Here is a 242,490-nt window from a genome sequence, read left to right as displayed (position 1 = left end):
CCACACACAACTTCTTCCTTCTGGACACTCTCCTCCTACCAGCCCCACCTGTGCATTGCACCCCGACCTCAGATTTCCTACTCAGACCTGCTTGTCTCGCTCCACACCACCCTCTTTCCACAGCTTCCATGACCTCTCTGCAGGGGGCTCCTTCATCTATATCTCTAGCCCGTCTACTTCCCAGAACTCATGACACTCACATCCAAATACCTTCTGAAATTGCTCCCCATCTGAACTGGCTTTCCCCCACAGGTCACTCATTCCTCTCAGTGACGCCACTGCTTCCTCGGCTCTTGCTCTTTTGTTTTCTAGATTCAATACATCGTCGAAGCCTGTTGATTCCTTGTTTAACATCTCTCAGTTATGTCATTCTCTCCATTCCCATACACCTAAATAACCCAGGCCCTCAACACCTCTGCTGGAAATACTGCTTCCAGTACTGAAGTTAGCAGAGTTAGCATCCCCCCACAACTAGGGCGCCTGCCGGCCCCTGGTGGGGAACTCTGACCCCCAAGGAGACGGGAGGAACCCCAGAGTGAACCGGTAGGATGTAGGGGGACCGAGGGGGGAGGAGAAGTGAAGGCCAGACAAGATCGGCACCCCTGAGGCCGGGGAGATCAGGAGAGGCAGGTAGGAGGGACTCTCCGGGAAGAGCGGGAGAGGAGCGGAGGCCGTTTGCCCCGCTCACTTGGGCCCTGGGGAGCCTGCTGAGTTCGCAGGCGTATCCCCTGCCCTCCAGACCCCTCTCCAGGCCACGTGGGTCCTTGGGGGCATAGGAGGGAGATGGGGGACATCAGGAGAGGCAGGCAGGAGGGGCCCTCTGGGAGGAGCAGGAGAGGAGCCGAGGGTGATTGCCCCACCCACTCAAGCCCAGGAAGCCTGCTGGGCTCCCAGGTGAGGTCCCCCACCCTCTGATACCAGGGGTGGGGGGCACGCCTGGGCCCCTTCTGTTCTGTTAAGACTAAGCCCCACCCCCCACAGCCCCCAGGGCCTTTTCCAGCCCTATGGGTCCTAAGCATAGGCCCCGCCCACTGCCCAAACCTCACCCTTGCTTAGGTCCCGCCCTCCACAGCCAAGGCCTTTTCCCCCTTTGTTTTTTCTTTTTTTCTTTTCCCTCCTCCTCCTCTTTTTTTACTATTGTGGTACTGTTGCACCTTCTGGTTCATCTATATTTCTACATTTTTATATTCTTTCTAACATATCTGTTATTTTCCTAGTCTAATTTTATTTTGTACTTTGCTATTGTTCTCTCTCTCTCTTTTTTTTTTTTTTGCCAACCCCACCCCACCCCGTGGCTTGCAGGATCTTGGTTCACAAGCTGGGGGTCGGGCTGAAGCTCCTGTGGTGGGAGCTCCCTGTCAGAAGCCCTGGACTAACAGAGAACCTCAGAGCCCAGGGAATATTCATCAGAGTGAGGTTTCATGGAGGTCCTCATCTCAGCACCAAGACCCAGCTCTCCCCAACAGCCTACAAACTCCAGTGTTGGAAGCCTCAGGCCAAGCAACCAGTAAGACAAGAACACAACCCCACTCATTAAAAAAAAAGAGACGGCAAAAAAATACGTCACAGATGAAGGAGCAAGGTAAAAACCTACAAGACCAAATAAATGAAGAGGAAATAGGCAATCTACCTGTAAAAGAATTCAGAGTAATGATAATAAAGATGATCCAGAATGAATGGAAGCATGGATTGAGAAAATACAAGAAATGTTTAACAAAGATTTAGAAGAACTAAAGAACAGAGATGAACAACACAATAACTGAAATGAAAAATACACTAGAAGGAATAAATAACAGAATAACGGAGGCAGAAGAACGAATAAGTGAGCTGGAAGACAAAATGGTGGAAATAACTGCCAAGGAGCAGAATAAAGAAAAAAGAATGAAAAGAATTGAAGACAATCTCAGAGACCTCTGGGACAACACTAAACGCACCAACATTCGAATTATAGGGGTCCCAGACAAAGAAGAGTAAAAGAAAGGGTCTGAGAAAATATTTGAAGAGATTATAGTGGAAAAGTTCCCTAACATGGGAAAGGTAATAGTCGCCCAAGTCCAGGAAGCACAGAGAGTCCCATATAGGATAAACCCTAGGAGAAACACACCAAGATACATATTAATCAAACTAACAAAAATTAAATTCAAAGAAAAAATATTCAAAGCAGCAAGGAAAAAACAAAAAATAACATACAAAGGAATCCCCATAAGGTTATCAGCTGATTTTTCAGTGGAAACTCTGCAGGTCAGAAGGGAGTGGCAGGATATACTTAAAGTGATGAAAGAGAAAAACCTACAACCAAGGTTACTCTACCCAGCAAGGATCTCATTCAGATTTGATGGAGAAGTCAAAAGCTTTTCAGACAAACAAAAGCTAAGAGAATTCAGCACCACCAAACCAGCTTTACAACAAATGCTAAAGAAACTTCTCTAAGCAGGAAACACAAGAGAAGAAAAAGACCCACAAAAACAAACCCAAAACAATTAAGAAAATGGTAATAGGAACATACATACTGATAATAACCTTGAATATAAATGGATTAAATGCCCCAAGCAAAAGGCACAGACTGGCTGAATGTATACAAAAACATGACCATTTATATGCTGTCTACAAGAGACCCACTTCAGACCTAGGGACACATACAGACTGAAAGTGAAGGGATGGAAAAAGATATTCCATGCAAATGGAAATCAAAAGAAAGCTGGAGTAGCAATACTCGTATCAGATAAAATAGACTTTAAAATAAAGAATGTTACAAGAGACAAGGAGGGACACTACATAATGATCAAAGGATCAATCCAAGAAGAAGATATAACAATTATAAATGTTTATGCACCCAACATAGGAGCACCTCAATACATAAGGCAAATGCTAACAACCATGAAAGGAGAAATAGACAGTAACACAATAATAGTAGGGGACTTTAACACCCCACTTACACCAATGGACAGATCATCCAAACAGAAAATAAATAAGGAAACACAAGCCTTAAATGACACATTAGAACAGATGGACTTAATTGATATTTATAGGGCATTCCACCCAAAAGTGGCAGAATACACTTTCTTCTCAAGTGCACATGGAACATTCTCCAGGATAGATCATATCTTGGGTCACAAATCAAGGCTCGGAAAATTTAAGAAAATTGAAATCATGTCAAGCATCTTTTCCGACCACAACCCTATGAGATTGGAAATCAATTACAGGAAAAAAACTGTAAAAAACACAAATACATGGAGGCTAAACAGTGCACTACTAAATAACCAAGAGATCACTGAAGAAATCAAAGAAGAAATTAAAAAATACATAGAAACAAATGACAACAAAAACACGACGACCCAAAACCTATGGGATGCAGCAAAAGCAGTTCTATGAGGGAAGTTTATAGCAACTCAATCTCACGTCAAGAAACAAGAAAATCTCAAATAAAATATCTAACCCTACACTTAAAACAATTAGAGAAAGAACAACATAAATGAAATAGAAATAAATGAAATAGAAATGAAGAAAACTATAGCAAAGATCAATAAAACTAAAAGCTGGTTCTTTGAGAAGATAAACAAAATTGATAAACCCTTAGCCAGACTCATCAATGGGAGAGGATGCAAATCAATAAAATTAGAAATGAAAAAGGAGAGATCACAAATGACACTGCAGAAATATAAAGGATTATAAGAGACCACTACAAACAACTATATGCCAATAAAATGGACAACCATGAAGAAATGGAAAAATTCTTGGAAAGGTACAATTTTCCAAGCCTGAACCAGGAAGAATTAGAAAATATAAACAGACCTATCACAAGTAATGAAATTGAAGCCGTAATTTAAAATCTTCCAAAAAACAAAAGTTCAGGACCAGATGGCTTCACAGGTGAATTCTATCAAACATTTAGAGAAGAGCTAACACTGATCCTTCTCAAACTCTTCCAAAAAATTGCAGAGGGAGAAATACTCCCAAATTCATTCTACGAAGCCACCATCATCCTGATACCAAAAACAGAAAACGATATCACAATAAAAGAAACTTATAGACCAATATCACTGATGAACATATACTGAACAAATACTAGCAAACAGAATCCAACAGCACATTAAAGGATCATACACCATGATCAAGTGAGATTTAACCCAGGGATGCAAGGATTCTTCAATATATGCAAATCAATCAATGTGATACACCACATTAACAAATTAAGGAATAAAAACCATATGATCATCTCAATACATGCAGAAAAGCTTTTGACAAAATTCAACACTGATTTATGATAAAAACTCTCCAGAAAGTGGGCACAGAGGGAACCTACCTCAACATAATAAAGGCCATATATGACAAACCCACAGCAAGCATCATACTCAGTGGTGAAAAACTGATCCACTAGGAACAGGAACAAGACAAGGATGTCCACTCTCACCACTCTTATTAATACAACATAGTTTTGGAAGTCCTAGCCACGGCAATCAGAGAAGAAAAAGAAATAAAAGGAATACAAATTGGAAAAGAAGAAGTAAAACTGTCACTGTTTGCTGATGACAGGATACTATACATAGAAAATCCTAAAGATGCCACCAGAAAACTACTAGAACTAATCAGTGAATTTGGTAAGGTTGCAGGATACAAAATTAATGCACAGAAATCTCTGGCATTCCTATACACCAACAATGAAAAATCAGAAAGAGAAATTAAGGAAACTCTCCCATTTACCATTGCAACAAAAAGAATAAAATACCTAGGAATAAACCTGCCTAAGGAAGCAAAAGACTTGTACTCAGAAAACTATAAAACACTGATAAAAGAAATCAAAGATGACATAAACAGATGGAGAAATATACCATGTTCTTAGATTGGAAGAATCGATATTGTGAAAATGACTATACTGCCCAATGCAATCTACAGAATCAGTGCAATTCCTATCAAACTACCAATGGCATTCTTCACAGAATTAGAACAAAAAATCTTACAATTCGTATGGAAACACAAAAGACCCCAAATAGCCAAAGCAATCTTGAGAAAGAAAAATGGAGTTGGAGGAATCAGGCTCCCTGACTTCAAACTATACCACAAAGGCACAGTAATCAAGACAGTATGGTACTGATACAAAAACAGAAATACAGATCAATGGTACAGGATAGAATGCCCAGAGATAAACCCACACACATATGGGCACCTAATTTACGACAAAGGAGGCAAGAACATACAATAGAGAAAAGACAGCCTCTTCAATAAGTGGTGCTGGGAAAACTGGACAGCTACATGTCAAAAAATGAAATTAGAACACTACCTAACACCATACACAGAAATAAACTCCAGATGGATTAAAGCCTTAAATGTAAGACCAGACATTATAAAACTTTTAGAGGAAAACATAAGAAAAACACTCTTTGACATAAAACACAGCAAGATCTTTTTTGATCCATCTCCTAGAGTAACAGAAATAAAAACAAAAATTAACAAATGGGACTTAAACTTAAAAGCTTTTGCAGAGCAAAGGAAACTATAAATAAGACAAAAAGACAACCTTCAGAATGGGAGAAAATCTTTGCAAATGAAACAGCAGACAAAGGATTAATCTTCAAAATATACAAACAGCTCATGGAGCTCAATTTAAAAAAAAAAAAAATCCAGACAAAAAATGAGCAGAAGACCTAAGTAGACATTTCACCAAGGAAGACATATAGATGGCCAAGAAGCACATGAAAAGATGCTCAACATCACTAATTATTAGAGAAATGAAAAGCAAAACTACAATGAGGTATCACCTCACACCAGTCAGAATGGCCATTATCAAAAAAGCTAGAAACTAATAAATGCTGGAAAGGGTGTGGTGAAAAGGGAACCTTCCTACACGTTGGTGGGAATGTAAATTGATACAACCACTATGGAAAACAGCATGGAGGTTCCTTAAAAAACTAAAAATAGAACTACCATGTGACCCAGCAATCCCACTACTGGACATACACCCTGAGAAAACCATAATTCAAAAAGAGTCATGCACCACAATGTTCACTGCAGCACTATTTACAATAGCCAGGACGTGGAACCAACCTAAATGTCCATCGACAGATGAATGGATAAAGATGTGGCACATATATACAATGGAGTATTACTCAGCCATAAAAAGAAACTAAATTGAGTTATTTGTAGTGAGGTGGATGGACCTAGGGTCTGTCATACAGAGTGAAGTAAGTCAGAAAGAGAAAAACAAATACCGTATGCTAACGCCTATATACGGAATCCAAAAAGAAGAAACAAGAAAAACAAATAACACATACTAACGCATATATACGGAATCCAAAAAAGAAAAAAATGCCCCGCAACTAGGTTCATCAATCAACTGAATAAAGAGGTAGACATAGAGAATGGACTTGATGCCATGGGGTGGGAGGGTGAAGCTGGGGCGAAGTGAGAGTAGCATCGATGTATGTACACTACCGAATGTAAAATAGTTGCCTGGTGGGAAGCAGCAGCATAGCAGAGGGAGACTGGCTCGGTGCTTTGCGATGACCTAGAGGGGTGGGATAGGGAGGATGGGAGGGAGGCTCAAGAGGGAGGGGATATGGGGACATATATATGCATATGGCTGATTCCCTTTGTTGTGCAACAGAAACTAACATGGTATTGTGAAGCAATTATACTCCAAAAAAGATGTATTAAAAATAAAAATAAATAAATAAATGAAAGACTGATGTTACCAAGTGTTGTTGAGGATGGGAAACAACAGGTATTCTTACAGACTGCTGGTAGAAACATAAAATGGCACAACCACTCTGGGAAAGAGTTTGGCATTGTCTTATACATTTAAATGTACTTATACAGTCCAGCAATGCAACACCCAGGTATTTACCCAAGAGAAATGAAAATAGATAACCACACAAAGAGTTATACACGAACATTCATCGCAGCATTATTCATAATAGCCAAAAAGTGGAAACAACTCAAATATCCATCAACGTGTGCATGGATAAGCAGACTGGTATATCCATACAACGGAATATAAAATGGGAATTTTAAAAAAGGGGAGGGGGGCACAAACGACTACTAATATAAGATGGATGCATTTCTAAAACATTCTGCTATGCAAAAGAAGCCAGACACAAAGGAGCACATGCTCTATGATGTCATCTTAATGAAGTTTAAAAATAAGCAATAGTAATTAATGGTGTTAGAATTCACCGTAGTGGGGTAGAATTAACTATAAAGGTGCACACAAGAGCTTTTTGGGCTGATGGAAAGATTCTACATCTCATTTCAGGCGGTGATCACATGGGTGTGTACAGTTACCAAAAATCAAACTGTACACTTAAGATCTGTGTGCTTTTTAATGGATTTTAATTTTATCTGAATTTTTTAAAATAAAATAAACAAAGGAGCAGCTAATTCAACCTATCAGGTAAAAAGCACCTGTATTCCTTTTCTACTTTTGCAAAACAAATTACCACAAATTTAGTGGCTTAAAACGACACCCATTTTTTTAGCTTGCAGAATTCAGTTCCTTGAAGTTTTAAGACCGAGGTCCTCACTGTCCTGATACAAACACTCTCAGCTACTACAGGACCTTCTCAGGTCCTAGGCATGAGGCCCCCTCTATCTCAGTGATGGAGAACATCCCTTAAATCCAATCCCTCTTACACTTCTAATCTCTCTGATTTCCCCTCTGAGACCAGCTGGATAAAACTGCTCACTTTTAAAGGGTCCCTGTGATTACACTAAGCCCACTTAGATCATCTCTTTCTGTTAAACTTAAGTCAACTGATTAGTGACCCACTTACATCTGCAAAATCCCTTTTGCCACATAAGGTAACACAATCACGTGCATGATTACTCATCGTATATTCACAGTCCAGGGATTAGGAGTAAATCTTGGGGTACCATCCTAGAATGCTGCCTACCACAGAACCATATGAAAGTTGTTCATGCTCTCAGGGAGCTCCTTCAGGGTCCCTGTTCTGAAGAAATGGCAAAAAAGCCAAACGGGGTCGGTCCAAACTCAATTTGATATTACAAGAGACTAAAGACAAAAAACAGAGACAAGAAAGCAATGGCCCATTTCCTGCTAGCCTGTAAATCTAAGTCACAGGTGCATTCATTGCCCTCAAACCTTTAGTAATGTTCACAGGCACTGATAGTAGCTAGCACCGAAGTTAACCCCTAACTAAAGTTATCAGAAACCAAAAGCCATTCCAATAAACCAACCAAAAGTTACAGTAACGCTGCATTAACTCAACCAGGACATTTTATAAACTTCCGATGATTCATTTATTCAACATCACTTATTGAGGATGTACTATATGTCAAGCACTAAGCCACCTGCTGAGAACACATGATGATTATAAAATAAAGCCCTTGGGGCTTCCCTGGTGGCGCAGTGGTTGAGAGTCCGCCTGCCGATGCAGGGGACACGGGTTCGTGCCCCGGTCTGGGAAGATCCCACATGCCGCGGAGCGGCTGGGCCCGTGAGCCATGGCCGCTGAGCCTGCGCGTCCGGAGCCTGTGCTCTGCAACGGGAGAGGCCACGACAGTGAGAGGCCCGTGTACCGCAATAAAAAAAAAAAAAAAAATTGAATAAATAAAGCCCTTATTTGGATTGTTTTTCAAAAACTTCTGTAAAAAAAGGAGACAAAAAAGAAAAGAAGAAACAAAAAATGGGAAGGGAAGGAAAGGGGAAAATTCTGAGGTAATTGCAGAAATTCAAATACTGAAAATTTTATGGTACTGAGGAAGTACTACTTTTTAGTGTGACAATGGTACTGTGATGATGTTTTTCAAAAAGCCCTTATATTTTAGTAACACAACTGAAATATTTACAGACGATATGATTTGATATCTGGGATTTGCTTCAAAACAATCCAGATTTGGAGAAGGGAGTATAGATGCAACAAGATTGGTCATGAAGGGGACTTCCCTGGTGGTCCAGTGACTAAGATTCTGCGCTCCCAATGCAGGGGGCCTGGGTTCGATCCCTGGTCAGGGAACTAGATCCTACATGCTGCAACTAAGAGTTCACACACCGCAACTAAAGATCCCACATGCTGCAATGAAGATCCCACATGTGGCATTGAAGATCCCACATGCCTCAACTAAGACCCTACGCAGCCAAATAAATAAATAAATATTTTTTTAAAAAGACTGGCCATGAAATGATAATTGCTGAAGCTGCGTGATGAGTACACATAGATTCATTGTATTATTAGCTTTACTTTTGCAACTATTTGAAATTTTCAAGACAAAAAATCCTTGCTCTCCAGAAGCTTATAACACAAAAGTCAGATATTCCAACAAATGGACTGCTACGTAGTTTAACAAAATATACACAAATTGCTAGTCCAGCTCTGGGTACAGTGACTGTCCTGGAATAGGCAGAAGGAGTCAGACAAGATGTCAAATGAGTGGCTCCCTTGACCAGAGTCTACAAGGAAGAGTCTTCCAGGCAGAAGGGCAGGCGAGCGGGTACAAAGGCATGCAGATGTGAAGCCACAGAGCTTCCGCACACTCTTCGGATGACTTACTAGAGGCCATGTTACTTAAGAGCACATGTTCTAGAGCCAGACCAGCTGTGGTGGAGTGCCTGCTCCTGAGTCCCTACTGTGAGACCTCAGGCAAGCTGTCTGTCATGTCTCTGTGCCTCAGATTATTCACCTATAAAATGCAGATTATAACAATACCTACTTCACAGGGCTGTTGTCAGGAGTCAATGCGTTAATCCATGTGCAAAGAGTTAAGAAAAAAATGGGTGAAGAATAAACATTAGCTGCTAGTGATGGAAGCGGTACCCCAGCCCACAATACCACACATCTTGAAAATCTCATCTAATTTCTATTTGTTACTTATCTTCTTTGATTAGACTGTATATTTGAAAATTAGGGACTATGTCTATTGATCTCTACAGCCCAGAACATAGCCTAAGGTCATGGCCATAACAGGCACCAATCAGTCAACTCTTCTTTCAGGCAGCAGGGGTGGGACCACCCAAGGGCTCTGTCTACGCCCCTACTTATTCTTCTATGGATTAGACCCTGAATTCTTACAGTTCTTTGGCTTCCTTTCACTTCCCTTCCTTGTTTGCACCTTGTCCCTTACTCTGCTCCAGAGATGTTCATTCACTAATGGTGCTCTCTGGTCCACTCCCTGGCAGGTGATCCAACGCTTCCTTTATCTCTCTCCCCACTGCTATGTTATCTAAACAGACACTGCAACACTTATTCTGCAACTCATAAAGGGTGAAAGGAGGATGAATTTATAGACCATTGGCCTCACACCTATCTGTGAGAAGTAGACACCTCTGGAAAAGAGAAAAGCAAGTAAGATGGTAGCCAGAACATAAGGCCTTCAAACATAGCCCCACTACTGAAGAGAACCCAGAGACACATTAGTAATAATCAACTAACAGCTCACTAGGGTTTGGGGGTACTCAGGAACTTCTGGGGAGGAGACAGAGGCACAATGGGCCGGGAGTCCAGTTTTATGTTAATTTTTGCTGTGCAGAATAATTTCTTTCTCCCCCACTAGTAGACATCCTCAATTACCCTCCAAAGCAGAGACTTAGAGAGGGAGATCCAGAGTCTGAGAACTCAGAAGACACAAGACATATAGACTCTAAAGATGAAGTATGAAGCTCAGATGCAGGTCTCTCTTGGATCGCAACTGTCTGTACAAAGTGCCCTCTGCCCTGAGCAGCAATCTGGGGCTGGAACATGATCCTGGTCTCCCCAAGAGTGGGAAGTGCTGGTAGAACATTAACAGCTATCTGAGCGCAGAAGGAAATGGAGCCCTCTGAAGGGCCTCTCCCTACATATTCTCGCCAAGTTAACCTCTGAGAGCTGGGCAATTCATAGGCCATGTCCCAGCCCTAGGATTTGATGGTTCTTTTCTTTTATAACGTTTGGGGAGGGATCACAGAGCAGAAATGGGACATTGGAAAGGACAGACTAAAAAGAACTGGTTAAGCATGCTTTGTTTAAAGGTCAAAGTCTTGTGAACCGTGCCAACCTCCCTTCCCTGCCTGGGCTCTCTATGACGATGAGTCTTGCCCTGTGCTTTGAGCCCCACCGAACCCAGAACTCTTCTTGCTTGAGGACTAGAGAAGTCAAGGAAAAGGGGAACTGGGAACAGGAAGACAAATGAAAAAAGCAGAGTGGCAGGACTCTTAAAATACTCAGTGTGATTATAAGGAAATGAAACTGGTCTTCTTGTAGGGCTCAGACTAGTTTTGAGAGCAGCTCTACATAAGTGACTAAAATATTTTGAGTAATGACAGAACTTTTGGAATAAAAAGGTAGCCAACTAGGACAACTACTTTTAAGGTGCCCATACTTATTTGGATATGATATACTTGTAAAAGGAATCCTATAACTCACTTGAGTCTCATAACTTTGTCTTAACATAGGACTGAAGAACAATTTGATACAACGAGGAGTTTAAGGAGAAAGGGAAGATTAGGGGGAAAACGAGTGTAAATGGTGGCAGAGATTTGTAGATAAGAAAAAAGAAGACCCAAAGGAAAGAGTAATACAAAGGGAACGATAAATTCCAGAGGTGGAAGCACTGTGTTAGTTATGACCAAAATCAGCTAATAGGCCCCCTTCCCCAGCTGAAGCTTTTCTGGGTAACGCTGTCACCCAGCTCTGTGTGGTCCAGGATGAAGTGAAGTAGGAGTGGAAATGGGCAGAAACAGACATTAAAGTCTCCCAATTCCATTTAAACCCAAGAAGGGCTTTATTACCCTACACTGGAGTGTTAGACTTTGTGCATTTTATGGTTAGTTTACATTAGACAGAGAAATTTGTTTACATCAACTCTTCAATGATAAAGAATTGATAAAGAATCAACCATGGGACACAGAGGCAACCTAGTCCCAGGGCAGAGTCTGTGTGGGGTGGTGGTGGCCATTGTTGGCGCTTACTCAAATAGTCCCTCAGAAGCAGCCAGATCTCTGAGGGCAGCTACTCCACCACAGCTCACCCTGATACATGCTGAGATCCCACATAGGCCCCACCTGCCTTGCAGCATGGTTCTACAACACACCAGGGGTAGCAGAGGCTGGGGACAGTGACCAGCTGTGAGGGACAAAGGGGACTTGCAACCAAAGCTATGTCAGAGCAGAACCACAGGTGCCTGCACAGGCAGTGCATTGGACCTCTGTCTGCGGCCAATGCGAGCCAAGAGCCCGCAAGAGCCCCACTTACTTTGGCCCTCCCCTGCTCTGGGGCAGGGGTCTAAGTATGGGGAGTGACAAACATACACTTAAAGGGAACAGAGCCAGTTCAGGCCAACCCTCACAGCTTCTTCTCCAGCAACTTGGTATCAGACCCCACCTCCAATAGGGCAGTGATGGCCACTGAACAGAGGGGAAGTCCCACCAGACACCCGGCTCCAGTCCTAGCCCCTCCATCTCCAGCCCCACACCCTACCAAGGTTATAGATACCAGCACACTCAGAGGCAAGACATGACTTATGTCCATGTCAAATCCAGTTTTCCCACCAAAGGCACTGGGTACATGGAGTCTATAGAGGGATGCTCCCACACAAGAACACCATTTCAAGACCACAGTAGGTACCTATTTCACCTAAACTCATAGAGGTAGAGAAAGTTAAGCAAAATGAAAAGGCAGAGGAACTACTCTCAATTGAGTGAATAAGGGAAAAACCCTGAAAAACTAAATAAATCAGAAAGAAACAATTTATCAGATAAAGAATTCAAAGAATTGGTAATAAAAATGTTAACTGAGGGGGCTTCCCTGGTGGCGCAGTGGTTGAGAGTCCACCTGCCGATGCAGGGGACACGGGTTCGTGCCCCCTGTCCAGGAAGATCCCACATGCCGCGGAGCGGCTGGGCCCGTGAGCCATGGCCGCTGAGCCTGCACGTCCAGAGCCTGTGCTCCGCAACGGGAGAGGCCACAACAGTGAGAGGACTGCGTACCGCAAAAAAAAAAACAAAAACGCTGGTAGCTGGCTTCCCTGGTGACGCAGTGGTTAAGAATCCGCCTGCCAATGCAGGGGACATGGGTTCGATCCCTGGTCCAGGAAGATCTCACATGCCACAGAGCTACTAAGCCCGTGCACCACAAATACTGAGCCTGCACTCCGGAGCCCGCGAGCCACAACTACTGAGCCCGTGTGCCACAACTACTGAAGCCCTCGCACCTAGAGCCCCTGCTCCGCAACAGGAGAGGCCACTGCAATGAGAGGCCGGTGCACCGCAGCAAAGAGTCGTCCCTGCTCACCGCAACTGGAGACAGACCGCACGCAGCAACGAAGACCCAATGCAGCCAAAAATAAATTAAATTTTTAAAAAAACAACAACAGGGCTTCCCTGGTGGCGCAGTGGTTGAGAGTCCGCCTGCCGATGGAGGGGACACGGGTTCGTATCTCGGTCTGGGAAGATCCCACATGCCGCTCCCACAACAGTGAGAGGCCCGTATACCGCAAAAAAAAAAAAAAAAAAAAAAACAACAACAAAAAAACCTCTGGTAGCTCCTCACTCATGAGAGTACAAACTCCTTGGCTGTTCCTCATCCAGACTTTCACTGTTTCTTACAACCCTACCCCTCCTGCCACCAAAAAGGGCCCCAAATAAGACCAGGCCAAAAACACCCACCCTGTTCACTCTATCCTAAAAAACCAGCAACCGGTTACATGATACCTGTGAGTGGATCCCCTCTCATACAGGCATTAGTCAAATTTATTTTATCTGATGGTAGATCCTTGGGGCCCCAAAGGGATGATACAGATTTCAATGAGGAAGAAGAAAGAAAATGCATGGGAGGGCGTTCAAGCTGTAGGGCTTGAGTTCACCTAGTCAAATCTCCTCATTTTGCAGCAGGCAAAGGTAAGGCCTAGAAGAGTAAATCTACCAATTCAAGGTCAGAGCTTAGTCACCAGCCCCAGGGCGCAGGTTCCCTGGCCCACAATTCTGCTTCTTCTGCCAACAGGCCTAGAAATCTCTCCCAAGCACAACTGTCTGGGATCCCCACAACCCTCCCCATTCCCTGGATGCAAATCAGGACCCCCTACCACACCACACAAGCCTGCAGATTCTAAGATGACCTGGAAGAAACAGAACAGGAAAGTTCAAACTGTGACACCAGTTCAGGGTGGAACTCCTGGAGACAAACACAAGGGCCTTTGACTATAGGGAAAAAATAGGCCTATTGTTTTCATGGGCAGAACCAAACCACAGCAGGATCAGGGAAACCAGTTCTATGTCCAGAGATCAGGACTTGGCCCGAAAATATCAGACTGGAGAAGCGGGAAACGAGAAAGAAACACTTACTTTAAGAAAATGAGGGCATTACAACAGTTCCTACCCCTGGTTTTTGTTTTTTAGTGTTTTGCTTTTCTTTTCTCACATAGGCCTCTGAGTCTCCTAGGGTCTAGGAGGGCCAGGAAAAGGAGTGGTTCCCTGGAAGGCAGAGGGCTCAGGATGAGATTTGATGGCTCCATTATGACACTGTTAACAGAGAAGAAAGCTACTCCATCATCTCCCTAATTACAAGTAAAAGAAAAACAAAAAATAAAAAACTAACTCTATCTCTCAACAAAGGAAACTCACCCTCCTGCAAAATACAGGGGACTCATTTGGAAACTGCCCACCTGCCCACCTCAGTAGTGCAAGAAACAGGAGGAGGGAAACACAGAAAAGCCTGAGCCTTAAACAACAACTATTTCATGAGCACATCCTCCGCAGCCACCAAGTCTGAAGCTACTTGATATGATTTCAAATTGCCAGAATGTCTTGTTTCGCGCCCTAAGCCATCTCTGACCATATTCCTTGATGCCTAGAGATTCATTCCTTTGGGTCTGATCCTTTGAAGTGATTGAACATTTAGACTGAAGAACAAAGTCTCGTGCTCAGCCCCGGACAAAGTCTTTCATTCCTCCCGTCCTGCCCTGGCACAAGCTGTTCCTCTACGTGTAACATCCTTCGTTCTCCTGCCTTTGGCCTCAGCAAACTCGAATGGCACGCTCCCTCAGAGAGCGGGAAGGGGCTCCACAGGCAGAGGAGTAGTGGTTCCCCCGCCATGCTCCCACGGCTCGTCGAATGTACCCCTATTTATAACATCACAAAGTAATGATATTTAATTTTTTATTTTTGAAAATTAAGATACAGTATGAAAAGATAAAGTGTCACCCATATTCCATTTTCTACCCATAATCTAGACTTAATCATTGTTTAACAATTTGGCATATTTCTTCCAGTCTCCTTCTCTGGGTGGCAAACTGTAACCTCCTGGAATGCAATGACGATATACTCTTTCCCCTGTTCCTACAGTTCTGGAGGTTAGAAGTCCAAAATGAGTGTCACTGGACTAAAATCAAGGTGTTGGCAGGATGGCATTCCTTCTGGAGAGCCAAGGAGTGAATCCACTCCCTTACCTGATTCAGTTTCTAGAAGCCACCCACATTCCTTGCTGCTCAGCCCCCTTCATCTGCAAAGCCAGTGATGGCTGGTGGAGTCTTTCTCACTCTGCATCATTCTGACCCTAACTCTCCTGCCTCCCTCTGTCACTTATGAGGATTCCTGTGATGACATCAGGTCCACCTGGATAATCCAGAATACTCTCCCCATCTCAAGATCCTGAACTTCATCACATCTGCAAAGTCCCTTCTCCCAAATAAAGTAACATTCACAGGTTCCAGGAATTAGGATGCGGACATTTGGGGAGGACCATTATCTGCCTAAACTTTACCCACACCCAAAACTTGCTTTGCCTTCCTCCTCTTTCAGTTTCTTTTTTTTTCTTAAATTTAATTAAAAAATTTTTTTTTCAGTTATACATATACATGTACCTATTCTTTTTCAAATTCTTTTCCCAATTAGGTTGTTACATAATACTGAGCAGAGTTCTCTGTGCTATACAGTTTGTACTTGTTGGTTATCCATTTTATTATTTTTTCTTCTTTTAATTTATTTATTTGGTTGCACTGTGTCTTAGCTGCTGCAGGCAGGTTCCTTAGTTGTGGCTCGCATGCTCCTTAATTATGGCTCTCTGGCTCCTTACTTGTGGCATATGTGCTCCTTAGTTGCGGCTCGCTGGCTCCTTAGTTGTGGCACATGGGTTCCTTAGTTGTGGCAGCTGGGCTCCTTAGTTGAGGCTCACAGGCTCCTTAGTTGTAGCATGCGAACTCTTAGTTGTGGCATGCGAGATCTAGTTCCCTGACAGGGGATCAAACCCGGTCCCCCTGCATTGGGAGCTCGGAGTCTTAATCACTGCACCACCAGGGAAATCCCTGGTTATCCATTTTAAATACAGCAGTGTATATATGACAATCCAAACTCCCTAACTATACCCCCCCCACCCTTCCCCCCTGGTAACCATAAGATCATTCTCTAAGCCCGTGAGTCTGTGTCTGTTTTGTAAATAAGTTCATTTATATCAATATTTTAGATTCCTCATATAAGTGATATCATATGATATTTCTTTCTCTGTCTGACTTACTTCACTCAATATGACAATCTCTAGGTCCATCCATGTTGCTGTAAATGGCATTATTTCATTCTTTTTAATGGCTGAGTAATATTCCATTGTATAAATGTACCACATCTTCTTTATCCCTTCTTCTGTCGATGGACATATAGGTTGCTTCCATGTCTTGGCTATTGTAAACAACACTGTAATGAACATTGGGGTGCACGTATCCTTTTGGACCATATTTTTCTCCAGGTATATGCCCAGGAGTGGGATTGCAGGATCATATGGTAATTCTATTTTTAGTTTCTTAAGGAACCTCCATACTGTTCTCCACAGTGGCTGCACCAATTTACATTCCCACCAACAGTATAGGAGGGTTCCCTTCTCTCCACACCCTCTCCAGCATTGTTTGTGGATTTTTTGATGATAGCCATTCTGACTGGTGCGAGGTGATATCTCATTGTAGTTTTGATTTGCATTTCTCTCATAATTAGCAATGTTGAACATCTTTTCATGTGCCTCTTGGCCATCTGTATATCTTCTTTGGAGAAATGTCTGTTTAGGTCTTCTGCCCATTTTTTGCTTGGGTTCTTTGTTTTGATGATATTAAGTTGCATGAGCTGTTTGTAAATTTTGGAGATTAATCCCTTGTCAGTCACATCATTTGCAAATATTTTCTCCCATTCTGTGGGTTGTCTTTTCATTTTGTTTATGGTTTCCTTTGCTGTGCAAAAAGCTTTTGAGTTTAACTAGGTCCCATTTGTTTATTTTGTTTTCATTTCCATTATTCTGGGAGACAGATCAAAAAAGATATTGCTGCAATTTATGTCAGAGCGTGTTCTGCCTATATTCTCCTCTAGGAGTTTTATAGTGACCAGTCTCAAATTTAGGTCGTTAATTCATTTTGAGTTTATTTTTGTGTATGGTGTTAAAGAATGTCCTAATTTCATTTTTTTACATGTAGCTGTCCAGTTTTCCCAGCACCATTTATTGAAGAGACTGCCTTTCCTCCATTATATAATGTTGCCTTCTTTGTCACAAATTAATTCACCATAGGTGTGTGGTTTATTTCTGGGCTTTCTATCCTGTTCCATTGATCTATATTTCTATTTTTGTGCAGTACCATAATGTTTTTATTTTTTAAGATTTTTTTTTTGATGTGGACCATTTTTAAAGTCTTTTATTGAATTTTCTACAATATTGCTTCTGTTCTATGCCTTGGTTTTTTGGCCACAAGGTCAGGTGAGATCCTAGTTCCCGGACCAGGGATCGAACCCGCACCCCGTGCATTGGAAGGTGAAGTCCTAACCACTGGACCGCCAGGGAGGTCCCAGTACCATACTGTTTTGATGACTATAGGTTTGTAGTATAGTCTGAAGTCAGGAGTCTGATTCCTCCAGCTCCATTTTTCTTCCTCAAGTTTGCTTTGGCTATTCAGGGTCTTTTGTGTCTCCATACAAATTTTAAGATTTTTTGTTCTAGTTCTGTGAAAAATGCCATTGGTGATTTGATAAGGGTTGCATTGAATCTGTAGATTGCCTTGGGTAGTATAGTCATTTTGATTCTTCCAATCCAAGAACATGGTATATGTTTCCATCTGTTTGTACCATCTTCAATTTGAAAAAGGAGAAGTTACAACTGACACCATAGAAATGCAAAGGATCATAAGAGACTACTACAAGCAACTGTATGCCAATAAAATGGACAATCTGGATAAAATGGACAAATTCTTAGAGAGGTACAATCTCCCAAGACTGAACCAGGAAGAAATAGAAAATACAAAAGACCAATAACAAGTACTGAAATTGAAACTGTGATTAAAAAACTCCCAACAAACAAAAGTCCAGGACCAGATGGCTTCACAGGTAAATTCTATCAAACATTTAGAGAAGATCTAACACCTATCCTTCTGAAACTGTTCCCAAAAATTGCAGAGGAAGGAAAACTCCCAAACTCATTCTACAAGGCCACCATCACACTGATACCAAAACCAGACAAAGATACCACAAAAAAAGAAAATTACAGGCCAGTACCACTGATAAACATAAATGCAAAAATCTTCAACAAAATACTAGTAATCCAAATCCAACAATACATGAAAAGGATCGTACACCATGATCAAGCGGGATTTATCCCAGGGATGCAAGATTTTTCAATATCCGCAAATCAATCCATGTGACACATCAACAAATTGAAGGATAAAAACCATATGATCATCTCAATAGACTCAAAAAAAGCTTTTGACAAAATTGAACACCCATGTATGATAAAAACTCTCCAGAAAGTGGGCATAGAGGGAACATACCTCAACATAATAAAGGCCACATATGACAAGCCTACAGCTAACATCATACCCGGCGGTGAAAAGCTAAAAACATTTCCTCTAAGATCAGGAACAAGACAAGGATGCCCACTCTCACCACTTTTATTCCACATAGTTTTGGAAGTCCTCGCTATGGTAATCAGAGAAAAAAAAGAAATAAAAGGAATCTAAATTGGAAAAGAAGTTAAACTGTCACTGTTTGCAGATGACATGATACTATACATAGAAAATCCTAAAAATGTTACCAGAAAACTACTAGAGCTCATCACTGAATTTGGTAAAGTTGCAGTTTACAAAATTAATACACAGAAATCTGTTCCATCTCTATACACTAACAATGAAAGATCAGAAAAAAATTCAAGAAACAATCCCATTTACCATTGCATCAAAAAGAATAAAATACCTAGGAATAAACATACCTAAAGAGACAAAAGACTTGTACTCCAAAAACTATAAGACGCTGATGAAAGAAATAACTTTTCTTCTGATGCAGAGGCAGGAGCACAAGCTTCGAGGTGAAACACACTAGCTCTGTCATTAACTGGCTGGATGACCCTGGACCAGTCACTTCACCTCCCTTAGCCTCTTCTTCCTCACCTGTAACACAAGGGTAACTCTTACTGCATTAGGAAATGACAGTAAAAGAGTAGGTGAGATATCTAAGGCATTAAACACTGAGCCTGGTATGTGATGAGCCCTCAGTAAACATTCCTTTCAACCCGTGCCTTTTTCCAGCCCATTTTCTCTCACCCTCGTCCATTTTCTCCTTCGTCTCCTTTCACTTCAGTGACGCAGTCTAAGCTAAAATGGTCATACACCCATTTCCTGTGATTCTGCTTCACTGCTTCTTTGGATGGAATCTGATATCACTCAAGATAGCTTACTATATTTATACGGAGAGATCTGTTTTTTAAAAAGTCCTTTTACGTTCACATGAAGCTTTTATATACGTCCTTGTAACTTACACCTGCCAGTCCTAATTCTGCTCTGTTAATTTATACATACATTTCTTTATTTTATCCTTTTTCAGTCTTTCCCTTACACCTTATGAATAAGGATGGTACACAGACAAAAGTAATGCCTGGCCACAACAGGGAATTCCTTAAACAAATGAGTTCATTTTGCAAGACATCCCCTGAAGTCTGTTTCTAGGCTTGGCTTTCAGCGAAACCATTTAACTCTAGGACACATTTCCAGACCCCCAGGGACAATAACTGTGACCCAAGCCATACACCCTCTGGGTATTCCTGACATTGCTCTAAGACATTTTCCAGAACGTTGTTTATGAGTTACCGCTACCTAATCCTTCCATTCCTGGAAGGTAAACCTCCCTCTGTCATTTCTTTTCCAGCTGGCCTGCCAGGACCCTGGCTAGAAGATGCCTCCCCCCCAGATAACCAGGGTGGCATCTTTGCCTGTTCCCATAATTATTATAGCTCACACTCACCATGTGCCAGGTACTGGCACCTAAGGACTTTATATGTAGGTACAGTCTTCACTAAAAACCTCTGCTTTTACAGATTAAAAAAGCTGAGAAAGAGAAGTTAATATTTACCCAGCATCATACAACCCCATAATTTAACTTCATCTCTCACTCAATTAAATATCGATTATTTAATCTGGGCGAAGGACACTCTAAGATTTCTGAGGTCTCCTGAATGAAATCCACCTTTCAGAATGATTTTGCCCCCTCTGTTTTCAGGATGCAACAAACACAGCATTTTGTTTTCTGTCTTGCCCTTGACTTACACATCTGTTCCCTAACATTACACTCACAATTACACATCCCTTCATAAGAGCTAGCTTTTATGAATTTCAATCTCCTTGGGAAAGAAACAGGCTCAGGTTCCTAGTCCCCATGAAAAGTCATTTTTATTGAATTGTCAGCTATTTGTGTTAGGAAACTGTTGACCGAAACCATTGACTGAGACCCCCTGCCCCAGGCCTGCTTGCCTGAGTTGTCTCACAACAGGAGGTCCTGATAAGGAACATGATGCTGCCTCTGAAAACTCATGGTGAGAATTCGGGAGGGGCCAAAAGAGGGAGGAGGTGACCAACCTCCCAGAGTCCTTCTGGCTGGAAACCATCTTGGCTGAGAGATGCGTGAGCCACCAGGAAGGACCCTGAGTCAGACTATGGGCCAAGCAAGATGACTGACCACAGACAACCTGGAAACTAACCCCATTAGCATAAAACCCGAGACTGCAAGCCACGTGGCAGAGCAGCTCTCCTGGGTTCCCTTACCCTGCCGCTCTCCGCCCAGGTGCCCCTTCCCAGTAAAGTCTCTTGCTTTATCAGCACGTGTGTCTCCTCAGACAATTCATTTCTGAGTGTTAGACAAGAGCCCACTCTCAGGCTGTGGAAGGGGTCCCCCTTCCTGCAACACTTGCACAGCCATTCTCTGGCCATATAAGGGGTGCACTAAGAAAACAATGTGTAATGAGAAGGAAAAAGAGGACGGAGAGTCCCTGGAATGATCACAAAGGAGAAGAGACTCCAAATGCAGAAGCAGTCATAAAACACACCCAGTCTGTGGCTTTTGAACAATGGCAGCCCCACCTGCCTCTTTTCAGTGCCTGCTGGCCTCTGAATTCCTCCTCAGCCCCACTTCCTGGCCCTGACTTCCTGGACCCGAAGTAGGGCCCTGGGACCTGGGGCCGAACCACAGCACCCAACACTGAGCTGTGTGGGTAGAGGGAGCAGAAAAGGTGAGAGTATTCAACTCACAGGGGACCTGACACCTGTGTACACATCACTTGGCAAGGAATGGATTAGTGAAGGGTTGCTATGCAGGACTCATGGTTCAGGGAGTCTTACCAAGGAATCTACTTCCTCAGTGCTGTCCTGCTGAGAGCAAAGGTGGGTGTGGGAGGCATCAGAGCTTTCTCCCAATGTTTCTAACCCATTCTCCACCTGCCCCCACCCCGTTGGGTTACATTCCTCTATCCTAGGTCGCTTATTTCTGAGTTGGCTTCCAGGGGAAAAAATCTCAGTTGAATTGCTTGAAGACTCACGCACTCAATTCAGTTCAAGTGTGTCTGTCATCTTAGTGCTGACCAGACACAAATATCTTTTACAGGCTCTGGAGGAAATTTTGACAAGAGCCTTTCACCACACACCTCCTCTGTCAGGACAACTGAGCTACGAACAAGAGGAGGAAGGCGCCTCTTGTGTGCTGGGACCTTTATGTTTATACCTCATCTAAGGCTCACAATGACCCTCTAAAGTAGGTACTAGTATTATCCCTATTTGGCAATGAGAAACCAAAACTCCAAGAAGATCAGTTAACTTATCCCTTATCCAAGAACTGGTAGAAGTGGAACCAGGATTCAGACTCACATATTTCTGAATCTAAAGCTCATGTTTTCACTCCACACCATCCTACCTACCAGAATTCAAGGAGAGGAAAGATGACTGCTTCTAACAGAAATACTCATAAAAGACTTCAATGAAGGGACAGGATGTGAAATAGGCCTTAGGATGAAAAATAATTCAGGAGGCTGAGCAGGAATGGAAGGGTATTATAGGAAGAAGGAAAAGAATTTGAATAAATGCAGACAGGGGAATGTAAGATGTGGGTTCCGATCTTACTACATAGACCAAGGGAGCAGACAGGGTCATGCTTTGGGGACTTCTGAATGGCAGCTTAAAAATTTGAACTTCATCTTCACAGATGATAGGAGTCACTAAAAAGTTTTGAAAAAGTCACAAACATGACAAAAAAGCCTTTTCAGCAAGACTGCTCTCCCAGTATTAGGCAAGATGACTTAGGAAAGTGGTTCTCAACTCTGGAAACTCATTAATTACCTGGAAGCTTCTTATTTTCCTTTTCTTTTCTTAACTTTTCATTTTAACATAATTTTAGACATTCAAAAATGTTTCAAAAATAGTCCGAGTTCCCATATACCCTTCACTCAACTTCCCCAAATATTAATGCTGTAGGTAAAACCATAGAGATTATCAAAAACAATAAATTATTATTGATATAATCAACAAATCTACAGATTTTATTCAAATTTCATCATCTTTCCCACTAATGCCCTTTCTCTGAACTAGGATCCAATCTAGGATACCACATTGCATTTAGTCGTTTTGTCTCCTAAATCCCCTTTAATCTGGGCCAGTTCCTCAGAATTCCTTATACCTTCCTGACCTTCACATTTTTAAGAGTATTAGCCAGTTATTTTGTAGAATGACCCTCAGTTTGAGATCATCTAATATTTCTTCATGATTAGACTTAGGTCATGCAATTTGGGCAAGAATACCACAGAAGCAGTGCTATGCCTTCTCAGCCCATCATATCAGGCCCATGATATTATCTCATTACTGGTGATGTTACCTTTGAACACTTGGCTAATGTGGCTCAAAACTTTTTAGTGACTCCTATCATCTGTGAAGATGAAGTTCAAATATTTAAGCTGCCATTCAAAAGTCCCCAAAGCATGACCCTGTCTGCTCCCTTGGTCTATGTAGTAAGATCGGAACCCACATCTTACATTCCCCTGTCTGCATTTATTCAAATTCTTTTCCTTCTTCCTATAATACCCTCCCCTTCCTGCTCCCTCCACTCTGAAATGACTACTGTTTTGCTTGGAAGCTTCTTAAAAGCACCAGTGCCTGGGCCACACCACAGACCAATCAAAAAAGCCTCTCTGAGGATAAGGCACAGGCGTTGCTAGGTTTCGGTGTCCTGCAGGTGACTCTAATTAGCATCCAGGGTTGGAAACCACCAGCTGAGACAAGAAGATTTCGAATTCTGGAAATCAGCAAGGAAGCCATTCCTTGGGCCTCTAGCACAGCTGGTTCCAGGCACAAATAATAACTGGACTTTGGCATGAACCCATGGTAGGGGGAAGTAAAGGCCAAAAATCGCCTGATTGAGAAAGTGATAGGTGAGTAGACTGCTGTCCCGTAAAAGAGAAGGCAGGATGCTTAGGTAAAGTGTCCAGCTCTCCTGGTCTATTTTCTCTCCAGACCTCAGAGAAACCTTTGCTGCAGTGAAAGCACACACATATAATTGTACTGTCATGAGCCTGATGTGAGCTCCTAAGCGCCACTGAGGGAGGGAATTATGGATCCCGTGATATAAATATATGACCACACATGCAAAGATGAACACTTCCGGGTACAGCTGAATGAATAATTCACAGAATCTAGGTCAGAGGTACGTGACTTCCCTTAAACGACCTTGCCCTCCCCACCTGGTCTTTTGTCCTTAACCTCTTCTGAAATAAGAGAGGAGGGACTTCGTTAAAAATTTCATGAAATAGGAAAGTGTACATATCTCCTGTCACCAGGCTGTTGAAGCAATGATACTGGGCTCTACACTTCCTTATCGCTTTTTTCTGGGGGGTTCCAGAAAGAGATATCATCAACCCCTTCCTTGGAGGGGCCATTCAATAACATACAAAGGGAAACACCAACTTACCCAAAATGCAGAGGCTGGAAGGAGCCTGACAAGAACTGGCCCTAAAGAATTCCCAGACTACCAGGACCTGGTGCTGCTAGCACAGGAGGAGCTGCTGCTAGGCAATAAGCGACAAAAGGAAAGGCAGGGAGTACTCTAAAGCTCAGCGAATACTAAAACAAGAGTTCATTCATTATCCCTCAATTCTTACACAGCCAGTTATCCCTGAAGCCTCACTGTGGGGTCTCACTGAAAGGGCTGGCAAATAATAAAATGCTAATAGACAGATGAAATAACTTATAGAAGCATGGGATCAACTAGGTGAGGAATGGCTGGGGAAGGTTTCACGAAAGAGGCAGGATTCAGGTTAGATCTTTGACTGGTTAAGTCTCAGGGAAACAGACAAAGAGAAACACAAACACAGAGAACCAAGTGTCAGGCACCACTGTAGATGCACGTTTTGAAAAGGATTTCAGAAATGAGAGTAGGTTTGCATATGTTACTTTATTTACTCCACTTAGTCACTGTATGGGGTTATTTCAGAGGAGGGTGCTGGCCCTCAGAAAGGTGAAGTAACTTGCCAAGGTCATCGATGGATCTGGAATTAGAAAGTAGGTATATCTAACTCCAAGCCCATGCCAGTACCACTACCACTGAGAGAGGACTGAACACAGTACGTTTAGGGAACAGGAAGGAGCAGGGAAAGCTACAGAGGAAACACAGGGTTAAGGAACCATGGATTTAAGTAAGCTTGCAAGAGTGGGACCACATGTTGTACAGCCATGAAAATGAGACTGAGACATTTGAACTTTATTTTGTGGTAAAAGAAGAGCCACTGAAGGTTTTGAATAAGGGAGTAACCAAAGTGATGCCTCGAACAAAGATTAAACCAAATGGTGGTAAAAGCGCGAGTTCTGGTTCCTAAGCTACAGAGATGCCACCACAACAGGAAAGGGGGCCACACGATATAGTGGAGCAGGAAGTGGATTAAGAGTGAGAAGCTTGGGTTGAGATGTAGAAAGCTAACTGCTGAAGTCATGGCTACGCCAGGCAAGGCACTTGCTCTCTCTGGACTGCAGCCTCTCTTCATCCATAAATCGGGGGAAAGGAGAATTAATCTACGTGACCTCTAAGGCTTTGCTATTCAGAGTGGGGTCCAATAACCAGCAGCAACGGCATCATCCGAAAGCTTGTTAGAAATGTAGAATCTCAGGCTCCACCAGAAGAAGCAAATCTGTATTTGGACAAGATTCTCTGGTGATCGGTCTATAAGCACGTTAAAGTTTGAGACGCTTCTCTAAGGTGTCTTCCAGTTCTAAAATGCAATGGTTTGAGACTCATCTCAACTCTCTCACTTCGCAGAAAAAAAAAAGTTCACCTAGTCACTTCCCTTGCGCCCTTTTCCTGATCCTAACTTCATCTCCGACTTGACCACGTCTGGGTAGTCTTGGGAAATACCAGCACTTAGGCGGTGCTGCCACCCTGTGGCCAAAATCTGTAAATGCACTTCATCTTACCTTTCTCACCAGTTAAGGAGTTGGGAGGGTTGGCTCTTCTTGCCCCAAACGTCAGCACTTATTAAACATGACTCATTCCAGAGGCTTCAGGAAATGGGCTCAAAGACGGCGGGAGGCTGGGCTTAAGTGCTGGGTGATATTTATGGGGCTGAGGGGAAGGTTAACAGGAAGTCCTCCCTGGCTCCTCCAGGCAGGAGTGAGTAAAGGCGGTGTGACTTTTGTTCCAGCCAAGAGGAGGGAAGAGGCCAGGCATGGTTTTTGTTTGCTCATTCTTACCCTCTCAATTTCAGATTATTTCTGCCTATGGACATGTTGGAGGGTTGATTGTAGACTTTGCTACTACAAAGTTTATAAAGCACCTGCAGGTGGCAGGCACTGTGCTAGGCAGTGGAGATTGTCCTCGAGTTGGAGGCTCGGTCTACGCTTGGTCTGATGTAAACCACCGATGTGGCTCCTCCCTGGAAAATTCTAACAATGGTCTCTGTCCTCAGGAAGCTCAAGTTTAGCCAGGGAGATGACACACACTTCATAAAACCTAGAGATATCGTGCTACCAAGTTTCAGAAGTCGCAGCAGTTCACCATGGGCTGTGAGTAGCTCAGCGGACTCTGGGTTCGGTGGGACTTGGGCTGGGTCTGGAGGCTGGGGTAGGATTTGTGCTGGCGGATGGCAGACAGGAGGCCAGGGCCGAGGAGGAGCATGCAGCTAATTGGGTGGGGATTTTTGAGACGTGGGCTGTTAATCGTTCATTTTTACATTCCTGAACTTATGTGGGGTGTGGCACTTTGTGAGTACTCTGTAAATGTTTGTTGAATTGAATGATATTTTTGTAACCCTTTAACTAGGCCTGCTATGTTAGAAAGCATGTGAAAGTGCAGTCCATTACCAGAAAAAAAAAAAAAATTTTTTTTCACACACATGGAACCTGAGGGGGTGCTTTACTTTCCCATCAAGTCGCGCACTGGTAAGTTTAGTAAGTGCTGATGCTCTGTGCCCTTCATGTTTGCTCCAAGTAATGTTGTTACCCACCAGGGTTCCTGGCCTCCTTAATCAATGGAAATTGATCAGAGGCCAGACAAGAAATTCAGGCAAGGTGTTATTGGGGCCCCTGCTGCAGCAGGGGGGAATGAGAACAAATAACAGGTTCCCTTGCTCATTTGTTCCCCGAGTGGGGGTGAGCTTGTTCCTTATGTGAGGTGAGGGTAGGGGTGTGTCCAGGGGTCGGGCTGCAGGGGTAGCTAAGGTGGTTTCCCCATTCCTTAGGTGGTACTGTGTGCAGGGGGCATTCACAGTACCCTGCTTTTGCTCCCGACCCCCTGCTTTTGCTCTGGGCTCTTCAAAAGTGGCAGTTGGGTTTTTTGGTCTCTATCTTTTGTCAAGAATTTGCCCCAACTGCCAGTGCATGCAGTTATTTTTAGTCCCATACAGTTTCTTTGTATTTTGTTGCTCCAGGAGAGGTGTGTCCAGGTGCAAACATTGTAGCACTGCAGCAAAGGGTCCCAGGTCCCAGCCTCAGTATCACCTCCCTCTTTCACTTTGGGCTGTTTCCAGACAAGGTCTGAAACAAGAGCCCCAGCAGCCTGGGCAAACACCTTCCCCGCTGTGGCTCCTGTTTCTCAAACCCTCTTGGACATGAAGCCTTGAGGGGTCTTCCACCAACCCAGTTCCCTCTCCTTTAGGCGGGAGCCACGAGCCCACAGCCACCTGCCTGACCAACAACAAGGAGGCCTGCTTTGACCCAGTGCTCCAGGCCAGGGTTCGGGGCAAGAGAGAAGAGCCTCTCCTCCTTGATCCTCTCTGCTTCCCTCCTTACGTGGCCACAGAATTGGAGGAAATTGTAAACAGTGGGGACACGGCAACTTCCCAAACAACAACACTGCTATTGCTGATCCAAGGACGGGAGTGGGGAGGACAGAGGGGAAACACGCCGTGTAATTCTCTCTTTGCCAGCCCTTAGCACTCTCTTTCCTGCCGGACACTAAGCTAGAAAATGTCACTCACATGTATTAGGAAATTCAAACAAGGAAAAAGACTTGGGGAAGAAATCATAGCACACTGGCGGGTAGGGAGGCGCGAGGGAGGAGGGGAGGGGCTGAGAACTGCTGCCAAGTTATCAGTCGCCCTCTCATGTTCCTAAGATATGCTTCACTCCTTCTCTTTGGCCACCTTTACCTTCCAGATTCCCATAAATCACATGGTCCAGTTATCTAATGAGACCAGCGTCACTTGACCGTTCTCGCCCTCTAGTGGGAACACTGGCCTGGGAGTAAGGCTCAGACCCCCAAGCCACGTACCACGCACGGCCTGAGCCACTCCAAGAACTCGGGACCCTCTCACTGGGAACCTTCCACACACTCTTCAGGCAACGCACAGCAGCACCAACAGTTGAAATGAAAGTTCTAATCTCTTCCCTCCTACTGTTGCTGCCACTAATGCTGGTGTCCACGGTCCGCAACAGCTCAAATCCAGGTAAAAAAAAATTTTTTTTCTATGAAAGATAAAGAGGGGGGAGAAACATGGCAAAACAGAAAAGAACGTGACCACACATGCAGTAAAATGTAGCCCTTTTAGGTTACAGGGATTAGGGGCAAGTTAGCCTGTCTCAGTGCCCGTTTCTTCACTTACATAAAGGAATGAACTGTACATAAATCCAAAGAGTGTTGTGAGAGTTAAAGAAGCCCATGTGTATGGAAATGTCTGCAACTGTAGCTGGCGGGGGAGAAAAAAATAATGGCCCAACAAAGATTTGCTGCCTCACCTGCCCCCCAGTCCCTGTTCTAGAGAGTAATGAATGTCCCCAGGGCCAGGCTTGGAGGCAGTGGTGGGAGGGTGCTGAAGGCAACTGTACAACCACAGACAGTAAGTCATCCTCGATTGTATTCTTTACAGTGCACCAGATGTGTCCCAACAATTTTTAATGCTGTTTCACGGTATGGTGATAAACTAGAAAAATCACACCACCAGGTAGTACCCATGATTGAAACTGTAGGCACACCAAGCCCTGTTTGAACAGCTCACCTTTGGGAAGCAGACCCTGGGTTAGGGGCTCCGAATCGGCTCCACTTTTCACTACAGCTGAAGTGGCCTAGCCCTTAGCAGAACAGCTGTGCAGAAGAGACCTCATCCCGACCTATGTCTGCACTCGAGGGGAACATCTCCCCAAGGGCTACTTTGAGGTGAAATAGCTTTGTTATATACTGAGCATCAACTCTGTCCTAAAATCAGGAGTTCTCCCTACTCCACCCCAATTTCCAACGGTCCCTCCCTTACAGAGAGAGCTCTCTGGAAGCTGCTGGGCCCCCCAGCCCTGGGGCCTAGACCACCATTCTGGAAGCGAAGGCTTTTCCACCACTAGGACAGACACCACTAGAGTCCTCAGCCTGGATTCCAAGCTGCAGCCGCAGCTGCCTTTCCAGTCCAGCCCTCCTCGCACTAAGTGCTCTGTGCTCCACTCAGCTAGGCCTCGGGCTGCTCCCGAGCTGCTCCTGTGCTTTCCCACCAGCTCAGCTTCACTCACAAAACCCACCCCAAGCCCCTCCTCCCACAGCCTCCCTTGATTCGTCCCAGGACCACACGTGAGCCCTCCCGCCTGTGAACAAGCTTAACCCTAACTCGACTCTCTGCCCTTTTCATGTTCTACCTTAAGTTGAGGTGTTGGTGTGCCTCTCCCACCTCCACCCCTTCCCTTCTACACTGTAACCTCCCCTCTGGCACAATCTGGTGTATTGTTTCCACACCCCTCACACTATCCCGCACGGTGCTCAGTAAATATTTGCAAAGTGAAAGAATAAATCCTCAGGTTTCTGAGCTCAAAATGTTGCCCTTAGGAGACTCGACACCCGCGTCTCATAGCAGGCCCACTGACATTACGGCTGGATAATTCCTTGCTGTGAGGAGCGGGGGCTGTTCTGTGCTTTGTAACCTGTTTAACAACAGGTTACAGGATGTTTAACAACATCCACGTGGCCTCCACCTGCTAGAAGCCAAGAGCAGCATCTCCCCTACCACCCTGCCCCGCCCAGTTAGTACAGCCAAGAATATCTCCAGACATTGCCAAATGTCCCCTGGAGGGGGAACCACTGCCCAGTGGGGCCACTGCTCTCTACCAATAATTCTCAAACATGGCGACATGTTTAGACTCACCTGGACCTTGAGACTCAGACTTGAATTGAGGGGAACCGCGATCCAAATCCTGGCTCCATCACTTACTTTGAAACCCTGGACAAGATGCTTAACATTTTTCAGCCTCAGTTTTATCTTCTTAAAATGAATAAAATACCACTTAGCATGTACAACTGTTGTAACGAGTCAACGATTGATAATGTAAACTTAGTAAGGGTTCAGTCAATCAGATGAGTAAAGTAGCTACTAAGGCAAAAAGGCAATGAGTTGGGGAAAGCTCACTGAGCTTCCAGGTGGCGCAGTTCCCTTTTCTCCACACCCTCTCCAGCATTTATTACTTGTAGACTTTTTGATGGTGGCCAATCTAACTGGTGTGAGGTGATACCTCATTGTGGTTTTGGTTTGCATTTCTCTAATAATTAGCGATGTTGTGCATGTTTTCATGTCCCTGTTGGCCATCTGTATGTCTTCTTTGGAGCAATGTCTATTTAGCTCTTCTGCTCATTTTTTGATTGGAATGTTTGTTTTTTGGATATTGAGTTGTATGAGCTGTTTGTATATTTTGGATATTAACCCCTTGGCAGTCTCATTGTTTGCAAATATTTTCTCCCATTCCACAGATTGCCTTTTTGTTTGTTTATGGTTTCCTTTGCTCTGCAAAAACTTTTAAGTTTGATTAGGTCCCATTTGTTTATTTTTGCTTTTATTTCTTTTGCCTTAGGAGACTGATCTAAGAAAATATTGCTACAATTTATGTAAGAGAATGTTTTGCTTATGTTCTCTTCTAGGAGTTCTATGGCATCATGTCTTATATATTAGGTCTTTAAGCCACTTTGAGTTTATTTTTGTATATGGTGTGAGGGAGTGGTCTAATTTCACTGATTTACATGTAACTTGTTGAAGAGACTGTTCTCAATCATATATTCTTGCTTCCTTTGTTGTAGATTAATTGACCGTAAGTGTGTGGGTTTATTTCTGGGCTCTCTATTCTGTCCCATTGATCTATGTGTCTGTTTCTGTGCCAATACCACACTGTTTTGATTACCGTAGCTTTGTAGTATTGTTTGAAGTCTGGGAGGGTTATGCCTCCAGCTTTGTTCTTCTTCCTCAGGACAGCTTTGGCAATTCAGGGTCGTCTGTGGTTCCATATAAATTTTAGGATTATTTGTTCTAGTTCTGTGAAAAATGTCATGGGTGTTTTGATAGGGATCACATTAAATCTATAGATTTCTTTGGGTAGTATGGCCATTTTAACAATATTAGTTCTTTCAATTGAAGAGCATGGGATATTTTTCCGTTGCTTTGAATCATCTTCAATGTCCTTTATCAATGTTTTATAGTTTTCAGCATGTAGATCTTTCACCTCACCTCCTTGGTTAAGTTTATCCCTAGGGTTTTTGTTTTGTTTGTTTGTTTTTGATACGATATTTTAAAATAAATTTATTTACTTACTTTTGGCTGTGTTGGGTCTTTCTTGCTGTGCACGGGCTTTCTCTAGTTGTGGAGAGTGGGGGCTACTCTTCGTTGCGGTGCACAGGCTTCTCATTGTGGTGACTTCTCTTGTTGCAGATCACAGGCTCTAGGGCGCATGGGCTTCAGTAGTTGTGGCACGCAGGCTCCGTAGTTGTGGCTCACAGGCTCTAGAGCTCAGGCTCAGTAGTTGTGGCGCATGGGCTTAGTTGCTCCATGGCATGTGGGATCTTCCCAGACCAGGGATTGAACCCGTGTCCCCTGCATTGGCAGGTGGATTGTTAACCACTGTGCCACCAGGGAAGTCCCCAATGTCTTTTTTTTTTAACTTTTCATTCTTCAGACTTCAAAAATATGGTAAAAATAATCAGAGTTCCAATATATCCTTCATGCAGTTTTTTTCCAATAACATCATACATAACCATAATATGATTATCAAAACCAGAAAATTAGCAATGATACAGTACTATTAACTAATGTACAAATTTTTAGGTTTTGCTAATCATCCCATTAGTATTCTTTTTTTTTGAATTTTATTTTTTTTATACAGCAGGTTATTAGTTATCTATTTTACACATATTAGTGTATATATGTCAATCCCAATCTCCCAATTCATCCCACTAGTATTCTTTTTCTGATCCAGAATCCAATCCAGGATCTTACACTGAAGAATGTAGGATCTCCTGGTCTCCTCCGATCTAGAGTACTTTGTCAGCCTTCCTTGTCTTCCATGATCTTGACACTTTTGAAGAGTATTGTCAGTTATTTTATAGAATATCCCTCAACTTGGGCTTATCTGATGTTTCCTCATGACTAAATTCAGATTACGCATTTTTGGCAAGAACACCACAGAAGTGACGTTTGCCTTCTCAGCACATCAGAGGCCCACGGTAACAATACTCATTTATGGGTGATGTTAAGTTTGAACACTAGTTAAGGCGGTGTCCATAAAGGTACTATATTCTCATTGTAGTTAATAAGTATCTTGTGGAGAGATACTTCGAAACTATGCAAATAGCCTGTTTCTTCTCGTCATACTTTTGCCTATTAATTTTTAAAATCCATTGTTGATTCTCGCCTACAACAGGTATTACTATAGTCTTAGCCAAATGGTGATTTTCTATTTCCAACATTCCTTCTAAATGTATTAATTAGGATTCTACTATAAGAAAGCGCTCTTCCGGGGAATTCCCAGTGGTTAGAACTCCATGCTTTCACTGCCAAGGGCAAGGGTTCAACCCCTGGTTGGGGAACTAGGATCCCTCAAGCTGTGTGGTGCAGCCAAGGGGAAAAAAAAAAAAGAAAGAGCTCTTCCTTCTCTCTCATTTATTCAGGTATTCAATTATTTATTTATATAAGTAAATTCTCAGGGATATTTGTGGATTATAATCTATTACTATCCTTATTTATAATGTCATTCATATTGTCCCAAAACCGGCCACTAAGAACTTCTTCAAGTTGGCTTCTGCATCATTTAGACATTTCGGGTTTTTTTTTAGCAGTTTCTGACTTTCTGACACCACTAGATGTTCCAGGCTCATCTTCTACTTTCCTTCCCTATCCTTGGAGTCAGCCATTTCTCCTCGGAGCCACGGCTCCTTTCAGGGGAAAATGATATACACAAACCTTGGGCACAAGGTATTGCCCATTGCTACAAGGGCTATTGCATCTAGGCCCTCTGGTGGACAGATGTATGCATACACACACCAATGTACTTTTTTTAGCCCCATTTTATAAATTAGGTAAATGAGGCACAGAAAAGTTAAGCAACTTGTCCAAAGTCACAAAGCTAATATGTAGTAGAACTGGAAAGTCAAAAAAATAATAGATCTACTGCAAAAACTAACAAGTGGAAGTTACTTCTTTACACATGCAAATCAGCAGAAAGCAATAAGACAAACATTCCAGCATAGACACACCCTTTGGGAAATAACTAGAAGTCTGCAATAATAACCACAATAATAACCATCATATACTGAACACCTCCTTGGGCACCAGGCCCTCAGTAGCTCCTTTATTCCTAACAACACTGCAAGGTGGACACTAATATCCACTCTTTACAAACCAGAGAACCAAAGATCGTAGAAGCTAAGTGACTTCTCCCAGGCTACAGAGTTAACTGACAGAGGAAGCAGTTGACCCCAGGTCTGCCTGGATATAAAGTCCATGCTTATTACATTGTATCAATATATTCCAAAACTGATTTTAGGTAGAACATAAATTAGTTTTTACTTTAATAGTTACATGCTTATTTTAATGCATGTTAGAAAAAAATCTAAGCATATATCAAATGGATAATCTCACAAAAAATATTGCATAGAATGAAGATGTTATGTAAATTAAATTTATTTAAAGCAAAAAGTATGAAATAAATAATAGTGGAGGCGTATAAGCTATAGCAAAAATCATTAAGGTGGTCCAAAAATGCCTGACGTTTGGAGGACATGATACTATAGTAACGGCTTCGTTCTCAGTTACACCGTGACATTAGGTCATGTAGGACTGCAGAAAGAACAGCAGAGTAGGAGTCTTGGACCTGGATTTTAGCTCCAGATGAGTCACCATTACCTTTGTGAACTTGGGCATTTCATTTGCTCTCTCTGGGTCTCAGTTTCCTCACCTGAAAATAAAAGGGACAGTGATTTAGTTAATTAGTACAACTCTTTTAAAAGCAACTTGGTAAAGATATCAAGAAACATAAAACAAAAGTTCTTAACTTTTGACCCAGTAATTCCACTTGGGAAGTCTTCCCCGAGACAGAAATCCAACATTTAGAAAACAGTTACAAAGAAATTTATCAATATCCAAAAATAAAACAATCTAAATATTCAACAATGAGAGAACAATTAAGTAATCTGGGGACTTCCCTGGTGGCCCAGCAGTTAAGACTCTAAGCTCCCACTGCAGGGGGCCCAGGTTTGATCCCTGGTCAGGGAACTAGATCTTGCATGCTGCAACTAAGAGCCCGCACACCGCACACCGCAATGAAGATCCCACGTGCCGCGACTAAAACCTGGCGCAGCCAAATAAATAAATAATTTTTTAAAAAGTAATCTGAAGTATGTATACTTGGGAGTGTTATGTAGTCATTCAAAATGTCTGTTATAAATGTTGTAAGACAACACGGGAACAAGCTTATAAAGTGAACAGAAAGAAATTCATTCACATACTGTGGTTACCACTATATTTAAAAAATCATATTCACACTAAAATTCCAACATTTGGTAAGAGTAAAGTTGATTTTGGACTTTACAAATTTTCTCTAATATAGTTATGTCCCATTAAAAATGAATATATATGGAACCTGAAAAAAAAATGCTACTCATGAACCTAGCGGCAGGGCAGGAATAAAGATGTAGACATAGGGAATGGACTTAGGACATGGGGTGGGGAGGGGGAAGCTGGGGCGAAGTGAGAGTAGCATCGACATATACACACTACCGAACGTAAAATTGCTGGTGGGAAGCAGCGGCATAGCACAGGGAGATCAGCTCAGTGATTTGCGACAACCTAGAGGGGTGGGATAGGGAGAGTGGGAGGGAGGCTCAAGAGGGAGGGGACATGGAGATATATGTATGCATATGGCTGATTCATTTTGTTGCACAACAGAAACTAACACAGTATTGTGAAGCAATTATACTCCAATAAAGATCAATTTTTTTTAAATGAAGAAGAAAAACTCATCCGTGTAGGCGTTCCAAGATACCTCATCTCCAAGATACCTTCTGGCTCCAAGATTCTGTGGCTTTTCTCTGGAACCAGAAGTAGAGGTCAGGCGAGAGTAAAATATTAGAAAAGTTTAGACAGCAGGGGCCATGCTTGTTGAAATTAACACCACTCAAAACAGCACATGAGAACATTTAGAAACCAGCAGGTAGGGAAATGATGCAACACCCTCCATCTGTGTGACAGAAAGGGCACGAGTCTGGGAAATAGAGCTGGATTGAACCAGATGCTGCTCTAAGGGCCCTCTCTGGACAACCTGTCCATCCGCTTATCAAACAAACATTTACCACGTGTCTACCATGCGTCAGGAGCCATGTAGCTGAATGACTACTGAGCCATTGGGTCAGAGTCTAGTAAGGGAGAAAGATTTTCAGTTTGCTAGGACCGCCATAACAAAATAACACAGGCTAGGAGACTTAAACAACAACTTATTTTATCACAATTCTGAAGGCTAGAAAGTTCAAGATAAAGTGTCAGCAACTTTGGTTTCTTCTGAGGGCTCTCTCATTGCCTTACAGATGGCCATCTCCTTGCTATTTCCTCACCTGGTCATTCCTCTGTGCATGTACATGCCTGGTGTCTCTTTGTGTGCCCAAATCTCTTCTCCTTATAAGGACTCCAGTCAGACTGGATTAGAGCCCAACCATCAGGTCCTCATTTTAACTTAATCATCTCTTTAAAGGCCCTATCCTCAAATACAGTCATTCTGAGTTATTAAGGGTTAGGGCTTCAATGAGTTTAGGGGGACACAGTTCAGTCCACAACACATTTCAAACAACAAACTTTAAGTGTAATTGTGCAAGGATACAGCTGCATTCAAATGTGATGGGGAACCATGTGAAACCGTAATTAAGTCTGACAGGAAACATGAGCAGCTCCTATACAGAGGAAGCATCATCTGGGCCCATTTCTAGTCCCAGAATCTCTATAAAACATCGTACTTGATTGTCATAAAAATATTTTAGGTATCACAAAATGCGAATAAGATAGCATCAGGTGATAAGACAGACCTGAATGGAGGCCAAAACAGAATGGATTTGTTCCAGAGGAACAAAGGTAAATACCATCCTTTTATAGTTGAATTGGGATTATGGATTCAAATACAACCAAACATGGAGGTCAGGTGAAGTTCCTGACTGGTTAATGGAATAATCTACTCCTTGCTCTCATTCCTTAAGTCTTGAGGATTTTAATGGGGGGAGGATGTAAGGTCTTGATTAACCCCTACTGTTTGTGCTCTTTTCCATCCAGAAGCCATTCTTTCTCGACCTACTTCCAGGTAAGCTTTTTTCTAAGCCAGATTTTAAACTTCAATTCCTTATTCATTTAAAATACTCCTCTCTTGGGTGTGGAGAAAAGGGAACCCTCCCACCCTGGTGGTGGGAATGTAAATTGGTGCAGCCACTATGGAAAACAGTATGGAGGTTCCTCAAAAAACTAAAAATAGAGTTGCCATATGATCTAGCAATCCCACTCCTGGGCATATATCCGGACAAAACTATAATTTGAAAAGATACATGCACCCCAATGTTCATAGCAGCACTATTTCCAATAGCCAAGACATGGAAGCAACGTAAATGTCCATTGACAGACGAATGGATAAAGAAGAGGTGGTACATATACACAATGGAATATTACTCAGCCATAGAAAAGAATGAAATGCCATTTGCAGCAACACAGATGGACCCAGAGATGATCATACTAAGTGAAGTAAGTCAGAAAGATAAAGACAAATACCATATGATATCACTTATATGTGGAACCTAAAATATGACGCAAGTGAACTTATTTAAGAAACAGAAACAGGCTCACAGACACAGAAAACAAACTTATGGCTACCAAAGGGGAAAGGGGGTAGGGGAAAGATAAACTAGGAGTTTGGGATTAGCAGATACAAACCACTATATATAAAATAGAGGACTTCCCTGGTGGTCCAGTGGTTAAGAATCCACCTTCCAATGCAGGGACGTGGGTTGGGAACTAAGATCCCACATGCCGCTGGGCAACTAAGCCCACACGCCACAACTACTGAGCCCGCACACCGCAACTAGAGAAGCCTGTGTGCCACAATGAAAGATCCCACATGCCGCAACTAAGCTCCCACGTGCCACAACACCCGATGCAGACAAATAAACTTAAAATAAAATAAATAAAATAGACAAACAAAAAGGTCCTACACTATAGCACAGGGACCTATATTCAATATCCTGTAATACATCATAATGGAAAAGAATATGAAAAAGAATATGTGTGTGTGTGTGTATAAAACTGAATAACTTTGCTGTACACCAGAAATTAACACAGCATTATAAATGAACTATATAATTTAAAAAATATAACAGGGAATTCCCTGGCAGTCCAGCGGTTAGGACTCTGCACTTTCACTGCCAAGGTCCTGGGTTCAATCCCTGGTCAAGGAACAAAGATCCTACAAGCCACGCAGCGTGGCCTAAATAAATAAATAAATAAAATACATATAAAATACTCCTCTCTTGAAGTTCCCTAGATCCCTGAGTAAAAAAGGAAGAGCAATGGAGCTGTACTGACCTAGTTAGCACAATGACAGGGTACCAATTCTCTTGGCGCCTTTGCTTTCCAGTGACGAAATGATCTGTTTCCTTCCGACATGGGTCACCAGAGGCCATAGGGACCAACGCCAGGCTTCTGGGAGGTGGCTCTGAGAAGGCGCCCAAGAATGTGAGTGCAAAGGTCAGTAATTCAATATTGACAACAGTGATGCACCATCAAGATCCCAGCTTGCTCCACTGAATCCCTCTGAGACCAGAGCAGATGTTATCTGAGCTGACCTCACCCTCTCCGCTCTCCACAAGACCATCACATGCAGCACCAACACTTATTTTCTTTCTGAGCCTTAGGCAAGAGCTGGACTCCTCCAAGGTCCAAAGGGGAGCTGGCTGAATCTCTGGCTGCTCCCTCTCCCTTACCCTTTTTTTCCCCAACAACCCAGGTCTGCCTTCCAAGACCTTCCTGGATGCCATTCTCAACCTTATTTTACTCACAGGTAGACTGAAATCAGAGAGGCAAGTCTTGCTTGAGGTAAAGCAGACACTAAAAAGAAGACACCTAGGTCTTATTCCTTATTTTTCAGTCTCCCTAATGATACCCTGATGCCTCCTCCAAACCTGCCACCAAATTCTTTGCCCATACAGGTCAGGCAAACAACTTAGAGACCCTGGTGCTCATATAACTGGATATCTTCACTGTGCTTGGTTGACCCTTTCCCACACCCACTGCTGCAGTATGAAAATGAATCGAGAGGCAAGGAAGATGGCAAGTAAAGCCCTGACTCAAACATATTAACCCTTCTAAGCAGCAACTCCCTTATTTCAGATTGGTTCCTGAGAGCCCCTGAAAGAAAACTCATGACAGTGCCCAGGCTGCCAAAGAAGCCGTGTCCCTGTAATCATTTCAAGGGCAGAGTGAAGAAAACCAGTAAGTTGCAAAAGAATGACCTTCCTTAAACCAGAGTCACTCTGTGGAATCAACTAGGGCTGAAGCAGGGGTTGTGAAGAGACAAGAGAAATGAAATGAAGACCAGGATAAGCACACTTCTCAGCCCTTTCTACTCAGTGTCAGCTTGTGGGGAAATAGGAAGAGAAAGAAAAGCAAAACGCGATTCTCCTAATACTAGAGAGGCTTAACCAAATTCTTTAATGATAGAATGCCATTGCTTATCAAAGCGGAGGCAGATGGGGCTGTTGGGGACCTGGCCATTGATCTTTGGAGATGACACCAGTGTTGGTGACAAACAGAATTTGATTGCTCCCTAGTCTGTTATTAAATGTCATATAAAAAGTATATTGGCAAATCTTAAACTGATTGATATTATGATATTATCAAGAATAAGATAAATCAGGAGGAGGAGACAAAATGGCAGAGTAGAAGGACATGAGCTCACCCCTTCTTACAGAAACACCAAAATCACAACTAACTGCTGAACAACACCGATAAAAAAAATGCTGGAAGCTACCAAAAAAGATATCCTACATTCAAAGACAAAGAAGAAGCCACGGGCTTCCCTGGTGGCGCAGTGGTTGAGAGTCCGCCTGCCGATGCAGGGTACATGGGTTCGTGCCCCGGTCCGGGGAGATCCCACGTGCCGCAGAGCGGCTGGGCCCGTGAGCCATGGCCGCTGAGCCTGCACGTCCGGAGCCTGTGCTCCGCAACGGGAGAGGCCACAAGAGTGAGAGGCCCGCGTACCGCAAAACAAAAAAAACAAAATAAAGAAGAAGCCACATAACATGGTAGGAGGGGTACAATCGCGATAAAATCAAATCCCATACACTTCAGGTAGGCAACTCATAAACTGGAAAATTATACCACAGAAGTTCTACCACAGGAATGAAAGTTCTGAGCCCCACGTCAGGCTCCTCAGCCTGAGGATCTGGCAACGTGAAGAGGAGCCCCCAGAGAATCTGGCTTTCAGGGCCAGCGGGGATTGATTGCAGGAATTCCAAAGGACTGGGCGAAACAGAAACTCAACTCTTGGAGGGTAAACACAGGGTCTCATGCACATCAGGACACGGGAAAAAGCGGTGACCTCATAAGACACTGGGCCAGACTTAACTGCTAGTATTAGAGGATCTTCTGCGGAGGCAGAAGGTGGCTGTGGCTCACTATGGGGACAAGAACACTGGTGGAGGCAGTTCTGGCGAGTACTCACTGGCATGAGCCCTCTGGAAGGCCATCATTTTCCCACCAAGACCTGCCCCCACCCAATAGCCTGTAGCTCCAGTGCTGGGATGCCTCAGGCCAAACAACCAACAGGGTAGGAACACAGCCCCACCCATCAGCAGACAGGCTGCTTAAAGTCTTCCTGAATAAACAGCTACCCAATAAACACACCCCCTGACGCGGCCCTGCCCATGAGGGACAAGACGCAGCTCCACACACCAGTAGGCAGGCACCAGTCCCCCCAACCAGGAAGCCTGCACAACCCTCTTAGACAGCCTCATCCATCAGGGGGCAGACAGCAGAAGCAAGAAGAACTACAACCCTGAAGCCTGTGGAACAGAAACCGCAATCACAGAAAGTTAGACAAAATGAGACAGCAGAGGAATATATCCCAGATGAAGGAACAAGATAAAACCCCAGAAGAACAACTATGTGAAGTGGAGAGAGGCAACCTACCTGAAAAGGAAGTCAGCATGATAATAGTAAAGATGATCCGAGATCTCAGAAAAAGAATGCAGGCACAGATCGAGAATATACAAGAAATGCTTAACAAACATCTAGAAGAATTAAAGAACAAACAGAGATGAAAAATACAATAACTGAAAAATACACTAGAAGGAATCAATAGCAGAAGAACTGAGGAAGAAGAAAGGATAAGTGAGCTGGAAGACAGAATGGTGGAAATCACTGCCACAGAACAGAACGAAAAAGAAAAAGAAATGAGGACAGTCTAAGAGACCTCTGGGACAACATTAAACACACCAACATTCACATTATAGGGGTCCCAGAAGGAGAAGAGAGAAAGGACCTGAGAAAATATCTGAAGAGATAATAGCTGAAAAATTCCCCAACATGGGAAAGGAAACAGTTACCAAAGTCCAGGAAGCACAGAGTCCCAGGCAGGATAAACCTAAGGAGGAACACGCCGAGACACATAGTAATCAAACTGACAAAAATTAAAGATAAAGAAAAAATAGTAAAAGCAACAAGGGAAAAGCAACAAATAACGTGCAAGAGAACTCCCATTAAGTTATCAGCCATTTTCTCAGCAGAAACTCTGCAGGCCAGAAGGGAGTGGCATGATATATTTAAAGGGATGAAAGAGAAGAACCTACAACTAAGAATACTCTACCCAGCAAGGCTCTCATTCAGATTCAACAAAACTGAAGAAATCAAAAGCTTTAGAGACAAGCAAAATCTAAGAGAATTCAGCACCACCAGACCAGCTTTGCAACAGATGCTATGGGTACTTCTCTAGGCAGAAAAGAAAAGGCCACAACTAGAAACAAGAAAATTACAAATGGAAAAGCTCACTAGTAAAGGCAAACATACTATAAAGGTAGGAAATCATCCTCACACAAATATGATATCAAAACCAATAATCAGGAAAGGAGGAGGGTACAAATGCAGCATATTTGAAATGGATTTGAAATTAAAAGACCACCATCTTAAAACAATCTTGTTTATATATAGACTGCTATCAATATATCAAAACCTCATGGTAACTGCAAACCAAAAATCTACAACAGATACACACACAAAAAAGAAAAAGGAATCCAAACACAACACTAAAGTTACTCATCAATCACAAGAGAACAAGAGAGGAAGGGAAGAAAAAACACCCCCAAAAACAAATCCAAAACAATTAACAAAATGGAAATAAGAACAAACATATTGATAATTACCTTAAACATAAATGGATTAAATGCTCCAACCAAAAGACATAGACTGACTGAATGGATACAAAAACAAGACCTGTATTGGGACTTCCCTGGCAGTCCAGTGGTTAAGGCTCTGCGCTTCCACAGCAGGGGGCACAGGTTTGATCCCTGGTCAGGGAACTAAGATCCCAGATGCCACACAACACAGCCAAAAAAAAAAAAAAACAAGACCCATCTATATGCTGTCTACAAGAGACTGACTTCAGGTCTAGGGACACATACAGACTGAAAGTGAGGGGATGGAAAAATGTATTCCATGCAAATGGAAATCAAGAGAAAGCTGGAGTAGCAATACTCATATCAGACAATATAGAATTTAAAATAAACACTGTTACAAGAGACAAAGAAGGACATTACATAATGAACAAGGGATCAATCCAAGAAGGAGATATAACAATTGTAAATGTATATGCGCCGTTAAAAAAAAAATGTATATGCACCACACATAGGAGCACCTCAGTATATAAGGCAAATACTAACAGCCATAAAAGGAGAAATCAACACTAACACAATAATATTGGGGGACTTCAACACTCCACTTTCATCAGTGGACAGATCATCCAGGCAGAAACTCAATAAGGAAACACAGGCCTTAAATGACACATTAGACCAGACCAACTTAACTGATATTTATAGAGCATTCCATCCAAAAGCAGCAGATTACACATTCTTTTCAAGTGCACATGGAACATTCCCCAGGATTGATCACATGCTGGGCCACAAAGAGAGCCTCAGTAAATTTAAGAAAACTGAAATCATATCAAGCATCTTTTCCAACCACAACACTATGAGATTAGAAATCAACTACAAGAAAAAAACTGTAAAAAACACAAACACGTGGAGGCTAAACAATATGTTACTAAACAACCAATGGATCACTGAAGAAATCAAAGAGGAAATCAAAACTTACATAGAGACAAATGAAAATGAAAGCACGACCATCCAAAACGTATGGGACAAAGCAAAAGCAGTTCTAAGACGGAAGTTTATAGCAATAAAATCTTACCTCAAGCAGAATCTCAAATAAACAACCTAACAAGAATAATTTCAAATAAACAACCTAACCTTACACCTAAAGCAACTACAGAAAGAAGAACAAACAAAATCCAAAGTTAGTAGAAGAAAGGAAATCATAAATATCAAAGCAGAAAGAGTGAAATAGGAAGAAAACAATAGAAAAGATCAATGAAACTAAAAGCTGGTTATTTGAAAAGATAAAAAAAATTGATAAACCTTTAGCCAGACTCATTAAGAAAAGGGAAGGGGGTGCTTCCCTGGTGGCACAGTGGTTGGGAGTCCGCCTGCCAGTGCAGGGGACATGGGTTCGAGCCCTGGTCTGGGAAGATCCCACATGCTGTGGAGCAACTAAGCCCGTGTGCCACAACTACTGAGCCTGCGCTCTAGAGCTCACGAGCCACAACTTCTGAGCCCACGTGCCACAAGTACTGAAGCCTGCACACCTAGATCCTGTGCTCTGCAACAAGAGAAGCCACCGCAATGAGAAGCCTGCGCACCACAATAAAGAGTAGCCCCCACTCACCGCAACTAGAGAGAGCCAGTGCACAGCAACGGAGACCCAGTGCAGCCAAAAATAAATAAATTTATTAAAAAGGAGGGAGAGGGCTCAAATCAATAAAATAGAAATGAAAAAGGAGAAGTTACAACAGACACCACAGAAATACAAAGGGTCATAAGAGACTACTACAAGCAGCTGTATGCAAATAAAATGGACAACCTAGAAGAAATGGATAAATTCTTAGAAAGGTACAATCTCCCATGACTGAACCAGGAAGAAATAGAATATATGAACAAGACAAACCACAAGTACTGAAATTGAACCTGTGATTTAAAAACTCCCAACAAACAAAATCTATCAAACACTTAGAGAAGAGTTAACACCTATCCTTCTGAAACTATTCCAAAAAATCACAGAGGAAGGAACATTCCCAAACTCATTCCATGAGGCCACTATCACCCTGACAGCAAAACCAGACAAAGATACTACAAAAAAAAGAAAATTACAGGCCAATATCACTGATAAACATACATGCAAAAATCCTCAACAAAATACTAGCAATCCAAATCCTACAATGCATTAAAAGGATCATACACCATGATCAAGTACAATTTAACCCAGGGATGCACGGATTTTTCAGTATCTGCAAATCAATCAGTATGATACACCACACCAACAAATTGAAGAATGAAAGCCATACGATTATCTCAATAGATTCAGAAAAGGCTTTTGACAAAATTCAACACCAATTTACAATAAAAACTCTCCAGAAAGTGGGCATAGAGGGAAAACCTCAACATAATAAAGGCCATATATTACAAGCCTACAGCTAACATCATACTCAATGGTGAAAAGCTGAAAGCACTTCCTCTAAGACCAGGAACCAGACACTCTTGCCACTTTTATTCAACATAGTTTTGGATGTCCTAGCTATGGCCATCAGAGAAGAAAAAGAAATAAAGGGAATACGAATTGGAAAAGAGGAAGTAAAACTGTCATTGTTTGCAGATGACATGATACTAAATGTAGAAAATCCTAAAGATGCTACCAGAAAACTACTAGAGCCCATCCATGAATTCGGTAAAGTTGCAGGATACAAAATAAACACACAGAAATCTGTTGTATTTCTATACGCTAACAACAAAAGATCAGAAGAGAAATTAAAGAAACAATCCCATTTACCATTGCATCACAGTGCATAAAATACCTAGGAATAAACCTACCTAAGGAGGCAAAAGGCCTGTACTCTGAAAACTACAGGATGCTGATGAAAGAAATCGAGGATAACACAAACAGATGGAAAGATATACCATGTTCTTGGATTGGAAGAATCAATATTGTCAAAATGCCTATACTACCCAAGGCAGTCTACAGATTCAATGATTACCTATGGCATTTTTCACAGAACTAGAACAAAAAAAGTCTTAAAATTTGTATGGAGACAAAAAAGACCCCAAATAGCCAAAACAGTATTGAGAAAGAAAAGCAGGGTTGGAGGAATCAGGCTCCCTGACTTCACACTATACTACAAAGCTACCATCATCAAAACAGTATGGTACTGGAACAAAAACAAAAATACGAATCAATGGAACAGGATAGAAAGCCCAGAAATAAACCCATGCACCTTTGGTCAATTAATCTACGACAAAGGAGGCAAGCGTATACAAAAGACAGTCTCTTCAATAAATGGTGCTAAGAAAACTGGACAGCTACACATAAAAAAATGAAATTAGAACATTCTTTAACACCATACACAAAAATAAACTCAAAATGGATTAAAGACCTAAAGCTAAAACCAAATACTATAAAACCCTTAGAGGAAAATATAGGCAGAGCACTCTTTGACATAAATTGCAGCAACACCTTTTTCAATCTGTCTCCTAGAGTAATGGAAATAAAAACAGAAATAAACAAATGGGACCTAATTAAACTCAAAAGCTTTTGCACAGCAAAGGAAACCAGAAACAAAATGAAAAGACAACCCACAGAATGGGAGAAAATATTTGTGATCGAAGCAACCGACAAGGGGTTAATCTCCAAAATATACAAACAGCTCATATGGCTCAATATCAGAAAACCAAACAACCCACTCAAAAAAAATGGGTGGAAGATCTTAATAGACATTTCTCCAAAGAAGACATACAGATAGCCAAAAACCACATGAAAAGATTCTCAACATCACTAATTATTAGAGAAGTGCAAATCAAAACTACAATGAGGTATCACCTCACACCAGTCAGAATGGCCATCATCCAAAAGTCTACAAACAATAAATGCTGGAGGGGGTGTGGAGAAATGGGAACCCTCCTACACTGTTGGTGGGAATGTAAATTGGTACAGCCACTATGGAGAACAGTACGGAGGTTCCTTAAAAAACTAAAAATAGAGCTACCATACAATCCAGCAATCCCACTCCTGGTCATATATACGGAGAAAAACATGGTTTGAAAGGATATACGCACCTCAGTGTTCATTGCAGCACTGTTTACAATAGCCAAGACATGGAAGCAACCTAAATGTCCATCAACAGATGAGGATAAAGAAGATATGGTGGGGATTTCCCTGGTGGTGCAGTGGTTCAGAATCTGCCTGCCAATGCAGGGGACATGGGTTTGATCCCTGGTCCGGGAAGATCCCACATGTCGCAGAGCAACTAAGCCCCTGTGCCACAACTACGGAGCCTGTGCTTTAGAGCCTGTGAGCCACAACTACTGAGCCTGCGTGCCACAACTACTGAAACCCACGTGCCGAGAGCCCGTGCTCCACAACAAGAGAAGCCACCGCAATGAGAAGCCCACGCATTGCAAGGAAGAGTAGCCCCCGCTCACCGCAACTAGAGGAAGCCCGTGCTCAGCAACGAAGACCCAATGCAGCCAGAAATAAATAAATAAATTTTTTTAAAAAAAGAAGCTATGGTACAAATATACAATGGAATATTACCCATCCATTAAAAAGAATGAAATAATGCCATGCAGCAACATGGATGCACCTGGAGATTATCATACTAAGTGAAGTAAATCAGACAGAGAAAGACAAATATCATGATATCACTTATATGTGGAATCTTAAAAAAAAATGATACAAATGAACTTATTTACAGAAACAGAAACAGACTCACAGACTTAGTGAATGAACTTATGGTTATGGGGGGGAAGGGGGGTGGGGGAGGGATAGACTGGGAGTTTGGGATTCACATGTACACACTGCTATATTTAAAATAGATAACCAACAAGGACCTACTGTATAGCACAGGGAGCTCTGCTCAATACACTGTAATAACCCAAATGGAAAAAGAATTTGAAAAAGAATAGATACATGTATATGTATAATTGAATCACTCTGCTGTACACTTGAAACTAACACAACATTGTTAATCAACTATACTCCAATATAAAATATAAATTTTTAAAAAAGAATAAGATAAATCAAGATCCTTATCACTGTTGATGGAGGTAAAATACAATTTGGTAGTATGCCTATCAAAAACAGGGAATTCCCTGGCGGTCCAGTGGTTAGGACTCGGCACTTTCACTGCCAGGGCCCCGGTTCAATGCCTGGTCAGGGAACTAAGATCCTGCAAGCCGAGAGGCGTGGCCAAAAAAAAAAAAAAACCAAAACTTAAATGTGTGTACCTTTTAACCAGCTATCTCACTTCACAATCTCTAGTATAGAATATTAGCATGGATACTCAAAGATATATGTACAAGCATATGAATTATACCAGTATTTGTATTGATAAATAAATGAAATTTTAAATGTTCATCATTAACAGACTTATTCTGTGATCATTTCACCATGTATACAAATATCGAATCATTATATTGTACACGTGAAACTAATATAATGTTACATGTCAATTATACCTCAGTTTAAAAACTCATCAAAAGCAAATTGGGCACTTCTGCAGTTGACAAAAATAATTAGGTAGGTCATTATGTATTCATTGGAAAGATATCCACAATACATTAAGTGAAATAAAGGTGCAGAGACCCCCCTATTTTAAACCCATCACAAAAATAAAATTCAGTGAATTAAAGATCTAAATATGAAAGACAAGGGAATGTAGGAGAATATATTCATGACCTTGGGGTAGGAAAGGATTTCTCAAACAAGCTACAAAAAATATGTCATAAAGGAAAAGATTAATAAATCTGACTTCATTGAAATTAAGAATTTTGATCATCAAAAGAATAAAATGGGGAATTCCCTGGTGGTCCAGCGGTTAGGACTCAGCGCTCTTACTGCCAAGGGCCCGGGTTTGCTCCCTGGTCAGGCAACTAAAATCCCACAAGCTGCGTGGCACAGACAAAACAAAACAAAACCAAAAGGAAGAATAAAACGACAGTTACAGAGTAGGAGTAATGTCTGCAACATATATGATCAACAAAGGATTACTATTCAGACTATATAAGGAATTCCTGTAGATCAATGGCAGGCAACACAACAAATACGAAAAAGACTTGAATAGGCACTTCAGAGACAAGAAATCCCAGTAGCTAATAAACATGTGAAATGGCACTCAACCCTTCTAGTAACTGGAAAAATATGAATTAAACCCAAACAGAGATCATTATATATCATCAGACTGGCAACAATTTTAATGTCTGACAATACCAAGTATTGGCAGAGAGTAGAACAGAGAAACTCTCATCTCCTGCTAATGGGAGTTTAATTGCTAAATCACTTTGAAAAAGTGCTGGTGGTTATTTACTAAAGTTTAAGCTTTGTGACCAAGCAATTCCACTTTTAGACGTATTCTCAAAAAGAATGCTTGCTTATGTACAGTGGGAGACATGAACAAGGATTTCATAGCGGCGGTGTTCATAACTACCCCAAACTGAAAACTGGTCCATGAATAAATAAATAGTACTATATTCAAATATTATATATCTATGAGAATGAATAAAAAAACATAAATGAATATTACAAACATAATGTTGAATAAAAGAAAAAAAACCAAAATAGTTATTGCCTGATTTCATATACATAAAGTTCAAATAAAGGCAAAATTAAACTATTTAGGAATTTATACGTAGGTGGTAAAACTATAAAGAAAAAAAGTAAATGCTTACTGTAAAAGTTGGGATTACCAATGTGAGGGGGAGAGAGAGGTTAGTAATCAGAAAAGGAGGAGGGTTGTTGGCAGTATTCTATTTCTAGGCCTGGGTAGTAGTTTCATGAATATCTTCTTTGTAACTACTTATTGAACTGCACACATAAGTTTTATGGACTTCTATACATGTATAATATTGTGCAACAGGGACTTCCCTGGTGGTCCAGTGGCTAAGACTCCACGCTCCCAATGCAGGGGGCCTGGGTTCAATCCCTGGTCAGGGAACTAAATCCCACACACTGAAACTGAGATCTCGCACGTGTCAATGAAGATCCTGCATACCACAACTAAGACTCGGCACAGCCAAATAAATTAATTAATTAAATAAATATATATATATATATATATTGTGCAATAGGGGCTTCCCTGGTGGCACAGTGGTTAAGAATCCGCCTGCCAATGCAGGGGACACGGGTTCAAGCCCTGGTCCGGGAGAATCCCACGTGCCTCGGAGCAACTAAGCCCGTGCGCCACAGCTACTGAGCCTACGCTCTAGAGCCCATGCTCTGCAACAAGAGAAGCCACTGCAATGAGAAGCCCACACACCGCAACAAAGAGTAGCCCCCCGCTCGCCGCAACTAGAGCAAGCCCACGCAGCAACAAGACCCAAAGCAGAAAAAAAAATAAATTTAGTTAATAATTAATTAATTTAAAAAAGAGTAGCCCCCACTCGCCGCAACTAGGGAAAGCCCACGCGCAGCAATGCAGACCCAATGCAGCCCCAAAATAAACAAATAAATAAAATATTGTGCAATAGTAAAAGATTTGTTAAAGGTACAGAGCAAAACAATATGTATAGTATAAGCTCATTTTTTTAAAAGTAAACTATTATGTTTACATACAAAAAGATATGGAGAACAAACTATTATGTAAAAAGTAAATAAGTTTTATTTTAATTTTTCCACTAGATGAGTCTTACTTTTAACATTTTAAAAGCTCTCATAAAAACTAAATTTAAAAAATGCATTAACCGTAGTCTCCCCCTTTTGTTTTCAACCTAGGACACTAAAGACACCACAAGAAGCCAACCAAGCCCTCCAGCGCCTGCCAGCAATTTCTCAGCTGGCAAGCCTTGCTCTGCCCTTACAGGAGCTATGAGAGCCCACCCTCCCGATGAAACATTCTGAGTCAACAAGGCAGTGAGCGCACCTTAAGATGCTCTTCTCCCACCTCACGCTCCCCATCCCTGTCTCTACTCCCTAAACCGTTCTAGTGTTCTCAAAAAAAAAGCATTATCACCAAAATTATTGCTCCCTCTAATGCCTTCTCCTGACAGTCTTTTCCTGTGCCCTCTCCCTACCCAGGCTTAAGCTCACTTACCTGAAAGAAACCAGGAAATCCAGGTTTCCTAGCTGGCACCACCTGACCTTAAATACAACCAGGCAAGTAGCAAACATAAGTCAATTAATATATTTAAATCTAATAGAGCAAAATCATTTTGTTTCAAAGGGGTCCGGAAATTCACGTTCAATCCAGTCGACCCATTTTACCCTGTAAATTCCAGACTTAATCCAGATTCTACACACACCTCTCCCCAACACCACCCTCAGTCTTTCTCCACTGCCCAACCTGTTATTCCTTTACTCATGCAACAAACCCTTCTGAGCTAAGAGCTAGGTGGGGCAAAGAAAGAAGTTAAAGCAATGAATCAGACATTGTCTTAGTAAAGATAATATAGATTTTTAAAAAACCTGGCACAATTTCCTAGCAGGTAAAATGCTTCCAGGATTTATGATTATCATCATCAATGGTCATCTGACTCTGTAACTTTCCAATCTACTAAAGAATACATATATGCAGAAGCAGAGTTGAAAGCTAGAGACATGGTGTGGTCCTGAAAAGGGCTTCAAGTGAAAAAATGAGAGGGTGTCTTTTTTTTAACATGGGAATAAAATGATCAGAACGATAATATAAGGGAATAAAATGGCAACCATTTGAAAGAATGAGTAAAGAGGAAAACATTAAAACAGTGTAGATCCTGGGAATCCCCCGGCGGTCCAGTAGTTAGGACTCAGCACTCTCACTGCTGTGGCCCCAGATTCAATCCCTGGTTGGAGAACTAAGATCCCGCAAACCGCAGCAGCCAAAAAAAAAAAAAATGTGTAGCTCCTGCCTCCCCCTCTGACCATTTCCTCAAACATCAGAAGGGGAGAAAAGAAAAGAAACACCAAGCCAGAATCTGGCTTCCGTCATCCAGGTTGAACAGAGGACTAAGTTGGGACGCTGGCCTTATGAGAAGCAGCATTTTAACTGACTGGTGAGTTGGGTGGCGTCCTATTTATGACACAACAGGGCAAGCCCCTCCCCTCTGATAGGAGAGTGTGCTGGGCACACAGCCTCCTCCTGTTCCCAATCCTCCTCTCAAAGCAGGAGGAACAGAGCACATCACTTGGCACAGGAGTAGGGGGCCACCTGCCAACTGCCTTAAAAAAGGAAGAGCAGGGATGCCAGGATGAAGGAGTGGAACCCAAAGGGAGGCGCCATCATGAGCAATCAGTGAGGGATCTGTGACAGAGGAGGCCTGTGGGGGCCGAGAAGGATGAAGCCTGGGAGATCAACATCTCCCTTCAGGGAAATAACAACAATGGAGCCAGGCTCTAAGTTAGTTTCTAGGTCTGACTGGGAACCTGAGCCACACCAGACACCTATCACCCAGTCAGAGTCTGGGCCAGAAAAGACACCCACAGCTCAGCCAGCACCTAAGGCTCAGCAGGGGCCCAATACCCAACAGAAGCGCACTGCACAGCAAAGACCCCTTGCCCAACATGAAGCTGAATCCCAGCAGGAACCTCGAGCACAGCAAAAATCTGCTTTGCAGCAGGAATTCCTTGCCCCACAGGAGCCTGCACCACAGCAGTCACCTCCCATCCAAAGGGTGCCCTTCAGGAAACAAGAAGCTGCCTCACAGCATAGACCTGGGCCAGGAAAAGATTCTAGAACTCAACAGGAGCCGGAATTGAGAGAGGGAGCTGGAGCCCAGGTAGGACCTGGACCCCAAAATGGACCACCTGCCCAGACGGAACTGATGTCCCAAGAGAGACGGAGACAGTCAGACCCTACAGCTCAGCACGCAGCTCCAGCCCAGGGAGCCAAATCCCAAGAGGGATCTTTGGCTGAGTGGCAATTTCTGTCAAAACCAAACGAACCATCCATACAGCAACCGGCCTCAGAACATAAGACATTTCTTGAACGGGTAGTAGATTCTGGTGCAGATTCAGATTTAGGGTTTACGTTAGAGACCAATTCGCCAGCCCAGAGGGGTGGAACAGTGGCCCAGGGAATGAAGCTGGTCTTCAAGGGGAAACCTGGTTATGAAGTGATGTCAGGATTTGGTGGGACGTCATTACCCAGTAAGAAAACCAGCAGCCAGAACCCCAGACACTACTGGAACCCAGGTAAGTTGAGCTGGGAGGAAGGGGGCCTCCCAGGGATGGTCATTCATTTGGTCAGGAAGAACTTAGGCCTGCCAGAATGTCAGGTGAGCTCAGGTGACCCCGCAACAGTCCTGCAGACACAGATCAACAGCCCCATTTGACGGAGGAGGAAGCTGAGCCCTAGAGAAGAGAGGGATCCTGCAGGAGGCTGGGCAGTTAGGGGCTGGCCAAGCCAGGACCCCCAGCGAGCCTCTGACTCCTTCCCCTGCTCCAGGCTGCCTCCCCGCGGGGATCTGGGGGAAATCAAACAGAAACTAAAAAAGGCCCTGGGCGAGGGGCCCGTACCCATCCCTTGGGCCCCCAACTCTGAGCACCGCTCTGGGGCGGGCACCAAGGGGGCCACCGCGGCACCCTGCTGAACGTGGACCCTTACCTTCGGCGAGTGTCCACGCAGGCTGGGCCGAAAACCGGGCAGGAGCGACCCTTGAGCTCTCTGGGTTGTCCAGTGGGCAGGAGGACACTTGCCCCCAGGGAGTCCCAGTCCCACCGGGCCCATGGCCTCGTGGGTTGTGATCTCAGGAAGGGGGCGCCTGGGAGAGGCACTGGGGCTCCGCCCAAGTCCCAGGCAAGGTCGGTGCTGACGAAAGGGAGAGCTGGGAGAGCGGTATGGGCGGGTCGTGGGCACAAGACTCCACTGGCGGCAGCATCCCTGCCCCTCCTCCGAAGCCGGCCACGGTGCCCCCGGGGAGCAGGCTCGGGCCCTGAGCTCCTTCTCTGCGCTCAGAAGCCCTGCCCTGCACAAAGGGGGGCGCAAGTTCTCTCCGGGGGACGTGGGGAGACTCGGTGAGATAGCCAGAGTGGGGGAAACAAGGCGGCCGCACTCCGGAAGCTGAGGGCACTGTGAGGACGGTTAGTCCGAAGGCTGGTAATGGGGGTCTCAGCCCAGAGGCCTGTGTCCCCCGGAAGGGCTGGGCCGCCTCTCTCAGGACTGAGGAGAAGAGGGTCATCCGGGTCTCTCAGTGCCGCGGCTGCTCGTGTGTTTAGGGAGGGCGGGGAGGAGGGGTGGGATGGTGCTTCTGGTGCTAAACAGCGGTCTCCCTGGGCCTCCCGAACCCAGTCTCAAGGGACGCCTTCACCACAGCGCCGCCACAGCCAAAGCCGCCTCTCCGGGACCCTCGGAAAGACAGCTGAGTGTGTGCGCACGCGCGAGCCTCGAGCCTCCTCTGTTTCCCGCCTTTTCTCAGGTTCGCGCAGTTCCCGCGGCCGCCTCTCCTCCCTGCGGGCGAGTGCACGGCTTGGAGCTAGTGCGCAGGCGCCGAGCACCCTACAGACCCTCCCTTCCATTCTCTCAGGGAGGGACAGGGCAGAGAGGAGAACCCCAAGAAACGGAGCAACAGGAGAACTAGAAGACTGAGGGCAGGGGGGAAAGGCGGGGCTTCCTCCTCCAAAGGCTCCCTGGCAGAGCCACGCCTCCTGCACTGCAGCCTGGCCTCGGCTTTGAATTGCCCGAGGACCTGGCCCGCTCCCCGCCCCAAGGCGGAAGAAAAGTGGCACCCGGCTCACCTCTCGGCGGGCCGACCCGGTGCGTTCTAGACGATCCCTACGTGGGAAGGTGAGTGGGAAGACAAGGATGACAGCCAACACGTGACAACATCGGGGCTTCCTTGCTGGGGTGACCCCCGTGGGACTCCCCACTAGTTCTGACCGAATACGCTTTTAGCCGCCTCCAAGGCTGCATTTTTGTTGGTCGCGGGCCCTTTAATGAGTGCGAGGGGGCGGGGCCAGGTTGCTGGCTCTAGCGGTGGGGGGCGGGACCCGACTGTGGAGGGCGGCCCTCCTTGCTCAGAGGGCGGGACCCAGAGAGAAGCAAGTCCGAGATTGGGTGGTGTGGGGGCCCGACGGTGGTACGTAGCAAGGATTGGTCCTCGGGGCGGTGACTGGCGGGTGGAATTGGCCCAGGCGGGTGGAATTGGCCCAGGCGGGTGGAATTGGCCCCGGGGCCCGGGCCGCGGAAAATTGATGGAGTCGGCCAGGGAAATGAGGTTCCCTGTGGCCGCTGGGGCTCCGGGCTCGAAGAAGGTTCAAGAGGGGTCCAAAAGTCAAAGGCGCGGGCGGTGGCGAAAAGGCAAAGCCAAAGGTGAGTGGGAGGAGGCCGGCAGGAGCCGGAAGGAACTTTAGACATCCTGTGGGAAACTGGGGACCGAGTGGACTGACCTCCTGCCACAAGAAGTGGGGGGGCCCGTGGACTGGCTCATTGCCGCCCTGCGGGGCGGGGGTGCGGGGATAATCCACTGTGAGAAGCGTGTGATGTGAGAGGGAAATATCACCTCCAGCATAAAAACTCTCCGACGCCCCAGTACCGTCTTGGGAGTAGAGTCCAGAATGTTAGTGTCCCGAACCAGGGTTCCTGCTCTAGCTCCGTACACGCTGTGTGACCGTGGCAGTTCTTGCCTTGTGATTTCAACGTGGGAGATGGTTCAAACGCCGATTTTCAGGTCTCTGACACTCTTGAGACGGTAATGGAGAAGAGATTTAGAAGCTGTGGTCCAAAGAGGAAGTTTAGGGGTGAGTCGGGTAGGAGGAAGGGGTGCCCTATAGTGGGGAATGCCTGGAGGAGGGGTTCAGTACAGCTCCAAACAGCCCTGTCCCACCATCCTTCATTCAGTCCACTAATCCATTTGCTGTCAGTCCACCTGCTTCAGCCTGGCTGCCCTAGGACCTAAATTCCTGACTCCTACTCCTAGGACTAAGGAGCCCTGGGTTCGCTTTGGACAGACTAAATTTCACTTGGGAGAAGGAAGTGCTGTCACCTGGGTTCCCTAGGGGGTCACATTATTTACAGATCTCAGCGGGCTGGAGAAACACTGACAGACCAACAGAGCCTCAGGCAGAGGCATACATGAAGTCCTTGCTGGATTAGGAGTATGTGTCAATCCCAGTGAGGACCTATGGGAATTTCCTGAGCAGGAAAGAAACAGACATAGCCGCCGGGCCCAGAGACCCCCAGACTTATCATCCTCCCTGCCATAGACATCATTATTAGCCAAGCATAGAACTGGAGTTGGCTCCAGATGCACACAGGAAGGCTCACACAGGCTCAGAGCTCAGACTCTCTTTACCCTGAGAGCAAGGGTGGAGGTGTTGAAGGGTTGGGAGTGTGTGACCAGATTTAAGTTTTAGAAAAATCCTCTGGCTGCTATGTGGAAAAGACATGGAGGGGGCAAAAACAGAGACACAGAAAGAGTTGTTACAGTCCTCTAGAGAAGGGGGCTAGTGGAGGTGGGAGAAGGGCCAGGTTCCAGTGCTTTCTAGGGGAGGCAGGGGGAACAGGACTTCATGACGGATTGGATGGGACTGGGAGGTGGCCATGCTGATGCCCTGGGTTCGAACTGGAGCAAATAGGAAGAGATGGGTACCACACACACACACACACACACACACACAAAAGATATACGTCCATACACATACAAACACATGGCCACACAATCTCACAGGCCAAGACAAATAGAGACACAGAAACCGTCACAGGCTGAGCAACACAGATAGGCCGTGACACATGCATACAAATGTGCTTGCAGACATACTGAGAAAAGAAAACACACAGACTAAGAAAAAATGTGGACACACTCACCCGCAAACACAGACCGGGACCAATGCTAGGCATGACAGGAACCTACATATGTATGTACCTCCATGGGAACCTCAAAGACATACTCACACCTGCCCACCCAGAAAGCACAGAGCTGAGACATGACAGAAGGAGCAACACGGATACACACAGAAACACAGCAGAGAAGCTGTGGCATCCTTGCTGGCTCGGTGACCCTGGGCAGTATGTCACCTCTCTGCATCTCAGTTTTCTCATCTGCCGAAATGGGTCATGATGGTTCCTACCTCACGGGTTGTGGAAAGGATGAAACAAGTTACCTCGCCTAAAGCACAGGAAGAGAGCTGGCACACAGCTGTCTTAGAGCAATGTCTGCTCTTCCATGCAGACACAGTCAGGGATCGAGCCACAGTCACTTACCCCTCGCCTGCATCTGCCCCCAGGCCTCTCCCCCTTCAGAAGGCCTTGCCCCTCCCAGGCCTCATACCTGGCCCTTCCTTGATCTTCCCCCCACTTACTTCCCTACCACCCTTTTCTCTTCCTGCTCAGTCCCCAGGGATCAAAATCCAGGCCGGGTCCAGTTGTCCTGTGACCATTTAGGGCAAAGGGCTAGTGCCCAGGCAGCAGGACCCTCACCCTTCCCTCTGCCCCAGTCCTCACCCAAGGCCCTGATGGCCTGCCCCTGCCCCAGTGCTCTCTGCCTCAGATTCTTGGCAAACCTCTATCAAACTCAGCATCCCACCCTCCCTGCTCCATCCGGCCCAGCCCCCAGGGAGCCGCCTGGAACAAGGCAAAGGGTAGCGCCTGGGATCCAGCCTCTTCCTCACTGCTTTGTGCAGTTTACTTCTTCTGTCCAGGTCTCCTGTGCCCTCATGTTCGATAAGGAGCCCTACCCCATAGACAGGAAGTAAATGACAGCTGCTTTATAAAATGGGAAACCGCAGCCATGCAATGAATACCACGCTAGCCCTGTGCCGGGCATGCGCAAGGGCTGGGGGCACAGCAGTGAACAAAACAAAGTCCCTGCCCACAGGGAGCCTGTAATCTATTGTCAGACACAGAAAGCAAACAGCACAAGCAGTAAATTGTACAGTATGTTAGATGGAAAAATGACCCGATACACATCTCAGTGAGGCTGAGTGAGAACCACAAAGCAAACCACGAGCAGAAATGCCACCGTGGGGTCCTGCTTACAAAGATCATTTCCGGCCCTCAGTGGGCAGGATGGCCAAGCGCAGTTTCCAGATGAGGAGACCAAGCTCATCTAGGATCACCTGGCCAGTGGCTTAGGCCGGTGTTCTGTTGTCACAGCCACCAAGCTCAGAGCTGCCTCCAGAGGCCTCTGTTTGTGCGTCCTGGGGAGGGGTGGGCCCGTCCCAAACTCCCATCCAGGCCCTCCTGCCCCCACTGTTACTCTTCTCTTTCCTTCCTTCTTCAAATATTTGCTGAGCACCTGCTATGTGCTAGGCCCCATGATGGACCCTGGGGCCATCCCATGCCCCCATGGGCATGATATCCCAGGCAGAGTGACAGGGGAGGATTCACCTACAGCCAAGCACATGACACTGAGGCCTCTCATTTGCACAGGCCTCTTCCAAGGGCCTGTACCTAATATCATACTTGTGGTTTTCTATTCTTTTTCCTAAAGAGCCCCACCTCCACTTGTAAAAGCGTCACAGCTCCATGAAGCCTGGTTCTGCCCCTGGGGGACACAAACAACAAACACGGAAACAAATAAATGGACAACTGCAAATATGTAAAATTCTAGGAAGAACAACTTAAAGATAATGGCAGAAAGCAGTGGTAGGGGGTGCATCTTAGATGGGGGGGAGCCCTCCTGGAGGAGGTGAGAAGCTGGGTCCTGAGGGTGAGAAAGAGCTGGCCAGGCAAGGAGCACGTGGCATAACGGAGGTGAAGTGCGTCTGAGCTTCAGCTTCCCATGTGTGAGGTGGGAATGACAGTCACAGCAGGAAGGGTAAGTGGCAGGCACAGGGTGCCCAGCGTGGGAATACCACGCGGCAGGACCTGCAGCTTGGGCCCCCTGGCTGAGCTTGGCACTGCCCTTAATTGGCTGTTGTCCTCCTGGGAGGGACAGGCAAGGCTGGCTGCCCTCTCTCTCCCCACCAGCTGGGGCCAGCTGTGCCACGGCCAGTCTGGGGGCAGGAGCTGCGATCAATCATGGTGCTTCTGCTCCCTGAATCCACCCTGGGGAGAAGGAGGGCAGCCAGGCTGGGTGAGAGGGCACACTTTGTTCAGGACCAGGGTGAGACTTCTGGGTCTAAGGGAGGAGGGGACAGGGGACCTGCACGCCTCAGTTCCTAACTGTTGAGGGGACTAGGGGTCTGGACTCCTGGGACTGAGGGAGGAGGGTCTTGTTGGCCCAAATTCCAGGGTTCAAAGCCAGAGGAGGCTGGGCAATGACTGGGAGTTGGGCCCCAGGCTCTGTTTACAGCACTGGGTTCTCACTGTCCTTTCTGGGTGGGAGGTGGAGCTGGCGGCCACACCCTGGGCAGGCTGGGCCCCTCCCCGGGATTATCACCCCAGGCTGCAACTGGCACAAGCCGCAGTCAGCAGCAGTCCCAGCCCTGGGGAGCTCTGAAGAGGCCTGGGAGGGGTGAGTTCACTGCCAGCTGACAGACAGGAGTGGCCGCTGCCAAACCCCAGGGCCTAGAGGGGAAAAGAGACACCTTTTTCTGGGGGATCGGGGGACCCTCGACTTGGGAGTCAGGCAAGGTGCTGGATGGGCTTCAGGAGGGAAGAGTATCTGAAGCAGAGGGCAGCATCCCCACCGAGGGGCGCATGAACAGCTTGTCCAGGACCTGGGTGACAGGACGGGGATGCCGACGGGAAGATTAACCGGGGACCCTGAAGTGTGGGGAGTCAGGCCTAGTCCAGGGAAAGTTTTTGAGAGCCAGAGCTAGAGGCCCAGTCTCCAGAGCCCTGGGACGGAGACCAGCAAAAGTAACGGCTCTGGCCCCAGAGGTTTGGGTCTGACTTCTGCTCTGCCGCTTTCAAGGAAACTTTCATCTCCTTACTTAATACCTCTGGGCCTCAAGTTTCCTCTCGTAAGATGGGAATGCTCCTAATAACAGTTGAAACATGAACCGAGGCGGTCTGGGCCTCAGAGGGTTAGTGAGAACCTAAAGGAGCAAACAGAGAAAGCTCTTAGCACAGAGTCTGACTCAGAGTGAGTTCAAGGTTAATGGCAGGGATGAATACCATCCTAGGCAGGGGGCAGGGCTGGCCCGTGCAAGCTAAGCCAGGCCTGAAGGCCAGGGACCCAGCTGGGGGAGGAGTGGAACCAAGGTTTGGGGACCCCCAGAGAAGACTGGAGGGGATTCCACAGCCAGACTGGAGGGACCAGGAGGGGGCAGGAGTGACCCCTCAGTTGTACGTAAGGCTAGAAATATGAACTCCTGGGTTCAGGAAGAGAATTGGGCTTGGGTCCAGGGTCCTGGGACACCACCAGGTGGGTGGGAATCGGTGGGTTGAGGGCTGAACTCTCCCAAATATTGCAGAAGGCAAGGGCCTGTGGGCGACCCCTGGGACCTGAGAAGGAGGTAGGATGGGGGCTTGAACTCCTGGTCCTGAGAGAGGGGACCAACGGGGGGTCCAGACTGCTCAGAACCTAGAGGGAGTCCTGGGTCCCGGGAGAGTAAATGGAGACAGATGCCTGAACTTGGGTCCCCAGAAGGGAGAAAGGGTTACATAGACTCCTGGGCTGTAGGACAGATGCTGGAGCTAAGGAATCAATCAGTGTCCCAAATGAGAGAGGACAGGGACTCCTGGGCCCTGAAGAGGAGGGTTCTGGGGCCTGGACTCCTGCGTCTTAGGAAGGTGGGGACTGAGGGATCAAACTTGCCTCTTGAGCAGGGAGAGAGTGGGTACCTGGACTCATGGGTCCCAAGGAAGGAAGGAACTGGAGCCCTAGACTCCATCCTTCGGTCTGAAGGAGGGGCTGTGGTCTGACGTGAGTCTGTGGGAGAAGGGGGTAGAGCCTGGACTCCTGGACGCCAGGCTCCAGCTGGTCCAGCCCTGCCTTAACGTGCCTCCCGACCTGCCCGCAGCCTCACGGCTCTCGCACAGCATGGACCTGCGCACAGTGACACAGTCGCTGGTGACCCTGGCAGAGGACAACATGGCCTTCTTCTCCAGCCAGGGCCCTGGGGAGACAGCACGGCGGCTGTCAGGCGTCTTTGCAGGTGTTCGGGAACAGGCACTGGGGCTGGAGCCAACCCTGGGCCGCCTGCTGAGCGTGGCACACCTCTTTGACCTGGACGCAGAGACGCCGGCCAACGGGTACCGCAGCCTGGTGCACACAGCCCGCTGCTGCCTGGTGCACCTGCTGCACAAATCCCGCTACGTGGCCTCTAACCGCCGCAGCATCTTCTTCCGTACCAGCCACAACCTGGCCGAACTCGAGGCCTACCTGACCGCTCTCACCCAGCTCCGTGCTCTGGCCTACTACGCTCAGCACCTGCTGGCCACCAACCAGCCCGGGAGGCTCTTCTTCGAGGGTGATGAGAGGGTCATTGCCGACTTCCTGCATGAGTACATCACTCTGCACAAGGGCTGCTTCTACGGCCGCTGCCTGGGCTTCCAGGTGAGCCCCCTGCCCTGCCCCTCTGGGCCCATGGTGAAGGCACATGGTGGGCCCCAACCAGGCTCAGTAGCATAGTAGAGGAACCACAGTGGTCTGTGTTACTGGATTCAGCAAACAGCAGATGCAGGAAGGGGAAGCTGTCTGGGGCTCAGACAGCACTGCACGAAGGGTCTCAAACTTGTGGCCCTTTGGCCGAATCTACAGTGGAGGAAATCTTTAACTTGCATGGCCTCTTGCACCAGGATCTCCACTGCTCCCTATCGTCCTACACTCAGGAGATTCATTCACTCTTTTACGTGACCTGTCTGGCCCCTGAATGAATTGGAGACCCTCTAGGAGAGTAGCCAGTACTGTTCTCAAGGCCAGTTTGTAAGAGCACGCCTCACTTAGTCATCCCCACCGGAGGCCTGGCAGGCAGGGAGGAAGGGTGCCAGCCCCATTTTACAGAGGTTCAAGGGGAGGGGCCCCAAGCTTCTCAGCTGGACCCAGGTCAGCCTGGGCATATTGACTCACCTAAGGCACAGTAGAATCCAGATGTTGAGGTTTCAGGGAGAGCCAGGGAGCATATCCAAGTTGGTGACAGTGAGGAAGACCTGGCTGTGGCCCCTCTCCTCCCTGAACCAGGGCCCTGACCCCCAGCTGCAGGCCTTCTCCTATCCTCTGCCCACCCCAAACCACCCTCAGGGAGACACAGCTCATCTCAGAACTGACAGGGAAGCAGCCCTGAGGCCTTTGGACTCACAGGAAGAGTATTTTGGGGACTCAGAATTGGGAAGCACTTGGGGCACCAGGCCCAGAGCCAAGGCCCAACTTGCCCCCATCTGGGGTCAGTGCTGTGTCCACAGTCCCCAGCCACATCTGGGAACCCCAACAGGAGTATCTGGAGCTGTGTAACCCTGTACCCCTTCAGACCCTCTCTGGGCCTCAGCTACCTCAGTGTAGCTGAGCTTGGCAGTCTCTCAGCCTCTTCCCACCGTACCCCACCTTTCTCTGCTTCCATGCGGGGCAGCCTGTCCTCACCAATCCAGCCTGGGCGTTCCTGGGAACTTCCCCTCGCCTAAGCTGAACCCACAAATATTGATCAGCCCAGCTTGGCCAGCCTGCTCCTCCCTGTGTCCCGGCTGTCCCCTCGAAGCTCGGGAGTGAGAACCCAGGGTCACCTGAGCCCGGCTGTGCTCTCTGGCCCACTGGGCCCCCGGCCAGGGGCAGGGCCATGCCTGACAGCTACTCTCTGAGGGCCCAGCTGTGCCATGTTGCAGGACAGCCTCCCCCTGTAAAATGCCAGCCCCTGGAGGCCCTCTCTGTCTAGGTCTCGTTCAGCGCCTGTTCCAGCCCAATGCCTAGCACACAGTAGGACCCAGGCCAGTATTTGCTGAAGGAACAGAAGAACCCTGCTGGCCCCTTGCCCAGCCTCCTGTGGCTTTCTTTTTCTCTCTATTGTCTTTTCTTAGCTGCCTGGCTCCTCTCAGATGCTGGGTCTCCCCATTTGACTCTTTCTGCCTCAGGATCTCGGGCCCTGTCTCTGACCTTTCCCATTTCTGTCTCCCTGCTGCCCCTTAACTGGTCCCCACTGCCTGCATCACCTCATCTCTGTCCTCGCTGAGTTTCAGGGATCCCTGCATCATCCTTCTCCCAGCTCACCACCCTCTATGGCTCCACCCACATCTAGAACAAATCCAAATCCTCAGGCCCCACGTGAGCCCCCTTTGCTTCTCTGATCTCAGCCCCTGCGCCTCTCCCCTGGCTCACTCTGCTCCCGCCACACCCACCATCACACCAAGCACAGGGCCACCTCAAACGCTTTGCACGTGTCCTGCCCCCTGCAGGGAACAGCCTTCCCTCGCTTCATTCCCATCCCTCCTCAAGTCCCCTCCTGGAGACCCGTATGAGGAGTCAGACCCCTAACCATCACTCTGTCCCCTCCACCTACCGTCTTTTCAAACATTGATCGTTACTTCACATTATATGGCATGCCTTTATTTGAGTATTGTCTGTCTTTTCGACAACATCAGCTCCATGAAGGTGCCTAGAGCAGTGCCTGGCACGCAGCCAGAGCTCACTAAATGTTTGCTGAATGACCACATCTACCCCCCATGTCTCTGCCCCACCCCACTCCTGCCCGCCCCTGGTCCCTGACTTGGAGGCATGTCTCCACAGTTCACGCCTGCCATCCGGCCATTCCTGCAGACCGTCTCCATCGGGCTGGTGTCCTTCGGGGAGCACTACAAACGCAACGAGACGGGCCTGAGTGAGTCCCTGCAGGGACCTACCTGCAGCCTCCCCTCCACTCCTGTCCTTCCTCCGCACCGCTGCCCCAGCGAGGCTGCCAGGGGCTCCCTGACACCCCTCCTGACCCCCAGGTGTGACAGCCAGCTCCCTCTTCACCGGTGGCCGCTTTGCCATCGACCCAGAGCTGCGTGGGGCCGAGTTTGAGCGGATCGTACAGAACCTGGACGTGCACTTCTGGAAAACCTTCTGGAATATCACAGAGATCCAGGTGCTATCGGTGAGCATGGGGCACGGTGAGGGCCCCAACCTGGTGCATGATGGGGAAACTGAGGCCCAGAGACACTCCCGGGCCTCTGCAGTGTTCCAGGTCCAGGGATAGCACGGGAGGAAAAAGACTGGGGGTCGGAGGGGAGGTGTGAGGGGAACCCCTGCCAGCAGCCCCTCCCAGCGCCCCTTCTGTTCCCTCCCACCAGTCTCTAGCAAACATGGCATCGGCCACCGTGAGGGTAAGCCGCCTGCTCAGCCTGCCACCCATCACCTTTGAAATGCCGCTGACTGCTGACCCCAAGGTCATGGTCACCATCTCACCCCCACTGGCCCACACAGGCCCCGGGCCCGTCCTCGTCAGGCTCATCTCCTATGACCTGCGTGAAGGACAGGTAGGGTCCCTGCCTCAGCCAGGACAGGTACAGAGCTGAGGAGCATGGAAGCACCTTCCCCAAACGTCCTCCCACCTCTCACTGCCCACACTGCCCCGACTCCTGTCTCTGAGCACACACCCTCGGTGGGGTGAGGCCCAGGAAGACCACACCGGCCTGACCCACTTCCTCGTTCCTCACCCCCAGGACAGTGAGGAGCTCAGCAGCCTGGGGAGGTCCGAGGGCCCCAGGAGCCTGGAGCTGCGGTCCCGCCCCCAGCAGGCACCCCGTTCAAGGTGCCTGGTAGTGCACATCCATGGCGGCGGCTTCGTGGCCCAGACCTCCAAATCCCATGAGCCTTACCTCAAGAGCTGGGCCCAGGAGCTGGGCGCCCCCATCCTCTCCATCGACTACTCCCTGGCCCCCGAGGCCCCCTTCCCCCGGGCGCTGGAGGAGTGCTTCTACGCCTACTGCTGGGCCGTCAAGCACTGTGCCCTCCTTGGTGAGCCTGAGCCCCTCACTGCCACCAGCTCCCCGAGCCCGCCCCAGCCTCCTGCAGGGGGAACGATCCACTAGTTGCTCAGGCCTCAGTCTTGCATGCCCCACCTCCCCTTCCATCTCCTGCCACCCGGCCCTCTGCCGCCTGTTCACCCCGCCTGTCCCCCGCCCACTCCCCCAGCTCTGCCCCAGTGCTCCCACCTTCCGTCTCAACCACTTCCTCCTTCTGCCTCCTACTTCCGCCCACTCTAGCCCTGACACTCTGTCCCCCACCTCCCCATGGCCTCCTGTCTGTCTACCCACTGCTGTCCTGTGCTGGCGGCCACCTGGCCTCACTCCAGCCCGTTCTCCCAGCTCCGCCGACCTCCTGCTCCCCACAGCTTGGGAAGTACAGGATGAGGCCGTGCGTCAGGGCACAGGGCCCCTGGCCCCTGTGTGCAGTCAGCCTGAACCCTGGCTTCCATCTGCTGGCCTCGATGCCCCTCCCTCCTGAAACGTGCCCTTGGTCTCCCTTTTCCACCACCCTCCCTCCTTGCTTCTGACCTCCAGCCTCCCAAGCTTCCTGATCTCCAGGCCTCTCCATGTCCCAAGGCTGCCTTATCCTCTGACCACTATCCCCCAAATGGGTCTAAATCCCTGCCGTAGTTTACCAGTGTCTAAAATTGCAATTGGCTAGACCCTGGGGTTGGGCCCCCGACACCCGACCTCTGAGAGCCCAGTGCTCTTGGCCCAGAGCTCCAGTTGCTCCCTGCCAGGCTTGACCAAGCCCCCTCCAAACCAGGCTCAACAGGTGAGCGGATATGCCTCGCAGGAGACAGCGCAGGCGGGAATCTCTGCTTCACCGTGTCCCTTCGGGCAGCGGCCTATGGGGTGCGGGTGCCAGATGGCATCATGGCAGCCTACCCGGCCACAATGCTGCAGGCTACCGCCTCTCCTTCCCGCCTTCTGAGCCTCATGGACCCCCTGCTGCCCCTCAGCATGCTCTCCAAGTGTGTCAATGCCTATGCTGGTTAGTCCCACACCCACTCGACTGGGGCCCTGCGGGTGCTTGGATACCTGGGTCCTTTGGGGTCAGAGACTAGAGCCCTGTCTCATTGGGTATGAAGGAGAGGGAATCTGAGACTCCTTGTTCCTGCTGAAGCCATCAGATATTCTGGGTCCCTGGGGGCACAGATGCCTGAGGTTCTGGGTGTTCAGACTGGGCCCAGAAAGAGAAGAGACCAACTCAGCCCCCCACGTACACTCCCAGGTGGGGAGACCGAGGACCACTGTGACTCGGACCAGAAGGCGCTGGGCATGGTGGGGCTGGTGCAGCGGGACACAGCCCTGCTTTTCCGAGACCTCCGCCTGGGTGCCTCCTCGTGGCTCAACTCCTTTCTGGAGCTAAGCGGGCAGAAGTCCCACCCAAACTCGGTGCCCATAGCAGGTGAGTGATGCCCTTTCCTCACACACCCATCCAGCGTGGCCAGGAGGGACAGCCTGGCACACCAGAAGTCCTGGGGAAGGCAAGAGGCTGTGCCCTGGGCCCTCAGGGAAGCAGCGATCACCTTCCTGGCTCTGCCCCATATCTGTGCCAAGTCCCTACCACAAAGCCTTGATTGTCCACGACAGCCCACATCTTACGAATTCCAGGACTCTGGTCCCCCGGGTCAACTCAGAATCCCAGGAACTGTAAGATTTAGCTTTCTAAACAGCCTCTCTCAGAAAGGCACCCTGCGGAATGACTCAGAAGACCTGCCGAGTGTCCTGATTTTCAGTCCCAAGAACCCCACCCAAATCCCTTGGGCCCTCGGTGAGAGTCCAGACCTCCTAGATTCTTTCCAGACTTTTAACAGAAGTGCTTGGGGATATACCCCCTCCAGGGGCTGGCCCTGGCATGGGGAGATCAGCAGATTGGACAGACCTCAGGAAGTGGAGGAGATTCCCAGCCCTGGGTGGGTAGCAGGACCCTCAGGCAGCCAAAAATCACTTCCATCCAGGAATCCATTTTTTCCCACCATTTCCTGGATTTTAAAGCACAACCAATTCAAATCACTTTCAATAGTATTTTCTGGGTAATAGAAATTGCATGTTCAAAAGTAGATACATTAAAAAAAAAAAAAAGATACAGTTCCCACAGAATTCCCTGGTGGTCCAGTGGATAGGACTCTGCACTTTCACAGCCGAGGGCACAGGTTCAATCCCTGGTTGGGGAAGTAGGATCCCGCAAGCCACGGCCAAAAAAAAAGTAGATACAGTTCCTGTTATTCAGAAAAACATTCCAATTGAATGTGCTTTATTTTAAATTCAGTTTTTAATACTAGGATATTCCAATGGTTGCAAGTAAATATACCCAAAAACAATTAAAAGAGATTTTGAATTTTAGGCACATGGACCATTGGGCATAGGCGGTTTCCTTGTAGGAGAAAAGTGACAAGAGCAAACCCTAGAGGCGCACACACCAGTCTAGCTCCCTACTGTACCAGGTACTGGCTGGTTGCTGGCTGACGTGGGCAGGTCACGGTATCTGTGAGCCTTGCTTTGCTCCTCTGTGAAATGGGTACAAGAAGAATACCTGCCTCACAAGGTTGTTGTAAGGACTGCATACACCTATTTGTGCCAAGCACCCAGCACAATACCTGGCACACAGTAGGTGCTCCTTGAAGATGCTGGTCCTCTGGTGCCCTGTGACTCTAGTCAACAGTTCTGTTCCAGTGACCCTCTGGGGCACAGGGCACCTATGCAGTTATTCTCATATCGTCTTGCGTTTTGCCTTTATGGATTTATAAAAGCAAGTGGAAAAAAAAACCTGAAAAATGTAAGGTCCTGGCCCTAGTGGTAAGCAGCCTGAGTCTGATAAAATCAGTGGAGCTGAGGCCAAGGTGGCTATACCAGGCAGGCCTGAAGCGCACCTTTAGCATCATTTGGGCACTTGCTTGTCTGGTCATTCAAAAGGAATAGATGGGGAATTCCCTGGGGATCCAGTGGTTAAGACTCCACACTCCCAATGCAGGGGGCATGGGTTTGATCCCTGGTCTGGGAACTAAGATCCCGCATGCCACCCAGCATGGCCAAAAAACAAAAACGAAACAAAGGGAAGAGATGAAGTGAAGAACACGAAGGAACTTGGGGGAGCATATCTACGTGGCTAAAGATGTGGGATCGCTAGGAACCTGGTATGTCCTCAGGATTCTTTTTAGCTCCCCGTGAACAGGGCCTCCTTTCAAGCCACATGGGCCTGCTCACTACTCCACTTTGATCCATTCATACCCTCTGTCTCAAGTGACAATAAAAAGTTGACTGGGCCTCGTGCTGGGGCCAGGGAGGCAGCTGGAACAGGGCACCTGGTAATAAAACATAAATATTGATATATTATGACCTCCCAGGGGTAGCACTACCTAATCCCAAATCTTATTATCCCACTGAGTTCTCACCACCTCCTATGAGGTAAGGGCTATTTTTATCCCCTTTGTACAGAGAAGGAAACAGGTTCCCAGAAGTAAACACCCCTCTGTTAGCACACAGCTCCACCTCCAAGACCTGTGACTCCTTCCACCTCCCCCTTGGAGTTGCAGCCTGGGGCACCCTGGAGTTCCCCGCCCATCCCCAGGGAAGGAGTCTGGGGGAACACTCTAGGCCTCCACAGCGGGTGCAACTCCTCCACCGGCCACTGCTCTGCCCATGATCTTCCCGGCCAGCCAACCATACACACAGCCAACAGAGCCAGGATTATCTGTGTCCCTGGCTGGCCCCCTAACCCTGCTCCTCTCGCAGAGCCAATGCGGTGCAGTGTGTCTGAAACAGCACTGGCCCAGCCTGAGAGCCCACTGGGAAAGGACTCCCTCAAGGGCCTGACGCTGCATGACCTGAGCCTAAGGGGCAGCTCTGAGACACCGGACACCCCGCAGCTGTCACTGTCAGCGGAGGCACGTGGCCACTCCACACCCTCAGCCGTCAACATCTTACTTCGGCCTGAGGATGCATCTGAAGAATCTGAGGCCGGGGATGAGCTGAGCACCAAGGACAGAGTGTATGCTGCCTTCCCTGAGGGTTTCCACCCCAGGCGCTCCAGCCACGATGCCAAACAGGTGACCCTCTACTCGTCGCCCATCCTCAAGAATCCCTTCATGTCACCGCTGCTGGCACCTGACAGCATGCTGCAGACCCTGCCACCTGTGCACATCGTGGTGAGTGCCAGACAGGGAAGGTGGAGCTGGCAAGGAGCGGGGAGGGCGGGGCACTGGTGCACCTGGGGAAGGGAGCCCCGGGGGGGGGGGGGGAGAGGGGGGCGGGAATGGAGGAAGCCTGCCTAAGCCTGACTGAAGAGGAGGGAAGGCCCGGAAACAGGTAGACTAAGGGAGTCTTGTTGAGTACCTGGGGCAGGCGCTGGGCTTGGAGATTCGGGGAAGGGGAAAAGAGAGGGTGGGTCTCTGGGGGAAGGGAGAAGCTAGGCAGAGGCCAGTTAAACTCATTCTCCGACTCTCCGCCCCCCTCCCCATGTCTCCTGCCTCTATCCACCCACATGGCCACGTAATTCCCCGCGTTCATCTACCCTGCCCCTGTGCCCCACCCCCGCCGTCCCGCAGGCGTGCGCGCTGGACCCCATGCTGGACGACTCAGTCATGTTCGCGCGGCGGCTACGCAGCCTGAGCCAGCCCGTGACGCTGCGCGTGGTGGAGGACCTGCCGCACGGCTTCCTGAGCCTGGCGGCGCTGTGCCAGGAGACGCGGCAGGCCGCGGCGCTGTGTGTGGAGCGCATCCGCCTCGTCCTCAATCCGCCGGGCCCGCCGGTCTGAGCCGTGGGACGGAGCCAGGCCACGCGGGGAGAGGGGGGCTGCCGGGGTCTACACTAAAGGCCTCTTGTACCCATCTGCGCAGGGTTCCGCAGTGAATGCGCCACGGAAAGGGCGGCAGAGACCCCTGCCGCGGCTCCGGGCCCATCCGGCCCCTCCCTCGGGCCGGGCGGAAGGGGGCGGGCTGTGCCTTAAATCGAGGGTGCGGCAAGGGGGGGGCGGGGCAAGGGCCCTCGAAAGCTAACACCCTGGCCTGCGGGAGGGGGACGCCCAGAAAGCAGTCTCCGAGACAGCTGGACCTGCACTCCACCACTGCCTTCTGCTGCCGCGACCGCCGCAGGGGCGGAGCCTGACCCTACTTTGCAGGAAGGTTTGCTTTGTTTGCTTTTTGTAAATAAAAGTATTTAATTAGTTTGCCCTCACGCAAATAGAGTGGGTGGGGTGTCGCCCACCAGGGGCAGCATCGGAAACCGAGACACTTGGCACCGGAGAGCAGAAGGCTGGGGGCCCAAGGTCTGGGTCCTGAGGAAGGAGGGGTCTCCGGGCCTGGATTCTCTAGTGAGGAAGGACAGGACCGCTCCCTACTAACACAGACCCACCTCCCCCTCAGACCTAATTCAGGTACAGTGCCACAGGACTCTGGCTTCTCAGCTACTCCTGTCTACAGACCCAACCCCAGCATACACCAGGAAAAGAAAACCCGAACTCCGTAGAGAACTGGGGCAAAGCTAACAGGAAACCAGAAACAAACTGGTCACCCAAAATACTGGAACCCAAGCTCTGCCCAGCTGTGACAGTCACTCAGTCCCTCACCCTTTGTAGGCCCTAGGTTTGGAGCAGAGATTTCCATCCAGGGCCAGCCTTCAAGAAATTTCCAACCCTGGACTCAGGGAGGGTGTGGGAAGAGACCCAGACACAGGCTGTCACAGTCCCTGTAGGCTCCATCTGTGGTAGTCAGGTAGTCCTTCACAGAGGAGGTGATCCAAGGATGAGCAAAAGTTTGCTAAGAAGAAGAAACACGCAACGTCGTGGGAGCCAACAGGCAGTGGTCAAGGCTTCTGCCTGGCCAGAAGTTCAGGTGCAAAGTGGGGAGTGGTCAGCAGCAGATCGTGAAGGGCCTGGAGTGCAATTTGGACTATAAATGAAGGGCACTGGGAGCCACAGAAGGGCTTTGAGCAGGGGAGGGACAGGATCAACGCAGGCACTGAAAGAGCCTAGTGGGGAACTGGGGAACGGACTGAAAAGGGCAAGACTAGAGCCCGGAAAGCAAAAGAGGAGGCTGGGGACAGGGAAGACAAGCCCTGAGCTGGGGCAGAGGCCATGAAGGTAGGGAGTAGAAGTAGGAGCAGAACAGATCCCAGAGCCATAACTGAGGTTGGGTAAGTGGGACTTATTGAGGGTGGAGCAGAGGTTACAGGGAGGCAAGGGGATGAAGGGGACACTCAGGTCTGGACAGGGGAGCAGGTGGACAGTGAGACTCTTTACTGGGAGGAGACTCAGGTGTGTGAGAGGTGGGTGAGGTACTGAGGGTTGTTTTGCACACAGATCAAAAGGTCTTCATGGGGCTTCCCTGGTGGCGCAGTGGTTGAGAGTCCGCCTGCCGATGCAGGGGACACGGGTTCGTGCCCCGGTCCGGGAAGATCCCACGTGCCACGGAGCGGCTGGGCCCGTGAGCCATGGCCACTGAGCCTGTGCGTCCGGAGCCTGTGCTCCGCGGCGGGAGAGGCCACAGCAGTGAGAGGCCCGCGTACCACAAAAAAAAAAAAAAAAAAAAGGTCTTCATGAACACAAACAGGCTCAGGGACATAGAGAAGAGACTTATGGTTGCCAAGGGGGAAGAGATTGGGGTGGGATGGAGTGGGAGGTTGGGGTTAGCAGATGTAAGGTATTATATATGGAATGGATAAACAAGGTCCTACTATATAGCACAGAGAACTATGTTCAGTATCCTATGGTAAACCGTAATGGAGACAACCCAGGGGTACATCAAGGAGGCAGGAGGAGTCAGGAGAGGGAGGTTCCCTCCTCTGAAACCTTTCCTGACCCACTAAACCCAAAAAAGACTCTCTTGAACTCCCCTGCCTCTGCCCACCCCTGCATATCAATATGTGGGTCTGTCCTCCCATCTGACCAGGCCTCCTTGAGGACACAGCCCAGGCCTGATTCATCTTGGTTACCACCATGGCCCAGCACGAGGCTTAGCACATTGGAAGCCTCAGGAAATGTTTCAGTAATGGGTGGCTGAGTGTGTGGATGAACGGGTGCGAGTGAGTGGCTATGTGAGGAAATCGATGAGTGAGGTACTTAATGAGGGCAGGAAGGACTGAACGCATGCGTGAGCAGGACGGGTAGGGGCAGACGAGAATCAAGTTTAGGGTGGGAGGAAGGGAATGGATGGATGAATTTCTTAGATTGTGCATCCAGCTCCCCGCTCCGCCTCAAGCCTCACCAAGGCTCACCGTTTCCCGTCCGAGCTATGTCCAGAACCCCAATACTGGGTGTGCTGTGAAGGGTTTACCAGGACAGCCTCGCAGAACGTGTCCACTCAAGAGCCGCTCCAGCGTCTAAGAAGCAGACCCCAACACCAACCGGCGAAGGCCCGGCCTCCTGACACGGTGGCAGGACAGGCGGGGAGACTAGTCTATCGCTGTCAGACTCGAGCTGTGGGTCTCGCCTACTAGTGAGCTCGCCCTGCCCTGAGTGGCCCAGGGAGTTAGGAGGCGGAGTGTCTATTGGCTGGAAGATATGACTGACGTCGTGGGTAGCTTATCACAGCTCGACTGCCGAGGAGTGCTCGCGTGTCAGACACGCCTCTAGAAAGACAGAAATGGGAGGCAGCTGAGGGCGTGGGCGACTGCAGAAGGACGAGGAACGAGGTTTCTGGCTGCACGAAGCTGGGCTGTTCGACGGACTGATCCTGTCCTGAGGGAGGATGAGAGAGTCCGGATTCCTTGGTCCTGAGGGAGGAGGAACGGAGGAGCCTAGACTTCTGAGTCTGAGGGAGGAAGAGGCTGAGCGTCCGGATTCCTGCATCTTGAGGGAGGGAGGAGCTGGGAACCTGAACGGTCATGCTCTAGGGACGGGGATTCCTGGATCCCAAGAGTCACTGGCCTGACCAAGGAAGACAGATTTGGGGTTCGGGATTTTATGTGGCTCTGTATTGTACTGGAGCCAGGCCTTGTCCCCAGGCCAGAGTTCTGGGTGCTGAGGTGGGGCTTGGAGTAGAGATGAAGAGGAAAAGCCTTAGGGGAAGCTCTGGCCTCGATAATGCCCTTTCCTCATCCCTGAAAGGGAACCCAGGGGCGGGTGCTGTGTGCAGAAGGAACCCAGAGCAGGAGGAGACTTGAGACTCATGTGGAAACAAAGAGAAAAGCATACATACCAAATGAGAGATTAAAATGCTGAAAACAATAAAAATAATAGGGAATTCCCCAGTGGCACAGTGGTTAAGAATCTGCCTGCCAATGCAGGGGGCATGGGTTCGAGCCCTGGTCTGGGAAGATCCCACATGCCTTGGAGCAACTAAGCCAGTGCACCACAACTACTGAGCCAGTGCTCTAGAGCCCGCGAGCCACAACTACTGAGCCCGCGTGCCTAGAGCCCGTGCTCTGCAACAAGAGAAGCCACTGCAATGAGAAGCCCGGGCACCGCAACAAAGGGTAGCCTGGGGCAGCCAAAGCTTTCTTGGTGGGTCTCTAGGTCTCTCTACTTTCCCACAGGCCTTGAACCAATGCCTGCCAGAGGTCCTGGCACATTGCAGGGGCTCAGCAAATGCTTACGGAATGGACGGACAAACATCCACATCTCTCTGTGCAGCTCTTCCTCTGTCCCCGTGTGTCCTCACAACACCTGCTTGGTGTGATCTTGCATTTACACCCACACAAGCAGAGAATCCACACACGGCATGTGCAATTACCTACAAAGACACACATAGGCACACAATCGTGGAATCACTCGCACTGACAACACACAGAAATATCCCTTTCCTCATGCAAAACAGACACCCCAGTTATGCAGTTATATGCCCAGCCATAGACAGGCCATTCATCTAATCCCTACTAGGTCCATGAGCAAAGCCTTGGTTTCATTCACTATCGTATCTCCAGCAACTAGAGCATCATCATCCCCATAAACAGAAAAAGGTTTCCTGTGGTCCAGGTGCAATTCTTCACATGGATTAACTCGTTTAATCCTCTCAGCAACTCTATTCCCAGCAACCCGTCTTGTAGATGGAAAAATTGAAGTCCACAGAAGTTTAGTGGTTTGCCCAGGGTTTCATAGTCATTCAGAGGCCATCAAGATTTGAACTAAGTTTTTCTGGCTCTGGAGTCCAGCATACAAAGCAACCACTCAAAAAATAATTCCTGCCTTAATCTAGTCAGAATTAGGGAACTTTCACAACGGAGACCACACCCAAACACAGATGCACAGTAGGGAGAATCACAGGAGGGCAATACAGACGCGCAAATAGAAAAGACCTCCTCAAGTGTCACACCCCAGAACACAGGAACACGCAAAGAGAGGCACATCGTGACAAACCCCACACAGATGCACAGCACCCAGAGAAGCACAGCACCCAGAGAAGCACACACCAAAGAGACAGATATATCTCTATACAACACACCCAAACCCAGACACGGTGACGCATCCAGAGCTCTGAGTCCCTACTGTTCCGCTCCCAGCCCCGTTGGGCTGGCCCTGGAGGACGCAGCAGGCTTACAATGGGAAGGGGGCCCCTTCACTTGCCTGCTCAGCCAGACCGGTTCCGCCAGTGCCATAGATGGCAACACCCGCCTTGTGAAACCCACGTTGGGCAACTGTATCCTGACCTGGCCTGGACACCTGAATTCTGGGGAGAAAGAGGCTGGAAGCCTGGACTCCTGGGTTCTGAGGGAGTAGGGGCTGGGTACCTCATTCATGGATTCTAGGGGAGGAGAGGAGTGGGAGTGGGACCTGGACTCTGAGGAGGGATTCCTGGGTTCTGGGAAAAGACCCAGGGACTTGGATTCCCCTCTTTGAAGGTAAGTTTCCAGATTTAGCAAATAAAAATACTGGACACCAAGTTAAAATGGAATTTCAGACAAACTGCAAATACTTTTTAAGTGTAAGTATGTTCCATACAATACTTGGGACATACTTATACTAAAAAAGTATTTGTTGTTTATCTGAAATTCTAATTGAACTGGACATCCTGCATTTTTTTATTTTTATTTATTTATTTTTTGCGGTACGTGGACCTCTCACTGTTGTGGCCTCTCCCGTTGCGGAGCACAGGCTCCAGACGCGCAGGCTCAGCAGCCATGGCTCACGGACACAGCCGCTCCGCAGCATGTGGGATCTTCCCAGACCAGGGCACGAACCCGTGTCCCCTGCATCGGCAGGTGGACTCTCAACCACTGCGCCACCAGGGAAGCCCGACATCCTGCATTTTATCTGGCAACCCTGTTTGAGGGGGATGCAGGCCAGAAGCCTGGAGACGCTGCCATGCTCACTCCTCAGCCCCCAGCTCTCCTCTTCCTGCCACTTCCCTCCTCCTCACCCCCAAGCAGGCCACCTCACAGCTTTCGCAGTCCTGATTTCCTCAAGTACATGAGTTTCTGCATGTATCTAATTGGGGCCCCCAGGCTGTGTCAGAGTTGGGAGAGGAAACTTGAGGACAACTCATGTTGTTGTCTTGGGAGCCCTAGGGTCTGACCCTGAGTCACCTGCAGCCCATGGTCTGGACAGCTGGGGGATGGGGCTCTGTGGCTGCCTCCATGGGGTAAGCCTCAGGATGGGGAGAGATGCTGAGAGAGGACGCAGAGGCTCCAGGATAAGGACACTGAGACACAGAGCTTGGGAAGAGAGACTCAGAGATGAGGAGACAGAGAACCAGGAGAAATTTGGAAACAGATCTGCAGAGATGAGGAAAGAAGGAAAGGAGAGATTCAGAGCCAGAGAGACAAAGATGCGGAGACAGGGGTGGGGAACAGGGACCCTAGAACAGAAGCAGGGAGAAGATGCTTCCCAGACATTCAGGCTCCCAGACCAAGTGATGGACACTGACAGACAAGACGCTGCGTGCTGCCCTTAGGTCTGGGGACAAGGACAGCAAGCCATCTGGGTGGTGTCAGGAAATTAAGGATTGTGGGGGGAAAGCTGGGATCCCAGACCAGCAGGGTGGTCCACCTCATCACCCCATACTCATACCCAGTGTGGTGACGGCACCACCTTCTCTGCAGCTGACACCCCAGTTTTCCGGTGCCTCGTACATTTTTGGAGTGACACCCGTGGTGGGAACCCCACCCAGCTCTAATTCTGCTTCCTTCACTGAATCACCTCCAACCCCGCCAGACCTGTTGAGGGGAGACTTTGGTGACTCAGGCCTCCAGGCCCCCAGCTCTTTCATCTCCCAGGAAGACAGCAGTCTGGGTATCCCAGGACCCCTACCCCACTCAGGGATGCAGCCTAGCTTAACCCCAAGAGTCTGGACGCCCAGCCCCCTCCTCCCTCAGACCCAGGAGTCCAGGGCCCCAGTCCTCTGCTGTTAGGACTCAAGTGTCCTAGACCACATCCACCTCCCTCAGGAACCAGAAGTTTCTCAGTCCCCAGCCTCCTCCCTTCCCAATTTGGAGTTGGGTGAGCTGTTTTTTTACTTTGGTTCCAGCATGGGTCACTCCCAAAACACACTGCCCCCCATGTGCCCGGTGGCCCTGAATGGGGGCACAAAGCCCCTTCTCCCCGGGAAGCCGGGGCCTCACTAAGGATGGTGGGAGAGGGCCCAGTGGGAGCCCACTCTGCAACTCTGCTGCATCACCGGCCTCTCTCCTCTCCCTGTTTCCCTTCCCTCTAAGCCTTGGTGTGGCCAGTGGCTGGTGCCTCCACTCACCTGACACTCCACCTTTCTATCTTTGTGTCTTTTTTCTGAATCTCTTCTCCCCCTTTCTTTTTATTTCTCCCCAGATCTCTGTGCCTCTCTGTCTCGGCATCTCTTTCTCTCTCTCTCCATGTCTTCTCATCTTATCTCTCTCCATCTCTCTGAATCTCCTTGTCTCTCTCTCCCCTCTGGGCCTCTCCTTCTGTCTCTGTCTCCCATTCCCTCCCTATCTCTCTTGTCTCTTCCTCTCTTTTGGTGTCTGTACAGCTGTGTCCCTTGCACCTCCCCTCAGCCTTCTCTCTCCCTCTCTTGGTCTCTCTGCCCACTTCCCTTTAGAACTCTACTCCCAGCTCCTCATCCTTGGACCCCCTCCCCCACGATTTCCTTGGTCCTCTGAGGCCAGGCAGGAGGCGGGAGAGGGGAAGTCCCAATGTGGGGAAGAGGGTCAGCCAGACCGGCTTGGCTCCCTGGGCATCTCTGTCAGAGCCCCACCCAGGGCCACGTGGCCAGCCCAGATATAAGCAACTCAGTTCCCAGGTGTCACCCACACCTCTGTCTCCATCGTCGCTGTAGCAGTCCTGCAGGTAGGAGCATCTGCCAGCAGCCTTCTACTCAAAGGTTGGTGCCTCTGCTCTCTTCTCCCCCCACCCAACTCCACTCACGTCTCTCTGCCCCCTTACATGTCTCTGACTGTTTACCTCTCTGGACATCCCTGTCTTTCTCAATACCCCCAGTGACCCACCCCCCTTTCTCAACCTGATGGCACTGAGTTGAAGTTGGAAGTTCTGGGGGCCAGTACCCCCTTTACTAACCCTCTTGGCTGGGCCATCAGATGTGAGGCATTTCTCTTCAGCTCACTGAGCCTCAGTGTACTGTCTGTGAAATGGGCTTACAGAAAAACAGTACTGGGCAGGTGTGAGTGTTACTGGTGGCATCTCTATAGGCACCTACCTCTGATCTCTTTCTCCCCTTGTCTCTGACTCTGCCTGTCTCTGTCTTTTGGTCTTTCTCTCCAGCTCTGCCTCTGGTATGAGGAGGGTCCTCTGGGGTCTGTGGGCAGCTGTACAGAGATGGGCGAGTTTCTCGCCCCCAACCCCATACAACCCTATCCCACGTCCCTCCTAGCTGGCAAGCTGATATGGCTCTTTCTCCCCAGCATCCTTACCCCTGAGAACCCAGCCCCCAGTGCCCCTGCCCCTTGCCCTGACCTCCCCCAGTATCCAGCATCCCTTGGACAGATTCTGACGCTGTCACCACTGCCACGTCTGCTGTCCCCAACGGCCACCTCCTCAGGGCCAGCAAGATGCAATTTGAGATGCACGACAACGTGAAAGGCAAAGGTGGGATCGCTGGATGGAACCCCAAACCTTCCAGTCCCCGGAACATGGCCACTTCCTTACCCTGGGCACCATGGCTTTGAAGACAGACGGCGCCTGCCTGCACCCCAGATGCCCCGACGTGCAGGGACCCAGGTCCCCAGGCCCAGGCGTGGAGGAACCGGTGGCAGGTCTCCGCCCCGCCCACATGTGGCGCCAACCTTCCCTAGACTTGCAGGCTCCCCGCCCACCCCACCTCCAGCCGAACCAGTTGTGCAGGAGGCACCAACCACAGGGACAGACTGGGGTGTCGATGCCCAGATGTGGCATAAAGAACGGGGGAGGCACAGTGGTGTCTCCTCAGTGGGCGGCCTGGTGGCCTCGCCCGGACTGCCCGGCAGAGGGAGGGGCTGCATAGGTGCAAGGGCCCAGGAGGTGCTGCGAAGCTGCCCGCTGACCCCCGCCTCTCCCCTCCGCAGCCATGTCCTACCCAGTGACCAGCCAGCCCCAGGGTGCCAGCAGCTACCAGTGCCAGCTCAGTGACTGGAACACCACTCTCATGGACTGCTGCAGTGACATGCCCATCTGTGAGTGCCCGCCGCCCCCTCTCCAGGCCCGGGGAAAGAGCGGGAAGGGAGCGAAGGTCACCCCCAGCCCCTTCCTCGCCCTACTAACCCCACTCCCCGTCTCCTTCCTTGGACCCTGAATTCCCAGTCTCTAACCCTCATGCCTTCCTGGGACGCCCGACACTCCCTAGGATCCCGGCCTCACACCTTCCAACTTCCACTGGGACCCTCAACGTCCCCCTTGCACCCTCACTTGTCTTCCTTGGGTCCCCAACTCCCCCTTCAAACCTTATTTCCCAATCTTGAAACCCCACTCTTCGGACCCCTAATTCCCTCTGGGACCCTCACTTCCACCAACACTCAGGTGCCTCCGGGCCCCTCAGCCGCGCGCCGCGGACCCCGCCTCGCCCCTCCCCGAGGCAGAGCCGGCTGGTGGCACCCGGTGGGCCCCGCCCTTAGAGCCCCGCCTCCCCTGCAGGTCTGTGCGGCACTTTCGTCCCTCTGTGCCTCGCCTGCCGCATCTCCGACGACTTCGGCGAGTGCTGCGGCACTCCCTGCCTCCCCGGAAGCCTGAACTCCCTGCGCACCGGCATGCGCGAGCGCTACCACATCCAGGTACGCGCCGGGCCCGGGACGGCAGGAGCCGAGGGCTGGGGACGGGCCTCCTGGGATGCAAGTTAGGACTGCTAACCTCTTTCTCCCACCCTCCAGGGCTCTATCGCGAAAGACTGGGCGGCCCTCACCTTTTGTTTGCCCTGCGCCCTCTGTCAGATGGCGCGGGAGCTGAAGATCCGAGAGTAAAGACGTTCCCCTCACCTTTCTCCTTTTCCACCCGTCATGCCTGCCCTCCTCTGCCTTCTCCTGGGAGGTCCTGACCCTCCGCCCTATCCCACTACCAGAAATGCACCCACAATAAAAAAAAAAAAAAACCTAAAAACCAACTCCGCCTACATCCTTTTTTGTCCCAGGGAAGGAATCTGGGTGGAGAAGGAGGTTTGGTGAGGGAGGCGGGGACACAGGGAACATGCCTAGGTGTGGAAGGAGTTCCAGAGTCGAGTCAGATGCTTGACCCGGATCTGCTGTGTGCGACATTGGCAAGTCTCTTCCCTCACTAAGCCAGGGAGTCCTCACCAACAAAGTAAAACCACCAACTCCCTAGCTGCCTACCTGAAGCTCTGCCCAGAGCCTGAAAATTAGCAAAACCAGAAAGGCTGTCTGAGGACTGTCCAGGTACCAACCATTCAAAGAAAAAATTAGGAGAGCCCCCCTGCTCATTCAATACCTGTGGACTCTTGGCCTGCACACAATCCTAACAGATGCGGAGGCTCTTTGTCTTCAAAGCACAGAACTGTCAGGTTTAAGACTCTCTAGAGCTGAAAGGCATACTCAAGGATCATACAATTCAATCCACCCCCTTTATTGAAAAGCAACTAGCAGATTAGAAAATGTTTGGGTCTCAAAGTTGGACAGACCTGGGATTCAATCTTGACTCTTGCCACTTACCAGCCGTGTTCTCTTAGTAAATTAATAAACCTGAGTCTGTTTCTCCCTCTGAGGATAATCCCTAATATGTCATATGGCTACTGTGAGAGCAAGAGATGGAACAGATGGAAAGACCAGAGTCAATTTAACAAACTGTTGTTAATAATATTATTATGTAATAATTTATAACTATTCTAATATTAATATATTATATTATTTGCTATTCTTCTCTCTGTGTGTGTATTCAACCATCGAGTGACAGTCTTCACTTGGAATGTCTAATAGGCATCTTAAGTTTAACGTGTCTAAGATCTGACCCCTGACTCCCCACCGCCCCAAGTCTGCTCTTCCCACAGTCTTCCTCATCTCAGGAAATAGCAAACTCCATCCCTTCTGTTGCCCACTTTCTCTCTCACCCAGTATCCAAACTGTCAACAAATTCTGTTGGTTCTACTTTCAGAACAGATCCAGAATCTCCCTCCTCCTCATTCTACTGCGCCTCCTTGTTCCAACCACCCTCCTCTTCGGCCTAAACAAATGCAGTGGCTCCTCACTGGGCTTCCTGCCCTAACTCCACCCTTTTAGTCTCTTCCCCACGGAGAAGCCCTGTGGACATCTGAAATAGATCACATGCCTCCTGTGCTCAGAACCCTCTGCTGGCTCCTCCTGCACGTAGTAAAAGCCAGAGTCCTCACGGTGGCTCAAGGACCCACACAATCTCTCTCTTATTCCCTCTGTGACCTTACCTCCTCTTTATTCTCTCTACTCCACGAGTCTCTTGGTTGTTTCTCTAAGATGTTAGGCACGCTCCCACGTCAGGATCCTCGCACTGGCTGTTCCCTCAACACGGAATTCTCTTTCCTCAGATGTCCCTATGGCTCACTCTTTCACTTCTGCTCACATGTCATCTTAAGAGTGAGGCCCGGGACTTCCCTGGCGGCGCAGATGGTTAAGAATCCGCCTGCCAATGCAGGGGACATGGGTTCCATCCCTGGTCCGGGAAGATCCCACGTGCTGCAGGGAAACTAAGCCCGTGCGCCACAACTACTGAGCCTGCACTCTAGAGCCCGCGAGCCACAACTACTGAAAACCACGCTCCTAGAGCCAGGGCTCCGCAACAAGAGAAGCCACTGCAATGAGGAGCCCCTGCACCGTAACGAAGAGTAACCCCAGCTCGCTGCAACTAGAGAAAGCCTGCACGCACTGATGAAGACCCAACGCAGCCAAAAATAAATTTTTTTAAAAAGTGAGCCCCCCCCCCACTTCCACCTTACATTAAAGAGCAAGTACCTACCTCCCCATCCCCCTCCTTCACTGCCTTGTTTTTCCAGTCATTTTCCAACATACCGAATCTTTTATTATTTGGCTCCCCACTGGCTTGTCAGCTCCATGAGAGCAGGGACCTTGTTGACGGCTATATGTCCAGAACAGCGTGGAGCCCAGTGGAGGTGGAGACAATGTGTGATCACAGGTGGGAGACGTTGGCTTAGAAAAGGGAAGAGATTTTAGAGGTCATACATGGGGGCAATGGAAAGTCAGACAGGCTTGTGTCGGAATCTGGACTCGTCTACTAATCTGCCCTGAGTTTTAGGCAAGGGACTTAATTTCCGAATCTGCAGAATGGGGGAACAGGCCCATACCTCGCAGCTGTGATGTTGGGAAGATTAAAAGACTCATTCCAAGCACCCAGCACAGCACTGGAGTGCTGTAGGCCCTTGGTAAAATTTCTCCTGAAGTCCCTAGGCCATCAGTGGCCACACATGGGCTAGAATCCAGGTCCCTGGCATCCCGTGTCCAGGCTTTCTCTCACTTCACCACAAGCCCCTTGCATTCGGGTGTGTGGGTACCAGGGAGACGCAACTGCTGAGGGTTTGACGTGGAAAAGGAGGAACACATGCTGTGGGGCACTGGCACAGGGGCAATCTGCATAGCAGTGACAGGAGCTGAAGGGAAGGTGGCTCTGTGCCCCAGAGGAAAAGTCCAGTCAGAGTGCAAACGCGCTGCTCAGGAAGGCAAAGTCACAAGGTGACTGCTAATAAGAGACCTTACCAATGGGTCCAAACATAACATGGAGGAGTCGGTTTTTTTTTCTTTCCCCTAAGCATTTAGCAGGACCTGGCAGAGGGCCAGCACTTTTAATTTATTTATTTTTGGCTGTGTTGGGTCTTCGCTGCTGCATGCGGGCTTCCTCTAGTTACAGCGAGCGTGGGCTATTCCCCGTTGTGGTGCGCGGGCTTCTCATTGCAGTGGCTTCTCTTGTTGTGGAGCACGGGCTCTAGACGCACGGGCTTCAGTAGTTGTGGCCCGTGTGCTCTAGAGCGCAGGCTCAGTAGTTGTGGCGCATGGGCTTGGTTGCTCCGTAGCATGTGAGATCCTCCCGAACCAGGGCTCGAACCCGTGTCTCCTGCACTGGCAGGCGGGTTCTTAACCACTGCGCCACCAGGGAAGCCCCATGGAGGAGTCTTGAATAACCACCTTAACTCCTTTCTGGTTATGCGGGATGACCCCACTGGCCTCAGGACTCCCTGAGGCAGCGTGTCCCACTGCTAGTTGGCTCCCCAGTTGGGAAATCCTGCCTTATCCTGAGCAGACACTGACCATTTTGAACACCTACTCCTAGGGTCCACTCTGTGCTGAGACAGCTAGGTCAACTTATGCTAAATAAAGCAGTCCTCCCTTGGGAAGTGGAAGAGCCTGGTGGTCAGGAACATGGATGTGAGATTCAGGTCTGGGTTCAAATGGCAGCTGTCGCTCAACAGCTAAACAATGTCTATGAACTTCTGTCTTCTCATCTGCAAGATGGGGATTACATGGTACCTACCTCATAGATTTGATTGTTGGAAAGAGCATGATAGCGAGCCATCTAGCATTGGTATTCAGTAAAATGTAAGCTCACAGTCACGTCTTGGAGGTTAGGTACGACTATCAGCTCATAAAGGCAGAACGTGTGGGCAGAGTAATCCCTGAAAACTCCTTAAATTGCTCATAAAGTCTGAAAATACCATGATATTCACAGGCCCCCTAAATCCAACACATCGTCATGTCCTTGGCTCAGTAGCAGATGAAGCAGCCGGCCTGTGCCTAGGGGCTGCGTTGTAAGTACACTGTGGGACACTCCCAGCAAGACTCCCACGCTGAGCGAGGCCCCCCGACGGGATGGAGATCTCCCACTCCCACCTTCCCTCGCAAAAGCGCTCTTGCTTGGCCGGGGGACTGGCGGATAAAAGCTCCCATGATGCTTTTGGTTTGGGCTGTGAGAATCTACTTGAATTAGAGAAAGCTCACCGTGCTAGGGCCTCACCTCAGTCTTTGCGCTGCCTGAATTCTCTTACGTCAGGGGCCAGAATAAAACCCAAAGCTGGGAGCAAGGCAGTCTGTTTTCCTTCCTGAGACGAGCAGGGGTCTCCTTGTGACGGGGATCTGGGCAAGGGTCAAAGGCCTCACTGCCCTCATGTCCCCTCAGTTCATCCCTCCTGGGGAACAAGAGCTTCTGTAGTGGCACCACCCCCGCCAGGAGAGACAGTGAAGAGCCAGGCTCAGGCCACATGGCTTGGAGGGGGCACTGAGATAAGGACATTTATCTGATTTATCCTGCTCTCAGGTGCTGGGTCAGAAAGCCAAGACGGCCCCTCTGCTGCACACAGACAGCACTTGGACACTGGATCTTCCCCACACTATTTGTTGCTTTAAGCGCTCCCCCTCTTTCAGACGGCCTCTGAGGGCACACATGGCCTCAGATGGAGAGGAAGACACGGGGCCCAGCTCTCCAAGGTCCAACAAAACAGCTGAGGGATGGAGTCTTGGGAAAGGAGGAGTCCCAAGTTCAAGATGGTTAGGATGGGGTGGGGATGGGGGGCAGAGGCGGTCCTCAAGGGGCAGAAGGGCTCAGCAAGGTGGTGGCTGGGGTGAGGGTAGGCCCTGGGGAAAAGCCAGATGCTGCTTCAAGACAGCATTGTCTGGGAAGAGAGCTGTATGTTGAAAATCCTGCCATTTCTATTCCCAACCCTGGTGTCCCCCACCCAACCCTGCCCTTCCTGGGGCGGCATCTCAGGCAGGGGCTTTGTCTTCTTATGCCCCTCTGAGCACAGTGACCCTGGTCCTGGGGTCAGGAACCACCACCTGAGCCTCGTCCCTCCAGCCTAGCGGTGGCAGCAGCGGCATCCTGCTCTGGCTCGCCCCTGGGCTGCCTCACTGTCCCATCTCTTCTAGGCAGCGTCCCTCACCAGTACAGCCAATCCCCGCACTCAGCTCCCTTTGCTGAAATACTCCGGGTGACTCTGTTTCCCTGCTTGGACCTACCCGAAGAGATGTCTCTAAAGGGGATCTTAGGTCTAAAGCTGGACTCCTGGTTTCCCCCCACAGCTCCAGTCTGCCCCGTCTTTATAAACCCACCTTCCACCCACAGTTTGGGCCACAAAGTTGGGGTCAGCCTGGACTCCTTCCCTCCCTCACTCCGACGTCCACACCATCGTCGCATCCTTCCACCCACAGCCTGCATCTGTTCCCGACTCCTCTTCTCACGGCCACTTCCCTGATCTGGCCCATCTCTTGTCCCCCTGCTGCCTCCCTTTCACTGTCCCCAGTCCACTCTCCACAGAGCTGAGTGACCTCTTAAATACATCGGATCCTGTCATTCTCCCTCCTAAAACTGTCTGATGGCTGCCCAATGCCCTGAGAATAAAACCCCAAACCCTATGTGTGGCCCACAGGCCCTGGGTGATCCACCCCTGCCTGACCCTGACCTCATCTCCTCTTCACACGTGGTCTGGGTCACACTGGCCAGCTTTCCGATCCTTCCAATAACAGAAGCTGGTTCCCGCCTCAGGGCCTTTGTCCTAACAGTTCCCTCTGCCTGGATCCCGCTTCCCACAGCTCTTCCCACAGCCAGTTTCCTTCTTAAAGTCTAGCTTCGCACAGGGACCAACTGACTACCCCAAGGTTCCTCACAGCCATGTCCCGTTGCTACCTCACGGCACTCGTCCCATTCGCAATGGCCTGACTCATCTGTGTGTGCGTGCGCATGTGCGCGCATGCCGACGGGATCCCTTCACTAGAACCTAAATCCCACGAGATCAGGGAACCTTGGCTGTCTTGGTTCCCGCTCTGCCCAGTGCCTTCAACAGTGCCTGGCACATAGTAAGTATTCAATAAATAATTGTTGAATGCAGAACAAAGAAGGCCTGTCTGGGGACCCCCCCACCCCACCCCACCCCGCCCAGAGGAAGGAAACCAGAGGTCTCTGAGGACACAGTGTCCCAGGTGGAGGGGCCCCAAGTCCAGGGCGGCCCCCTCAGGGGACTCGACTGCTGTGGCTGAGGCTCCCACCACGGGTCAGAGAGACATGCTGGTGAGGTTGTCCTGGCTCAGCAGCCCCTTCCGGCCTGCACCAGCCCCGTGCCCACCGCCCCCCCCACAGTACTCATGCAGCCTGTGCCGCAGAGTGACAAGGGCTGACCCCAGGCAGGCGCCGTTGGGTGCGTGGGGCCCGCCAGGCAGCTGGAGCAACAGGGTGGCCACGCCGGCCATGCCATCTTCAGTGGGCTCGAGGGTGATAGGTCCGGCCCGCAGGCCAGCAGTGGTGGCAGGGGTGGTTGGTGGGCAGCAGCTCCCTCCCACGGGTCCCCAGGGCCCGCCAGCCCCCGTCAGCAGCAAGGGTGCCAAGAAGGGCTCAGAGCGGCGGAAGGCAGGTGGTGGGAGCCCGGCCGGCTTCCAGGCGGGGGCCGGGGCAGCAGGGTCGGGTGGGAAGCAGACGGTGACCTTGGCGAAGGGGCGGCTGGCCATCTTGGTCATTTCTTGCAGGTGCCGGCGCTGCTCCTGCCGCTGATCCAGGGCCTGCTTGGCCTTCCAGAGCAGCACGCAGAGTGAGAGGAAGAGGAAGAAGCAGGAGAAGAAGACGGAGAAGAAGACAAACAGGTCGATGTGGGCCTGGTCCTGCCGGAAGAAGAGCAGGCCCTGCGAGTCGGCCGAGCCATTAGCACTGGGCCCACTTGGGTCTCCCACGCCCAGCAGGAGCAGGTAGAAACGGCTGGACTTGAGGGTGTGGTGCTCGTGCGGGTAGGTGATGACCAGCCGGTCCCGCACGCCACGGACCACCAGCACCACGGATGGCTCTGTCACCGTCACGTAGGTGATCAGGCCCCGTGGCCACACCTCCCGCACTCGTGGCTCCGCTGGGGTGGCCGGCCCACCTCCAGCCCCAGGTCCCCCCAGATCCCCAGCCCCCCGGGGCCCACCGTCAGCAGGGGGTGGGGGGGCTGGGGGAGGCGGTGGCGGCTGGATGTGTACGGTGTGGACGCCAGTGTCGGGGGCCACGCGGACCACAAAGGTGTCATAGGAGGTGGAGACGTAGAGGTCCACGGCGCCAAAGGTCACATCCAGCGTCAGGCGGATGTCCACATTGGTGAACTTGGGCTGCACGCCAAAGAGGACAGTGCGGCCGGGGCCCAGAGCGCGGCGCTTCGGCTCGTGGAAACAGTTGGTCTGGGACGTGGGGTCCAGGCAGTACTCCTGCTCCACGGAGATGAGGCGGTAGCACTGCTGGCCACCCAGCGGGCTCCCGTGAAATGACTCCCGGCACTTGGCACACTGCGGGCAGGGGAGGGAGTGGAAGCGGCCATCAGAGCTGAACTCAGGGTCCAGCCCCCCTCCAAGGAGGACTGACATTTTGTACCTACTGGTAAGTAGCCCCTGCCCTGGGTTTCCACAGTGTCCCAGCAGCTTCCTTGTGACCCCCCTGGATTTCCCTGACACAGTGTGGACACTAACAGCATCCTACATTCCAGCACTGCTGTTCCTGGTGTCACCCCAGTGACCACAGCACCCTAGTGGCAAGGCCTCTGGAACTCTGAGGCACAGTAATGAAGAGCTCTGTTGAATCCTGGCTCTACCTCCTCACTAGCTGTGTGGCCTTGGAATAGTGACTTAACCTTGCTGAACTGGAGATTCTTCCTCTGTACACAGATAGTAAACACTACTGAAATCACAGGCCCAGCCAGCCTTGCCTGCTAGCCTTGCTGTTTCTGGACTATATTGGGTAGGTCCTGCCTCAGTGCCTTTGCACTGGTTGAGCCTCTGCTTGGATCGCTCTCCTGCCTGCCCCGCACCACCCCCCCATGTTTGAATGTCTTTACTCAAGTGTCACATTTTCACTGAGGCCTTCCTTGGCCACTGTATCTACCATTTCCGCTCCCAACATTTCCTAGGCCTCCTTTCTGCTTAATTTCTCTCCTTACTGCTCATCACTAACACACTACATGTCTGACATATTCATTTGTTGGTTGCTAGACTCCTCCATGAATTCCCTGAGGACAGAACATTTTGCCTGTTTTGTCCCCTACTGTGTCCCAATGCTTTGCACAGTGCCTGGCATATATTAGGTGCTCAGTAAATAGGTGTTGAGTGAATGAGTTGGCTGGATAACAGCTATTTTGATTCCTGTAGTCCAGTGGAAACCACTCAACCTCCGGGATTGACCAGGGTCAGTCCAAGCTCCAAACCCAGCCAGCTGTTTGACCTGGGACAAGTCTCTGAGCCTCCTTTTGCTCTTATGCCCACAGCTCACCGAGGCCCTAGCACAGCCTTCATGAGCCTTCCGTGTCTGTGCTGTCTCCACTGTATCTATGGCAGGCACTCCTTACATACTAACCACTACTGCTATCATTAGAAGGTAAAGAAACTGCTGTTTCAAGAGCTACCAACAGAGCTGCTGGAGGAGGAGGTCTGAATTAAGCTCTGAAGCTGTCTGTTTTGACAAAGACCAATGGGCCTTTTGATTATGCATCAAGCAAGCAAAAATTCTGGGGACTTCCCTGGCGGTCCAGTGGTTAAGACTCTGAGCTCCTAATGCAAGGGGCACGGATTTGATCCCTGGTTGGGGAACTAAGATCACGCATGCCGCACGGCAAGGCTGAAAAAAAAAAAAAAAGAAAGCAAGCAAAAATTCTGGTCTTGGATGGAAATGTTAGGGGTAAGGCTTGTGAAGCTCTGTCGCCATTTTGGGCGCAGTCGCATCTTTGCCAATAGATGGGTACGGAGACTGAGGCGAGCAAGGGATTCTCTCTTCCTTCTGGAACTAGAGAGAAGGTAGGTGGGTGGGGTGGTAGGAGCTGTACTCCAAGGAAGGAACATGGAATATCCCCTCTGTGGGAGGTGAGCCTGCAACACAGTAACCAACCAGGCAGTCAGTACAGGGGCTCCAGGAGCCCCCCAGCTGAAGAAAGGGGATATGGACTCAAGGGGAATTTGCATATGGGTATTAGTAATAATATGAGATCCCCTACTGGCCCCAAGTGATCAGGTGAGGGCCACCACTTGAGCAAAAACTTGCCTGAGAATTAAGCCAACCCAGAGGAGAGCAGGGTCAAGACCCAGGGAAAGAAGGGCTCCTGACTGCACTGTGTGAGCACCCGGATCTGCCCATTCCTCAAGTGGACTCCAGACCTCAGTTCTAAGAGCCAACACATTTTCTTTTTTGCTTAAGCTACTACGAGATGAGTTTTCTGGCATCTGCAATCTTTAAGTTGTGACTATCCGTACTGGAGTCCGTCTCCTCACCTCCACCGCCCACAAGAGGCTCATTTCTGGGATCCCAGCAACACCGCCCGGGTCCTGAAACTGACTAGGGCTCAGGAACAGTCTATCAAGTCGACCTTGATCCCCATGACCACTGATATCGGTACCACATTGTCAGTCCTGCCTGGGCCAGGCTACCTCATCCCAGCCCTGATCTCTTCTGGGCATGGGGCCCTTGGCCCATAACTTGCTTCTCCAGCCGCACCTGGTATTTGTAGCAGTCTCGGCGGTCACTGGGGGAGCTGCCCTGGCACGTGCCCGTCTCTGTGTTGTTCTGACACGGGCAGCCTGTCCCGTCCTGCTCGTTACATGTGTCTGCATGGCCATTACACTGACATCTGAAGAGAGGGAAGAAGACGGGGGTTATAGAGCCCCCACGACCTACAGGGGCCCAGGCTGGATGCTGTAAACGTGAGTTCCAACCCATGAGGCCAGAAGAGGAAACTGAGGCTCACAGAGGTCAAGCTGTTTACCCCAAGGCCACAGTGTTGGTAAGTGGCAGAGTCAGGATTAGAACCCAGGATGGACGAACTCCAGGGCTTACTGACCATTCAGAAGGAAGGGGGTGGAATGGGGAGGCTGTCTTGAGGCCTCTCCCTCAGGGCCCTCTCTCTCTCTTTACCCAAGAGTCTCCACCAGGGCTGCTCGGTAACCTGCGTTTCAGCACTGGCCTGAGGGAGAGGGTCTCCCACCTGAGTCTAGTTCTTTGCCCCCAACCCCTGCCTCAGGGGATCTCAGCCTTTCCTGACTGAGGGCAGAGGACTGGGGAGAGGAGCCTGGCTCCCAGAGCTGTTCCTACTGAGCGGGGCAAGGGTTCCTGGCCCCCCTTCCACTTACTTGGTGCACTTCCCGTCGAGGAGGAAGTAGCCATGGAGGCAGCTCTCACATTTGTCCCCATAGCTATTATTGTGGCAGTTCACACACACAGCCTCGTCTTCACTAGGACCCTCTGTCACCCAGTTTTCGATCTGGCCAAGGAAGGACAGGGTGATCACAAAAATGCACGGACCAGCCCCTCCTCCCTCAGAGCCAGGAGTCCAGAGCCCAGCAGCCTCCTCCTCCCTCAGACTAGGAGCCCCCAGCCCCCTCCTCCTTCAGACCCAGGAGTTCAGGACCCCAGCCTCTTTCACCTCATCTGGATCCAGCGAGTACTTCTCCGGCTCCCTCCTGGCCATTTCAAGCTCCTTCCTGGAGACGCAGACCTGGCTGTTGCCCCGACAAAAGGCGTGGCAGGGCCGGCAGGTCCCGCCCCCCACGGCTGAACCCACGAACAGGGGGAGGCACTGCTCACAGTGGCTGCCCTGGAAACCAGGGACAGGGCGGTCAGAGGGGGTGAAGAGTCACAGTGGGTGTGAGAGTTGGGGGAAGGTTCTGAGAGCACCAGGGGAGGGCAGCAACAGCTCAGGCATTTGGCTTGGGCAGTCCCAGCCCATCTGCCATTGAGCCCTCTGCCTTCACTTGCACACCTCCAGTGATGGGGTTTCACTCCCCTTCAGCCCCAGTGTTGCGCTCAGAAAGCCCTTCCCCACAGGATCCCAGATGCTCCTCCACGGGATCCCCCTCCCTGGTCCAGTAGTAATTCTGTCCCGCTATCCAGGGCGGCCCCTCTGTGGTACAGACCCAGATGGTGTCCCCAGGGTCCTCTCGTACTTCCTTGGGATAGGGCTAGGCCCCCTCCTCCCTGTGCCTAGCTCACTGGGGCTTGGAAGGAGGCTCAAGATGCCTGAGTGTAGGCTGAAGGCACAGAGGCCCAGGGCGAGGGCCTGAGGTCCCAGACGGACACCTTGGTGTGATTGTGGCAGAGCAGGCAGTGGTCGCGGGCCCCCACACCGGCGCACTCGCTGTGGCGGTTGCAGCGACACTCCGTGGAGCAGTTGTGGCCGACAAAGCCGAAGTGGCAGCGGCAGTGGTCGGGCTCCACGCATGAGCCGTTCACGCAGCCCTGGGCGCACACGGGGCGGCACAGCCCCGTCACACTGCAGGGGTGGGGCAGGAGTCAGCGCAGGGTAGCGGGCCGCTCCCTCCCAAAGGCACACCCAGCCCTCAGCACGGTCCTCACCACGCCTCTGAGGCCACCACCGGCCAGCCCACCCTCTTCACAACTAGTCCACCCCCCAGTCCGCTGCATCACTCCCCTGCCCCGGGTCCAGCCCAGCACCTCCTCCAGGGGCGATGACCCCCTTCCCAGGGTATCCTGTTAAACTAACTGACCAACCTTGCCCTCCACGACCTAGCCCCCGCCCTCACACCCTCCTCCACACCTTGGACTATGTTTTCTTGCGTCCCACTTTGATCCATGCCCCATCGTCTACCGCTCCCCACGGACTCTCCCACCCCACGGTCTGCCTGGCCCTGCTCCCCTCAACCCCACCCAAGCCCCCACGTCTGGCCTGTAGCCTCACTTGTCCATGGTGTAGCCCGTCTTGCAGCTGCACTCGTAACCGTGGGGCCGGTCATGGCAGTTCTGTGTTTCATTGCAGTCGTGGTGCCCGTTTGCACACTCGTCCTCAGGGGGGCAGGACAGGAAGGCCCAGGAGGCCCCAGGTCGCCCACATGTCAGCCCTGGCACGAGGATACAGGGCTTCACTGTGGAGGCCTCTGAACCACTCGCCTAGCCACCCGGGCCCTTGCTCCCCCTTCCCCTGAGCGCCACCTGTGAGAGCCCCCAGTGGCCCTCCACGTTCTCTGAACCAACCCCACGTCAGAACGCAGACAGGAGCCAGCCCCGCTCACCCCATCCGAAAACCCGTCTCACCATCGCGGGGGCCGCTGAGTCCACCCTCCAGGCAGCGGCCACCCCCATCCTGGCCCCCCCAGGCACACCAGCCACAGTGGGGCCGCCGCAGGCACAGGGCGCACTGTGTTGCCTGAGCACAGCCCAGGGAGCAGCTCTCGGGTCCTCGGAGCAGCCGCCCGCAGCCTCCAGCCATACATCGCAGGGGCAGGTAGGAGGGGCTCAGACACTACAGGGGAGGGGAAATGGCAGAGAAAGAAGATCAAACAAACACCTCCTGGGTATCTTCCTGGATTGCACCCTCTTCTCAGAGATCTCACCCCTGCTGGCCACAACCGGGTGGACCAAAATGGACATCAGCTGGGGTCATCACATTCTCCCTCCTCGGCATTTGTAACTAGAAATTCAGACCAGAAGTCAGGCTAGGGACATCCTTGAAACTAGATGGTGTAGACTAGGGCTGGCTGGGCCGTTTGGATGAACAAATGACAGCAAATGAAGAGAACAGAGAGAGGCAAGAAAAGAGCAGAGACAGAAGGAAGCAGAGATGAGAGTCACACACCCCAAAGACAGGGAGACAGGCAGCTTTCCAGGCTCCACCTCCAGTCCCTGGTAGGGCCTGGCTGCGCTTTCCACCTGGGTTACAAGAGGCACCACCGTGCTGGTATAACGAGCCCCTTTACCCACCTGGCTTGGCATGCAGCTGTTCCTTACAATCAAAGAACGGCAATGATCCCAGGTGGAAAAAGAAACAAGCATCAGGAGGGGGGTTGCCAGCCACGGCCTCTTAGAACATGGACCCAGCTGCTGGGGCAACAGGATCCGCCCGCCCTTGGCTGGGAAGTTGAGGAGTCCGTGGTCAGGACTCAGCAGCTCACACACCATCACTTATCGTGTCCTGGGACCCAGACACGGTGCTCAACGAGGTTCACACTCCTGGAAACTTACCTCAGTGGATGAGAGCATTTTATTTACGGCTTGGGCCTTAGGTAAAGTATAAGAGGAAAGAGATTAGTCTAGGCTGGCTGTCTGGAAGCACTTAGGAAGAAACAAAGCAACCATGCAGTCCTGAAATAGAAAACCCTGATAGCTGTGGCCGGAGCTCTGAGTCCCTATGGGTTACGCCGGTGATGAGCCGAGCCTGGCTGAACTGCCAAAGCCAAATTCTCCTCCAGGTTAGGCTTCCAGATCTGAATTTAGTGCACCCCTTGACAAACAGAGGGGCAATCTGGACGGGGGCCAAGAGACGCCCGAGGCTCCGGTCTGCTCAGCACTTTCTGCCGGGACCCCCCCTAGCGGCCAAATGTGATGCTGCCCAATACCATAAACTGCATTTCCTGTGTTCCTGGAAGAGATGCAGGATCCTAGCTCATCTGCTGACATATGCCCACAGCCTAGCAAAGTGCCCGGCACAAGGAAGCTGCTCAATGAAGAATTTGGTAAAAGGACAAAGGGAAGGAGGGAAGAAGCCAGCCAGCCAGCCAGCCAGCCAGCCAGGGAAGGGAGCACCTTGTTGTCTGCCCCAGGCTCTGAGGCCAAAGGCATTTAGAAGAACAATGCCTGACTGTTAAAATAAGGCTGCCCTTGAGCGAAATCACGGCAGGTCTGGTCTGCGCACCTGTTATGATTGATCTGTGTTTTTAAAACACCTGAGCCAACAGTTTTAACTGACTTTCCCAGAAATCAGAAGATCTGGCAGCAGCCCTCTGACATTCCCATGCAGCATCAGCTCCACGCTCTCCATTCAGCCGCCCCACCACTCCCTCCCGCCTCACACCTCCTGAGCTGCCTGCAGCCTCTCTGGTGTTGCCTTCCAGTCCCTGGGATCCCAATAAAAACAAATAATGGAAATCTCAATAATATTTAGGGAGGACGTGTATCACCGGAAGGACCCCAGGCTTGAGGACGAGAGGCCTCTGCTTGTTAGAGGTGCCACCGCAGGGGACCTCTGCCCTTGCAGCCACGCTGAGAGCCCCACGGGGAGCACCCCCCACTCCCAGCCGCTGCACTGACCCTCTTGGTGTGACCCAGACAGCGGAGACTGGGAATCCTCCCAGTGGGTGGAACGTGGGGATGTTACTGAGTTTTTACTGAATAGCAGGCCGGGCTCCACGCTCTACATACATTCTCCCATCTAACTTGGACGACCTTCCTATGGGACGGTGTGGTATGACACAAAAATGTATCTGGCCTTTGTCCCCGGTTCCTGGTACTGAGCTACTAAAACACATAGGGGTTCCTGAGCGGTGGGGATGTCTTTTGCTGTTCATAAGGGACCCCTTTTACACCTGAGTTTATGCTTACGGGGTGATTTAGGGGAGTCAGCCGAAAAACCAAGTGATTAGAGCCCCACTCACCCACCGGGGGTCAGGGGAGAGACTGAGCTCTATAAAAACACTTGAACCATGAGATTCAGGGGACTTCCCTGGCAGTCCGGTGGTTAGGACTCTGTGCTTTCACTGCTGTGGGCTGGGGTTCAATCCCTGCCCTTACGGGGGACTAAGATCCCGTAAGCCGCGCGGCACGGCCAAAAAAAAAAAAAAAGAACAACAACAATGTGATCCAGAGAGCTTCCAGGTTGATGAGTGCATCCTCTGGGAGGGCGGCATGTCCAGTGAAGGCATGGAAACTGCATGCCTTGCCGATTCACCTCTTCTATTTGGCTCTTCCTGAGCTGTATCCTTTATAATAAACCAGTGTGAGTAAGTAAATGTTTCCCTGAGCTCTGTGAGCCATTCTAGCACATTATCAACCCTGCAGAGGGGATGGTGGGAACCCCCAATGTGCAGCCAGTTAGCCTGGATTTGTGACTGCCATCTGAAGGGGGAGCAGTCTTGTGGAACTGAACACTTTAACCTGTGGGATCTGACTCTGATTTCAGGTGGATAGTGTCAGAAATTAACTGAATTGTTGAACACATAGTTGGCGTCCAGAGAACTGGAGAATTGGTTGTTGGTGTTGGAAAACACCCCAGACAGGGTCTGTTGACGGCACTCCTATTTTACCAAAGACTCGTGTAGGCTCTTGGGTTGTGAGGTGGTGAGTAATCACACCTCAGTTGGGTCTTGCACAATCTTGCACAATAAAGATGAATGAGGAGTAGGGCTTCCCTGGTGGCGCAGTGGTTGAGAGTCCGCCTGCCGATGCAGGGGACACGGGTTCGTGCCCCGGTCTGGGAAGATCCCACAGGCCGCGGAGTGGCTGGGCCCGTGAGCCATGGCCGCTGAGCCTGCGCGTCCGGAGCCTGTGCTCCACAACGGGAGAGACCACAACAGTGAGAGGCCCGCGTACCGCAAAAAAAAAAAAGATGAATGAGGAGTAGACAGACTCACAACTCTGGCCCAGTGACACTGTTTCTGGATATGACAGCAGTAGCTGAAGCTTTCTTATCTCCTGCTGGGGTGGGGCTGGGGCTGACTGCCTGTGTCTGCCACTGGGACAGCTAAATCATGCCAGGCAGAGGCATCTTTGGTTTTTTTGTTTTGTTTTGTTTTTCAGCCGTAACGCACGGCTTGTGGGATCTTAGTTCCCTGACCAGGAATTGAAGCCGGGCCCTCGGCCGTGAAAGTGCGGAGTCCTAACCACTGGACCACCAGGGAATTCCCCCCAGAGGCGTCTTTGGAATGGACCTTATGAGACAGCACGCACTGGGCAGCCAAGGGGTAGACTGTACCTCCCCAGACCATGCCCATGTTCAAGAATCATCTCTCTAGACCACAGCCATAGATGAGGGGTGGGTCTGAATGGCTGTGTCAGAAGCAGTGCTCCTTCCCTTCCCTGGCCACACCTCACTGGACCACGGCTGGACATCTGACTCGTTAGCTGAGCTGAAGTCTTCCCTGAGAATGTGAACTAACAGAAGAACACAGAGATGACTGTGGTCTCTGGAATTAGAAAGTCACATAGCGACTCCCCTGGTGGTCCAGTGGTTAAGCATCCGCCTTCCAATGCAGGGGACGCGGGTTCGACCCCTGGTCGGGGAACTAAGATCCCACATGCCGTGGGGCAACTAAGCCTGCGTGCCACAATTACTGAGCCCGTGTGCCACAACTACAGAGAAGCCTGCACGCCGCAACAAAGAGCCCGCAGGCCGCAACTAAGACCCAACGTAGCCAAGTAAATAAATAAATAAATATTTTTTTTAAAAAAAGGAAGTCACACAGACTGAGGGTCAAGGTCTGCCAGTTGAGGTGGTGTGTGTTGATGATCAAGCCAAGAGAAACCAGAGGATGGAGACGTGCAGAAAACAGCTGAGATCAGAGACCAGGCAGCCCAAGAAGGATGAAGCGACAGTACTTCCTACCTTCAGACAACATCAAATACCCCCGGTTCCTTATAATAACATCAGCTCGAGTGGGTTTCTGTATCTTACAACCAAAACTTCTAAAAGTAGAGAGAGAAAGAGATGGAGGAGGAAAGTGGAAAGGTGTGGGAGGGAGAAGGGAGATGGTATTGAGTCATGGGAAGGATGGGGCGAGGAGAGCTTAATTGAGAGTTGGAGAGACACCAGGGCTGAGGAGTCAGGAAGGGGGTGCTGGGACATGACGGGGAGACTCACAAGGCAAGGAGAGGGACTTCCCTGGTGGTCCAGTGGTTAAGACTCCACGCTTCCACTGGGGGCGCGGGTTTGATCTCTGATCAGGGAACTAAGATCCCCCAAGCCGTGTGCGACGTAGCCAAAAAAAAAAAACCAAAAAAAAACCCAACAACAAGAACGAGGCAAAGAGGGAAGAAAGAGATGTTGGAAGGGGCGAGAGAAGAGAAAGTGGGAAGAAAGAGAAAGTGTGACGGTGGGACCAGCCCTAAGGAAATGGAGGCGGACGTGGGACAGCGGCGGCGGGGTTGGAGAAAGGTCAGTGTGCAGCAGGGAGGAGGGCCACAGCACACCCTGCTGGGGGCAGTCAGTACCTGTTGGAGGCTGCTGCTCCAGATACAGTGCTGCCAGCCCCCGTCTGCACCCTTGGAATCCAGGCAGGAGGTGCAGTTGGGCAGGAGGTGACAGGGCGTGGGGCAGGGCAGGGGGGGCGATGATTCCACCGGCATCGGGGACACGTTCAGCAGAGAGTGGCTGAAGCACGTCCAGTCATAGGTGGGCTGCACCGAGAGGATGCGGCGGGTCTCCCCTGGGGTTGGGGGCACACGGATTAGAAGCAGGTCCGGGCCCCCAGCCCCCTCCCCTCCTCCTCCCTCAAAGCAGGCCCCTGAGCCCCTTGCGTCCTTGGAGCAGGAATCCAGGCCCCCAAACTCTCCTCTCGGGGAGCAAGCCTCAGCGCTCACCAGTCCTCTTGAACTGCCGCGTCCACATGCACTTGCCCTCCCTTGTGCACTGCTTGCAGTCGGCCGCCCCACACACGGCCTCCGAGCAGTTCCCAGCCCAGAAGACCTCTCGCTGGTTGATGCGACAGTCATTCTCCGAGGTGCAGGACCCATTGCGCCCGATGCAGGCACCCTCAGGGCAGTTGGTACACCACTTACAGCGGGGGGCAGATGCCTGGCAGGGGGATACGGGCTCAGCGGGGTTGTCAGGGCCCCCAGCATCCCTCCAGCCTCAGGTCTTGCCACCCAATCCCAGCTGAAGAGCTCAGTGGTGCCTGAGCCACGCCCCCTTCCCACCCCCACCCCCATCATTCACCTCTCCATCTCCAGGCTGCAGGGTCCGGGGATGGCGGGCCAGGCACTCACTGCAGGTCCGCAGACGTCGACATTCCTCAGGGGAGTGGGGCATTGGAGAGCAGGGGGGACCACCACAGCCCAGCCTGGGGAGACATGAGGTCTGGCTCATCACATTCAGCCAAGCCCCACCCTTCCTCCTCACCCTCGCCTCTTCCTGGTGCCTCGTGGACACCGTCCTGCAGGTCCCACATATGCATCCCCAAGTGCTCTCAGCACAGGCCTCCCAAACCTGCTCCTCCCCAACTCACTTGGTGACGGTCCCACGTCCACCTATCACCCAGGCCAGAGACACTGGACGACATCCCATGGCCTCTTGGCCCTCCAGCCACCGAGGCCTCTGCCTCCTGAATTCTTCTCTGACCATCCCCTCCTCCTCCACCCCTGCAGCCCCCGCCCAGTTCAAGCCTCCCCCTTCCAGGCCTCCACCTGCAGCCTCCCCTCACCACCCCCTCCTTCACAGGCCTGCCCCTGCCCTCTCCTGCTTAAACCTTCTGTGGCTCCCCATCACCCACAGTGGAGGGCCATAATCCCTCACTCAAAATCCTTGAAGGCACACCTGTTTCAGAACTTTCCAGGTTTCAGAAAAGCAGTGGGTGTACCCGCTGTTACATAATACCCCTAGCAGAGTCTGGGGGAGCACCCTAAAAATCAAACCCTTTAATATTCTGTAGTAAACATGGTGACACATTTAATGGGACAAAATAAAGCCCGTTAGTACCCTCATACCACGTTAGTAGCCTCACACCAGTATAGGATAACTGCGCAGTCAAGTTAGTTTGTGCTAAACCTAGGACAGCGCCTTCAGCCTCCTGGTATGTTTGGATTCCCAAACTCCAGACAAGGAGTCTTGGAGCTGGACGGAGCGCAGTTCAGCCAGGCACCGGAAGCCCTTTCTGAGCTGCCCCACCCACCTTTCCAATCTCATTCTTCCCCAGCTCAGATGGTTTCTAAAATACACCAGATACAGCCCCGCTTCTGAACCCTCATGGTCTAAACTTGACTGGTCATTTAGGGCCCAGTTCAGACTCAGCTAACCCCAGCCCACAAACAGGGCTCCCCACTCGGTGAGGTCCCTGAGCCTGCCCCTGCCTGTGATAAGCTGCCCATTTTCCCATGTGAGTTGGTCTCCTAACCAGACCACACACACCCTGCTGAGGCCTCCCCCACAAGCCTGGCCTGGCACAGAACCCACTTCGGAGGGCACCAGTACCACCCACCCACCCAAGTGCTGTCAGTCTCCATGGTTACCTATGGGCCTGGTCCCCGGACAGGCAGGCCCCATGGCACCAGGTACAGGCCCCAGACTGGTTACAAGCTTCGGGCGAGGGTAGCAGGTGGCAGGGGTCAGGGGGCAGGGTCAGGGCCAGCAGGCGGCCCAGGGCCACTCCCCCAAAGCCTCCTGAGATATACAGGCGACCCCCTACCGCTGCCACAGCGTGGGCCACAGACTCCTCCATTGGTGGTCCCACAGAGGCTGGGCCTGGGGAAAGACAGAAAGTTCAGAGAGAGCAGGAGACTCGAGGAAGAGATTCACACAAAGGTACCAGTCAGAGAGGGATGCTGAGAGGAGAGACAGTCTAAGGAGAGCAGAGACAGACAACGAAAGACAGAGAGAAGACAGATAAGGCCAAATAAGACAAGAGCATCAGACACAGCAAGACGAAAGAGAGGGAGAGAGACACATAAACAGAAAAAAGGAACAGAAAAGAGTGGAATAAGAACAGAGACATGGGCTTCCCTGGTGGTGCAGTGGTTGGGAGTCCGCCTGCCGATGCAGGGGACGCGGGTTCGTGCCCCGGTCTGGGAGGATCCCACATGCCGCAGAGCGGCTGGGCCCGTGAGCCACGGCCGCTGAGCCTGCACGTCGGGAGCCTGTGCTCCGCAGCGGGAGAGGCCACAGCGGTGAGAGGCCCATGTACCACCAAAAAAAAAAAAAAGAGACAAATGTTGTGGAACCCGGGGACTTCGCTGTTAAGACTCTGCGCTTCCAATGCAGGGGGCGCGGGTTCAATCCCTGGTCGGGGAACTAAGGTCCTACATGCCACGTAGCGTGGCCAAAAAAAAAAAAAATGTTGTGGAACAAGACTAAGGTGGTGGCTGAACCACACTGTGAAGGTACTAAATGTCGCTAAATTGTTCGTTTTATGATGACTAATTGTGTTATGTGAATTTCACCTACATTTTTTTAAATCCTCAAAAAAAAAAAAAAAAAGAGTCAGTGGAAAAAATAGATTAAGAGCGAAAGAGAGTTAGAGACAGAGGGTCAGAGAAAGCAACAAAAAGCAAAGGAGACAGGCCCGGAGACACACACACACAGTCAGTCATTTACAATGACTGTCAAATGAAATAAAACGGCAAGATACAACCCCTTTCCAGCCTATGAACTGGAAGGAAGCACCCTCACATATGACAGTCGTTGCCTCTAGAGAATGGGATTATGAGGGATTTTTTTCTTCCTATTTTACAAATTATCTACAATGACCATCATTACTTCATAAACAGAATTTAAAACTTTTCTAAGACAAAAAAAGGAGGGTGTCTCCGTGGGTGCTTAGATAACGTGGAGAGGACAGGAGCTTTGCTTGTGGGCCTGAAGGGGCCCAAATGACCCCTAATGAGTGAGAGTCGCAGGACAGGGCCAGCGCTCCCCCTGGTTGTCCCGGGGCCTCCCAGGGAGAGTGGCGGACTTACGGATGAGGTCAGGCAGAAGCCAGGTGTTGCAGTTGACCTGGTAGAGCAGAACATCGCTGCTGAACTCGTCAGGGTCCGAGCGCCCCCCGAGGACCACCATGGTGTCCCCTAGCAAGGCTGAGGCGTGGAAAAGTCGGGGGCGGGGCTGATGGGGAGACACACGGCAGGACGGGCTGTCAGAGCCCACGGTCGCCCGCTCTTCGTGCTCCCTCTCAGCCCACCCGCCACTCCAAACCTCCCCACGCCCCAGCCCCTACCAGCCCACCCAATCCTAACCTTCCTCAAATCTCACCTCCTTCCTCCGGGAAGCCTCCCTCATTCCTCAGAGCTGTCTCCACAGCCATCTCCTTTCCCTGAACTCCCAGAACCCCCAAACCCCATGCTGTTCCTCAGGAACCCAGCCTCAGATGCTTGAGATGAGCCCCACATTTCTTGGGTGACCTCGCCAGCTGCACCGGCGCGTATCCTGCTGGGGCTCTTACTTCCATCTCCCTTGCGGTCCAGCCCCAAGAAGGGCTTGGGAATATGTTTGTGGATGGCAAATGCAATTGTCTCTAAACAGCATACCCGGGGTTTCCTGCTCTCCCACTGTCTCCTTTGGCCTTGAAGGCAGAAGCACAAGGAGCCTCAGTGTCCCTTTTCACAGCTGGAGAGGCCAGGAAGGGGAGGGACCTGTCACAGCCACGCCCAGAGTGTGGCAGAGCTGGGGCAGAACCCAGGCCTCTGACCTCCTGGTCTAGGATTCTTACCTCCAAGTCACAGAGAGAAGAAGGGGAGACTTGGGGTACCGGAAAGGAGGCAGAGTAGGAATCCAAGGTTGAGCCAGTCCCTGGGGCACTGGGAAAGGGGGGGGGCCCTCCCTCCTACCCCCTACACTCATCTGTCTGGACCTTTTTTCCTGACCTTTGCCCCCTGAGAAGGGGCCAGCAGGCTCCAGGTGCGGTCAGGACAGTGCAGGGAGTAGAGCTCAGGGGATGGAGCCGCCAGCTCCACGTGGAAGCGGAAGCCCCCAAACACGTAGAGGGAGTCAGTGGCCTCGTGATACACAGCGGAATGACCATATAGACCTGGGGGTGGAGGATTAGTGAGCACAGAGGCTGGGGGAAGGGCTGGTGATCAGGAACGCTCCCCATCTTCCTGGGCTCCCCCTCTCATGACCACACCACCACCCTACCAGGCCCTGATGCCAGAGACCTGGAAACCTTTCTCAACCGCTCCTTCTCCCTTCGGTTCTAAAGGACAACCATTAAAGAGACTCTGGGAAAGAGAAGAGAGGGAGACAGGGTGACCAGAACGACCTTGCGGATGGTGATTAAAGAATGCAGAAGGAGAGACAGAGAAAGGAAAATACCTGAGGGGCACTGATCTAGGACCTAGAAGAGGGAAACAGTGACCCACTGCTACCGGGCAGGAGGGAGGCAGCTTCTCATGAAGTCTGGGAAGGGTATATAAACTGAACTTCTCAAAAGGCAGCATCCTGAGAATGTGGGTGGGTGATGGGGGTAGACAGGCAGACAACAGGTGGGGGGGGCAGTGACCACAGCCTACAGGGGTGGACAGAGAGGATGGCTGGGAGTCAGAAGCGTAGCGCCCCCTCCCCGCCACGCCCTGTCCCCAGGCCCACCTGTGGGAGGCGCCCCGCTCTGGGCTCCGGACACCCAGGTGCCGGTTGCCAGCTGGTATTCAAGCAACTGCTGGTTGAAGCCACTTTCAGGGGAGTAGCCACCCACCAGGAGCAGAGACAGGCCTCGGCGGGCAGTAAGGGTGTGGCCAGCAACTGCTGGCAGCTCCACGGTCTGCGGGGCCTTGGGGATGAAGGGTGGAGGTCACGGGGGTGGGGGGCAGAGGTCAGGGGTCATCTTGTGGGTAGAAGCAAGGCTCAGAGCTCCCCGAACTCCCCTTGAACCACTAAGGAGGTTGTGAGCTGCCTGGGGCGGGTCAGACCCCAGGCCTCCCCGCCAGCCGTGGTCCTGGCAGGTGAGCAGCAGACCTCTTACTGTCTCTGCCTGCTCAGTGTCACTTCTTCAGGTAGGAGTAGCCTGGGGACCCTTTGCGAAGCCCTTGCTCCTCTGCTCTCTGGCTGCATGGGGCTGACTGTACCGGCTCCACAGCGGGCTGTGCCCCAGCCTGGAGACCAGAGCCTCACGTCCCCTTGGCTAGGGATTGACTCAGGAATGAAATGTGACCCACAATGGCCAATGAAATTCAATTCTGGGGCTTGTGCTGAAGCCCTGGGAGGAATCCTCTTCCTCTGGGGGCAAAGCTGGCAGGAGCTGCTCTGGTCACCTTTGCTAGAGCCTGGTTGTGGGGACTAGGGGAGGGGAGAGATGCTCACCTTCTCCTGCCGCCACTGCAGGGTGGTGAGGTTGAGGACCCAGAAATCCCGGGCGACGCCCCCAGCCGTGAGCCCCCCCAACAGGTACATGGCACCACGGCCAGCAGGCACATAGGCAGCTGCATGGAAGGAGCGGGGTGAGGGGCCTGGGCCCCCATCCTCAGCTCCTGCCAACATCTGTGTCCACCGCCTTTCGCTCACTGAGTACCTGGGGCCAAGATGCAAAAAGGCAGCCTCACTATACAGTCATACCAGCATGCCCTTGGGTGACCCCCCTACACACTGGTATCCCAGCAACCCCTGGGATCACCCCCCCACTTGGCAGGTATCCCAAAACCCCTAAGGTGACCCTCCTATGACAATCACCTTACCATCCCCTGGGGTAGCACCACCCAAATAAGTGTCCCAGTCCCTGAGGTCAGCCTCCTGCGACAAGTGTCCCAGCATCCTTTGGGGTATCCTTCACCTGTAGACGTTGTCCTGCACCCCCCCGAGGGGACTCTTATGTCAGAGACGTCTCAGTGTCCCCTGAGGTAACCTTTTCTCATTCAGGCATCCTACCTCCCCAGGGCAGTCCTCACCTGTACAGGTTTCCCAGCAGCCCCTGGGGCAGACCCAGGCCCCCAAACATCCACAAGGTGGCCTCAGGTCCCTCCACCATAGTGTGCCCCAGGCGGTGCAGGAAGCGGCTAGCTGTGTCCTGTGGGTGGGGTGCAGACGTGAGGGCTCAGGTAAGGGCATTACAGAGTGGCAGGCTGGGTCTATGGTCTAGGGGGTAGTCTCGGGAGTGGAATGGGGAGAACAATCCAGGAGGCAGGCTGCATGGCACCTCCCCGCCAAGGGGCATCCACAACTCACGGCTGAGAGGCGGCTGTCCATGAGGGTCTCCCAGACCAGCTGCCCACCATCCAGCTTTGTGGCACAGTCAGGGCCCCCGAAGCCCTCGGCACAGATGCACACGCCCAGGCTCTGGGGAACAGCAGAAGGAAGCTTGGGAGGAGCCCTGATTACCCCCACCCGGCTCCCTGTCCCGCCCAGCTTGCCCTCTTTCACCTGTACCTGGTTACAGGTCCCTGCCCCGTTGTGGGCATTACAGTTCTCAGGACACAGAGCCATGCGGCAGTGTGGGCCTGCCCAGCCCTGGGGACATCGGCAGAGTCCAGCATCCGCGGCCCCGTCCTGGGGCACACACTCCTGGGGGACAGGGCAACTCCCGGGGCCCCCTGACCCACAGCGTGCAGAGCCCACGGAGGCATTGAAGCCCCAGGACGAGGAGCCGTTGGCCTCCCAGTGCAGCACCAGCAGCCCTGTTGGAGAGAGTCCAGAGGCTTGTCACAAGGCCTCAGTGAAGTGATATTTAAAAAAGGGGGGGGGGGGTGGGCTTCCCCGGTGGCACAGTGGTTAAGGATCCACCTGCCAATGCAAGGAACACGGGTTCGAGCCCTGGTCCGGGAAGGTCCCACATGCCGCGGAGCAAACAAGCCCATGCGCCACAACTACTGAAGCCCACGCGCCTAGAGCCCGGGCTCCGCAACAAGAGAAGCCACCACAGTAAGAAGCCTGCGCACCGCAACGAAGAATAGCCCCCGCTCACCGCAACTAGGGAAAGCCCGCGTGCAGCAACAAAGACCCAACGCAGACAAAAATAAATAAAAATAAAAATAAATTTATTTTAAAAAAAAAAGAGAGGGGTGGCCTGCAGGCCCTCTGACCTCATCACCTCCCACTCTCCCAGCCCTCTTCGCTCCAGCACCACCGACCCGCTTCCTGTTCTCAGAGCCTGGGCATCTGCTATTCCTCCACCTGAACTAGTTGCCCCTTACCCACACCGTGAAATCTCCCTTCTGCAAAGACTCCCTCCCCAACTCCCCAGACAAGCCAGGCTCCCCACTCCTTTCCATTTCCTCCTGTCCCTTACCAAAAGTGTCACTATTCTGACTACAATTTGTTCCCTGCTGTTTGTCACTCCCCACCTCTGCTGTGAGTCCGTGAAGGCAGTGCCTGTGTCCCTTGTTCACTGCCACATGCCCAGAATTTAGCTCAGGCCCAGCTTACTGCAGGTAGACATTTGCTGAGTGAAATGAAATCGAGGGCCCCTCAGCTCTAGTTGCTCACTGTGAAGGGTCTGGGCTTGTGTGCAATCGCCGTCAGGCCAACTACAACTCTGCCCTCTCTCTCACAGCCTTGGAGCCACTCTGATTTACGATATGAAGAGAAGCATCTCCAAACCTAGGCCCTCTAACTGCCGTGGGTAACAAATTATTTCTAGTGCATCTCCATCAGCTAGGCACAGCTGACGTAATGGGGCCTGGTAATTCTTGGTTGTGGGGGCTATAGCCTGTGCACTGCAGGATGCAGAGTAGCATCCCTGGCCTCCACCCACGAGATGCCAGTAGCAGCCCCAATCACGACAATCAGAATGTCTCCAGACACAGCCAAATGACCCAAGGGGCAAAGTCACTCCTGGCTGAGAACCAGCGGGCTGAGGAGACAGATGCTCAGGGGCCCTCGCACCAGCTACATTCTGTGTGTCCCCAAAACATGTCCCACGTGGACCTTCTTTCCAGAGACACAACCCGGCCAGTACAATCCTATTTGCCTCTCAGCTGAAGAAACTGAGACCCAGAGGTGGCAAGGGACTGCCAGCAAGTCTCTGGCAGAGTCAGGCTGGGATTTGAGCCCACCTCAGGTAGCAAGGTATAGGGACAAGGGACAGCCCAGGACAGAGGTCCCACTTCCCCCAGCCCCCATACCAGACAGGGCCTGCACAGTGAGGGGCCTGTCCCGCCGCTGGCCGCAGAAGGCAGCAATGAGGCTACGGTCCGACTGGACGACACCAGTGTCCAGGAAGCGCGGGAATCCATCAAAGGCCAGGACATAGCTCAGCTGGAGAGGTGTAGAGTAGGATCAGGGGAGGATGAGGATGAGAAAGAGGAATGCTTGGGGTCTGGGGGGAGGTGCGCTCAAGAAGAGAAGGCAATCTGAGACTGGGGAAAAGGCTGCTTGAACCATCTGGGCAGACTGTCAAACTGTGGCATGGAGGCCACCATTCCCACTCCTGTGTTCATAACAGACATGGTTAATCAATCAGGCACTCTTGCACGGAGCCTCTTAACACACAGATCCTGGCAGCCACCATCAATCAATCAGAGTTGGCACGCAAGGTACCAATATTTACCATACCTGGACTGGGGAATGGGAAACTGGAGTCCAGGAAACAGGAGGCAATCTGGGAAATGGGAGGGTCTGGGGGCTTAGGAACAAATGGGTAGGGGTCTGAGGAACAGATCTGGGAGTTTGATGGATGAAAAAACACGGACATGGGGGCCAGGGTCCGTCTGAAGATTCAGACTGGGTGGGGGAGACGTGGGCCTGTAATCAGTGCCCTTGGTGCTCACCGTGCAGGGGGTGCTGCTGTCGGGGGAGAAGGTGAGGGTAAGTGGGGGACAGAGGGTCCCAGGGGCACAGGGCTGTAGCACCTCGGTGGCTGAGACAACCCACACACAATAGGACAGGCCTGGCCCAGCTCTCGCTGCCCCACCACCTGGAGGCAGTAGCCCCCCAACCCGGCGTGAGCCCAGTGCCACGGAGGACACGTTGGTGAGGAGGGCACGACCCCCACACTCCCGGAAGCAGGAGCCACCAGCCCTGGGGAGATGGAGGAGAGCCAGTGTCAGACCAGTCCTGCCCTATACCACCATGTCCCTAACCCCACCCTGCCCCGCCTGGGTGGCCCCTGGCTCACCGGGGGTCCCCATAGTAGCCAGGAGAGCAGAGCTGGCAGTGGGCGCCCTCAGTGTGGTCCTGGCAGAAGCAGAGCCCGCTGAGGTTGTCGCAGTGGCCTCGGCGTGGGTCCCCATGCCCGTTGCACTGGCAGGGCCGGCAGCCGCCTGAGCCTGTGGCGTTACCAAAGCTGCCCGGCCGGCACCGTTCGCAGTGTTCCCCCCACGTCCAGTCTGTGGAGGCCCCAGCAGCCAGGATGCAGAGTCAGCGGCAAGAGCGAGAAGGAGCCCGACCCTCCCCAACCCCACCTGGCTCAAAGGAGGGTAACTGGAACCCCGACTGGGGAGCAACTGCAAATCCCAAGAGGGAATACCGAGGCCCGCCAGAGGGGTGGGTGGCACTGAAACCTGTCTGGGGTGAGGAGCAGGCAATGGGACAGAGGGACTCAGAGCTGGGGAGGGGACACAGAACCCCACACAGACAAAAGAAAACAGAAGCCCCGAGGAGGCTCCCTTGAGGCAGCCCCGAGGAGCTCAGGATGAGGGCTGCTCACCCTGGCACTCATCGCAGAAGCCAGGCCCCCGCTTGTGGCAGTGGCTGTGGAAGTTGCAGCCACAGTCCCGGGAACAGCGGGGCGCGGGGGGTCCTGGGGCAGGCGTGGGAGGGGGCAGGTCCGATGTCCAGCCCAGGTCACACACGCAGGTGAAGTCTGGGGGGCCACTGCACACGCCATGGCCACAGTCCTCCAGGCACCTGAGGGGGCGTGGCAGGGGTGGGGGAAGGACTGGGTAGGCCTGGAGCCCCCAAGGCATCCCCCCTCATCCCACTCCACCCCATTATCTCCATGGCAACACCATCATAAGCTACTGCCTGTTCCACAGATCCTGGACTCCATGGGTGGCCGTGTCTCCAAGGCAACCCCATCACATGTAGTAACTCCTGTCTCTATCGTAACCAAACATCACCACTGGTGATCTGTTCCCTGTGAAAACCCCTTTCAACTTGATCCTCCTCCATTTCTATGGCAACGCTGAAGCCTGTGGCCTGCAGTCCATGGGCGACCTGTCTCCACAGTTAACTAGTGTCACGTTGAGGACCCTATCACTCTAATGAGGGCCTGCTCTGCAAGGTAAAAACCCAAGGCTCACTGGAGAGGCTGGCACCATGGGAGGCAGCCCAGCACTGTGATCACTTCCTCCCAACATCTCCGCATGCACCAGCCCTGGGGCGACATCTCCATGGAAACCCATGCCCTACTCACGTGCGGTTGCAGTATGTGATGCCATCACCCTGGTAGCCCCTCTGGCAGTGACACTCATAGCTGAGGGGTGTGTTCAGGCAGGTCGCCCGCAGGTGGCACCGCGCCAGGCCCAAGCGACACTCATCCACATCCGGACAGCGGGCATATGCCCAGCGGGCAGGGAGGGCCACAGACAGCCCCAGGCCCTCCCCGACCCACAGGGAGCAGTTACCCCCACCCAGAGGCCCGGAGAAGTCCCCCTGGAGGCAACTGGGGAGGGGGGCGAGGTTGAAGAAGGTGGTTGGGTCGGGGCGGGGGGGATGATAAAGAAACAAGAGACAGAGACAGGAAAACAGTAACAGGGAGAGGGGAGATCAATCAGAGAGAGAAAGAAACATGAATACGGAGAAAGACAGAAAGAGGGATGGAAGAGAGGCAGAGAAAAACCCAGAGAAGCCAGACAAAAAAGGATTTTAAAAGACAGGAGAGAGAGAGGGATACAGTGAAAGGGAGACAGAAGAGAAACAGAAACAGACAAGAAGAAAGAAAACAGAAGGAAAGATGAGAGAAAACAAGTCACAAAGACAGGGGAAGAGTTGGCAGGGAGAAAAGAGAGAGAGAAACAGAGAGAAGGAGAAGGGGGGGAGAAAAACAGAGATGATGGTAAGAAAAAGGCAAAGGGGCAGAGAAACAGAGGCCGTTAGAATTAGGGTGGGCGGAGAGCCTCCACCCGGCCCCGCCCCCAGGCCCCCGCCCTGCCTCACCGTCCCAGCGTGGGGTTGTCCTCATTGCCACACCAGCCACACTCGTGGCTCTGCAGACACTCGTGGCAGGTCAGGAAGCGGTCACAGCTCCGGCACCGGGGCTCTGAGTGCACGCTGCAGGGTGATGGGTGTGGGGCTGTCAGAGCCACCCCCTACCCTGGTCTCCACCCTCCCCTCCTGGAACCCTGCCACCCGGACTGCACCTGTCGTCCCAGCCTCGGCAGCCCCCGTGCGGGTACCGGGCCAGGTAGGCAGCGAACATGAAGCAGGTGTGGGTGGACTGACACCAGGCACACTGGCTTGAGTTGGCCAGGCAGTCGTCACAGGTCTGGCGCCTGGGGGCGGGGAGCAGGGACAGGGTCACCCCACAGCCTGGCCCCCACACACCCTCACACACCCTCTCCCTGGGCCCAGCTTGGCTCACTGGCTGCAGAGTGGGGGACACTCTTGCAGGCTCTTCAGGGCACCCCGACCCCGGCCCCGCCGGCTGCACGCTGCATCCCCCTTGCGGCTGGTGCTCTGATGCCACTCGCAGAAGGGGTCCTGGGAGGTTGGAGGAATAAGAGCCCAGCTTAGCCTTCTCCCTGGGGCTCCCAGCGCCAGTCTCCCAGCACCAGTTCAACAGGCAGCTGCCTCCCTTGCCTGCCAGGGCCCACAGATCCCTGTTCCAAGCCCAGCTCCTTCCTACAGCCACTGACATCCATGGGTTCTGCCTGACCAGCACCCACTCCCTTTTTGGGCAGTAGCACCACTTTATGTGGTCCAGGTGGCGCTGATTCAATCCCTGGGGTCCAGAGGTGGGCAGCGGGACACTCTCCTTCCTCCCAGCCTCACTGATTGGTCCAGGAGCTGGCACAAGCCCCCATTAGAGCAAATGAAAGGCACTTCTGAGACTTCTGTTGAACTGAGGGGTGAGAGTGAGGTGGGGACAGAAAGGTGCTCTCCTTCCCGTTGGGGCTCCAGTGGCTGGGTGGGGGGATAAAAGTCTGGAGCCCCTGAGGCTCCCTTGCCACTCCCAAGGAATGAACCTCCAGGGAAAACGAGAACGTGGAATGGAGGAAGGTGAACAGCTGACTACACGGTTTGAACCTCTGGGGCGAGCAGGCCGAAAGACCTACTCCTGGACTCTGCTGTCTAAGGGGATAAATGCTCCTCTGGTGCAGAGGTGCTGAGCTGGGTTTTCTGATCCCTGCAGCATGCAGAGTCACGCCTGCCAGGAGCTGACTCTCCAGCCCCTCTCCACTGCTCACAAACGACAAGGGCCCCGACTGTCTACCCCACCGCCGCCCACAGGGCCCCTCGGCTGCCTGTGCCAGCTCTGGGGGGCCCACCCCCTTGCTCAGTCGCCTGCTTTGGCTGACTCCGTGCCGAGCCCTCCCCGCTGTGGCCTGGTGGGCACCTGGGTGCAGGCGTGGCAGTCTCGATGCTCCTCACAGAGTGGGCAGAGGGCAGGCACCAGCACCAGCAGGGAGCCGCCGGCCCCGCGGTCCCCGCAGTGGGCCCCGCTCTGGCGCAGGTGGCAGGTCGCGCTGGCCAGGCACCAGCCGCAGCCCTGGTCTGCCAAGCAGCCCAGGCAGGAGGGGTAGGAGGCGCAGGCCGACGAGCGGTAGGGCTCCAGGAAGAAGAAGGAGATCTCCTGGGGGCGGGGGTCACATGAGGGTCGGGGCTCCACGCTCCACGTCAAGGTTTGGGATAGGGATTAGAGTTTGGAGCTAAAGACTTAAGCGTCTGGAGACAAGGTTGAGAACTCAGGCCCGTAGAAAGTCAGGATTTAGGACATCAGCAGACAAAAGGGGATCAGGGTTTGAGAAAATCCAGAGATGAGAGGTCAAAGTATGGAGGGCAGAGGTCAGGGTCAGCAAGATCAGGGCAGGAGGAGTCAGAGACGCGGGCAGGGGTCAGAATACGAGATCAGGTCAGACTCTGGGGGTCAGATGTTGGGGTCCGGGGGTTTCAAGGTGAGGCCCAGAGTTCAAGAGTCAAGGAGTAAGAGGTCAGGGTCAAGGGAGTTAGTTTGTGGCCCAGGGCATCTGAGGCCAGGGGCTGGGGCAGGGTCAGAGCCGGGGACCTGGGTACTCACGCTGCCACCTGGCACGCCAGTCCGGTCCCACAGCAGGGTGAGCTCGCTGTGTCCAGGGCCCGCTGAGCCGTTGAGCTGGCCCCGGATCTCTACCGCGTACTTGTGGCCCCGGCCAGGCAGTGGGAAGAGGCGAGCGGACCCTGGACGCTGCAGGCGCCTCGTCTCCTTCTCCTGCTGAGCCACCCAGCGCCCTACCTCCTCCTGAAGTAGGGGTGAGGGGCAGACAGGGGCCTCAGAACTTTCTACCCACACTGACCCCTGAAACCCCCAAGAGCCCCAAACCCACCTAGCGCCCACCCCTCCTCTTCCCAGGAGGGCCTCAGAGTTTCTTAGACCCCCAAAACCTCCAAGTACCCCTAAACCTCCCAGCAACCCACGTCCTCCTCAGGAGAGTCTGACTTGGTAACTCAGACCTTCCCCTTTCTTCAAAATCCGCCCCCCACCCAGTTCTGTTCACAACTGAAAACCCCAGGGCCCTCCCGTCACTAAGGATAGATCCCACGCCTCTGACTTCTCCCCATTCCTCCTCCCCACCACACACCCGAGCCCCCATATTTACCATAAACAGCCCCCTGCATGTCCCAGGCACCCTCACCATGTTTTCTGTGTCAGGGCCACGGGCCATCCGGGCCAGTACGTGCAGGCGCTGGGCCCGGGCCCACACGGCCACGTCCTCAGCCCCTGGCCCTCCAGGCCCTCCTGGCAGCAGTGGGTGGATGAAGCCACGGTAGACCACGGACACGTCGGTCTCTGAGCTAGGTGTCAGGGTGATGGTCGTACTGCGGACAATCAAGACCTGTGCCAGCCAAGGAGGGAGGCGTGCATGAGGACCTCTCTGCATCGCCCCATGGTCCTCACGCCTCTCTCCAGCCACATCAGAGCTAGAAAAGGCCAGGCAACCCAATCTCCTTCCCTAGTTTACTAAATGGGAGACTGAGGCCAGAAGCAGGGGGGACAGCTCGCCCACGGTTACTCTGGGAGGAGAGCTGGCACTCCGACTCAGACAGCAGACAACAGGGTCCCAGCCCCTGCTCATCTCCACCTCTCAGTAAACTCCAAGAGCCCGGAGCTCTCAGCATCTTCCTCCTCAACACCCCGTCTTTCCACCTAAGCCCTTCAGAGTCCAGACCCCTTAACTAGGGGGCCTGGGGACCTTCCAGGTCAGTAAACACATACATGTGCCAGGAGGGCGTCACACCCCAACCCCACAGGGACAGAAGCTCAGGCCCCTTCTGGACCTCATCCTATGTACCACGTTCTTTGTTACATAATGAACCAGTATATATGTTTAAAAAAAAAAAAAGAGCCCAGATCCAAATCCAACGTTTGAAGCGACGCACATACTTCGTGATTTACTGCTAGCGTGTGTTCTTGTCATTGTAAAAGGGTGGAGCAACCCAAGTGTTCATCGTGGGAGACTGTTTAAATAAACTGTAACACTACGGCATCAGAATGTAAATGGAACATTATGAAGCTGTTAAAAAAAAAAAAAAAAAAAAAGAGGGTGTTTCCTAAGTTCTGTTACGGGAAGCTTGCCGGGATACGTTAAGAAAAAAAAGGAGAATGAGAAAACAACACCACCACCAAAAAGACGAAAAAAAAAGAAAAAAGAAAAAAAGGTAAGTGGTAGTACAGTGTAGATAATATATTACTTTTGGTGCAAAAAAGAAAAATAATTAAATGTCACATTTACTTGTATTTGAATAGGTAAACAGCGGAAGGATATATAAGAAATCCAAATAGATCTTCTGGGGAGAGTTAGGGTGGTCTTGAGTTAGGGGGATGCTGAGGCCAGCTTCCCACACTGAGGGGTGAGGACTGGGTAGATGGAAGAGACTTTTCACTCAACAACTTTTTACACTGTTGTGGGGTTTTTTTTGTGTTGTTGTTTTTGGTTTTAACTGTATAGGATTCATTTATTCTATTTTATTTTTTTTTTTTTAGCCACACCGCACGGCGTGTGGGATCTTAGCTCCCCGACCAGTGGTCGAACCCTTGTCCCCTGAATTGGAAGCTCAGAGCCTTAACCACTGGATGCCAGGGAAGTCCCCATTGTTATGGTTTTTGAACCATGTGACTATAATACCTATTTTTTAAATTAATAAGGAACCACTGTGGAAAACACTTTGATGATTCCTCAATAAGTTAACCATAGGATTACCCCAGCAATTCCACTCATACTGAAAATAGGTTTTCATTGCAATATTTGCAAATATCAATTCATTATGTTGTACACTTAAAACTAATATAAGGTTGTTTGTCAATTATACCTCAATTAAAAAAAAAAAAAAAGGGACTTCCCTGGTGGCCCAGTGGTTAAGAATCTGTCTTGCAATGCAGGGGACACCAGTTCAATCCCTGGCTGGGGAACTAAGATCCCACATGCCTCAGGGCAACTAATCCCATGCGCCACAACTAGAGAGCCCTCATGCCACGTGCCGTGGGCTATAGAGCCCATGTGCTATGAAGCCTGTACACCACAACTAGAGAGAAGCCCGCACACCGCAACAAAGAGCCCCCGCGCCACTACGAAAGATTCCACGTGCCACAACTAAGACCCGACAGAGCCAATAAATAAATAAATAAATAAAATATTTTTTTAAAAAGGAAAAACTTGCCAACAGGTGTAAACAACCCAAATGTTATCAGCTGATGAATGGACATGGCATGGCCATACAATGGAATGTTATTCAGCCATAAAAAGGAACGAAGTTCTGGGACTTCCCTGGTGGTCCAGTAGCTAAGGCTCTGTGCTCCCAATGGAGGGAGCCCGGGTTCGACTCCTGGCCAGGGAACTAGATCCCACAGGTCGCAACTAAGAGTTTGCATGCTGCAACTAAAGATACCATGTGCCACAACTAAGACCTGACACAGCTAAATAAATAAATAAAATTTTTTAAAAAAATGAACAAAGTTCTGACACATGCCACAACACAGAGGAGCCTTGAAAACATTATGCTGAGTGAATGGAGTCACACACAAAAGGCCACGTATTATATGATTCCATTTATATGACCTATCCAGAGTTAACAAATCCAGATACAGAAAAAGAAAAAGGTTAGTGGTTGCCAGGGGCCAAGGGGAGAGGGGATTGGAGAGTGATTACTTAATGGATCTGGGGTCTCCTTTTGGGGTTATAAAAATGTTCTGGGGGGGCAAATCTCCAGTGGTCTGGTGAGTAAGACTCCATGGTCCCAGTGCAGGGGGCCCGGGTTCAATCCCTGGTCGGGGAACTAGATCCCACATGAATGCCGCAACTAAGAGTTCACATTCCGCAACTAAAAACAAAAAAACAGGGCTTCCCTGGTGGTGCAGTGGTTAAGAATCCGCCTGCCAATGCAGGGGACATGGGTTCAAGCCCTGGTTCGGGAAGGTCCCACATGCCGCAGAGCAAATAAGCCCGTGCGCCACAACTACTGAGCCTGTGCTCTAGAGCCCGTGAGCCACAACTACTGAGCCTGCGTACCACAACTACTGAAGCCTGCGCGCCTAGAGCCCGTGCTCCGCAACAACAGAAGCCACCGCAGTGAGAAGCCTGAGCACCGCAACAAAGAGTAGCCCCGCTCGCCGCAACTAGAGAAAGCCCACGTGCAGCAACAAAGACCCAACGCAGCCAAAAAATTTTTTAAAAATAAAAATAAAATAAATAAATGTAAAACAAAACAAACAAACAAAAAACATGCCTCAACGAAGATCCCGTGGGTCGCAATTAAGACCCCGAGCACCTTAAGAAAAAAAAAAAAAAAGTTCTGGGGACTTCCCTGGTGGTCCAGTGGTTAGGGCTCCGTGCTTCCACCACAGGGGCGGGGGTTCCATCCCTGGTTGGGGAACTAGGATCCTGAATGCTGCACGGTGCAGCCAAAAAAAAAAAAAAATGTTCTTGAGCTACAGAGTGGTGATAGCTGCACAGAATTGCGAAGGTGATACATGTCACTAATGGTTAGTTTTATGTTATGTGCATTTCACCACAGTTAAGACTTTTCTTAGGCCAATAAGGAAAATCAGACCCTTGCATGTAAAGACTTAAGGGGTAAACGCAAGAGTGATAAAGATCCATTTGAAAAATGAAAACTCTAAGACCAAGCCCTTCAACACTCCACACTGGGCCCCATCCCCTGGCTCCCCACCTTGTCAGGCTGGGAGGCATTGGGCGGCTGTTGGAAGGTGAGCAGGTGCAGGCCAGGCAGGAAGCTCTGGGTGACACAGGCCTCCAGGGAGGTAACGAAGACAGGTACGGGCCCCCACCAGCCCACGGTGCCTGAGATCTGCTCCCCTCGGCAGCGGGCCTGCTCTGTGAGGACAGGAGGGTCGGGAGATGGGGGTTGGTGTGGGGTGCTATGCTGCCCCCTCCCACAATGCCACTGGACACTCACCAGGCCGAGGGAGGCAGCTCTCGTTGTGTACGCACCAGCCCAGGGCGCCGGGCCCCCGGGGAGGAGCGGCGGTGCTGCTGAATGCCAGACAGGCCTGGCAGTCACCCAGGAGGCGGCCCAGGCCCAGGCAGCTGGCAGCCGGACACTGCAGAGAGGGGAAAGACAGGTGTCACCATCCACTGGGGCTTAAGGGACCTGGGAAAAGCTGTGGATTCAGGAGGCTTGGGGCGGAAAGGTCAGGGGATTGGAGAAGGGAATTGAAAGCTGGGTTGGAATGAGAAAGATCAAGAGGACAGGGGTGGGGGATCCAGGGACAGAGACATAAGTTCAAAAGGATCGGGGAGAGGGTCAAAGGTTCAAGGGTCAGTAGTCAGGAATGCCGATCTTAGGTGTGAAAACGCGTCTCCCAAGCGCAGGTCTGGGCAGAAGAAGACATGGAGGGCCAGGTCTCCGTGCTAAGGGGCAGAGTACTAGGACAGCCACTCACGGCCCCCGAGGGAGTCCCAGGAGGCGGGGCAGCTTGGCAGGCTCCCTGACACCAACTGCATTCAGGGTCTCGGGAGCACACACTGTGGTCCGTGTACATGGAGCAATAGTCCAGGTGGTACTGTAGAGAGATGGGCAGGGAGGAGGGGGTGCCTCAGACCTGGGGCCTGCTCCCACGTCCTCGCTCACTTTGATGAGCCCAGGGAACCCCAACTGCTCAGAACCTTGAGGACCCCTGTCCACTTCTCCCCCAGCCCCAGGGACCACTGCCCCTCTGCCCTCAGCTCCAGGGACCACCATTCCTCCTCCCTTGGACCTGGGGACTGACCTCCCTCCTCTCACGGCCCTAGGGACCTCCCCTCCTTCTCCCAGGGACGCCCCCCAACTTCCTCCCTTAACCATGGGAAACATGCTACCTCCTCCCCAGCCACCCTCTCCCTATCACCCCAGTGCTCACGTCTGGAGCAGGCGCCTGGAACACAAAGGGAGGCACCTTGTAGGCCATCAAGTCCCCACGGGGCCGGCCACTGTACCCCCCTGCCACCAACAGGACGCTGCCACCAAGCACAGCCGCCACATGTGAGTACCGACCACTGGGAGGTGCTGCTCGGCCTAGGAGAATACAGACGCCCCGAGGACATGTGACCCCCCATCCCCCCTTCGTGGCTCCCACCTTGAGGACCACCCCTGACTCTGCTATGCCTCAACCCCACTTGCCCAAGGAAACCCTCCCCGCCTGCCTGGCCCTGCTCTAGTCCTAGCTCTCTCACCTCCTGGAGCTCCCACGCTGCTGTCCAAGTCACCTTCCAGACAGAGCATGATCTTTGGGGTCAAATCCTGGATCTACCATTTCCTTGCTTTCAAATCACCGATCAACTACTGACTAGCTGTGTGGCCTTGGGCAGGAGACCTGACTTCTCTGAGTCTTGGTTTCCTCCTCCGTGCATGGAACCTTGCCCTCAGGGAGCAGTGAGGCAGGCCGCCCGGCTGTCACCTGTTGTTGTCTGTCTGACACCAGCCTCCCTTCTGGTGACAGCCTCTGACTGTCCTCTGGAAAACCACCCCTCCCACCCACAGTCCACAAGGCTCAAGTCGAGCTGTCCCTGCCTCTAGCAGCAGCAGGGCTTGAGCCCAGGCCTATCAGAGTCAGTGACTAGTTCAGGGAGGGGACCCAATTGCTACAATTCTTGGGAAAAAGGTACCGTCTTCCCTCTGGGCATTTTAAAGGGGTAGGATATAATCCCAGAGCTGCTGGTGACCATCTACAAAAGGCAAACCTGCTACAGACTGAAGGAAATCCAGGTGAGAACTGGGGAGAGAAACGGCTCATGCCATTATGTGAGCACCTGGATCCAGGCCAGCCTGCAGCCAGTTTTCACTCAAGTGAGTCAAGAAATTCTTCTTTTTGCTTAAGCTGGTCGGGTGGGGTTTCTGTCACTTACAACCAAGAGTCCTGACTGACGGGTAAGTGGTCAGTGATTGGTGACTCCCTCACACTCTTACTGACCTGTATGCTCTGTAAGTGTATGGGACTTGGCCCAGGGGATCAAAATCTACAAAGAAGGAGGAGGCCTCCAGAAACCTCACACTCTGGCCTACCCAGTGAAGGGGTCTGAAGGAGGGACAGGAGAAGCAGTGGAGCCCTGGATTGGAGGCCTCCAATGCTACGCTAAGGCTTTATTCCTTTTTTTTAAATTATTATTTATTTATTTATTTGGTTGGGCTGGGTCTCAGTTGCAGCGGGCTCCTTAGTTGCGGCTCACCGGTTCCTTAGTTGCGGCTCGCCGGCTCCTTCGTTGTGGCATGCAAACTCCTAGTTGCAGCATGCATGTGGGATCTAGTTCTCTGACCAGGGATCGAACCCGGGCCCCCTGCATTGGGAGCGCGGAGTCTTAACCACTGGGCCACCAGGGAAGTCCCATTCCTGATGGTCAAACAGGATTCCTTGGGGACCCTTCCTCTTGCCCACCCCTTAAATGTTACTGTCCCTTGTTTTATGTTTGTCCTTTGTCCTCACTCTTCTGTTCAGAAGGGTGGGGAGAACAGATGGGCCTCTGGGAAGTCCACAGTCCCATGAAAGGATATGCCCAATTTGTGCACACAAGTGTCTTTCTGAGGAGAGGGCCTGTGACTTTCTTCCCATTCACAAAGCAGTCTCTGATCTAATGAGCTTGAAAGGCTTCTCCACACTCCCTCCAGGTGAGCCCTCTGGCCTTGCACTATTAGGACAATGTGTTGGGCCCTTCACTGGACTGTCTTCTTTCTTCACTTCATTTTACTCAATTTATTCTCACAACAGCCCAGTGGTTTAAGTGTTATTACATTTTACAGAGGGGAAAGTTGAGGTGCAGAGAGATTAAATGATGGTTTTTGTACAAAAGGTTGTTTAGGAATGGCCATCCTGGTTCTGCCACTTGCCCACTGTGTGACCTTGAAAAAGTTGCTTCTTTGTAGGCAGTCCCCTGGGACAGCTGATAATTGGCAAAACCTGGATTGGAACCTAGATCTGATGCTTCTGAAAATGTCTCCCATCTCCATAGCAACAATGCCCTGGTCCTATCTCTAGTGCAGGTGTGCCTCCTGAGGCCAGCTCCGATAGGATGTTGGGCTCACCCCAACAACGACCGGGGTGGCTCCTTCCCAAAGCCCAGTATCACTGTGGGAGCAAGCGTGACCCTCAGGAGCCCCTCATGGAAACAGAGGGGCCACTCACCCTCAGGAGTTCCTGGAGGGGCAAGCTCGGCCCCTGACACCCACTGATGGCAGCCAAGGTGGTAGAAGAAGATGCCATCTTCATAGCACTTTTCCTCCTGGTAATGGGTGTGCACGTTGCCCCCTGGGAAAGGAGGAAAGGGGCACAGCTGGCAAGCCTGGGGGAGGTGAGGACACCCCTGCAAGGAGCCTCAGCTCAGCCTTGGGCCCCTGGCAGGCAGGCATGTAGGTGGGATCGGGGAGCCTCCTCACCGTAGACCACCATGTAGTTGCCCAGGACACTGGCTGTGTGAAAGGCCCGCTCCCGTGGGCCCTGAAGCCCATCCCGGCCCTTCAGGGTGGTCCACACGCGCCGATCCACGTGGAAGAGCTCGGTGGAGTTCACCCGTACAGAGAACCTGTAGGGGCGGGGAAGAGGAGGAGCTTGAGGCAGGAAGGGCCTCTCTCCCTCCTCTGGGCCCACAGTTGAGACTGGCTTTACTGGATTTATATCCCCTCAGAACTAGAAGCTCCTCATGGGCAGGACCCAGGTTTCATTGATCTCTGGGTTCCCTGCATAACCTAGCCAGGGCTAGACACCAAGCAGGGGTTGGTTAAATGACTGGATGAGTGGGAGTACGCAGGGAAGCAAGTGACCAAGAGATTGAATGACAGACTAGAGAATGCGTGAGTCGGGGAGTAAATGAGTGAATAAACAAATGAGTGAATGAATGACAGACGGGGTGACTGAATGACTGCAGGGGTCTATCAGTGGGCAAAGACCGTTAAAGTATAAAGGCCCGGGTGTTAGGCCAGGCCTGGCCCTGCAAGGCATGGGTTGTGGGGCAGGTGACTCACCGGGCAGTGGAGGGCCGGTGTCCACCGTGAACCAGCAGGGCACGCGACGGGGCATGGAACACCATGGAATGGCCAGTGGCGGCAGGGGGCCTCCCACCTGCCGGAATCACCCGCTCCCAGTAGCCCTCACTGGTGCTGTCGAGGCGGAAACGGAAGAGGCCAGAGGAGAAGAGGTCGTGCTGGGTGCGGCCACCAGACACATAGAGCCAGATGCTGTCCACTAGGGCTGCTGCGTGACCTGCCAGGCCTGGCGGCCCTGAGGAACTGGAAGCAGCTGGTGCCAGAAGCTCCCAGTGGCCACCACCCAGCGGGCTAAAGGCCCAAACGTCACTGGTGAGGGAGCCGTCAGCCAACTCACCACCCATCAGCACGAGGGAGCCGGCCCAAGCCACAGCCACGTGGGAGTGACGGGCAGCCTGTAAGGAAGAGACCAGGAGACGGAGATGGAGAGGGCAACAGATGGTGACACAGAGAAAGAGAAAGACAGAGAGAGATGCAGAGACAGGGCAAGATGGAGAGACAGAGATACAGAGAAAGAGAAGGTGAGAGAGGGGCAGAGATAAAGACAGAGACATGCAAAGAGAGAAAAGAAGAGAGACGGACCCAGAAAGACAGACACATGCGAATAAAAAGAGAGGTGTGACAGAGAAACACGATAAGAGAAGGCGGAGTCAGGGAGAAATGACAGAGACCAGTAGAGAGAGTAGGAGGTATAACCCAGAGAGAAGGAGACACAGAGACTGAGAGAGATCAGACAACCAAGAGTCAGAAACAAAAACCGAAAGATGGACCAAGAGAGACAGGAGACACACAGAAAGGTAAGATGCAGAAAGGCAGATAAACGAAGAAGAAAGAAAATCAAAGACAGAAAAGCAGAAGCGGGAGGTGTAGGTGGTCATGTATCACACTGCGGGAGTTAGGGGTGTGCAGGGTGATGGGGTCGCTCTGGGCGCCCTGGCTGGGTCTGACAGAGTGGACAGGCACCTCCAGGCAGGGCAGAGGTGGGGTCCATACCGGGGCAGGACTCAGGTCCCAGCGCTCCCAGGTGTTGGCAGAGAAGTTGTACAGGACGAGGTCACCCAGGGCCCTGTTGAGGTCCTGGCCTGTGGAGAGGTGGACAGTCTCAGGCCCTGGCCACAGGCTGCCAGGCCTCTAGACCCCAGACTCATATCCCATCTGCTTACCTCCGAAAACAGCCAGCAGCCCCGGTGGGGACAGGAAGGCACCAGCCGCCCCGATACGGGCGGAGAAGGCGGGGTCCCCGGCACTCACGTTGTGCCACCAGCCAGCCCCCTGGTTCTCCCACAGGTGCAGGTCACAGGCGCGTCCCAGGAAACCAGGCTCACAGAGGCATGGTCCCAGGGGCTGGAGGGAAGGGGGCACAAAGGCAGGGACAGAGAGAGAGAGAGAGCCAGAGCGAGACAGATGGAGCAAAACGGAGGAGAGAGATGAACAGGAAAGGAGAGGATGGAAAAATAAAGACAGAGAGGCAAAGAAAGAGACAGGAAGGAGACAGGCCAATAGACAGAGGAAGAGATGGACACAGAGACACAATCAGAGGGAGGCAGAGAAGAGGAGAAACGAAGACAGACCAACAGAAAAAGGGAAAGGGAAAAGAAAAAGACCCAGAAAGGAAAATGAGGACAAGACAGAAAGACAGGTTGGAGAAAAAAAAACTGATGGAGTCAATGTCGGCCTGGGCTGGAAGAGCTCAGATCCGGGGAGGTCAAGGCAGGGAGGGCTCAAGGCGTGACCCAGGCCCAAAGCTGGATATGCATGGTTTAGGCCCAAGGTCACTGGTCAAAAGTCAGAAGTCATGGCTGGGGGCCCAAGGCCAGACAGAGCGGCTGGGTGTGAGGGTGGAGTCAGGCCTGGCACGAGGAAGGCAGGCAGGTTCACAGGTGAGAAGTGGGCTACAGGTGAGGTTGGGAGTGAGCTCAGGGAGAGGAGGGGCCCCCAGTGAAGGTGGAGTGGAAGTGGAGTAACAGGTTGGGGGAGTGCAATCTGGAAGGAGAGGGAGAACTGTAGGAGGAAGCAGGGTCCCTGGCGGGGTCAGCATCATGGGAGAGGATGGGATGGCAGGGGTTGTTTCAGGCAGGGGCAGAGTCAGGTCTAGGACATGGGAGTGGTGGCTGTGATCACAGGGCAGGGCCCCAGGGGGACACAGCTGGGGGCAGGCTCACCGAGGCGCAGGTGCCATGGCTGCCACAGTAGGCTGGGCACTCCTGCAGGCCGCAGTCAGGGCCCCCCCAGCCCGGCTCACAGACACACACCCCTGGGGGCTGGCACTGCCCATGGCTGTAGCAGCCCCCGGGGCACAGGGAGAAGCGGAACGAGGCGTTGAAGCCCAGCAGGTTGTAGTTGGCATCACTGAAGAGGTGCAGCAGCATCTGGAGGCACAAGGTGAGTGGGGCTCTGGAGCTGGACTGGGAGAGGGTCCACCCCTGCCCCCACCCCACCCTGGGGTCCCCGTCTCCTTTCTTTGTCTCTCTCCACCTCTCTTTGTCCCTCTATCCTTCTGACTGATGTCAAGTCCCCCCGCCTTTTGTTTCCCTCTGTGTATCTACCCCCCGTCCTGCACACTCCACTCAGATCCTCCAGCCACAGCCCCGCGGCCAGGCCCCACCAACCTTGCCTGAGGAAGCCTCAATGGGCGGAGGCCGGGTGCTCCCACTCAGACTGGCAAGCAGGGGCCCGCGGGGGGAGTCACCATCATACACGAACAGGTAGTCATACGTGCATTCCGTGTCCAGGAAAAGGAAGTCCAGCAGGATCCGGTACTGGGAGCTCGGGGCTGAGCAGTGAGAACAGGTGGGCCAGGCTCAGATGCGGACCCTCTCCCCATGCCTCCATGCAGCCCCCCCACAAACACCAAGCCCTGCTCCTCGTAATGCTGGGATGGGGGCCCAAAGCTGAGTCAGACCTGGGCCTTGCCTTCAAGGGGCTCCCAGGCCCCCAGCCCAGGGAGGTCAGAGCTGCAACAGCAAGAGGGACAGAAGCTCAAAGAAGAAATTACAGTATCATCCCTGGAAAGGACCCCTGAGATCAGGCTGAACACCGCCTACTATTCAGATGGGGAAACTGAAGTGCAGAGAGAGGAACCCCATCCCAGTGGTCACACAGAACTTCCCATTTATTCTTGAGCCTCAGACATGCCCAAGCCTGAGGGTCAGTCCAGGCGTGAGCAGAGAGGCATACTCCCAGATGGAAAAGGGCCTCTGTGAGGGTCCTCTGTTCCAGGCTCAACAGAGCTCTAGGGGAAGAGGTCCCTTTCTTCCCCCTGGCCAAAGACTGAAACTTGGAGCACCACAGCTCCTCTCTGCCCCCACCCAGGGTCTCTTCTCTCTGTTTATTGTATTGAATAGTAGCTAAGGGCACAGACTCTGTAGCCAGACTGCCTGGGCTCCAATCTTGGCTCTGCCACTTACTAGCCACTAGCTGTGTGACCTTGGGCAAGTCAGCTAACCTCTCTGGATCTGTTTCTTCACCCGTAAAATAGGGATATAATCACTATGGTCGATTCATACTTCTTGGCCACTAATCCCATCAGGAGATGATGGCTGACTCCCAGCCCCTTGTATCTGGAAGAGCCTCAGAGACTAGCTTGGCCAATACAAACCAGAAGTGATGCTCTGGGACTTCCGAGGCTAGATCAGAGGAAGCCTGCAATTTTTACCTGGGCCTCGTAGAATACTCCTTCTCAGAACCCAGCTGTCATGCTATGAAAAGTCACATGGAGGGGACATGCGTAGGCGTCCCAGCTGTCATCCCCAGCTGAGCTTCCAGCTGACAGCCGGCATCAACCGGCTCCCTGTGAGGGAGCCTTCTTGGACGCCCAGCCCAGGTGAGTGTTCAGATGACTGCAGTCCCCACTGGTCTGACTGCGACCGCATGGGAGGCCATAATGGATAATGCACCTAAAGTGCTTATGGTAGGGCCTAGCACTTCATAACGCTACTACTCCTAGCACTGTCGCTCTCTGCCAGGTCCTGGTTGCAGAAGGTTCTCTCATCCCACATCTCCCACTAGGGGCTCAGGGAAGGCTTGTGGGCTAGGGAGACTAGGAGACCTGGGTTCCAGCTCTGCTCCTGACCCTAGGCCAGCCCCTTTACCCATGCTCCTCAGTACACCCATCTGCATACTGGAGATGCTCGTCCACTATTCACGAGCTGTGGGATCTTGCGCCAGTTCCATGGGCTCTCTGGGCCTCAGTTTCCTTGATGTAAAATGGGGATAATTCTCCTCAGCCATCAAGGCTGGTATGAAGATCCCAGATGGTGACTCTAACATGCCAGCCCAGGCCTTGTCCTCCCTCAGCAGGACCACTGATCCAGCCTCCTTCGTGGTCCATGCTGACATGGGTCCCTGAGGGATCTCCCCAGCTCGACATCTGGCCCTTACCCTCCCCTGCTCAAAAGCCCTCCATGGCTCCCTACCATCTCCAGGAGAAAGTCCATTTCCCTAACCTGGTGTTTGGGGTCTCAACTTGTCTCACATCACCCCACGGCTTACAGCTCTATCAGGAGCTGGGCCTGTGCAGAAGTTCCTCTCTCTGTCTAGAGCACATTCTCCCTTCCTGCCAGCAAACTTCCCCACCTTCTCCAAGAAGCCTTCCCTGATGCCCCCGGGCTGGGTTAGGTGCCCCTCTAGGTTCTCACTTTCCAATACGACCTTCATTCCTCTGGGCCAGGACCACCTGTGTCCAGGTGTGTCTCCCCTGCAGCCTAGAGGCCCACAGGACAGGGCCTGGGCCTACTCATCTTGGGGATCCCTCCCCGACATTGCCCAGCACGGGGCCTGGTATTGAGCAAGGGCTCAGGAAATACTGGACGAAGGAAGGAAGAGATGCACAAGACAGAATACTGAAGTTGGCAGCTCTCCCTCAGGCTCTGGCCAGAGCCCGCAAGAACATCACACATAGACCCCGAGCTGTGGTCTGGAGAACGCAGAACAATTCAGCCAGGCCAGGCAACCAGACCTCCCCGACTCTTACCAGCCTCAACCAAACTATAAAGCTCTGTTCCTAGAATCACAACAAGCACATCTTTGCCGAGTGCCCACCAGGGGCCGGCTCACCATCTGCCGTCCCCAAGTTCCACCTTAAGTTCAAGTCCTCCTGTTTCTGCCCAACATGGGCCTAACCCCCAAGCCATCCTGGACAGAGATCTGATCCTAAATGCCCCTGCTTTTCAAAGACAGATGCCTCTTATTCACGAGGATGTTATGAGGACTGGGCATGATGAAGTGTGAACACGGTACAAAAGTAAGTGGGTCAGTTGCTTATTTTTTAATAGATGGGGGAGCATGTTGGCTCTTAGAGGTGATGGACATTGGGAAGGATGGGAGCTCAAGGGGCATCCAGTAGTCTCCTGGACTCCTTCTTTCCCCAACATCCAGCCAACCGGTCCCCCAAGTCTCACTGGTGAAACTTCACAAATCTCTCAGTGTTCTCCGTGCCTCTCCACCGGCTTAGCTCCTGCCCCAGTTCAGAACTCATCCTCTCCCACAAGACTAGCACACCAAGTCTCCAGTCTACCCCCGACCCAGCCTGAGAGCGACGCCCCACTCCTGCTCAAAATCCCCCTTTGGCTCCCCATCAATCCCAAGAGAAAAGTCAAGCTGCTCAGCATGACATTCAAGGCCCTTCTTCCCCTCCTTCTGGTGCCCTCCTCTCCTCCCAGCCAACAAGTTTAGCCAGACCAGACAAGCCTAGACATGGCTCGGAGACCCACCAGCCCCTCTTCTGTCTTCCTAGAGGCTGTTCCCTTTTCTCACCCGGTAGGCTCCTATGCATGTTTCAGAACACTGCTCTGGTGGCTCCTCCTCTGTGACCCCCAGCAGAGTCTTCTCACTCCCCTAGACCCGACAACCCAACCCTGCACCTCCTTCCATCTCAGCCCTGAGCACACCGGGGGCTGAATGTCTGTGTCCATCCCCAACCAGGCTGGAGCTCTTAAAGGCCAGAGAATGATTTATATCTTTAACACATACACACACTTCCCATCCTCTTCTCACCCCCTAGACAGGAATGGCCCCCAAGATGGGGACAAACACACTCATCCCCAAAAAACATGCTTCATCCATACCCCACACAACAGCCATAGAGATTTTCTAAAACGTAAATTAAATCATGTCTTTCCCCTGCTCAAAACCTTCCATAGATGCCCAGTGTCCCCAGACAAAGGCCAATCTCCAAAGGCTGCAAAAGGAGGCCCTGCACGATTCAGACCCTGTCACACCTCTGGCCTTTGCCCAGGACCTCCTCTGGGGGACTCCCACCTCTCTCTGGAGGCCAGCTCCTCATCCACTGCCAAGGGAGCCTTCCTGGACTTCTCCAGCCACTGCCTTGGATTTCTCTTCCACCTCCCTATTGCCCTCAGGACACAGCTCAAAAATCACAAGGTCAGGGCTTCCCTGGTGACTCAGTGGTTGAGAGTCCGCCTGCCAATGCTGGGAACACGGGTTCGTGCCCCGGTCCGGGAAGATCCCACATGCCGCGGAGCGGCTGGGCCCGTGAGCCATGGCCGCTGAGCCTGCGCGTCCGGAGCCTGTGCTCCGCAACGGGAGAGGCCACAACAGTGAGAGAGGCCCACGTACCGAGAAAAAAAAAAAAAAAAATCACAAGGTCCTATACCACCTGCTTCCTCCCAACCCTCCAGCCTCTGGCTCATTGTTTGTCTTCTTGGATTCTGTGTCCTAGCATATGGATTTCTAGTTCCTCAAAAGCATCATATCCTCCTGTTTCCAGGCCTTTGCACAGGCTATTCTCCTTACCTGGAATGCCCTTTTGCTCTCTCCTGCACATGCCTCTGGTCTCAGGTATAGCCCAGGCTAAGTCAGATGTCATCTCTGGGATTCCCACTCCCTGGGGGTGGGTTTGTTTCCCCCACTAGACTGGGATCCCAGGAGGGTAGAGATGGGGCCTTTGCACAGGCTGTTCCCGCTTCCTGGAATGACTTTCTCCTCCTCCTGGCTGATTCCTATTGGTCCTTTAGGTCTCAGCTCAGACATCTCCTCCAGGAAGCCTTCTCTGCTCTCTCCCACCCAACAGGTCAGGCACCGCCTCTGGGCTCCCCAGGCCCGTGGGGTTCCTCTATCACAGCCCCTACCACTCTGGACTGGACTGTCTGTTAACATGTTTGCCTCCCCCACTGGATTCCAAGCCCCAAGTCATCGGGGATTGCTGGGGCTGTGGAGGTCTCTGCTATGTCCCAGAGGCAAAGACAATGTCTGGCACATGAATGACTAAAAAAAATGCTTTTATTGAAGTACTTTAAAAAGGACAACACTAATAATCCTACGACCATTTACTGGGCATTTATTATGTGCCAGGCACAGTAAATACCTGTTCTCATTTAAGTCCAACCGCCCTATGAGGGGAATACTATCACTATGCACACTTGCAGGGAGGGAAAGCCGAACCTCAGAGGAAGGAAGCCACCTGCCCAAATTCACAAAGCTAGTAAGAAGTGGAACCCAAATTTGAAGCCAGGTGGTTGGGCTCAGAGCCTGAGTTTCTAACAGCTACTCAGAACACCCCTCACTGATGCTTCTGGCTTGTAATTGTCCATCTGCGTCTGGGTGCAACTCCCCCATCAGACTTCAAGGCCTTCCGAGGCAAGGCCTAGGCTGGCTGCATTTTAGAGCAAAGGGCCTGCACCAGAACCGGTTCTGGGAACACGGTGAGCGGATGCAAGACGGCACAAACGAATGAATTAGCGCACCAGCCAGTGTGTGACCCACACGGCCCCACTCACCCTCGATGAGCCACTCGCAATTGCCATTGACGCTGTAGTTGCCCGCACCATCTGTCACGAAGCCTGGCGCTTCCCGCAGCACTTGCCGCTGTCCCTTGCAGTCCCCTGCCCGGGCCCCAGGGGACAGTGGCCACAGCACGGCAAAAGATAGAGCCAGCGCCGCAGCCAGAGCCCGGCCCAGGGCCATCGCTGCCTCCAGCACTGACCCTTACAGAGGGACGGGTCCTAAAGACCCGGAGAAGCCCCTCCACCCGGTTTGAAGGCCTGCAAATGCGACCTCTATAGATGGGACATGGCCTTGTAGACCAGGGAGGTCCAGGAGTCGCTGTCCCCGCGAAGGGAACCGCCGCTGTTGATGGGCTCTGGAAACCGAGGGGTGGGCCCTTATAGACCCATGGAAAAACCTGTAAATGGGGTCGTTACGTACGGGGCAGACCCCTAGGGGCCACGGGAGTCCCTTATAGACATGGGCCCCCATACGCTGGCTGACCCCATAAACGGGCCGCTGCAGGCCGAAATGGACCTTATAGACCACTGGGTCCCCAGTGGGCGATGGGCTCTACAGCTCGGCGGGGGCCTACATAGAGTGCGGGCCGGGCCTGGCCCGGAAAGTCCTCCGGGAGAGACGCCCCTCCAGCCAGGGGCGGGGCGCGAGCGGGTGCCCAGGGCAGAGTCAGTCTTCAGGGGCTCAGGCCTGGACACCACAGACGAACTCCCTTGCTCACCCACCCGCGCCTCCCTTCCGAGCCGGATGAGCCAGAGCAGAAAGATGAAGGGACGCTCGGGCCAGAGCGGCCCCGGGAAGACCCGCTTGGAGGGCGAGAGGGTGGGGGCCGAGGGGCCGCGATAGGAGGGACTACGGAAAGGAGGCGAGAGTCGCGGAGACGCAGGTCAGAGCGGCCCTGGGAGGACTGCGAAGCACCCAATCCCACCCCTCCACAGAGGGAGACTTCCGGAAACTTCCCCGCCCATTTGTTCCTAAACGCATGCGCAGCAGTGACCTCCTTGGCTAGTGAAGTGAGAATCACACATGCGCAGTGCTAAAATCTTAACCCGAACTCCCGGCGCAGGTGGCTGAGCGAACCGTCGGCCACTGGAGGGCGCCTCTACCTCTAACTGGGGAAGAGAAGGTAAAAATAAAGAAGCCGTACAATAAGAGGACTCTGCTAGATGATGATTCATATTTTCAGGGCTCCCAGATTCTGGGTCAACAAAAGGTCAGGTTATGCAGGCCCCTCCCAAGATACCATCTCACAGTTGGGCGCACTGTGGTCCCGAGCCTGGAACGGTTCTTGCTCAGCCCCGTCTCTGAGCACTGTCAAGGTGTAGAAGAGCCCATCTTAAAGATAAAAACTCAACGAATCCTCTTTATTTTGGCAAGAAGGGGAAAAAAGTCTTTCTGCCAAGGACCTGAGGGAGGGCCTTCGGGATGGAGATAGGGTGAACAGAGTACGGGTGCTAGGTCACAGAGATCCCAAGGGAAGGTATGAGTCGAGACTAGCTTCACAACATCCGTCCCGGGAGCGGTGGCTCGGGGTCGCGGAGTCCTGGAGAGTCACAGGCAGGGTCCCGGCGATCGTCACTGGTTTTCCGGGGTCCGGCGGGGTCAGAGGTCTCGGAGGGGGCCAGGGGGCCGGAGGTCACGGAACAGCGGGAGCCCAGAATCCGGTGCCGCTCGGGGCAGGGGCTGAGGGAGGGGACGGGGAGAGCGGCTCCCGCGGGACCGTTTGGCACAAGAGTCGGGGGAAGGGTCGGGAGCGGGACACTACGCACCCCTACCTGGGCGCGCGGGGTGGGGAGGTTTGGGAAGGCCGGGGTTGGCAGAGCCCTGGGGCCGGGATAGAGCGGGGATCCGGAGCCCGGCCGGGGCCCGGCGCGCGGCCCATGGGGCAGGCGTGGGCAGGGGTGCTCAGACCGGGGGTGCGGTGCCCCCGGCCGTGTGCATGCTGAAGTATTCGGTGAAGCCGGTGTGCGGCGCCGCTGTCTGGGGCACGAGCGGCTGGTAGGGTGGCGTCGGGCCATCCCAGCTCGGGTCGGCCGCCTTGGGGAACCGAGAGGAAGGGGGCGGGGAGGCCGCGCCCCGCTCGGCCATGGTCACCACGCGGCCCCTCGGGGCCACCGCCGCCGCCACCGCTGTCTCCTCCACCTGCTTCCCGGCCTGGGAGGGGGGTCAGGGTCAGAGGCCGTCCAGGACCCACGGGGGGCAGATGCGGCCCCGAAGGCCCGTCCCTCTTCCCCCGATGATCCCCCCTCCCGAGGTGTGGGCGCAGGTGTCAGTCAGGGGCGCCTGGACAGTGGGGCCAGGTACTCAAGGGGCGGCGTCGGGGTGCGCCGGGCGAACTCCGGCGGCGGCCGGGGAGGCGGGGGAGAACCGCGGAAGGCCGCCGGCGGCGGGGGCACCGCGCGGGGTGTCCGAGGGGGCGTACGCAACAGCGCCAGGACCCAGTCCGGCAAGGTGGGCGCGGGCGCCGGGGGATGGTCGCGGCGCGGCGTTGGGGCACTGGGGGTGCGAAAGGCAGGGGGTGGGCTCAGGCGCCTGGAAGTGGAGGGCGGTGGAGGGGCCGGGAGCGGGGTCAAGTACTCCAGGGGCGGCGCCAGCAGCTCCTCCGGCGCCGGGGCCGCGGGGCTTACGCAGGAGGTGGGCGGGGGGATGGAGAAGAGCTCCGTGAAGTTGGGCACCGAGTCGCTGATGAACGTCACGTTCCCGTAGACGTGTTCCGGGAAGGTCTTGTCTGCGGATTGGCTTCCTCCGGGGCCTGGGGCTCCGGCCGAGGCGATCTGCGACGTGCGCACGTGGTACGGGAAGTTCTTGTTGGCCGCCGAAGGGCGTGTCATGATCTGGGGCGAAGGGCAGGCGCAGGTTGGAGAAGGACTGTCCAGGCCTCAGGCTGCCTCCATAAACATGAGGCCCTGAGGATTCCCCTTCACTTGACATCCCCGCTTCCCTGAAACCCTTCAACTGGATTAGGCGCCTCCTCTGAGCTCTCGCAGTACCCTGGCCTCTAACCTTTCCCGTCCATCACAACTCTTGCTACTCTGCCGATGCTTCCTCCATCAGAGCCCTGGTCAGCCAGTTGTCACTGGATGGTTAAGCTTCAGCACCCTACTCTGTCTAGTGTGATAGCTACTAGTTATATGTGGCTACTTAAGTTCAAATTAATCAAAATTAAACGGAAACTTTCATTTCTCAGTCACACTAGCCACATTTAAGCGCGCCATAGCCGCATGTGGTTAGCAGCTATCATGTGGGACAGCACAGATTGTAGAATATTTTCATAAACACAGGAAGTTCAACTGGACAGCAACTGACAGACTCCAGAATGTTAGCTCCAGGAGGGCAGGTACTTGACTGTTCTCTTCCCTGCTGAATCCCCAATACCTTTAGAACAGTGCCTGACACATACAAGCTCTCAAGAAATATTGGTTGAATGCAGAGATGTCTCCTGAATTAGCTGGCAGGCCATGAGGGCAGGGACCGGGTGTGACCCTAGCACTGCAACACGGGAGCCCAGCACAGTCCCTCTAAGGTAGTTGCTGAATAAGTGAACAAGGAGCTGAAACCGAAGAACAGTAGAGTGCCAGAGCTGGAGCTGTGCTGAGCTAACACGCGCATTTTTAGGAAGGAAACTGGTTGAAGGTTAAGTATAACAGAAAGGGCACCCCACCTCCCAGCCCAACAGCTCACTGAGTGTGGGATCTGGGACACATTGATTAAACTCCCAGGGCCTCACTGCAGAAAAGGGGTTACAGTGCCTACTTGGAAAGATGAAGAGAGGGTGGAAATGAAAACCACTGGTGCAGAGCCTGGCACATGGTGGGTTCTCAGCATTTCTCCTCTCTCTGTCTCTTTGTGACTTCCTGGAACAGAGCCTCAAGAGGGACTGTCCCGGGAAAGTGAGTCTGTACCTAAGGTTCTAGGGTAGAACATGCGGGACCTGGCCCCCTCCGTCAGTGGCCCAGTATATTCCCTGCAAAGAATACATGGTGGACCCCTTGAGTCAGGAGGCGGGGTCTTCAGCAATGCCTATTTCCCTGTGTGATTCCTTCTTATGCCAGATCTTCTGGTCTGCTGGAGAAGGATTGGGTTCAAAGTCCCCCTGCCCCCCACCACCAAAGGCCATGGAGCCTGGCAGGTCACCTCCCTTCTCTGGGCTTTAGCTTCCCCGCTCTGTATAGTGGGTTCAGTGACGGTTATCCATCCTGTCTGGGGTTGCTCTGCCATTTAAACAAGAGGACGAAATAAATGCACGTGAGTGTTCCCAACATGAAACAGAGGCTGGTTTGAGACAGGTGTCCGTTGAATGGTGGATGGATGGATGGATGGATAGATGGATAGAAGAACTATCAGCCAGAAGGCCAGATAGGATGTAAACCAAGGCAAAGAAGAGGTTTGGTGCTCAAACCCTCTGCTGCCGTTCAGATTTAGGCCCCCTGAAGCCCCAGCCTGACCCAGCCCAGTTGCTTCTTCCTGTGATAGAGCAGCAGAGATGGAAGAATGGGGGGCGGGGAGAGACCAAGGGGCTTAGGGAAGGCAGTGGGGATACAGAAGGGAAGAGTGAGAGTCTAGGGACACAGGGTCAGGATGGAAATGGGGAGGGGGGCAAAGAAAGAGGGTGGGGTTGGGGGAAGAGGCCAGGACACAAAAGTGGGAGAGAGGAATAGAAGAGGGTGGACTCTGGGGGATACAGTGGAATAGCCTGCCAGAACCCAGCAGGCTCTCAGTAAGTGTCTATTGAATGACTAAAGGGATGAAGTGAAGGAAATGGATCAAGAGCTCAGAACAGAAGGTTCAGGCAGCTCAGGCGTGGAGAGCCTCATGCATCCTCCACCCATTGGTTTCCCATCCCCAACTGGATGCCCAGCCTCACCAGGAACACGCCGTGGGCATACAAATGGATCCCCAGCTGGATGCCATTGACAATCTTCTCCCGGGCCCACTTGGGGATCCCAAAGTTGGCGATCAGGGCCATGACCGGAACTGCAAAGAACCTGAAGGGGAGGTATTGGGTCTGTAGAGTCACTGGCCCTGCCTTCCACCCCACCCCATGGCCCCAAATACCCTGCTATGCACACACATAGGTCCCAAGTGGGTCCCAAACGGGAGGGAAGCCAGTGTGACCTTCAGAAGCCAGAGGTTAAAAGGAGACAGGAATCCCACTGGCATGGGAAATTTGGGAGGGGGGGCAAGGAGTAGGTTGAATTTAACTCAGTTCTATCCCACCCCAATCCTGGCACCTGATAGGAAATCTATAGATGTTTGATGAATGAATTAACATATGATAAAAACAATTAAAGACTTACTGCATGCCAGACCTGTTTCTAAGCATTTCACATATACACGCTCATCTAACTCTCACAGTGACTCTATAAGGCAGGTACAACTTCCATCCCCATTAAACAGGTGAGGAAACCGAGGCAGAGAGAATTTAATTGACTTGTATAAGGTCACACAGTTTACAAGCTTTAGAACTGGGTCTAAACCCAGGCAATCTGGCTTAGAATCCATCTACTTCACTGCTGTGTTATGTTGAATAAAAAATATCACAACTAGCTTTTATTGGACATTTCCTATGTGCCGGACTCGAAGCCCTCATCTGTTGCCCTATGCATACTCAAGATAACCCTTTGCAGGAGATACCCCTGACAGCCTTTCTTTATGGGCAAGTAACCTGAGGCACTCTTTTTTTCACTATGGGAAAGTAATTATTTCCAGGTTACAAAGTGAGTAAGTGGCAGACTCTGGTGACAGCTGCCTAACTTGAAAGCCCGTCTGCCTCCAAGAGGAGGGTTTGAGTTGGGAAGAGCCATTTCTGAGAAGCCAGGGAAGGCAGGGACAGGTTGGGGCCCCAGCACGTCTCACCAGAGGGTGTAGGCAGCAAAGAAGGGCACATAAAAGGGCTGCTTCTCTGGGAAGTGGCGCAAGGAGATGAGCACGGCATAGCAGAACCACACGTAAGCTGCCACCTGTAGCCCGATGAGCCCGTAGCCCGCTGGCGACTCATACGTGTACAGTACCTGGCCCGGGTCAAAGAACTGGACCCAAGGGAGAAGGCTGGTCATAGCCCTGGCCTCCAACCCTCCACACAGGGACCCCAGACCCCACCCTCAGGTACCCAAGGGGCAGAGGTACTTGGTCAGGACAGAAGCAGCAGGAGAATGAGTGATAGAGATGAAAGCATATAGAAGTAGAGAGAGAGGGCGAAAAGATAGAGAATATATCTGCTACCATGGGCCCAACACAGGGGGCTAAACAGCACCATGTGTAAGCTTTTCCATTTGCATCAACTTGATGAAATAGGTCTTATTTTCACCCCACTTCACAGAAGGGGAAACTGAAGCTAAGCAGGAAGACTTTCGGCCAAAGTCAAGGTGATATAAAGCCTTAGAGAAGTCCCCTGGGGTAGGTAAGATCCTCCTAATTTTACAGAAAAGGAAACAGGCCCAGAGAGGGGGGCCATCAGCCAAGGTTAGCCAGCTGGGAAGTGGGAGAACCAGAGCGGAATCCAGGTCTGTGTGACTCCCGAACTTAATCACGACACTGAGCATTAAATGTGACAGACAGTGAGAGACAGAGGGAGGAGGAAGAGAGCTACTCTGAGATGGTGAAGAGGGGAGGAATGCACTTAGACAGATGGGAAGGCGGAAAACCACAGAGTGGGAGAGAGAGAGCCAGGAAGAGCGCGATGTGGGGAAGGGCTAGCAGACAGGTGGAAGAGGCCACCAAAAGCTTTGAAGGGCGAGGAGGATGGGGCAGAGCCTGAGCAGTGGCAGGCAGGACTCACCTTGGCCTCATAGATGAGCAGCACCATGTGGGTGAGGGTGTACAGGGTCATGTAGACAGACAACTTCACCGAGCCCGAGTGACTGATGCGGCCCCTGGCGGCAGGCCGTGAGGGGGGACAGCAGGGGTGGGGGCCGTCAAGAGAGGAGGGGGCAGCCACCCCCCCACCCCAATCTCTGCCCTGCTCCCTAGCCCAGCCACCACCCCCCCGACAGTGGTCCCTCCCGCCCCAGCCTGGGCACCGTGTCACCGTGAATCCCTTCCCCAGAAGGATGAGCATCAGCAGGAAGATGAGGAAGCTGGAGGAGAAGAGCAGCTTGGCTGGTAGGAGGGAGGAGAGGGCAGCTCAGACACAGGGCTCAAATTGCAGAGGAGCCCCGGCACCCTCCCGGGTCCACTTCATTCTCACCCAAGATCTTCAGACTCTCATTGCTAATGCCATCAGTGGCATATTGGCCCCAGTAGATGCAGAAGAACAGGAGGCTCAGGACTGAGGGGAGGATGGGCAGAGAGAGGAAAGGACAGAAAGCAGCTTTAGGGCATCACTGTTCCCTAACACTATGATCCAGATGACCAAAACCCTTTCTTCACCCCCATCAGGATTCTAGACCCTTTATTCTCACTGACCTCCTAGGAAACTCTGGAGGCCAGGCCCCAGACCCCTCCTCCCTCTGACCCAGGAGTCCAGGCCCCCAGCCCCTCCTCTCCCAGGGCCCAGGAGTCCAGGTCCCCAGCCCCTCCTTGCTTAGGCCCAGGTATGTGAGTCCTAAGGCCCTCCTCCCACAGAACTCAAATAGCAATACTCTAAAGCTCACCCTCCACTCCTGCTGCAGCCATGAACATCTTATAAGTCGTGTGGAGCAACTGACGACCTTTCAGCAAATCTGGAAGGAGGGTAGGGGAAGGCTGTACACAGCAGGAAGGGAGAGCAGCTCATCTCCTCCAACCTGGTTTCCCCTCCCCCATCTCTCCCCCACACCCCATGTGCTGGACTCACATCCAAAGTAACAGGAGAGGAAGAAGATGAGGATGAAGACGAGAAGGAAAGTCACATCTGTCTCCAGGATCCCTGCCAGTTTGGTGGAAGGAGGAAACCATGCAGTCAGGATGGGTGTCCCTCAACAGGCTCCCAGCTCTGGGCTCCCACAAAAGATCCTGGATCCCCATATGCTCACCAAACTCATCAGCAGAGAAATGCCGTGTCCAGAAGGACTTGCCATTGGTGAGGACCATCTCATACTCCAGCTGCAGCCCATCTCCCTGTGGGGAGTGTGGAGGCCTAAGGGGGGCCCTGGGCAGGGAGGGGGTCGGCAGGAAGGCAAGGAGGAGAAGGCAGGCCCCGGTGGCCGGCCCAGCCCCTTACCCCACACTTGCTGAGTGCAATGTACCACCACCTTTCACGCACTGAGCGGAAGCTGCGGCCGCTAGAGCAGCTCAGGTAGCGTATTCCCTCCTCTGACACCACCTGGGGAGGAGCAAGAAGGCTGAAGCCTGCCTGTGCCTCTCCCTGGGCCTTGACCTCCAGCACCTGCCCATTCTCCCAGACTGGGCCCATACCTGACAGCCTGACCAGGCATACTGGGTGGTGAGGTTGATGACCTGGTTGTTCTCTGGCCTGATCACTGACTCCTTGGCCAGGCAGTCCTAGGGGAGGCAGGGCCATGGTCACCCCTTGGCTAGCTTCGACCTTATCCCTCCTCCCCTACACCCTCCTCACAGACTTCACCTTGTCCCCTGCCTTGTACACGGCTGGCCACTGGGATGGGTCGTCGAAATAGAGGAGGATGTTCTGACAGCACTTGGCCTGCAGACCCAAAGATTTGGGGGGTTGGGGGAGCATAGGGAGCTGGGGTAACCCTTGCCTTGGGAAGCCAAGGGAGCATCCAGCCTTAGCATGGTGAGTGCTTGGGGAAGGCTCACCTCAGGGTATCGGAAACGGAAGTCCAGTCGGCCGTAATCCGAGAGGAAGCAAAATCTCGTCAGGAACACCCAGTCCTGGAAAAGGGGCCCACTCAGACCCTCTTCTGAGTCCCTTGAGAACTCTCGACTCCACAGACACCCCCCCAACTTTTCTTCCCTACCCTGGAATACCTGGTTTCCCAAGAAGCATAAGGGGACCAAGTCACCTCCAAAATTCTTCTGTGATCCTTTCACCTTGGTTCCAGGATTCCTCCTTCAGATGCCCCCACCCCCAAATTTCTTCGCCTCCTTTCAAACACTTCTCCCATTTGCCAGGTGCCTGAGAAAGACCCTGGAGGGCCAGATCCCCATCCTGGACACCTTGCATCAGGGATACCGTCCCACTGGCTTTCCTCTAATTATCCACACACGCCCTCACGGTGGTCTCAGAGACCATCAGGTGCTGGGGAGTATTCCAAACGGCCCTCTCCTGGTCCTGAACAGGAGTGTGAACTCGGGCTCAATGCGCAGTGAAAAGTGCTGTCCCTTCAGCACCACCTCGGCGTCCCCCACCCCCACCCCCACCCCAAACTCCGACTCTCCCAACCCGGCCCCCCTCCTCGCCCAACTCTGACCTCAATGTCCCTCCTACAATCTCCGAGTCTCCTCTCGACCCAATGGCCCCCCCTCAGCCTCAACCCAGACCCAGCCCCGCACTGTGCCTGCCCACCTCCCACCCCACCCCCCGCGCAGCACTGAGAGACCGCCCGGGAGAGGCGGCAGGGGGCGGGGCGGGACCTGCCCCCTCCCTTCCCTCTTGTCCCTCGGGGGCCCGGCGGGTGGCAGGGGAGGGCCCGGCGCGCTCACCTCCTTGGAGCTGAGGTTGCCCCTCACATACTTGGCCCGGGCGCGGGGGGGCAGTGGCGGCAGCAGCAGGAGTAGCAGCGGCGGCAGCAGCAGGCGGCGCAGAGCGGGCGCGCGCGGGGGCTCCATTCCACCCGCTCCGGCCCCAGCTCGGGCTCCGCTCCGGCTCCCACTCCGGCCCGGCGACGGCGGCGAGAGCGCGCGGGCCGGCTGGCGCGCGCCCCCGATTAAAGGGGCCGCCGGGAGCCGCGTTCCCTGCCCCCTCCTCCAGGATGACCCGGCCTGGACCCTTCCCAATCCCCGTGGGAGGGGACGCCCCTTTCCCGTCCTCTCCACGCCTCCGCAGCCTCAGTCCTCCCCTCTGGGAATCTCCTTGGTACCTCCAGCTCCCCGTGTCCTAAAGTGAACTCACATTCCCCCAAGCCAAGTATCCCCCTCCAGACTGCCATCTCAGGATGGCCCACAACCCCCAGGCCCCAGCTCTGTCCTGACCTCCCCCCAGTTTAGTCCCCAAACTGCTCTTTGACTGCCCATCCCCGCCCCCATAACAGCCATCACCATCTGTGACCATCACAAATTCCACGCACTCTGTGAAGTGCCTACAGAGACACAGAGGCACAGAGCAGGCAAACCACTTGTTCTGGGTCACACAGCTCCGAGGTGGCAGAGAGCCTTCAGCCACAACCACTACACCCTGCTGCCTGACCCTGCCCTGTCACTGCTTACCAGGGTCTGAAACCAGCTGCTGTGAGGCAGAAGAGGTGGTATTGTGAGAAACCCACAAGCAAACTCTGAAATCAATTTCTTGGGCTCAAATCCCAGCATTGCCACTTCCTTCCCATAAAACCTCAGCCAAGTCACAGCTGTGTGACCTCCCAGTCCAGTCCCCTACACCCTGGTACTGACTTTATGGTTTCCCTGTGGGCAATGGGGAGCCCTGGAAAAGCTTTACAGAGTACAGTCCAAGCCCCTCAGCTTCATTTTCCTGATCAGATTCCAACACGTTTCCAGCTTCATCCCTCCCCCTCCACTGCAGAAAATCTGCTGCTCCTCAAAATATCATTTTAAAAAACTTTCTAAGTCAGGAGGCCAAGCAGGAAACGTAAATGTGTGAAATCCTTTCAAAGGAGAGTGTGGACCCCACAAAAAAGGAGCCTCTGCTACTTGGCTTCAGCCAGTTGTTAACAGGAGGGATAGTAGGTCTGCTGCCAGGTTTCTTTCCTTCCTCCTTCCCTCCCTCTCCTCGCCTCTCTCCCTCCGTCCCTCCTTCCCTCCTTCCTTCCTTCTCTCCTTCCTTTCTCCTTCCTTTCTTTCTCTTTCCTTTCTTTCTTTTTTTATTTTGAGAGAGAAGCCAGAATTTTTTTTTTTATTCAAATCAAGCACACTGGTTTGTAACAGTACATAACTGATTCTAAAATGTTAAATATACTGTAGCCCAAAGAGAAAAGTCTGTCACCATATCCAGGCCTCATGTGCCATTCCTGCCCGGATCCTGCACACACACTGTTCCTGTGCCCACCAGACCAGAAGCCTCTCATAGGCAGAGCCCAGACGTGACTCACTCTAGATCCCAGCATGGCCTAGGGATATAGGGTGAATGAAAATGGTCCCACATCCCCTATTTGCCCTCCACCAGGCCTTGCACATGCTGTTCCACAGAAGAGCATTTCTAGATTGCCTGAAATATTCTTTTCCTTCTCTACTAGCAAGTTTCTACCAAACTTAAAAAATACAAGGGTCTTATGTCAACTCCCTCATCAGCAGGGCAGAGTCATGACTCCCTCCTTGGACTCCCTCAGCCCCTGCACCTCTCTCTCTCCCAGATGCAACCACTAGGGCTGAAACTGTCTGTGTTCACCACTGTAGTGGGAGTCCCCTGGGGACACAGCCTCAGTCTTACTCACTCTGGAGCCCCAGCATTATCAGAGCTCAGAGTTGAACACATAATTGGCCTCAGTGGGTGGATGTGTTAGACTGACTGAAGGCCCCTGGGCCTTAGGAAGGCGACAAGTGACAGTACCTTCCTCTCCACCCTGGACCCAGAACTCAGAGCTAGGAAAAGCTGCTCTCCTGGGCCAGCCACTCACTAAAAACCAAGCGGATCATGAGGAAGGTACTTTATTGAAGTGATCAGAGTATGGGATTCCTTCCCCCAACCCAGCCTCAGCCTGCTCAGTACAGCCTCATGGGTGGAAAGCACCAGGCCTCTGGGCTGCTCCGGGCCACCACCCAGGAGAGGCTGGGCAGTGGGGCAGGGGGGCTGGGGCTCCAGTCCAGGGCAGAGGTTCGGGACAACAAGGGTGATGGTGGCTGAGGCAGGGGTTGTGGTGGGCCAATCCCCCAGGGCCGGGGAGGGGGAGGTGTGTCTACCAGCCAGATGCTTTTCAGCAGATCAAAGGCTGTTGGGGGGCCGCAGGCCGCCCCAGATGGCGAAGGCAACGAGGACAATGGGGGTGGCCAGGGACCTTCAGGTGGTGCCAGGTTCACCGGGTACACAGTAGGAGTGCCGGAGGTGTGAGGCACGGCGAAGGTGAGCTCCTTTGTCCCCTCTCGCCTCCTCTGCCTCCCTTCCCCTGGGGCCTCCTCGGGGCTGTTGATCCAGGAGGATGTCATCCTTTGTCTCTCAGGGCCCCTAGGCTTGGTCCCTGGCACAGAGGAAAGAAGCATGGGGCACAGCTGAGACAGAGCAGACAAAAGAAAAGGAAGCTCAGGGGGCAGGAGGTGAGCTCACCTGGCAAGTGTGGCTGGCAGCCCCGGAGCACCAGAGTAAGGTCAGGCACACAGCCATGGCAGGCCTGTAAGGTGCCCACGATGGCATCCCTGGCCTCTTGTGCTAGGTTCCTCCTCGGGAAGGCCTGTGGCAGAATCAGCTGGCATTTCAGCTCCCCCAGCAGCTGCCCCAAGCCAGGGAGCTGGGGGGGACTGGGTGGGCCTGGGCCCGAGGCTCCTGGCACTTGGTTTTCCTTGCCCCTTGACGGTGGGGCTGGTTCTTGGGCCCTGCCTGGGCTTGGGGAGGACTTGGTGGGGAGTGCAGGGGTGCCTGACTCTAGGGACCCACTGCTAAGCAGCCGTGCCACGTCCAGAGATTTCACCTCGTGGCTGAAGAGGCCCCGGTGCTCCCGGCTCAGGCGCCCCTGGGTTATGACCACGAGCTTGGGGGCAGCAGGTGCCACAGAATTCCGGAGAACCACATGTGGATCCCGACTGGCCACGGCAGGATCCTGATGGGCCAATGACCGGCGACTGCCCACCAGGGCCTCATTACGCTCCCGCCTGGTCTTCCGACGGCGGACACGACCAGGTTTCTCAGGCTGCTGGAAAGTCTTGAGGGCTGGCCCCCTGGGGTCCATGGTGCCCTGGAAGATAAAAGACAGGGTGGTTGGGCTTCCCTGGTGGCGCAGTGGTTAAGAATCCGCCTGCCAATGCAGGGGACACGGGTTCGAGCCCTGGTGCGGGAAGATCCCACATGCCGTGGAGCAACTAAGCCCGTGTGCCACAACTACTGAAGCCCGCGCACCTAGAGCCCGTGCTCCACAAGGAGAGAAGCCACCGCAATGAGAAGCCTGTGCACCGTAACCAAGAGTAGCCCCCGCTCGCCACAACTAGAGAAAGCCCGCACGTAGCAAAGAAGACCCAACGCAGACAAAAATAAATAAATAAAATCAATTTAAAAAAAAAAAAAAAAAAGACAGGGTGGTCATCAGCATACAGATAACTCAAAGACCTAGAAGTGAGTAGTGAGAAGAGATGGTTTGGGGTGAGCTGGGAGTACTATTTAGAGACACAAGATGAGACAAAGGGATTGGTAGAGAGCAACTGGAAAAGGCTTGGTCAGGGTAAGGTCAGAAAAGAAGGCAGGGTCATAGGAGTAGGATGAGGTCAAGGGAGTCATGCTGAACGGGAAGATTTATCAGGGGATAGAGAAAGGGTTAGAGAGAACAGGGATATGAAGAAATAGCTAAAAAATGGGGGATGGGAAAGGGATCATGATATCGGCGGGATCTGGTGAACCAGAAAGGGACTTTGGACAGACGAGAAATCCAGGGGTAAAGGAGGTACTGGAGAATGTAGAAAGTGGAGAGAGATGGTAGAGAGAGAAAAGCAGGAAAGAAAATGGAAGTTGGAGAAACAGAGAATAACTCGGGAGGGCAGAAAGGGCAACAGAGGAGCTATCAGGGACAGGGGCCTGGTCATAGAAGGGGGTAGGAAACAAGGCTGCGTGGGGCAGATGAGGTAGGGAAGGGAGTACGGTTGGTGGGGGCAGGGAAGGGGAAGGGCCCCTCACCTTCTCCTGTCCCCAACGAACCCCGCCCCCCTACCCGCCCACTCCACGTGGCTGTGGGGTACAATGGCTTATTTTCGGCGGTGACCCTAGCTCTCAACGTGCCTGATACTCTTCCGGGTCTCACACCGGGCCTCGTGCAAGCACGCATGCGCGTGCCCCTCGCACGCCCTTTGGCTCCCCACCCCCACCCCAAGAGGCACAGGCCCAGGGGCACGTGCCAGGGGCCCAGAGTGCAGGTTATAGCCCCGCCCCTCCCGACCTCACTCACATTCGGAAACCTCTTTCATTTGTCCTTAGGCACCTCCTATCCACCAATTGGCTGTGAGGTCCACTAGGCCCGCCCCCTTCCTCAATGCTGATTGGTTTAGACATCTATCGCGGACTTTCCCTCTGGAGCTCGGAGATGTAGGCGAAGCCAAGGGGGAGAAGGGCTACGGTAGCCCTACACACAGCCAGTCTCCAAGCAGTCACAGGCTTTATCCCTAGAGAGTCAGTATAGTGTCGTCATTTAGAACTAGGCTCCAGACCCACACTACCTAGGTTCAAATGCCCAGGCACATTTGAGCTCTGTGACCTCGGAAAAGTATGTAACTGCTCAGAGCTTCAGTTTCCTAATCTGTAAAATGGAGTTGGTATCTTCTCCTTCTTATAACTGCTGTAAGTATGAAATGAGCCAACATACAATTTGAAAACAGCGCTTGGTGAATGGATGCCTGTAAATTTTGTTTCTTACTACACTTGTCCCCTCAGACTTTTTTTTTTTTTTTTTTTTGGCCGCGTGGCTTGCGGGATCTCAGTTTCCTGACCAGGGATTGGACCCCGGCCCACAGCAGTGAAAGCCCAGAATCCTAACCACTAGGCCACCAAAATCAAGGTATGCCGGGGTATTCCCCATACCCTAATAAGCTATATTCTGTATTACCTGGTAATGTTGCTTGCCCAACCTTCACTATCTTTCAAAGCCGAACTCCTTAGATACTACTCCTTCTAGGAAATCCCTCACCCTGAGTCCTTCTCTTTCTTCTCCCACAGAGGTCCCCTGTGCATTCCTTAATCACAACCTTGATCGCTCCCTCAGCTTTGTGTCTGGATCTGCCTCCCCCAACACGCTGGGACAAGGCCAGGATCTGACCCATTCCTTTAATACTCATTCAGCAAGTACGTGTGAACAGCCATAGATAGTACTTCGTATTAATACTGTGAGTCAGGCCCTGTTCCAGGCAAGTGGATTGAGGCAAAACACAAACACAATAAATAAGATTCATCTCTGTATCTCAGTGTCAACCTACCTAGAAGGAATGAATAGATAGGAAGATCCCATCTGGGAGTGGAGCTACAGGAATATGAGCAGGACTTTGAGGGTGGTGTGGGACCCCCACCTGGTCCCCCAGAACAGGGAGATCTGGGAAGACTTGAGGACTGAGATTAATTTGGGGCAGGAGGTGGGGGGCAGCGACCTTAGGTGGCCTTGGCTGTGGATGTAGGTTTTGGAGCTCAGACACACCCAACTGAAGTTGTTGGTCAGCCATACGTTTAGGGAGGGGAGCAGAGGCCACAGATCTGTAAGATGAGCTGCGCGGGAGGGGCTCCAGGCTGGACTTGGGCCTTGCAGCATCTCTAATTTCCTTTATCTTTCTGCATCTTCTACTACCCTCTTTGCAGGGTAATGTCTGTAATGCAAAGACATATAGTTTAGAAATTATGCCACAAAAACTGGCATAATTTGAGCAGGGGAGGCCCATGAGCAGATAGGCTCACTAAAGTCCTGGCACTGCCTTGGCGTGAGTGTCTCCTTACAGCTGAGCCTCTAATTTTCACATTTCCATCCTCCTTTTCTCTCCCCCACGTCAGAAGAAAATGGGAGCGTCCCTTCCTTGCCAGGTGCGTTTGAGCCACCCCCTCAAAGATCCAAGCATGGACTCGTCCACTCACTCCCCTACCACCACGTGAATCAGACACACAGACACACACCCCCACACGCACAGTAGGTGGTTCCTTCCCCACATTTCTCGCCCTACAGCAAATGGTTTCTTCCCACGAGGAAGGGCGCTAGATTTTCCCCACTCTGCTTTCACGGTAGGGTGGTTTCTCCCTCCTCCCCTCCACGGGTACTGGATGGTCTCGCCTCCCCCCACGCCCCGTGCCGCCGCCGCTGCCGGAGAGTGAGCGGCCCGGGCAGGAAGCGCCGGACGAGCCCACTGCGCGGCCGCCGTGGGGGAAGCAAGGCCAATTCCTCTAAGTGAAGGTTTTCGCCCCGGAGAGGAGGCGGCGCCCGGGATCGGCCGCGCCCTCCGCTAGAGTGCGGGCTTCGGGACAGTCCATTGTTGCTGAGGGGTAGGGGTGGGCGTGGCGGCGCCGCCTCCTCCAGGAACACTCCCCGGCTGACCGCGCTTGCTTGTCCTGCTGGAGACGCGGCGCCAAGATGAGCGGAGAAGAGAACCCAGCCAGCAAGCCCACGCCGGTGCAGGACGTGCAGGGCGACGGGCGCTGGATGTCCCTGGTGAGCGACCCCGTCCGCGATACTCTGGAGTCCGGGGCTGGGGGCGGGGGGTGGGGGGGAAGGCTCTGAGAGAGTAGCTGGTTTGCGCCGCTCTCATTACGAGATTGGGAAACTGAGGGCAGTTGGCGTGGTGCCGCCTAAGAAAGCGGGGCGGGGCGGGCCCAGCAGCGTGCGTGCCATTGACTCCCCCTTTACGTCCCCAAAGCACCATCGGTTCGTAGCCGACAGCAAAGATAAAGAACCCGAAGTCGTCTTCATCGGGGACTCCTTAGTCCAGCTAATGCACCAGTGCGAGGTGAGGCCCGTCCCTCTCTTCCTGCCCCACCCGGGCCTGTGCCCTCACTGACAGACCTGGACCAGAGCCCAGACCAGGCGGTGTATGGGGTACCCGAAATAGCCTCAGGTAACGCCGGGCACCCAGAATCTCAGTATAATGTGCCACATTCTACTGAGAAGGAAGTGTGTGTCCTGGCTTTGTCGTACTGGGTCTGTGTATAGTGAGACTTAAAATGAGGCTTCGTGCAAGACTGCCTAGGATGAGGCTCTTTGTTTGCTTAAACTAGTGCCCAGCCCTAATGGATTTCCACAGAGCTATAGTTATTTCCACAAAGTGAAGGTCAACGGTAATAGGTCTCTACTAAGGGGGCTCAATTATGATATCTTTCCATTAAGCGACGTTAAACCATGGCTTTCCTCAAAGTGAGGTTCAAGTGGAATGCTGCTGGTTCGATGCCTGGCTCAAGTAGAATAGGCTTCCGTGAAGGGAGTCCTGCTTCCATGGGGTTTTGTGGAAGTGAGACTATAATGGGTTTGCGTAAAGTGAGGTTTGACCATATTGGGGTTTGCTCGAGGTGAGATTTAACCAGACTGCTTCCGTAAAGCAAGGCTCTTCCATGATGACATTTGGTTAACCTTTGGATAGAGAGTGGTGGTCCCTGCTGACAGTGCCCCTGTGCCCACACCACTTCTTGCCCACAGATCTGGCGGGAGCTCTTTTCCCCTCTTCATGCACTTAACTTTGGCATTGGCGGTGACAACACGCAGCACGTGCTGTGGCGTCTGGAGAACGGGGAGCTGGAACACATCCGGCCCAAGGTGAGCAGGGCTTGGGTGGGCAGCTAGAGCACCCTTAGCCTGCCCCCTCACCACTGCTTCATGCCTCTCTTTCCACAGATTGTGGTGGTCTGGGTGGGTACCAATAACCACGGGCACACCGCAGAGCAGGTGGCTGGAGGCATCAAGGCCATCGTGCAACTGGTGAACCAGCGGCAGCCCCAGGCCCGGGTCGTGGTGCTGGTGAGAGAGTGGGAGGGTGGGAAAGGAAGAACGGCAGTGTTCTGGGACCCCTTCACATGTAGCCACAGCTGCACGGTTCTGGGCAGCTTAGCACAGAGCAGTGGTTGAAGGCAGAATCTCATGTTGAAGCTTGCTACGCCCATCAGAGGGGCTGTGGTTAAGGACATGTTCAGGGACCAGTTAGCCCCTTTTGCCCAAGAGACTGCTAGAGATTCTCGGGGTGTTGAGAAATTCAAGACACTTAAATAGCCAAAAGTTATCAGGCATTCCCAGGGTTAATCTTGCCTCCATCACTTCTAGAAGGTCTCACTTCTAGAATAAGGTCTCAGACCATCATCTTTCCATCCCTAGTGCATTCTGCAGCTGGGGACTTACTGGTGGGGGGTGGGGGACAGTTTGGCACAGGGAACAGGATACCCAGAGGCTGGTAGGATGCCTCCTCACAACTCTTCCTGCCTTCCTCAGGGCCTGCTTCCTCGGGGCCAGCACCCCAACCCACTTCGCGAGAAAAACGGACAGGTGAATGAGCTGGTACGGGCAGCACTGGCTGGCCACCCACGGGCGCACTTCCTGGATGCAGACCCTGGCTTTGTGCACTCAGATGGTACCATAAGCCACCATGACATGTATGATTACCTGCATCTCAGCCGGCTGGGGTACACACCTGTTTGCCGGACCCTGCACTCCCTGCTTCTGCGTCTGCTCGCCCAAGACCAGGGACAGGGTGGTGCTCCCCTGCCAGAACCCACACCCTAAGCATCTACCTTCCTGCAACATTAAATTTTCATTCTTCAGTCTCCCATTCTCTGCTTTATGGCCAAGCCCGTCGGGTACCTGAATCTCAACTCCAATGTCTGTGACCCTGCATCTCTGCCCAAGGCAGGCCGCACCAATCCATCAAGATACTCTGGCTCTTGTAGAGTCAGACAGATTTCTGTCATCACAGTGGTGCTCCAGGCAGGCATGACCAATCAGTACAACACGAAGTGAAACTGTTTTGCTACCATGGCCCTATAGGATCACGGTCAAGCAAGAATTCTGGGTGACCCAACAGTCAAAGCCCACTCAAAGCTGCCCTCCAATCTGCACATGCTCTTCCCCCTGACTGGAACTTCTGGTGCTCTGGTCCTAGCTTAAGTGTGACTTCCTGTGGAAGCTTCCTGACCTTCCCACCCCTAGCAGTCATCCCTCCACACAGCGTATGGGTATTTTTCTCTCCAGAGAAGCACTGTCCACAGGCTGTGACAGAGGCGTAAACCAGGAGAGGTTCCTTCTGGCCTGGCTGCAGTGCTGGTTCAGGCCACACAAGGGCAGCAGGGGTCACTGGGGACATCGTGGTACTCTGGGCTGACTGGCCTCCCCACCCAGTGCCACCCCTGGCTCAGACCTCTCTCGTTCAGCTGGAACGTCAGAGGTGAACTGCTCCTCTTGTAGTACCACATCACGGGCCTTCTCGAGCTTGTGCGTGTTAGACGGCTTAATAGGCATCTTGACTCTGCCCACCACGTCCCCCTGATGTAGGCAAGGGACAGTCCTGGAATCGCACCCCCCACCTCACAGTGGTTAGGGGGAGAAGTCCAGCTCCACGGCCAGCCGTGGGGGTCGGACTGGTGCGACCAACGTCCCTTCTCCCTTCCGAGCAGGCAGCCACACAGGTGTGTTAAACAGCTTTAATCTCGGTCATCGCGGCTTCTCAGCACAGTAAGAAATATTGCACATGATCAACATGTTTTGTTCTGGGGATGGGGACAGGGTGGGGGAATCACCTTCTTAGAAAGTACAACCCAAGCTGGGAGGGCAGAGGGGGTGGGGAGAGAGAACCCTCCCCGTGCCTGTGGCAAAGTGCAGGAGCCCCCACCCCCAAACTAACCTGAGTCCAGCCCCTCTGGGGAAAAAAGGGGTACATGAACTCCCCCTACTCCACAGGCGCCTCCCTGTGGCCCGAGGCCCACACTACCCTCCAGCTTGCAGCCCTCACACGAGCCATTTTGCATAAAGTACAAGTGAAAAGGTCTGAAGGTAACACACTCCAGGTTATGTACAGGGGCTCGGTGAAGGGAGACTGTGCCCCCTGCTTCCCCTCAGCTGCCCCCCATCACAGGGAGGGAGCTGTGGGGGGAGGGGGACAGACAAGAGGAGCAGGCCTCATTCCGTCCCAAACTGGAAAGGACGCAATGGCTTTGCTGGGGAGGAGGTAACCATCCTGCCCCCCCATTCCTGCCACCTACATACTGTCCGTGTCCTGAGGGGAGTACTGTGGGTCTGGGGTCTTCTCAGGAGCCCCTCACCTGCCTGTGGCAGCTGTGGAGGGACCAGAGGGGGGTGGTGAGGGTTGGGGGGGCCCCTCCCAGCCAGGCTGTCCGGGCCCCGGCTCTGGGGGCGGAGGCAATGGCGGGGCAGCCGGGGCCGTGCCAGAGTCCGAGCCAGGTGAGGTGGGGTCAGGGCCCCCAGCAGGGCTGGGAGTGGGGACAGGGGCAGCAGCAGTGACAGTGGGGGGCGGTCCAGGGAGGGGGGCCTCGGCTCCCGGGGGCTGCTCCGTGGGAGTGGCCGCCTGCATGATCTTCTGGCGCACCTCACGGATCTTCAGCTGCAGACAGACCTTAGAGGGGAAGATGTCTGCGTAGCGGGCCTGGAAGGCTGCCGTGGCCTGGGCTGTGGATAGAAGGGTGGTGGGGAGGGCAGGGTGAGATGAGTGGGTAGGCCCCCTCCAAGTGCCCCCCAAGACTCCGCACCTGCTTACCTGATGGGAAGAAGCCATGGTCCTGGAAGAGCTGCATGACGAGGGCCCGGCGCTGGTCCAGGGTGCGCCGCAGCGACGAGTATGGCACCTTCTCGTATTCCAGCTCCCCGAGCACATCCTCAGCTTCTGTACCTGGGAGCAGCGCAGGGAGCACAGTCGAGCCTCCGCAGCAGCCTGGCCCTCCACCACTGTCCGAGGGGCCACTCCGCCCTCACTGAATTCTATTTCACAGTGGGGTTTAGAGATGGAACCCACCCAAGGTCACGTACCAACTTAGGGGCCTGTTGAATATCAGAACCCACCCTTGACCTGCTGTCCTTCCTCTCAGCAACACCCACCCCACCTCTCCCATCTTTAACCCCGTTCCTGGGACCCCCACCCCTCTTGGAGGCCCTAGCACCCCCGTAGCTCTGCCTGCCACCACACCGGCACCTGTACGGTCAAAAGTGAAGATGTCCCCCTCGCACTTGGCACTCTTGGGGGTGTTGGGCTCCGAGCTGCAACTGGAGCGTCTCCTCATCTTACGCTTGGGCGAGGTGGGGTCCTCAGGGGCTGAGTCCAGGTCTGGTCAAACAGAAGCAGGCTCAGTGGAGATGGCCCCAGTCTGTCCCACCTACCCTGGGTGCCTTGCGCTCGCCTACCAGTGGAGTTCTTCCTCTTCTTGCGGTAGGAGCCCAGGATGGCCCGGGGTGAGGTGGCCAGAGACTGCAGGGTGGGCGAGGGCAACACCTCCTCAGGCCGAAACTCGGGCAGCTCAGCAAAGCGCTCTTCGAAGTCCACCTCCGACAGGACCCTGCTGGAGAGCGGGCAGGGTCACCTCCTCTGCCCCAGCCTGCAGCTGCCCCCTCTGCCACCAACCCACACACTCCAAGTCCCCCAGCCCATGCTCACTTGTCCACAGAGTCAAAGGTCTTCTTCAGGGGCGGGGGCCGCACCTTGACCTTCTTGCCGGCACTAGCCGCCTCCTTGCGCTCGGGGGTGTCCCCAGCTGCCCTCCCACTGCTGCCCTCACTGCTGCTGCCGCTGCTACCAGGGGCTGGGGCTGGAGCCGGGGCCGGGCTGGGAGGGGTGGGAGGCTCCCCTCGGCTCTCCAGGCCCAGCCCGGGGACACGCCAGTCTGAAGATGAGCTGGGGAATTTGCTGGCCTGGGGTGAGGATGGCAGGGAGATGGAGGACACTGGGTTCAGACTCACCTGGGCAAGACCCAGAAATACAAAAGATGAATGCTGACGGCCAAGACACAGAGCCATGGGGAAGACCCAGTCATGCAGACAGATAGGCAGGAGGACAGAGGAGGACCCACAAGGGCACAGTTCGGACAGGGATGGAAGAGGGGTGGAACAGAAGGGCAGGCAGGGGACTGAGGGGCCAAGCCCAGCAGCAGGGAACCCCCAGGCCTGCTGGACACTCACCACGGTCTCAGGGCCCTTGGCACTGGTCCGCTCCTCAGCAGGTGGGGGCGGCGGGGGACTGCTCCGGGCTGGGGGAGCCCAGGTCTCTGGGGGCAGTGGAGGGGCTGGTGTTGTTGGCCGCCCCTCAAGCTCTGACTCGGATGCAGGGGGCTCACGAGCTGGGCCGGGCTCCAACGGCTGTCGGGACGCAGGGCCTGGCCGCCCAGGGGCACCTGCCTCAAAGGAGCCCACAGGAATGCTGGCGATGGCCGCCTTCACTTTCTGGGGGGCCTTGGGGGTGGGCCGCTGGGCCTTGGGGGCCACTAAACTGTAGGTCATGGAGCCTGCTGGTAAAGAGAGTATTTGCTGAGCCAGGCCTGACTAGAGCCCATCCCTTGGGTCTCCCCACTCACCCCACCCTCGGTTGGCCCGGCACCCACCTGTGGCACTAGGAAAAGGGCTGGTGGGGGCCGGGGTGGCAGTGGCGGGGGCCGGTGGGCCCTTGGGCAGGATGGTGGCAGCAGGTGGGGTGGTGTTGGTGGCCACGGTGTAGACCAGGCCTGGGGGAGCCTGGGATGGCTGGGCCAGGGGTGCTGAGGAGGTGGGTACGGGGCTGCCAGGGTAAAACGCTGTGATGACGGGACCACTGGGGGCTGCGCAGGTGGGAGGCAGCTGGGGGCTGGGCACGGGTGACACGCCCACCTGGCCAGGAGCCAGCAATGGGGCTTGGCCTGCAGAGAGAAAGACAGAGGAGAGGCAGGGGACCGAGTTAGGGCCAGAGCTGCCTCAGCCCCACCCTTGGTCCCCAGCTACCTGCCAGGCCACCCCTCACCTGAAAGCAGGGGCTGCACGAAGGCGGGGCCGCTGGGCCCCAGCGAGGTGAAGCCTAGGGCTACTGAGCTCGTGGGTCCATACGAGGTGACTGTTCCAGCCTGACTGGATGCAGGACTGGTACCCAGGGGCAGCGCATGCCCGCCTGCTGACTGCACGTAGGTGATCCTGCCGCAGGGAGAGGAAAGAGGAAGGTGTAGGTGAGCTGGCCCCACCTAACCCCTTCCCTGCACTCACCTCCAGATGAGGGCTCAACTGCCATTACCTGGTGGAGGAGGGCAGCAGAACCTTCTGAGGCTGAGAGGCGGGTCCGGGGAGCGTGGCCGGGCTGAGGGGCGGCACCAGGCCGCTGGGTGTGCTCACAGGCACCGGAGTTAGCTGGATGATCTGTGGGCAAGGGCACCACAGGCTGAAGTGAGCTGGGGACCCAGAGTGAGGCAGGGGAGGACCAAGACCTCGGAGGCTGGACCTCAGCAGAGACACGGGACAGAGAAATTGGGATGGGGACGGGAAGGGAGAAACGAAAGCAAAGAAGACAGCGACAGATAGGAGACACAGAGAAGGGACAAGGTACAAACACGGAGGGCAGAATCAAGATATGCACAGAGGTCGAGCAAGACAGGGGCCAAGAGACAAAAAGGGAGAAAAGGAGAAGACTGAACGACAGACAGACACAGAAACCGCGGGACATAGAGGCTAACACCCAGGAAGAGAAGAAACAGAAACAGGCGGGCCACCACCGAGGTGCCCTTACCTTGCTGGGTGGCTGAGCACCGTTCTGCACAGGTACTGAGAAGGGTGGGCTCACCAGGGGCAGCGGCTGGCCGGCCCCTCCTCCCCGCACTGACATGCTAGGGGTGGCCAAGGGCACTAGTACCTTCCCAGGTAGCAGCTGGGCTGAGCCACCCGGGGGCGGGGCCTGCACAGGAGAAACTGACTGGGCTGCAAGTTGAGAGACAAGGGAGCAGGTGGTTACAAAGGAGTTGAATAAACCTGTGGTCCCTCTCCGCATGCTGCCCAACCCAGGCCTCACCTTTCGGGGGCGGGGCGGAGGGTACGGACTGCAGGATGGGGATGCCAGGAGTGGGTGCGGTGGCAGCCAGGACTTTGCCGTTGGTGGAGGTGCCCGGCGGGAGGGTGAAACGGATGCTGGTGGTGGGTGCAGGGCCGCTGGGAGCCGCTGCCTTGGTCCCAGGGGCTGGTGCTGGGGCAGGCGCCACTTGAAGTTGCTGGGGCAGCGTGGGCAGAATATACTGCACCTGGGTGATTCCCCCAGCCTTGCCCAGGGGACCTGGCTGCAGGATGCCCAGGGGCATTGGCCCATTGGGCCCACTCCCAGCACCTGCTCCTGAGCCCGCAGCCGTCCCGCTACCAGGGCCCCCCTGGGCAATGAACTGGACAGCTGGGGGCGCTGGGGCCCCATAGCCCGGGGCGCCCACCAGCAGGTTGGTGACAGTGGCAGGCGCCTTCCCCACAGTGCCCAGTAGGGGTCCAGCCACCAGATGTGAGGCTGTTGAGGTGGCTGCTCCCGACTTCTTGTCTGAATACACTAAGCTGACGCCCAGTGGGGAGCCCCCAGGTGCCCGGGACCCAGCGACTGTCTCAGTCCTGGCACCGGCCATGTCATTTGGAGACGCTTCTGACCGGCCAGAAGTGGGGAAAGGCTTAGAGGCGATGGGCACAGGAGTGCTGCTGACAGGCCGCACCACATTGGTGACCATGGTGGCGGCCGGGCGGGACAGGGGGGCTGCTGGGGCCCCATAGGCCAGCGACGGGGCTGGGGCCGAGGGCATGCGAGCTCCGCTGCCCTCCCGTTCCTCCTTGTTTGAGGGCAGGACCAGTGTCTGCAGAACACTTCCTCCCCCGCTGGGAGGTGCCGCAATGACTGAGGGGCCTGGTGGCTCCAGGCCCCCCACACTTTCAGGTCTCTTGCGCCGGAAGGTGGCAGGATCCGTGGGGAGAAACCGGGTGGCCTTAGGCGTTGCTGGGCCCCCAGTTCCAGGGGGTGGGGGCCGTAGGGGACCTGTTGTGCTGCCCTGACCTGACTCCTGGGCCTTGAAGGTCCCTGAGCCCAGCGGGAAGGAGGTGGCTGCTGAGGCCGAGGAGGAGGCAGGCGAGGATGAGGAGGATGGGGTGGGCCCGTAGCCTTTGCCGAAGCCGGCAGGTGGATCTGGGGGCCCTGGGGGCTCAGGGTCCAGCGATGGACGGCAGTGAGTAAAGGAGGAACGGATCACAGGCGAGAACACCTTCCGACCAAACCCCTGAGTGGCAGGAGAAGAGAGACACAAGCATGTCAAGGGAGCCTGGATACCCACACCCTGCCCATCCCGCCCATCCCAACCTCCCCGTCCCGCCTGGCAACCAGGCCAGCCGAAGGCCTCCACGCATCCAGGCTGAGACCCAGTTCCCCACGAAGCAAGTAGCTCATCCTCTCTGCGCCTTAATCTCCCCCTCTGTCAACGTACAGAGAAGTTAACATTTCCCCCACTTCCCAGGATGCGTGAGACCAGACAGCAGCAAGTCCCAAGCCCTCACCTTGCTGCCCTCTGGGTCCTCCCCAGAGCTGTCTCCGCTCTCGCTGTCGGTCACCCGCTCCTTGCACTTGAGGTCAATGTCAGTGGTGCTGAAGCCATCGTCAGCTGAGAGAGCAGAGGGAACAGTGCTGGTAAAGGGCTGGGTGCAGGGCTGCCCAGGAGGAACAGTGTGGAGCCTGGCTCTGGCCTCGGCTCTGCCCCGAGTTAGCAGTTAAGTGCTGTCCAGGAATGCTGTTCCTCACCAGGAACAAGTGTTGTTCCAAGTGTTGTCCAGGAATGCTCTGCCCACCTGCCCGCCAGCAGACCCTAAGAGCACACTGGTAACAGCACCTAATACTGTGTCCAATGGCCCGGCCATGCCCGTGTCCTCCTGGCTTCCTGTCTGGCTTGGGGCTTCTTGCGGGCAGGGCTGGGCTTACTCAGTAGGGCCTGAACTGAACATGCCCGCAATCACACACGAACATGGAAGGGAAGAAAAGGAAGGGGCCTAAGGGCCTGGACCAAATCTCCGCCCACCCCTCCAAACCTTAGCCAGCTGCTCCCTGCATAGGATTCTGGGCCCTGCAACTGCTTACCAATGACATCATCATCCCCTTCCTCCTCACAGATGACCATGCGTTCCTCGTCACTGGTCATGTCCTCACTGGCTGCACGCTGGGAACGGGAGGCCCGGGTGGGCAGCAGTGGGGGCCGCCCACTGGCTGCCAGAGTGCCTCCCTCACCAGGGGCCGCAAAGGGGCCTGGAGCCCCATACTGGGTGGAAGGCTTTGGGCCAGAGTAGGATGCAGGGCCAGAAACCATCTGCAGGAGAAGTGCAGGGAGAGTTCAGCCAGTGCTGTCACCGTGGGCAGCCCTCCCTGCACATCGCCCCTACCCCCATGGGCCTGCACTCCAGACCTGAGTCAGTTCCTGTAGTGCCTGGCTGTCTACTTCCCCGCCATCCAGGCTGTGGACCCCGCTGTGGGAGAAGGCTCGGGGCCGGGCTGAGCCAGGTCCGCCGACTGTGTGCAGACGTTCTGCCCCACAGGAGCTGCTCCCCGGAGCCTTGGTGTCCGAGCTCAAGAGCGTCTGGGCTGTGACGGACAGGAGCTCCGAGGACACTGTAGGGTGGAAAGAAAAAAGTGTCGCAGTCAGGAAGGCTCCTCCCAGTGCCCAGGCTGGCCAAGCGATCCACAGATATTTCTAGATACCAGGCAGAAGCAGGTTCCTGGGCCCAGGTTCCTGGGCCACCTGGCAGAAAAGAGATACCACCCACCAGGCCAGCATTTCCCCTGGTTCCTGCCCTCTTGGGTTGCGAGGAGCAAGCCCACTGCTCCCTGGGAGGCAGCCTTTCTGAGAGCATGAAAGCCTAGAGACAGGTATGTGTGGCGTTGCCTAGCTAATAACCACTGGACTATCTGAGCCTCTACTCCCTCATCTCAGAGAAAAAGGAACGTCTCCTCCCTCACAGAGTCGTGGGCCCAAACCCACAGGATCACTCCAGAGAAGCACCTCAGAATGGTGCTGGGCACACTGAACACCCTCAGTCAGTAGAAGCAGCCAACGAGGAGCTTCCAACTGTGGTCTTGAGAGCCAGATGAGCTGGGGTTTAAATTCAACCTTTGGTACTTTCTAGTTTTTTAGCGACTTCACACAAGTGCTGTTGTCTCTCTGTACCGTTTCCTCACATCTGCAAGATTAGGTGCGCTTCTGAATACTGAAGATTATGCTCTTCTTGACGCCTGTCATAGTGAATGCTCAGCAAATGGCACCTGACAGTAAGACTTCTGCTCAGAAACTTTATCTATTTGGACCTCCCTGACCCCTTCACACGTGATAAGTACCAGTTCCTTTGTGAGTAAGGGTCCTCAGATAAAAGAGATAAAGCTGAGAGGAGCTTCTGGGGAAGGGGGTGAGCAAGCAAAGGGGAGGTCGGTGTCAGGGCAGAAGAGCCAAAGGGCTCACTAACCTCCAGGGGCAGCGGCGGTGCCTGTCTCCGACATGCTCCGCTCCCTTGGCTCCTTGTGCCCCCCTGCCAGCCCCAGGCTTGTAGGCTTGGCCTCTGAGCTGGACTTCTTCCGGTCCTTGTTGCACCACTTCCAGTCTGGGTGGGCCTTAAAGTGGGCCTCTTTCACCTGGCAGGAGAGCGCAGGGAGACCCTTCACTCACCCACCCTGCCAGAGGAAGCCGAGCAGCCGAGAGGAGGCGGAGTTACCTGGAAGGCCAGGTCGTGGTACTTCTGCTTCTCCTTGGGCCCCAGAGCGTACCACCACTCGCCCAGGATCTTACTGACGGTCCGGTTGTCCTGGTTGGGGTGACGCTGGTGGACCAGGGCCCGGTGCCGCTTGCTGAAGATCATGAAGGCATTCATGGGCCGCCGGATATGGTCCTTCTCCCTCTGCAGTAGACACAGGCCCGAGCAGGAAGGTTAGGACTGGGGAGACGGGCTTGGGCGGCCACAGGGTGAGCTGGGGACAGGTGGAGATGAGGCACCTTGTTGGGGCTGCGTCCATCCTTCTCTGAAGAAGAGTCTCGTTCCTTGGGCAGGGCGCTGAGGGACTGTGTCCGGCGTTTCCCAGGCGGCAGAGGCAACTGGATCTCAGGAGACATGATGGAGAGGAAGCTGTGGCGGGAGCGGCAGGGCAGTGAGAGCCATATCTCTGGCCACTCCACCCTCCTCCCCAGTCCCAAGCCTCAGGGCACTCACGCATCGTCGTGGTCACTCTCTGTCTCACTGTCCAGCCGGGGCTCTCCTGGAGGACCAGGGGCCTCCTCCTCCGTCGTGGGAAGGGGGCCCTTTCCAGGTTCCACCACCCCCAAAGTGTGGGGGGGTCCGGGCCCTGGGCTCTCAGGGCATGTAGCTCCAGGGGGCCGCCCAGGGTCAGCATTCCCCGTCCCGCCTGGTGGCTGCTCGTGAGCAACAGCTGCCGACTCAGCAGGTTCTGGGGGCAGAGCGGCAGGCAGATCAGAGGGCTCCTGGGCCATCTCGACCCCATCCCCATGCCTTCCCAGAGCCTCCCAGCCCTCACCTTTGCTCTGGTTGGAGGCCACTAGGTGGCTAGCAGGTTGCTGGGCCTCACTTGGCTGCACGGAGGGGTCAGGCTGGCTGGGGGCCAGGAAGGGGACTAAGGAATGCCAGGGGAACACGGCCACAGAGCGAGGTTCCACGTTCGTCCACACTGTGGGAAGGAGTCAGCTGAGCTGTGCGGCAGGAGAGCTTGGCCTTGACCCCCAACTCAAACTCTTCTCCACCCTGGACAAGGTAGCTCCACCCCTTCTTTACACCCCCTTCCTCAATCCCAGAGCCCCCTATGCGACATCACTCAGGAAAAACTCCTCCCTGAAAGATTTCTAGATTTTTAAGAAAGAAAACAGAAGCAGGGAAACGGTCCTCACACCCCACTCCCTCCCCCACCTCCACCAGCCTTGCCACCAGGGACCAGGCCAGAGAAACGACTGGCTCCTGTCGCCAACCAGGCCATGTTTGCTTGCCAACTCACTCTCTCAAGGCCCCTAGACCTTAGCAAGGCTGCAGGCCCTCCCTCAGTCAATTCCCATCACCGTGTTGCCGTCTGACAGCGCCCCTCACCTTGGCCTCATACTCCCTTTCTCTTTTCCTGAGGCAGACGGCCCAGTCTCCCTACCCTCTCCTCCCCTCCCCACTACTCACAGGGCATGGGGTCTCAGGCCTTTCTCCTTGCCTCCCTACCCCTACCACAGACCCCAGGGAGCCAGACCTGCCTTTCCCAGGCTGGGCACAGGTGGCTCCAGCATCTCTTTCCTCCTCAAAGAGAACCTACTGCCCATGAAGAGACCTCCCAGCCTCCCTCACTCTATACCGTGAGCTTATCTCCAGTGTAGTATCCAGCCCCCTTGCCCAAAAAGATGGGAGGGTGTGGTAAACTCTTCAGACAAAAAGGCACAGACAATGGGACAGACGAGAGAATTATTACAAGACTGCCCAGGCAAGGCAAAGGGGCCAGGTGTTTCCTTAAGGCTAGGCACAGGAAGGTACTTCCCTCACCAGGGCGCTGGTCCTAGAGGTCCAACCTTCTGCTCCAGGAGCTGGGTGGTAAGGGAGCCAGCCCACCCCTTACGGCTGAGTCCCACCCCTGGCTGGACTCCTGGGGCTGGCCCAGGCTGGGAGTGGGCTTCCTACTCACTGCCAGCTCCCTGGGGGAAGTGGAAGCAGCAGAGGAGGCCCCTGCTAGGGGAAGACCAAGAAGAGAAGAGGGAAACGCCCTAGCCCTGGTCCCCATCATTCCAGGCTCCCCGTGATCTGGATCAATCTGACCTAGGCTGATCCCCCCGCCAATGCCTTCCAAAGGCTGGCCTAGGGGAGCCCCTATGTGAGGCACTGGCCTCAAGACCTGATTCTGTGAGGTGCTGACGAAACAAAAAAGTAGATATCAAGGCAACAGGAGAGGAACAAAGAAGCCCACACTGGAAAAGGACTCAAAACACTATGAAGATCCCATCCACTACCACGGGGGCACTGGAGCCCCAAAAGCCTGCTGGGCCCTCCAAACCCATGACAGCCTTCAGAGACCCGGACCTGTCCCTCTCTTCACAAGGATCTTTCCCATCAGGACCCCTCATCTTCTGCTGGGTGGGAAAGAAGGGGCCCAGTATACAATGGGAGAACAGTCCTTTGGTCCTGTCCCTCCTGAACTCCTCCCTAGTGCACTACCCTCCAGGTTCCCGGGTCTCTTCCTCTCTCTGAAAAGCAAACCACCAACACGTCACTCTGTTCTGAGCAAACAGTGCCTCACTCCCTTCCCAAGACCTGTCCTTAGCCCCACTACTCAATCACAGCCCCAGTCCCTTCTCCCTCTATTCCACACCTGGCACCAGCAGGTCTCACGCTGCTCCTATTCTAATCCATGCTCCTTAGCCAGGTACTCTGCACCCCTCCTCACCTCCCATGACAACATACCTTTCCCACCCCACACCTAAACACCACAGCTGTCCTCAGCTACTCCCCACTCTGCACTCCCATCCCTCCACTACACTCCCACCTGCCGTCACTAACCACTCAGACCAGCCGAGCTCTGTAACTTTCCCCTCTACTCTGCCTCCACCGTTCTTACTATAACCCCATCACCATTACTTCGCACTCAGCACCCCGACACCTTGACCCCTGCAGTCCCAGGGCCCAGGCGCTACTGACCGAACATGCCGAGGCCACGGGAGGCCGCGCCGGACGCGGGCACCAGGGGCCTGTGGGCTGAGTACATGGTCCGGCACGGGGTGGCCCGGCCGGGGCTCCCGCCTCCTCAGCGGCCGCCGCCGTTCCGCCCGCCGCCGGCTCCTCGGCCGCCACCGCTCGGGCCCGGGGGGAGCTGGAGGCCGTCGCCGCATGCCCCCCCCACCGCCCCCCCTCCGGCCGCCCCACGCGGGGGGTCTCAGCCGGGCGCGCCTGCGCACAACGCCGCCTGCCTCCCGCCGCCCGGGGGGCGGGGGGAGGTCAGAGCGCGCCGGCCCCGCCCCGCCCCCCGGCGCGCGCGGGGGCCGTCACGGGGCGCGCGGCACCCAGGCCATCGGCGCCGCCCCCTCCTTCTCCCTCCTCCCGTGCGGAGCCGGGCGGGCGGGGCAGGTGGGGCGGGGCGCGGCGCGCGTGCGCGGGGGCGGCCCCCTCCCTTCCCCGTTCGCTGGCTCGCTCCCTCCCTCCCTCGCAGCTCTGGCGGGTAACGGCTCTGGCCCCGAGCGCCCCGGTTGCCGGCGCCGCGCCCCGCCTTTCCGGGCCTGGGGCCCGCGGCTCAGCGCCGGGTCGGCCTCCGGCCCCAGGCGGGCAGACGGACGAGCGTGCGTGCGTCCGTGCGCTCCGAACGAGCCCCGCGCCGAACCGCCGCCGCCTCCCCGCCCCGCCACTACTACGCGCTCCCCTCCCCCCGCCGCACCTCCCCCCGCCCCTTCCCCGCTTCCCCCGCGGCCTTCCGCGCAAGCCCGGCCCACCGCGCGCGAGCCCATTGGCTGCCGCCGCCGCGCGCGGGTCAGGCCCTGCCGCGCCCGCCCCCATTGGCCGCCCCGGGGGAACGTCAGTCATATGCAAATAAGGGCAGGGCGGGGCGGGCTCCGGTTGGACCCAAGCCGGCCCGGGGCGGGACCGTGGGAGGAGGGCGGCAGGGAGGGCGCACTGCAGTAAAGGCACTGAGCCAGGGGGGCGGTTCGGGGCGCCGCGCTGCAGAGGCCCGGGGCTGTGGGTGGTGCTTGTGTGTCCAGTCCGCGCGAGGAACACGCTCACGCGCGGCTCGGCCCACCTCCCTCACGCCCACCTGGGCACGCGCGGCCCCGCAGGGCAGACAAACTGCGTGCAGGGTTGGGCGAGCCACCCCTGAGCCCTCACCAACTCTCACAACAGCAGTCACAAACACACACGCACACACACACACTCCTCATAGACTTTCCTACCACACCCATTATCTCATACACAATCCAGGGTCACATGTACCCTCGGTCTTACACACGAAGTCAGAAGTCACACACCCGGAACACCTCACACAAATGTACTACCTCCCACACTAAACGTCCATCACTCCCCACCCACCATCACACACACTTGTTCTCACCCATCTTCTTCACATCACCCATTTCATACATGCCCTGTCATATGTGCTTCATCAAGCATATCCTCATACATATCCACCAGCCCATGTGACTCATACAAACACACAACATATCAAACAGGCAGAATTATCTCATACACCTCATCACAGCCACTGCTTGTCCACAGCACACACCCTACATCCCTCCAACACAACCACACACTCACGTGGCCTTCCTGGCAACCCCCAACCCCAACACAGGTAACTCTCACAAATGCCATCATACTGACCCCAAACTCTATGTAAACTTACCCTGGTGAGCACTAACTACTTCAGTACCCTGGCTCAGGAGGTATACAAAGTGCCATGGCCATTCCCATTGATTCAGCTACCCTGCCTGACACTTAGCAGCCACCTGGGACCCTCTACCTCACAGTGTAAGGCAGGGGGCCACCACTCTGGGCTGGGAGCCACCCTTTCCAAAAGAGGAAGAAAGGAAACTAACACTGGGGCTGCTACATGCTGGGCGCTTGTATGTATAACCCTGTGCATTGAATCCTCACAGCCACTAGGGAAGTACACTTTATTATGCCTGTTGTTCAGATGAGAAAATGAGGCTCAGAGAAATTGAATAAATTGTGCAAGATCATGCAGCCAGGACATAACAGCCCAGCACTCCAACTCAAGTGCTCTTTCCACTACTGAAAATTTCACCTCAGGGTGGACACAGGCAGAGACTCCCAACAGAGGTCTCGGAATATGTTCAGACAATGATATCATAGAGACTGGTGAACTATATAGAAAGGTCAGAGGGTACACACGGAGACACAGGCAAGGTCTGGGGCCCACCAGGCAGAGACGCAGAGGCCTTGGATCACCCAAGAAGGGCCCTGAGGCCACATCCAGTAAAGGCAGAGGCCTGGGGTCATACCTGGGCAGGTAAAGATTGCACAGGCTCAGATGCACCAAGACTAGGGTCCTTCACCGGTGGGATCAGTGATAGGCACAGACAAACCCTTTTCCCAGCCTTCTGCAGCTACAGACAGAGATGAAGGCATGGAGAGGGGGCAAAACCCAGGTAACCTGGGCCCAGAGGGAAGGGTAAGGTCTGTAGCCCTCTGACCTCCAGAGACTACAGGGCCAGACACTTGGCTGTGAGCCTGGAGAGACCAACAGAGGGACTATTAGGTGACTGCCCCCTCCTCCCTATGCAGCCCCAGACTCAGACCCTCCATTACCTCACTGCCCCAGGGACTGCAATGTGAAGCAGAAATCAAGGCTGAAATCAATGTGGCCTGCTCTATCTCCCTACCGCTGCCCCCTCCTCTCCCCACCGGTGAGTCACCTACTGGCAAGTTAACCCCTTCCCCACTGCAATGAAGCCCAGGGACTGAGCTCAGAGGAACCCTGCCGCCAGCTCCCCCACTTCTGTTGGGTGAGAAAGAGCTAAGCCTGGCACAGTAGGGAAAGAAGGCCCCAGACATCTGGGAGGGTTGCACATCTGGTAGAAGACAGTGCCCACATAGGAGGGATGGGAAGAGGCCCCTTACAGGGCAGGGTACAGCCAAGTGGGGGCCCAGCCTAGCAGGGAGGGGCCGGAATCTGGGCGGGAAGGGCCCCCCTGCCCTGGGCACTGGGCCAGCCCTATACTTAGCTTCCATTGTTTGGAATGGAGGAACCCTGAGTGGGGGTGATTAGGAGTGGAGAAGAGGGAGCAGGTCCTGTCCCCAGACAGCTCCATATCTCTAGCCACCCCCAACCCTAACTGGGGCCTCCCTAGTTGGAAAAGTCTGAGGGGGGGCTCCCCAAACCAGGGCCCCAGCCCCATCAGAGAGGGGGTGCATCACCATCCTTCACTCAGAGCAGGTACTAGGCAGAACTACGGTGCAGCCGCCCCCTGCACTACCCCATAGCCAACTCCACAAAAGGTTTGGCCCCAAACAGCCTGCACAGCACCACCCCACCCCAGCCTGGGGACAGGGAGCCCAGATGGAGACAGCAAGTGCCACCCAGGGTGGCACAGGCTGAGGCCTGCCCAAAGGCCTGGGGCGCACAGCCAGGGATGCTGACAGGCTGAGGGACAGGCAGACATGCTCTGAACTCACGGGCCCCCGTTTATTGAGTACGAGAGGCACCGTGCCCTGCCGCCTGCGGCTCCCCACCCTGCTCTCCAGGCCCGGGTCCCCCACCTCGGCTCACCACCCCAGTGTCCCCAGCTCCCCTCACCCGCTCTCCACATACACACCCACCCACCCACCCCGGGCGGCGTCGGAGACGGCCAGGGTTGCCTGGGGAACGAGCCCAGGATTGGACTGGTGCTGCTCGGGAGGGATGGGGGCCTAAAAATAGCGCCAGGGTGAGTCAGTGAGTGGGGCTGGGGTAGGCAGGGGGACCAGAAGGGAAAGAGAGGCAAGCGAGAGGTGCGGGGGAGGCTCCCCAGGGATTGGAAGATGGGCGGGATAGGATGGAGGGCGGGATATGGATTTGGGGGTAGAAGAGGGGGTTGAGGGGGAGTGTACAGGCGCCGGGGCTGCGAGGGCTGCTCCCCGCGGGCTGAGGGAGGGGCCCCTGCCTGGGCGGAGGAGGGGGCGCCGCCCTGCGTTCTCCTCCCCAGCCCCGAGCTCACGAGATTTTCCACTCGCCGCCTGGCCCCCAGCCAGCCCCCGTCGGGCCCCACAAAGCCGCTTTGTGCTGGGAGAGCGGGCGGGCACCCGGCCGGCCTGACACCCACGCGGGCAGCGGCGGTGCGCGGGTCAGCTGGCACCCGAACTGTCTGCTGCGTGGGGGGGGGTACCCCCACCCTGCCCGAGGACGCTGCCGCGCAAGGGTTAATGACGCAAGGGCCAGGGTAGCAAGTCTCAGCCAATCGGCGTCGGCGGGCGCGACAGCGGCCAATGGGAAGGCCGGAGGCCCGACGCCCCGGGCCTACCCCCTGGGGCGCGAGAATGGGCGCGGCGCTCACTGGGTGCCCGTCTGGATCCACAAAGCCCCCGGTACACCCTGTTTCCCGGGCTGCTTCGCAAAAAAAAAAAAGGCTTAGAAGGGCGTAGGATCTCGCAGTCAGGAGGTGGCACGGTCAAGATTCGAGCCCAGGTCTGCCTGGCTTCACAAATCAGCTTTTCCACCGAAATGGGGAGACGGGGGTTCCCAGTCCCAGGCCCCCAAGCGGAGCGGGAACAGGCAGGGGACGGGGTGCGGGCGGAGGCGGCGGCGCGGCAGGCTAGGGTCCAGCCGCCTGCGGTGCAGCCGCTGCCGCCGGTGGTAATGGGAGCCAGACGCCGTCGTCGCCGCTAATGCGCCTCCCTCTCGGCCACTAATGGAGCCATTAATGCCGGGCGCCGGGGGCTGAGGGCCACACACACCACCCTGCCGCTGCGCATGCGCGCGCCAGCAGCCCCGCCACCCGCCGCCAGCAGGAGGCAGCCTGACCCCTTGCAGTGCCTGGCGCTGGGGGCTCTTCCAAGACTCACTTCACTCCTGCTACCTCAAAAAAGCCTCTTCTCTCTCCCGCAAATCATCCTCTTCTTCCCAGCCTAGGTTTCCTTCCTTTCCAGGGATCTTTGACACCCTGATCCAACCCTTGCCCTCTGCTCTAAACCCTTTCTCGGCTCTTCACAGGCTGACATTCAAGCATGGCCTGGCTGGACCTGTCCTCCTTGGCACCCTTCTGCCAAGACTAGGCTCATGTCAGCTCCAGCCTTAACTGGCCACTCAGAGGTCATGCACTTTCACCCCTCCTGGCCTTTGCTCCTGTGGCTAAGCCTGGATGGCCCTTCCCTTTCTTTCACTACCCTGAAATCCACTCATTCCTGCTTCAGGTCAAATGTCACCTCCAGTGAGAAGCCTACCTGAACCTTCCTCACCGCCTCGCATTAAGCCACAGAGTTCTCTCTCCTCGGGCCTCCCCAGGCTCTGTATCTCCCTCTGCTCATCCTTGCCGGTGCCTGCATCCACATCTGCCTTCCCCGCCCACTTATCCCAGGGCTGCTCAGCCTGGACCTGGTAGAGGGATGAGGAGTGACTTCTGGTGGGAGAGAAGGGGTTCACTGAGACAAAACATTCTGGTGGGCAGAATCTGGATCTGGATCTGGGGAGTCAGGACAACCTTGGCTCCTCTCTGGGCCTCATCTTCCCGACGCACCCAAGCATAGTTGGTGGATGCCGCCTGGTCTCTGAGGTCCTACTGGTTGGGGTGGACTGCACGTGGGACTCAATTAAATGGAGCTGGCACCAAAGTGTCTCCTGAAAGGCAATGGGGGTGGTGGTGGTAGGGGTGATCTGGGTCATGCCCTCGAGCAGGTGGGTGGGCACAGGAGCTGCTTTCCTGCTTCTCCCCCACAGCCGGATCTCCTAGCTTGGCCCCAAAAGCCCCCGCCTTCCTGCCTGTCTTGGGAACAGGTGCTTGGGTGTTGATGGGTCTGCAGGATGGCTCCCAACACCTCTCAGCAGGTTTCAGGGACATTAATGGGCATTTAATTTGTCAAGGGACAAGCGGGGGTTCCCAGGCCTAGACATTCTCCCAACACTCCCCATTCTCCCACCTGTTCCCCAAGGAGCAGGAGATCTGGTGCTTAGCAACTATCCACTGACTTAAAGGAACAGAGTACCTGATGTGCACAGAGTGGGGGTGGGGGCTAGGATGGGGGAAACATGTCCGTCTAAAGAATGGGAGAAGGAGGGCCAGAGGAGAGGCCAAGGCTGGACCAGAGACAGGATTCCAAGATGGGGGAATCAAAACAGAAAGAAGGTGGAATGAAGCCTCAGACCAGAACTGATGTCTAAGGAGGTACAAACCTGGAAAGGCATAGAGAGCCAGACTCAGAGAAAGTCAGACAGAAGTCCAGAGAGAGAGAGAGACTCGGGGCCAGAAACAGAGCCCTAGACAGAGACAGACATAGGAACCCAAGAGAGAGACAGATAAACATACAGTGGCTCAAACAGGCAGATGGGCAGACAGGCCCAGGAGAAGGGGCACTGCCTGTCAATATGGGGAAACCAGGCGGAAGCTGGGAACTGGAAGGGAGGCCATGCCAGAAACAGGGCTGAGACATCTGGCCTCCTGGGCCAGGGCCGCAGGCCCTGGGGCGGCTTCCTCTCCTGGGGAGCAGGCGGGAAGAGTCAGAGGGAGGTGGCAATGGCAGCTGGCTGGCCCGGCCATGCACAGAATGTAGAGAATGCCGGCCCGCCTGCTCTGGCAAGTCCCCCAGCGGAAGCAAATGCCTGGCGGGGGGCAGAAGCAGGCAGGCTGCCCCGGGCCACCCCCTCACACCTGCTGCCCTGAGGGTCAGGCCCTGGCATGGGCGGGCAGAAGGGGCCAGGACTATAGCCTCACTCTTCCACTGGGCACAGTCTGCCCTATCTGGGCCTCAGAGGGAGAAGGCCCCAAGGTGCCTACCTCCCAAGGGTTTAGGGAGGCCTCTGAGAGAAGAACAAAAGGGCCTGCTGGCTGGGAACCTGAGGGCAGCCTGGATACCTCAGCATGGGTGTAGTCAGGGAGGCGCTGCTCAGAACCGCCAGGACAGGCACTGGACAAGTTCTGACGACCAGGTGGCTTCCAGCAAGGGGCCTCCCCTCCCTGAACCTCAGTTCCCCCCTCCCCCTGAAAACAGGGCTGGTAATCCCTGTTTCATAGCATCAGGAGGTTTTGATGAGATGGCCCCACGCCTGAGGCTGGGCACATGGTAAATGCTCAATAAAGTGGGCTACTGTTATTGTTTTCATTATTCTAATTGAGAGCGCTTAAGAGCCTGGGCTCTGGAGCCAGACAGCCTGGATTCACACTCTGGCTCTCCCTCTTCCTAGCTGGGTGACCTTGGGCAAGTCACTTTGCCTCTCGGGCTACAGTTTCCTCCTCTGTCTACTGGAACTAATAATCGTGCTGATCTCCTGGGTTGCTGTGAGGATTCAGTGAGTAAAGGCTCAGTCAGCGCTTACTGAGCAGTGTGCCAAGCACATGCATGGGTGGTACTCAATAAATTATTATTACTGTTACTTCTAGTAGGAAGAGTCCTGTGATCTAGAGATCGAGAGACCTGGTTCAAGGCCCAGTCCTGCCCCTCCCTGGCTGGGTGACCTTAATCAGGACTCTTTTTCTGTCAGGGCCTCATTTTCCTCATCTGGAAAATGGTGGCAGGAATCCCCCGGCCCCCCGACCACCCTGGTAGGTCTCAGGTCACCTGCATCGTGCCATCCCTCCCCACACGGCAGCAGTGAGGGTCATGACTGACCGATGCTATGTATGAGGGCAATGTCGGGGGCTGTAGGTATGCGGGGGTGGGGGCTGAGGGGGATGGTAGGAGTCCGTCTGCTTCAGTTTCTTCATCTGCCTAAGGATAGGAATCCCCGCTGTGCCCACTTTGTGGAATTTTGCTCATATCAACTACGATAACAAATGTAAAAAATGTTGGGGGTGGGGCAAAAAACACAGCTCACAACCTCAGTATATGAGCATGAGGGGCAAGCGTAGTCTTTGTGTCCCTCTGCCCGGGTCTGGGCTGGAGCTCAGTGAGGACAGGGTCTGGGCCCCTTCCTATATTGGACTTTGCACCAGCCTAAGACACAGCAGATCCTACCCAGATCCACAGCCCAGACTCTTTCCTCCCTGGTCTCCCTGCCTCTGGTCTCAGGGGCTGGAACTCACCCTTCATGGTACAGCCGTGGTTGGGTCGGCTCAAAACCTTCCATGGCTCTCAGGATAAAGTTCCTAAGTCTTAGAAGGACCCTCTATGATCTGACCCTTGATGTATTGCTCACCAACACAGCCACACATCCCAACACTCACCCACTGTCTAGAGCCCCTGACTTAGCAGATTCAACTTCCTTCAAATTCTTGCTTTTGCCTCAAGGCCTTTGCACACTCTTCCCTCTGCCTGAAGGTCATCCTGCCGGCCTTGCCAGGCTCCCTTCTGCACACCCTTCAGGTCTCACTTTAGACTCTGCAGGTCTCACTTTAGACCCTGCAGGTCTCACTGGCCCCTTCTCCAAGAAGCCCTCCCTGACTTCACATGGCCTCCTGGGCTTCCTCCACCCCAGCCCTGACCACTCTGGACAGCTACGATCTGGGGACAGGTCTGTCTTACTCCAGGGACCATGAGCCCTTTGAGGACAAGGCTGTGTCCTTAGCATCAGCCAGCATAGGGCCAGGCACAGAGAGGGGGGCCTCAGTCAACAGTGAATTAATAAGTAAATAAGAAAAAGATGCTAGGGAAGGGGCTGGTGACGGGTCTGTCACCCTCCATGAAAGTTGCTCTGACAAGGCCCAGGCCAGCTGGCTTTCCAGCACCATCTCAGAAATGCCTCACCCCCCACCCCTGGCCTCAGCCCTCTAGCCACTCTGGCCGTGCTCAGCAGTGCTCCTTCTGGCCTCGGAGCCTTCCCAACGGCCTCCTAGGAGGTTCTCCTGTCCCACGGTTGCTGGTTCCAACTCATCCTTCAACTCTCAGCTTACACGCCCTTTCCTGAGGGCAGCCAGACTAGGTTCACATCTGGAAGCATGCCCAGCACACGCCCAGCTCCCCGCCATGGCACTGACCACACCTGTGCTATTTACCAGGTGCAGTGTTGAAGATGAGGGCTCCAGTCCTGGTCCTGCCACCACCTGGCAGAAGAACCTGTTGGAGCCTCAGTCTTCCCATCAGTAACCCAGGCAGGTTGGTCACGAGCCAACCTGCCTGGGTTTGAAGGCTGGCTCCAGGATTTACTAGCCATGTGACTCTGGGCAAGTTACTAACCTGGCCTCAGTTTCCTCTAATTTTTTTTTTTTTTTTGGCCGCACTGCACGGCTTGTGGGATCTTAGTTCCCCGACCGGGGATCGAACCCGGATCCCTGCAGTGGAAGTAGGGAGTCCCAACCACTGGACCACCAGGAAATTCCCAGTTTCCTCTAAATGAGCATAATCATAGCAGGGTTCAGTATGTTGTGAGTGCTACGTTAAGGGGTGGGTGTGAGGGTTAGGTGCGATAACCCACTTGCAGTGCTTATCACAGTGATACCCCTGCCAGTCCTCCAGGCGTGGGAGCTGTCATCATGATTATCATCTCTGTTACCCCATCAGCTCTGTGGCGGCCTGGCTTTGAGCCTGCACTCAGGAAAGGTTTGCTGACTGATGGACCCCTTCAGAGTACATTCCCAACAGGAGGCTTCTGGAAACACTGCACTGAGCCTTCAAAGTCCACGCCCGGGGACCTCCCTGGCAGTCCAGTGGTTAAGAATCCGCGCTTCCACTGCAGAGGACACGGGTTCGATCCCTGGTCGGGGAACTAAGATCCTGCTTGCCGCACGGTGCAGCCGGAAAAAAAAAAAAGAAAAACTCCACGCCCTTGCCTGACACGTGAATTCCCACCGGAACATCTGTGCAGAGAGGAGGCCAGCCTCCCCTAGAATCCCACCCAAGGTGGGGAGCTCACCTCTCTTGAGAGCCAGTTTGCAAGGGGCCCTGCACAAAATGAGCCCTCGCCCAGCCCATCCACCTGAACCTCTTACCTGTCCCAGGCCGGCCCATGATGACTTCCTTTTTGGGGGCAGGATGGCTGGTGTAGCTGCTGGGCACCAGGACGGGCAACAGGGCAGCAGGTGAGGGGTGGAAGGCCACCGGCTGGAAGGGCGAGGAAGCCAGGCCAAAGGTGGGCATCGGCTGGGCCACGGCCGTCGGCGCAGCTGGAGGCACAGTGATGGGCACGGGGGCCGGCAGAGGTGGAGGCAGGCCAGGCTTCCCACTGGCCATCCCGGGCGGCACCGGAGTCTCTCGGCAGCCCCGCCCAGGTCCCCCGGCCCGTGCCTCACTGCCAGCGCCCACCTCCCCAGGGAATTTGGAGGGCAGAGGCACGTCGGGGTTGCGGACGATGACGGGTGAGTCCCGCTGCACGGCAGGCACCCTGCGCACGGAAGGCCCAGGATCCGAGGTGAGACCGGCAGGTGGGGGCAACAGCAGCAACGGCGAGGGCTGGCGGGAGCGGGAGAAGGGCACGGCAGGCGACACAGCACGGAAGCCAGCCGGTGTGGAGGGTGTAGGTGTGTGGGACACCGAATCCACACCAGAGTCTAAGCTGTCACTCTTGGGGAAGTCTGGGGCGGCTCCTCCGCCTGCTGCACCAGGGGCCCCCAACGCCCCTGGGTGGGGCAGCAGCTCTGTCTTCCGTCGCCCAGGGCTGATGGGCACAGTAAAGGTCAGGTTGGTCTGGAAGGTAGGTAGGATGCCAGAGGAATGGCGCTCTCGGGGGGCAGGTGGGGGTGGGTGAGGGCCCAGGTCCGGCGGCGTCAGCACGCCTGCCTTAGGGGTGCTGGCGCTCAGGTGGCGACTGCGAACAGCAGTGCGTTGGATGACTGGCGAGGCGTTGATGGGGCTGAAGTTGGCAGGGCGGAAGCCGAAGAGTGGTGAGGGTGAGGGTGACGGGGCTGGCGAGAAAGGTGACTGCGTAGAGACGGGGGAGAAGGAGGGTGTGCCCGAGCGAGAGCTGCCCAGTGACACCAGCATCACAGCCGCTTCACACTCATCGAACTCAAAGCGTGACAGGTCAGCAGGGGCCACCAGGCGTGGGCGTGAGTCTCCCCGGGCTGCCACGCTGCTGGCCTCACTGTCCCGAGACGTCTCATCACCCCAGTCGAACTCGGTGCTGCCCTCACGGGCCGCCACACCAGCTGGCCGCCCAGCCCCACCTGGGCCACTGTCCGCCAGGCCCTCCATCTCCTTGGTTCGCATGGACAGGTGGCGGGAGCAGTAGCCCCGCCGCTGGGACTCCTTCATGCAGCCATCTCTCGAGCACAGCCGTCGCCACTGCTTGCCGTTGAATTTCTTTCGAATTCCATTAGGTGTGCAGACCACGTCGCCCTTCTTGTATTTCTGCTGGGCTGCTGTCAGTGGCGTGCGGGCCCGGGCAGCCGGTGCAGCCCCCTTCTCCAGGGAGGCCACGCTGCTGCTGCGGCTGCCGCCCTGGCTCCCCTCCTGGCAGGGCGAGGGCTGCTCGCCAGGGCGGCCTGGGCCGGCGAAGGCTGGGGACTTGGGTGGCGGTGACAGGAGCTGGGGGGGGGGCAGTGGGAGCAGGGCCGGGGTGCCCAGGGCTGGCGGGTGCTTCTCCTCACCCTCCTCGCAAGCCCCCAGGTGGCCACCAAAGCTGATCTTGGAGACCTCGGCATCCTCGGGCTGCTTGAGGTCCAGGGCAGCAGGGCAGGGGGGAAGGGCAGCCCCCGGCTCGGCCTGTCCCTCCTCAGGACCCGCCGGGGGCTTCCTCGGCAGGGCTTCGGGCTCCCACGGGGGCCGCAGCAGGCGCAGGCTGGAGCGGGCCACCCACACCGCGTCCTCGGGCTCACGCTGTGGCAGCTGTGGCGGGGTGGCCGCCGGGCCCGGCTGGGAGCTGGGGCCAGGGCTGAAGCGGACCTTGTAGGCAGCTGGCTTGGCGGCCACCTCCACCACCACCCCTGCACGGTAGGCAGCCACACCGGGCTCCACACAGGTACAGACCGCTGTGCCCACCACCAGCGCAGCCGGCGGTGGCGTGGCATCCAAAACCACATCCACACCACTGCCAGGTGCCCCCTCGTAGAAAGTCAGGGCCCGGTCCCCAGGGAACTGCACACCCAGGTCCTGGCTTCGGCGCACCTGGCGCACCACAGCCGGCAGGAAGAGACCGTCCCCACGCCGAGCCAGCACCCGCTGGGACCGCAGCTGCCGCAGGTCATAGCCACCGCTGGTGCTGCCAGGGGGCCAGGGGCCTAAACCACCAGCTTCGGCCGGCTCATCTTCCAGGTCGGCTGAGTGCTCGCTGGCTGTGTCGGTGGAGGAGGAGCGGGCAGAGGTGGGTGGCTGCGGAGGCACCCCCGGGGTGCCCGCCTCCTCGGGGGTCCGTGCCCGCTCTTCAGGGGCACCAGCCGCCCCACTGCTGCCACTGCCGGCCCCATGCTCCTCCACATACTTCTTCTTGGGCGCTCGTGACTTGAACGTGGCTGTCTTTCGGCTGAGTGAGGGCTCCCAGCGGCCTGCCTCCCCCTCCCCCTTGGGTTCCTCGGCTGGGCCTGGGGCCGGGTCATCGGGGTGCAGCTCTGGGGGCAGCCCTTCAGCCCCTGTGCCCCGCTCGGCCTCCTCCTCACCCTCCTCAGCCTCTTCTGGCCCCGGCTGCTGCTGCTGAGCCTCATCGTCTTCCTCCTCTGGCTTGTCACCCTCCCCGGCCCCTCGCCGCCTCAGGGCCTTGGCCCTGGTGGCTGGGGGGGACTTGCCACCGCTGCCAGAACCTGGGAGGCCGGTGCATGCCTTCCTCATTGGTTTCATCTTTCGTCCACCTGCAGGGTGAGAGGCCAGACACGGGTCACTGAGAGCGACTCGGGAACACCTCCACACCCACTGCCCCCAAGACTTCCTACTTGCTGAGGTCACTGCCTCAGCGCCATGGTCCCCAAGCTCTCCTTCCTGGCTGTCTTCAACTCACATAGGCCCCTGGCCAGCACCCAGACACAGACTGGCACTCGTGTCCCCTGAGCTATACACTCTGGTTCCTTGGGGACCCTCACATGATCTGCTTCCTCTGCAGAGGACAGTAGGTGCGTGCACACACTCTGACTGCCCCAAGGGGACGCGAGAAGCACTAACGGTTCACGTCTATGGAGCACTCACTTGGAGCCGAGCCCTGGGCTAAACTTGCCTTTATTAACCCATGTCATCCTCACAACAGCCCTAAGAGGCAGATGCTACTATCAGTCCCATTTACACTCGAGGAAACTGGGGCACGGAGAGATCAAGCAACTTGTCCAAATTCATCCAGCTAGGAAATGGCAGAGCTAAGATCTGAACCCAGGCAATCTGGCTCCAGAGTCTGTGCTCCTAACCATTTCAGTGTGCCGCCTGTCACATGATCCTTGTGCTGTCACTGTCCAGAGAACACACACACTCACACACACACACACACATGCACAGGCACACAGTCACAGAAAGGGAGATGACTGGGCTGTGATGTGAGCCTCTCTCTACCACCCCCCACCCCTGCCCGGGCAGCCTGGCATGGCCAGGCATTGTGGGAAGGAGTGGGCAGCTAAGAGTCCCAAGGGACAGCTGCCCACTCTGCTCTGCACCCCAGGCCTGCCAGGTATAGCCATCTCCCCAGATGCTGGCAGGGAACAGGCAGGGGCACGTCTGGAGCAATAGCTCATACCCAGTGCTATGACAGGGCCGTGCATAAGCACACACGCACACGCACACACACACACACACACACACGGCACACACACGTCATCACACAGTGGGACACAGAGCTACACCGCAGGGTTTCACTGTCCCACTGGATGGGAGCCTGCCCCTCCCCCCACAGCACCCAGCATGATACCCAAAAGCCCAGCCACCCCTCTTCTGGTCTGCTTGCATCCCCGCCCTGACTGGGCTGGCTCTGACAGGGTGGCTGAGCCGACTGGGCCCCCCTGGCCCCCAAATATGCCCTCGGACTCCAGGTGGGGTAAGTGGGAGAAGGTCAAAGAAAGCAGGACAAGCCCAGCGGGCCAACCTCACCCACTTCCTGAACAGTCATTACTGCCCGCCCCCTTTCAAGCTGCCCTAAGAAAAGGGAAAAAACTTTACTCTGAAGTGACTAAGAGAACCTGAGAGGACAAAAATGGGCCTCTGGGAGGGTTGGGGGATCCAGGACCATGAGCCAAACACAATCAGAGGTACCCCGACGCCGTCTTCAGGCTCCCATGGTACCGCTGACCTCATGGGAGAGTGACCTCTCCCACTTGGGGCCTGCTGCTCCTTAGGATCCTGCAGTCCCAGGATGCCCCTTCTCTGGGTCAATCCTGGGGTCCTCATAGGCAGAGGCTGGAGGGCCCGGGGCTTCTCACACTGGGGCAGTCACCCAAGTACCCGGGAGCTGGGCAGCCGCCACCGTCTTCTCCCCACTGACCTGCTGGGCCACCATCCTGGGCATACCCCACCCAGGGCCTACAACCACACTGCCTGGCACCCCTGGACCCTGCTGCCTGGCCCAGCCTCTTCACACCAGAAGCCAAGCCTCTTTCTTTCCCCTGGGGCCTACTCTCTTCCTGTCCACACCTCTTTGGATAACTCCCACCCAAGGCCCTGTGGGCCCTCACCTCCCTCAGGATCTGAGCAGTAACTCCTGAAGCCCAGGCTGGCCCAGGCTTTTCAGGGTCTCATGTCCTCTGTTCCCAACAGGCCTCCTGGCACCAGCTTCTCTGCCACTCTCTCTCCCATCCTGTCACCATCTCTATCTCTAGCTCTCTCTTCACAGGCCCTAGGCCCCCTCCTCAGTCACCCCCTCCTTGTCACCCTCATCTATCTCTGTCACCCCCTCCTCCCAGTCACTCTCATGTCAGCCATCTCTGGACCTGTCACCTTCTCTCCCCATCACCTCTCCTTGTCACCCCCTCCAACTCTGTCCCCTCCCTCTCCCTGTCACCCTGATCTAGTCCTGTCACCCCTCCATTCCTGTTACCCATTCTCTGCCCACCACCCCCTCCTTGTCACCCTTTTTCTGTCACTCCTCCTCCCCACCTCTTCCTCCACTCTGTCCCCCCTTCCCACCACCCCGCTCACCCCTTTTCCCCTGTACCCCCTCCCCGTCCCTGCCACCTGTCCCCTCTCGGCCCCCAGCACCCCAAATCCCCCCTGCCCGTGTCAACCCTGGCCCCGCCCCTCACCTCGGGCTCAGCGGGGTTACGGGGCGGGGGGCCGTGGCCCCGGCTCGGTCCGGTCCGGTCCCTCCCCGCCCCCCTCCGGCTCTCCCTCTCGTTTCTCCCTTTTTTTTTACTCCAACACACAAAATGGTGAATGGACCTGCAACAGCTGGAGCAGCCAGCCAATCAACGGCCACAACCCCGCTGACCGGCGCCGTCCTAGACCAATAGGTTTTCGGAGCCTAGTCGGCTCCGCCTCTCAACGACGAGCGACGCTTGCCACAACCAATCGCGCCCACCCGGCAGCGCTAGGGGGAGGGGCCAAAGTCCAAGATCGGCCTCCCTCTGGGACCGACACCAACCTGAGCCTACGACCGCCTGATCAGCCTAGGGTCCTGCCTTACAATAAGTAATGGACACCAGCATTGACCAATCGCAGGCCGTTTTAGTGCAGAATGACGAATACAGTACCCTGTCGTCTTGCACTCTAGGCCGGAACCCAGCCTCTGCGAGGGACAGTAACCAATGAAATGCAAGAAGGAGGAGCTAAGGGACAGGCTCTCCAATGAACAAGCTCAGAAGGCGTGGCCTCAGCATTTGTTGACCGGCTAGTCGCAATTCCTGCTGGGAATGGTAGTCTTCTTACGTCTCCGGCCCATAGTCGACAGTACACGGCAGACTACAACTCCCATGTGACAGAGTGCCTGGAGCTCCGAAGAACCCGTGCTAGGAGAAAAAGTCGAAAGGGCAGTTCCTCGTGAGTCTCACTGGGCGCCAGGAGCATCTTAGACCCAGGGCCCCGACTCACCCGGATTCCCGGCTCTGGCGTCGCTGCTGGCTCCTCTCAGTGGCGGCGGTAGCGGCACAAGGGGGAGGTGCGAGGAGCAGCCAACCGCCACCCGGGAGGCCCGCAGCCAATCAGCAGCGGCCGGGGCGGCGCAATGACCTCACCGGGTTCTACTCTCTTACCCCTCCCCCACGTGGTTGTTGCTGCCGGTAGCCGGGAGTAGGGAAGTTGGGGGGGAGGGGAGGAGAATAAGTGATGTCACCTTTCCCCCGCTTGATTGGCTGCCGGGTGGCGGGGACTACAACCAATCAACAGTCTCGGAAAGTCTGGCGCGGCCCCGCGGAAAGCCCTGTTGCCACCGGGAGGGGAGAGAACGAGCACTTGAGGGGTGGCGCGCGCTGCAGAGTAGTCTACGCGCGTGGCCTGGGGCTTGGTGGCCTTGGGGACAGGCCACCTCCTCCAAGACTTTGACATTTAGGGCGGCGCAGTTTTCTGACAGCCCCCCTAGACATGGGGTGGGGGGAGGCACGAGATGGGGAAGTACAGTGCTTCATGGGGCGTCACACTGCATTCCGTGAAGAGCTACGCTTTGTAGGTGTTCACACCTGGCGGGAGCAAGATTTTTTTCTTTTTTTTTAAGGTGGGGTGATCACACTGGGGGTTGGGAGGAGAGGAATATGTCCTGTCAGTAGTAGATTCCTCCTGCCCAGATGCGGGATTCACACCAGCTGTGAACCTGTTGGCAGTGCATCCATCCATCCGTGCTCTGCACATTGCATTTGCCCTGGCTAGCCGGTAATGGGCCGTAGTCACCTACTGCGTCTGATGGGTTCGCAGTATCCACAGGGGATTCACACCAGGTGTGAGGAAAATGCCGCCAGCCTATTGCAGGTTCTTAATGCCTGTAACATTCGCACTACCGGTGAGAGAGTATACTGTGACGTGGCCAGTTCACTCTGGGCTAGAGGGAAGTATCAGTTGTCCAATGGGAGACACTGAGTATGAAGGAGATTCGCGTTATCCATGAGATTCACATTATGCACTGTCCACAGAAGGTTTGCCTTGAGAGGGGGGGAAATTTCACTGTCTACAAGTTCACACTGGAGAGGAATCTTACACTGTTACTTATGCTATTATGTTATGACATACTATCTTATACTGTCATATTATAACTACTATTTTAATATCATTCTAAAAGAGAGTTTGCACTTCCACGTTGAGTGGGCCCTGAGTTGAGGGAAATTTTACAGGGCTGTTTACACTGTGCCCATTGGGTAGGGGTTGGGTGTGAGCAAAGTTTATGTTCGTCAGAGAGTTCCCACAACCTACTTAGGTAGACCCTTGAAGAATGGTTCGTGCTGTCCCACAAGGGGTTCACAGCAGCCACAGAAAGTTCCCCATGCATGGACATGTTCACTGTCCATGTTAACATTGTCACAGATATGAAAGAGATTAATTATACTGGCCATGGGGAGGCTCATACTGCGTGAAAGTTCACATTGCCCGTGACAACTTACATTGTGTTGGTGGGAGGGGGGGAGGATTGCCATTGATTGGGATGGTGTTTCATGTTCCACAGTCAGTTCACGTCAGGTGTGAGGGCGAATTAGACTCAATGGGGAGATGTGTACTCTCCATGAAGGAATTCACCCTGCCTAGGAAGTACAGGCGGTAAAAGAGGGTCTCTACTGTCTGTTCAGGATTGTCTCTGGCCGTGGTGTGTTTTTAATGTCCACAGAGGAAACCCCACTGCTTATTCTAGTTACACCATGCATAAAGGAGACCCATCTGTGAGAGTCCACACAGTCCAAGGCCTATTTCACCTGTCTCTGGAACAATTACATAAAATGTAGTTAACTTACACAGTTCATTGAAATTAAACTTTCATGTGGAGTGGGGGTGATGTTGCAGGAAGAAGAATAACACAGGCTTAGCCAGGTTGCTCAGGGTCAAACTGAGCTGGGCTTCTTCCCAGTTGTGTGACCTTGGGCAAATCACTTAATCCCTCTATGCCTCAATTTCTACATCTGTAGTGGATAATTTTTTTTTTAATCCTATGGAATAGGGTTGTTATGAAGATGTAATGAGTTAAGATGTGCAAAGCATTTAGGTCTGTGTCTCTAGCAGGGTAAATCCTCAAAAATGTTAACTATTGCTGTGATTATTATTATTCAGAAGGAGCTTATCACTGCCTGAAGAGTCTATGCTGTCACAACCTTACTGGTAACCTGTCCGTATAGTTTGTATGTGTTGTAGTGGTGCTGGTGGTGGTGCTTTTTGAAAGGATTCCAGGGTTCAGCATATCTGTGGGGCATTTATCAATCCATCAGGAGGCATTATGGTCTACTGCTTGATGTCCCAGCTTAACAGTTTTTAGCTGTGTAGCCTTGGGCCTGTACCCTCTCTCATTCTTACTCTCCTCATCTGAAAAATGGGGATCATTAGAATATCTATCTCATAAAGTTGAGGTGAGGATGAAATGAGATGCTGAATCTAGGGCCTTGCGTATAGTAAGTGCTCAATAAATGGGAGCGGTGATTTTTATATGCCCTATCCTGCACTGGACTCTGGGAAATCCCTGCCATTCAAGAAGTCACCATTTCTTGGCCTTTATTTGGGGCCTAGTGTCGATGATGGGTTACACCACCCTTCAGGGAGTCATGCTATCCTAATACGTGTGTGTGTTGAAGGGGAGTTGGGTAACTTTTTATTGGAGAGTTAAGACTTTCCGGGTTGGGGGGGATTAGTATAATTGTATGAAAATTACAAAAGCCCAGAGGGTTGTTTTTTTTTTTTTTAATGTTAACAGTCTTTCAACTTTAGTGAATTTTTTTATAACTATTATCAGTTAGATTTCACTTCAGACAAAAGTAACAGAAATCCAAACACCAGTGGCTTAAATAAAATAGAGATGTATTTTTCTCTTACCTCTGAAGAGATTGAATCACCTTCTGGTCTTTTCAGTCATACTTAGCTCCTCTGCCTCAGTGGCTGCTGGAGCTCTTGCCACCCACTCCAAGTTCCAAGCAGCGATATGGGATATAAGGGTTTGACACTTTGAATCTTTTACCTTTTGGAAGCTTCTGTGGAAGCCCCACTCAATCCGTACTTCTTACATCTTATTTGCCAGGTGTGTTAGTTGGCCACCTCTGTTTGAGCCCAGAGGGTTTAACTGGAACAGGGAATTTCTTCCTGTCTACGGGAAAGGGCTACATTATCCATGACTTAATAAAACTGACAGTGACATTGGGGTTTATTACACCCATTGGTTGAGTCTACATTATTCACAGAGTGGTCCACCCAGGCAGGTGGCACTGTCCACGCGGGGGCACAATGTCCTGCATGAGGTCATGCTGACTATGGGGCTACATTATTCCCATGAAGGCTCACACTGCTTACTGAGGTAATCCTGTTTATATGTACTACAGTATGCATGCGAGGTTTCCCCGGTTGTGGGAATTGACCCTACTGCTAGAGGAATTCACACAACACAACGTTAAACAACTTATGCCACCTCTGTGGTAGCGCACACTAAGGACGGGACAAGGGCTTCCCTGGTGGTGCAGTGGTTAAGAATCCGCCTGCCAATGCAGGGGACACAGAGCCCTGGTCTGGGAAGATCCCACATGCTGCGGAGCAACTAAGCCCGTGCACCACCAACTACTGAGCCTGTGCTCTAGAGCCTGTGAGCCACAACTACTGAGCCCGCGAGCCACAACTACTGAAGCCTGCGCGCCAAGAGCCCGTGCTCCGCAACAAGAGAAGCCACCGCAATGAGAAACCCATGCACGGAAACGAAGAGTAGCCCCTGCTTGCCACGACTAGAGAAAGACTGCGTGCAGCAACGAAGACCCAATGCAGCCAAAAATAAAAAAATTTATTTTAAAAAAAGGAGGGGGCCGGGCTTCCCTGGTGGTGCAGTGGTTGAGAGTCCGCCTGCCGATGCAGGGGACACTGGTTCGTGTCCCGGTCCGGGAAGATCCCACATACCGCGGAGCGGCTGGGCCCGTGAGCCATGGCCGCTGAGCCTGCGCGTCCGGAGCCTGTGCTCTGCAACGGGAGAGACGGGAGAGACCACAGCAGTGAGAGGCCCGCGTACCGCAAAAAAAAAAAAAAAAAAAAAAAAAAAAAGGAGGGGACAAGCCATTTGTACGGGGCGGTGCACGTTGTTCATTTGCTTTCTCACCATCTATATGAGGCTCACACTGTTTTTGAGGGTTACACTGCCTATGTGGGGTTTACACCGTTTATGTGGGTTGCCCTGTTATATGGGTCCACACGGTTTATGAAGTACTTTTGGATGAGGCCCAGATCATTTATGAGAGCTAGCCTATCTGGACAAGGTTTATGAGGGTCATGCTGCCTATATTTGGGTTCACACTGTTTTTAAGCATTACACTGTCTATTGGGGGTTTACACTGTCCATGTGAGAGTCATACTGTATATGGGGTTTACATCAGTATGGACACTGTCTCTATGGGATCTGGTTGTGGGGTTATACCAGCTGTATGCAGACTCAGTTCACTTCAGCAAATACATATCACCAGCCTACTCTATGACAGACCCTGGTCTAGGCACTGGTGATAAAGCAATGAAGAATGTGAAGAATACGGATCAAGTCCCTGTCTTTGTGGAACTCACATTGAGTAGGACAAGTTCACCTTGTATGGAGGTTTCCCTGTTTATGAGATTCACATCGGGATTCATACTCTTTAGGGGGTTGCACTGGAATCGACTGTCCAGGAGGGTTTCTCTGTGTGTATGGAGCTACATTTTATTGGTATTACATTGGGCATAAGGGAGTTCACTGTCCAAAGATGAGCTTATCCATTCATTATTGATTGCCATGCTCTGGGGATACTACAGGCAACAAAACAGACACAAATCCGTGCCCTCTTAGAGCTGATATTATGGAGGAGGGATTCAAACGACAAGCAAATACATTATGGAAATATATGCCAGATGATGCTAAGTGCTATGGAGAAAAATAGTGCATAGAAGGGACACAGGGATCTAAGAAGGGGGCTCCAATTTAAAATATAGTGGTCAGGGACTTCCATGGTGGTCCAGTGGTTGAGACTCCACGTTTCCACTGCAGGGGGCAGGGGTTTGATCCCTTGTCAGGGAACTGAGATTCCCACATGCCACATGGTGTGGCAAAAAAATATATATATATATATGTATATGTATATGTATATGTATATATAGTGGTCAGACATAGTCGTATTGGGAAGGAGGTTTGTTTATTTTTTAATTTTTGGCCACACACTGCGTGGCTTGCAGGATCACAGTTCCCCAACGTGTCCTCAGCAGTGAAAGCACGGAGTCCTAACCACTGGACCACTAGGGAATTCCCGGGAAGGTGATTTTTAAGTAAAAACCTGAAAGGGATGAGGGACAGAGCTATGCAGACCTCTGGGGGAAAAGTCTTCAAGGCAGATGGAATAGCATGGGGCAAAATCCCCAAGGGAGGAATATGCCTGGCATATTCTAGAAACAGCAAAGAGGCTGGAGCGTATTTGGAAAAGAAATGAAGGGGAAAGGTGGGAAGTGAGGTCAGGAAGGAAGGGCCTTGCAGGCAAGGAGCTGTAAAAGCAAGGAGCTGGCTTTTACTCCCAGCGAGCAGAGGGGCTACTGGAGGGTTTGGGGCAGCAAAGGGATGTCATGTAGTTGACGAAAACCAGTCTGGCTGCTGATAGAGCACAAACTATAGGGACCAGTGGCAGCAGGGAGACCAGTGAGGAGACCCTAGACCAGGATGGTGGTGGCAGGGGAGGGTGGCTGATTCTGAAACAGCTGAAGGAAGAGCTAGCCGATGGGAGTTCCCTTCAGATTGGATGTAGGATGAGAGAAAGGAATTAAGGATGATTTCAAGCTGTTCAGCCTGAGCAACCAGCAAAATGGAGCTGCATTTTCCTGAGATGGGGGAGACTGGAGGTGGGGGGACAGTTTGGGGGAGATCCAGAAGACCATGATGACTTGGAAAACTCAAGAAATCCAAATGGAAACAATGATGAGGCAGTTCAACATGTGAGATTGGAGCTCAGGGTAGAGTCCTGAGATGGAGATAGAAATTTGGGTGTAATCGGCATAGAGATGGTATATGAAACCGTGGTCCTGGTGGAGATTGTCAAAGGAATGGGTGTAGATGGAGAAGAGAAGAGGACCTGGGACTGAGCTCTGGGGCCCTTCAGCTTTTCAAGTCAGGGAGATGAGGAAGGGTGATACTATAAAGGGGTTACATTTTCTGTTTGCCAATGGTTACGCTGTTTAGGTGGCTGTGCTCTCTAAACAGTGTGGGTGGGTCCTACTATTTCTAAGGGAATGACAATAGAGTAGTAGTGGTTCATTATTGCTTATATGGGTAATGGGTGGGTTGCAATTACGATTGTTATCGTCCACACAGTTTCCTTTCTAGGTGTGAAGTCTGTGAAGAGTTGTGACTTCTGTGGGGATAGGTTCTGTCCATGCCTTTGCCTGACAACAATAGGATAAAAGTTATCTGTGTCAGGACAGTAAACTGGAACAAGAACTACTAGGTCCATGGGAGTTGGGGTGTCCTTACTGTGCAGACAGACTTGTTTTCTCCATGGAGTGTTACACTATTCATCCCAGGCACATCCTAGGTCTGTGAGAGGCTGTGCTTTTTACCAGCCCCAGGGGCATTTGTGGAGGCTTTCCATAGTGAACTGAGGAAAGGGGGGGGGTGATCCTTGCTCATTGGAGTTCACATGGCCTTGGTTGGATGGTATATCTTCAAGGAATGACCAGTGGTGATGGATAGTTTCCATCACAAGTTCACAACATCTAGGTGTTTCACATAGGAATGGTGGGGTTCACCATCCCTGGGGGTGGTTTTCAGTGTTCACAAGACAACTGAAGTATCCAAGACAGTCCACACTTCTATGGTGGAGTCACACAGACCCCTGAGGGGTTATAATATCTGTGGACACGCCATTTTCACCAGGCACTCCCATTCTCTGTGGATGGCTGAGAGTCTCCCATGAGGCATACCCACCATCTATGATTGTGTTTCGCAGAAACTGTGGGATTGAGTTATCCAGCTGGGTCAGGGTAGGATTATGCTATTAACAGGAAATTTCACTATCAATGCTGTGTTTATTGCCAACAGTTGGAGTCTGTAGGGTGAGGGGTGCTTACCTCATCCACAGAGGTAACTCTGCTAATAATTATTACCAGTATTTATTGTGTGCTTACCTCAAATCTCTGATTTCTCACAACAACCTAATCATGTAGGGCCTATTAATATCTCCATTTTACAGATGAGGAAGCTGAGGCTCAAAGAGATAAATTCACTTGCTCTATGTCGCGTACAGGAAATAGCAGAGTTTGGGTTGCCACCCCAGTCTCTGTCTTGCTGGTGGGAGAATGGAGGTCACTGAGGCTGTTATAGACCTATTATCTTTTAAACTTTGCATCATCTTTTTCTGAGGGGGGGGCAGTAAAAGAGGTAGTAAAATCTAGTGGTTAATGGTGGTGATTTTGAATTGGATAGGTTGGGTTTGAATCCTGGCTCCAACACTTCCTGAGCCTCATTTTCTTAATCTGTAAATGGGGCGAACAATAGTAATTCCCTTCTTTGGGTTTTTGTGAGGATTGAATGAGAAGATGTCCCGACAATGCTTGGCCCAGTGCCTGGCACATCTTGAGCTTTAGCAATTCGGGAGGGAGCTGTTATAATAACAACGACGATGATTATCACTGGCGGACCACACTGCTCCCAGAGGGTTACAATATCCGTGGGGGAGCTGCACTGTCCGTAGGCAAGGTTACATTAATTCCCCAGGGGGGTGATGCTTCCCGGGAGGCCTCGGTCTCCCTGAGGAAGAGGCCTGAGACTTCTGAGGCACTGGTGAGGATCTGCTCTAACGCCACTAGGAACCCAGCAACAGAGGCTGGGCTTGAAGCCCTAAGCACCCAGAGCCTTCCCTCTCTGTGGCCTGTTCGTCTCTGTCTTCTTGATTTCACTCTCTCTGAGCATCTCCCCCCGCCCTCCCCGCTTCGTTTCCTTTGGTACCTCAGAGTCTTTTCTGAGACTCTGTTTCCAGGATCAGCCTGTGACTATAGCTTCGATTTGCCCTCTACTGTTGGCCATCGGATCATTGCTGATTTCCTGTTTCCCAAAGCCTCAGGCTTCATCCACTCCTCCCAGCTGCAGAGAACAGACTTAACACTGCCCTACGCGCTGGCCTTCATCCTTAAGCCCTGCCTTCCTCTCTCCTGGCGACCCCCCAGTGCCCCTTGGGAGCACATTTGTTCCGACTTTGCTCACCCCCTCGCATCCTGACCCCATCCCCGGAACCCCCTGCCCTGGAGGTGGAGGTGGGGGTACCTCCGGCGCCAGCCGTGTCCCCAGGACAGCTGCAGTCTGGGGATGGGGGGGCGGGCTCCCGCGTGCATTCTCTCTGGTCACTTCCTCCCCAGTTGGGACTGGGGCTATCTGGAAGGCCAAGACCCCATCCCTGGAGGAATGGAGGGCACAGCCGCCTCCCTATTTCCGATGCTGGGAAATGCTTCCCGCCCATTCCACCCCACCCCTGGACAGCTGCCCCCATTCAGGCTCAGGATTGTTGGTGGGGGGACACGGTGAGCCGAGCCTGGGAAATGCTGTGGTCTGGATCATCCTCCAAGGTCCTGACCCGGCCCCCCTGCAGAGGAAATTCTGCCTCCTCCCGAAAGGTCCGTACTCCTCCTCACAAACGTTTCTGACACTCATCAGAAGGTACCCCCCAACCCCTCTTACAGGCTTCCAAAGAAAATCTGGACCCCGCAGTGGGCAGGAGAGGAGGAGGGGCGGCAGGTCGCGAGTCCTGAGGACTTAAGTTATCTTCAGACTTGGAGCCTCAGAGAAGGGTCATGACCCCCCGGACCCCATCCCACCCCAACCCCCTCCTTCCCTCCTCCCCCGTCGCGCGGCCCCTTTAAGCCTAGAGCCGGCCGGTCCTCAGTGGCTGCGCGCCGACGAGTGTGTGTGTGTGTGTGTGCGTGTGTGTGTGCGTGCGCGCGCGTGCGTGTGTGTGAGTGCGCGGGGAGGGGGCGGGCGCAGTGTCTCCATGGCGACGCGGCGGTGACGTCGCCGGCCGGGGGGCGTGGGCGTCCCGGCCCCGGAGTGCGATATTAACCCGGGAGGCGGCGGCGGGGAGGGGAGAGGCTCTGAGAGGCGAGGCCGGGTGAATCGGCGAGGGCGGCCCGACGGGCTCGGGACGGGACGGGGCAGCGCGGGCGCCGGGAGCTGCGGCCCGGAGTCGGGGCGCCTCGCCCCGGGCCCCCCAGCATGAAGACCCCGGCGGACACAGGTGGGGGCGGGGGCAGCACGTGTGGGGGAGACTTGTTGCCCCGGGAAACCAGGCGGAGAAACTTTGGGGGGGCTGAAGGGTTCTAGGGGAGCCCGAGTGATCCCCAGTTCCGGGGGACCCCCAAGCACTCCAGACCTGTTGCTTCTTGCGGCGCGAGCGGGGGTGTGCACCGGACCCCCAATTCCTGGCTGTGGGCGCAGTGGTATGGGTGCTGCGAGTCCTGGTTCTCTCCTTGCTTGGACCCCGAAAGCTCGGCTCTCCCTCACTCCCGGGATCACGGGGGTGGCTGGGTTCCTCCCCGCCGCTCTGTCACGTTGCACTCTGGGGGCCGGGACGTGTGCGGGGTGTGTGTGTGCGGGGGGGCTGTCCACAGGGCCCGCTATCCCAGGTTCCGCGCTGCGCGGTCCGGCCCGTGACCTTCACCGCGATGCGTGCCCCGCACCGGCTTAGAGGGGGATACAGGATGGCCTCTAGGAGGAGGGCGTGAGTGGGGAGCCCGGGACTCGGGGACCGGGCTGCACCGCCCCTCCCCCGCCCGTCTCCGCCGGCTTCTCTCTCCCCCGCCCGCGCCGAGTCGCAAAGTTCCAAAGCGCAGCCCGAACGTTCGAAAAAGGAACTTTTTGTTTCCGACCTTAGAACGCGCGGCTTTAAGGTCGCTCGGGAGAGACCTGGGAACCCTCCTCCCTCGCCTCCGGGGACCCGGGGTTGGGGAGGGTGGGGAAGGTGGGGGTGGACGCGGAGGCTCCCCCCCTCGACCCCCTCCCTCATCCAGCTCTTCTCTTTCAACCGGCCGTCTTTTCCTTCCGCCCCCCTCTTCCCCGCCAACTTGCTCCTCCTTAAGGGGCCAAGGTTCCCCTCCCCCCCCGGTCGGCGGGCGGGGGGCAGCAGGATTAACCCCCCCCCCCGGACTTTCCCCCTTCCCCTCCCCCGCCGCCCCCGGGCTCTCGCTGGCTGGACTTTGCGCCCGAGCGCGCTGGGGGAGGGGTCCCAGCCGCCCCCTGCCCGTCTACCCCGTCGGAATCCGGCCCGGGGCGGGGACGGGGGAGGGGGAAGGGGGCCAGGCGCCGCTGTTCAAACTTGTTTCCTTCCCCCGGCGGCGGCCGCGGCTAGGGCTCCTGTGTGAGGGTGTGTGCCCCGACCGGCCCACCCACCCCGCCCCCCCGTCGCTCGGCGGGTGGGGGCGGCTCTTAAAGGGCTCCGAGCCGGGCTCCGGCGCCTGGGGATTGGGACCGAGGAGGGGGCTGGGCGTGGGGCAGGGGTTCGGAGTGCTGTAGGGTCAGTCACGTGCGTCCCACATACTCTCTGGCTCCCAAAGGCTCCAGGGCCGCTGGGCCTTGGGGGCAGCAGGAGCCTTCCCTCGCCGGAGGAGGGGGCCGAGGCACCCAGACAACCCCGCCTCGTCTTCCCTCCCTGCTACGGGCCTTCGCCTGGTGGGACCGGCTGGGCAGCTCCCCCAACCAAGTCTTGGGGCCGCGCCGTGTGGGTTCTCTGGCTGGGGGAAGGGCCGGGGGCCTGTACTGGTCTCCCAGTCGGTCCATGGGTCCATCTGCCTCCTGGCTGGCCGCTGCGCGCCCCTCCATCCGATCCTCCATCCCGGCCCCTCTCTCCTCTGCCGCGGCTGTTTCCCACTTCCTGTTTTCTTCCCGGCTCTGGCGCCACCGAAGGCTGCCTGGACTGGGGGAGGTGGCGGGGCCCCCCAGGAGGCCGGCGTGTTCTTCCTCTACCACTACCCCTCCCTTCCGACCCCAGAGTCCTTTTAAAAAAAGTTTGGGCAGTTATGTGAATTTGAGGGGCGCCCAAGAATTCTGCAGACCCCGCTCCCAGGTTTCCACAGTCTGTCTGGGAGATTCCCTACCCCGCCTCCGTGGGACCCAGGTGTGCCTTCTGGGACCCCGCCATCCCAGCCCTTCCTGTCTGCTGCCTCTTCTCCACCCTGTCTGGCAATGTCCTCAGCTCTTCTCTCAGTGTCAGCTGCTCTGTCTCTGCCTCGCTGTCCTCCCATGCTCCAGAGGTCCTGCACCCCCAAGCTTTCTTGGTGCGGGCCGGGTGGTTCCCTGTTTTAAGCACGTGGACCCATACACAACACACACTCACACATGCTCCCCTTGCCCGTGCCTGGCTCCTGGCTCCAAAGCCTGGGGAACAGAGCCCCATTGAGACACCCTGACGTCACCCCTCATCTTCCTTCTCCCCCCAAAGCTGGGAACAGGCCCTCATGTATGCCATGTCCGATGAGGAAAGCTGGCTTTGGGGTGGGCCTGGGAATAGGGAGGGCCCTTGCCACGAGTGGGAGCCAGGGTTCTGGTCCGGGAGGGGGTTTGTTCAGGGAGGGGGCTTGACTAGGGGGCCTGGGTCAGTCCCCGGAATGCAGCTTGAGGCCTTTCCAGAGCCCCCCACCTCCCTTCCCTTTGTGTTGCATGTAGTCTCTCTCACTCCTTCTCTTCTGCAAAGTTTATTTTTAGCCTCCTGCTCCCCCGCTCCCAGGACTGTCGCTGCACACACGTTGCCTGGTTACCGGGACAAGGAGGCTGGGGCGGGTGGGCTGGGAAGGGTGGCTTTAATTTTGGGGGGAGGGTGGAAATCAGTACACACCCCAGCTCTAGACTGATGTCTCAGGGGCTTCGGCCCCCACCCCGAGTCGGAGAGCCAGATTGGGGTTTAGGTGGGGGGGAGCGCGAAGCTTGGTGCCCTGAAGGGAGACAGGAGTTTGGAGGAGGTTGGAGGGTACGTGGAGCGGGCAGACTCCTGGGTTCCCAATGACCTCTGGGCCCTGAGCAAGACCCTCGGACCTGGGTTCTCTAGCAGGGTGAGCGTAAAGGGGTGAACACCTGGATTCCCAAGAGAGGGATGGGGCTGTGGATGCTGGGGTCCGTGGAAGGTGTTGTCAGGGGCTGTCACTTCTGAATGGAGCAGGGGCTGCTGGTACATACAGTACCCTGGGTCTGTGACCAGCTGGAGGTCATATGGTCATATCCCTGGAGCCCTGAGGGGCTGGTTTGAGGCTGGAATTTCTGAATGAGGCAGGGACCAGGTGGGGAATGCTGGCCATCCCAGTCTACCCAAGGCCAGGGGTCAGGGAGCTGGGTCCCAGTAGAGGTTAGAGTCGGCTCTGATTTAGAGGGAGTGGCCCCTGTGGGAATAGGAACTGCTGATCCCCTGTGTCCCCATGGGGAAGGATCCCCTGTTGGATTCCAGACTTGGGTGGAGTCTTTGGGGGAGGTTCCATGTTGCCCCAGGCCTGGTTGGTACCTGCTTGAGCTGTGGTGTGAGCCAGGGCCAGGGGAGGGAGGCTGACCCTTGCAGCCTGATTGGGACTTGGGACCCCGCCCATCCTTAGCTGTCCACCTTGGCCTTCTCCCTCTAGTGGCACCAGGGCTTCTGTCTTGCCTCCCCCCTTCTCTTCCTCCCTTTCCCTCCTCCCGCCCCTCCATTACCGGCTGCCTGGTGCTGAATTATTGATGACCCCTGATTACCCGGGGGTTTGGGAAATGACAACAACCGCAGCCCCCCCAACTCTCCCCCCCAGGCTGCCCATCACCTCTAGGGACCAGCCAGCCCACCACCAACCTCTACCCAAGGTTAATGCTGGGGGCGGGTAGGTAGGTGGGCAGGGAAGAAGCTGAGGGTGAGAAGGCAGAAGGGGGAGCAGGCTACAGCTAGCGGTGACTGTTCAGTCTTGAGGCCCTCCAGCCAGGTTGGGTCCGTGCGCCCGGGTCTGGGTAGGGCAGTGCAGCACAGAGGGTCCAGGGCTTGATGGGGGGAGCGGGGGGCGCTCTCTCAGACAGTCTGGGTTTCACTCTCCAGGGAAGACAGAAGCCTCTGTGTGTGCAAGCGCTGACCTCATCGTCAAGCAGCCACCCCACCCCTCCTGGTCCTTTTAAGAAAAAAAAAAAAATCCTCCTTTCGGGGCCTAGGGTGGGAGTAAGGGCTCCAGTAGGTCTTGGGAGGGAGACAGTGTACCTTCCTAGGAGGGGAACAGAGACGGTCGTGTGGCGGGGGCGGGGGGCCGGCGTGGTAGTGACTGACCCTGAACGGGAGTGCGGGTGGGCTGGGGGGGGGCTCGCCCCAACCCGTCTGGCCACGTGTGCCCCTTCCTGCCCCTCCCCCACTGGCAGCCTTGCCCGCCGGCCTGGCTTGGTGCCTGGCCCCCTGGCACTGGCCCCGGGACCCGCCGCCGACGGTTTCCTGTTTCTCCCGGTGTCGCTGGAGCAGGCTCCAGCTTCCCCTCCCCCCAGCTCCTGTCTAGCCCCCCTCACACACAGACAGACACACACTGTCTCTCTCTAAGCAGGTCCTGGCTTGGCAGGGGGAGACGGATTTCCCCACGTTAAGGGCGGGGTAGGGGGTGGACCCTGGGATGGGCCCCAGGGCCCCAGACTTGGCGCCCTGACCCGGGGCCGCACCCCGCCTCCTGTCCCCAGGGTTTGCCTTCCCGGATTGGGCCTACAAGCCGGAGTCGTCCCCCGGCTCGAGGCAGATCCAGCTGTGGCACTTTATCCTGGAGCTGCTGCGGAAGGAGGAGTACCAGGGTGTCATCGCCTGGCAGGGGGACTACGGGGAATTCGTCATCAAGGACCCCGACGAGGTGGCTCGGCTCTGGGGTGTCCGCAAGTGCAAGCCCCAGATGAATTATGACAAGCTGAGCCGGGCCCTGCGGTGAGGAGGGCAGAGGTCCCTGGGCAGATGTGGACAGCCCCCCACTGGTTGGGAGCCCCTGGCCCACGGGAATAGGCTTTGGGTTTGCCCTCTGGGTCCAAATCACAGCTGCGTGACCTTGGGCAAGTCCCAGCCCCTCTCTGAGACCATTTGTCACACCGAGGTGTCCTGAGGAGAGAATACAACCAGGGACGTGGCCTCTAGTCTGGCCCCAGAACTGAGGGGCGAGCTGGTCTCCACCCTCTGGACCTTGATTTCTCTCGGGTGGCCCGTGTTTCTCGGTCACCCTTTGCGAGCAGCACTCACACGTGTCAAGGTTCGGGGTCTGGACTTGGGTCCCGTGTGACTGACCGTCCGATGGTGTTTCTACATCCACAGCTATTATTACAACAAACGTATTCTGCATAAGACTAAGGGGAAACGGTTCACCTACAAGTTCAACTTCAACAAACTGGTGCTGGTTAATTACCCTTTCATCGATGTGGGGTTGGCTGGTGAGTACAAGGGCTGGTAAGCATGGCCTCAGAGGGACGGCAGGGTCTGTCTGAATGTCCAGGCGAGGCTGGGGGCCTTGACATCGTGTCTCCCCTCTCCCGCCAGGGGGTGCGGTGCCCCAGAGCGCCCCGCCAGTGCCGACAGGCGGCAGCCACTTCCGCTTCCCTCCCTCAACGCCCTCTGAGGTGCTGTCTCCCACCGAGGACCCCCGCTCACCACCGGCCTGCTCTTCGTCCTCATCCTCCCTCTTCTCGGCTGTGGTGGCCCGACGCCTGGGCCGAGGCTCTGTCAGTGACTGTAGCGATGGCACGTCAGAGCTGGAAGAGCCACTGGGAGAGGACCCCCGGGCCCGACCGCCTGGCCCCCCGGAGCTGGGTGCCTTCCGCGGGCCCCCGCTGGCCCGCCTGCCCCATGACCCTGGTGTCTTCCGTGTCTACCCCCGGCCCCGGGGTGGCCCTGAGCCCCTCAGCCCTTTCCCTGTGTCGCCTCTAGCCGGGCCTGGCTCCCTGCTGCCCCCTCAGCTCTCACCGGCTCTGCCCATGACACCCACGCACCTGGCCTACACTCCCTCACCCACACTGAGCCCTATGTACCCCAGTGGTGGCGGGGGCCCCAGCGGCTCGGGGGGAGGCTCCCACTTCTCCTTCAGCCCTGAGGACATGAAACGGTACCTGCAGGCCCACACCCAAAGCGTCTACAACTACCACCTCAGCCCCCGCGCCTTCCTGCACTACCCCGGGCTGGTGGTGCCGCAGCCCCAGCGCGCTGACAAGTGCCCGCTGCCGCCCATGGCACCCGAGACCCCACCAGTCCCCTCCTCAGCTTCGTCCTCCTCCTCTTCCTCCTCCTCTCCATTCAAGTTTAAGCTCCAGCCGCCCCCACTGGGACGCCGGCAGCGGGCGGCTGGGGAGAAGGCTCTGGTGGGCGCTGACAAGGGCAGTGGCGGTGCCCTCGGTGGTGGTGGCAGTGCAGGCGGGCTGGCCGAGGGGGCCGGGGTGCTGGGCCCCCCCGCCCCCCCGCCCCCCCCACCCCAGATCAAGGTGGAGCCTATCTCGGAAGGCGAGTCAGAGGAGGTGGAGGTGACTGACATCAGCGACGAAGATGAGGAAGACGGGGAAGTGTTCAAGACGCCTCGTGCCCCCCCTGCACCCCCGAAGCCTGACCCCGGCGAGGCACCCGGGGCAGCCCAATGCATGCCCCTCAAGTTGCGCTTTAAACGGCGCTGGAGTGAAGACTGTCGCCTTGAGGGGGGTGGGGGCCCCGCTGGGGGCCTCGAGGATGAGGGAGAGGACAAGAAGGTGCGTGGGGAGGGGCCTGGGGAGGCAGGGGGGCCCCTCACCCCAAGGCGGGTGAGTTCTGACCTCCAGCACGCTACAGCCCAGCTCTCTCTGGAGCATCGAGATTCCTGAGGGCTGTGGGCAGGGGACCCCCGTTCCCTCCACCCCCCCCATGCCTCTTTTGCTGCCTTAACCCCCCCCCCATTCCCTGGAGGTGAGGGCAGCTTTCTCGTCTCTTCCCTGCCTCCTCCCTTTCCCCTCCCCCACGTTTTGTATAAAACTTTTAATTTCTTTTTTTTTTTTTTAACTGTGAGGGTGGGTGGGTGCCCAGGGCTGGGGGCTGTCCCCTGTCTCTGTGGGTTTCTAAGCTCCGGGCAGAGTGGTAGGGGGGAGGGGGGAGTTAAGGGGGCCACCTCCATACTGGGGAATTTATATTTGAACTGAGGCTCTGGCCTCAAAGCCCAGGAACTTTTTTATTACAATCGCTTAGGAAGTAAAGCCTTGTCTCCCTCCCTGTTCTCTGCCTCCTGTACCTCTCGCCCTTTCCACCCCCGGCCATCCTCAGCCCCGATCCTGCCTTCCCTGCCCCTCCAGGGGCCATGAGTGCCTGGGTTTCTCATACCCCCCCCCCCACAGGGTTGCAGCAGAGGAGGGAGGAACATTTTATGATGAACCAAAAATTCTGTGGGGGGGGGGGTTGGGGGTGGAGGAGGGTGAGGGGTGCCGCCCATAGGCCACAAATCTCTACAAGTGCCTGCTATCCCTCTCCTACTCCCCACCCCGGCGCCAGTCCAACCCCTTCACCCCCAGCTGCTCCTAGGACTAGCCCGTAGGCAGGCAGGTGGGAAGGGGGTGCCCTGAAACCAAACTGGAAGCGCCCTCTGCCTCCCAGCTGGGGCCCCTGGGCTGGGGGTCTGTGGTCGAGCCTTATTCTGTATTGGGGACGGAGGTTGGGGGGAGGGAAGTTGGGGGTTGCTGGAGAATGTATTCAAAACAATAAAACTTTGGACCTTTGGATGCAGTGATCTGTCCTGGGTGCTGGGTGCAGCCACTGCAGGGCAACAGCCTTTGCTTGGTTCTTAAGGACAGGGACCTAGACTGGACCCCCAAATGGACCTATGGCCAGAGGGCCTAACCCCATCTGAATGGGGCAAATCCAGGCCTGGGAAATGAACTCCTGACCTGGGGCGGCACTTAACCCCTGGGCCTGATGGTGAAGGTCTCAGGCATGCTCTGGCCCTCGGTCTGCTCCCCTCTTCCATGGGGGATCTGCTCATCCTTGGGAGCCCCTTAGGCTCTTCAACACCACACCATGGCCCTTGCTCTCCTGCCTACAATGCCTTTCCTCTCTGTGAAGTCCTAGTCATGCCTCCATGGAGCTCCTCTTGCGCTACGTCTGGTGTTCTCCCACACGTCACTCTCCTTAGAGGCGCTTATGAATTAATCTGGGAGTCCTTTGGCAACAGGCTTGCAGGGTCTCTTGAAATGTAGACCTTGCAATGTACCTTAGTGATCTTCTCATCAAACCATGGAAACACTCTGCCAGCAAGTTAAGAAGGGACTGGCTAGGGCTTCCCTGGTGGCGCAGTGGTTGAGAGTCCGCCTGCCGATGCAGGGGATACGGGTTCGTGCCCCGCTCCGGGAAGATCCCACATGCCGCGGAGCGGCTGGGCCCGTGAGCCATGGCCGCTGAACCTGAGCGTCTGGAGCCTGTGCTCCGGAACGGGAGAGGCCACAACGGTGAGAGACCTGCGTACCGCAAAAAAATAAAATAAGAAGGGACTGGCTTCATCATAGTTGCTATTGATTGACCTACGGTGTGCCAGGTACCTAGTTGGGAGCTGCAGCGCTTTATCTCCAACATCCAGCAAGGTAGGGGCAAGCGGCTCACTTAAATCACTTGCCCAAGACCTTAAGCCCAGCTAGGACTTTAAATGAAGTCTGTCTCTGAACCCCATGTTCTTTCAACAACTGCGTTCTCCTCCTAAAGCCAGGATCGTTGGATCTAGACCAGGATCTCAAGATCATAGGATCTGAGAGGTGAGCTCATAAGGCTAGAAGCCCAAGTTGGAGAGCTTGAATCAGAGATGAAAGAATCAAGAGGAGGAATCCAAGCTAGAGGTGCCCTTAGAGACAGCACAACCCGTTCAGTGCAGGTGAGGTGCTGGAGGCCCAGAGAGGGGAAGGAGTTCCCCAAGGCTACACAGCTGCTAAGAGATGGAGTGAGAATTGAGGGCTCAGGGCCTGTTGTGGACTGGCTTCACCGTGCAACATCACCCTGTGTAACTCTGAGGGGAAAGGAACTGGAAACTCCTACCCACTCTCCTTTCATCCTCATTTCATGCCAGCCCAGGGTGGGTGGTCCCAAATGATGCCCGTTGGCAGTGAAGAGACAATCCAGGGTTGGGGTACTGGCAGGAAACTGAGGCTCCCGTGGCGGCCTATGGGCAACTGCTCCCTCTCCTGGGTGATGTAAGTCACTCCCTTAGGGTGGGGGCCGCTGGGCTATTTCTGGAAGTTGGGATGAGGCCTGTCTCCTGGCAACATAGATGCAGCTGAGTTGGTGGTGGTGGTGGTGTGATGGAGAAAGAGGGATGTCATCATTGGAGGCAGGAGGGGGGACTCTGACTAGTAGTCTCAGCACCTGATTCTAGTGCCTTCAAAGCACCTCTAGACCGGGTCTATCGTGGATTTAAAAGCACTCAGCTCCAGAGCTGCTCTCCAGGTTATTCCACAGCCCCAGCAGACTTCCTGCCCCAAATTCTGGCTGCGTGGGATGTCACAGGGGGCATCCGGTCTTGAAAATCCCAGCGGCTCCTCTAATCTTTAATGACCCACCTGAATTTATGCACGGTTTCTGCAAGACCATACCCCTGCTCCCTTCTACACCCTCCGGGATCTCTGATAACCAAGTATAAAGCCCTTTATAGATCTCAAGACACTTCATCAATTAATTCATCCCATGAGAGACCCTCTTCTTACCGATAATCTCAGTACTTCCACAGTCCCCCAAAGGTCCTTCCTTATGCTTCTCAACCATCCCTCAGAGATCCCCTCAGTCACCAGCAGTTTCTCACAGTTTCCCACAGACCTTTTACAGACACCCCAAGTCCTCTCTGACTTCACTGGTCTCCAGGAAGACCAGTTCACCTCTTCAAAGACTCCCCTGAGCACCTCCCGACACCCATAGGCCCCTCATAACCACTTACAACCCGCTCTAGCACCCCTCAACAAACGTTCTCAGCTCGTACAGACATTCGGGTAAGATTCCCTCAGACTGACGCCCTCTGACTCCGACGGACCCCAATCCCCTCTGGCGGTTGCCCACGCGCGGCCCACTGCGCATGTCCCACGGGTTCTGGCCCTTAAGTAACCGCTGCTATTCCGCCCTGCTCTTCTGCCCTTGCAGACCTTCTTGGTCCAGTTTAGCATTCCCCAGGTTTTGGAGCTTGACTCGGATTTTTGCTTGTGGACTCCGAGCCGCCGCCAGAGGGCAGCAGACACTGTTTGACTGAGAAACTACTACAATTCCCAGAAGCGCCCGCTCTGGGCTGTGCGTGATGCAGCCTCATTCATTGAGAAGAGAGCGGAAGTGTGACTGCGCTTTGCCTTCTGGTTAATGCAGTTTGAAAAGGCTTTAGCGCTACCGTCTGTCCTACCCCAGTGGTCCGTGTCCGCTGGGAATTGCGGTCAGCTACAGACCGAGTGGACGAGACTTTCTTCAGGCTTCAGAAAGGAGAGGACAATTAGTGTGATCACAGGATCTGATTAAAGTGAAGTCTAGAGACTCCATTTCCCATCATTCCACAAGGCAGGAGGGGTGGAGGGTTATTTCATTCTAGTTCCAAGTACTTCCGGGACGGACACACACACACACCCCACACACACCCCTCTCTTTCCCAGCGCGCTTTGGGGCTACTGTCCTTCCGGGTATGAATCGATAAGTGGGGCGATATAATGCGTGCACAAAACCCAAGGCTACTCCTAGCAGCCGGCTTCCTTCTTTTGGGCCTTTCAGGATCCTGTGATTTAGGAAGCGTGAGGATGCAATAAGCTTAATGGGGGTTCAAGAAAAATTCTATTTTCATTTCTTTCAAACCTCGGCCCAGCCTGCTGGTGCAACCTACATTGCTAGAAAAAGCTAGACAGTATCCGAAGACTGTATTGTCCTGAGAAACCACCGGAAACTTTGTTTCCTAAATCGCTTGCGGGGAGGGTTTTCCTTCCGGATTTGTGGAAACTTGGAACTTGGAGTGTTTGCACTCCATTTTCCAGCAGCCCCTGATAGACTTCGGCTGTTTCTTGGGACCTGGCGGCGGGGCAGGAGGCGTTGAAACTTTCTTCAGTCTCCCCTGGGCAACTGCTGTCTTTCACCTTTCGCTCACGCTCTCCCGAAGGTACCTATTAGACTACACTTCCCGGCAAGCCTATGCAGTCTCGTCTCACAAAGGGTCGGGATCCGGTCTGGACTATTCCCCAGCATGCTTCAGGATCATGGTAGATCCCTCCCCTTCAGTCAGTGGGAAGGCTGCCTTGAACTCCATTTCCCAGAAGACACAAAGGCTCGCTGTAGCAACTGCTCTGAAGCCTCGGTGTTGACTACATTTTCCAGCGGGGACTGCGGCCTAGCGAAACAGGGAGGAGGAATGCTATTCCATTTCCTAGCCTATCTCCGGAACTGCAGTATCCACTTGGGGCTTAGGGATCACATGGGACTCCATTTCCCGGCGTGCTTTGGGAGTAGCTTCACACCTGCAATGCGGTGAGGGCGTGGCGATGACTCCATTTCCCGGCTTGCCTCACGGCCCGATTGCGGCGGGTCCGCGGCCTCCGACTCAATTTCCCAGAGGGCACTTGGCGCTGGTCGGCATACAGCCAATATACTAAGTGAGCGACTGGACTCCGTTTCCCGGATTGCATCACGTCTACACAGCTCATTGATGGAGTACTACATTTCTGAGCCACACCTAGGGACGCGCGGTTGCCGCAATGGAGTGAGTGTGCGACTCTGATCCTACTTCCGAAAGTGCTTCAGGGTCCGCTGTGGGCACAGTCGGTCAACTTATTGACCAGGACTGTGTTTCCCGAGGTGCAGAGCGGCCTATCAACCCCGCGGTCCGCTCTGAGGTCTTTGCGGACTCCATTTCCCGGCGTGCCGCGCGGCTCTCTGTGAGGGCCGACAGCGGCGACGGCGGCGCGCAGAGCCGGCGGACTGCATCTCCCGGCGTGCCGCGCGGCGGGCGCTGGGCCGGAGCCGGAGCCGGAGCCCGAGCGGCGCGGCCTGGAAGAGGCCGGATCCCGGGGGAGGCGGCAGCAGCGGCAGCGGCGGGGGCAACCCGGGCAGCCCGAGCCCCGCGGCCTGGGCCTGCGCTCGGCGCCATGAGCGGTGGCGCGCCTTCGGGGGGCGGCCCTGGGGGCTCGGGCCGGGCGCGGACCAGCTCATTCGCGGAGCCAGGCGGCGGCGGCGGCGGCGGCGGTGGCGGCCCCGGGGGTTCGGCCTCTGGCCCAGGCGGCAGCGGCGGCGGGAAGACGTCAGTCGGAGCCATGGGCGGGGGCGTGGGGGCCTCGAGCTCCGGGGGTGGTCCCAGCGGCAGCGGCGGAGGAGGCAGCGGCGGCCCCGGCGCGGGCACCAGCTTCCCGCCGCCCGGAGTGAAGCTGGGCCGTGAGTACTAGCGTCGCCCGTGGCGGGTGGAGATCGGATCCCTGAAGTCACTTAGACGTCGATCAGGTTTTTCTTTATGCTTAGAGAGGAGCTCGAGGTCACTGTGCCTCCCCAAACTGGGATCTGATCTCTCCCCCATCCCAAAGAAAGGGATTTGGGGGGGTTACCATCACTTGGAGTTTAGAATTAGATTTAGTAATCCTCTAAGAGACAGGGGTCACAGGTTCCTGTTCTTCCAGTACCGAAGTCTTGGGTCCGTGAGCCTTAAAAACAGGGATCCGATGTTGCCAATCATTCGAGAACAGGATCAGGGGTTATTGTCGCTTGCAAATGGGGCTCAAGGGTTATTGTTTCCCAAGAGAAGAAGAATAATATCATTACCATCCAGAAGGAGGGATCTGAATGTGCTCCCCTTCAGAGCATGGGGATTTGGAGTGAATATCACTTAGAAGCAGCGATTTGGGTTTGCTGTGTCCCCAAAGAACAGGGCCAGGGCTTTCCAAACCTGGTACATAGTCACCTTCTGTTTTAAAAGACTACGTCTACTATCATTGTCTGTGCGTAATATGTAGAATTGTACCCCCAATGGTAGAAATTAATGATTGCTGCTTCTTGAGGATAGATTGGAAGTCAGCATACTTTTCAGACCAAGTCCATAGTCAGTATTATTCAAAAAAGATGAGTCAGTGGGTCTCCTTTCACAGAAATGGAATGAGGGCAGGGGAGGGTCCCAGTTCCACCCCATAGAATAGGGATGTGAAGTTATACCTATTTCATTATTCTGAGAAATGATGTCACTGGCTCTGGAAAAATAGCTATGTAGGATCATCTCCCTCCAAAAGATGGTGTCACTGGCCCCTTAGAATGGATTTGATTCATCATTGACCCCTTTTCTTTGGGGAACCTTTCATCAGTTACCCAAAGAAGAGGGATCACTATCCCCCAAGAATGCCGCCAAATTTTGTTGCTATTTACAGAATGGAGTTGGGAATTATAGCTTTCCTTGAAAGCACTGAGGCTGGGATAGCCCCTTGATGATAGAGATCAGGTTCACCATTCTCACTATTAAGTGTTTGTTCATTAGGGACCAGTTACACACAGGATGGGGTCTGGGGCTCTGGACCTCACAGATGAGGTCAGGCCAGTGCTTTTTTCTAGCCCCAAAGTATTTGGGTAAGAGCTAATTGTCCCCCCAACGTGAGAGTTAGGGTACTAGCACTTACTGGAGGAGTCATTCATTTCTGTCACGAGAAACCAGTGGTGAAGTTACCAGTACCACTTAGGGGGGACTTAAGAGATCACTATACCCTGAGCTGTGAGAAAGGTTAGTGCTTTCCTAAAGTAGCATTACCTCAGGGTTACTGCTCTCAAGCAGAAGAGGTTAGGTCAGGCTTTCCCCCAGTGAGGAGGGGGCCACAAGGCAGTTAGCTCATAGTGGATGGATTCAACATCTGGCAGTGCTGGTGCCTCCTCAGATCAGGAGGGACCATTCATTTGCTGCTTACTAGAAGTGGAAATTAGGGGTCACCAACCCTTGAACAGCAAGAGGTTTTATGTGTCAGTATCCTCCCCTATGGGAGGAGTCAGGATTTGGGGTTCCATGAAGGGTAGAGGAGAAAGGGCACTGGGAGGCATCCAGTAGCCATCTTTGAAGATTGGGGAAGGGACAAAGAACCCCCCCCAATGAGCTTCCTGTAGTGACTCCCCTCCCTCTCACAGCCCCACGATGGGGTGGTGGCCAGAGGGGAAAGGTCAGTAGATCTTGTGTTCCCTTTGCTCCCCAGGTGACAGTGGGAAGGTGACCACAGTGGTAGCCACTCTAGGCCAAGGCCCAGAGCGCTCCCAGGAGGTGGCTTACACAGACATCAAAGTGATTGGCAGTGGCTCATTTGGGGTCGTGTACCAGGCACGGCTGGCAGACACGAGGGAATTGGTGGCCATCAAGAAGGTTCTCCAGGACAAGAGGTTCAAGGTAGCTTGGGGGGAACGGGGACAAGGAGGTTTGATTGCACATGACTGGTGAGAGAACTCCAGCAAGAGTGCTGAACTTGGGCTTCCACGGGGGATCTGAGCATGGGCCAGAGAAGAAGGGAGTGAGTTGTATGGAAGATGGGAATGTGGATTCCAGGAGAGTCCAGAGCTGACTTTATTGGGCTTTTGCTGTAAGTGCTTTATAGGTGAGTTTAACTTATGGAAAGATTCTCTGAGGGTAGGTACTGTTGTTATTCCCATTCTAAGTAAGCAGAAACTGGAAACTGAGACTCAGATGAGAGAATTGCCCAAGGTCAAGACTAGAATCTGATTCCCAAGCCCTTCACCTTAACCACTAAGTTACACCCCTGGGGCTTCCCTGGTGGCGCAGTGGTTGAGAGTCCGCCTGCCTATGCAGGGGACGCGGGTTCATGCCCCGATCCCGGAAGATCCCACATGCCCCGGAGCGGCTGGGCTCGTGAGCCATGGCCACTGAGCCTGCGCGTCCGGAGCCTGTGCTCCGCAACGGGAGAGGCCACAGCAGTGTCCGCAACGGGAGAGGCCACAGCAGTGAGAGGCCCGCGTACCGCAAAAAAAAAAAAAAAAAAAAAAAAAAAGTTACACCCCTGCCCAGAGGAGAAAGGAAGCTGGTGGGGCTAATGAGTATGTTTGCGAAGGTCAAGCTCTGCCCTAAGGGTTTGACAGGTGCAGGGAGACGTCCTGCCTGTGCTGCACGTGCCTTGGTTTGGGGCTCTGTCCTGTCTGAGGAAGGAGTACCCTTTCTTCATTCATACAGAGGTGCCCTGTGAGCTAGTAGAGGCCCTTTGGATCCTAGGCTACTCTGGATGTAGGAGAACTGAGCCTAGGCTGAAGGGAACCAGGTCAGAGCCTAGGTCCCGGGCAGTGAGGACTCTCAGGGGAGCTCCAGGGTGCTGCTCAGAATTTGGTTATAGTTGAGTCCCAGAAGTGAGAGGGATCTGAGGATAGGGAGCTCTGAGGCCCTGAGGGGAACAGAGAATAGAGAAGAATGCTGAGACTGGGTCTCCTGGGAAGAGGTTGAGGCTGGATCCCCATTGGGAAGATGAGGATTGGAAGCTTGGAGTCTGGGACTCTGGAACCAAGCCGGGGTCCAAGGGCTCAGATGCCTCTAGTGAAAGCAGTGGGGAGGAGTGGGGACCAGGGTGGACTGGACGGCCACTTCCTGTCTGTTGTTGCTCGCGCCAGGCAGGGAGGTGGGCCTCATGTGGCCACATCACCTGATTTTTAAGGAGAAGCTGGAAAATTTAGATGATATGTGAAGTCATTTGATTGGTAAATCTCAGCAAAAAATCAAGCATCTTTAAAAAGTAGGCTGCAGAAAGCACATAGAAGTGGTCTGAGTTTAGCCCACAGCTTGTGTGTGAGGGGAGTGGGCTGGGGGTGAGGCCTCGGAGCTGGGACGCAGGGAGCCGCTGCTTGGCTCTGTCGGCGGGAGCCGGGGAGTAGAGCTGTGGTGGGGGTGCGGGGAGGGGGCAGGGAGGGCTGGTGGTTTCTGAGGCTGCCTTCCTTTGCCCCGAGAACTGAGAGCTGCAGGAGCCGGGGAGCAGAGCTGTGGTGGGGGTGCGGGGAGGGGGCAGGGAGGGCTGGGAGGGCTGCGGGGAGGGGGCAGGGAGGGCTGGGAGGGCTGCGGGGAGGGGGGCAGGGAGGGCTGGTGGGTTCTGAGGCTGCCTTCCTTTGCCCCGAGAACCGAGAGCTGCAGATTATGCGCAAGCTGGACCACTGCAATATTGTGAGGCTGAGATACTTTTTCTACTCCAGTGGGGAGAAGGTGAGACCTCAGTGCGTGGAGGAGTCCTCCACTTTGACTCCACCCGTTTGCCTGCCTGCTTTCCTCATGACTACTGGTCTCTTCCCCCGTTATTCCCCAAAGACCTTCCCTCCCCCCGTTCCTTGCTCTTTTCTCACAATGCCCCACACCTCTCCTTTGCTCTCTGCAGAAAGACGAGCTTTACCTAAATCTGGTGCTGGAATATGTGCCCGAGACGGTGTACCGGGTGGCCCGCCATTTTACCAAGGCCAAGTTGACCATCCCTATCATCTATGTCAAGGTAGGCAGGCAGGCAGGCAGGCTGCTGGGGCCCAGGCCCACAAAGCCAGGAGCTCCGGACAGACACTCCTGCCTCTGTGGGTTCCCTCATCTCCAAGTTTACGTTGGTCTCTGGAGGCCTCACGTTCCCTGCCCTTGTCCCTATACCCCCAGAGATGGAGCGCGCCAAAGGCAGGGCAGCCCAACCCAAGGCCTGACTCAATCAGGGAGGCAGGCTGACCAGGCTGGGGAGGCTGCTTGGGTCCATACTGGGAGCCCGTTGGTACCAGTTAGTGTTGGTGGAGTTAGCTCAGAATCGAGGTGGGGAACTAGAATGCAGAGGGGAGACGATGAGCTCAGAGTCTTGGCCTTTGGAGCCTTGGCAGAGGGGTGATGGGAGGAGGCAGGGTTGCGGAAAGGTTAGTGCCCACGGAGCCAGGAACGCATGAGTCTTAATTCATCACCTGTGCAGGCTTATTCCCCAGTGCTTGGTGCTGTGCCCTGTATGATACTATCCGTAAGGAGGTGTTTGAACGAATGGATGAGTGTATGGGGTAGGGATGCTGTAGAGAACAAGGCTGGAGCAGCCAGCTGCATTGGGAGGCGGAGGCTGGGTGCGAGTTTGTTGGAGGTTGCATGGGGCCCCATTTTTCCTCCCGCTGGCTTTAAGTACCCCAGGCCTAGGTGAGCCCTGGGGCTCTACCAGTGGTGGGAGCTGTGGGACTTCGCTTCCTGGGAGGCAGTGGTGTGGTTTGTTGAATGTGTCCTGTGGCTGCCTGTGTTCCGGGGCCAGCACTGAGCAGTTCTAGAGGCCCAGTTGACTGAGACCCAGGCCTTGCTCCTGCAGAGCTCTCAGTTTAACAGGGTAGACAGGTGTCATCACAGAGAACTATAAAACTACTAGCAACTGCCATACTGGAAGGAGCACAGGGGATTCTGGAAACAGAGGCCCTGCTTGCTTTGGGAGTGAGAAGGATCAAGGAAGTCTTCTGGGAGGAGACCAGGCACAGGGCAAGAAAGTGGCATCTCTGGCCGAGGGCACTGGGAACAGAGGAGGAGGGGGCCCAAGAAGCATCCCTGAGCAGATATCATGTGCCAGGCACTGGTCTAGGCCCTGGGGGATGCAGCAGTGATGGAACCACAAAGATCCCTGCTCTTTTGGCACTTACATCCTCGTCAGTAGGGAAGAGGGTGGCAGAAAAATCCAGCTGGAGAGGGGCTGGCTCGTGGGTGGTTGTGACTGGTGGGCAGAGGAGGCTGAGCCTTTCCTATAGCCGGTGGATTTGGTGAGGCTCCCCGGCCTGCTTTAAAAGAAGGCCTTCCTGATGTATCTGTCTTACTCATCAGGCTTCTGCTGAAGTGTGTGCTTGAAGCAATGGTTTCCAAAGTATGGACCAGCACCAGCACTAGGGGCTTGTTGCAAATGCCTCATCCTGAACGACTGAATCAGAAACTCTGAGAGTGGGGCCCAGCAGTCCGCAGTCCCTGTTTTAACAAGGCCGCCAAGTGATTCTGGTGCTTGCTAAAGTTTGAGAACCAAGGGGCAGCAAACTGTTTTCAAGTCAGGGAGAGTGGGTGGAAGGGCTCTTCAGGCCAAGATGGTGGAGCAGGGGTGTGCTCTGCGGGGAGAGCTGGGCTGGAGTTCTGCTGTCCCCTGCCTGCCCCAGGTGTACATGTACCAGCTCTTCCGGAGCTTGGCCTACATCCACTCCCAGGGTGTGTGTCACCGCGACATCAAGCCCCAGAACCTGCTGGTGGACCCCGACACCGCTGTCCTCAAGCTCTGCGATTTTGGCAGGTGGGCCTGACCCGGGGTGTGCTGGGTGGCTAAAGGGGCGAGGAGGGATCCCGACCCTTGGCTTGTGTTGACTCCTGCCTACGCATATCTTTCCACAGTGCAAAGCAGCTGGTCCGAGGAGAGCCCAATGTCTCCTACATCTGTTCTCGCTACTACCGGGCCCCAGAGCTGATCTTCGGAGCCACTGACTACACCTCATCCATCGGTCAGATTTGAGGCGGGGGGGGGGGGGCGGGAACAGCAGTCATGGCGGTTTTTGAGTTCTTTCTGTGTGTCTGCCAGGCTCGGTGATGAAAGCTTAACATCTGTTCTTTTAGCCAGTCCTCAAATTCAGGAAGGTGATGCTGTCATACGTGCATTTTACAGTTGAGCAGTCTGAAGCTCAGCGTGGTGAGGCCACCTGCCCGCAGTCACACTGCTGGGACTGGGCAGGGCTGGGCTTTGAAAGCTGACCTGACTCCAGAGTCCATACCAGCTCTGGAACCTCCCAGTCAGTCCTCTCTTCTCAGGCAGGGGGAGGGGTTGACGGTGACCTTGGGGGAATCGGGAGGTAAGGCTTTGCCATCATGAGGGTGTGACCTGCTCACAGGGCCTCCATGTCCTTCCCTGTTGCTGGGGATGACAGCGCCAACTTCCAGGCATTAGGAGAGGGTGTGAAAGTGTTTGGAAGAGAAGTCATCAGCAGTGTGAGGAAACTTCATGGTCCCTAGATGTGAACTTGTGCTGTGGCGGTCAAGGTTCAGACCAGGGAGGGGTGACTACCGGCCTATAGCTATTCCCAAGGGCAGGATAGAGGCCAGAAGTGAGTAAGGCAGCCCACTTAATGCTTTACCTTCCTGAGGCCCAAAGAACACAGGTACCTGTTCTTGGCCTGTTGATCTGTCCTCTGAAGCTAGAGGCAGCGAAAAGGCTTATTGGGGTCACAGAGTGGAGAGAGGCAACGGAAACATCTAGGCTGGAGAGTGCAGTGCAGTCAGGTCGACTTGGAGCTTCAAAGCCAGGCACCTGTGTTCCTAAGCTGTGTGTGAGCTTGAGCAAGGCACTTCCTCTCTGAGCTGAGAAAATGGGGCTCCCTGGCATCTCTCAGGATGACCATGAAGGATAGAAATGTATGCCAGGCGATGGGCATGGTAGCTCTGACCCTGCCCCATTCCTCTTCAGATGTGTGGTCAGCTGGCTGCGTACTGGCCGAGCTCCTCCTGGGCCAGCCCATCTTCCCTGGGGACAGTGGGGTAGACCAGCTGGTGGAGATCATCAAGGTGAGGGCAGGGCCAGGGTGGGCAGGGATTGGGCTAAGCACTAAGGGCCTTGGCTCAGACCCCCCCCTTTCCCTACAGGTGCTGGGAACACCAACCCGGGAACAGATTCGAGAGATGAACCCCAACTACACGGAGTTCAAGTTCCCCCAGATTAAAGCTCACCCCTGGACAAAGGTGGGGCAGGGCTAGGGGCTCAGGCAGCATGGCTGAGGTCCCCATTGGAGGCCAACCGGTCTGGGGACCTGGCTAGAGTCATGGCTCAGTAGTGGGTCAGTAAATTTCATCACATTTCAAAGTTTATGGAATGTCCCATACTCTAAAAGTCGAGGACCCACAGTAAATGCAAGAGTCCTGTTTTTCTGGTGGGGAAACACGCTCACGGCAGGGCCCATACAGTCAAGGGACCTGAGCGGGTTGCTCATCTAATACAAACTGACCTCCCCTCAGAGGCCGGGCCTCAGTTGCCTCATGTGGAAAGTGGGCTTGTGGGAGGTGGGCAGGAGTATACCAGGGCCCAGGGCGTCTCACCCTTGTCACCTCTGCCCCCTCCACCCCCCCAAGGTGTTCAAATCCCGAACGCCACCTGAGGCCATCGCGCTCTGCTCTAGCCTGCTGGAGTACACACCGTCCTCAAGGCTCTCCCCGCTGGAAGCCTGTGCCCACAGCTTCTTTGATGAACTGCGATGTCCTGGAACCCAGCTCCCCAACAACCGCCCGCTTCCCCCTCTCTTCAATTTCAGTCCTGGCGGTGAGGGCACAGCCTGGGATCTGGGTTGTTGGAGGGGCAGCCAAAGATTGTCAAGAGCTTGGTGTCGAAGACAGGAGTGGGGAGCTGAGGGTGGGCTGCAAGGCAGTCCTGGGGCTCAGGAAATACCCCCGATTCCGGGAGACCCAAACCGACTTCATCTGCACTCTGCAATCCTCCTGTGTTAGGCTCTTGCCAGTTTTTCATTTAAAGTGTTCAGTGGCTACGTGTGTCCCAGGCAACTGGCCTTGCCCAGAGCTGGGTCCCTATTTGGTGCCCCTTTCTAACCTCGACTGGGTCTCCAGGTGCCCTGTCCCCTGACTAGGCATGTCCATTCCTGTCTCTAGAACTCACCATCCAACCATCTCTCAACGCCATTCTCATCCCTCCTCACTTGAGATCCCCGGCGGGCACTGCCTCCCTTACCCCATCCTCACAAGGTAAGTTGGGGGGCCATCTTCTGAGCATTAAAGCTGCATTTCTCTGCCTGGGGTGGGGATGGGTCTGTTCTCTGTTCTCACAACCACTGCGTTTCCTGCAAAATTGTAGACATTCTGACAGAAAGTGTATTTTACATGTGAATGGCCACCTTTGTGAGGCATTATTGCCTGTATTTGTGTTTAAATGCAAACTGGAAAACCAAAGACATAAGTTTAGCCTGCACAAACAAAAAGTTAAATTTGTTGCTCACAGTAAAAAAACAGGGGCCATTTTATGTACAAATCCAGATTTCCTCTTTCTCTTGGGGAAGAAAATAAGACTGGGCAGCAGTGGGCCTGCCTCTGCTCAGGGCAGTATTACCAGCTGGAGCTGAGTTCCAGCTGCCCCTGTTCTGTGGGGCCTGGCTTTCTGGTGAGTCACTCAATGACCAACCTGGCCCTTTGGCATTTGAGTTTGCAACCCTAGACCTAAAGTGACAGCTTTCCATTTCTAATGTAGCATCTCACACCAGCTTCCTACTCTTGGTGGTGGGGGGGGGGGGGCGGTGGCTAAAAGGCAAAGGCTAACTGTCTGCTCCTTCCTTCCCCCTCAGCTTTAAGTGAGGCTCAGACCGGCCCGGACTGGCAGTCGACCGATGCCACAGCTCCCCTCACTAACTCTTCCTGAGGGTGCCACCAACTACCCTTCCATCTGGGAGCCCCCAGTGGGGCTGGGAAGGGGGGCCATAGCCTGTCAAGCTCCTGCCCTGACCGGGCCCCTAGACTAGAGGGCAGAGGTAAATGAGTCCCTATCCCCACCTCCAGTCCCTCCCTCACCAGCCTCACCCCTGTGGTGGGCTTTTTAAGAGGATTTTAACTGGTTGTGGGGAGGGAAGAGAAGGAAGGACCAGGGATTTTGGCAGGGGGGCGGCATGAGGACCTCCTACCCCCTCAGCTCCCTCCCCTCCCCCCAGGTCTCCACCTCCTCCAACCCCCCTCCCCTCCTGTATCCCTTGTAAATAGAACCAGACCAGCCCTTCTCCTCCTCTTCCCTTCCCTGGCCCCCGGGTGTAAATAGATTGTTATAATTTTTTTCTTAAAGAAAATGTCGATTCGCACCGTCCAAACTGGCCCTTTCCCTTCCAACAGCTGTGTCCCCCGCTCCTGTCCTCTGCCCCTAAGGCCTCCTCCCTCTTCTCCCCATCCTGGAGGGCAGGGGCAGTGGGGGAGCCCCTGATGTCTTAGTTTCCACAGTAAGGTTTGCCTGTGTACAGACCTCCGTTCAATAAATTATTGGCATGAAAACCTGCTTGCTGTCTGGACACTTGTTTTCACAGAGGTGAGGGAGGTGCCTGGGGGGCTCTCCGGGGACAGGAGTGGGCTGCATCTCAGGCAGGGGAACAGGGTGGGATGAACCCAGGCTGGCCCTGGCTCAGGTGCCCAAGCTTCCTGTGCTCCAGCCCTCCTCTGCACATGTGATGAGCTAGCTCTGGCTTACCCACTGCAGCACAAATCATCTGATTCCACTGAGGGAGGGAAGCACTGTCATTCCCAGGTGACTGGTGAGAGAACTGGCCATCAGATAGGTCAAGGCCACAGAGTATAGGTGGCAAAGTCAAGGTTTGAACAAAGGGCTCCCTATCTTATAGCCTGAGCTACCTGCCACTTCAGGGGGACACAGGACGATGGGGGGTGGGTCACTCAGGCCAAGACAACCTTGGTATAGACTCTTAGTGGGCACGGATGGGGGCAGAGGAGCTGTCCCCAAACCCTAGCAGTTCCCCAAGCCTTCATTTCCGTCTTAAACGAGGCCCCACCTGGCCCACCTCTTTAGGGATGCTGGGAAGTGACAACCCTGGGAAGGCTGTCGCAGAGAGTATGGTTTTTTCTCTTGCTTTGAAAACATGCTGGGGCCAGGTGGTGGGGCCACGGGCAGAGGAAAATGGCATCTCCTCCACATGGTGCCAATGGTAGGCGAGGGCAGGAGGCCCTAAAAGTAAAAGGGAGCCTGGACAGGAGCAACCGACATGTCCTCCACTGGACTCCATTTGTGAAGAAAAAGGGAGAAGAGTTTTGAACATATCCCAGAGGGTGTTCGGGGACTGTTCTGTAGCATCTGGGCTCCGCTGTCTGCGTAGGCAAGCCCCAGGGGCATCTGTATACCGCCCAGAGCAAACCCTGGCCCGCCCTGCTCAACGCCATCCAGCTGTCACCTTGTTTGTAGGATGAACACATAGAGCAAGTGGACTGGGTAAGAGAAGGAGGGCTGGTCTGGACAAGGGGCTAACCTCGGGCTCCTGTGGACCCCTTCCGGCTGCTCACACCCAGTGGGCCATGAGGTCACTGAGGGTGTCCTACACCCTCCTCCCACCCCCATGGCCTCTGCGCAGGTCTGGCCCCATCCTCTACTTCCTGGACCATCTCCAGTTTCCCCTGCCCAACCCTGATGCCAGGGAGCCCTAACCCCACCTATGACCCTCACCCCATCCCATCCCCCACACTGCCCCAACTTCTTAGCCTGGCTTTCAAGGCCTTCCCAGGTCTAGGCTTCCCTCCTTCCCTGCCTTGTCGCCCCTCCTCTGCCCAGGCTCCCTCCCAGACAGCTCAGCTGCAGCCACGTCCTGGTGCACCTGTCTGAGTACCCTGGTCAGCAGAGGCCTGAGACAAGCCTTCCCGATGGACCTGCCATAAATCATCTACTTTCATTTGAAGAGGGAAGGATTGTCAGCCCAGGTAACCTTTGAAAAGGTTGGGGATTCCTTCCTGTTGCCAAGACGTTTTATCTTTTGAGGCCCCTTAAACCCCAATTGCTCTGTGACAATGGCTCACTTTTCCTCGTTACCGTGACTCCTCCTCTGAGCCCCCGCCCCCTGCAGTGGTTTCAGGTCACAGTCAGTTCACAGCTGTATCAGTTACAGATATGGGCTAAAAGGACCCCATGGATTCAAATCTTGGCCAATGCCTCTGCCCAGCTATGAGATCTTGGGTGAGTCTCTGTCCCCGTTTTCTCACTTGGGATAATACTGAGATCACCTCACAGGCCCGCTGAGATCATTATACATGTATAGTGCTAACTGCAGTGCCTGCCATGGCCGGGCAGTCAAATGTTTGCTGTTATTGTAGCTGTCAATAACTGGACGACCTCCAAGTATAGCAAGAACTCACCCTCCTTGCGGTGCTGCCTGCCTGGAATATTTTCTTTGTCTTCCACTAGCAGATTTCTACTTTTTCTTCAAAGATTAACTCCTTTAGGAAGTCTCTGACTCCTGATCTACCATGGAGGTTTGTTCCCTGCTCTGGGATCCTACTGTCCCTGCACATCCCCGCTGCAGCTCTGAGGGTCCTGGGGCTGAGATCCATCTGCCCCCACTTGGGCAGGGCAGAGGCCTGATTCGTCTCTGGCCCCCAGCACACGGGAGGGATGCCTTAGAACACCCAGGCTGAATAAATCAACAAGACATTCAGAGAGCAAGGCCATCTGTATTTGTGGGTGTTCCTCCTACCACACTGCGTGGCTCCTGGGGCAGAGCCCACGTCTGACTCATCCCTGGGTTTCCAACATCACCCACCTGCAGCTGAATACCGGGGTACCTATAGATTGCCCTCCACGTTGTCAAAAGTGAGATCAAGGAAGCCCAGAGAAGTCAAGTGCCTTCTTCCACCAGGCAGAGCCAAGTCCTGGGAGCCCAGAGTCCAGAGAAGGCTAGGGCTGGGGGGACAAGCAGAGGATGTGAAGAGGTATGTGACAGGGCCCAGCACAGAGCTGGCACATGGTTGGGGCTCAGGAAAGGTTACCTGATGTTGCTGGGCACCAGGGTGATGCAAAGAGCCTTGGAGAACCCCGCTTTGCAACGCAGTGGGGTGACCGGGACACATCATATCGTGTCTCAGAGCTTCAGCATCCCCTCAGGCAGAGAAAGGTGACGCCTGGTGGGGCCATTCTGAGGAGTGAGTGGGTAAGAGGCCAGGGTGGGTGAATGCTGGCACCCGGTGGGCGCCAGAGTGGCTTGCCAGGGCGTGGCCCCCTTTCTCCCCAGAGGTGCCCACACTTGATTCTGCAACCAAACTCTTTTATTGTTGCTCTTCAGCTGTGTCACACAAAGGCCGTGTCCAATTGCAACAGCCCGCTCGCTTCAGTGGCCCCCAGTGCCGCCTGGCACAGCTGCAGCGTGTCCACAAGTGCCAGTGGCTGGGATGTCTCGATGATGGCAATGGTCTCCCCGAGCTCGGTGCACATGATAGTCTGCTGAGGCTCGGGGGGCGGGGGCGGGGCAGGAGGGGGTGATCTGGGAGGCTGCAGTGTCATCGTCCGAGCTTGGGCGTGGACCCGCTGATGCAGTCGCAGGCCCGCCATGGCACGGAACCAGCGGCCGCAGGTCCCGCAGTAGTAGGGGCTCTTGTTGTAGAGACCGGTGATGGGGAGGCGGGGCGCACGGGCAAAGGCGACTGGCCGCAGGTGCAGCCTCCGGTGCTGCTGCAGGTTAGAGCTCTGCGTGAAGCGCTTGCCACAGTCCAGGCACTGGTAGGGACGCACACCCGTGTGGGTCAGCTGGTGGCGGCTGAGGTTGGCCAGAGAAGCAAAAGTCTTGCCACAGGAATGGCACTGGAAGGGCCTCTCGCCCGTGTGCGTCCGCAGATGGTTGCGCACATGGACCAGCTTCTTGAAGCCCTTGCCGCAGACACCACAGCGGTGTCGCCGCTCAGGGGGCCCATGGACCGCGCGCCGGTGCCGGGAGAGCCGGGAGGCGGAGGCAAAGGACTTGGTGCACTGCGGGCAGGGCAGCTGGGCAGGTGGGGCAGGGGGCAGCGCGGGGGGCGTGGGCTCGGCAGGAGCCGGGGAGGCGGCCGCCGCCGCTGCCGCCGCCATGGGAGGTGCCCCGCTCTTGCCAGCGTGAGTGCGCCGGTGGTAGAGGAACTTGGTCATGTTGCTGAATGTTTTGCCGCAGCGGCAGCGGTGCAGTGGGTTGGCGGTGTGGGCCCGCCGGTGGGCCACCAACGTGAGTTCTGTGCTGAAGCCACGGCCGCAGTCCACGCAGAGGTAGCGGGCTTCGCCGCGGTGCAGCCGCAGGTGCTGCTCCAGTGAGGCTGCTTTCTTGAAGACCTTGGAGCAGGTCGTACATTCGTGTGTGCCACCAACATGGGCCCGCCCGTGAGCCAGAAGCCGGTTTGCCGAGCTGAAGCTGCGCTGGCACTGGCTGCAGTGGAAGGGGTGAGCCGCTGACGCTGGGCCACGGGACGCCCGCCGGTGGCGCCGGCGTGCCCCTGCTGAGGTGCAGCGTTGAGGACAATCCTCACAGCCCTGGGCCTCGCTGGCTGTGGACTTGTCAGCTCCCTTAGCATCATCACCAACCTCTGCTGCTGCCTCTTCCTCGTCCTCTGTCTCTTCATCGTCATCTTCTTCATCCTCACCCTCCTCCTCCTCCTCTAGCCCGTTGCGCTCTTCTTTCTCTAGGGAGTCAAAGTGAGTGCCCTGGTGCTCCAAGAACTCCTCAGGGGTGGTACACAGGGCAGAGCACTCAGGACACTCATAGGGCTCCATCTTGACTTCGGGTGGAGCAGGGGGTGGAGGTGGGGAGGGGAGGGGAGGCAGAGGAGGCGGCACCGGAGGTTTAGCTGCTGCAGCAGCAGAAAGGTGCCGGGCCTTCCGATGAGCCACCCACAGCTCAGGCGAGGGAAACAGCTCCTGGCAGTCTCCACACTGGTACTGGATCTGGCTTGCAGACTCCCGCAGGTGGGCATCCTGGTGGGCCAGGAGCTCGCTGGGGGAGAGGATGAGCTGGCTGCACTCACCGCACTGGAAAGGCCCATCCTCAGTGCCTGGCACCAGCTCCGGCTCCAGGCCAGTGTCCTGGGTGGTCAGCGCCTCCTCCTCTGTGACAGTGGGCACATGCTGCTCCTGGTGTGAGAGGACTTCTTCCAGTGTGTTGTAGAGGCTGCCACATTCAGAGCACATGAACTGGAAGAAGAGGGATGAGGCAAGGGCCTCCCCAGGTGTCATCTCAGTCACCTCCGTTAACATCTCCATTTTCTCCCCTAACATCGGTGTTGACATCTCCACTGCCCCTGGTGACATCTGTGTTGGCATCTCAGCCACTTCAGCTGCCTCAGCCACCACCTCTGCCATTGTGCGAAAGGCAGTACCTGGAGAAAGAAGGGAGTGCCTAGTGAGACCAGGAACTCAAGGGGAGGGGGGATGTCTCAGGAGTTCCCTTGCTCATCCCATCACTCACCAGCCTCTAACAATCAGCAAGTCTGGATCCAATATTTATATCTCAGTCTTCAGTGAGCCTGTGACCCTGTAGCTGAACTGCACCCCATGGCAGCCAGGTATCTGCAGAAGAGAGACAGCCCTTCTCAGTCTGGCCTCTGATGCCACCCTCCTTACCCAGAGGGCTGGTCACACCCTTTGCAAGAACAGAATGTGTCTTTTGGGGTCTCTTGGCCTTGGCCTGTGCAGTTTCCTCTCTGTGCAGCATCTTTCCTCTATCTACTTGTACACAGAGAGATGTAGCAAGGTGTTTAAGAGCATAGGCTCTGGATAAGACTGCCCTTGGGTTGAATCTGAGCTCCACCACTTACTTCATCTCTCAGAGACTGCATTCTCATCTGTGAAATGGACTAAAAGTAGTACTGACCACAAAGTCCCTGGTACTTTGTAAAGCTTAGATAGAACCATTACTTGTAATTCTCCAGAAATGTTGTTTTTGAACCTAAGTCTTTGATGCTGCTATTCCTTCTGCCAACGAAGTTCTCTCTTCTTTTCTAGCAAACTCTACATCCACAGGGTGGTGGCCACTCCCTCCTCCTTGGGGTTCTTACAGTATACTGTGCCACCTCCATCATAGCAAATATCATGAACTTGGGATAGAGTCTGTGCTCCTCTCACCAGACTGAGCCTGCCGGCAGGGCAGGTCTGATTTATTGTAGGGGCTGCTGTCACCAACAAAGCCACTGACCAAGGACAGGGATTTTAACTTTTGAACTTCCCTCTACGTGCCCCATCTCTCCCTCTACAGGTGTGGGCTCAACCTAACGCAGGCCCCTTCACACAACAGGGGCTCAGAGTCCCTACAGCAAATGACTGCCGCCCATGCAGGCCCAAGCAGTAATGTTCCAAATATAATCCCCACCACCTCCATCTCTTCTTCAACTCATCTGTTAGTGCCAGAGGGCAGGTGGAGTTCGGCTTCCAGCTCTGCACACAAAAGTTGCTCATGTGTAGCTAGCTCCCAGAGGTCTCACCATAATAAACACTGAGTAGATTCGGTGAATGAATTATGCTCCCTCCAGGAAGTGTGGCCCCGAGAGTTTAACTGTCCTTGTGCACATTCCACTTTTCCCACCAGACCAGCCCTCCTATTAGACTGTGAATTCCCACAATAACAAGGCCCAGCACAGGGCCCTGCTATCAGCTGTCCTTAAGTAAATGACTCACTGAAAGCCCAAGAGCTAAACTTTCCAACTCCCTCACTAATTTTTGAGTTGCTCAGGCCCTGGCACACAAAAGCCATTCAATAACGGACCTTCCTGGAAACAGTCAACCAGGGGCCTGACAGTTCAGCTTTGCATCGTTTACAGCACCACTCCCAACAGAGAACTCTCCTCCAGCGAGGCCCAGTGCCTGGTGCAAGGCTTACACAAAACAGGCACCCAGTAAATGTCTAGAAGATGGCCCGAAGGACCTGATATTTGGACTCTCCTAGTCTGCATTCCCCATTTCCCAATCCTGGATTGTGAATTATTGGGGGAACGGATGGGTTTTTGTTATGCAGTAGACCAATAAAAGTCCTTCCAGGAAAGAACCCACCAGGGCCCTGGAAGTTCAACTTTCCTGAGACACATCCCTTTTCTCTGACCAGACTTATCAACTACGCAACCTGAGAGTTCCCTGCAAACGGTGGGGGCCGGGCGAGCTCGAGCGTAGGGTCCTGCACACCTCAGGCGCTCTATCAACGGTCCAGGGCACAGAGGAAGCAGCACTCTCTTTCCACGCCGCGTCGCTCCCGCCCTAGCGCAGGCCCCAAAGCTCCTCGACCCCCGGAGTCCCCCTCGTTCTCCCTCCGCCCTCTCCGTAAGCCCAGCTCTCTCTTCCCCGGCCCGCCCCGCGGCGCCCTCACCCGTCTCTCTCGCCTCCTGCAGCCCCGCCGCTCTTGACACAGACCCTCAGCTCCAGGCGTGTGGGACCCCCTCACTATCCACGCCTCCCATTGGGCGCTGCCCTTACCCGCGGCGGCCAATCAGAGCCGAAAGCGGAGGGCACGCGCTCCTGCGCCTGCGTATGGACGATTAGGCGGGGCTCGGCGAGTTTCTCCACGCACACAACGGGGCCCTGTGGGCGGGGCTCCGGGCTCGGAGAAGCGCCTGCGCAGTTCTTCGGGCCGCTCCTCCGCCAAGTCTGAAAGTTAAGTGGAGATAAGTGAACATCACTGGAAAGCAAGGATCATGGAGTGGACTGTGTGGCGGGAGACCTTGACAGAACTGTCATTTCATAGCTAAAGACACAGAGCATCTCTGAGAGCACAGCTTTGGAGTCAAGCATACTTGGGGTACTTCCCCTCTCTGGGCCTCACTTTTACTCCTATGTAAAATGGGCTTGAATCACATCCACCTCAAAGGCTGTTGAGGGGATTGGATGAAATCAAACAGGTAAAAGCAATCAGCACAGGTCCTGATACACCGTGGATGCTCACTTTAACTTATCTAACATGGACATAGATAGTCCTTCCCTGTTTGTAAAATTGCTTTCCCTTCCCTCACCCTCTTTGGTTGATTTAATGATATTCACTTATTGGGCGCCTACTGTGTGTCCGGCCCAGGATTGGGTTTCAGTAGGTGACAACTGCCATCAGGGAGAGGGGAAGGGACTCTTCGGAGGTCACTGCCTCAGCCCAAGCAGAGCTAGTGCTGAGCCAGTGCCAGGCACGACCCAGGCCTTCCGCCTCCCAAGGGGTGATAATTCCGGGGGTGGGAACAGGTCCGGGGAGAGGCCTTGTCTCAAGGCACGAGCGGGCTCTGACCTTGAGTCACGTAAGAGGGGGGCAGGGTGGCGGTGCTCAGACATGCAGCCTTGATGCCAAATCTCCTGATAGAGACCTGCTCTTGCCAGAGTGAAACTGGCAGGTGCAGCTTAAAGAGGGGCTATTGGGAGTCCCCGTGACCTTGGAGGGCAGAGATTGGAAGGGGTTATGGGGGGGGCGTTAAGAGTTCCTTGAGGGGGGAGTCTGAGTGTAATGGGGGAGTCCTGATGGACGCCATCAGGAGGTGCACAGTGGAGATGGAGGGGCCTATTGTAATCAGGAAGGAGGTATTGATTCCTAAGATGAGATGAGGGAGTCTTGGTCTTGATTGGGGAAGGAAATTATAGATGGGGGATTTCTGTTGGATGAGGAGGGATTGCAGTCGAGATCATGAGATGGCACAGATGGGATGTAGGTCTCCAAAAGAAGTAAGGGGCAGTCTAACGGAGGGGAGTCCAAGTCCGGATCATAAGGGACCTGGGTGCTACTCGGAGCCAGTATGGTCGTGATTGTGGTCCTTTGCCATGGGTAGCTGGGAGCAGTGGTAATGTGGGCGTCTAGGTCGTGATAAGGAGGGGGCTGTAGTCCGTGACATAAGTAGTTTCCACAGGTCGTGAGGGCACGAAGGACCCTGAAGCTTATATCATCGGCAGAAGCTATCCGGCAAAATGGTACCAGATCCAGCCCAGACGCGGAACCGCTCTCGCTCTGCGCAGGCGCAGTACAGGGCGGCCGGACGTTACGGTTGGGGGCGGGCCCGGAGGGAGGGGCTTGGAAGCCTCTCTCTGCGCGTGCGCCTAAGGGGCGTGGCGGTCGCACCTGCGCGAGTTGGGGGAAGGGGGAGGAGCGAGGTGACGCAGGCGTAATAATAGAGAAGGTGCCAGAAAGATACAAAACAAGTGGCCGCGGCCGTCGCCCAGGAGTCGTGAGGCGCTGGAATTCGGTGAGGATGTGGAGAGGCCTACAAGCTACTGGTGGCGGGTAGACCGGACCACCTGCGTGCTGGGGAGAGGGCGGTACCACCCTTACAGGGCGAGGGGGTCGGATTCGTACAGCGCCACCTGTGTGGAGCGAAGGGCTGCTTTGGTCGGTCCCATTGTAGGGGGCAGAGGGTCACTTTCGGACTGTACCACTTAGGTGGAGCTGTGGGGCTGATCCGACAGTACCTCTGGACGCAGCCAAGGAACATGTCTGGACAGTAGTACCCATAGTCAAAGGGCAATTGGCGGGGTGGCCCGCGTTGGGCCCCCAGGCTTGTTCGAACCGAGTCACTTAGTCGGGTGGGAGGCTTGTTCGGAACATACCACCTGGGTAGGGGCATTCGGGCTGGGCCTGCCCGACTGGTCGGAGGACAAGAGGGGTCTGGCGTCTGGACCTGTTACTAGGGGACCTCGGGCGATACCATTCTCTTGCGGGAGAAGGGGGAGGCTAAAACGGCTGGGATGTGAGGGTGGCCCTGCCCGGCGGCACTCGGAAGGGGAGACGCACTGGCGGGGGTGAGGTCCGGGCCTCCGCGTCGCTGACCACTGTCCCCTCCCCGCTGTGTGTGTTCTAGGCCCTGGTTCTGAGCTTATTCCGCCCCTCTCCCCCGGGTATGGCGCTGTCCGGGTCGACCCCGGCCCCGAGCTGGGAGGAGGATGAGTGCCTGGACTACTACGGGATGCTGTCGCTTCACCGTATGTTCGAGGTGGTGGGCGGGCAACTGACCGAGTGCGAGTTGGAGCTGCTAACCTTCCTGCTGGACGAGGTCCCCGGCGCCGCCGGCGGCCTGGCCCGCGCCCGCAGCGGCCTGGAGCTGCTGCTGGAGCTGGAGCGCCGCGGGCAGTGCGACGAGAGCAACTTGAGGCTGCTGGGGCAACTCCTGCGCGTGCTGTCCCGTCACGACTTGCTGCCACACCTGGCGCGCAAGAGGCGCTGGCCAGGTATCGTGGAATGGGAGGGTGACAGACTTCCGGTGGGGAGAGGGCCTTGCTTTTGCTGGGCCTCCACGGTGTCTGATACGGAGAGTGCCATCTCAGTACGTGTCCCATCGCACTCTTTCCTCCTCCCAGAGTATCAATGAGAAACACAAGAGGGAGGAGGCATGGCATTGGGAGGGGTGAGCCTTTGGGATTTGGCTACATCAATAGTGATGTTTGTAGCGTCTGTTTACAGAGGGCTTACTTCTTGCCGGGCACAGCAGTAAGCCCTTCTTCATATGTACTATCATCCTATATCCTCCTGGTAATCCTAAGAGGAAGTCCTGTCATCGTCCCCACTGTACAGGGAAAGCAGTAGGTTGGAGAATTTAGGCAGATTGCCCACATATAACAGCTGAATCCTGTGTGCCCGGGGAATAGGGAACAGGAGATACAGCTTGACGGGACTGACAAAGTGTTCCATGAGGAACAAACATTTGGGAGGAGTATCAAGACTATAAGACAGGTGAACGATTTACTTTTTTTTATTCTGTATATGAAGATGACTTTATTTGAACGATTTACTTTTAGATGTGGTTATGGAAGGACTGAAACAGAGTAATGGAGCAGAGAGAGAAAGTAGGAAGTGGAATGCTTCAGAGTGAAAGGAGGTTAAGATTCCATAACCAGGGCTTCCCTGGTGGTGCAGTGGTTGGGAGTGCGCCTGCCAAAGCAGGGGACGCGGGTTCGTGCCCCGGTCCGGGAGGGTCCTGCATGCCGCGGGGCAGCTGGGCCTGCGCGTCCAGAGCCTGTGCTCCACGGCGGGAGGGGCCGTGGCGGTGAGAGGCCCGCGTACAGCAAAAAAAAAAAAAAAAAAAAAAAAAGATTCCATAACCAGTCAAGACCTTTCTGAGAAGGTGGCATTTGAACTGAGGCTGCACTGCCACCCTGGTGCATAGATCTCAGAGTAGGAAATTCCAGGCAGAGGGAAAGACAAGCTTTTAAGTCCTGAGGTAGGACTGAGTTTGGCATTATCAGAGGCCAGTGTGGCAGGAGCAGAGGTCAAAGTAAGGGCACAGAGGTAGGTGAGAAGCCATGCCACATAGGAGCTTGCAGATAACACAGCTAGAAAGTGGGAGCTAGGATTTAAACCTTGCTGGTTTGTCTCCAGAGTTGGTGCCCTTAATCCTTGTAAGGGAAGTGCTCCTATAGGACAGCAGTCCTGAGAAGGTGAAGAGCCCCTTGTGTGCATAGGCTTTGAGCTTTTGAGCCCTTGGCGGGATTACTAGAGGTGCTGTGGCTAGTTTAGGGAGGGGTTTTGTGAGCTTTCCTGCCCAGGGTAAGCCCATGGGATTTGGGTAACCAGGAGAAAGGCATCCCTTGTGCAGAACTGGCAGCATTTTTGGAAAAATATGTCTGGAGGTCAGGCTCTGGAAGAGAAGATCTGGGGACCCTGCAGAGGCCTGCTTACTCTTCGGGGCCTCAGGGAGAGCCGGGGGCAGTTGACGGATGGGGGCAGCCAGCATTGCAGGAATCCTGACCATAACTCAGCTTACAGGATAACTGACAGTTGGAGCTGCTGTAGACATGGATTGGGTGGCCCCAGAAGGTGATGAGTCTTTTACCCCGGGAGGCACCGAACAATTACTGGGCTGCAGGTGTTTGAGAGGGAGTGGGTATCTGGGCTTTGAGTTCTGGGGAACTCAGGCACCCTGTGGGGCAGGTTTTCTTCTGGGGTGGGGGTGAGGGAGTGGGAATTGGAGGCTGGGGCTGGGAGAAGTCGCAGGCTTTGAATACTTCTTTCCATTCTTCTCTCCCCACAGTGTCTCCAGAACGCTCCAGCTATGGCACGTCCAGCTCTTCTTCAAAGAGGACAGAGGGCGGCTGCCGTCGCAGTCAGCAGTCAAGGAGTTCTTCAAATGTTGAGCAGGGTCAGTGGGAGACAGGTGAGCCCAGCCCTGTGGGCGCGCCAGCAGTCTCTCTCTCTCCCTTCTGAACCCTGATGAACCTACCCCATCCTGACCCATCAAGGAAGGAGCCCGTGGGGGTGATTCTGTCTCATTTTTGCTTTGTGTTTGTGTGTGTTTGTTGTTGCAAAAGCACGTGTCTAGAAACAACTTATGGAATTGTTTCTTGTGGTTTTATATGTCATTTAAATGGCACCACATCATGGGTGTCATTCTTCACATGGCTGTCTTTGTTGGACATGTTTCTGAGATTTATTCATGTTGGGTTTCTAATTGGTTTTGTTTAATTGCCATGGCAATTAATTTATCCACTCTCCTCCCCTCCCCCAAGTTTTTAATCATTCAAACGTATTTCAAATATACCGAGAAGTGGAAAGATGAGTGCAGTGAATGTGTTTGTAACTTCCACGTAGACTCAGTAATTTTAACATTTTGCCAGGTTTGCTTTATGTGCATGTATGTGTAATTCTGTTTTTTCTTTTTTTAAATATTTATTCGTTTGTTTTTGGCTGCATCGGATCTTAGTTCGGCACTTGGGATTTTTCGTTGCAGTGTGCAGGCTTCTCTCTAGTTGAGGCACTTGCGGGCTCAATTGCCCCGTGGCATGTGAGATTTTAGTTCCCCGACCAGGGATCGGACCTGCGTCCCCTGCATTGGAAGGTGGATTCTCAACCACTGGACCACCAAGGAAGTCCCTAATTCTGTTTTCTTTTTGTTGAACTCTTTGAAAGTAAATTATAGGCATCAGGACACTTTACCCCGAAATTGGCAGGCATCTCCTGAGAATCAGAAGATTGTCTGAAACCACTTCAAGACTACTGTCATACCTAAGAAAGGACATAAATACTTATTCTCTGTTATCCTAATGGTCCATTTTCAGATCTTCTCAATATTGTCTGCACTTTCAGGATCCACTCATAGTTGTGTTGCTGTACATTCAGTTATTAGTCTCCTTAATCTCTTACTATGGAAACCCCCCCCCCCACTACCCCGTACCTTTTTCTTTTTTCCCCCCATGACATTGACCAGGCCACTTGTTTTGTACAATGTCCTGATTGTTTCCGGATATGCCTGATAATTTCCTGATGGTATCATTTAACTTATCCGTCTGTCCCCTGTAGTTTGGGAATCGGGTTTGGAGAGTTGGTTAGATTCAGGTTACGTGTTTTTGGCTGGAATGCTCCTTGGTTGATGCCGTGGTCTTCACATTAGAGCGCATCAGGAGGCCTGGTTTTCCTGTTGTGAGTGAGCAAGTCCGATCACCTGGTTAAGGTGGTGTCTGCTGTATTTGTCCTTCGTACAGAGATATTTTTTCCCCTTGTGGTTAGTAAATAATCTGTGAGATGACACTTTGGCACGTCGTGTTCACCAACAGCACCCCCAGTGGGTTTAGCAGCCATTGGTGACCTCTGCCTGAACCAGTTGCTGTACTGGTGTTCATGAAATGGTGGTTTTCTAATTCTTTGTTATGTCTATTAGCTGGCATTTTCTCAAGAGGAGTTTTACTTTCTTCTTCCCCTCCATCCCTCCCTCTCTCTTTTTACTTAGTGAGGGGTGTCACCATAGACTCATATATTCTTATTTATTTACTGTTATAATCAATTAGTTATTCTTCCTGATGTCCAAATTGGCTACATCCTGTGTCCTTTTGATGTGTCTCCATCATTCTTTGGGTGCTTCCTGCTTTGTAGGACTGCAAGATGGACTGCAAGGTGTCCAGGATTCACTTGTGTTTTCCCTTCCCCAGCCCTGGAATCCGCTGTTTCCAGAAGCCTGGTTTCTCTTAGAGGCAGCGGTATTTGGAGACCAAGATCCGGGTGCTGAGTGTGCGCATTGTTTTTAGGCGCTTACAGTGAACAGAACTAGAAATTGCTTTTCATAAAAGTTCATATTAGGGGCTTCCCTGGTGGCGCAGTGGTTGAGAGTCCGCCTGCCGATGCAGGGGACACGGGTTCGTGCCCCGGTCCGGGAAGATCCCACATGCCGCGGAGCGGCTGGGCCCCGTGAGCCATGGCCGCTGAGCCTGCGCGTCTGTAGCCTGTGCTCCGCAACGGGAGAGGCCACAGCAGTGAGAGGCCCGCGTACCACAAAAAAAAAAAAAAAAAGTTCACATTACCATTTTCAATTCAAACATAACATTATAAGGATTTTTTTTTTTTTTTGGCTGTGCTGCTTGCGGGGATGTTAGTTCCCTGACCAGGGATTGAACCTGCGCCCTCAGCAGTGAAACTGTGAGGTTGTAACCACTGTACCACCAGGGAATTCCCTACAAGGACTTTTTTTTTAAAATTAATTTATTTTTGGCTGCACTGGGTCTTTGTTGCTGCGTGTGGGCTTTCTCTAGTTGCGGCTAGCGGGGGCTATTCTTCGTTGTGGTATGCGGGCTTCTCGTTGCGGCGGCTTCTCTTTGTTGCAGAGCCTGTCTCTAGGGTGCGCGGGCTTCAGTAGTTGCGGCACACGGGCTCAGTAGTCCTACGAGGACTTTTTTGTCTTACACTGAAAATCTTGGTTCTTGGTAACATTAAGACATGGACTTATTTTGCTTTATTTTACAACAATAATGAAATAGCTTCAAATTTATAATGTCAGTACCACTGCTGTGTCTACTGAATGAAACATAAGATATTTTTGTGGTTCTAATTGTTTTCAGAGTATATCCTACTGAGAGTTTACAGTCAGAATGTTCTTCCTAGTTACTTAAGACCCTTCTTTTTTCTGCTTCTTGTTACTGATTTTATATATAGCTAGATCCATTTGTTTCTGTTTGTGTTTAATTTTATGGTTTGTTTCTTTTGTTTCTTGTTAAATTTTTGAGTATGTTGTAAAACAGTTACATGATTCCAAAGTCAAAACTAAAGTATGTAAAAAAGATGTTCTTAGAAGTATCATTTCCGTTGCTATTTTTCTCCTTCCCAATAGATAATCAATTTCATTCACTTCTAACATAGCCTTACAGTGTTTCATCTTGCAAAAATAGCAAACAATGTATATATTCTTGTTTCCTCTCCTTTTTTATACAAAACATAGCAAACTGTAGATATTTGTTTTTCACTTGCTTTAGTTCACTAAGCAGTCTTTTGTGGAAATTACTCCGTGTACTTTTGCCAGACATTTACATTGTCTTCAGGTTTATGTGGTTAGGAACTATAAACAGAGCTCCAGCTACTGGTGTCCTGCCTGTTTCCTGGGGTGAGTAGTCAGGGTTTCTCTGGGGTCACACCTGAGAGTGGGACTGCCAGGTGGTGGGGTGTGCTCGTCTGTCCTTCCAGATGATGCTAACTTGTACTTATTAGCCATCTTATGGCCCAGGAAGCAGAGGGGCTCACCCAGGGTCTGACAGCGTGGAGTCCAGCCTTGAGCGCTTCCTTGGGCACCCACCTTGGTGCTCCACCCATCATCTGGTCTTCAACCTACACCATCTTTCTCTCCTCAGGTTCTCCCCCAACTAAACGGCAGCGGCGGAGTCGGGGCCGTCCCAGTGGTGGCGCCAGACGGCGGCAGAGAGGAGGTCCAGCCACCCCCCAGCAGCAGCAGGAGCCAGCCGGGCCTACCTCAGAAGGCAAAGTGACCTGTGGTAGGTGTCTGTGCATGCCTTGGGAGTGCATGTGCAGTGCCCGTTGCAGCCAGTAGAGCTGAAGGGTGGGAGAATGGGCCCTCATCTGGGGTGTGACACCCAGTGGGTGGGCAGCAACTCCATGCATCTGTACAGCACAGTGGAATCCCTGTCTTTTCTGTTGCCTACTCGCTTGTCTACATCCTGCCCATAGTTGAAGGACTGTGTTGTGTGCTGCCTCCTCCAGGAAGCCTTTCCTGACAGTCCCCTGCCCTCAATGTCATTTTTTGTTGGAGGAGCCAGGCAGGGACTGAGCAGCTGGGCCTGGCAGGCCTCAGAGCAGATGGGAGTTAGATTTTATTCTATGAGTCAAGGGCTTTCCAAGGGTTTTTAGCAGGGGAGTGAAGTGATCTGATACCAGTTTTTAAAGGAACTCCAGTTTCATCTGGAAAATCAGTTAATAAATGAGTTACAATTTGCAAAGTGTTTAGAACAGTGCTGGACATGTAGCACATGCTCTGTAGGTGCACATGAAATAAATCCACAAAGTGGAAGCAGGGAAATGAGCGGAGGGGCTTCACAGTCCAACAAGGATGAGGCAGAGGTCTGGCCTGGGGTAGTGGCGCTGGAGAGGGTGAGAAGGAGGTGGACTTAAGGAAATAAACATTTTGGATATAGGGTTGACTGTACCTGCAGACAGGTGGGTTGGATGGGTTAGGGGACTCTGCTATGCAGACTCATGCAGACCTTGCCCTTAAGAAATTCTCACTGGTCCTGAGGGGAGGACACAGGCACGGGTAGGGCGCAGACTCTCTCACACACTCCCACACGCCCCTCTGGTACCCCCTCCTCTGAGTTGGGCAAGGCTCTGGTCACAGAGGGTATCAGCTGGTGAGAGGCTCAGGCTGGGTGGGTGGGGGTGGAATTATAGGAGGGAAGGTTGAGGGGCAGGTGGCAGCAGCTCTGCATCCCCCAGGAGACCTTGGCCTCAGGACGCTTCCTCCTGCCATCTGCAGAGCCTCCAACCCCCAGAGTGCATGAGCCTGCCTCCTCCCGGTGCCCATTGCGGTCCCCCAGACCCTGGTGGTCCTAGCCGCTCCCTAGATGAGGCTGTAGACACCTGTGCTGGCTGCTTTCAGGAGGAACAGGCCAGTGGAGCCAGCCTGAGTCCTCACACAGCCCGCACTTGAGGGGGTGGCTGTTTGGTCGTGACTCTCCCCAGAATCAGGAGTTAATTACCAGAGCCACCCACTGGCTGGGTGGCCTAGAGAGTCACTGCCTCCCTAGGGAGCAGGCCAGGCTGAGGCCGTGAGGGGTCTTGCTGCTGGAGGCCTCCATCTCTTCTCTGAGGTTGGGGAGGTTGTGACCCTGGGTGTGGCTGTCTCTTGCTGTGGGGCGTGGCTGCGCAGGTCTGACTGCTGACTCACCAGGCAGGGTGGGGCTGGAGTGAGGCTTTCCCCAGTAGGGCCCTGAAAATGGAGATGGCCTAGTCCCAGGGGTGGAAGGAGGTCCCTCCAGACCTGAGTGAGGAACGGGTCTGCCATTCTTGCCTCCTCCTCACCTGTGATAGCTGTGGGGGTTGAGCCCCAGGCAGCTGCCTTCCACTGAGGGATAGAACCAGACTGAACTCCGGAGGCCCCAAGAGTGTGAGGAAGGGGCCATGGGGGATCCTGGGCTCAGACACAGGACCTCTGAGTCTCCACATCCCTCTCAGGGCCGTCCACTGCGCCCTGAGCTGAGCGTGCTCCTCACCTGACCTTGAATTCTCAAGACGGCCCTTGAGGTAGGGATGCCGTCCCCCATTGTGCGGAGGGGCAGGGCTGGGCCGAAGCTCGGGTTTGCTCATTTGGTTGTTCCACGTGTGTTTATAGAGCATTGACTACCTGCTTACGTCCCACAGAAGGGACTGGAGGCCCCTGCCCTCATGGAGCTTGTGTTCTGGTGGGAGGAGAAGGCTAAGGGAAGGAAGAGAAACTTCAGATGTCAGCTGTGAAGAGAAACAAGCAGGGGGAGGGGGTAGAGAATGATGGAAAATCCAGTTCTAGGTGGATTTTCAAGGTAGGGTGGTCTAGGATGGCCTCTCAGAAGACAGGAGGAGAGGTAGGAGTGTGTGGATGGCTGAGGCAGGGTGTTTCAGATTGAGGGGACAGGAGGAGCAGAGGCCTGTGTGGGGACATGGCAGTGGTGGTGCTGGGACCGAGAGGAAGCTGGCAGGGCTGGAGCAGAGGGAGTGCGGGGAGGCTGCCAGGAGGTGAGGGCAGGAGAGGTGACCAGGGGCCCATCCTGCAGAGCCTGGGAGCCACGGGCCAGGCTTTGCGTTTGTTTAAATGATGGAAAGCAGTGGGAGGACTTGAATGACAGGCTGCGCTTTGCTTTTTTTTCCTTCAGTGTTTCCTATGGAGAAGAAATAGAAGCAGACAGATTAACATAACGAATCCTGGCTCCCCGGCCCCCAACCTCAGCAGTTGTCAGGTCATGGCTCATCTTGTTTCATTAGCCACGTTGTTTTGGAGTCAGTTCCAGGTGTCCTTTTATTTCACTGGTAGATTTTTCACTGTGTATTTCTAGAAGATAAGAACTGGGGAGTTCCCTGACGGTCCAGTGGTTAGGACTTGGACTTGGCGCTTTCACTGCTGTGGCCCGAGTTCAGTCCCTGGTCGGGAAACTAAGATCCTGCAACCTGTGCAGCCAAAAAAAAAAAAAAAAAAAAAAGAGTAAGAATTCTTAAAAAAAAAAAAAATCACACCAAAAAAATAACAATAACTTCTTACTCTCATGTGTCTGCTCAGTGCTTTAATTTCTAATTCTTATAAATATTGGTTCTCTTAAGTCTCTCCTAATTTATAGGATTCCCCCATCACCTCTGATTTCTCCCCCACCACCCTTGTATCTGTTGAAAGTAGTTGTCCTGTAGTGTTTCCCAAAGACTGGCTTCTGCAGATTGCGTTCTGTGGTAGGATTGACTGAACATGTTCCCCTGTCATATTTCCTGAAAATTGGTAGTTGGGCCTGGAGAGGCTTGATCAGATTCTGGTTTGATGGTTTTGTTTTTTTATTTTCTTATTTTGGCCACGCTGTGTGGCTTGCAGGATCTTAGTTTCCTGACCAGGGATTGAACCCCTGCCCTTGGCAACGAAAGTGCTGCATCCTAACCCCTGGACCGCCAGGAAATGCCCTTTTTTTAAAAAAATAATAATAATTTTAATTAATTAATTAATTTTGGGGGCTGCATTGGGTCTTCATTGCTGCGCGTGGGCTTCTCATTGCGGTGGCTTCTCCTGTTGCAGAGCATGGGTGCTAGGCGCACGGGCTTCAGTAGTTGTGGCACGCGGGCTCAGTAGTTGTAGCTCGAGGGCTCTAGAGCGCAGGCTCAGCAGTTGTGGCGCACAGGCTTAGTTGCTCCGCGGCATGTGGGATCTTCCCGGACCAGGGATCGAACCCGTGTCCACTGCACTGGCAGGTGGATTCTTAACCGCTGCGCCACCAGGAAGCCCCCCTTCTGTTTTTTTTCAAGCTCGCCTCCCAGGTGGCATTGTGCTCTTCCTTTAGGAAGCAGGCAGAGGCTGCTTGTCTCTTAACTGCCCTTGGTGGCAGCAGCTGCTCACCGCCTCCATCCATTAGCTCAGGAAAGGCTGAGCAACTTACAGTGACACCGTGACTCTGGCTGTGCCTTGGGGAAAAGACTGCGGCAGGAGAGGGAGCCGGCTTTTGTCCAGAGGAGGTGCTGGTATTGGTGTGGCATTGGAGGGTGGAGTCTGTCCCTTAGAGCTTACTGGCTGATTCTCTCTCCTGGGCACAGGTCCTCTGTGTCCCCAGCCTTTCCCGGAGGGGAGACCTGAGTGAGAGTCATCCCTGGCCTCCGGCACAGGGTCTGGCACAGAACGCTGCTCACCTGCTCACCTGGGCCTGTCCCTCATACCTTTCCTGATCTCCCACTGGAAAGCCCCTCCCATTTCCCTCTGCGGCCCATTCTGTCCCAGAAGAGAGACTGATGAGGTGTCGGGTAGAGGAACAAGAGAGTGTTGGGGGGCTTCCCTGGTGGCGCAGTGGTTAAGAATCCACCCTGGTCCAGGAAGATTCCACATGCTGCGAGTAACTAAGCCTGGGCACCACAACTACTGAGGCTGTGCTCTGGAGCCCACGAGCCACAGCTGCTGAGCCCACGTGCCACAACTACTGAAGCCCGCACGTGCCTAGAGCCTGTGCTCTGCAACAAGAGAAGCCCCCGCAATGAGAAGCCCGCGCACCACAACGAAGAGTAGCCCCTGCTCTCCACAACTAGAGAAAGCCCGTGTGCAGCAACGAGGACCTAATGCAGCCAAAAATAAATAAATTTATTATTTTTTTTAAAAAAGTGTGGGGGCCCACCTGAGTGCAGGAGGCGGGAGCAGCTCTCCTCTGGAGGAAGACGGGGCCCCACCCTCCGTCCTGGGGGCAGGGAGCATCTCCCTACCATTGGCGAGGGACTGTTGACAAATGCTGTTGACCAAGCATTTGGTGTGTTCCTGGCCGGATGAAACTGTTCAGCCGCCTTCAGCCTTCCCCGAGTGCTGCCCTGGCGCTTTTCCTGACCGCCCTGCTGCTTCTGCAGAGCAGCTGGAGTTGTCTTGGTATCCTGAGGCCACTTCCTTCCTGCTGCATCCAGCCTTGTAATCCTCACAGTGGCCCCATGAGAACAGGTACTGGGGTGAGGTTGTTTTATGGAGGAGGCCACCGAGGTGCAGAGAGGTGTGGTCAGCTCAGGAGGCCCCAGACTCCCTGCCCCAGCCTGCCAGGGCGTGGTCAGCCCTGCGCCTCCAGTTGTCCCCTTGTACCCTTTTCCACCATGCTGGCCCCCAGCCTGTGAATGCCCCAAGTTCATTTTTTGCCTCTGGACTTTAACACACACCGATCTCTTCTGGGAAAGTCACTCTTCTCTTTTCACTGCTTTCCTGTCTCGACTTACTTGTCCTCTTTCACATTTTACTTCCAGTGTCATTTCCTGGAGAGGTCCTCTCTGATTGTTTCGATCTGAATCGTTCTCTATAATTTCCTCTCCTGACCCTTGGAATGCCTTTAATTATGGACTTCTGTGTATGGTTGTATGAGAGGCAGCAAACAGGATAGGGATAGTTAAAAGAGCTTGGGCTCTGGAGCCAGGCATCTCGGTTGGAACTCCAGCTCTGCCATTTCCTGCCTGTGTGGCCTTGGGCAGGTGACTCATCCTCTGTGCCTTAGTTCCCTCATCTACAAAAAGGGGACAATAGCACTGCCTCATAAGGTTGCAGGCATGATCAAAAAGGTCAATAGGGCTTCCCTGGTGGCGCAGTGGTTGAGAGTCCGCCTGCCGATGCAGGGGACACAGGTTTGTGCCCAGGTCCAGGATGATCCCACATGCCGTGGAGCAGCTGGGTCCGTGAGCCATGGCCGCTGAGCCTGCGCATCCGGAGCCTGTGCTCCACAACGGGAGAGGCCACAACAGTGAGAGGCCTGCGTACCGCAAAAAAAAAAAAAAAAAAGTCAATAGAGATGTGAAATGTGTGAAGGTAGTGCAGTAAGTACTATATAAGTGTCACCTACGGTTAAATTATTTTGGCGAGAAACAAAGAGAGATTGTGCGTGATGCCCATGATTCAGGACCGGGGTGGAGTGGTGGCTCAGATAACACACATCTCTCCTCTTCTCCAGTGGAGTTTCCCTGTCCTCCCCTTCTGTGTACCGTCCTCTTGTGTTTCAGACCAGAGGTTGGGCCATGTCTTCACCTGTATTTGGGATAATGAAAGTGCTGTGAGGACTCGGGGGTTAAGACAGGGAAAGCACCTGGGTAGGGTCTGGCCTATACAAAGTGCTCCTTGACTGGGGCTTACATGTCTTCCAGTCCCACTTGTGGCGGGGCGCTCGTGTCTCCCCACCGTCCCTGGCACTTAGTAAATGTCTGTTGAATGGAAGGATGAATGGGACACATGAGGGTCCCCCCTGATCCTGTCCTCCTTCCACCCCCACCATGCCCGGTGGGCTCTGGGTGAATAGACAGTTTCCACCGCAGGTCTAGTAGCAGTCTGTGCTGAGGATAAAGGCCATCTGGGAGGGGATTCACCTGGGCGGGCCACAGGTCCCGTGAGCCGGGCCTTGGTGGGTGATGGGCATTCTGGTCAGAAGAGGTGGACAGGTCATTTTGTGAGTAAGGCTTGTACTGGGACCACTTCCCTTGTGACTGGAGGGCAGGGTATGGGAGGATGTAGCTGGGATTGAAGGAGGAGGGTGGGGAGGAGGTTGGCTCAGGGGCCCAGGTGAGAGAGGGCGAGGCCTAGGCAGGGGCTGTGGCGGTAGAGAGGTGAGTGTTGAAATTACAGTTCCTGTTTTTGGGTGCCTTCGGCGTCTAGGCCCTGGGTCACATGCTTCATGAGTTGCCTAATGTAATCCTCATGACCCCATCGTGCAGCAGGGACCTCTTGTTTGTTTGTTTTTCAGATGGGGAAACTGAGGCTCAGAGAGGTGAGGTCACATGCCCAAGGCCCCACACCTAGACAGTGGCGGAGCCAGGACTCGCCTCAAGGTCTGTCGTTCTCCGCCACCAGGCTCTGTGCCTCTGCCACTGAGCAGCCCGTGTGGCCTTGGACAGGTGCTGCTCCTCCAGCCCCCTGCCTCCCAGCCCACGCTACGGAGGCGTGGTTAGACACTGGGGAGTCCAGGATGTGGGCCCAGAGGTCTTATCTGATCCTTAGCATGGAGGGAGCCAGGTCTGAGTGTTGTGGGAAGTCCTGGGGGCTAAGGCCAGGTAGGTTTTCCTGGGCCTCAAGCAGAGAGGGTGAGCTTCCCCTCAAGGCAGAAAAAGGAAGCATTTGGGGTTTGGGGTGGGAGGAGGAAGTGGGTGGTGCTGAGAAGTCGCTTGGGGAAGCAGGGACTTGCCTTCTACTTTCTGCTCTGTGGTGACACAGTCTTTGAAAGGTGAAAGGAGTCAGGGGTATGACACTTCCCCTCCCAGAGCTTCAGTTACCTCATCTGTCAAATGGGTTCATTGTGGCCCCTGCCCCACAGGGCTGATCAGGCTGAATCTCCAAGGGCAAAGCGTTTGGCACATCAGAGCTGCTGGTGGCTGCCATTTTTTAGCACCCATTGGTGGACCGTCATCTGAACAGGCTTTCCAGTAGGGGTTGTCCCCTGGTTTAGGCAGGAACCTGGGCTCAGAGAGGTGGTGATTTGTCCCAGGTCACATAGCTAGCGCCTGAAGGCTCCTGGATTAGAATCAGCTCCACTGACCTGAGGCTGCTCTGTGGGGTGTGGGAGAGTCAGTGCCCTCTGTCATGCCTTGCTACTCCCTGGCCGTGCGACCTTGGGCAAATCATTTCTCTTTGCCTCCATTTCCTCATCTGTAAGTTGGGGTGACAATAGGGCCTGCCTCACAGGGTCGTTTGTGAATTAAATGAGTTTGTGTGATTCTGCTGCTTGTCATTTACAGCTTATAGCAGATCCTCAGGATAGCCTGTGTTGTGAGTGGAGAGGAAGTTCTGTTAGTAGCCCGATTCACGGGTGGGAATTCAGTAATCCCGCAGGGGGGTGATATGCCTGAGATCACATTTACAGGGATAGCCTTGGAAGTTCCGTGTCCTATCCCCTGCACAGAGCTGCCACCACATTTGGGTGGATGTAGGCAGGGTTATAAGTGACAAACACAACTCAGACTGGCTTAAGCAAAAAGGAACTTGATTATTGCTGAAGATCCAGGCGCTCCACGCACACGTGATGAACCTCAGGAGTCTTTTCCTCTCTGTCCTTGGCCTTGTGTAGGTTTCATTCTCTCCCCTCCTGGTGGCAAAACGGCCCCCAGCAGCTATGGGCTTATTAACAGCCCACCTTCTTGGCAGCCTCTGTGGAAAGAGAGCTCCTGCTTGCAGTAGAGCCAGCCCAGTTCCAGCCTTGAGTCTCCTGGGCCTGGTGCTTGCTTGGTGGTTGTGGGGCTGAGGATATGACTGGCCCCACATGAATCTCCCTGTTCGAGGACGCAAGAGGGGTAAAGCTGCTTACCTAAAAGCAAGTCCATTCATTCGTGCATTGGTTCTTTCACAAATGTGTATTGAGTACCTACTGTATGTAACGGGGCTACACTAATGAACAAGACAGGCAAAAATCCCTTCCTTCAGGGAGCTCACATTGGGGGGGAGACAGGTGATAAGCCTGACGGTAAGGGAGAGCTTAGGGTAGGTTAGAAGGTGATAAGTGCCTTGGGAAGAAATGGAGCAAGGAAAGGGGAACTGGGAATCCCGGGGCCGGGTGGTGGTGGTAAACAGGGTGGTCGAGGTAGGCTCACTGGGGAGGTGGCCTCTGAGCAAAGGCCTGTAGGAAGTGAGGGAGTAAGTCCCGTGGGCGCTGGGGAGAGAACACCCCGGGCTGAAGGAGAGGCAGGACCGGGCAGAACCTGCCTGCTGGTGGGGGGGGTGGGCCAGCGAGGAGGTGGTGAGGCTGGAGTGGGGCACGTGAGGGGAAGAGCAAGGCCACCAGGTCAGGAGGTAACAGACCACAAGAGAGAAGCGGAGTGAGGGTGTCACCCGTACTTGGGTGTGGTTACCAGAAGGGGGAAGGTTGTGGGGCTGGTGCAGTGCAGCCCACAGTGAGGGGCAGCAGGAGGAGGCTGGAGGGAGCGAGGGAGGGTGGCGGTCCCCCTCTTCCCCCTGGCCCTGCTGCGCCGTGTGTCGGCCCCTCCCTGACCAGTCCCTCCTTCTCCGCAGACATCCGGCTCAGGGTGCGAGCAGAGTACTGCGAGCATGGGCCGGCCTTGGAGCAGGGCGTGGCATCCCGGAGGCCCCAGGCCCTGGCACGGCAGCTGGACGTGTTTGGGCAGGCCACGGCGGTGCTGCGCTCTCGGGACCTGGGCTCTGTGGTCTGTGACATCAAGTTCTCAGAGCTCTCCTATCTGGACGCCTTCTGGGGTGACTACCTGAGTGGTGCCCTGCTGCAGGCCCTGCGGGGCGTGTTCCTGACTGAGGCTCTGCGTGAAGCCGTGGGCCGGGAGGCTGTCCGCCTGCTGGTCAGTGTGGACGAGGCCGATTACGAGGCTGGCCGGCGCCGCCTGCTGCTGATGGAGGAGGGGGGAAGGCCCGCCTGAGGCCTCCTGATCCTGGATCTGGCAGGACTGACCCCACCTCCTAGCCTCTGGGCCACCTTCTCCCCTGGAGGATGTCGACCATCTCTACTCCTAGAGGACTGTCACTCTACTAGCTCTGAGGACTGTGACAGCCAGGCCCCTTGATAGACCCTCCCACAGGATGTGGGCTTTGAGGCCTAAACCACTTCCAGCTGAGTTTCCTTTCCAACCCCCGCCCCCCCGCGCCCCTTACCCCCCCCCCCCCGCCGGCCCATTAGGTGCATTCCCTCAGCTTCAGGAGGCCAGGGGCTCAGGCCTGCAGATCCGAAAGGAAGGGAGGCATAGCCAAACACCAAAGGCCCCTTGCACATCGTATTCCTGACCCTGGGCTGTGTGCGTGCACACACGCTGCCCCCTCTGAAATCTCTCCTGGGCTCCTGCCCTGGCCTGTTCCACTTACTGCTTTGGCCTAAGGGCTTCTCTCTCAGGATCTCTGATTATACCGCCCCCCAACCCTGAGCTTCAGCCACACCAGTGGGCACTGGAGCTGGGGTGCATCTGGGGTCTGCTCACCTTGCCCGCACATCTCTACAGCCAGCCGGGCTCTGCCCAGCTTCCACACACAGACCTGGCTCTCCCCCTTCTCCTGCTCCCCGAAGCTGGACACAGATTTGCACATGGATCTGCACCGAGTGTCACACATGTGTTGCAGCGGCATCAGACCAACTGTGCTGTTTCCCAGGAGGCCAGGACCAGGAACCAGCTTCTTTCTCAGAAAGGGAAGGCAAAGGCTTGGGGCTGATGGGAAAGGCCTTTTATGAGTGACACCAATAAAACTGCCCTGGATAGGGCATAGGTGGGCATCACGGCTGTACTCTTTCCTTTATGGGCTGGAGGAAGGAGCTGATTAGAGCCTGGGCCCAGTACCAATCCCGGAGTTCCTTGCCTGGTATCTGGCTGGAGGGTGGGCAGGATGCTGGACCATCATGTGCCGGCTGCTGCCACGGTCTTGCCCTCCTTTTGGCTTCAGTTTCCTCATCTGTTGAAGGAGGAAATACTGCCTTGGAGTCATAGACTCTCTCAACCTCATTCACACATGCTTCGCTCCTGTATGTCCTTGGGAGTGCTGGTATTTTTTAACTAGTTCGGTGAGGTGGGCTAGCTGTCTTATCTCCAAGGCCGACAGAGCCCAAGGGTTTGGAAACCAAATGGGTCAGCAGCCAGTGCTCTCTGCCTAGAGCCCCTCTCCAGGTGGCTCTTCACCCCTCACAGCTTCTGGACAGTTACTAATCTTAAATCTGGATCTCTGTTGTTTCTCCCCCTGAGGCCAAACACTACTTCCTGCTGCCCGGTGGCTACAGCTGAGGTTGTGGCCTCTTGCTCTTTCCCTACTCCTTGTTTTAAGAGTGTAGGAACTCAAGTTCCGTACACAATACTGGGGGCTTTCCTTCCTGGGCGAGAAGGGGACCTGGGCTGGGAGTTGGGGAGGGGGAGGGCAGGGATTCCCAACTGCTGGCTTTTCTTGGGGGAAAGGATGCAGCTATCCACGCCTGGGAACCTGTCCTGGACCCCTGACCTGTGTTGATACACAGGGATACAGTGGCAAGTCTAGGAGTTGAATCCTGTCCAGGAGTCAAGACCTGATCCATCTAGTTACTGTGTGATCCCAGACTGTCTCCATTTACCTTCTCTGGGAGGGAGGTAATGTCTGCTGGGGTCCTCGATAAGATCTATTTAATACTTAGCCAGCTGTGTGAAGTAGGGATTTTGGAAGTGACTTGCCGCAGGAGTAGAGAAGCACTGAGATGGAAAACAGCTCTCCGCTGGTGGACGCCGTCTGGTCGGGAAGGCAGGTGGGGGCTTCCAGGTGCTTTCTCCTTCCCTCAACTAGGGGAGTCTCCTTGGCTGGTATGGGACATAGGCTTTCTTTTCACGACCTGTCAACATTTGGGGTCTTCCTCTACCTGGGGCTTCCCGTGCTTGGGGGGTGGGGGTTGCTGCTTGACCTCACCTACCCTGAGCTAAACTTCAGCGTCCGCCTCTCCCTCAGGCCCTGGGGCGTCTCCCCACCAACCTCCAGGTTGCCAGCGGTGGGCCCAGCCTCTTTAGCGGACAAAATTTAGGCCCTGGCCCTTACCCCACCTCCACCCCCATCCCCAGTTCAGTTCCTTGCTGAAGCCCCCGCCCCCTGCTTCAGCCCCGCCCTATTCCTTAGGCCCTCACTCCTACAAGCCCCGCCCCATGCCTTAGGCCCCGCCCGCTCCACCCTTTTCAGCCGGGGTCGGGGGTGGGGAGCGGGGGGTGCGTCTTTCGTGGCAAGTGCATGCCGGAAGTAAGGGAGCCTAACCTTGAGGCCGCGGGAGCCGGAGGCCGCGGGAGCCTGCGCGGGCGCAGTGTGTGCCAAGAGTCCGCAGTGGCGGGAACCTCGAGGCAGTGTCTTGCGCTTCCAGAACCTGCCTGCGCGCATGCGCTAGGGAGCTCGCCTGGGCTTGCCAGAGCCCGTGTTGGGTGTTTGACAGAGTCCTGAGGAGGCCTATTAAGTGGGTCAGACCCAGGCTAAGAGGACAACCCAGGGAGATCAGAGAGCTTCAGAAGTCGAGAAAGATTCTATGGAGCAGGACATGGACAGGCTGCAGCCAAGGGAAATAGGGGCCTGTGGGAGCTCAGAGGAAGGCGGGCCATGGTTTCACAGAGGAGAGGAACCTGGAGCTGGCTCTTGACGGATGAGTAGGAGTTCAGCAGAATGACAGAGAGGGGCCATTCCAGGCAGAGAACATTCCTCGAGGAGGCCTTAGGGAACATTCCTGAATGGGATGTAGAGAGACAGATGGACTGAGTCAAAGGTAAGTGGCAATGCACAGTCAGCCACGCCCTCGTTCAGTCAGCAATCATCTCCTACCACATTGCTAGCAGACACACAGGGGCCCTGACAATGACAACGTCAGGTGGTAGATGAGGCAGGCCCAGTGTACCTGCACAGCAGCACATGTTCCGAGAGGCCTCCCAGTTGCCCAGCCCTGGGCTGGCTGGCCTCTGCTGGGGATCCTGAGAGGACTCTAGCCTGGGCGCTGGCTCTGGACAGCTCCTGTTCTGGTGGGTGAGCCAGACTGGGACACTGTGGGTCACAGCCCAGAGTGGTCAGTGACAGCAGAGGCTGGGGGTGCTCAGATGACCCTGGATGGAGGGACCCAGGAAATCTTCATGGATTGGGAAGCTCCCTGTTCATTTTATTAAAAATTATCACCACCACCGCCGCCACCAAGATACTTTTTTTTTTTTTTGGCCACGCGGCATGAGGGATCTTAGTTCCCTGACCAGGGACCGAACCCACGCCACCTGCAGTGGAAGCGTGGAGTCATAACCACTGGACTGCCAGGGAAGTCCCGCCAAGATACTTTTGTGAAATATAACAAATATCACAATATAACATATAATTGTGAAATATAACATTCAGAAAAGTGCATAAAACGTAAATTGTACAGTTAATAAGCTGTTGTGAAACACCCATGCCTCCCATGATAAGACATACATTAGCAACACCCCAGAATTCCCCCCACCCCCTTTCTGTCATGTGCACCCTCCTGATCACAACTCCTCTTCCCCTAGCTAGGAACACTATTCTTTCTTTTACAGTAATAAGTCCTTGCTTTTCTTTAACTTTCTAGTTTTATGTCACTCAATGAAATAGTTTTATCTCTTTTTGAATTTGATATAAATGGAATCATACAATATGTTTTCTGTTGTGTCTGGTTTCTTTTGTTCAACCTTGTGTCTGTGAGATTCTTCCACGTTCTGTTTATTTGTAGTTGACTCATTTTTATTGCTGTATAGTATTCACTGTATGACCATCCCACAGGTAGTTAGTTCATGCATTGCACTGTTGATGGACATTGGGTTGTTAGTTTGGAGCTGTACTGTATAATGCTGCTGTGAACATTCTTACGTTTGTGTGTGTGTGTGTGTGTGTGTGTGTGGTGTGGTGTGGTGTGTGTGTGAACAAATGCTTTTTTTTTTTTAATTTATTTTTGGTTGCTTTGGGTCTTTGTGCGTGGGCTTTCTCTAGTTGCGGCGAGCAGGGGGCTTCTCTTCATTGCGGTGCGCGGGCTTCTCATTGCGGTGGCTTCTCTTGTTGCGGAGCACGAGCTCTAGGCACGCGGGCTTCAGTAGTTGTGGCTCGTGGGCTCTGGAGCGTAGGCTCAGTAGTTGTGGTGCACGGGCTTAGTTGCTCCATGGCATGTGGGATCTTCCCGGACCAGGGATCGAACATGTGTACCCTGCATTGGCAGGCAGATTCTTGTCCACTGCGCCACCAGGGAAGCCCAATGCTTACATTTCTGTTGGGATATACCTGGAAGGAGAATTGGAGAATTCCTGGACATGGGCAAGAGTATGTTCAGGTTTGGTCAATACTGCCTAATTAGTTTCCTATGAGTGCTGTAACAAATTACCACAAACCTAGTGGACTAACACAGCATGAATGTATTCTCTCACAGTTCTGGAGTCCAGGAGTCTTAAAATTAGTTTCACTAGGCCGAAGTCAAGGTGTTGGCAAGCCCGTACTCCCCTTGGAGGCTCCACGTGAGAGTTTGTTCCTTGCCTACTCTGGCTTCTGGTGGCTGCCAGTATCCCTAGGTCTGTGGCTGCATTACTCCAATTTCTGCCTCTGTAGTTACATTGCCTCCTCTCTGTCAGTGTCAAATCTCCCTTTGCCTGTCTCTTATAAGGATGCTTGTGATTGCACTTAGGGCTCACTCGAATAACCCAGAGTAGTCTCCTCATCTCAGAGTCTTTCATCACGTCTGCAGAGTTCTTTCTGTCACATAAAATAACATTCACGGATTCCAGGCATTACAACATGGACTTTTTTTTTTTTTTTTTTTTGGCTGTGCTGCATGGCTTGCGAGATCTCAGTTCCCTGACCAGGGTTTGAACCTGTGCCCCCTGCAGTGAAAGGGCAAAGTCCTAACCACTGCAGGGGAATTTCCCTGGGGGACGTCTTTCAGCCTACTACACTGACAAATTTCTTTTCTAAACTGTTTGTACCGATTTACTGTCCCACCAGCCCTGAGTGAGAGTTCTCTTTGCCTCACATCCTTGCCAATACCTGGTATTGTCAGACACTTAATTTTGTGGTAGGATACCATTGTGGTTTATCTTTCTTCTCCCTCATGATTGATTTCTGCTCATTCTTGAATGAGGAGTAGGAGGTCTTTGGGTGGATAGAATGGGCAAGGGTATTCCAGACAGGTGGAATACCATGTATGAAAGGTCTCAGGAAACATTTGTTTAAACTGAGTAAGAGGTTGCTTTTTTTTTTAAGCATTAAGTTATTAAAAGTAAAGAGTATGCAGAGAGATAAATGGAACAAAGTCAAGGGTAAATAAGATGGTCCAATATGAGGCTCTGGTTGGGCAGGGAAGGGAGAGGAGCCAGGAAGGGGTCTGGCCAAACTGGCAGAAAACAGAAGGATGAAGGGAGTGGAGCTCTCTCTATGAGCTGATGCTACAGGTGTGATGGCAGCGGAGGCCCGCCAGCCCTGGATGTCAGGTTCTGGGGTCAGAGCGCAGGATACTGGATTTTGAACATGGAAGACAGTACTGGGTTGTGGTTTAAACCAGGGATTTTAAATTTTTATTTATTTTTTTAGTTGAAGTACAGTTGATTTACAATGTTGTGTTAACTTCTGCTGTACGGCAAAGTGACTCAGTTACACATTCTTTTCTATGTTCTTTTCCATATAGTTTATCACAGGGTGTTGAATGTAGTTCCATATTCCATACAGTAGGGCCTTGTTGTTTATCCGTTCTATACATAATAATTTTATCTGCTAACCCAAAACTCCCAATCCTCCCCTCTCCCACCGACCCCCCCTTAGCAACCACAAGTCTGTTCTCTATGTCTATGAGTCTGTTTCTGTAAAACCAGGGATTTTTAAGTTGGGACCCAGAGAGTCCCGTGTTACAATCCTGGCTCTGCCCCTTTACTGAATGTTACCCATGACTTTTCTCCTTCCCTCACCCCCAAATCATTCAACAATCATTTACCAATGTATACTTCTAGCTACTAGAGGATGGGTCAGATCCAATCCCTCTCTTGCCATGCTCTGGCTTTGTGGGGGATGTGATCACTGAGGGCATCTCAAAGGGACGTACGAGGGGCTGTGGGAACTCAGATGAGGCAGACACCAACTCTAATCTGGCTTCACAGAACGCAGGCTTCCTTGAGCCTTAGGTCCTCAGGTTCTATCACCCTCTGTTCCACTTCCTCATTGACATCTGTTGACTCCTTGCCTACTCCCCCTCATTCCTGAAGACTAGCACATCCTCACAGACTTCCTGTCCACCCCAGCCCCCGCCGTTCTGCTGGGATACTTAACCTCCGTGTGGTGACCCATCCTTCTAGTTATCGAGCGTCTCAGTCTCTTTCCACCTCATCCTTGGTGACCTTCCTCCCACACCAGCCGTCCACTCCCATGACCACACTTAGTCATGACCCGGAAGGGCAGTGCACACAGTGAACATTTACTGAGCACTTATACCACATGCCAGGCACTGTGCTAACGGTTTACATGTTTACCCGTCCCCAAAACCTGTAGGGTTGGTAGTTTAAAGATGAGGATACACACTCAGGAAGGTGAAGTCACTTCCCTGGGTGACACATTTAGTAAAGTGGCAAAGCCAAGATTGTAACAGAGCACTCTCTGGGTCCCAAATTAAAAATCCCTGGTTTTAACCACAACCCAGTACTATCTTCCATGTTCAAAATCCAGTATCCTCTGCTCTGATCCCAGCACCTTCCTTCCAGGCCTGGCAGGCCTCCGCTGCCATCACACCTGTAGCATCAGCTCATAGAGAGAGCTCCACTCCCTTGACCCCTCTGTTTTCTGCCAGTTGGCCAGACCCCTCCTGGCTCCTCTACCTTCCCTGCCCAGCCAGAGCCTCACATTGGACCATCTGATCTCTCTGGCTAGCTCTCTAGTAGTCAGGGTCCCAGCGGGAAACAGAGGGCGCCACAGCTGGGATTTCAAAGATCATTTAATGAAGGGACTTTTTGCAGAGTGTGGGCCAGGTTGAGAGAACCAACAAGGGAGGTGAAGGCAGCGGGAAGTTGGGACCACTCTGAGGTCTGCAGGGGTCAGGAGAGGAAATGATATTACTGGAGCCCGGTGAGACCGTGGAACATACCTGAGCAGCGTCAGCGTTGTGGAGGGTGCAGCCACTCTCAGAACTACGGTACTCTGACTTCCCTGGCGGTCCAGTGGTTAAGACTCCACGCGTCCAATGCAGGGAGCGCAGGTTTTGTCCCTGGTCAGGGAACTAAGATCCACGTGCCACGTGGCTCACCTCCACCCCCACCCCCGCCAAAAAAGAAAAGGGACAAAAAACCATGGTAGTGGGAATTCCTTGGTGGTCCAGTGGTTAGGATTCCGTGCTTCCACTGCCAGGGGCCCAGGTTCGATCCCTAGTTGGGGAACTAAGATCCTGCAAGCCACGTGGCATGGCCAAGAAACAAACAAACAAACCACGGTACTGATCCAGAGCTGGGAGTAGGAGGTAACATATCCAGAATGACCCAGTTAGAAGTCAGAGGGCAAGGCAGCCTGGATGATGCTGTTCATACGGGCAGAGAAGGGTGGAGGTGGGCCTGGAGGGCAAATGGAAAATGGGCAGCGCGCTCTGGGTTCCTGTACACCCTGGCCTCTGCCTCATCTATCAGCACATCCCTAACCCTGGTTCAGGTGGCTGAGATTGGCTCAGAGAAGAATGGTGGCAAAGTGGTACATACAGGTGCCACTCCGACTTCTTGGTCAACCCCCTGTCAGTCACCACGCTCCCATGAACATCCCCCAACCCTACCCTTTCATTCTCAACAAATAAAACTAAGGCTAGTCAGTCATTCCTTTCTTTCAGCTTCCTATACACACCTATAGGAATTCACACCCACCTTCACTTCCCTTCTCCAGGCTCTTTTCTAGTCCAACCTCTCCACCCATGCATCGCCTATCATTATGACTCCCAGAATATTACTCCTTCATTCTTCCCTTCTCTGTTTCAACAGTGCTTCCTTCTCGCTCCTTCTTCTTAGCCTATAAATATATGCAAATTTCTACCACTTTAACAACTAACAAGGACTTTGCTGGTGGTCCAGTGGGTAAGGCTCTGGGCTCCCAATACAGGAGCCCTGGGTTCCATCCCTGGTCGGGGAACTAGATCCCACACGCTGCAACTAAAGATCCCGCGTGCTGCAACTAAGACCCGGTGCAGCCTAAATAAAAAAACAAAAACAAGAACAAAAAACCTCTACCTCCCTTTACTCTGTGCCCCCTCTAGTGCCTGCCCTTTGTCTTTCTCCTCATCCCACCCAAAATTCTTGAAAATAAGTATGAATTAGGGTTCTTTGGCTGCAAGCAACAGAGACGGACTTGCTAACTTAAGCAAGCAAGGAATTTATTAGAAGGAAATAAAGGTGGCACACACAGTGGAAGGAAAGACCGAAGAACCCGGCTTCAGAAAAGACTGGAGCCAGGGCAGGGGCGGGAATCGAGAGAGCAGGAAGGAATGGCGGTTTCCTCAGGGCCCTGGCTGCTGCATGAATCTGCTCCAACCAGGTTCAGGCGTCCTGTCACGTAAGCTCACAATTCAAATTCCAGGGAGAGCTTCTGATTGGTGCAGTTTGAGTCATGTGACCTCCCTTTGGCCTGTGGACAGCTGGGCACCCTGGCGGACAGAGTCTCATGGAATCGTACGTATCTGGTAGGCCATGGGTGGTTACTCAGAGAAAAATCAGGGAGCTGTCATAGACGGTGGGGAAATGGCTTCTGGGCAGGCAGAAACAATAGATGTCCGTGCACTCCTGCTCGTCAGTCAGCCCCAGCCTTCATCTCCCATCTGAGTCCTCAACTCACCGAAACCATTTGCACCGAGCTTGTTAATGACCTTCTCTTGCCAAATCCAAGGACATTTTTCAGTCTTTATCTGCAGTTTTTAACTCCATTGACCAGTGCCTCTCTTTTGAAAATCTTTCCTCCCTTGGCTTCTGCATAACAAATCAACCCAAGACTTAACATCTTAAAATAACGAACATTTATTATCTCATAGTTTCTGCAGGTCAGAAATCCATGAGCAGCCTAGCTGAGGGGTTGTGGTCTCTTCTGAAGGCTTGGGTTGTGTGTGTGTGTGGATGGATAGCATGACCTAGTTTCCCCCAGGGTGAGTGATCCAGTAGAGGGAGAGAGAGAGAGAGAGAGGGAGGGAGGGAGAGAGAGAGGGAGGAAGGAGAGAGACAGGAGAGATGAGGAAAAAGAAAAACATGCACTACACAGGCAAGGAAGCTGTGGTGTTTTTTGTTTTGGTTTGGTTTTTTTTGGCTTGCAGGATCTTACTTCCCCAACCAGGGGTTGAACCCTGGGCCCTCGGCAGTGAGAGCATGGAGTCCTAACCACTGGATTGCCAGGGAATTCCCAGTGTGGTCCTTTTTATAACCTAATCTTGGAAGTGACATCCCATCACTTCTGCCATATTCTATTTATTAGAAGTGAGTCACTAGGTCCAGCCCACAATGGGGAAGGAATCACACAAGCACATGAGTATCAGGAGGCAGGGTCACCGGGGGCCTTGTAGGGGCTGCCTACCTCGGCTTCCATAACACAGCACATTCATGGTTCTCCTTCCTCCCTGACAGCTTCTCTGGTCCTTGTAGGGGCTCCTCTTACTCTGCCCTGCCTTTGAAATGTGGCTCTTCCCCTGTGCTCCTTCCTTGGCCCATAGCTCTCTCATTCTTCATATTCTTCGTGAGAGATGTCCTCCACCCTCATGATTTTAGCTATCACCTGTATACTGATGATGCCCAAATCTTCAGTGCAGACCTGTCTCCGTGATACTGCACGTAAATATGTCCAAATATTGACTGCAGAGCCAATATAAACTCTTGGACCCAGGGCATGTCCCATGAGCACTGCAGACATAGGAAGTTCCATAAAGGGACTTGCCTGGTGGTGCAGTGGTTAAGAATCCGCCTGCCAAAGCAGGGGACACGGGTTTGAGCCCTGGTCTGGGAAGATCCCACACGCCGTGGAGCAACTAAGCCTGCGTGCCACAACTACTGAGCCTGCGCTGTAGAGCCCATGAGCCACAATTACTGAGCCCGCGTGCCACAACTACTGAAGCCCACACGCATAGAGCCCGTGCTCTGCAACGAGAAGCCACTGCAATGAGAAGCCTGCGCTCCACAATGAAGAATAGCCCCCGCTCGCTGCAACTAGAGAAAGCCCACGTGCAGCAACAAAGACCCAATGCAGCCAAAAATAAATAAATAAATAAATTTATATTAAAAAGAAAAGTTCCGTAAAAACTTCACTGGGGAATTCCCTGGCAGTCCAGTGATTAGGACTCTTTGCTTTCACTGCTGAGGGCCCAGGTTCAGTCCCTGGTTGGGGAACTAGGATCCCGCAAGCCTCATAGCGCAGCCAAAAACAAACAAACACAACAACAAAAAAAGAACTTCATTGAATAAGTTCTGTGCCACCTCCTATTTTCTCCCAGCTCAGCAAATGGGACCTCCACCTACCCTGGCATCCAGCTGAGGAGCGTGCCCTTGACACCACTCTCTCCCTTACCCTCATATCCAAATGTAAAGGCTTGCTGACTGGATTTTCCTCAAGGTTTTTCCAGCCTGTACCCTCCTCTGTGTCCCTGATACCAACATCGTAATACTAGCTTTTAGTACCTCTTGCCTAGGCTATTGCAACAGCTTCCTGATTTTTCTGGCCCCCACTCAAAAATGCAAAACTGCCCTTGATGAAACTCCCATGGCCTCTGAGATCAAAAGATGCTTAATGACTGGGCCCCATCCAGCCTCTCCAGCAGCATCTTTCTCTCACAGCTTGTGCTCTAGCAACCCGCCCGCCTGTCTGCACACACCCTGCTCTTCCTCATGTGTCCGTTATTTTCTGTTCATACTGTCCTCTCTGAGTTTAATGCCCCCTGCAATTTCGGGAGAATGATTTCCCCTTGAAAACTCAAGAGAATTTGAGCTCTTGACAGCAGGAGTTATATCCTCTCCTGCTTTGCATCCCCAGCACCTTCCATGGAAGTCACACTTAGGTAGGTACCTCAGCTTGTGTATGGAATGGATGAATGTATAAACTGGAGATTTACAGTAGCATAGGGTATGGGAGCTGGTTCTTTTTTTTTTTTTTTCACTCAGTCAAGTTTATTGAGAATCTACCACGTGCTCAGCACTGTCCTTGGCAGTGACGTGAGAAAAATTACAAAACAAGATATCAAGAAGGGAAAAATACACTTTGCACTCTGTTAATTTGCAGTCTTTTCCACGTTGCTTTTCAAAAGTGTTCTCGGGTTGTTTTGGGTTGTGACCTCCCTGCTTTTTCCATGTCCCCCTAAGGTTTCCAGCACTGTCAAGTTATGTGCCACTATGGCCATCCCCTAAAGAACAGAGGATGGGACAGGAAGAACAGCTTCCTGCTGATGGGGTAGTCAGGGCTGGGGTCCCATAGCGGGGTGGATACTTTGAGCGGGAACCCGTCAACCTCGAGGGCTCAGGGCACTCACAGTGAATCATGAAAAGGCCAGACTTGGGGAAGCCCCAGACGGGGCCCTGGGGCCCTCGCTCACCCCCTCCCCGGAAGACATCCTGAAAGTGCTAACACTGTAAGAAAACAAGGCATAGCTGCATGCAGGCCTGGACGCGCCAGACTTCTCACCTCCCATTCTTCCCCTTTCTTGTGCTAACACCAGGCGCTGGCACCACCAGGGCCCAGGCCAGTGGGGAAGTCTAGTGCCAAGTGAAGAAGTGGAGAAGGTCCAATGTATAACCTATGATGCCCAAGGGGGGCTGGGGCAGAGAGGTACGCAGCAAAGGGTACTGGTTTGTGCTTGGCCAGCGCTGCTGGGCCAGAGGTGAGTTCCTGTGCCAGGGGCAGGTTGGTTCTCTACAGCTAGCAGGGTCCTAAATTTTCCCTGAGGGAACAAAGCTGCATAGCATGGGAAGGAGATCCAGGACGTGCAGGGCCCTCCCAACCAGGCATGCCCCTGGTGCTGAGGAGTACCGGTGTAGGGCACAGAGCTGCCCCAAGCCGACAGGCCATGCCACGCTTAGACGCTGGATGACCTCCAGGCACACCTGGACAGAGAGCCCCATCCGCCTGGGCACAGGCAATCATGCAGGCCCTCAACCAGAGTTGGAACAAGGGCTTAGGTCCAGCTGGCAGCCTTGCCAAGGATACCAGTGACCCAGAGGACAAGCAAAAGTGGCAGTGGCATGGCCTCTTCCCGTTGGCAATGTGGCCAGGCCTTGGAGGAGGACCGGGAGGGTGCCCAGGGCCCAAGAAGGAACCCTCTGTCTTGGCCTCAGCTCAGAGCCAGATCTCATCACTGCTCACACTGGACACCCGATAAATGTAGCCCAGCATTGGGAGATGGATGAAACCTCGGCTGGTGAGGAGGCCGCCGGCCTCTGGATCCAGAAACTCTGTCTGGCTGTTGTCCTGAGCCATCTGCTGGTCCGCTGGTTTCCCTCTGGAGTCTGGAGTGAGGTCACTGAGCTGCAGGTGGGACGGGAGGGACATGTTCTCCCACGGTAGGTGCACGTTGTTGAATTTCAGGTTGTTGGAGTCACTAGGGATCAGGGATGGGTGCCGGGAAGGGCCTGCGGCCGGAAGCGAGGCGCTGGTGACACCCACGTCGTTGGTGGCCACCGAGGAGAGGCTGTGTGTCAGGCTGCGGAGCTGCAGCTGCACGGCGTGTTTGGTGAGCCACGGGTAGTTCTGGGCATCCAGCACCAGGAAGTCAGAGGCATTGACAGTCACCGGCCCATCCTGGTCGATCCAAGTCACGTTGGCAGGCGGGTTTGCACGCGCCAGGGCAAAAAGGACGACCAGGAGGCCTGGGCCTTGAGCTTCCTGGTACTTGGCCCCAACCTGGGCAATCTCCAGCTTAACTGTACACCTTGCAGGCACAGAACTGAGCGCTGACTCCACGGGACAAACAGGCACACGCTCGCAGGTACACAGAGACAGCCAGCAAACGTGCAGCCTGCACCAGGCCCAGACACACACACACACACACACACACACACACACACACACACACACACACACGCATAAACACTCGGGTACACGTGCCCCTCCCCCAAAGGGACCGCCCTTCTCCTGACCCCGGCTCTCTCCTGCCCGCTTCCCTTACTCCATCTACGCCCCTTTTCCTCTCTGGATTTGGGCTGAAGAGGAGGGGATCCGGCAGGCGGGGGTCACAAAACATGCCCACCCCTGCCTCTGAGAGCTGGTTCTTGAAGTCTAATAGGTTAGCCAGGGGGAGAAGAGTGGGAAGGACATTCTAGTTATAGGGAACTGCATGTACCAAGGCCAGGAGGTAAGAGGAGGCGGATTCAAGGAAGTAGTGGTGGTCCGGTGTGGTCGGAGGATAAGATGCATGGTGGGCAGGGACTGGAGGGGGAGGGGAGCCAGATATTGCAAAGGGCCTGAAAAGCTGGTTAAGGGGTTTGGCTTTTGTCCTGTTGGCAGCAGGGAGCCCTGAAAGAGTTTGAAGCAGGGACTTCATCAGAGGCATGTTGTGGAACAATCACCCCAGTGGCCAGACTGGAAACTGGGAGGCGAGGTAGGAAGCAGGTGCATTGGGTCAAGCAGGAGGTGTGGAGGCCTGAACCAGGGCACTGGGGGCAGGGAAGAGAAGAGGAGACGCATTTGAGAAATATTAGGTTGAATTCTTTGAAACTGCTCTTTTGTAAAAAAAAAAAAAGCTGATTGACGATTGGTAATTTTCATATGGTTCATCTTTTTAAAAAAATAATTTTGTTGTTTTTTTCAGTTGGTTTCTACATTTTATTTATTTTTAAATTTTTATTTTATATTGGAGTAGAGTTGATTAACAATGTTGTGTTAGTTTCAGGTGTACAGCACAGTGATTCAGCTATACATATACATGTATCTATTCTTTTTCAAATTCTTTTCCCATTCAGGTTATTACAGAATACTGAGCAGGGTTCCCTGTGCTATACAGTAGGTCCTTGTTGGTTATCTATTTTAAATATAGCAGTGTGTACATGTCAGTCTCAAACTCCCAATCTATCCCTCCCCACCGTTTCATCTTAATATTAAGGCGGGAAATGAACTGAATTCGATTTCAAGCCCGATTTGGATATGAATGTGAGGAAGAGGCTGTCAGGCTGGGGGCCATTTTTCTTGACTTCATTGCTAGATCGGATGGAGTTGCTACTATGGGGGGAGGGATCTCAAGTGTGTGTGTGTGTGTGTGTGTGTGTGTGTGTGTTGGGGGGGCACGATGGGGAAGAGGCATTTCAGGTTAGACTTGTTGATTCTGAGGTGCCTTTGGGACCTCCAGGAGGTGGCTGGATATCAGGTCTGAAGCTTAGGAGAGAGGGATAAGCTGGAGACAAATTTGGGGTTACCAGCAGAGAGAAGACAGTTTGGGGTAGGGATGATTCACTCTGGGAGAGCAGCCGAGACAGCAGGAGAACCAGAGGAGTGAACTTTCTTAGATGTAAAGAGGATTTTTAAAAGATGGTTGTGACCGTGTGCTGCAGAGAAGGCAAGTCCCATAGGACTGAAAAGCGCCTATTGGCTGTAGCAAGGAGGAGGCCATCTGCAAGGGGGAACATTGATGGGGGTGGTCTGGACTGGGCTCTGGTGGGGCAGAGACTAGGCCCTGGCCTTGACACTGTCCCTTCATCCTCAGTAATGTATGGCTCCAGCCACCAGGGGGCAGTGGCCACATGGAATCCAGGCCGGAGGGATCCACTGGGGCCAGCAAGCTTGCAGATAGATGTGGGCAGTGGGCAGGGACTGGGGGGGCGGGGGGATGGCCCACTTCAGAGGCTGTTGCCTGGTGGGGAGGGACGTTCCCACGTGAAGGGAGCAGGAATGAAGTTCCGGAAGGACAGGGGAAGGAACCCCTGTCTGTGGGGCGGCCGAGGGCAGATGAGCAATTCCCAGTCCTGTCTTGCTTGCAGTTTCCCTCTTGTGGGCCTTTGCAGGTGCAGGTGGGGTTTATTCAACCCAGTACTCCCAATGGTCATGAGGTTTGTATTTTGGACCTTGATTTTCTCTACTCTCATTACTTGATAGCCCTACTTTGCATTCTGTGTTTGAGGCATACTGAACTTTTTTCAGTCCTCACCTGCTACCATATGAAAGTCCTTCTTCCATGGAAACGCCTTGCCCTCCACCTCCATCCTTAAGGTCTTATCTCAGGCATCACCTCCTCCTGGAAGCCCTCCCTCACTGCCCCCTCCACCTCCTCTTGGTTCCTACTGAGCACAGTTTTCCCTATCTTGAGCCTTAATGTTCTGGCGCATAATTTTTTGTTTATTTATGTATTTTTGCTCAGCTTTATTGCAGTATAATTTAAATACAGTCACTCACCAACTTTAAGTGTACAGCGTGATGGGTCTTCACACACACAGGGTCATGTAACTGCCCCCAGTCAGGATGCAAAACATCTCCGTTACCCCCCAAAGTTCCCTCCTGTCCCTTTGCTACAGTCCCTCCTCCCAATCCCAGCTCCTTTCCACCACTGAGCTACTTTTCTGTCACTAGAGTTTCGCTCTATCTAGAATTTCGTGTAAATGGAATCCTATCGTATATAGACTCCTGTGACAAGCTTTGTTCACTTTGCTTTTCGGGTTCATCTGCGTTGCTGAGTGTGTCAGTAACTGCGTATTTCTTGTCTTTTTCCTCCCCACAACAGGATCTCTGTGAGGGTCACCTTTGTGTTTTCAGCTCATAGCACGGTCCTAGCGCAGACTAGCCCTCAGTGAATGTTTCTTAAATGGGACTGAATCATATGCTCTGGGAGAGACAACCTAGAAGAGCTTCTTGATCCTTGGAAGTGCATAACGCTAGGCCCATCTGCAAGATGTCCGGTGGCCTTCACGTCGCTCTCCAGCCGCTCTTCCATTTGCCCTGGCCATTTCTAGCCAGCAGGCTCTCGCTCCTCTGCTCCTTTCTAAACTTCTTCCTCTACCTGGTCCTTGGTTCTCCACTCCTACCCGCCCTTCTGGCCTTTGGAAACCTCTGTACCACGGAGCCCTCACCTCCTTGAGTCTGCCAGCTCCTCCTACCACCGCCTCCTGGACCCTCCCCCTGCAGCTGCCTCCACACCTCGGGCTGCCTCTGGGTACCATTCTCTGTGCCCCAGGAGCCCTTCTCTCTGAGCTCCTTTTGGGATGCTGGAGGCAGCTCTCTGCCCCATCCCGGGATGCTGAGTTATGATTTCTCTTCCCTCCTCTCTTCTGCTTCCTGCCATCCCCCTTCATGCCCCACTCAAACACCTTCCCATGGGAGGACCTTGGGGGAATCTCTAAATTTTGTACTGGCCAGAAAAACCTCTATCTCTCTGATTTCTTTCCCTCTCCTCCTTCCCTCCATCTCTCATCTCTTTTCTCCTCTCCCCAGTCTGGGTCCCTCTTCTTGACACCCTTAGCCCACTCTCTTCTCGCTGGTCTCCTGTCCGCCCCACTTACCTCCTTTCTCCTCCAGTCTCCCCTCCGTTCTCTCCATCCATTTACCTGCTGTCCCTGTGCTCCGCCCTTTCTCATCCACTGTCTCCTGTCTGCCTCTGTCCCCACGGCCTCCTTCCTTCCTTCCCGAGGTCCCATTCCACTTCTACTTCTCTTTCCCCCCCCTTCTTCTTGTACCACTTCTTTCCTCCTTCTCTCAGTTTCCTTCCCCCACCCCGTGTGCCTCCGTTTCCCATATCTTACCCCCTTTACCCTCAGGGGTGTAAGGGAGACCCAAGACTTGTGAGCCAGACACAAAGACACACACACACACACACACGGCCACAGATGCGTGAACAGACACGTTGCATTAGCGAGCATGTGCCTCTATTCAGAGGTGCGTTCAGATATGCAGACACAATTATAAGTATCCATAGCTTACAACATATTGCATTTATAACACCAGGTACCGTTATTTTTACACAAGTTTCTGAAATGTGAATGGGCCGAACGAGGAAGGGTGAGAGCTAAGCACACAAGTTCACTCACAGGGGAAGAACTGCGTGCATGCATATCTGTACCCAGACACGGCTCTCGCTCAGACCCCCCCCCCCACACACTTCAGAGGAATCCACACTTCTGGAATCAGGGCTCTTTCAGAAGCAGGGAGAGCATGCACATCTTCCCAGCCTTGTGTGCCATGTCCCGCATACATCTTTGAAGGTGCCTGGTGGCTGCCTCAACCCTCCCAGGGTTATGACTCAGGGCTGGGTGGAGCCCTCGAGAGCATTTAGGACAACCTGCCCCCAGGGCTGTCCTCCTGCATCTGCTTCTGGTACATGAGGAATGTCAACTTCTGC

The 242,490-nt window shown here is 53.7% G+C and overlaps 11 protein-coding genes, 2 long non-coding RNA genes and 2 pseudogenes across 36 annotated transcripts; 7 read left to right on the top strand and 8 right to left on the bottom strand.

Moving 5' to 3' along the window:
* Positions 1-24,210: 24,210 nt before the first annotated feature.
* Positions 24,211-37,651, top strand: LOC149744597 (uncharacterized). The gene is made up of 2 exons (XR_016390930.1): positions 24,211-26,241; positions 26,498-37,651. It is a non-coding gene; the product is annotated as an uncharacterized LOC149744597 (long non-coding RNA).
* LOC111171043 (uncharacterized) lies at positions 33,567-66,809 on the bottom strand (annotated as a pseudogene). Its single transcript, XR_016390929.1, has 3 exons — positions 52,994-66,809; positions 49,336-52,377; positions 33,567-33,864 (listed from the first exon to the last, which is right to left on the bottom strand). The product of XR_016390929.1 is annotated as an uncharacterized LOC111171043 (transcript).
* LIPE (lipase E, hormone sensitive type) lies at positions 49,892-68,147 on the top strand. Of its 3 annotated transcripts, none has more exons than XM_089902800.1 (10): positions 49,892-51,410; positions 59,064-59,599; positions 61,757-61,847; positions 61,960-62,105; positions 62,302-62,487; positions 62,674-62,968; positions 63,746-63,973; positions 64,214-64,390; positions 66,718-67,130; positions 67,530-68,147. In XM_089902800.1, exons 1-10 carry the CDS (start codon positions 50,555-50,557, stop codon positions 67,737-67,739), a joined length of 3,138 nt encoding a protein of 1,045 aa, XP_089758926.1. In that variant the 5' UTR covers positions 49,892-50,554; the 3' UTR covers positions 67,740-68,147. The 3 variants fall into 3 exon arrangements, with proteins under 3 accessions (XP_089758926.1, XP_022441278.2, XP_022441276.2); XM_022585570.3 differs by lacking the exon at positions 49,892-51,410 and adding an exon at positions 52,650-53,001; XM_022585568.2 differs by lacking the exon at positions 49,892-51,410 and adding an exon at positions 53,326-53,526.
* A 6,939-nt stretch (positions 68,148-75,086) lies between these two features.
* On the top strand, positions 75,087-77,411 carry CNFN (cornifelin). Of its 3 annotated transcripts, none has more exons than XM_030761249.2 (4): positions 75,087-75,176; positions 76,388-76,495; positions 76,953-77,089; positions 77,186-77,411. In XM_030761249.2, exons 2-4 carry the CDS (start codon positions 76,390-76,392, stop codon positions 77,273-77,275), a joined length of 333 nt encoding a protein of 110 aa, XP_030617109.1. In that variant the 5' UTR covers positions 75,087-75,176; positions 76,388-76,389; the 3' UTR covers positions 77,276-77,411. The 3 variants fall into 3 exon arrangements, with proteins under 3 accessions (XP_030617109.1, XP_030617111.1, XP_030617110.1); XM_030761251.2 differs by having other exon boundaries at positions 75,101-75,210; XM_030761250.2 differs by lacking the exon at positions 75,087-75,176 and adding an exon at positions 75,881-75,932.
* Positions 77,210-125,008, bottom strand: MEGF8 (multiple EGF like domains 8). 2 transcript variants are annotated; one of them, XM_022585566.3, is made up of 41 exons: positions 123,933-125,008; positions 118,806-118,969; positions 118,359-118,565; positions 117,360-117,540; positions 117,190-117,278; positions 116,176-116,591; positions 115,591-115,736; positions 115,340-115,462; positions 113,084-113,238; positions 112,628-112,747; positions 112,141-112,285; positions 111,895-112,058; positions 108,363-108,563; positions 107,768-107,968; positions 107,087-107,323; positions 106,112-106,230; positions 105,891-106,022; positions 105,688-105,801; positions 104,945-105,193; positions 104,237-104,436; positions 103,706-103,916; positions 103,359-103,608; positions 102,714-102,846; positions 101,020-101,267; positions 100,819-100,929; positions 100,542-100,660; positions 99,961-100,168; positions 99,250-99,430; positions 98,529-98,692; positions 97,626-97,770; positions 96,183-96,414; positions 94,894-95,017; positions 94,539-94,752; positions 94,170-94,384; positions 89,283-89,490; positions 88,930-89,089; positions 88,311-88,503; positions 87,658-87,828; positions 87,365-87,495; positions 86,733-86,865; positions 77,210-84,541 (listed from the first exon to the last, which is right to left on the bottom strand). In XM_022585566.3, exons 1-41 carry the CDS (start codon positions 124,117-124,119, stop codon positions 83,288-83,290), a joined length of 8,355 nt encoding a protein of 2,784 aa, XP_022441274.2. In that variant the 5' UTR covers positions 124,120-125,008; the 3' UTR covers positions 77,210-83,287. The 2 variants fall into 2 exon arrangements, with proteins under 2 accessions (XP_022441274.2, XP_089758923.1); XM_089902797.1 differs by lacking the exons at positions 102,714-102,846; positions 103,359-103,608; positions 103,706-103,916 and having other exon boundaries at positions 123,933-125,007.
* A 750-nt stretch (positions 125,009-125,758) lies between these two features.
* On the bottom strand, positions 125,759-133,997 carry TMEM145 (transmembrane protein 145). 2 transcript variants are annotated; one of them, XM_022585560.3, is made up of 15 exons: positions 133,480-133,997; positions 132,634-132,708; positions 132,440-132,517; positions 132,271-132,357; positions 132,077-132,178; positions 131,889-131,973; positions 131,711-131,782; positions 131,529-131,597; positions 131,123-131,203; positions 130,956-131,034; positions 130,715-130,808; positions 129,793-129,965; positions 128,801-128,921; positions 126,564-126,770; positions 125,759-126,090 (listed from the first exon to the last, which is right to left on the bottom strand). In XM_022585560.3, exons 1-15 carry the CDS (start codon positions 133,603-133,605, stop codon positions 125,842-125,844), a joined length of 1,698 nt encoding a protein of 565 aa, XP_022441268.1. In that variant the 5' UTR covers positions 133,606-133,997; the 3' UTR covers positions 125,759-125,841. The 2 variants fall into 2 exon arrangements, with proteins under 2 accessions (XP_022441268.1, XP_022441266.1); XM_022585558.2 differs by lacking the exon at positions 125,759-126,090 and having other exon boundaries at positions 126,202-126,770.
* A 1,392-nt stretch (positions 133,998-135,389) lies between these two features.
* On the bottom strand, positions 135,390-139,963 carry PRR19 (proline rich 19). Of its 2 annotated transcripts, XM_089902796.1 has the most exons (3): positions 139,266-139,963; positions 136,208-136,832; positions 135,390-136,121 (listed from the first exon to the last, which is right to left on the bottom strand). In XM_089902796.1, exons 1-3 carry the CDS (start codon positions 139,374-139,376, stop codon positions 135,649-135,651), a joined length of 1,209 nt encoding a protein of 402 aa, XP_089758922.1. In that variant the 5' UTR covers positions 139,377-139,963; the 3' UTR covers positions 135,390-135,648. The 2 variants fall into 2 exon arrangements, with proteins under 2 accessions (XP_089758922.1, XP_022440575.1); XM_022584867.2 differs by lacking the exon at positions 139,266-139,963.
* PAFAH1B3 (platelet activating factor acetylhydrolase 1b catalytic subunit 3) lies at positions 139,779-142,354 on the top strand. Of its 2 annotated transcripts, XM_022585557.3 has the most exons (5): positions 139,790-140,261; positions 140,467-140,556; positions 141,240-141,356; positions 141,435-141,557; positions 142,023-142,354. In XM_022585557.3, exons 1-5 carry the CDS (start codon positions 140,184-140,186, stop codon positions 142,311-142,313), a joined length of 699 nt encoding a protein of 232 aa, XP_022441265.1. In that variant the 5' UTR covers positions 139,790-140,183; the 3' UTR covers positions 142,314-142,354. The 2 variants fall into 2 exon arrangements, with proteins under 2 accessions (XP_089758921.1, XP_022441265.1); XM_089902795.1 differs by lacking the exon at positions 141,435-141,557 and having other exon boundaries at positions 139,779-140,261.
* An 859-nt stretch (positions 142,355-143,213) lies between these two features.
* Positions 143,214-170,083, bottom strand: CIC (capicua transcriptional repressor). Of its 12 annotated transcripts, none has more exons than XM_089902784.1 (22): positions 169,998-170,083; positions 169,836-169,915; positions 164,060-166,849; positions 152,062-152,211; positions 151,740-151,974; positions 151,526-151,655; positions 151,248-151,430; positions 151,002-151,167; positions 149,951-150,153; positions 149,629-149,854; positions 149,055-149,158; positions 147,553-148,780; positions 147,274-147,461; positions 146,785-146,906; positions 146,521-146,687; positions 146,129-146,419; positions 145,710-146,035; positions 145,189-145,490; positions 144,939-145,093; positions 144,730-144,861; positions 144,298-144,429; positions 143,214-144,209 (listed from the first exon to the last, which is right to left on the bottom strand). In XM_089902784.1, the coding sequence occupies exons 2-22, from the start codon at positions 169,879-169,881 to the stop codon at positions 143,842-143,844; spliced, it is 7,644 nt and encodes a 2,547-aa protein (XP_089758910.1). In that variant the 5' UTR covers positions 169,882-169,915; positions 169,998-170,083; the 3' UTR covers positions 143,214-143,841. The 12 variants fall into 12 exon arrangements, with proteins under 12 accessions (XP_089758910.1, XP_089758917.1, XP_089758912.1 ...); XM_089902791.1 differs by having other exon boundaries at positions 169,661-169,915; positions 169,998-170,024; XM_089902786.1 differs by having other exon boundaries at positions 144,939-145,090; positions 169,836-170,034.
* A 9,062-nt stretch (positions 170,084-179,145) lies between these two features.
* ERF (ETS2 repressor factor) lies at positions 179,146-186,754 on the top strand. Its single transcript, XM_022585554.3, has 4 exons — positions 179,146-179,293; positions 183,715-183,949; positions 184,328-184,443; positions 184,550-186,754. The coding sequence occupies exons 1-4, from the start codon at positions 179,272-179,274 to the stop codon at positions 185,851-185,853; spliced, it is 1,677 nt and encodes a 558-aa protein (XP_022441262.1). The 5' UTR covers positions 179,146-179,271; the 3' UTR covers positions 185,854-186,754.
* A 3,971-nt stretch (positions 186,755-190,725) lies between these two features.
* Positions 190,726-200,949, top strand: GSK3A (glycogen synthase kinase 3 alpha). Its single transcript, XM_022585553.3, has 11 exons — positions 190,726-191,383; positions 193,168-193,355; positions 195,078-195,161; positions 195,331-195,441; positions 197,087-197,217; positions 197,316-197,422; positions 198,379-198,476; positions 198,555-198,650; positions 199,038-199,224; positions 199,569-199,661; positions 200,255-200,949. Exons 1-11 carry the CDS (start codon positions 191,101-191,103, stop codon positions 200,326-200,328), a joined length of 1,452 nt encoding a protein of 483 aa, XP_022441261.1. The 5' UTR covers positions 190,726-191,100; the 3' UTR covers positions 200,329-200,949.
* A 2,038-nt stretch (positions 200,950-202,987) lies between these two features.
* On the bottom strand, positions 202,988-207,884 carry ZNF526 (zinc finger protein 526). 3 transcript variants are annotated; one of them, XM_022585552.2, is made up of 3 exons: positions 207,758-207,884; positions 205,871-205,971; positions 202,989-205,781 (listed from the first exon to the last, which is right to left on the bottom strand). In XM_022585552.2, the coding sequence occupies exon 3, from the start codon at positions 205,762-205,764 to the stop codon at positions 203,734-203,736; it is 2,031 nt and encodes a 676-aa protein (XP_022441260.1). In that variant the 5' UTR covers positions 205,765-205,781; positions 205,871-205,971; positions 207,758-207,884; the 3' UTR covers positions 202,989-203,733. The 3 variants fall into 3 exon arrangements, with proteins under 3 accessions (XP_089758907.1, XP_022441260.1, XP_089758906.1); XM_089902781.1 differs by lacking the exon at positions 205,871-205,971 and having other exon boundaries at positions 202,988-205,781; positions 207,758-207,842; XM_089902780.1 differs by lacking the exon at positions 207,758-207,884 and having other exon boundaries at positions 205,871-207,711.
* Positions 207,885-208,268: 384 nt separating this feature from the next.
* DEDD2 (death effector domain containing 2) lies at positions 208,269-225,999 on the top strand. 2 transcript variants are annotated; one of them, XM_089902782.1, is made up of 5 exons: positions 208,269-208,286; positions 210,213-210,579; positions 212,379-212,501; positions 215,956-216,096; positions 224,781-225,999. In XM_089902782.1, exons 2-5 carry the CDS (start codon positions 210,252-210,254, stop codon positions 225,155-225,157), a joined length of 969 nt encoding a protein of 322 aa, XP_089758908.1. In that variant the 5' UTR covers positions 208,269-208,286; positions 210,213-210,251; the 3' UTR covers positions 225,158-225,999. The 2 variants fall into 2 exon arrangements, with proteins under 2 accessions (XP_089758908.1, XP_022441259.1); XM_022585551.3 differs by lacking the exon at positions 208,269-208,286 and adding an exon at positions 209,481-209,600.
* Positions 218,726-224,786, bottom strand: LOC149744596 (uncharacterized). Its single transcript, XR_016390926.1, has 2 exons — positions 220,529-224,786; positions 218,726-218,755 (listed from the first exon to the last, which is right to left on the bottom strand). It is a non-coding gene; the product is annotated as an uncharacterized LOC149744596 (long non-coding RNA).
* A 6,075-nt stretch (positions 226,000-232,074) lies between the features above and the next one.
* On the bottom strand, positions 232,075-240,364 carry LOC149744595 (transmembrane protein 25 pseudogene; annotated as a pseudogene).
* Positions 240,365-242,490: the final 2,126 nt, after the last annotated feature.

The sequence above is a fragment of the Delphinapterus leucas genome, chromosome 20, assembly GCF_059928025.1.
Source record: "Delphinapterus leucas isolate spDelLeu-1000000601 "Yukka" chromosome 20, BTC_Dleu_Yukka2, whole genome shotgun sequence".
Taxonomy (NCBI): Eukaryota; Metazoa; Chordata; class Mammalia; order Artiodactyla; family Monodontidae; genus Delphinapterus; species Delphinapterus leucas.
This window is presented reverse-complemented; position numbering and strand designations above follow the sequence as displayed.

What these genes read in the sequence shown, in the direction of transcription:
- PRR19 (XM_089902796.1), bottom strand. Translation starts at nt 139,376, where the DNA reads ATGCTGCAAGGCCCAAGTCCAGCCTGGAGCCCCTCCCGCGCAGCTCAT. An exon ending in TGACCAACAACTTCAGTTGG is followed by an intron (nt 136,833 to 139,265) that starts GTGTGTCTGAGC and finishes TTTATCTTCCAG; the next exon opens with GGCACCATGGACCCCAGGGG. An exon ending in CTGCCAGCCACACTTGCCAG is followed by an intron (nt 136,122 to 136,207) that starts GTGAGCTCACCT and finishes CCTCTGTGCCAG; the next exon opens with GGACCAAGCCTAGGGGCCCT.
- LIPE (XM_089902800.1), top strand. Translation starts at nt 50,555, where the DNA reads ATGAAGCCTGGGAGATCAACATCTCCCTTCAGGGAAATAACAACAATG. An exon ending in CAGACACTACTGGAACCCAG is followed by an intron (nt 51,411 to 59,063) that starts GTAAGTTGAGCT and finishes ACCTGCCCGCAG; the next exon opens with CCTCACGGCTCTCGCACAGC. An exon ending in GTGTGTCAATGCCTATGCTG is followed by an intron (nt 63,974 to 64,213) that starts GTTAGTCCCACA and finishes GTACACTCCCAG; the next exon opens with GTGGGGAGACCGAGGACCAC.
- CNFN (XM_030761250.2), top strand. Translation starts at nt 75,896, where the DNA reads ATGCAATTTGAGATGCACGACAACGTGAAAGGCAAAG. An exon ending in CTGCAGTGACATGCCCATCT is followed by an intron (nt 76,496 to 76,952) that starts GTGAGTGCCCGC and finishes CCTCCCCTGCAG; the next exon opens with GTCTGTGCGGCACTTTCGTC. An exon ending in GCGAGCGCTACCACATCCAG is followed by an intron (nt 77,090 to 77,185) that starts GTACGCGCCGGG and finishes CCCACCCTCCAG; the next exon opens with GGCTCTATCGCGAAAGACTG.
- ERF (XM_022585554.3), top strand. Translation starts at nt 179,272, where the DNA reads ATGAAGACCCCGGCGGACACAG. An exon ending in GAAGACCCCGGCGGACACAG is followed by an intron (nt 179,294 to 183,714) that starts GTGGGGGCGGGG and finishes TCCTGTCCCCAG; the next exon opens with GGTTTGCCTTCCCGGATTGG. An exon ending in CATCGATGTGGGGTTGGCTG is followed by an intron (nt 184,444 to 184,549) that starts GTGAGTACAAGG and finishes CTCTCCCGCCAG; the next exon opens with GGGGTGCGGTGCCCCAGAGC.
- PAFAH1B3 (XM_022585557.3), top strand. Translation starts at nt 140,184, where the DNA reads ATGAGCGGAGAAGAGAACCCAGCCAGCAAGCCCACGCCGGTGCAGGAC. An exon ending in AGCTAATGCACCAGTGCGAG is followed by an intron (nt 140,557 to 141,239) that starts GTGAGGCCCGTC and finishes TCTTGCCCACAG; the next exon opens with ATCTGGCGGGAGCTCTTTTC. An exon ending in AGGCCCGGGTCGTGGTGCTG is followed by an intron (nt 141,558 to 142,022) that starts GTGAGAGAGTGG and finishes TGCCTTCCTCAG; the next exon opens with GGCCTGCTTCCTCGGGGCCA.
- MEGF8 (XM_022585566.3), bottom strand. Translation starts at nt 124,119, where the DNA reads ATGGCCCTGGGCCGGGCTCTGGCTGCGGCGCTGGCTCTATCTTTTGCC. An exon ending in CAACTACATGGTGGTCTACG is followed by an intron (nt 115,463 to 115,590) that starts GTGAGGAGGCTC and finishes CTCCTTTCCCAG; the next exon opens with GGGGCAACGTGCACACCCAT. An exon ending in CTCGACGGGAAGTGCACCAA is followed by an intron (nt 86,866 to 87,364) that starts GTAAGTGGAAGG and finishes CCCTCTCTTCAG; the next exon opens with ATGTCAGTGTAATGGCCATG.
- CIC (XM_089902784.1), bottom strand. Translation starts at nt 169,881, where the DNA reads ATGGGAGTTGTAGTCTGCCGTGTACTGTCGACTATGGGCCGGAGAC. An exon ending in GTCGACTATGGGCCGGAGAC is followed by an intron (nt 166,850 to 169,835) that starts GTAAGAAGACTA and finishes CTCACCCTGCAG; the next exon opens with GTGGACGAAAGATGAAACCA. An exon ending in CCCTTTTCCTAGTGCCACAG is followed by an intron (nt 146,036 to 146,128) that starts GTGGGTGCCGGG and finishes TCTCTTTACCAG; the next exon opens with CAGGCTCCATGACCTACAGT.
- TMEM145 (XM_022585558.2), bottom strand. Translation starts at nt 133,605, where the DNA reads ATGGAGCCCCCGCGCGCGCCCGCTCTGCGCCGCCTGCTGCTGCCGCCG. An exon ending in TTGCACTCAGCAAGTGTGGG is followed by an intron (nt 131,974 to 132,076) that starts GTAAGGGGCTGG and finishes CACTCCCCACAG; the next exon opens with GGAGATGGGCTGCAGCTGGA. An exon ending in GGCTGCAGCAGGAGTGGAGG is followed by an intron (nt 131,204 to 131,528) that starts GTGAGCTTTAGA and finishes TCCTCCCCTCAG; the next exon opens with TCCTGAGCCTCCTGTTCTTC.
- DEDD2 (XM_089902782.1), top strand. Translation starts at nt 210,252, where the DNA reads ATGGCGCTGTCCGGGTCGACCCCGGCCCCGAGCTGGGAGGAGGATGAG. An exon ending in GCAGGGTCAGTGGGAGACAG is followed by an intron (nt 212,502 to 215,955) that starts GTGAGCCCAGCC and finishes TTCTCTCCTCAG; the next exon opens with GTTCTCCCCCAACTAAACGG. An exon ending in AGAAGGCAAAGTGACCTGTG is followed by an intron (nt 216,097 to 224,780) that starts GTAGGTGTCTGT and finishes CCTTCTCCGCAG; the next exon opens with ACATCCGGCTCAGGGTGCGA.
- GSK3A (XM_022585553.3), top strand. Translation starts at nt 191,101, where the DNA reads ATGAGCGGTGGCGCGCCTTCGGGGGGCGGCCCTGGGGGCTCGGGCCGG. An exon ending in TCCCTATCATCTATGTCAAG is followed by an intron (nt 195,442 to 197,086) that starts GTAGGCAGGCAG and finishes TGCCTGCCCCAG; the next exon opens with GTGTACATGTACCAGCTCTT. An exon ending in CTTCAATTTCAGTCCTGGCG is followed by an intron (nt 199,225 to 199,568) that starts GTGAGGGCACAG and finishes TCCTGTCTCTAG; the next exon opens with AACTCACCATCCAACCATCT.
- ZNF526 (XM_022585552.2), bottom strand. Translation starts at nt 205,764, where the DNA reads ATGGCAGAGGTGGTGGCTGAGGCAGCTGAAGTGGCTGAGATGCCAACA.